The sequence below is a fragment of the Rattus norvegicus genome, chromosome 1 (genome assembly GCF_036323735.1).
Source record: "Rattus norvegicus strain BN/NHsdMcwi chromosome 1, GRCr8, whole genome shotgun sequence".
Lineage (NCBI taxonomy): Eukaryota > Metazoa > Chordata > Mammalia > Rodentia > Muridae > Rattus > Rattus norvegicus.
In genome coordinates this window covers 23,336,968-23,620,872 of record NC_086019.1, presented here as the reverse complement: position 1 = coordinate 23,620,872, position 283,905 = coordinate 23,336,968, and the positions used below count along the sequence as shown (strand labels likewise).

The window sequence follows — 283,905 nt, the reverse complement described above, 5'->3', positions numbered from 1 at the left end:
TCCCTGGCTACATGGTAAGTCTTTTGGGCATGGCTGTTCTTCTCACTAGACATGTGCATTGTATGATGACATAGCAGATATGCTCCTCCACGTTGAGGCTGCTAGCTCCAAATGAATTAGACAAAATTATCTGGAGGAAGAAGAAGTGAATGAGTCTGGGTATGGTTTAGGAATGAAGTGATGAGGATTTCCTGGTGGAACTGGTGTGGGGATTAGACAAAGAAAGGATTCAAGGAAGCCTGCTTTAAGTAACCAGAAGGTGTTAGGGTTGTTTATTTGGGTGGAGAAAAGTGGGAGAAAAGTGGTGTTTTGAAGAAGAACCTTTGTTCATGACTCGAACGTAACCTGGATTAACAGAAATATGTATGGGACAAAAAAAAAGAATATGAATGGTTCATCAGAGCCATAGGACAATCCTTACCCCATTAACCTGTTAACCTGTGCCATTAATAGCTTCTACACACATTCTGTGGTTGTAGTAATACAACAGTGTAACAATACAACCTTTTATTGTTGCTGGCAAAATGAGCGCCACTATCTGAGGTACGCCATTGATAGCATCACCCATACACATCCAGCCATCTTTGGTGCTTCTTAGTTCTCTCAGACAAGAGGTAGACACTCCGATGTTGTCAGCAACAAACACAGAAGAGATGGAGACATAGAAGATAATGCTAGCAAATAAAATCTCATGGAGTTCACACACCGTATCAATGGTATGCACATCACGTTTGCAGACAATTTGTCAACTGACTGATTTTCTTAGCACTGATGACCTGGGCCAGTCCTGATATCTCTATGTTAGGTAAATAGTATCAGCTGCAATTTACCTGTCTTATAAGAGCTGGTGATCTAACTGACAATTGCCACGTGCTTTTTGAATTTTCTTCTCATGCCTCTGGGCAGGTCAAGTCTGCGTGTATAAAGGATGTGTCATATCTGCAAGGGTCCCCCATTCGGGGTTGTAGCAAGAATCAAATGAAACGACACATGAGAGGGTGGTATTCAAAAGTGCCTTCTACCAATGAGATGTGTAGCAGACACTGTAGAAACTATTTACAGCCTACAGAGATGTGGGTATTTGTCTTGTATCTTCTTACCACACCCCATGGCAACCACGACATCTAATATTTACACCAAGGCATTTACCATTCTTCACTGGATTAAAGGAATTACTATTGAAGACAGCAGTTGACAAGAATATCGCATGTCTAATTTACTGTACCTAGAGCTTACGTTCAAAGTTTTGGCATGATTCCTAAGGTATTTTTATACCTTACTCACTGTATTAAATAAACAACCTTTAAATTTTTCAGTAGTTCAAATTCTTTGCCAATAATTTTCAGCTTTCTCTTTCCTCCTTCCTTAAGGAATGAACAACATAGCTCTCTGAAACTTTAATAAAGACTAAACAAAATCCTACAGTCATCCTTTGGAGTAAGATTCCCAAGTTGGAAGCCAAACTGTCTGACTGACCTTGAGTAAGTTGGTTAACCACTAGGTGCTCCTAAGAGATGAGGAAAATGGTGGAATCGCCTCAAGGACTATCATTAGGAGGAAATAAGCAACTGCTGATCACAGGTATGAAGGGCCCCGCCAAGCACCATCCTACATGTGACGCAACCTGTTCACAACTCTACACTGTCCCCTGAGTCTCTGCATTAGCACCTTTCTCACAGGCCTTATTGACTTCTGACTGTTCACTGTTTCACAGTGTGAAATTCCTGATGACAGAACCTGAATATGTTTGCTTTGAGTCCCTGCTGACCATAGCCCCTGGCACACGATATGCACCTTACAGTTTCTGTTTGTTTTTATGGTGCTCAGGATTGAACTCTGGCCTTCACACACATGCTAGAAAGCACTGCAGATCTGCACTGCCAGGGCCTCACAAATGTCTGTTTAATCAGTGCATTTTATATGAATACATTCCAACAGAGCAGCAGATCTCATTTGAATTAGAGACAAAGACCCTTTACGGCATGCCTTTCTGTACACTGATATTAATAAGAGGTAGCAACAGGAAAACACACACATATACATACACCCTTCGGTGTTCATTTTCTTCTATTATAGATGTCATATTATATTATGAGAACATTACTATATCCAACATTTTTTGTATTTTTTCTCGTATTTATTGTGGGTGCCTATAAGAACTAAGGAATTGTAGGAGGCTTTCATGGGGCTATGACTTTCAAAGGAGTTAAGAGAGCTCTCTATGACCTCTTTGGGTCCTCAAGAAAGGATTGTTACAAAAAAAAAAATGAGTCTAGCCCTGCCCAGCCTTTCTGCTTCCTGGTTCAAAGGTGTGGTAGCTTCTTACCACATTGGCATCCAACATTCTCACTAAAGTTTGAACTAAGGCAACTTACCATTCTTGAGACTTAGATCCCACAGTTATAAACTAAATTGAACTATTTTTGTTCTAAGTAGTCTACATCATGTATTTTGCTATAGTAATGAACAATATAGCTTGAAACTCTCCTATATGATAGTAGCTATGAGTTTTAAGTAGTAAGAAAAATTTTTATAAGGTAAATAAACTTTTGAAGCGAAGGATGGAGACTTTTAAATCCATAAGCAATTCGATACACAGAAGCACAAGGTGGCAGGACCTACTCTGGAAATCTGCATCACTAAACATGGACAAAATGAAGAGTGTCTGAATGGATTGAAGGAGCTAAGGAGGGGAGGTCTCTTGAGGCTCTAACTGTGCATAAAAAGACTTTGTAGAATTGGGAATGTCCTCAGTGCTAGATGACAAGGGACAGATTAAAGGGGTCTAAGCACGTGACCACTGTGATCAGTGTGTTTGGAACAACATCAGAAGCATCTTCATCCGATTCCCAGCATTCTTTGTTCTTCCCTGACTCTAGTCCTCCATAGTACTTACTAATCTAATGTTGGTCAGTCTCCACCTCCGCCAAAACGGAAGCCTCAGAAGAACAGGCAGGCAGGCATCTGTTTGTACTAAACATCTATGGAACAGATATGTATCTGGTATGTGGAGTCCACTATGTGGGTTTCATTGTCCAGCTCGCCTGCTTTTTCAGATCACCTTTCTACTGCGGAATGAGTTGTTTTAATGGAACAATAATGTTAATAAACATGAGGAGGAAAACATTGAGCATGGTTCTCCGGCCACACATTTCATCTACAATTGTGGAAAACAACCTAAACATCGGTAATCCATTTCACCCCAGACAAGGAGATTAAGGATCCAGCATGAACGAAAACAGATCTCTAAGGCCAAGTGCTTTCAAAACTATAGAGAAATAGCATAATAGAATAGCTTTAATTGGCAATATTTATTTTCCCTAAAAGAATTTCTAATGTTAGCATCATCAGGAGGAAATGTAGCAATGATGACATGTGTGTTTGCACACACCACAGCAATGCTGTTCTAATGGTATATAAGTTTAATGCATATTAGTAACATCTTTTGAATGGACACATTTGCATATCTAGAAGTATTTTTATCTTTTGTGTATGTATATGTTGTATTGGAACATGGATATGCATGTATGTGCAAATGAAGACATCTTGTGTAGTCAAGTCCTTCATTGATTTCTACCTTATTCCCTTGAGACAGGTCTCTTACTGCACCTGGAACTCACCATTTTTCATCCAGACTGGTGGCCTGCAAGCCTCATCTACCTTCCTGTCTCTGTTGCCCATGCTCAGGGTAACTCCTGGATTTCACACAAAGTATGAGGATCTGGATTCAAGACCTCATGTGTATACAACAAGCACTTCTACCCAGTGATCCATCTCCCAAGCTCAGTGTTTAGAAGACCATTTATGGTGAAGTTTGAACATAGTGTGATTCAGAAAGTGCATCTGAGTCCCACGATGCTTTCCCAAATTCAGCATGCTCAAATTGTTTCGTGATTTTTGCCTAATCATTTAGGAATGTTTCGTTGAATTGCATCGTGCAGCTAGCTCATGGGTCCCCATGTCTCAGGACTGTCATTTCTTCCTTTTGATGGATCACATCTTCCAACTTGACTCGTTGAGTGAGTGTGGTTCACATCCAGCTCTGTCAAGCCTCATCCTGCAAATATCAGAGTCAATGTGCTCTTGTACTTCTCATGGCACTTCCTGACATGTATGTCCCACTTTGAGATGACAACTTCTAAGATTTTTCTTTGGTTGTGTCTGTTGCAAGAAGCCAGCTAAGTTATCCCTGGCTCCTGTCTGCCTGATCTTACATCTGTTACATCTGGACCAGTGAGCTTTCATTCTCCTGAGTTCCCATTTGCAACTATCGCAACATTAGGGTCCAGAAGACAAGATGAAAAAAATCACACTTTACAGCAAAATATAGCTGTCTCTATAAATCATCTGTCATCCCACGAAGCTGATAAACCTACGGCTTTTCAATGGTGGCACCTTCAAACACAGCTTTCTTGTCTAAATTCCTATGTAACTAAGGAGCCATCTCACGAATCACACCATAAGTAAGAAAAACAAAATTGTGTATAGAAGACATGGCTTTATGCTTAGTCAGGCTTGGAGACAAATCAATGCCATTGACAACAATCTAACGTAAGACAAGGTAGAGCCTGCCAAATGTATTCCTAATCATTGGTGAATATACTTGTTTTCTGATGAAATTAAAACAAGCTAAGGAGCATCCTGGGGCTCTGAGAGACAGAGACCAACAACCGTCGCACTAGAAAATCACACCTAAATTAGGATGGTCACCTGCTTTCAAAATAACCAAATTTCCGTGGCCCATATCATAATATTCTCGGAAAGTTTGAAGGCTTCCTCACATAGGTTAATGAGGTACCCGGAGCAGTGATTGTTCAGCTTTGAATCTGAAATAAAAAGTGCTGCTTTCAGATATGGGTTATAACATCCTACAGTGCTACAGTCTGTGGGTGAGAAAAAGAAAAATCGACATATCCTCTGTCCTGCTGCCGGAGTAAACCTCACAGCACACAGATGCAAAGCTCATGACTCATCATCAAGTTCAACTCTCTTTCCAATTCCAAACAGAGGCTCCGCTTTGAAAATACATATTCTTTAATAATAATCTTTTTTTTTGAGGCAGAGTCTGGCTGTCCTGGAACTCACTGTGTAAACCAGGCTGGACTTGAACATACAGATGTCCTCCTGCCTCTGCCTCCCAATTACTGGAAGCAAAGGCATGCAAAACAAGGTCCAGCCACTGTTTTAATAATTATCTTTTACTCAAGAAGATCCAGTAAATGTATTTGTGTATGTGCATCTATGGTTACTACCATTTTACCAGACACCCTAACATGTTAATATACCATGTGGAAAATTGGCCAAGTGGTGATAATGACGTATGCCTCGCACAGAAGTGTTTAAAAGGTATTAGTAAGGAAGAAAGCAGGACTTAGGGTAGGGTGGAGGCTCAGGATGTAGCTCAGAATTAGAGTTCCTACTTAGCATGTGTTAGACTGATCTGTAGCCCAGCCAAAAAGAGTCCAAAGAGTACAAAGCAGGCTACCTTCTACTCGAAGATTAGAGATACATACATGTAGCCGTTAGAAGGTGGTATTGTTTAGTCAATACCAATATGTGTGTGTGTGTGTGTGTGTGTGTGTGTGTGTGTATACATATATATTTTATAAACATGCAAAGTTTTTATAAAAGTTGAATAAATACACCTGGAGATCACTAGAGACAAAAACTAAAACACAAAGACTGTAAAGTGAAGAACATCTTAATAGTTTTCATGTATTTTATAGAAAAGTTACATTATTAGGTAATGTATTTATTTCATTCATTCTATATGCCAAGTTTCATCTTTTTAAATAGGCAGGGAGAAGAAAGGGAGGGAGCAGGGAAAAGGGAGGGAAGGAGGAGTCTTTGTGTAACGCCCCCTTATACACGTGCCGCTGATTGAGCTGAGCTGAGCTCTGTTGTGATGCACCTTGGAACATGGCTATTGCTCTGTCCAGTTACCTTATTGTTTTCCCACAAGTCATGTATAGGCCTCCTTTCGACACCTTAAACTCTTGTTGGACATAAACGATGCAAGTAATAACATGAAAAGATAATATTGGTATGTGGCCCAGTATTTCCCAGCTCAGGGCCATTTTGCCCCCCAGAGTTTACTTGGCAAAGTCTAAGGACATTGATATTTATTCAAACTCTAGGGTAGGGCAAGTGGATATCCAGAGTGTATAGGCCAAGAATACTCAGTCTGTTCCAAACGTCAGTAAGTGCCAAGGTTCAGGGGCCATGTGGTACCATAGATGAAGCATCTGTAAACAAAAGAGGGACTCAGAACCTACAAGATGTGATAGCCAAGATGGGCGGCCCCGCCTTCAGATTCAGACCGCAGCTCCTCCTAGACATCCTCTCACAGGGGACTGTGGCTTAGGGCATGATGGTAGCTCGTGTTCGATTTATTGACTGACTCATCGACGTATTTAATCACGCACGAACCCTATCAGCCAGAATGTATCGGCTCGCTTAGCATTTAAATGGCTTGAAATCTCGTCTGGGTGACAGCCGAGAGACGGCATCTTGGGTGAACCGTTCTGGTGCTTTGTGCCCGAAGTTGTCGCTGACATGAGGAGGAATGAGGAATCGAGCGGGGAAGGCTGTGACGGTTTGTCAGCCGGGAGTAGGTTCAACTCACACGGTTATTATCGCCATTTGTGTACATGACTGTCACTTTCCCCTCGTCTGTGATGCATTTGGGAGATGTAGGAGAGCCGGTGACATCACCGCACTATTTGATCCTGTAACATCAGGCCCCGCTGTCAGGAGTTGGTAATTGGTTGCATCTTGACTCCGAATGAAGGCAAACGACACGTGGGCACCTCAGCTTGAAAGATGCATTTAGGAGTTTCCACTCATGAGAATAATTATGAAATTGTTAAAACATGGCCTGCCCCTGTCACTCCGAGCTTTTGCTACTCTGCACTAGTCGTCTAACATGAGACGTGCCCTTCCTCCAACACTGGAAACCTTCTCCCCATCTGTCCTGTGTCGGGGAGGCAAAAATCTTCACAAGACAGTGTAGCAACCAGGACGGCTATTCTAAAACATTTCCTGCTGTGTCACAGTCCTTAAATTGTTTCCACTGAATTGTGGGCATCTTACTAGAATCTACTGATAAATCTGATCCTGTGGCCTGGTGTTTACAAGTTTGATGCATGGCAGATGCTGATAAATGATTATGAGCTCGTTTATTCGATTGGCCAGACTTAAACTATATGGAAGGAAATTGATTTGAGCTAATTTTATATGAGGAGGTGAAATAACCAGCTTTTTAAAAGCCTGCATATGCTGCCCCAAAGGAATGAGTATTTAATAGTGGGGGTGGACGGTTTGGCCAGAGAGACAGTAGAATACGAAACAGATTCAAGAGTAAAGAGACTTCCTAGGTTTCTCTGTTTATAACTCAAAGGTCAAAATCATGACCACTCCATGCCTAGATCCCAATGTTATGGGAAGAATAAAGCTGTGGTTGGTATTTGTCCGGTAAAGAAGTGGTAAAAATGTTCTAGAAAGTAGAAATGATTTTTTTCTTAGCATGTATCTGAAACTGGGTATGCTTCCTATTACTTAGGAAAATAAGGAAGGAAAGACGATCCCAAATTTGAGACCAGCCTGGGCTAAATAGTAAAACCCAGTCTTCAAAAGCAAGTAAACAAAATGTAGCTAATCATATATATATATATATATATATATATATATATATATATATATATATATATGGCAATTACACAGCTTAAAAATATACTTAGTTGCCGGGCATAGTGGCACACCATAATCCCAGCACACAGGAGTCCAAGGCAGGCAGATCTTTGTGAGTTCAAGGCCAGCCAAGTTCCAGGACAGCCAAAGCTGTTACAACAGAGAGAAACCCTGTGCCAAACACACACACACACACACACACACACAGAGAGAGAGAGAGAGAGAGAGAGAGAGAGAGAGAGAGGGAGAAAGAGAGAGGGGTGGGTTATATTTAGTTGACTGTTAATAATACAGCTCAATTTAGAGTAAATACCGGTTTGATTCCCACAAATCCATGTCCCTTATCACCTGAACCTATTGTATTAATCCCTTGGTGCCAGTTCCCAATTTTATGCTGCAGAATTTTCTGGTACTTAGTCCATTTTCTCTGAAAAGGAATGAAATTTAAGTGTGTGGTGTATAAAACTTCCTTTCACGTGTGGCAGAAAACAATCTTCCAGTCCTGCAAACAAAACAAGCAGTGATATCACCCAACCTCTCCCTCCTCTTCTACCCTGCTCCAGATGCGTCTTTCAGAGTTAGTCATGTCATTCCCCCGACTTACTTCCAGATACTACCAGACAGAGAAAAATGAGCCTCCACAGTGTCTGAAGGACAAGACGTTCCCTGTCTGTGTAGCACAAGAGGTTTCCTGGGCTTCTCATCTCATTACTTCAAAGTCAGAGATCCCAGGTTGATGGTTCTCACAATTCCTAGCTGTTGTTTCACACCCAGAAGAGCATGGGGTCTTAGCAGTCTCAGGTGGAGGTGAGAGGAAACCCATGCACCCTGGATGCTGTTTCCATGCTACTGCTGTGTGCCCCGAAACCAGACTTCTGAGATTCTCCGGTGTATGGTAATAGTTAGGCTTCACCTTAAACCCATTTGCTATCAAGTTTTGCTGCTTGAAGCTAACACTATTCTAAAGTATCCAGGACCAAGCTGGTTGGAGTAAGAAACACTCTAGTCTTCCGGTCCTATCCCTGGCATGACCCACATCATTCTCCAGAACTCCCGAAAAATTCCCAGATTCCAAGATAACGGTCAGAGGTCAGTTCCTCATTCAGGGAGGAGTCTATATGGATCACTGTCAGAGCGATCACTGCCTCGAATTTTCCCGAGACCAGAGAGGGAAAAAGACTTCATATATTAAAGGAGGAAAATGGCGTGAAACCCAAAGGCAAGCTGTTGTACTTTTTCCACTCCAGAGGATGCTCAAATACCAGCCAGTTTCTTTCCAGCCGTTCGCCACAACGTCTAAAATGCTGAGTGCATGCTGTTCTGGTAGCTGCCTGACATCTAAACTACCAAAAACACCCGTTCCTAATCAGGGAGATCTTGATTGGAACTAAATTTGTTCTCTGTGTAGAAATCACTCATGTTCCTAAAAGCGGTTTCTCCTCTGGTCAAATTAGCTGTGTAAATATTGCAAATAAAAATATATGTAGGAGCAAGTGGCTTACAAAGAGGCATTTTCTTATAAATGGTCCATGTTACCCCAAATTCGCATAGATCTTGCCAATAAGGGGAGTCTGGGAAACATTAGTACACACAAACAACAGGCACCCATAAACCGCCCCAGTGAATAAACTAAACCCTAACCAGTGGGGAGCTTGTTTAAAAAAAAAATGTGTAAAGGAACATGGAAAAGAAGGGGGGAGAATTGTAGGCATATTTTTAAATGATAAAAAGGAAAAATGAATTTTGAGAAATAAAAGAGATGGCACTGAAACAAGCGTGGATTAAGGAAGGGTCTCCTTGGCTTTAATGTGTTTCTCCATCTTTAATGTGTTTCTTTCCTATAGTCAGCAGGTTGCTCGCCCTTTCATAATTTCTAAGAAACTGTGATTTAAATCCATGTGCTACTTTTGTAGGGAATAAATAAAATATGCCCGAGATCTCTTATTATTCTATGAATCTCGGAGGTTCTTCTCCAATGGTGATGCCTTCTCTTCTAAGGGTACAGACTGTATTATGGGAGGTTCAAAGACACACAGATGCACAATTATAAGACCAGGGCACTCTGGGAAAATCCCTTGCCTCCTCCACATTGTCAGGGCCATGAAACATAACTGAAATTTTGGCTTATGCCTGGACAAGAGACAAGACAGGGTGGAATACAGTTGCTCACTTTCCCCTACCTCTGCCCATGGTGACATTCACTCCAAGTCTCTCTCATTTTATCTTTGTCTAAGAAAGTGACATAAAGGCTGGAGAGATGGCTCAGTGGTTAAGCGCACTAACTGCTCTTCAAGAGGTCGTGAGTTCAATTCCCAGCACCTACATGGTGGCTCACGACCGTCTATTACAGGATCTGATGCCCTTTGTGGCATGACAGTATATATGAAGACAGAAGACTCCCATGAAATACAAAATGGAATTTTTAAAAAGAAAAACAGAAGGGGAAGGAAATAAATCACAGTGAGTATACAAACTGTTTCAGACCAATTAGCACTCTGCTTAGCCAGCAAAGGTCTCCCACGCAACGGTGATTGTATTCTGAGATTACCAAATCAAGTATTTTCCATCTCCTTCTGAGTCCCCATGCGTTGTCTCCCTCTGCCTGTTGTTGCCCAGAAAATGGGACGGTGAGGAGGGAGGAGATGCTTGTTGCACAGAGACTGTCAGGCCATGTGTGGGACTTGGCAAACAAAGCTTGCACTGAGTGGTGGTGTGTTTGGCAATATTACTGTGCCAAAAATAATCCTTGTCTACTTTTCTGGATGTGTATGTCAAACTTTTTACCCTTACTGCAAGCTGAAAATTAAAGTTCTTGTGTTTATGCTTTTGTGTGTAACTGCCTTTTCTGACCTGCTTTTCTTGTTACCTGAAAATACAGTTCTGTAATTCGTGTTAAATGAAGAGGCTTTTTGTGCACAAAATCACCTGTGTAGCACTGAAGTCAGTGTTTGTGCATTGTTTTGTCTGTGTCCTGATGGCAACGGTGCCTTTGTCACCTTTCAGAAGGTTGGCTTTTTTTTTTTTAATGCAAGTAGTAGCTTGCTTTTGACTTCACAAAAAAAAGAAGAAAAGAAAGAAAGAAAGAAAGAAAGAAAGAAAGAAAGAAAGAAAGAAAGAAAGAGAAAAAGGAACAAAGAAATATATACATATCTCCCTGGTAATGATAGATAAGATAGTTACCACCCAGGCGCTGTTGAAGCATTTGGGGGTTTTTTGTTTGTTTTTTGTTTTGTATTTTTTTCTCCCCCTCTCCCTCCAATCAGAATAGATAGAGTTGGTGGGGTCAGTAATAATGTGTGGAGTCTTGAAACCAGGAGGATTTTTAAATTTAAAACCTGACTCATTGACAAGCAGCTGAGTTGGAGGACTTACTTGGCTTGTCTCTCAGGAGGCAGGGGTAAGGTATAGTTGGGTGCGAGAGTCAGCAAAATTCGATCTTATGAGGACGCCTACTCTATGGTGCAGGTGCACCTCATCTGTGCCTCAGTTTCCCCGGGGCATTCTTGTCAGCCAGTTAATCTACTAGCTCTTAGGCAGTAAATGCAATGGTTTTTTTCTTTCCTTTAAAATTTTATACTGTCTTGTTTAAAAGTCTTCTGAATGTATGTGTATGTGTTATTAAAACTTTTTCTCAGCTTAAACGTGTCTTGTAACATTTGATTGAGTAGTAGAGGTGGTTGAGTATCGAAAATACCCTGTTTGAAGCTTTTTTCCCTTTAGCTTGATGCCTTTTTTGTACCTGTGGAAAACAAAGCCACAGTTCTCCACAGTTCATGTTTACATAACACAATTAATAAATTTACTGTGTACTTTAAAAAAAAAAAAAAAAGAATGATCAGTGAGGACTGCCAATGCGTCTGTGGGAAAGAGGGAATCCAAACCAGCCAGTCAGATTGCTGGTGTGAGGGAAAGGCCGGTGTCACGTGATCACGTTGAGAATTACTGACTGGTACTTGCTCCATTACAAGTCAACATAATTAATGTGCAACTTTTTCATATAGAAAATAATAAGCAGTTTTTTTTTATTATTTTCAGGTACAGATTGGAAATAAAAGTTGATTGTGTTTTACTTAGTTTTTGAGAGGAAAAAAAAAAAGGCTAGTAAATCAAACAACCTAAATGTGTGTGTGTGTCCATATAGAGAAATATATGTTCTTCTTCAGGTAAATACCAAAGTTACGCTATTATATATTTTTAAGTAAAATTATTGTTCTGAACATCATTCTAGGTGACATGGAGTAAACTTGCAGTTCAGAATTAACCCTTCTAGAAATAATTATTCAGCTAGTCGTTGTGCTTAAGACTCCCTCCCAAATAATTGTTAGATCCTATTGCATTTAATGGTAACAAAAAGTAACACTCTGATTTACAGACTGCAACCTCATAAATCATGTAAGCTTGAATGGGATATTGACTATTAAACTGCCAATCCTACAGAACTACGACATCACTAACATCATTGGGTTCTTTGTTTGAGTGAATCTTTTAAAAGTGGAGCTTTGCGTGCATGCATTTGTGCTTTTGAAGACATGAAGCACCTAGTAGGTAAGTGTAAATGAGAAGAGACGCTTGGCCAGATGACACCCTATTTTGAACTGAGTATTTCACATACCGTGTCTAGCATGCTCTGCCTTTAGCTCCTCCATTTTAAAGATACGCCTAACCCTGACCCATAACATAAATCCAGTGAATATTCCACGTATGCTGACCACACACACACACACACACACACACACACACACACACACACACACACACGAGGGAGGAAGAGATTAAAATTGCCTAAGCTGAGTTTTAACCCCATCACTAGCTTCTTCTATATCCAAAACCTTTAGACTTCCTGGCCCCCTCTTTCAGTGCCTCTTGATGGCACCTGAGTGGCACAGGTGCCCTTCCTGTGTCTTCACTGTGAGGTAACACACACCCTAATCTACAGAAGCTCATCTCTTACCTGTTCTGAGTCTCAAGTATTAACATTAATATTCACAACACACCAGGTGTACTGAAAGCAAGCCGTCTGGTCGCTCCATAGCCCATAGATGAAAGCTACCAAGACTCGTGGTGTTTCTGCAATGGAATATTAATTTTTTTGATGGGCCACAAAATTCGAAAACCCTCTCTCTACTTCTTTTTCATACTAATGCATGTAAAAGTGGTCCACGGGACATCTTTCATTGGGTGGTTTTTTTTCTTAACTAGAGCAGTTCTTTCAGAGAGACTGGGACCATTTACCATTAACCAGATGGGAAAGTTGGCTCAGTATCAGCCCTTTAGAGAACTCCAAGCCTCGCTCTACAGCAGGGCTTCTCATACCCCCAACACACATAAAAATAGCTAGGAAAGCCTGTGCAAACACAGTTGGTCCCATACCCAGAGGCTCTAATGGGGTACATCTGGGGATGATCCCGGGACTCTGCATTCTGACAGGTCTCCAGGCGGTGCTGATGCTGTAGCTGCAATCTGTGGGAGCCATGTCTCCGCAGTTTAGTTAGTGAGTTTAACTATTTGTCTTCCCTTTTAAGTAACAAGAAGTATCATTTTTCCTAGCTTGAAGCCTGGAGATCTTTTTAGCACTCAAATGAAACTAAAATTGTTACCTTAGTACCTACATCATCCCTGAGTTATATTTTCATCTTTACCTGATAAATTTATGTCCATTACAACCATCAGAATTTTTGCACTTTTAAGCATTTTTTGGAGAGATCATTCATGAAGGCTGCATTTATATCATGTCCACCCTACTCTTTCTTCCCTCCACTCCCCACCAATTATTACCAATGTTCCAAATATAAAAGTCATTGAAATAGCAGGCTAAAAAGAAAGAAGAAATCCTTGAAAAACTCTGCTTCATCCTCACCATCTTCTTGAAAATACAAACTCTCGTATTAATGTAAGTCATTAAGCCCAAAACATGCTCCCTGTAGCGTAAGGAAGTTTGGGGACAATCAGTTAAGAAGCAGTCTTACTCCCAGTGTATTGTAGCCCACATATCTGAGGCAATACTAGATGGTTAAAGCGAAAATTGTGTATCATGTTCTAAGAAGTTCTTCTGCTCTTAAAAGTTTGTTGATTTAGTACCTATGGGTGCCAGGTGTGCATACGTTTTATACATAGTAGGTGCTCAAAGTAATTTTTACAGGCCATGGCTCAATCAAAATGTCTCTTTCAAGGTTCATAAAGAACGCAGTAGTCCATGGCATTCTTTGTGAACACCATTTCAAACCTAAATGGTGGGTCATATCTGAATCCTAGCACTTGGGAGGCAGGTAGATCCTGAGTTTGAGACCAGCCTGGGCTGCATAGCAAGACTTTGTCAAAACAATCACTTTAACAAACAACCGTAGTAACCCAATAACTTCCCATAGTACTTCCCAATAACTTTTCTCTCTTTCCCATGATGCCTACTATGGACACAATGCCAGAGTAGCTCGGTGAGAGCGATTTACAAGTAGATCAATGTATATAGCTGCTTGATAGACACTAGCAAACTAGAGAAGCAACAGGCGTACAAATGCTTCTACTGCTGCTCAACAGATAGTGTTTCTTGAGACAATAATCTATGCCGAGACTCAGCTAGCTAGAAATTAGCATACGACACCCATGGAAACTGCAGACAGTATGCTGTTTCAGGCTTGCATGGGAAGCCCCAACTGAATACATGGTTGATTCTCTGCTGTCTGTTAACCCTGATTCCAAGTGCAATCCTTCAGGGAGTGCTTATGCTATCCAAACCTGTGGACCTGAAGTCAATGACAAAGGTATCTTGCAATGGCTGCTTAAGTCACTTCCAATTGCTCTCTATTTTGCCCTTACAGGGAAGCCTAAAGACCTTCTCTGAACACATTCGAATATGTCGTGTTTCTCCAAGAAACCCAGAAGTGAAATATCATACCCTGCCACTGTTGACACACATTTAAGTAGTTCGGCAGCGCTAGCTCGGTGATAGAGGAACCTCCTAGCGTAAAGGTATGTAAACGAGAGATTGTGAATATTACACAGTAGAGAGGCATGAGGAAGTCTGAAGAGGGCTGTGTGTCTTTGTGAATAAGATGCAAGTTGACTGGGAAGTTTCTGTGGAGAGGGACTAAGAACAGGAAACCAACACATAGTACATGGTAAGGACAAAGGCACCTTTCCTTTCCTCTACCCTTTATCCTCTTTGTCAAACGTTTCCACAAAGCAACAGAACCTTCAGCAAGTCAAGCCTGAAGTCAGCAAGAGTGCCAACCTCTTACTGCACCTGAATAAAAGACCCAGATGTCCCCAGTCAGTGTGTTCAGTGTCCCCTTCCTCTGGGACACTAACTACAATTTGTTTATGATCTGATTCTTTTTTCTAATTTTCATGTTCTCTTTCTTTCTTTCTTCCTTTCTTTCTTTCTTACTGCCTTCAGTCAGAATTCTTTTATTAAGAAAGAAAATTGAAACTAATGGAGTAAGTGAAGGGGGAAAACATCATTTACAAAAGTCAAAGGACCTCTGTAAAGACACGTATATAAGAATAGCAATTATTAAGATGTTAATAAAAACTCAGCAAATATAGACTGTGAAACAGTAGACAATTAATGTCTCAGTGGGAGAAACGCGTGCAACTGTTTTTACAGTGAAGTCGAAATGATATTTGTATTGATTTTCACGTTCTTAACAGTTGCTCTTTCTGGCTGGGATAATTAAGAAATAAGAGTTTCCTAAATGTTTCATTTAAGAATCAGTTTGAGTGTGAGAGGTTTGGATTAGATGCCTTCCAGCAATTGCTCTGCAAAGACCAAGGGATAGATTGTCATCTCCTCAAATCACAGTCTTAACACAAGCTGCTTTAGGAAGAGCACACACTCACAACACACACACCTGCCGAGATGTGGAAAGTAGGTCCCAACTTAAGTGATTACGGCTTGTGTTAGGTAAGGCTTTGGTTCTGTGCTACTAGGTAGCAAAATTGTGACCTCACACATCCTAGGCAAATGCTGTAGCTCTGGGATACTACCCCAACCTTTGAACTGATATTAAATATGATATTAGACAAGTCTACTCAAGGAAATTGAACTAAAATTAACTTGTAAGCCTGGGATGGTTACTCATACCTTTAATCCCAGCACCTGAGAGGCAGAGGCAGAAGGATCTCTGTGAGTTTTGGGCAGCCTGGTCTACAGAGCAAGTTCCAGGACAGCTAGGGCTATGTAGAAGGACCCTGTCACAAAACAAAACAAAATGTCAACTTCTAAAATGGCATATTGCATTGGTCTATGCATGTTGAGTAAAAGTGTAAGAGCAAATAATAGGGTATTCATTATTAAGTGTTACTTTATATAGATATTTCCCTCTAAAATATTTCAAACAGAATCTCATTAATTCAAAATTCTGCTTTGGTAGTGTAAATTTCCAAAAGTATGAAGTTTGACCCACTCTTTCTTACATCTTACAAAACCAAAACGTTAAGTTTTAGGCGATGGTTCTCAGCCTTCCTAACCCTGTGATCCTTTAATAGCATCCTTTATGTTGAGGTGACTGATGCCCCAGCAATAAAACTATTTTGTTGCTACTTTGCAACTGTAATTTTGCTACTGTTAGGAATTGTGATTATCTGATATGCTGATGTCTGAGGTTGTGACCCACAAGCTGAGAACTACTAATTGAAACCCAAAATGCCTATAACATTTTGGCTGAGTCATTCATTCATTGTTGGTGCAAATTATCTAAGTTCTTTTTGCCTCAGTTTCTACCTTAAGTAATGAAGATGATAACAGCGCCTACTTCCCATATCAATCACCACAAAATTGTATTGATTCATGCCAAGAAATCGGAAGGCTATCGGGAGACTCTCAAAGCTACTATAACTTAAACACTTCCATCTCTTGGTAATGACCTTTATGCAACTATTTCTCTAACCCAATAGGCATCTCACTTAGCCACGAATGTTTATGCTTTAAACTGCATTACTTAAATAAACTTGCACATTTAAAAATACTTCATCATTTAAAATTAAATATCAAATATTTAAAAATGTGAGAATCGCCGAGAAAACTTGCTTTTCCCCAACATGACAAAAGAGTTTTGATCTCTAAGGGTGGACGGAGCCATATCCATTTGTGCCAACAGAGAAAGTAGAGGTGGATTAAATTTTGCCAGTAACCCTGGTCACAATTGCCAAATGTTCTTGTGTTGGCTTCTGACTCCCATACAATATGTCCGGCAGTGTAGGAATACAAAGTGAGAAGTACTTCCGATCCCAGCTGCTGACTGCTTATTACACACTCATTCATGCCAATATTAATGCTCTTTTGCTCCCCCAAATCCAAGGGGTGGCGGGGGCAGGGGGAGGCGGTTACCATCCTGGGTACAAAGTTGCTTCTGGCATTAATCCTCCAAGCTCAGATCAAGCAAATGGCTATCAGTAATCTCTTTTGGATTGGCTGCCACCATTCATTTTAGTACCAGGATGAAAATTCATGGAGAAACAAGACTCTCTGGATGCTTTCAAAGAAACTCACCAAAGACCTGAAAGGAGTGGGAACTTCTGCCTACTAAAAAATCCCAGTTTCAACCGACTTGATTGGAAAGCAGAGACAAGGCCTCTTAAGTTTAGAGCATATTATTCCCAGAGGAGTCTTGCCTAAAGTTATCAAACTTGGAATTTCCCCCTAATTCCTTCTTTTTCCCCCCAGTTGCTTCTTGTGGTTAACTCCATTACTAACTTAAAGCGATAAACACCTGGAGTCTATCAAAAACAAAGAGAGGCTTATTCACCCTGAGCAGAAACAAACTACATAATATCAGACGTGAGCAGGAATATGTTTTTTATGATGTGCCAGCATAAGGGGGATCAAAGGCTGAAGCCAAATACATAGCAACTGGGCAGCAGTGGAGGAAACACAGTTAGTCTTTAAAATAATCAAGAACAAACCCAAGAAGCCTTAACGCTTTCTCTCTCGGTGTTCAGCATATCTTCTCCCTTTTGATATAGAGCTTAAAACTCTCAAGAGTTTTGAGAGCTAATCAATGGACTTAAAGGAGAGTCCCACCTTCCACAGAGGTCTGTAACATTAGCCCAAGGAATCAGTGTGAATAGATGAGCCATTACCTTTCCCGCCATACCAGGCAGCTTCTTCATGCCAACTCCCTGCCCCTTCCTCTAAGGGCTTAGTATTGAATTTACCTTGGCCACGTTCTGGAATTTGCAGGCCGACATTGACCCACTTATTGAGCTGACTTCCCCTTATCTAAAACATCTCTAGGCAAACTCAAACAATCTGTCTGCCATCCACTGATTGGCAGGGCAAATTTTTCCAGGTGGTAAAACTTGCTCCCCCTCGAACGACTTGCCAACCTCATTTTTGCCTGGCAGGATGATTGAAAGAGGATGGGAGCCACCGGTCTTCACTGCGGTGCTCAGTGTCTGCAATGTATTAACATAAATAATTTTGAAAGATTAGTAGTATTGGGGTGGGGGAGGGGGGCCGAAGGGTGAGGAGCCCAGAGCCAAGAGGAGGCAGATATGAGAGCTGAGAATTGACAGGCTCAACCCTGAGGGCAGAGAAGCCCATCTGTATTTGATTTGTCAGGGATTTACATTAGTGAAACTTTAACTCTGCAGATAATACACAAGATTACACTCACGGAGCAAGCTTATGCAAATACAGCTTCAACTCCCTGGTATGTGGCCCAGACAGTGAATTTAGCAGATTTCGTTGAGTCTGGTGGCTGGATCTAATAAATTCATTTACATGAAGGATTAGGACATCTGGAAAAGTAGCTCGGTGGTTTATTGAAACATAAATAACATTAATTGAAAGGTTACAGGTATGCAAAACACTTTGTGCAGGCGACACGAAATGCTGTAAAGCGGCTTCGCTGCTCAAATAAAGCGAAAGAGGGGGAAAAGTCTTGCTAAGATAAACAGAAAAGGTAATTTCCAGGATCTAATTTAAATGTCACTTCAGACGGTGAGAGTGAGAGTGAGGGGGGTGACCCATGTCTTCCCCATCTTTGCAGTGGGCGCCTTGGCAGCTCTGAGCTCTGCTGCCCTCCGATACTCGTTTTAGCTGCTAATTCACAGCAGTTAAGGTAGTAGCATAATTAAATTTATTTCCAATTAGAAATCCCCAAACTGTCATGCCTTTCTGCAGACAGAAAAGCATGGTTAAGATCTCCGGCTAGTTCTTCCCTGAGTTTATTTTACTGCTGTAACGGATACTTGTGGATGGACGGTTAATGTCTGATGGAGTTGGTTAGCATCAGCATAATAACAAATTACACAGAGGAAAACGAGCAAAGATTGATATCATATGATTTAAATGCTGAAAGCAACACTCTAGAGGTCTCCGATCATTGGAGTACCTCAAGATTAATCTATAATTTGGTCACGCATTCAAATTCTTCTTCATCTTTCTCCCTCGAATAAGGAGGCAATTTAGTTGTTCAGTCACAGTCAGTGCGTCCTTTCTGAAGCAAGAGCAAACCTTCTCTTTCCAAAAGGCCATTTTCATTTGAAGTCATTGTCCAGAGGCTGACTTTGTGAGGTTAGGCAAATGAGAAAGCGAAAGTCTGGCATTCTCTTAGGTATGGAGACTCCGGGAGCCCATGCCAGGAAGCTGCAGTGTACACAGTCAAGTAAAGAACTGTTTGGTCAAAATTGAAAGAGAACGCAGGGCAAACTTTATATATATGGCGTGTGTGTGTGTGTGTGTGTGTGTGTGTGTGTGTGTGTATGTATGTATGTAATATATATATATATTGTATATGTATAATATATATGTATATGTATGTATGTATATATATATATATATATGTATATACTACGTAAATTACATACATACACACTCACACACATACTAAACTGTAGGATTGATGCAGGGACTGATAGACCTCACAGGAAAAATTTACACGTTTTTCAGGCACCCCACATATCATGCTTCTCACGAGAGATTAGACAAAGGCCTGGAGACTAACCTGCCATTACACAATGGAGGGTGGGAGGAGGAAGACATTCAGAGACTCGCCGGCCACCACAGCAGCACAGGCAGGGGTGGTTACCCAAAGGCATGCCAGTCACTTGGCTGGTCCACAGCAAGACCCAATACGGTGGAGCTGGTCGTGATGGTGAAGGCAGAGCTGAGCCAGCCCAGGATATGAGAGCAAGAGAGCTGGTCCAACCCTCACAGGCTACACCAGTTGAGAGAGTGGGCCCTGAACCTTGACAGGGCGCACAGTGGAACTGTCCCAGAGGGTGTGAGAGCAGGAGGGCTGACTCTGCCTCCTGCCTATGGCAGCACTGGGTGGCCTAGCCAGAGAGCTCTCCCTGGAAGTGTGGACTGACCCGCTCAGCTACCACCCAGGCCTAGATCCCGGGCTTTGGATTGGTCCACTCTAAAATCTACATCATCAGTGATTGGTCCATTCTAAAATCTACATCATCGGTGATTGGTCCACTCTAAAATCTACATCATCGGTGATTGGTCCATTCTAAAATCTACATCATCGGTGATTGGTCCACTCTAAAATCTACATCATCCGTGATTGTTGCTTTGTGTAAAGACCTGGTCCTGCTGATCCAGAGCTGCAGGACCTCTGTGACACAGGGCAACAGTGGGATGACTGGGAGGATTCCCAAGTGAGCATCCAATATAGATGATACCACAGAAACCAAGGCCTCCAACCAGACCAATGACTCATTGCAATGAACATTTACAGGTGAAGATGTGTGGACAGAGGGACATACTGTGGGGCACACAGAGACACACTACAGCTCACACAGTAAGATAGTCCCTATGCTTTGTTTTGGTTTTGTTTTTATTCTCTTTTATAAAGAGGGGTCACAAGGGGAGAGACTGGATATGAGGGGATGGGGAGATGAATGGGACCGGGGTGCAAGATGTGAAACTTGCAAAGGATTAATAAAAAAAATTTCCAAAAGAAAATCAGACAAAATGAGTTTTGCTTCTAAAGTAAGCTTAGAGAATCAGAAAATGGACAGGATTTTCATGGCCGTTCACATTTCAGTTCTGGCCGTCAGCAAAATGACCCATTGAATGCATAAAAATGCAAAGCCGCCATTGGTGGTTCCTTTCAGAACGGCATAACTGGCAGCAGAATTGGTCAAGGCAAACATATTCCACAGGGGACTTCCCTTCCTTGGTACGCATTCCTTGTGGGATGATAAAAAGATTTTACACAAATAACTGAATGATGGTGGACGTATTACAAAAAAGGCCAAACCATGTTTATTAATTCCTGTGGCTCTCCAGAAAATAGAGAATTTAATATTTTCAAGTTCTTACATAAGTCATTTGACCACAGAGTGAAAGGCTCTGACAGGCTGACACTGGGAGCCCTAATCTGGGAGGTTCATCCGACATGCTGTCTGATACCAAACACTAAGACTTCTTTACTGAAACTAAACATCAAACCAAAATATTTTTTTGAATCTACAGGATGGGTTAAGGTGAAGGTTTCTTGACACAGTGAATGCAGTTCGTCTATTAGAGCGCCAAACCTCAGTAGTCAAAGTAACCAGAGCGAGTCAAAAAACGATCTGTCTATCCAATTAAATCTTCAGGATCATTTCAAAATAGCATCTATCTGGGGCCCAGAGAGAAGGCTCAGCAGTTAAAAGCACCGGCTGCTCTTCCAGAGGACCGGGATTCAATTCCCAGCAACCACATAGCAGCTTACAACTGTCTGTAGCTCCGGTCCCAGAGGATCTGACACCCTCACCCAGTCATACATACAAGTAAAACAGCAATTCCTATAAAAAATAAATAAATAAATAAATAAATAAATAAATAAATAAATAAATAAATAAATAAATAAATAAATATAAATAAATAAATCTTTTTTTAAAAAATAGTATCTATCATATAGAAAGTTGCTTTTCTTAGACACTTGCACAAAGACGAAGATTCAGTCCTACAGACCAAATCCACTTGCTCACGTGTGCACACGTTTCTGACCACTGGGAAGCAGGACAGACATGAAAAGTTCAGTGATTTTCACGAAATCATCGGGTGAGGCTCTGTCCACTGAGAGTGGCTTAACCACATGGACTTTGAGGAGGAAAAAACACAATGTACGGAGTTCAACAGAGGCCCACCTCCGAGTTTACTTCCTGTGGCAAATCGGCTAAAGTATCTTTTTTAAAGACTAAATTATTCAAATTGTGTGTGTGTGTGTGTGTGTGTGTGTGTGTGTGTGTGTGTGTGTGAGAGAGAGAGAGAGAGAGAGAGAGAGAGAGAGAGAGAGAGAGAGAGAGAGAGAGATGTGCATGTGAGTGCAGTTACCAACAGGGGCCATAGAGGGCACCAGATCCCCCTGGAAATTGCGTAAAGGCAGTTGTGAGGCATCTGATGTGGGTGGTCCTCTCAAAGACTGGTATATGCTTCATGGTTGGGCCATCCCTCTAGCCCTTCACTGTAATCTTTAAGAGCCACAACCATCTGTAATGAGATCTGATGCCCTCTTCTGGTGTGTCTGAAGACAGCTACAGTGTACTCCTATGTAATGAATAAATAAATCTTTAAAAAAAAAACTTTACCCATGGTAAGCAAGAATATTTAATTATTTACACAATCCAGATTACAGGAAAGCTGTCAAGGATCCCGAATACTCAAATATGTTTCAGTGTACCTGAAAGATAAAGACGTTGAACAAGAAAGAGCTAGAGGGAGTTGGCAAAGCAAAAGAGTTGGCTGGCGACAGACATGATTCTTCTTGACACTAGTTTCCTTACCTTGGGCGATGCGTCTCACTTCACACAGTTACAAAGTGAGCAATTAACAGGCTCACTAAGCACATCACACACTGAAAGCGGTGCCTGGCGGTGCGGAAGACCTTCGCCCTGCAGCTACTGCAGCAGCCCGAGAGCTCGAGAGCTCACAGATTTCAGCTCTGGAAGGAAATTGCTGATTGCTTCCCTTATTTCTAGAAGCAGCTGGGAAAACCACAATAGACTACAGAGGATAATTCATCAAAACAAATCCAATTCCCAAACAAGAAAAAAAAAGCATGCTTACAGCAGTGTCAGGGGGAAAATGTTTAATTTCCTAAACTGAAATCTTCAATATGCATATATATGTATCTATGTGTCTGTGTGTCTGTGTGTGCGTCTGTGTGTCTGTATATCTGTGATTTGTGTGTATGTGTGTGTGATATGGTGTGACTGTGTATGTCTGTGATGTGTGTATGGTGTGTGTAGTGTGTGAGATATGTCTCTGTGTGTCTGTAATGTGTGTGTATGTGTGTGAGATATGTCTCTGTATCTCTGTAATGTGTGTGTGTAAGATATGTCTCTGTGTGTCTGTAATGTGTATGTGTGTATGTGTGATATGTCTCTGTGTGTCTGTAATGTATGTGTGTGAGATATGTCTCTGTGTGTCTGTAATGTGTGTGTGTGAGATATGTCTCTGTGTGTCTGTAATGTGTGTGTGTGTGTGTGTGTGTGTGTGTGTGTGTGCGCGCGCGCGCATGCGACTCCCTGAGGAGAGGGTTGCAGGTATACACCTTCACGGCAGCTTGGCTTTTCATGTGGACAACAGAGCTCAGGTTCAGGTCTTCAAATCTGTGTGACACACATTGTCATCTGAGCCATCACTGCAGCCCCAAGTTCAAGAAAGTTTACTTCCGTGACTTCAGTGACAACCTCCTAAATGTTCAGAAGCATCATTTCCTTTTGCTCCTGAAAAGCGAGCCGGTCAGTTTCTCTACTTCAGTCTCTCCAGTCATTGCTAATCCATGGAGGAAATCATCCCTTGCCGCTCTCACCTTTAAAAACTCCTCTTTATTTCTCAGCTACTGGCATCACCATAGTATCAGGTGCCCAAATTTGGTGACTTGCCCTATCTTCTGTTCATCTCCGTGGTCAAGAAACACTAATTCTCATTAACGCCACCTCTTACTGCTACCTCTTCCATAATGCTCACATCTTTCCAGTCCATCATCGTAGCCACTGTGTAGGGTGACCGTTCATTCTCCTGTTTAGTATCCGCCATGAGCTCTGTGCTCGGGGCGTCCAATGCAGCTCTTCTCCAGCGATCCTGAGATAAGGTGGAGCCCACGTAGTCAGGCAGATATTTTGCTAGTCAGTGCTGTAGAATGCTTTTTTTGTTCGGCACAATTGTTCTTCTCAGTCTAGGTCAGAGGGGAAAAGAAAAAAGCCAGGACAGAAGAAGGAGAACCTCACCAATCATTTTGGTCCCTACCGAGTCAGTTCATTAAACTCTCCGTCACAAAACATGCCGTGAATTTCTCATAACGTGCTCAAACATGTTATTTCCTCTCTCTCTAACTGGCAGAGTCCTACCCATCCATCAAGACTCAGCTCAAATGTCACCTGCTCTGTGCAGCCTTTCCTGGCCGTCCATGTCCACATTTCCTTCCTTCTACAGAGGTCCCCCTCCCCGGCACTTCTCTGACTCTCCGCAGTCTCACATTTTTCATTAAAATCTCAACAGCCGGAATCTCTAAAGTAAGGCACAATTCTCAGAAGGGGTTTAGTGAATGTCTAAATGAACAATGAAATGCGAAGTGTCTAAAAACGACAGTCCTACCAGAAATAGAAAACATATCAATTAAAATAATACCGTAAAGATGGCTGAACAGAGAGGAAAGGATTCCCAGGAGCTGTGGTCAGAGCAAGGTGGGTTTTAAACTGTGCTGACGGCCTCTGGAGGAAAACAGCTTTGATCCCAAAGCATCTGTGACTCTGGTGCTAAGCTTGAGAAAATGTTAATTGAGTCAGGGCATTCACTTTGTAGGAACTTAGGTGTTTTGTGTTTTGTCGGGAGGGGGGGGGGTGCACCAGCCACCTCTCTCTCCAAAGACTCTCGGAGGCCTTTCCACCATCTTGTGCTTTGTCAAGTTGTCATAGTTTCTTCCAAATCTCTTGTTTCTACATTTATGAGCAAAGCAGGGAGCAGCGACTATGTGTATTGCCATAAAATAGAGAGGGAGAGAGAGAGAGAGAGAGAGAGAGAGAGAGAGAGAGAGAGAGAGAGAGAGAGAGAGAGAGAGGTGATTGACAGGCCCAGGTAAACGAGGTGCAGAAATATTAAGAGGGCAGTCACATTCTTGTTTCTATGAGCGTGATCACCTGGGTCAAATGGGTCGTGGGACCAGTTATTCAAACAGTTATTCATCGCCACTGTCATTTGTCCCGCATACATCTTAGCAGAGCCTAGCCACCCCAGACAGTAAGGCAGGATGAAAAGAATACACCACTAATCTTTAATAAGATCACATCGACGCAGGAAGCAGATGTATAAACTGCAGAAGACAGTGGAGTCAGTGTCCTCACAGAGACAAATGGTGCTGGCTGGACATAATGCTCTGAGCATCCCTGCCCTACCAATGACTAGAAAAGCCTCACCTACTTCCTCATCAAAGAGATGATGGCTGAGCGAATGGACTCACGTGACTTACTGTTCAGTTTGGAGTCTTAGCAACGCTTATCCAGGCCACTAATCACATCTGTCTGCCTCAGTTTCTCTATCCACACAATAGACATAAGGTACTAATAGTAGATTACTAATGTGAAGGTGATTAAGAGATAGGAAACAGTGGAGTTGGAATGCTTAGTTCATTATTAAGACAGACTAAATGCCTGCTGCTCTAGAAGTTGCCGTGGAGACTGACAGTGGTGTGGGGGATTGTCTACAGTTTGAAAAGGAGCAAACCCTTATACCTGCATATGGGTTCTATCCCAGAAATAAAATAACATTATCTGTCTTGTTTGGAAGTTTAACCAATGAAAATTTGTGAATAGCTTTATCAACATTGTCCTTTCTGTGTTTACATTCAATAGGAAATTTAATCCTTTGTTCGCTTATAATTGATTTAAAAATATTTTGTAGATTATATATATATATACATTATTGGATTTTTTATTTACATTTCAAATGCTATTCCATTCCCCAGTTTCCTGTCCATAAGCCCCCTATCCCATTCCCCCCTCCCCCTTCTTCAATATGGGTGTTCCCCCTCCCCAACCATCTCCCCTTTCTGTCTCTCTACCCTGACATGCCCATATAGTGGGGGGTCCAGCCTTGGCAGGACCAAGGGCTTCTCCTCCCATTGGTGCCCAATAAGGCCATCCTCTGCTACATATGCAGTTGGAGCCTTGAGTCAGTCCATGTGTAGTCTTTGGATGGTGGTTTAGTCCCTGGGAGCTCTGGTTGGTTGGCATTGTTCTTACAGGGTTGCAAGCCCTTTCAGCTCCTTCAATGCTTTCTCTAACTCTTCCAGTGGGGATCCCCATGCTCAGTTCAATGGTTTGCTGCTAGCATTTGCCTCTGTATTTGTCATGCCCTGGCTGAACCTCTCAGGAGGCAGCTATATCAGGCTCCTGTCAACATGCATGTCTTCTCATCTTCAATATTGTCTAGTTCTGAAATATATATATATATATACCCTAGGTGGGGCAGACTCTGAATGGCCTTTACTTCAGTCTCTGCTCCAAACCTGTCTCCATATCTGCTTCTATGAATATTTTTGTTCCCCCTTTTAAGAAGGACTGAAGCATCTGTACTTTGGTCATCCTTCTTCTTGAGCTTCATGTGGTCTATGGATTATAACTTGGGTAATCCAAGCTTTTAACTAATATCCACTTATCAGTGAGTCCATACCATGTATTTTTTTTTTTTGTGATTGGGTTACATCAGGATGATATTTTCTAATTCCATCCATTTGCCTATTAATTTCATGAAGTCATTGTTTTTGACAGCTCAGTAGTACTCCATTGTGTAAATGTACCACATTTTCTGTATCTATTCTTCTGTTGAAGGGCATCTGGATTGTTTCCAAATTCTGGCTATTATAAATAAGGCTGCTATGAACATGGTGGAGCGTGCGTCTTTGCTGTATGTTGGAGCATCTTTTAAGTATATACCCAGGAATAGTTTAGCTGAATCCTCAGGTAGTACAATGTCCAATTTTCTGAGGAAGCTCTATCCTGATTTCCAGTACCAGTTTGCAATCCACCAACAATGGAAGAGTATTCCACTTTCTCCACATCCTCGCCAGCATCTGCTGTCACCTGAGTTTTTGATCTTAGCCATTCTAACTGGTGTGAGGTAGAATCTCAGAGATGTTTTGATTTGCATTTCCCTGATGCCTAAGGATGTTTAACATTTCTTTAGGTGCTTCTCAACCATTCAATATTCCTCAGCTGAGAATGTTTTGTTTAGCTCTGTACCCCATTTTTAATAGGGTTATTTGGCTCTTATCTTCTTAAGTTCTTTGTATATACTGGATATTGGCCCTCTATCAGATGAAGAATTGGTGAAGTTTTTTTTCTCAATCTGTTGGTTGCCGTTTCATCCCAATGACAGTGTCCTTTGCGTGACAGAATCTTTGAAGTTCATGAGGTTTGTTGATTCTTGATCTTAGAGCATAAGCCATGGGTGTTTTGTTCAGGAAATTTTCCCCAGTGCCCATGTGTTCAAGGCTCTTCCCCACTTTTTCTTCTATTAGTTTGAGTGTTTCTGGTTTTATGTGGAGGTTCTTGATCCACTTAGACTTAAGCTTTGTGAAGGGCTATACAAATGGACCAATTTGCACTTTTCTACATGCTGACCTGCAGTTGAACCAGCACCATTTGTTGAAAATGCTATCTTTTTTCCATTGGATGGTTTTAGCTCCTTTGTCAAAAATCAAGTGACCATAGATGTGTGGGTTTATTTCTTGGTCTTAAATTCTATTTCATTGATCTACCTGCCTGTCTCTGTACCAATACCATACACTATTGCTCTGTAATACTGCTTGACGTCAGGGATGGTGATTCCCCCAGAAGTTCTTTTATTATTGAGGATAGTTTCACTATCCTGGGTTTTTTGTTATTCCAAATGAATTTGCAAATTGTTTGTTCTACTCTATGAAGAAATGAGTTGTAATTTTGATGGGGATTGCATTGAATCTGTAGATTGCTTTAGGCCAAGTGGCCATTTTTACTATATTAATCCTGCCAATCCATGAGCATAGGAGGTCTTTCCATCTTCTGAGATCTTCTTCAATTTCTTTCTTCACAGACTCAAAGTTCTTATCATACAGATCTTTCACTTGCTTGGTTAGAGTCACACTGAGATATTTTGTGTTATTTGTGACTATTGTAAAGGGTGTCATTTCCATAATTTCTTTCTCAGCCTGTTTATCCTTTCAGGAGGGGAAGGCTACTGATTTGTTTGAGCTAATTTTATACCCAGACATTTTGCTGAAGTTGTTTATCAGGCTTAGTAATTCTCTGGTGGAATTCTTGGGTCACTTAAGCATACTATCATATCATCTGCATATAGTGATATTTTGATTTCTTTTTTTCCAATTTATATCCCTTGACCTCCTTTTGTTGCTGATTGCTCTGTCTAGGACTTCGAGAACTATATTGCATAAGTAGGGAGAGAGTGAACAGCCTTTCCTGTCCCTGATTTTAGTGGGACTGCTTCAAGTTTCCCCATTTAGTTTGATGATGGTTTGCTGTATATTGCTTTTACTATGTTTAGGATGGCCTTGAATTCCCCATTTTTCCAAAACTTTTAACATGAAGGTTTGTTGTATTTTGTCAAATGTTTTCTCAGCATCTAATGAGATGATCATGTAGGGTTTTTTTTTCCTTTGAGTTTATTTACACAGTGGATTACATTGATGGATTTCCACATATTGAACCATCCCTGCATCCCTGGGATGAAGTCTACTTGAACATGATGGATGATAGTTTTGATGTGTTCTTGGATTCTGTTTTCAAGAATTTTATGGAGTATTTTTGTGTCAATATTCATAAGGGAAATTGGTCTGAAGTTCTCTTTTTTTTGTTGTGTCTTTCTGTGGTTTAGGTATAAGCAAAATTGTGGCTTCATAGAAGGAATTGGGTATTGTTCCTTCTGTTTCTATTTTGTGGAATAGTTTGAACAGTATTGGTATTAGGTCTTCTATGAAGGTCTGATAGAATTCTGCACTAAACCCATGTGGTCCTGGGCTCTTTTTACTTGCGAGACTTTTAATGACTGCTCAAATTCTTTAGGAGTTATGGGACTCTACAGATGGTTTATCTGTTCCTGACTTAACTTTGATACCTGGTATCTGTCTAGAAAATTGTTCATTTCATCCAGATTTTCCAGTTTTGTTGAATACAGGCTTTTATAGTAGGATCTGACAATTTTTTTTAATTTCCTCAGATTCTGTTTTGTCTCCCTTTCCATTTCTGATTTTGTTAATTTGGATACACTCTCTGGGCCCTCTGGTTAGTTTGGCTAAGGATTTATCTATTTTGTTGATTTTCTCAAAGAACGAGCTCCTGGATTTATTGATTCTTTGTATATTTCTTTTTGTATAGTTGATTTCAGCACTAAGTTTGATTATTTCTTGCCTTCTACTCCTCTTGGGTGCATTTGCTTCTTTTTGTTCTAGAGTTTTTAGGTGTGTTGTCAAGCTGCTAATGTATGCTCTCTCTGATTTCTTTTTGGAAGCACTCAGAACTATGAATTTTCCTCTTAGCACTGCTTTCATTGTGTCCCATAAGTTTGTGTTTATTGTGCCTTCATTTTCATTATATTCTAAAAAAAACTTTAATTTCTTTATTTCTTGCTTGACTAAGTTATCATTGAGTAGAGTGTTGTTCAACTTCTATGTATACGTGGGCTTTCTGTCCTTTTTGTTGTTATTGAAGACCAGCCTTAGTCCGTTATGATCAGATAGGATGCATCAGATTATTTCAATCTTCTTTTATCTGTTGAGGCCTGTTTTGTGACCTGTTATATGGTCAGTTTTGGAGAAGATACCAGTTTTGGAAAAGAAGGTATATCCTTTTGTTTTGGGATGGAATGTTCTATAAATATCTGTTAAATCCATTTGGTTCATAACTTCTGTTAGTTTCTCTATGTCTCTGTTTAATTTCTGTTTCCTTGATCTGTCCATTGATGAGAGTGATGTGTTGAAATCTCCTGCTATTATTGTGTGAGATGCAATGTGTGCTTTGAGCTTTAGTAAGGTTTAGTAAGGTACCCTGTATTTGGAGCACAGATATTCAGGATTGAGAGTTCATCTTGATGGATTTTTTCCTTTGGTGAATATGAAATGTCATTTCTTATCTTTTTAGATAACTTTTGGTTGAAAGTCAATTTTAGTCGATATTTTTCTTTTCTTTTCTTTTTTTCTTTTTTTTTTTTTTTCTTTTTTTGAGCTGGGTACCGAACCCAGGGCCTTGCGCTTGCTAGGCAAGCGCTCTACCACTGAGCTAAATCCCCAACCCAATTTTATTCGATATTAGAAAAGCTATTCCAGCTTGTTTCTTGGGACCATTGTTTTTTGGAAAATTGTTTTCCAGCCATTTACTCTGAGGTAGTATCTGTCGTTGACACTGAGATGTGTTTCCTGTATGCAGCAAAATGCTGGGACCTCTTTATGTATCCAGCCTATGTCTTTTTATTGAGGAATTGAGTCCATTCATGTTAAGAGATATTAAGGAATAGTGATTGTTGTTTCCTGTTATTTTTGTTGTGAACTATGTTTGTGTGCCTCTCTTCTTTTGGTTTTGTTACAAGATTACTTTCTTGTTTTTCTAGGTTGTAGTTTCCCCCGCCGCCCCCCTGTATTGGAGTTTTTCATCTATTATCCTTTGTAGGGCTGGATTTGTGGAAAGATGGTGTGTAAATTTAGTTTTGTCATGGAATATCTTGGTTTCTCCATCTATGTTAATTGAGAGTTTTCCTGGATATAGTAGCTTAGACTGGCATTTGTGTTCTCTTAGAGTTTGTATGACATCTGCCCAGAATCACATAGTCTCTGTTGAGAAGTCTGGTGTAATTCTTATAGGTCTGCCTTTGTATGTTACTTGACTTTTTCCCTTACTGCTTTTAATATTCTTTGTTTTGTGCATTTGGTGTTTTGACTATTATTTGATGGGAGGAGTTTCTTTGCTGGTCCAATCTATTTGGACTTCTGTAGGCATCTTGTATGTTTATGGGCGTCTCTTTCTTTAGGTTAGGGAAGTTTTCTTCTATAATTTTGTTGAAGATATTTACTGGCCCTTTAGGTTGTGAGGCTTCACTCTCTTCTATATCTATTATCCTTAGGTTTGACCTCTTCATTGTGTCCTGGTTTCCTGGATGTTTTGGGTTAGGAGCTTACTGAGTTCTACATTTTCTCTGACAGTTATGTCAATGTTTTCTATGGTATTTTCTGCCCCTGAGACTCTCTCTTCTATCTCTTGTATTCTGTTGGTGCTGCTTACGTGTCTATGACTCCTGATCTCTTTGCTAGGTTTTCTATCTCCAAAGTTGTTTCTTTTTGTGATTTCTTCATTGTTTCTATTTCCATTTTTAAATCCTGAATGGTTTTGTTCAATTCCTTGACCTGTTTGCTTGTATTTTCCTGTAATTCTTCAATGGAGTTTTGTGTTTCCTCTTTAAAGGCTTCTACTTGTTTACCTGTGTTGTTCTGTATTTCTTTAAGGGAGTTATGACCTTCTTAAAGTCCTCTATCATCATCATGAGATGTGATTTTTAATTTCAAATCTTGCTTTTCTGGTGTGTTGGGATATCTAGTATTTGCTTTGATGGGAGAACTGGGCTCTGATGATGCCAAGTAGTCTTTGTTTCTGTTGCTTAGGTTCCTGTGCTTGCCTCTTGCCATTTATTTTTTTTTCAGTTACTACTGTACTTTATTGTGTTCAACCAAATCACCATGTTACAAAAATAGCAAGCTGCCATAATAAAAAATAAGGCTCCACTATCCAGTACCAGATAGCATCATTTTACTTTCAAGCCTAGAAATTGCACACTTGTATATAAACCAACCGAAGATGAGGATTGAGAATTCATCTTGGTGGATTTTTCCTTTGATGAATATGAAGTGTCCTTCCTTATCTTTTTTGATGACTTTTAATTGAAAATTGATTTTATTTGATATTAGAATGGCTACTCCAGCTTGCTTCTTCTGACCATTTGCTTGGAAAGTTGTTTTCCAGCCTTTCACTCTGAGGTAGTGTCTGTCTTTGTCTCTGAGGTGTGTTTCCTGTAGACAGCAGAATGCAGGGTCCTCATTGCATATCCAGTTTGTTAATCTATGTCTTTTTATTGGGGAGTTGAGGCCATTGATGTTGAGAGATATTAAGGAATAGTGATTATTGCTTCCTGTTATATTCATATTTGGATGTGAGGTTATGTTTGTGTGCTTTTCTTCTCTTTGTTTTGTTGCCAAGATGATTAGTTTCTTGCTTCTTCTAGGGTATAGCTTGCCTCCTTATGTTGGGCTTTACCCTTTATTATCCTTTGTAGTGCTGGATTTGTAGAAAGATATTGTGTAAATTTGGTTTTGTCATGGAATATCTTGGTTTCTCCATCTATGTTAATTGAGAGTTTTGCAGGATTCAGTAACCTGGGCTGGCATTTGCGTTCTCTTAGGGTCTGTATGACATCTGTCCAGGATCTTCTGGCCTTCATAGTTTCTGGCGAAAAGTCTGGTGTGATTCTGATAGGTCTGCCTTTATATGTTACTTGACCTTTTTCCCTTACTGCTTTTAATATTCTTTCTTTATTTTGTGCGTTTGGTGTTTTGACAATTATGTGACGGGAGGTGTTTCTTTTCTGGTCCAATCTATTTGGAGTTCTGTAGGCTTCTTGTATGCCTATGGGTATCTCTTTTTTTAGGTTAGGGAAGTTTTCTTCTATGATTTTGTTGGAGATATTTACTGGTCCTTTGAGCTGGGAGTCTTCACTCTCTTCTATACCTATTATCCTTAGGTTTGATCTTCTCATTGAGTCCTGGATTTCCTGTATGTTTTGGACCAGTAGCTTTTTCTGCTTTACATTATCTTTGACAGTTGAGTCAATGATTTCTATGGAATCTTCTGCTCCCGAGATTCTCTCTTCCATCTCTTGTATTCTGGTGGTGAAGCTTGTATCTACAGCTCCTTGTCTTTTCTTTTGATTTTCTATGCCCAGGGTTGTTTCCATGTGTTCTTTCTTGATTGCTTCTATTTCCATTTTTAATTCCTTCAACTGTTTGATTGTGTTTTCCTGGAATTCTTTCAGGGATTTTTGTGATTCCTCTCTGTAGGCTTCTACTTGTTCTCTAAGGGAGTTCTTGAAGTCTTTCTTGAAGTCCTCCAGCATCATGATCAAATATGATTTTGAAACTAGATCTTGCTTTTCTGGTGTGTTTGGATATTCCGTGTTTGCTTTGGTGGGAAAATTGGGCTCCGATGATGCCATGTAGTCTTGGTTTCTGTTGCTTGGGTTCCTGCGCTTGCCTCTCGCCATCAGATTATCTCTAGTGTTACTTTGTTCTGCTATTTCTGACTGTGGCTAGACTGTCCTATAAGTCTGTGTGTCAGGAGTGCTGTAGACCTGTTTTCCTGTTTTCTTTCAGCCAGTTATGGGGACAGAGTGTTCTGCTTTCGGGCGTGTAGTTTTTCCTCTCTACAGGTCTTCAGCTGTTCCTGTGGGCCTGTGTCCTGAGTTCACCAGGCAGGTCACCTGCAGGAGAAAAGTTGGTCCTACCTGAGGTTCCGAGGCTCAAGTTTGCTCGTGGGGTACTGCCTAAGTCCTCTCCGAGGCGGCAGCAACCGGGAAGATCTGCGCTGCTCTTTCCGGGAGCCTCCGTGCACCAGGGTTCCAGATGGCGTTTGGTGTTTTCCTCTGGCGTCTGGATGTGCACAGAGTGCAGTCTCTTCTGGTTTCCCAGGCGTGTCTGCCTCTCTGAAGGTTCAGCTCTCCCTCCCACGGGATTTGGGTGCAGAGAACTGTTTATCCGGTCTGTTTCCTTCAGGTTCCGGTGGTGTCTCAGGCGCAGGGGTCCTGCCGCTCCCGGGCATTCCCCTACGGGAACCCAGAGGCCTTATACAGTTGCCTCTTGGGCCAGGGATGTGGGCAGGGGTGGGCAGTGTTGGTGGTCTCCTCCGCTCTGCAGCCTCAGGAGTGCCCACCTGATCAGGCGGTGAGGTCTCTCTCCCACGGGGTTTGGGAACAGAGAGCTGCTGCGGGCCGGGATCCGTGGGTGTGGGACTTCCCGCCTCTTGCTACTTATGATCATAAAAAGAATATTTATTAGTAGTTGTTATTGTTTTTATTTTCTAAAGGTTAATGGCTTCTCATAAATTTTTACACAAATCATTTTTAGTTACATCTTCCTGTAAACTTTAGTGATTATATAAGAGATGCTGAAATTAGTGCTGAGTCTTATGTAACAAAATTTCCACTACTCTTGATAAATCAAATTTTTTTACAAAAAGATCATCTTATCAATTAAATAATAACTTTCTGTCTAGATACTTTCATTATCTGATCACAAAACCACATCTGAAGCATTGAAAGTGGGGTATATGTTGAAATACACATTTGGAAAAGATTGGTGTGGAATAACATAATGATACTAAAAAGACAGAGGACAGTGTGTAACTGTAGTGACATGAGACTGCATGGGGGATCTTTCTGATTAGAGAAGAGTACATGTAGATGTTGTAAGATTATGCCGATGCAAAAAAAAAAAGATTATGCTGATGCTTAAAATTAGTCAGAATTGGACACCTGGAAAGCTAGAAGCAGAAGTCTGGGTCTTATATGAAAGGAGTTGCTATCCACAATGGAAATCTAAGCTGCAAAGAAGTCAGCAGGGAGGAAAGAGTGGTATAAGGAAACTCTCAAACAAGAAAGACAGAATGGGCCCGTTGTGTGAAAATTTAATCTCATTTGGGGATTTCTACCCCGCCTTGATCATTTAGTCCCCAGATAATAAAAGACACACAACTTTTATATTTATAATAAGCCTTTAATGAACTAGAGCTGGGCAGATATCTATCCTCTAAGCTATTAAAATCTACTTCCCCATCAATAACCTTGAGTTATAACTTCCATGTTCCATCTGAGAAGCTCTTAAATCTAATTGACCAGCCCTCATGACCATGTTTTCATGACTCACCTACCGCGTGGTGTCTTTTCCTCTCTCTGCCTCCTTTATCTCTTGCCTTGAGTCCCTGCCTTAAAACCCCAGCCTGGGAACCAAAACTCTACCTACCTCTCTTCTGCCCAGCTATAAGATGTCAGCATCTTTATTCAATCAATAGTTTTAAATTAAGGAGCAAGGTCACATAACATTACTTTGTACAGATTCTTTTATCCTCAAGGGAACCAGGGCCAGCATTTAGCATACAATACATAGCAACAGACCAAACCTCAACATAGGCCAAGCAAGATGTACTATGAATATGGACAAAAATAGTGGATGTGAGAGAAGGGAGGAAGTGCCCATGAGTGACACAAGAAGAGATTGATGTCCAAAGAATGATAAGAAATAAGAGAGAGGGAAGGACAATCACTACATTTTGGAACATGGGAAATTATGAAAATAGTAAATATCTAATTGAAATTCATTCAAGTCTTAAATGTTCTAAAATACTATACAATGAAAAGATTTATTGATAAAGATTTAATTATCTTTTCCCTGGAAGTGAAAAGATTGTAAACGTCAGGGGTGGTGAATGAATCTAAAAAGACACAGTCTTCCCAACACAACAGAGCAGATGCATGCAAACTCGGGAGCTGGGAGCATGCATAAGACAGGTTCAAGAAGACAAAAATCCCAGCACTAAGAAGGGGAGGTGGGCAGAAAGTCCCACCCCTGACCAAGAAGCTATTCGTAATTGATGACTGCTGAGAGAAAGAAAGTCAGCTTTCCTTAATGGTAACAGTGGGTATATCAAATACACTCTAGGGCAGACACTATGCTCAGGAGTACTTGATCCACACAAAATGGAACTCATAGCTTGCTTTGGGCTTCTTGTTGTTTTTGTTTGGTTGGTTGGTTGGTTGTTTTTGCAGGGTTGCTCTTTTGTTGTTTTGGAATTTTGTTTGTTTGTTTTTTTCTGTTTGTGTTTTAAGAGTGAAAAAGAACATGAAATTGGATGGGTAGGGAGAGGTCAAATCCAAAAGGTTTGGTAAAGGAAGACTGTGATCAAAACATATTGTATGAAAACTTTCAAGAATAAAAAACTGTTAATTAAAAAGAGATTAAGTTGGTTCAACTGGAGGGCAACATGTAGAAGAATGCAGATCGATCCATGCTTATCACCCTGTACAAAGCTTAAGTCCAAGTGGATCAAGGACCTCCACATCAAACCAGACACACTCAAACTAATAGAAGAAAAACTAGGGAAGCATCTGGAACACATGGGCACTGGAAAAAATTTCCTGAACAAAACACCAATGGCTTATGCTCTAAGATCAAGAATCGACAAATGGGATCTCATAAAACTGCAAAGCTTCTGTAAGGCAAAGGACACTGTGGTTAGGACAAAACGGCAACCAACAGATTGGGAAAGATCTTTACCAATCCTACAACAGATAGAGGCCTTATATCCAAAATATACAAAGAACTCAAGAAGTTAGACCGCAGGGAAACAAATAACCCTATTAAAAAATGGGGTTCAGAGCTAAACAAAGAATTCACAGCTGAGGAATGCCGAATGGCTGAGAAACACCTAAAGAAATGTTCAACATCTTTAGTCATAAGGGAAATGCAAATCAAAACAACCCTGAGATTTCACCTCACACCAGTGCGATTGGCTAAGATCAAAAACTCAGGTGACAGCAGATGCTGGCAAGGATGTGGAGAAAGAGGAACACTCCTCCATTGTTGGTGGGATTGCAGACTGGTAAAACCATTCTGGAAATCAGTCTGGAGGTTCCTCAGAAAATTGGACATTGAACTGCCTGAGGATCCAGCTATACCTCTCTTGGGCATATACCCAAAAGATGCCTCAACATATAAAAGAGACACGTGCTCCACTATGTTCATCGCAGCCTTATTTATAATAGCCAGAAAATGGAAAGAACCCAGATGCCCTTCAACAGAGGAATGGATACAGAAAATGTGGTACATCTACACAATGGAATATTACTCAGCTATCAAAAACAACGAGTTTATGAAATTCGTTGGCAAATGGTTGGAACTGGAAAATATCATCCTGAGTGAGCTAACCCAATCACAGAAAGACATACATGGTATGCACTCATTGATAAGTGGCTATTAGCCCAAATGCTTGAATTACCCTAGATCCCTAGAACAAACGAAACTCAAGACGGATGATCAAAATGTGAATGCTTCACTCCTTCTTTAAATGAGGAAAAAGAATACCCTTGGCAGGGAAGGGAGAGGCAAAGATTAAAACAGAGACTGAAGGAACACCCATTCAGAGCCTGCCCCACAGGTGGCCCATACATATACAGCCACCCAATTAGACAAGATGGATGAAGCAAAGAAGTGCAGACGGACAGGAGCCGGATGTAGATCGCTCCTGAGAGACACAGCCAGAATACAGCAAATACAGAGGCGAATGCCAGCAGCAAACCACTCAACTGAGAATAGGTCCCCCGTTGAAGGAATCAGAGAAAGAACTGGAAGAGCTTGAAGGGGCTTGAGACCCCATATGTACAACAATGTCAAGCAACCAGAGCTTCCAGGGACTAAGCCACTACCTAAAGACTATACATGGACTGACCCTGGACTCTGACCCCATAGGTAGCAATGAATATCCTAGTAAGAGCACCAGTGGAAGGGGAAGCCCTGGGTCCTGCTAAGACTGAACCCCCAGTGAACTAGTCTATGGGGGGAGGGCGGCAATGGGGGGAGGGTTGGGAGGGGAACACCCATAAGGAAGGGGAGGGGGGAGGGGGATGTTTGCCCGGATACCGGGAAAGGGAATAACACTTGAAATGTATATAAGAAATACTCAAGTTAATAAAAAAAATATATAAAAAAAGAGAGATTAAGTTATCAAGTATTATATTTCTATTATTCTATTATTGTCCTGGATTAAATTTTATAATTTTAGTTCTTTGATTAAATACTCGAATGAACCTATTAACACTCAAAACAGAACATTTAATAGACATAAATTATTGGGGTTTTTTTTTTTTGGTTCTTTTTTTCGGAGCTGGGGACTGAACCCAGGGCCTTGCGCTTCCTAGGTAAGCGCTCTACCACTGAGCTAAATCCCCAGCCCCAATTATTGGGTTTTTTTTCTTTTTTTCGGAGCTGGGGACCAAATCCAGGGCCTTGCGCTTGCTAGGCAAGCGCTCTTCCAATGAGCTAAATCCCCAACCCAAATTATTGTTTTTATAAATAAGCATTAGGAGCAGGACACGTAGTTCATGTCTAGAATCCCAGCACTTGAGAGGTGGAAAGGAAGCTGATAAGCTCAAAATCATCTTCAGTCCCATGGTAAATTCAAAGCAAGTCTGAGGTACATGGGGCTCTGTATCAAACAACAAAACTCAATCAAAAATGGAGGAAGAACGCCATTAATGTGAAGGTGTTATAAGAGTGTCATCAAATCACTGGTGCTGTGAGTGATCAAATCAAAGATGTGTGTGAGTGATCAATTCAAAGATTCACGAGTGATCAAAGTCAAAGGCATGTGTGAGTAATCAAATCAATAGCATTTTTAAAATCACTTATTTATTTACTATAGGGCATTTAGGTGCCATGGTGCATATGTGGCAGTCAGAGGACAAATTTGAGGTGTAGGTTCTTTCTTTTATCATGTGAGTTCTTAGGAGGTTACTCGGGTCATCAGTGCTGGTGGCAAGTGTCGTTACATGCTGAACCATCTCACATACCCAAATCATCAAAGTATAATTCAACTCTCAATTCAGTAGACATATAAGATGAACACTTTTCTCCTCTGTCTCTCTTTCTTTCTTTTTGTCTTTACCATTGAAAGAATGGTGGACTTTATACTAAACTATAACCACTAAGAAGGCATAAGTAAAAAGTTAAATAAGTGGCTAAAAGTAAATAGGAATTCATAAGTATTGGCACAAGACATGATTTATTATCAGTTTTTGTGTTGTAACTATAGAGATCTAACCCAGAGTTTTGTAGGTGTTTGCAAGTGTTTCTCCAGTGAGCAGTATAATCCCAGTTTATGGTTGATTTTGATCCCTGCAGTATGGTATGTTTGCAGATATCTAGTGGTATTTTTGTTTCAGTGCAGAGCAAATCCAAGCTTTAAAAACAAATATTTTAATCAGGAGTATACCTTTAATAAAATCTTTTTTTTGAGTTTTTGGTGCCTCATTTTGTAACCATGGCTGACCTCAAACTTGAGGTCCTCCAGCTTCAGCCCCCAGTGGTAAGATTACAGAATCTGCATTCCTAGTCTCATGACTACTTTCTATCTAGAATACTATTTTTTAGCAAAATGGATCATCAGGTTACTCCTTAATTAACTTTCCAGGGTTTTTTGCTCTAATAAATTCTACTAAACACATTCTCATAAAAATAATTTTCAATATAAATTTTCTAAGAATATATTATTGGTTTATGGATTTTTACCTATATTAAGTACATACATTATAATTTAAGCCACATGGATCTTTTGTGTTTTTATTTGTATGTGTCTGTCTAGCTGTGTGTCTATTATTTGTACACATGTCTACCTATCTATATGTCTGTTACATATCTAAAAACAATGTCTTTGATCTCATTTCAGACATCTAAATTTGAGTTGGAAAAGGACTCTTTCTTTTTTCTTTCATATAAAGTAAGTTTTTTGTTGTTTGCTTGTTTGTTTTGTTTTGTTTTCAGCTAGGCATGATGGTGCATGCCTTTAATCCCAGCACTTAGGAAGCATATCTCTGAGTTTGAGGCTAGTCTGTTCCTATAAAACAAGTTTCTGGACAGGCAACGCTACATAGAGAGACCATGTCTCAAAGGAAAAAGCACAAGAAACACATACATACAGAAACACACCCATTCACATACACAGGAATCCCATGAAACATAAACCCAGAATCTATAATCATAATAGATACACATAGGACCTATTAGGCAAAGAAAAAACAACAAAAAACAAGAAACAAAAAACAAAACAGGCCCTAACAACGTCATGAGACAAGGAACCTCCAGTGTTGTCACTGAGTTCATTGGTTCATGTTGGTCATGTTCATGTTGGCCACATTCATGTTGGCCGTGGTCATGTTAAACATGTTCATGTTGGCCACCTTTGTGTTGGCCATGTTCATGTTGGTCACATTCGTGTTGGCCATGGTCATGTTAAACACGTTCATGTTGGCCACCTTTGTGTTGACCATGTTCATGTTGGTCACATTCGTGTTGGCCATGGTCATGTTAAACATGTTCATGTTGGCTGTGTTCGTGTTGGCTATATTCATGTTGGCCACCTTCCATGTTGGCCATGTTCATGTTGGCCACCTTTGTGTTGGCCATGTTCATGTTGGCCACCTTTGTGTTGGCCATGTTCATGTTGTCTATGTTCATGTTGGCCATGTTCATGTTGGCCACCTTTGTGTTGGCCATGTTCATGTTGGCTATGTTCATGTTAGCTATGTTCATGTTGGCTACGTTCATGTTGGCCATGTTCATGTTGGCCATGTTCATGTTGGCCATGTTCATGTTGGCCATGTTCATGTTGGCCATGTTCATGTTGGCCATGTTCATGTTGGCCATGTTCATGTTGGCCATGTTCATGTTGGCTATGTTCATGTTGGCTATGTTCATGTTGGCCATGTTCATGTTGGCTATGTTCATGTTGGCTATGTTCATGTTGGCCATGTTCATGTTGGCCATGTTCATGTTGTCCATCTACTGCAAGACATGTAGCCTACCTACCCTTGAATGATAGCTTGTTTCCTCAGTGAATCTCCCCTAGGAAAAAAACTAATTTTTCATTCACAAGTGGCTATCAATTGATGATAGCTTATAGATTAGGGATGAAGGTATGTTTCCACTTCTTCCCACTCTAGGAGCCCATCTGATGCAGACCCATGCAGGCCTTGTGCATGCTGCCATGGTCTGTGTGACCTTGCTATATCTAGTAGACTTTGATTGGTGTCTTCCATTCCCTACGGCTCTTACACTCTTTCAGCCTCCTCTTGAGCAGAGTTCCCTGAGCCCTATGGCAAGAAGAGGAAATTTGGAGAAGACATCTTTTTTAGGGATGAGTGTTCCAAGACGTCTGCATAATGTCTGGATGTGGGTCTCTGTTCCCATCTGCTGGAGGAGGAAGCTTCTCTTATAGTGATTAAGCAAGGCACTGATCTGAGCATAGCAGAATGTTTTAGGCATTATTTTATTGCTACATTTATTTGGGAGAACTGTAGTATTTGGTTTTTCCATAGATCCTCACCTATCTAGCCTCAGGTCCTTGGCCACCTAAGCAGTGTTGTGTATGAATTCCATCTCATAGAGTGAGTCTTAAGTCAAATCAGATATTGGTTGGTTACTCCTGCAAACTCTGTGCCATTATTATTGTATTATTATTATTATACCAGAGTATCTTGCAGGCAGATCACAGTTGAAAATCACAGGGTTAGGAGCTGAGCTGGTGTAGCTTTCTCCTTTGGTAGCATATAGAATCTTAATCAAATTCTTAGTTTATTATTTTCAATTCTTAGTTTATTATTATCAATTATTTTCTAGGACCACTCGTTTTCCTGAGTCTAAGTGGCAGAGTAGACCAGTCCAAAGGTATTGAGATCAGACCTTTTGGCTGCTGGAACAGGCCCTCTGTGGATGGGAGACACATTCCAGGCTTTTCCAAACAAACCTGATACAACAATCAGCTTTCACTGGTGTAAACATGGGTGTTTGGTTTTTTTTTTTTTTAATTATATCTGTAAGTACACGTGACCTGACTTCAGACACACCAGAAGAGGGCATCAGATCTCATTACAAATGGTTGTGAGCCACCATGTGGTTGTTAGGATTTGAACTCAGAACCTCTGAAAGAGCAGTCGGTGCTCTTAACCATTGAGCCATCTCTCCAGCCCACTTGGATGATTTTAAACTATTAGATACATTCTCATTGTTTAATAATCAAATGTTTCTAAAATATATTTATAAACTTCAAAGAATTGAGGGCTAGACTTCATGGCATTTCCATTTAAGTATACTCTAATGATTTGCTTGGACTCAACTACACCATCCTCCTGTGTCCTGCTTCTCCTTTCCTGTGGTCTACACCCTCCCCACAGATAGTGCCCTTTCCCCTTTATGTCACATATAAATCCAGGTTCCACATATGAGAGAAAATGTACACTGTGTGTCTTCTCCCACTACCATCTACTGCCTCTGCTCTTTCTCCCTTTAAACATCTTCCATATAGTGTCCTTTCCATTTTCATGGGGGGCTAAGGGGGAGAGACAGAGAGACAGAGAGACAGAGAGAGATAGAGAGAGATAAAAACAGAATGAAATAAGTATATTCTGATTTTCAGTAATTTGTCCTAACATGATGATATCCATTTTCACATTTTTTCTGCCAATGATATAATTAAATTATTTTTATAACTGACTCATTTTTGTTCTCTATATGTTCTAGATCCTAATCTCCCATGATCTATGTGACTGGAAAAGATTTGTCCCTTTCTGTTGCTGTTTCTTCATCCTGCTGATGTTTCCTGGGTAGAAACTCCTTAATTTTAATCAATCTCATTTTCTTAATTCTTGAAGTTCTTTCCTAAGCTGTTGACTTCATTTTTCAGAAGTCCCTTGCCCTGAGGAGTACCCAAACACTTTCATCTTGCTAGAAGCATGACAGTGATGAGCCCTCATTGGTTCTTTGTGCTGTAATATTTATCATAAATTTGGTCCTGATTGCCTGTATTGGTGTCCCATGCTCTCCAGAAAGACTTTCTACAGGTCTCTTAATGCACAGTAATCTCTGCCAGTTTTCCTGATAGCTGCTACTTTAGTTCTGAGTGTTCTGGGATAAGGAATCCCAAAGTAAACGCATAGATTTGGGATCAAACAGGTATCAATGACTGCAAAGCATGCTGAAGCCCTCCTCACCCTCCCTTCCCAGGCACCCTGCAGCCAGCACTGCCTGCCTGTGCTTCTCACTCCCTCAAGTACTCATTTGTCATCGCAAAACGTTGTGAATGTGTTTCTTGTCTTGGAAACATAACAAGAGAATATACAGTTTCTCTGGCAAGAAGAAGTCGGTAGCATGATGGATGGAAGCTCATGGTCATGACACAAGCTGGTTGTTTAAACTTTAATAAAAAACACACTTGGATCGTCCTTGCAGGATCTGAAACTTAACATGAATTGGCATGCAAGGAAACCTAAGCACCACTTTTGTAGATTTGGATTTTTACCATTATCAGAGCTGTCATTTCCCAATTACTTGTTGTTATAGAATTTAATTCTAGAATTTAAAACAAGGATCTGGGACATTCATACAGTGTTGATTCAAATCTAATCCATATTTAAATTGGATCTCATATATTTTCAAAATCTTTTACAGCTTCAATCATTTTCTCACTGACCACTTGACGTATGTCGCAAGTGTCTTTTTGTTCTCTGTTGTTCTCCGTCCTGGGATTGAACCCTCATGAGCAGCAACCTGCCTACCAACAAAGGCGTCCTGTACCCAGACTTCAAGTGTCACAGTTTAGTTTCCAGGAAGCAGTCTCTCTTGGAGTGGTCTCTTCAGCTTAAACAACCAAATACGTTATATTAAATAAAAAGAAATATTAAATTTAAATATAAAGTACTGAAATAAATGCATTTATAATAAAACCAATCTGATGAAAACAAAGACCTTTTACTTCCATTCTCCACATCGAACACTTCAAGCTCTTATGATGGGAGCCTTGAAGTGTTCTATAAAACCTCATTCCAGATGCCACATGGGATGATCATTCAAATACAGTCAGAGATGAGAAACAGACTTGGTTTCCATTTTTCTGTTACTTTATTTAATATTATTTTATGGAAAGATCATAAGCAATTTGAATAAGCAAGATAGTGTGTGAAAATAAGTTCATCTAAAATTATTTATATTGGGCTGCTGTTGATGGTGTACGTCTTTAATCCCAGCACTCAGGAAGAAGATTTATGTGAGTTTGGGACAAGCCTGGTCTATGGATCAGGTTCCAGGACAGCCAGAGCTACACAAAGAAACCTGTGTGTGTGTGTGTGTGTGTGTGTGTGTGTGTGTATGTGTGTGTCTGTGTGTGTCTGTGTGTGTCTGTGTGTGTCTGTGTGTGTATGTGTGTGTATGTGTGTGTCTGTGTGTGCGTATGTGTGCGTATGTGTGTGTGTCTGTGTGTCTATGTGTGTGTGTGTGTCTCTGTCTGTGTCTATGTCTATGTATATATGTACATATAATTGGCTTGCAGATCCTGATGTCATTCTCAGCTACTGTTGTAGCACCATGCTCCCTGCCATGATAATAATGGACTGAGCTTCTGAAATGGTAAACAAGCCATCAATTAATTGCCTTGTTTTATAAGAGTTGCCATGATCTCTTCACAGCAATAGAACATTGACTAAGATAATAATGTATGTTGTTAAACACTGAGGCGTCTCTCAAACTAGGAGTATTTTAATTTGAAAATAAAATTTTATACACTACAAACTGATCATGACTTCTCCTGCCTTGTTTCTCCCAGCTCTCCAGCCCCAACTTTCCCATCTATTCAACTCTGTGCCCTCCCTTCTTTAGAAAATCAACAGAGCAATTCATTAAAAGAATAAAATAAAGAAAACAGAGAAAAAAAACCAAGAAACACACACATGTGGAGTGACATACTCACACACAAAAAACCTGAAAAATCAGAAAACCAAAATAGATAAGCAAAAAACAAGGTAAAAAAAAAAAAGCAAAGAAACAAAAACAACAAAAATAAAACAAATCGCTATGAGACAAAACATCTCCAAAAATAACAATGAGTTTGTTTTTGTTGGCCATCTCCTGCTAGGCATGGGATTTATATAACCACATTTAAGAATGCCACTAAAGACAATTTTCCTTTTTGCATGGTTATCAGTTGGAGATAGCTTCTGGGCTAGGAATGGGCTGTGTCCACTTCCGTCTCAGTGCTTGGATCCCATCGGACTTGGACCAGTGCAGGCCTTGTCACGCCCAGTGCTTACCTGTACACTGGTCCCATTGTATCTGCAGCTCACTCTTTCCTTGTGTCCTTCATCCCCTCTGGCTCCAACAACTTTATGCCTCCTTTCCCTGAGTCCCAGGGGGATGGATTTGATGGAGACATCCCATTCAGGACTGAGTGTTTCAAGGTCTGTGACTGTCTGCACACTGTTCAGTTGTGGTCTCTGTGTTGATCCTGTGCAGGAAGAAGCCTCTCTAATGAGGGTTGAGCAAGGCACAGATCTGTGAGGACAGCACCATTAGGAGTCATTTGGTTGTTTTGTTGCTTTGGCAGGACAGTAGTTTTGTGGTTTCACCTGAGTTCCTTGACCTATCTAGTCTCAGGGTCTTGGCTACCTGAGAACTATTGGGCATGGGTCCTCTCTCATGGACTGGGTCCTAAATCTAAGCAGTTAGTGTGGTTGGTTACACCCATAAGCTTTGTGCCACTCTTGCACAAACAGGTCACCATTGTAGAACACAGGAATTACATCTATGTTAATGTTTAGCTTTCTCCCCTGGTAGCACATAGAATACCTTCCAACACTACAAACACTAGTCTTTAAATTAACCACTAATCCAAGTTATTTAAATAAAAAATTGTTAAAGGGACTAGAGAGAAAGGTTGGCAGTTAAGAGCACTGACTGCCCTACGAGAGGACCTGGGATCAAATCCTAGCACCCAGATGGTGGCTCACAACCGTCAATAAGTCCAGTTCCAGATGATCCTATGTCCTTCTCTGACATGCATGGGGGATATACAGACATACACAAAAGGGAAACCACCCATACACCATACACAAAAGAATAAATAAAATTGTGAAAAATAAGTAAAATGGTTCTAACGAGTAATTTTAAAAGCTAATATAACTTGTATACCCAAATAAAAATATAGTTAATAATTTATGAATATTATTTAGCCATGAGGATGTTTCTGTAGAAATGTTTACTTAAAATCAATTGTAGATCTCATAAGGAGAGAGAAATGGAACAGATAGTTATCGGTAGACAGGGGCTGGAAGGGAGGTTCAAAGAAGGAGGGAAGGGAAGAGGGTGCAAGGAGGAATATGAATAGAGACAGTCAAATTAAGACCCATTTGAGGGGTAAAATGGAAACAGATACAGTAAAAGTGTCCTAAAATATATACACATATGAAGGTGAGCTAAATGAAGTTGCCAAATAATGGGGAGACAGAGTCCCCACTGCCCAACTCTTGCCATCAAATGAAATTTCCAGTACCAGGATTGGGTTATATCAAGCTGAGTTCTAAAGGACTCTTATAAACAACCCAGGTTGTTGACAAGGGTACAGGATGCTTCCCACAAACTGACAGCAAGACCCTATTGCTGAAGACAAACCTACATGACTCACTGATATCAGGAAGTTGATCTGGTGCTGCCTACGGCCTTGGGTACAGGAAGGTCCTCTGAACACCAACGAAAGAGAAACACAAATACCAACCAAGCAACAGACCCTTTGGTCTACTGTTCTGTCCTGCCTACAAGGGATGCTAAGGCAATCGTGGTACAAAGCTTGTAATCAAGCAATGTCTGATTTGACTCAAGGCCCATTCCATGAGCTGGGAACCCAAGCCTGACGCAGCTTGACTGGCCAAGAACTAGATCCAGGCATCTAGGGTTAAACCAAGTACTACTGTTCTAAGAAAAATTAACAATAAAATAAAATTGCTTCAAGTGACATTCTGCTAGACTCATAGATAAGTAGCTTGTTCAGCAATCATGAGAAGCTTTTTCCTGAGGCATGTAAAACCAAACATTATGCAGATAGTGAGAGACCTTGGGACGTTCATCCCTAAATGGGACATCTCCATCAAATTCTTTCCCTCAGAGATCAGGGAACTCTGCGAAAAAGGAGGCAGAACAAGTGTAACATCCAGAGGGGGTGAAGGACACCAAGAGAACAAGACCTTCCAAGTCAGCATGATCAAAGCTCATATGAACTCACAGAGACTAAGGAAGCATGTATAGGACCCATACTGATCTGCACTAGGTCTGTGTATGTGTTGTGGCTTCCAGTTTAGCATTTGTATGGGATCCCTGGGTGTAAATGAGTGGGTCTCTGATTCTTATGCCTTCTCTTGGGCTCTTTTCCTTCTGTTTGTTTGCCTTGCCCAACTCTAGTGTGTTAGTTTTTGTTTTATCTTATCTTATCCCTTAGAAACCTGCTTGCTTTTTAATTAATTAATTAACTAATTAATTAATTAATTTACATCCAAAACGTTGTGTCCCCCTTCCCAGAGTCCCTTCCTCCATCCTTTCTCCCCTTCTCCTCTGAGAGGTTGGGACCCCCTGGATCTCCCCCCAACCTAGCTCATCAAAACTCTGTGGGGTTAGTCACATCCTCTCCCACTGAGGGCAGACAAGGCAGCCCTATGTGCTGAGGCCTCAGTCCAGCCGGTGTATGTTCTTTGGTTGTTGGTTCAGTCTCTGAGAGATCCCAGGGGTCCAGATTAGTTGACTCTGTTGGTCTTCCTGTGGAGATCCAATCCCCTTCAGGGCCTTCAATCCTTCCTCCAACTCTTCCATAAGAATGAACGTCCAATATTTTTTAATGAGAGACTGAAACGGGATGGATCCAGAGGGAGGGGAGGTAGGGAGAACCTTGGAATAGTAGAGGGAAGGGGAACCATAACCAGGATATAGTATGTGAAAAAGTCTACAATAAGAGGCTAAGTGATTTTTAAAGATTTATTTATTTTATGCATATAGTGCTCTCTGCATATACACCTGCAGGCCAGAAGAGGGCATCAGATCCCATTACAGATGGTTGTAAGCCACCATGTTGTTGCAGGACCTCTAGAAGAGAAGCCAGTATTTTTAACTGCTGAGCCATCTCTCCAGCCCCTATGGGGGAAAAAAAAGTTTTAATTAAAAGAAAAATGTTCAAATTATTTTTAAATAAATTAATATTTATACTCACAAGTAAAATGTAATTAATAACTAACAATATCATTTAATCATAAAGGAAGTTTTTGTAGATGTGCTCAAATCAATTTGCCCCCAAGGTTCTATGTAGATAGATATGTAAAAAGAAGACAAGCCTAAACAATGTTTTTCATTTTCTTGTTTTTCCCATTTTCATTAGTTCTTTGAGGATTATACAAAACTGTATTTTTACTATGTTGACTTTCTACCCCTACTCCTCCCATATCCACTATCCTTCCCTTCCCACCCAACTTTGTGCCTTTTTATTAAACCCTCTAGTGCAATTGGTAATGTCCATATATAGACCTCCATTGTAGCATGGTCAACTTACTAGAGATTATACTCTTAGTGTCTCACCCTCTCCCAGTGGGTATCAACTGCCATTACCTAGTTAGCTTGGAGTAGGATTTCATGCCCACCTCCTCTCTCTATGTTGGAATTTTGTCTGGTTCTACGAGTCTTTTGCGTACTGCCATAACTACTGTGAGTTCATACATGCTGTCTTGCTTTGTCCAGAAGACAGAATTTCCTTGTAGTCGCCCACCACCTCTGGCTCTTATGATCTTTCTGCTCCACCTCTGGATAGGGGTGTGGCATAGATGTCTTCTTTATGAATGAGTACTCTACACACTCTTACTCTATGTATTTGGCCCAGCTATGGGTCTCTGTGATGATCGCCATCTACTGCAAAATGAAGCTTCTTGAATGAGACTGGCAGAAACATCAATGTACAGGTATAATCCTAAGTCATTAGGAGTTGTTTTAATATTATTTCCATTTGGCAAATGGTTGTATGCTCTCTCCTAGGAATTATGGCAATTATGGGGCCACAAGTTCTTGGCCCCATGGATTTCAACATGGGGAACAGACCTTAAATCCAATCAAAAAGTAATTAGTTACTCCCAAGATGTTTGAATTTTGTGCCAGGACTGTAATCAGTAGTCACTGTAGCCTGCAGGGTTCATATCTGGATAAGACTGGTGCTTAATCACTGTAGCCTGCAGGGTTCACATCTGGATAAGACCGGTGTTTATGCTTCTCCTCTGGTAGCATGTGTAGTCCTCCCAGTGCTATGAAAGCCAGAAGGAGAAATGAAGTGTCCAGGTGAATACCAGCTCGATGTCTCCATGTTCTGTGACTCAAGTATTATCATCTTCAGCAATAGGATCTTACTATGAAGAACAGTAGAACTGACAAGAACCTGTACTCTTTGTATGGGACACACCAGTCAACAGCTCCAAAAGGTGTAACCCATTTCTGGTACAGGGCTTTTCATTTGTTATTTGTTAGCCTGTAATGTTTAGTAGAGGCATCATTGCTATTCTATAGGGGGCTCCATTTTAAACTCTTTTATTTGTGTGTGTGTGTGTGTGTATATATTTGGAGAGTTTCTAAAGTAGCAGATTTCCATATTACATTTTCAGAATGTCTTTACTGTCTTTAATTGTCCTCCCCACAGGCCCTCTTCTGCCCTCCCATCCCACTGCTTACTTAAACTCTCCACTCTTCCCCTTTGAACCATTATACTACAGCGCTCTGCCCCCTCCCTGAAATCTGCCTCCCACTCCCTCACTGTTATGTGCATGTGGGTATGTGAGTCAGAATGTGGACATTGGAGAACAACCTACAGGAGTCAGTTCTCTCCTTCCCCCATGTGCAGCCCAGGGTTAAATTCAAGTTCCATTGTCATCCTTGGTGGCAGGCATCCTTACTCAGAGCCATCTTTCTGGCCCTGAACAATTTTTGTCTCACTAGAGTCTAATAATCATAAATAAATTCAAATAGAATAGTGATCACAAAGAAAACTGGAAAATATATTCTAAGAGTGGCCCTTTCAGGATCAATTTTGCAAATAGATTTTTGTAAGTTTCCATGATGGGACTGGAAAGGAGGTTCAGAGGTTAAATAAGAGTGCTTGCTCTGTAAACAAAGAATTCACAGCTGAGGAATGCCGAATGGCTGAGAAACACCTAAAGAAATGTTCAACATCTTTAGTCATAAGGGAAATGCAAATCAAAACATCCCTGAGATTTCACCTCACACCAGTCAGAATGGCTAAGATCAAAAACTCAGGTGACAGCAAATGCTGGCAAGGATGTGGAGAAAGAGGAACACTCCTCCATTGTTGGTGGGATTGCAGACTGGTACAACCATTCTGGAAATCAGTCTGGAGGTTCCTCAGAAAATTGGACATTGAACTACCTGAGGACCCAGCTATACCTCTCTTGGGCATATAACAAAGACACATGCTCCACTATGTTCATAGCAGCCTTATTTATAATAGCCAGAAGCTGGAAAGAACCCAGATGCCCTTCAACAGAGGAATGGATACAGAATATGTGGTACATCTACACAATGGAATATTACTCAGCTATCAAAAACAATGCCTTTATGAAATTCATAGACAAATGGTTGGAACTGGAAAATATCATCCTGAGTGAGGTAACCCAATCACAGAAAAACATACATGGTATGCACTCACTGATAAGTGGCTATTAGCCCAAATGCTCGAATTACCCTAGATGCACAGAACACATGAAACTCAAGAAGGATGACAAAAAGGTGAATGCTTCATTCCTTCTTTAAAAGGGGAACAAGAATACCCTTGGGCGGGAATAGGGAGGCAAAGTTTAGAACAGAGGCAGAAGGAACACCCATTCAGAGCCTGCTCCACATGTGGCCCATACATATACAGCCACCAAACTAGATAAGATGGATGAAGCAAAGAAGTGAAGGCTGACAGGAACCAGATGTAGATCTCTCCTGAGAGACACGGCCAGAATACAGCAAATACATAGGTGAATGCCATCATTAAACCACTGAACTGAGACCAGGACTCCCATTGAAGGAATCTTAGAAAGGACTGAAAGAGCTTGAAGGGGCTTGAGACCCCATATGAACAACAATGCCAACCATCCAGAGCTTCCAGGGACTAAGCCACTACCCAAAGACTATACATGGATTGACCCTGGGCTCCAACCTCATAGGTAGCAATGAATAGCCTAGTAAGTGCACCAGTGGAAGGGGAAGCCCTTGGTCCTGCCAAGACTGAACCCCCCAGTGTTGGGGGAGGGTGGTAATGGGGGAAGGATGGGGAGGGGAACAGCCATATAGAAGAGGAGGGGGAGGGACTAGGGGGATGTTGGCTTGGAAACCGGGAAGGGGAATAATAATTGAAATGTAAATAAGAAATACTCAAGTTAATAAAGATGGAAAAAAAAAAGAGTGCTTGCTCCAGAGACTAGAGAGATGGACCAAGGGTTAAGAGCATTTGCTGGTTTTCCCAGAGAAGCTGGATTTGATTCCTAGGACCCATATCAGGTGGCTCACGACTGTGTGTAACTCCAGCTCCAGGTCTAGATTCTGCTGGCCAGTACACTTACACATTCATATACCTGTATACAGACACACAAGCCCACATAATAAAAATAAAAATAAAAATTTTAAATTAAAAGAAGTGCTTGCTGACTTTTTAGCCTCACTGAAATGTGCTCAGAGGGTTCAAGGAGAGACTCCGCCTTGGACCAACAAGCACAGGGACAGAGGAAGATGCTGATGCCCATTTCAGGCTGTGCTCATCTGGCACATGCATCCACATACACAGTCACAGACACATATAATCTCTCTCTCTCTCTCTCTCTCTCTCTCTCTCTCTCTCTCTCTCTCTCTTATTCATGTGCACATACACAAACCTTTATATGACCGCCGTTATATAAATATCAAAGATAGTCTCTTAAATCAAGCCTAAATCTACTCCCTACATTTACGTTTACATATTTGTATATGTATTACATATATACAGTTAGAGAATGCACACACACACACAGACACACACACATAAACACACACACACTCACACAGACACACACACAAATACACATATTCACACAGACACACACATAAACACACACATACACATACACACACACTCACACACACGCACATAGACACACACACAAATACACACACACACTCACACAGACACACACAAATACACATACTCACACAGACACACACATAAACACACACATACACATATACACATACACACACTCACACACACGCACACAGACACACACACACAAATACACACACACTCACACAGACACACACACATACACATACACACATACATACTCACTCACACACACATGCACACAGACACACACACACAAATACACACACACTCACACAGACACACACACACACACACACATACACACACACTCACACAGACACACACACACACACACACATACACACACACACACACACACACACATTTGTGCTTTTTTTCTGATAATGAAATAAGAGGTCTTGGTTTTGGGTTGTTTTTTTTTTTTTTCCAGAAACTCATTCTGGCATCTTCCCTTATGGACGTGCACACATTCAGCAAGCACACACATATGTGTGAACACCCACTTTAGTTGTACTGAACGTAATGTGAAATTTTAGATAAGAGCCTCATTTATAGGCAATTCAGGGAAAGGGGTTTAGCTTAATCCCCAGTTAATGAAACCCCTGCCAGTGAGCGTCCTTTGTCAGCACTTAGCGCACACACGGAGCTCCATGTCTGGGAGATCTGTGAAAGCCACCATGATTAGGCTCAACTGGAATGTAAAACTTGGAAGGCAGGATTTTTGTAAAATGTTATATAAAGATTATGTTCAAAAATCACATGAGCTTGCTTTTAAAAAAAAAAAAAAAACTACTTTCCAGCTTCTGTATTTTGCTATTACGAGCAGCCAAAAAATGTGCTTCGGACATAACAAATCATGTCTTTGCAATTCAAACATGATTGTCCTGTGGTTCCTTAAAGCAGCAGGTCAGATTGTGCTCAAAGAATCTTTCAAAGGCAGGACACACACACCTTTCAAAGGCTGGACACGTGTGTGTGTTTGTGTGTGTGTGTGTGTGTGTGTGTGACTTCAAAAGTGAGACATGTGCCCAGAAGGGCACAGTGCACAGTCAAGCACTGGCCTTTAGGAAAGCTATCAGTAATACATGCGTTATTGCTGCTGGCATTAAAAAAAAGATAAACTAAAATGGCTTTCATTAAATACCAAATGTGTCTCTCTTTGAACGTTTAAGAAGTGTAACAAGCACTTTGGGTTTGGTAGTCTGTCCACATGGTCCCTCAGGTAAGCATAAGAGAAGCAGAAGCATAAGATGCTTTAGCCAACTCTTAGTGGGTGGCTAAAGTAAAATTCCCCGCAATAAACAGTGACAATCGCAAGGCGGACATGGGCATTGCGGAAATGGCCACGTGATTGAATAGTGTAAAATCTACCCTGATCCATCACCATGGTGTTACTTTAGAGGAGTCCAGAGGAGTCAACCCCTAATCCTACACAGAATCACACATTACAGTGATGATGTGCAAACGGCTGGTAAATCTAAAGCAAGATACAGACATAAGGCTCAAAGTTTATTTTAAAACTTTTAAATACTATTTTTAAGGCTGGTCTTCCAGAAAATGCCCCCTTTCTCATATTTCTATAGATTTTTAAATCACACTAGTGAGAAATGACCCCCAGAGCCTTGATTATACTAAGTGAATGGTTGCTCCGTGATATAGGATACCCCACCCTTGAATGGTCTCTTACTTAAAAACCATAAAATGTTAATTGGCATATGGATAAGTCTGATGCTTATCAAAATGTTAACCACCTTTCATCTAAAGCAATTTTCTTTTCTTTTATTCTTTTTTATTATTACTATTTTTCAAGACAGGATTCTTTTTTGTCTTATGGTGCCATGATAAATATGATTCCCAGGGCCTTGAAAGATGACTCACAGTTGAAGCAAGGGAACCAGAATTTGGATCCCCGAGACCCATGTAAATGGCAGATAGGCATGGCAGCTTGCCTACAGCCTCTGCTTTGGAAAGCAGAAGTAGGGGAGCCCGAGAGCAAGCCAACTGGTGGCGTGAGTCATGTCAGCCAGCTCTGGGTTTGACTAAGAGACCTTGCCTCAAAGAATAGAGAAGAAATCATGAGATTAGGAGAGTCATGAAGAAATGACCTCGAGGCTGGAGAAATGGCTCCACTGTTGAGAGCGCTCGCTACTCTTTCAGGGGAGCCGAGTCCTCTCCCCAGCGCCCACACTGGGCAGCAGCACAATCACCTCAAAGTGCAGCCCCAGGGATCTGCTCTCCCTCTGGCTTCAAGGGCACCTGTACTTACACGCATTTATCCCACACGGATGCATGCACCTAATTCACAATGTAATACCTCTTAAAAGACAGAAGAGTCTTAACGTCAACCTCAGACTTCCGCACACTGGTGCACCCAGGCGCATCTATGTCCTGCACCTTCATACGCATGCGCTCCTCCATACATGCAAAGGAAAGGAAAACGAAAATCTGACTTGGCCTACTACAGAATACCAAGAGAAAGGACAATCATATAAGTTTCTGTTCACACACCTATAGAAACATGGATAACAAGGAAAGGGCTAACTTTTAATGAAAACTGTGCACCAAAACAGAACAGGGCTGTCCTGTGTTCTGGGTAGGTGCACTCTTGAGAATGGAAGAGTGTACTGTGTGTCCGCAGGCTTTGCCCAGCCTGCTCAGAATCCTCTTCTCTTATGTGCAGTTGTTTCAGCCCAGAGCTCCCCTCACACTGGTAGAGAATGATTGTGCTTCACGTCCTCTTTACAAGACATTTTAGAATATGTAATAACACACTGACTTCAGGTCTTGCCATAGGTGCTGTAATATTAAGAGTCCCCGAAGAACTCTGAGCTTTTGTGGAAGCGAAGTCTCTATAAATAGTAATGAGGTCAATTCTCTCATATTTTGAAGGGCAGGAGTGAAAGTTTATAGAATGAGATGGAGCGAAGGGAGCCTAGGCCTGGCTGCGGTGATTTCCAAGTGTTTACAACACTCCTGCTCCAGTGACAGAGCAAACCCGAATTCACGGTCCTTTTAAAACCTGAGACTCCGGCTCGTTATTACCAGAGTGGGAATCCCCCCATCCTTTACGGCTCCCTGAAATCATGCCTTCCGTTTATAGGTGAGTTCGCAATATTTACAAAGAAAAATCTCAAATAAGCCAGCTAAAGCAACAGTTTAAAATAGACAGCACAAGTACCATGTGGTTACAAGTAGAACATTACAGAGCAAAATAGTAGAATTCAGGATCGTTTGTATCTTGCTAATGCTAACACACAAATGACTGATGTTCTATGTGTCTATTGCCTGCATGTCATAAATTTGGCCCTCTGATTTACAGGCTGATAATTCAAACAACTTATACAGTATTCCTAGGATTGAAACTTAGCCATTTGGGGAAAGCACCCCCCATAGTAAGGCTAGAAAAGTGGTATTGCCTCAGGCTCCTACCTGTGTCAAGTGTCCTCAGTGCAGGCAGCAGCAACTTGAATAGTGATACCTTTGGTAAACATAAAACTAATGTCCCTATGTCAAGGTCTAATTGCATAAAAGCAATGGGATGGAATTTGGGGAGAGGGAGAAAATTGTCAAATTGGGGGCTTTCTGTGTCTTCATCTTTGAACAGAATTTAGAATATCTGTGAATGAGTAGACAAAATGTATGTCAACCAGTATTCTGTCCTTACGTCAGCTTTAGGAAACTGCTAAGTGACATTAATACACACATTAAAATTCCTTCTAAACACTGAGTACCTAGCAAGAGAAATATATTCAACAAAATATAATTTTAGGAAATTGCTAAATGAAAGCATTAACATCATATCACTTATTCATTAGAAAGAGGAAGAAAGGATTCTTATGTTTGTGTAAGGATAAAAAGTCATGTAGGTGGAGATAACAATAATTGGATATTATCATTCCATATTAACGATGTGCAGGGGTAAACTAAGGAGCAGGATTTGAAGGAAGCAAACCAATGCCTGGCCCAGCTTCTGACCCATGCCAAGAGAGGGAGCCCACCCTGACATTATTCATGATATTCTTTCTGCTCTACTTACAGACAGGAGCCTAGCATAACTGTCAACAGAGAGGCTGCACCCAGCAACTAATGGAAACAGATGCAGAGACCCACAGCCAAGCATTAGGCAGAGATTGGGAGATCCTGTGGAAGGAGGAAAAGATTGGAGGAACCAGAAGTGTCGAGAATACAAAAGAAAACCTACAGAATCAACTATTAATTAAACCTGGGTTCACAGGGGCCCACAGAGACTGAACAGCCAACCAGAGAGCATGCATGGGATGCACCTAGGCCCTCCGCACATTTGTAACAGTTGTGGGACTCCTAAAGCGGGAACAGGGACTGTCTCTGACTACATTGCCTTTGGCTTCCTTCCCCCAACTGGACTGCCTTGTCTAATCTCAATAGAAGACGCACCTAGTCTTACAACTTGTTATGCCAAGGCTAGTGGATATCCAATGGAGGCTTCCCCTTTTCTGAGAAGGAAAGGAGGAGTGAATGGGGGGAGGGGAATGAGGAGGAGGGACTTGGAGGAGAGAGGGAAAGACACAATCGGGATGTAAAGTTAGTTAATTAATTAATGAAAAATCAGAAAGTGAGAGAAAGGGAGAGCGGAAGGGAGAAAGGGAGGAAGAAAAGAAGGAAGGAAAGAGGGAAGGAAGGAAGGGAAGAAGAGAGGAAGGGAAGAAGGGAGGGAGGGAGGGAGGAACAAAGGAAGGAAGGAAAAAGGGAGGGAGGAAGGGAGGAACAAAGGAAGGAAGGAAAAAGGGAGGGAGGAAGGAAGGAAAAAGGGAGGGAGGAAGGAAGGAAAAAGGGAGGGAGGAAGGAAGGAAGGGAGGGAGGGAGGAAGGGAGGAAAAAGGGAGGGAGGAAGAGAGGGAAGCAGGGAAGGGTAAGAAAGAAGGGAGGGCTTGAACAGCATTAATAAAAGACAAAGGGAATTTGAAAAGACTCAGGTAATCAATGCACACTGGAATCCATCCAAAGCTGACCAGGTTAAAATAGTGACTTTTTAAATTTTTATCTTATTAAAATTCCTCTTTGCTTTCTAAGGAGAGGCAGAAAGAGTGTGGATTCAAATGGGGGAAGATGAGAAGGATGTTGGAGGACTTGGGGGAGGGGAAACCATAATCAGAATATATTGTATTAAAAAAAAAACTACTAAAAACAGAAGAAAAAAAATAATTAAAAATATATAGCGATGAATAGAAAATTATTTTTCTTATTTTGAATTACATGTAAGAGGTGGGTATATGTAGTGCAGGGATATGTGTATACGTGAGGGTATATGCATATGTGGGGGTATGTGTATGTAAGGATATATGCAATATGGGGGTATATGCATATGTAAGGGTATTGTTTGTGGTGGTACATGCAAATGTGGGGTGTGTGTATGTGTGTGTGTGTGTGTTAGGGGTGTTTGAACATGTGGAATTATATGCATAAGTGGGAGTATAAATGTATGGGGGTCTATGCCTATGTAGGAAGGGCATGCACAGAGGCCAGAGATGTTGGCTTCCTTTGAACATGAAGTGTCAAGTGGTCATGAGCCACCTGGCATGGTACTAGAGACCAAACTCAGGTCCTCTGGAAGAACAGTACACACTCCTTTTGTTATCTATTGGTTATTTTATTTATTTAAATTTTACATGTTGTCTGCCTTTCCAGTTTCCCCTCCACAAGCCCCCCCATTCCATCTTCCCCGCCCCTCCCTCTGTGAGGCTGCTCCCCTACCCACCCACCCCAGTACACACTCTTCTTTTCCGTTTTTTTTTTCTTTTATCAGATATTCATTTACATTTCAAACGTTATCCCCTTTCCTGATTTCCCCTCCAGAAACCCACTATCCCATCCCTCCTCCTTCTGCTTCCATGAGTGTGCTCCCCCACTTAACCACCCATTCCCTCCTGCCTCCCCACCCTGACATTCCTCTACACTGGGGCATCAAGCCTTGACAGGATCAAGGGCCTCTCCTCCCATTGATGCTCAACAAGGCCATCCTCTGCTACATATGCAGCTAGAGCCATAGGTCCATCCCTGTGTATTCTTTGGATGGTGGTTTAGTCCCTGGGAGCTCCGGGAGGTCTGGTTGATTGATATTGTTGTTCTTCTTGTGGGGTTGCAAACACCTTCAGCTGCTTCAGTCCTTTCTCTAACTTCTCTATTGGGGAGCCTGTTCTCAGTCCAATGATTGGCTGTGAGCATCTGCCTCTGTATTTGTCAGGCTCTGACATAGCCTCTCAAGAAACGGCTACATCAAGCTCCTGTTGGCAAGCACTTCTTGGCATCCCCAGTATTGTCTGGGTTTGGTGTCTGTATATGGGCTGGATCCCCAGGTGATGTAGTCTCTGGATGGCCTTTCCTTCGGCCTCTGCTCCACACTTTGTCTCTGTATTTCCTCCTGTGAGTATTTTTGTTCCCACTTCTAAGAAGAACTGAAGTATTCACACTTTGGTCTTCCTTCTTCTTGAGCTTCATGTGGTCTGTGAATTTTTTCTCAGGTATTCCAAGTTTTGGGCTAGTATCCACTTATCAGTGAGTGGATACCATGTGTGTCCTTTTATGATTGGGTTACCTCACTCAGGATGATATTTTCTAGTTCCATCCATTTGCCTAAGAATTTCATAAAGTCATTGTTTTTGATAGCTGAGTAATATTCCACTGTGTAGATGTACCACATTTTCTGTATCCATTCCTGTTGAAGGGCATCTGGGTTCCTTTCCAGCTTCTGGCTATTATAAATAAGGCTGCTATGAACATAGTGGAGCACGTGTCTTTGTTATATGTTGGAGCATCTTTTGGGTATATGTCCGGGAGTGGTATAGCTGGGTCCTCAGGTAGTTCAATGTCCAATTTTCTGAGGAACCTCCAGACTGATTTCCAGAGTGGTTGTACCAGCTTGCAATCCCCCCAGTACGCACTCTTAATAGCTTAGCTATCTCTCTAGCCCAAATGTATTTCTTATTGATAGTGATATACAAGATACATACACAGAATTTTAATGAAAACGTTTTGAGATAGAACATGGAGCTCAATAACCAAATAAACATTTTGAAATTTTATGAACAAGCTCTTGTTTTATTTTTCTGAAGGCCTAAACAGTTACTTGATTGGGGAGGGAGGGCTAAATGCTGTGCTTCATTCTTTTCAGATTCAAATGAAAGAGTTAAGTGAGTGGGACATAGTAGGTGTCGTGGCTCTGTAAACAAATGAAACCCTTGGAGTGCTGGACAAACCCATACCTTACATATCATAGTGAGTTCAATTATCCTTGAAAATCCATTGTCATCTACGCACATAAAAGTCAATAGGAAACACACAGAGGTTTTATGTAATCTCGCATGCTAATTTTTAGTCTCCAGTGACTGCAGAATTTGAACTAGACTTTTGAAGATATACTGGTGATTGATGGCTTGTTAGGAGTGGGAGCCGGTTTTCTGCAGATGCGTCCCTGAGAGGCTCCAGCGCGTGGTCCTAAACCCATGCACACACTGGCAGCACTAAGGAGAATATGGAATAGACAGCGGCAAGTAGTGGGGCTTATAAATGTCCCTTATTGTAGGGGAGGGAGCCGTGAGCGGATTTAATCAAAACACATTATATTCATGTAAGAATTCTCAAACAATTAAATTGTAAATCTAAAGACCTGACCAAAGTATCTGTTTGCATCTATTTGGACTGCTATAACAAAATCCCAGAGCTGAGCAGCTGGGGTAAATAAATATTTGTTCTCTACAGCTGTGCCAGCTAGAAAGTGAAAGACCGAGGCAGAGTCAATATTTGGTGAGAACGTATTTCTTGTTTCCTAGACAAGGATCTTTTGTCTGTATCTTCATGTTGTAGGAGAAGACAAAGGAGAAGTACTTATCTGTCCTCCTTTCATAAGGTAATGATTCCATTTTTTTTTTTTTTTTTTGGAGCTGGGGACCGAACCCAGGGCCTTGTGCTTGTTAGGCAAGCGCTCTACCACTAAGCTAAATCCCCCAACCCCACTTACCTGCTAACTTATCTTGCCAGCCCAAGGCATACATTTTTAAACTCACTAAGACTAGATCAGGAATTCAGTCAAATAACTAACTCCCCTGAATCACTGGGTCTAGAATTGCAGTTTCTTCCCTGTTGTATCTTCTGTGCTCAGAGGTTAATACAGGCAATACTGTTATCGTAGCCAGGGCCCACATCCACACAAGTCTGCATGACCATCGCCACTGGGTCTCACCTAATTCAATGTGCAAGGTAAGCAGTCCAGCCGAGAGCATTAAGAGCACTTATGTGTAATTCTACCACAGATTTGTAGAAAACCCAAAAAACCTTGTTTTGACATTAACTATGAACTGAAATTTATTGCAATTTCTGTTTTAGCTACAGCTATAGTGTTGGGGTTGAATGGCTCTTTTCATCGAATGGACAGCACTTTCTAATTCTAGTGTTAAAACACACCTGCAATTTTATCCACAGACGAATAAACCCAAGTCAGCTGCAATCCACTGGGTGTTCTTGGCTCCCTGTGTGCTTAGTAAAACTAAAGCAGTGCAGGTAATTTATTAATAACTAACACAACATTTATCACATGTTGAGTGCCTACACTGGTCTACATGCTCCAGTCACGAAATTCGTTTTTTCTGTCTTTCATTAAGCATTTGTTTTACTTACCATATGGTGTGACACTCAGTATTCACACTTGACACTTACTGAGACTGTAACAAGGAACTCAGTTTCACAGATTTCCTCTAATTGTCACAATCAACTCACTGTGACAGCAGTTTTTCAAAGGAGGAAAACACCCCTGAGAATAAGTTGCCTAAAATCAGTACAACCGATGAGCTGTTGGATTAACATGTCTGGATCTGTCCATTTGACTATACTGCCTGCCATTAAATCATTGACTATGCAGAGTGGAACATATTTACAGCCAGAAGAACACTGTTGAGAAGTTGATAATCACTGATAATCCATGTCAGGACCTCCTCACACGTGTTAGCTCCTAGATTCATTTACTACACATGTAGGTTACTTCCCACAAGTAACGTTTCCATCGAAACCAATATATCCTAAAACACTTAAACGACACTTGAAAATTGCCATGGGCTTATCAATGGAGTAGAATCTAGGATACTGTGTGGTCAATATAAACAACTTCCCCAGAGTTCTAACCAGGATGGATGCTACAACTTTATTAAGTCACAACAAGCTGATTTTGTTTCTTTTTTTTTAAAGATTTATTTATTTATTTTATGTATATGAGTACACTATATCCCTCTTCAGACACACCAGAAGAGGGCATCGGATCCCATTACAGATGGTTGTGAGCCACCATGTGGTTGCTGGGAATTGAACTCAGAACCTCTGGAAGAGCAGTCAGTGCTCTTAACCGCTGAGCCATCTCTCCAGCCCCGATTTTGTTTCTATTTCAACTCTCTGTATATAGAAAGTTATAAACCCAAAACAGCTCTAGGCACTGGAATATAGTAATGGGAAAAATCTAATCTCTGAAGGCAATTCATATACAAGGTCTAGTCATACAATAACAAACAAATAAAAAAAGTAGGTGAAGAAAGGGGATAGAAAATGTCAGGATTTGTTATGTTAGGTAGATGTCAAGAAAGGTACCTATCAGGCGAGAGAGATAGCTCAGTGGTTAAGAACATTGACTTGATCTTCCAGAGGTCCTGGGTTCAATTCCCAGCAACCACATGGTGGCTCACAACCATCTGTAATGGGATCCGATGCCCTCTTCTGGTGTATCTGAAGACAACTATAGTGTGCCCATGTAAATAAAACAAATCTTTTTTTAAAAAAGAAAAGCACTTTATCATTCATTTAGGACTTTTATATTGGAACTAAGTCCCCAACATACGTGACAAGGGAGTTAATCAAGATGTGAAGGTCCTACCTTCATTCATACGCTTGTGCTCTTATAACAGATCCTATTGGTCCCTTCTGCCTCATGAGGACTCAGCAAGAAGACACCAGCTGTGAGGAAGAGACTGATCTTCCAAATCTGCAGGCATCTTAATCTTGATCTCATATTCCGTAACACTAATAAATACATCACTGTAGCCAATGAAAATGGACCTATTCATTCATTATAACAGATACGACTCTACAAATGTAAGAGTTATATAGAATACATTTCAGAGTGCAAAAACTAATGTATTGCATTTTCAGGTATACACTAAACCCCTAAGTTACGGATTGGTAGTTTATCAGAGACATTTTTTGTAGGACATATATTTTTAGTTATAAAAAGTTAGCTGGGTCTAGGAGCTGTAGGGGTGACTCAGTGGTTAAGAGCACTGGCTGCTCTTCAAGAGGATTCAAGTTCAACAACCAGAACCCACTCAGCAGCTCACAACTGTTCGTAACTCCAGCATCAGGGAATCCGATGCCCTCCTCTGGCCTCTGCTGGCACCATGGCACTACCAAGCACACATGCGGGGGGCACAGACATAGCTGTCACCAAAATACCCACTCATAAAACAAAAGGAACTAGATGGGTCTAAATGAAAAGAAAGGGACTATTTCAATCCTGGGGACAGATAGACATATATAAATAATATAAATGTGGGTGTGGAATAGAAAAGCAAGAACTCAATGTAGGATATAAGATGGGGTTTTCTGAACCAGAGAATGACAAATCTGACTGACAGGAGTGGGGTACATGGTTCCTGTGACCACACGAATACATCCGCGGGTCTCATGAGGTTTATGACTTCTCAAATAACCACTTGCTATATTCCTTTTGAAAGGTAATTTGTCCACACATTTCCAATTAATTTTTATTTATGTAAGGAAATGTGGTCTATAATCCTTCATCTCACAGACTGGTCTACCAGCAAACAATAGTATCAACATTAGCTGGTATAGCATAAAAAATACCAAACTTCTGCCTATACCACACATCACAGAATATTCCCAGGTGATATTTGGGAAACGTTATACCTGTGTTCCAGCGATTATTTGGCTAGCTCTTTATCATGTAACTTCGGGCAAATGTTTTAATCAATAAACCTAAATTACTCATCTCTAATTTCTTCACACATATATATATGTATATGTATATGTATATGTATATATATACATATATATATTCAATAGTAAGATCAGATAAAACAAGTTCTGTGAAAGCGCTTTGCAACCATCACTAGGCATGGTCCCTAAAATCGGTGTCTGTGTCCAGTGAAGATTCAGGGATCGCAAGCCAGAGAGAGCAAGGAGCCCCACCCTCACTGTTAACCTCTGTGAAAACAGATGGGGGAAACATCTCCTTTGATGGCACAAATGATCAAGTTTACTAAAGTGATATGGGTGTAGGTTGTCTTAAGAGTTCGAAGGCTAGCATCCATTAAAGTCATGGTGTGAATATGCCTGTCTGTGGTGCTCTTGTTGACACAATGGGACATGAATACACAGAAGGATGGAAAGGTGTTTTTTTGGTTTCTTGGGGTGTAACTGCTAGGTGAAAAGTTTACAGGCTACTTCCCAACAGCTGTGTCCTATAGCAGATCTCAGGCTTAATGAGAACGGTCACCTGGAAACTCCCTAGCTCCCTGGCCTTCTTCACATAAGCATCTTCGAACTTTTCAAATGCTGTGTGTGTAGTACACATATAATTATAATAAAATAAAACATAAAAAATGTTTAAAGGCCATGGAGATGACTTAGTAGGTACAGACACTTCTGTATAAATCTGAAGACCCAAGTAGGATCCACGGGACTAAAGATAGGAGAGGACTCTCAAGAAGTTATCTTCTGACTTCCACATGCTCACACACACATGCGCACACACACCCATATACGTATATACACACCATATATATGTATTAATAATTAATAAATAAAATAATTTTAAAATGGTTAGTATAGCTTTAAAATAAAATTGTATTCCAGGGTAGTCTGAGCCTGGAGATATTTAAGAAGAGAGCTCTGAAGTCAGGTAAAGCTGACATGCTGAACATAACCCTTCTCCTTCAAGGTCATGGAGGAAATCCTGCGTAACTTTGCCTAATAAACTTACTCAACTGCAGGGCACTTTCCTGCATTGCTGCTTATTAATTTACTACAGGTTCCATAGGATCATAATCTTTCTCATACAATATCTAATATAGTCTTAACAACCCAGCAGAGGATGGCTTAGCTCGTATGTGTGCAAGAACACTACTCTAGATGCTTCTCCACAGAAACTGTGCCTTATACAGCTAAGGCAAGATACCAGTCTGCTCAAACAAACAAACAAACAAAACGTTTGCTGAACCTCTTAAATTGTTTTTAGGCCAACATAAAAATTGTTAGATTCTACTACAGCATTTGCTACATACATGCCATTCGCTACATAAATGCCATTTGCTACAAACATACCATTCGCTACATACATGCCATTTGCTACATACATGCCATTTGCTACATGCGTACCATTTGCTACATACATGCCATTTGCTACATACATATCATTTGCTACATACATGTCATTTACAACATAGATGCCATTTGCTGCATACATGCCATTTACTACATACACAACATTTGCTACATACATGTCATTTGCTACATACACAACATTTGCTACATACATGGACATGGCATTTTCTACATATGTGCCATTTACTACATGTGTGTCATTTTACTCTGCACTTTTTTAGAACTCATATTACATGGACGTATAAAATCAACAGGTTTTGGATCCAACTGGGTTTTGCACAGTGGATATCTATGTCCAAAACATTTGTTTGTACTTGTAATGAGCTACCATAAGCAAGAGTCAGGGAAAGGCAAGTTTAAAACTAAATATAGGAATAGGAATACTATCACCTTGGGTCTCTCTTCTGTCATAGCTTCTCAACATTTGAAAATATAGTATTATGATGATATCTGAAGAACGGAAATTCATCTGCATACAATCCAAAGCCAGTGTTGTTTTCTATAAAATGTGTAGAAGGTGAATTGTGAACCAAGGAGTCTACAGGGGGTTATACTCACTATTCCAAGTTTACAGTCCTCAGTTATCAAACTGCTGGTAAAGCAGAGAAATACACCCAGGGGCCTCAATTACTCTCAGTTATGCTGGCTGTTTGGCATCGTGTCTCTGGCCTGGGTACTACATCCTGAGGGAGGCATTTTGAATCAGAAACAGTACCAGAACAACAGGAAGGAGGGGTCAGTGAGGAAGAGAAATTCACATTTCTGAACTACAGATGAAACTGGAACGCTGGTGCTCACAAACGTTCCTCGAGAAGCCCTGGGTAAACATGAACAACTTTGACGTGACCCACAAACATTGCTCTCTAAAGAACATTCCCCATCTCAGCCAGATTCTATTTCCCATGACAGGAAATGAAGCCTCGAGCTCTGCTCAGTCACACGTACCTCCACAGCCATGACATCAAGGCTCTAAGTATTCCTAGCAAATTCATGCATTTATTGAATCTTCCCCAAAAAACTTTTAGGCTTTAAAAAGATGGGAGAAATACTACCTAGAAGCAAAAGTCTGGGTTTTCTGGAGCTCAGGAAAGAATTTAGCATAAACTGATCTATTAAGAAAATATACTTCACTGTAGCCCCAAAGGAAAACATTACAAGCTAATAACTATTTTCTAAAATATTACCTCAAGGTCCCCATGGTTTCAGACTAAATCTAGAGCCCACCATTCCTTTTCAATACCTCTTCAAATTATAATCTATGATTGAATCATTTAAAAATATTTTCTGATGCTGAGTAATAAATGAACAGCATTTTAAGTATCTAATTCAGATTTAGTAATTCTGTAGCATGTTTACTACACAGTTTATTTGGATACGTGTGAATGTGAGCATATACACATATACACATATGTTCACATACGTTTCCATAAAGTTATTCAAACAGGAATGGTGTCACTGGCTTTAGATTTATGTACGTTCCACATATCATTATGTCATCCATACATTACAAATTCCAGAGTGTCAGGGGGAAGTTCCAAAGGAGGCTCATTAAGAGTTATTAAAACCATAGTAAAAATGGCCATTTTACCAAAAGCAATCTACAGATTCAATGCAATCCCCATCAAAATACCAATCCAATTCTTCAAAGAGTTAGACAGAACAATTTGCAAATTCATCTGGAATAACAAAAAACCCAGGATAGCTAAAGCTATCCTCAACAATAAAAGGACTTCAGGGGGAATCACTATCCCTGAACTCAAGCAGTATTACAGAGCAATAGTGATAAAAACTGCATGGTATTGGTACAGAGACAGACAGATAGACCAATGGAATAGAATTGAAGACCCAGAAATGAACCCACACACCTATGGTCACTTGATTTTTGACAAAGGAGCCAAAACCATCCAATGGAAAAAAGATAGCATTTTCAGCAAATGGTGCTGGTTCAACTGGAGGGCAACATGTAGAAGAATGCAGATCGATCCATGCTTATCACCCTGTACAAAGCTTAAGTCCAAGTGGATCAAGGACCTCCACATCAAACCAGACACACTCAAACTAATAGAAGAAAAACTAGGGAAGCATCTGGAACACATGGGCACTGGAAAAAATTTCCTGAACAAAACACCAATGGCTTATGCTCTAAGATCAAGAATCGACAAATGGGATCTCATAAAACTGCAAAGCTTCTGTAAGGCAAAGGACACGGTGGTTAGGACAAAACGGCAACCAACAGATTGGGAAAAGATCTTTACCAATCCTACAACAGATAGAGGCCTTATATCCAAAATATACAAAGAACTCAAGAAGTTAGACCGCAGGGAAACAAATAACCCTATTAAAAAATGGGGTTCAGAGCTAAACAAAGAATTCACAGCTGAGGAATGCTGAATGGCTGAGAAACACCTAAAGAAATGTTCAACATCTTTAGTCATAAGGGAAATGCAAATCAAAACAACCCTGAGATTTCACCTCACACCAGTGCGATTGGCTAAGATCAAAAACTCAGGTGACAGCAGATGCTGGCGAGGATGTGGAGAAAGAGGAACACTCCTCCATTGTTGGTGGGATTGCAGACTGGTAAAACCATTCTGGAAATCAGTCTGGAGGTTCCTCAGAAAATTGGACATTGAACTGCCTGAGGATCCAGCTATACCTCTCTTGGGCATATACCCAAAAGATGCCTCAACATATAAAAGAGACACGTGCTCCACTATGTTCATAGCAGCCTTATTTATAATAGCCAGAAGCTGGAAAGAACCCAGATGCCCTTCAACAGAGGAATGGATACAGAAAATGTGGTACATCTACACAATGGAATATTACTCAGCTATCAAAAACAACGAGTTTATGAAATTCGTAGGCAAATGGTTGGAACTGGAAAATATCATCCTGAGTGAGCTAACCCAATCACAGAAAGACATACATGGTATGCACTCATTGATAAGTGGCTATTAGCCCAAATGCTTGAATTACCCTAGATCCCTAGAACAAACGAAACTCAAGACGGATGATCAAAATGTGAATGCTTCACTCCTTCTTTAAATGAGGAAAAAGAATACCCTTGGCAGGGAAGGGAGAGGCAAAGATTAAAACAGAGACTGAAGGAACACCCATTCAGAGCCTGCCCCACATGTGGCCCATACATATACAGCCACCCAATTAGACAAGATGGATGAAGCAAAGAAGTGCAGACCGACAGGAGCCGGATGTAGATGGCTCCTGAGAGACACAGCCAGAATACAGCAAATATAGAGGCGAATGCCAGCAGCAAACCACTGAACTGAGAATAGGTCCCCTATTGAAGGAATCAGAGAAAGAACTGGAAGAGCTTGAAGGGGCTCGAGACCCCAAAAGTACAACAATGCCAAGCAACCAGAGCTTCCAGGGACTAAGCCACTACCTAAAGACTATACATGGACTGACCCTGGACTCTGACCCCATAGGTAGCAATGAATATCCTAGTAAGAGCACCAGTGGAAGGGGAAGCCCTGGGTCCTGCTAAGACTGAACCCCCAGTGAACTAGTCTATGGGGGGAGGGCGGCAATGGGGGGAGGGTTGGGAGGGGAACACCCATAAGGAAGGGGAGGGGGGAGGGGGATGTTTGCCCGGAAACCGGGAAAGGGAATAACACTCGAAATGTATATAAGAAATACTCAAGTTAATAAAAAAAAAAAAAAGAAAAAAAATTTCCCAGAAAAAAAAAAAAAAGAGTTATTAAAACCATGTTAGATCTATAACAGATGCTGAGTTTCTCCAAACTTCAATTTCTTGGGCTATAAAACAAAGATACAGAATGCTGGCAGAACATAAAGCACAGACACGTGTAGGAATTAGTAAAAAAAAGAGTGTATTTAAAATACTTGTTTCTTGAACAACGACAGCTATGTGCTGGTGCTGGTGCGGTACTCTGTTATCAGTGGTAGTCGCTACCTCCCTCCTTGCTACGATCAAATACCCACAAAACAACTTAAGAAAGGCAGGGCTCTGTGGGGTCGCCATGTAAATTGGATGCCAGTCTCATCAAGGCACAGAAAGCATGGTGGCCGGAGCATGAAGTGACACTGTGACCTCATTCGGAAAGCAGGGAGGATGGCAATTGGGACTGGTCTACACAGCCTTGAAGCCCGGCTCTAGCAATGGACGTCCTCCAGTGAGACTCCACTTCCTAAGGGTTCCACACTCTCCAAACAGCACCACCAGATAGGACTGAGTGCTCACGCACATGAGCGTATGGGGTGGTTACACTAAAAAGCACACCACTGCAGTTATGGCTAAACTTGAAGTGGTTTTCGATGTCAAATGTAAGAGTGTAGGTGATGATGGCCTAGCATAAATGAAACTAACAAGTCTTATTTGTTGGGCCTTTAGTTGCTTCCTGGTGTCTTCCTAGAAAGTAGTCAAAACTGGGAAGGGAGCAGTAAGTAACCAAAGACAGTAAGGGATACACCAGCAGGTCAGGACACAAGGTTTTGGTAACAGATAGTTTGGGTTGGTGTTAATATATGAATTAGAATTATCTAGTCTATTCAGTGTGAATATCCACACTAAAATTCTAGGTGATACAAACTATTATGTAGGCTAGGAAATTGTATTTGTCGCATAGTATTATGATTCACAAGCATGAAAAAGACAACAAAACAAAACAAAATGTATGTTTTTTTTTCTCATAACTAGTTTTTGCTTTGTTCTACAATGTGCTTAGGAAATTAAATAGAAGTGTCAACAATGTTTTTATCATAAAATTTCTCACTGGGTTTTGTTGTTAAATAACTTTAGATTCTGTGTTATGGAAATTTTTTCCTGTAATTATTTTTGTAAAAGTAACCTGAAGTAATTGTCTTCTTGGAGGCTCACTGCCTCAGTCTGCTAACCTAAGCCTGGGCTTCCAGTCTCCCTACAATCTTACCTGGGCCTAGAACGTTTTCAGCCTCTGAGACTTGCTATAGAATAAGCTCACCCCTTCCTATTTCTTTTTGAACGCTGGCTGCCTGGTCAACTCAGGAGTTCCGGCTCAAACTCCTCCTCAAGCTGATTGATTCAACCTGGCTTCTCTCTCAGCCTCTGACCTTTTGCTCTGCTTGGCCTCAAACAATATGTTCTAATCACCTGGCCGGCTCTCACTCCATGGCTGGTTCTCTCCTCAGCCTGTCTCTGTACAGCTGTCCCAGTAAATCTGCCCCCTCCTCTGCCCCCTCCTTTGCACTGCTCTCTCTTAAACCACCTCTCTGTTCTCCTGAGAGTTTGACATGTGAAACCTCTCTCTGATTGGTCACCTTATCTGCCTCTCAATTAGACATCACTTTCAAATGTGGGTACTTCCTTCTACAAACTAACTTTACCTTCAGTGTTTTGGATTAAAGGTGTGTACTAAGAGTGTGTCTGAATTCCAGCCAAAGGGCTTAAAGGTGTGTGCTGGGGGCTGAGCCTCACCACAACTAAAACAGGTTTTTCCAGTAAACAGCACAAGTTCAGGGTTCACAGTATACAAATATCCTGTAATGTATTTTGGTAAAATAAAACAAAGAACTTTCTAATTCATTTTCCATTCAATGGATTTTCCTAATATATTACACAAATGTCATCTTCTATATATTTTACTAATATTGTACATTCTTCAAGGCATTTTTATGATAGATTACTTTTTAAATTACTTTTTTATTAAAAAGCCTATGTCTACACATAATTGCCTCTTTATAATAAATAATTGCTAAATCCGAAGGTTATTAGTATTTTGCCAAAACAGCCACCCAGAATTGTAATGAAAGGCCTACTCTGTTGTCCACCATAAAGTGTAAGGAGTGATTCAAACACTATACATGTGTCGGTTCCTTTTGGATACAGTAAAAACCATCTTAGGAATGTTTAGAGAAAGGAAATGTGATGAGAGTGGTAATGTCTAATGATTTCTAAGTTTCATGCCCACCACAATGATCGGCTGTACCTACCATTTCCAAAACTGTTAGTGTTGGAGTAGACGAAAAGCTAACCAAATCTCGAGTGCTTAGTTGAAAAGAAAACAGTACTGCAGAGGAATGAAGGACAGGAGTCGATGAGAAGCCATGGATGAGAGATGCAAATACAGTGAGGAATTCAGAAAACTAAAACAAACCAGAAGAAAGGGAGGTAACGTTAGAGGGATGTCTGACTACAGAATGTATCACAAATCTTCACTTGTCATCCTGAACTCAACAGTTACCTTGGCTCTCTACCATCTATTTCTATTAATATACAGCCAGAAATACCAAATTAACAAGTACAGTCAACCTTAATTACATCAAAGGAATGAATTTTTTTTAAACTTTTTTTATTTATTATATATAAGTACACTGTAGCTGTCTTCAGATACACCAGAAGAGGGCATCAGATCTCTTTATAGATGGTTGTGAGCCACCATGTGGTTGCTGGAAACTGAACTCATAACCTCTGGAAGAGCAGTTGGGTGCTCTTAACCGCTGAGCCATCTCTCCAGCCCCATGGAATGAATTTTTAAATGAAAATAATGACCACAGAACAAAATACTTCTCTAAGCCCTATCCAGTATCTATCATATAGTAGGTACTAAATAAACTGAGAGCAAGTCCTGGTTACTTTATGTCAACTTGGTGCAAGTTAAGGTCACTAAAGAACAAACCAGTTGAAAAAAAAAGCCTCCATAAGCCTATAGATAAATTTTCTTAATCAATGATTAATGTGGAAAAAGCTCAAAACACTGTGGGTAGTGTCATGTTCAGGAAGGTGGTTCTGGATTCTATAAAATGCAGGCCGAGCAAACCGTGAGGAGCAAGCCAATAAGCAGCACTCCTCTGTAGCCTCTGCACCAGGCTCTGTCTTCAGGTCCTACCCTGTTTGACTTACATTAGTGATAAACAATGACGTGGACCTGTAGAATAAACCCCTTCTCCTCGAAATGCTTTTGTCATGTGTTTCTTTACAGCAATAGTCACCCTGACTAAGACAGAGTGTGAGAAATACAATCTAGGAATTGCATTGCCTACTAAATGAATTTAAGGCTGCTGCAAGCATACTTATCAACAGAGAATAATCATCGTCATTACAGTTGAGAGCTACTAAAAGTCACAAACTGGAGACATAATTTAATAGGGGCAGTTAGTTGTTCTTGCAGAGGACCTGGGTCCCAGCACCCACATGGTGGTTCACAACCATCCATAACTCTAATTCTAGGAAACACATGACACACACGACATACACATGACATACGCATGAGCAAAACAATCATAAACATAAAATAAAATAAGCAATTCTTTTAAAAATTCAAGGACAAAAATTATATAAAATTATATAATGTTCCTTATCCTTACACACCAAAGCTAAGCAAAGGGACTGAGTAAATATCAATATTTATAAGTCAATTAATCTTGGAGAAAGATAGTAGCTTACCACAGAATTCAAATATTCAAATATTTATCTTTGATTATAAGAAATAATATGTGAGAGTTTGAATATGTAGATAGCATGAAACTAGAATGATTCTAAAAGTGTGTGGGTAATAAAATCAAGCGCTCCCACTTATTTAACTACAGCAGCAATATTGATTGAGCATTTCTATGACATTAACACCTCTAAAAACAAGTGGCTGAAAATACTAACTTGGAAAAAAATTATGTTATTTGCCCTCAATAAAGATTATTTCTGCGGAGTTTCAAGGGTGAAACTCAGACATAAAATGCTTGCCAGAATGTGTGCATTAAACCCTAAGTTTTATCTGTAGTAACACACACACTCACACACACACACACACACACACACACACACACAGAGAGAGAGAGAGAGAGAGAGAGAGAGAGAGAGAGAGAGAGAGAGAGAATGACTTTATTCTCCCTTCTGGTGATCATTTAAATAGGCAGTAAGGATTGACATTTTGTCTAAGTGAATTAATAATATATTAATTGACTTTGATTTGAAATGCTGGTTGAATTTGAATGGCATGAGAAATGGGCTAAAGCTTATATAAGAAGCACAAAGGGGGATGGGTGTAGTAGCACATACCTTGAATCCCAGGGCTGGGGAAGAACCTGGTCTATCTACGTGGTGAGTTCTAAGGTAGTTAGGGCTACATAGAGAGATCCAGACTCAAAACGAAGATGAAGAGGAGGAGGAGGACAAGAAGGGGGGAGGAAAGAGAAGGAAGAGCAGGAGAGGGAGGAGGAAGAGGAAAGGAGGAGGAGGACAAGGAGGGGAGGAGGAAGAGAAAGAAGGAAAAGAGAGGAGGAGGGGAGGAGGAGAGGGAGGAGGGGGAAGAGGGGGAAGAGGAGGAGACAATTTCATAGCAGTACCCCAAAACCACTTTTGCAAACAGTCATAGCTATTGGTAGAGGATGTGCTGAGTATGTCACCTGAGCTTTAAAAGTGATTATTCCCCAGTATGTTTAAGGAAGCATATATGTATCGATCAGTTTTGAAATGAGCTCTCTGGCACATTCAGAGAAACTTCATGGACATGGGACAGCAATCCCACCTCCCTAGAAAGAGGAAACCTCTGAATCTACAGGACAATGGGGACCAGCATGGGAAGGACCGGTTCCTGATCGACCTTTCAGCAGAAGATGCTCATCTCATATGTCACAGGAAGGCCTATATGACAGATGGCTTTAGCTCCCTCTCTTGGATTAAAACATTCAAATTCTGACAATTCCCACAAAATAAAAAGACTTCCTCAGGCATAAGATTCTGGGTTAGAAATGGAAATTTCTGACATAAGCAGAAATGTGCAGAGTTAGGTTTCTCACTATGTAATTGTACCCTAATTTTGGCAAGAAAAATAAGAATTTTCTTCTCCAAACTCATAATTTTTGTGGTAGCTGGTTGTCTCAATGTGACAGTCACTTGAAGAAATAAAAAGTTTCGGGGGGGGATTAAAACATCATTATAAAGGAGTAAGGATTGCCTGCCCTGGAATGAAGCCAAGAAGCTTTTAGTTCACTAACTAGCATTTTACCAGCTCATTTGCCAAAACGCTGGCATGAGAGCTCCCTGAGAACTGTCTTACGGTTCCAAAAATTTCAGTGAGGAAATGGCAAAAAGAATAAACAATCAGTTCCAGTGTGCACAGCGAATACGGCCTCCGCGTGATGGGCAATGTGCAGTGTTTATAGCTCAGAAGAACTAAAATCACTTCCCTGGCATTCCTTTTTCTTTTTAAGTATAAACTGACTGAAAAAAAAATTAAGTAGAAATTGATGATCTAGCAGCGTTTCTCTGGCTGCCATACAGTACGGGCAATGAGTTCTAGACTCCGATTTATTGGTTTGTCAGAAAGTTTGGTTATTTTCATCAATTTAGCTTTACATTTAACATTCCTCTGCTTAATTGAAACCATGTGGACACTTTCAGTTAGCATCCACATTCTTACAAAAGAAAAAAGGGGTACTTTGTTTCAACTTCTTCAGCACTTATCAGTAATTTGTATTCTTCTTGCAGTAACAATTAAATATCTAGTTCCGGCTCAATAGCCAGCACTTCCTAACCCCGATTATCAGTGGGCACAGCTGAGTCCTTACAAATTGTCAGCTGGCGAGAGAAAGAGCCTTCCTCAGAGTTTTCTTTTAACAATTGAAGAAACGATATTGTGGGAACTAATCCTAGGGTTTTATACGTGACCTTGAAAAGTATGACCATTCTAGAGACTGCACGTTCTTTCTTTATTTCTTGCCCTCTGAGATCCCGAGGTACAGAATCCACAGAGGAGAGCAGAGGAGCAAAGCAGACAAAGTAGCTACTCCTGTGCCTCACTCCTCCCCAGTTTCACTGAGGACTGTGGCTGTGGATGGCTTTATGGTGTGAGCTTTGTAACCAGAAGGATGTGTTCCATTCCAAATAAACCAAGGACGGACAGCAAGAGAGCTCGTCTAGCTACCATATGTCTGAGAATGGGCAACTAGAGAACAAAAACTGTGCCCTATGTTCTTTCCCTGTTTGAAAATACGCTGAAAGGAAAGTGGAAACAAAAAGGGACATCAAGATTCTTTGGATCAATAAAAATGACCCCTGACCAACAATGATGGTTAGGGCATCTCAGTTCCTTCCACAGTCGTGATAGAAGTCACATCACACAACACAAACAGTTTCTTGCTGGAGACAAATCACTCATTCCCAGGCAAGTATGTGCTCTTCTAGACAATGCTATGGCCACACTCCAGCCAATTCTGTGGCCACGGAGAGATAAAGACAGGTAAAGACAACTTTGTTTAACACTGCTCAGCCATAGCGTTTGCTTCTTCCTGGTTCTTGAAACCCTGGCTGAGGACTATCACTACACTGGCAAGGTCCTAGGCTACAACAGGGAAGCCACACCAGCCTTGGAGGAAGACGGGACAGGAACTTGATTGGATGGGTTGGCCCTGTGCAGATCAAGGAAGGGTTAAGCAGTGGGGAAGGGTCAGAAAGGAACCAAGGGCAAGAGGAAAAGTAGACGATGGACTGAAGAACTGTTTTCTCAAGAGGACCCACCTACCTTAGTTGACCTAATGCCTTGAAGAACCAGACATTGTCACCTGTCTGAGTACAATCCTACTGTGCTGTCCCTTCAGTGCCTGAGTGGCCATTCCCTCATTGTCCCAGTGGTAGAACGAAAAGGCACAGCTTACACTTCCTTTAGAACCGGAGCCACTCCCGACTCAGGTTACCTGTCTTCCACACCAGCGAGCCACTCTGAATTTTTCCCCTAACACTTCCCTGGCTTTATCCGTGCTGTCATATACATACTTTTTTTTCTCTTGTTCCATCCTACTTCCTGCTTAAAGGTGCTAGAATTTAAGCTGTTGGCTTAAAAGTTACTTCTTCAGGAGCATCTCCAGGACCCCCTAAATCAACTTCTCTGGAGGGAGACCTTCAGGTGCCTGAAATCATTCTTTGACTACTCTATACTAACTGAACCACGGTGTCTGGGTCTAGGTGCCCAGGAGACCACATGTTTAGCCGACATTTCATATATTCTGGGGCAAACAAATATTTTAGGACTGATTTAGACTAAAATCTGATAGATCAAATATCACAGTCACTAACCAATCTAAAGGGACCCAGCAATCCATCTGATTAGACCAGATGGCATGCCCGACGGAAATGGATCCTGGCTGTCAGTCTCTGGTGTGTTGTAACTGCCCTGTGCTGTGTTGCATCTGTGCCTTGTACTTCCTCTGGGCTATACACTTCTTTATCTAATGTTTATTGGATATTTCTTTTCTGGCAAGTAGTGCTCTAAACACTTTTCTTACATCACCCAATTAACTTGCAAGACAATCTCATTTGGTAGCATTATTTTCATTCTATAGATAGAAAGAAAAAGTATGGGTGGTGGTGGTGCACAACTTTAATCCCAGCACTTAGGAGGCAGAGGCAGGCAGATCTCTGAGTTCGAAGCCAGCCTGGTCTTCAGAGTGAGTTCCAGGACAGCCGGGGCCACACAGAGAAACCCTGTGCCAAAAAACAAAAATGAACATATAAACAAAAGTAACATAGAGATATTAAATCATTTGTTCAGGTCAAATACCAGTGTGTACACTAGAGTCTAGAGCCCTACGTTTCCTTTAGCATAGTATGCCTGAGGTTCCAGATATTAGCCTGGCTGTCAGGATTTTCCTCTTCACGGTGATCCCTGTGGGGTCAATCAACACTTGGAGAATGAAGGAGATCACACTAACTCAGTTTAGGACCAAGAAGAGGAGTTGGAGACTGATTTCTTTCACCATGTCCTAGGGAACTGAAGCTATCTTTTAAGGACGTTTAACTTCACAGAGCTTGTGGTGTGATAAGAACTGAGGTGTAGGTCACTTCACTGTATACACCTAAAGAGTACCCACTACAGAATTTGCCTTTCTGTTCCAAGTATTTTTATCCACAGTGATGAAAATGAAGCTGACATGTGTGTTCTTGGCCAGTAAAATCATACTAGAAAGGTTAGAAGCAACAGTGGTAACTGACTCCATAGCCTGTGGAATTAATTTCTTAGAAAAACATTTCCAAAAAAAAACCTTTTCCAGAATGCCAGTTAGTGAAGTGGGTTATAGCCCACAGCCTCAGTAGAAAAATGAATTGTATGTCACAGCCCGCCACCCAAGAACAAGACACTCAACCTCTCTCACCACAATGTTGAGTTGGTTTCCCAGCATGGAGCACTGTGAAGGACTCTTACAATAGCCATGGCCCTCCGTAGTCACCATCCCATCTTGAACTTTTCGTAGTAGCTGCAACACAGCTCCCCCACTTATCTGTCCTCCCTTCTTGGTCAGCCCCCACACACACATCTTCACTACTCTTGGCTAAAGTGTGTCTCTAGTAAATAAACAGTCTGTCTCTTTATGCCTCAGAGTCAAGCTAGCAGAGGACAGATCAAAGTAGAGTTGACGTGAGAAAAGCTTACATAGTCTTCCGTATATGTGGAAGTCCCCTTGAGGAAATGGACCCAAGCAGATAGCAAAACCCTAACTGATTAGACAAGATTAAACAAGGACAAGCCATTGAAATAAAGTACCTACAATATAGGAGATGATTCGTGGAAAATAAGAGGCTTGGCTTGGCTTTGCTTTGCTTTGCTTTGGTTTTATGATTCGGGGTCTCTCCACATAACCCTGGCTGTCCTAGAACTCACTATATAGACCAGGTTGGCCTGAGTTCACGTAGATCTACCCGAAGCTTCCTCCCAAGTGCAGGGATGAAAGGGGGCTTACTGAGCTCCCAAAGGACCTTTTAAGGGGAAGTCAGAGTTCCCTTCTTGAATCTAATGTTTTTCTAGTACCTTAGTTAAATGAGTACTTATGCTGTAGCCTAGCACGGGGGTATAAGCCTTTAATCCTAGCACACTGGAGGAAGAAGTAGACAGATCTCTGAGGGTTCAAGGCCTGCCTAGTCTATATACTGAGTTAAAAGGCACTCAGGCCTATATAAGAAAATCACTGTCTCTGTCTTGGTCTCTGACTCTGCCTCTGTCCCTGTTTCTCTGTCTGTCTCTCTCTCCCCTCCCCACATGCCCTCTCTCTCGATGTTTGTAAGGGGAGATGTGCCAGTGCTATCTGTGTTGGGTGTGACATATCTTTTCTCTTTTACCTCTTTCCTAAGGATGTTGTACTTTAGGGAGCTAAGGAGGCAACTCACCTGTAAAGCACTTGCCAGCCTAGCATGGACACAGCTCTGCATTCAATTCACAGCACTGAAGAAAAACAAAAGCAAAGTAAGTTCCCTCAATGTAAGTTTATACCTGTCAAATTGACTTTCAAAGTCATATACAGTTTGTCGTCTCCTGTTCCCACTTATCTAAATCTACTTCCCAAGATGTTCTAACATAAACTGTAGTTCTTCACCATCTCCCTGACATCAGGACGCATGCTTGTTTCTCTCTGAAATCCTAGCTAGTGACACCTTCTCTGTGTAGGCTCCGTGGCAGCTCGAATTCACGTAGTGTTGTCTCTTCTCTGAACTCCTCGAACTCGCATCCTTGGAAGCAATTATGTGGGTATTTTGATGCTCCACAAGGATGTGTAGGTGAGCTGCCCACACTGAACACCTAGCACACAGTTTGGTGCTGTTCAAAGGCTACTATGTGGGGTGGGTGGATATAAGCTGTAATGGGCCTAAAGTCTTCCTTTGGCATATCAAAATCTGAAAAGTGTGTATGTGTGTGTATGTATGTGTGTATGTATGTGTTTTTGTGTGTATGTGTATGTATGTGTGTATGTGTATGTATGTGTGTATGTATATATGTGTGTGTACATCTATGTATGTGTATGTGTATGTGTGTATGTATATGTATGTGTATGTATGTGTATGTATATATGTGTGTGTACGTATATGTGCGTGTATGTATATGTATGTATGTGTGTATGTGTATGTATGTGTGTATGTATATATGTGTGTGTACGTATATGTGCGTGTATGTATATGTATGTATGTATGTATGTGTATGTATGTGTGTATGTATATATGTGTGTGTATGTATATGTGCGTGTATGTATATGTATGTATGTGTGTATGTGTATGTATGTGTGTGTGTATATATTTGTGTGTATGTATATGTGCATGTATGTGTATGTATGTGTGTATATATGTATGTATGTGTGTATATGTATGTACATATATGTGTGTATGTGTGTGTATGTATGTGTGTGTATGTGTATGTGTGTATGTGTATGTGTGTGTATGTGTGTGTGAATATATGTGTGTATGTATGTGTGTATATGTGTGTGTATGTATGCGTGTATGTATATATATGTGTGTATGTGTGTGTGTATGTATGCGTGCGTGTGTGTGTGTGTGTGTGTTTTCCATGGGAATCATCATCTTAGAGCTCATCTCAAAGAAAAGTCTAGAAAGTGGCTCACAGACTAATGCTAAGGTCAATCTCTGAGGTTCTAGGACTGGAACATGCTCCCTGCAGACCAGAATCAACTGTTTTTGATGTACTTCCTCCCACCTACCCCATTCCATCCAAGCATCCAACAGTGACTATGTTCCTGAGTTGCAAAGCGTTGTGGTCATACCCCATCATAAGTTTTGCCGATTTCCAAAAAAAAAACAACAAAAAAACAAAAAACAAACAAAACAACCCAACATATTAGAAGTATCCCACTCTATTCCTGAGCCTGGCTGTGCACGTCAAACCTAAACCTAGCCAGCTCCTATTCTATTCATGTCTACTGTCCTCCAGGTCTGTTATCCTGATCCTACATTTATCATATCTCTTCTGTAATTGTCTGTCTTCCAGAATAAAGAAGCAAGGAGAGGTAGGGGACTTGGGGAAATAAAAGTTAGGATTCACTTTTGCTATCAGTGTGACTTGGGGCCTCCTGACTCCTGGCTCACAAATGTCACCATTAGCTCTGACCACACTTTGGTGCATCTGCCCTCTAAAACTAAATGATTCTGTACTAGAACGGACCCGAGTGATCATAAGGGAAATTATGAATAAATGAAATGAGTATATTAATCAGATAAGCAAATTGTGATGGTTTGTATATGCTTGGCCCAGGGAGTGGTACTATTAGTGGATGTGGCCTTGTTGGAATAGGTGTGTCACTGTGGGTTTGGGCTTAAGACCCCCATCCTAGCTGCCTGGAAGTCAGTCTTCCACTAGAAGTCTTCAAATGAAGATGTAGAACTCTCAGCTCTGCCTGCACCATGCCTGCCTGGACTCTGCCATGCCCCTGCCTTGATGATAATGACTGAACTTCTGAACATGTAAGCCAGACTCAATTAAATGTTGTCCTTATTAGAGTTGCCTTGGTCATGGTGTCTATTCACAGCAGTAAAACCCTAACTACGACACAAATATAAAGATGGATTGCCTCAGTTTCAGAGCTAGGAAGGGCAAACCTCAAATAAACAATCAATATCCCAATAGGATGAGAACTAAGGGATGACTCAATCTGCAATGTGTCTGCCGAGGACCTAAGCTTGGATCCTAAGAGCCCACACAGGAAGCCAGCTGGTGACACATGCTTGTAACCTCAGCACATGGCATGGATGGAAACAGGAGCTTCACCAATTTAATAAGCTTCTGGCTCATTGAAAGACCCTCAAAAACTAGAGATAGAGAACAAAAGAGAAAATGTGTAAATGTCAACCTCAGGCTCCCCATGCATACACACACACACACACACACACACACACACACACACACACCTACACTAATGAATATGTACATAACACAAAATACACAACATACATGCCAAGTCGTCATTGTTGTCGTCATCATCATCATCGTCATGGTCATCGTCATCACCATCGTCATCCAATCAGATGTAAAAACAGGGAAAGCCTGTAACTAGTATAGTAACAATAAGGAAAGGTTCATGTAAATGGCTATGAGTTATTTTAATCTGATTCTAAATACACATTTTCAACACAATCTGTTTCACTATTTCAATCAATATTTTTTCATAAATAAAGTAAAACTTAACTAAAATTGAACCATTTGAATTCCCACAACATTTTTACTCCTGATTTAATTTTTTTAAATTCATTCGGTTATCCAGTAAACAAATTTTTAAAAATGAAAACTCATTGATAGGACGGTCAACAGAATTACAAACAAGCCAAGCATGATGGTACATGGCTAGAATCTCAGCAGCTGAGAGGCTGAGGCAGGCTGGCCCTGTTTTAACCTCCTGCTCCCTAAAGGGAGAAAGACTCCCAAAAGCCACTTTAGCTCTCTGATGACTGCCCTCTCCTACTCGTGGCATCCAGGAGAGGCATCTAAATGTATTCCTAAACTTTGCTATGTGGTTACCCCTTTCCAAAAGACAATTCTATCTCATAGATACATTTATTACAGAAATGACTTTTTAAAGGCAAATTATTATAATGAAAAGCATATATACACTAAAGCATATGCAACTCAAGTTTCACTGAGCTGGGGCAGTGCTGACATTGACAAACCACTCAGACCTTGCCCTTTCCCTTCACAAGGTCATGAGGCAAGGTCAGTGCACTCCAGTCTGTATGTGCAGGGGGACACACTGGAGGACTCTTGTAATCTGTAAATAATTACACCCTTCCAAACAAAAACTTCACATGTATTAAAGCCTTGATTTCCCAATGTCTTTCCATTTACATTTTTACTGTAAGTGTGAAACCTGGGCAGTTTATCATTGTCGATGGGTTTTCCCGAGAGAGTAATCTTTACAGAAAATAAGATCACACATTTCTGTTGGTAACTTGGCTCAATTATCAAAATCTCAGATGAATTGGAATTTCCGACTTATCTACATTAAAAATAGATGTAATTATAACATTTTGTCATATAATAATACAAGACGGAGAGATGAAGCCGAAATAAAAGTCAGAGCTTATGAAGTACAAAATAAATTTTAGTTATGAGCAACTCAGTATAAATTATTCCACAGCTAGTGATGATTCTTAAGACACCAATTCCTCTGAAACATTATTTTCTGCACTTATGTTTTTGGCTACCTTACTCTTTTTAGTCAGATGTTAATTGTAACACTTAAAAGTTAACATGTAACACATTTAAAAGTTTATTCACTAGCATAAAAACATGACTCCCTCTGGGAATTTTAGCATGACTGTCTTGTAGTCTTGTATACATTGATATTTCATAAGGGTTCTACTCAGGAATGAGGTGGAGAGACAAATCTGCTGACTGACCAAGTTCATAAAACAATGTAACAAGCAATTGGGCACTTAAATAAAACAGTGTAGCAATGCAGCACTAAGACCAGAAAAGTAAAATGTTCAGGTTGTTGGTTCCTTTCAAAGAGACCAGACCCAACCACTTTAGAAATCCCAATCATGAGAAAAAAGTATGAGTGTAGCTGAGGAAAGTGGAAGAGTAGAAAAGAAAGCTGACACAGACAGAGACAGCCAGTCCAGTCCCCAGCCTTGCTTGGCACTGGTTTACGTACCAGAATTTTGGGGAAGGAGAGAGGGCAGGAGCTGGAGGAAGCATTGCTTGTGGTATAATGATTTTCCTGTGGTTTTCCCCCCTTTAATCCTGGGGTGTTGAAAGCACAGCTTTGTCACAGATGGTCTGACCTCTGGTCAACATTGTAAATCACCCTCCTAACTCAGTACGATGAAGGTCTGCAGTGAAGATCTGTAATCAACCCTGTAGCCCGTCCCAACCACACCCATTTCAGGAGAAGAAATAAACCATTCCAGTATCTTTATGGTCAAGCCTACAAAAGAAGCTCCAAGATGAGCTTTTCTTCCCTTGGAAAACTTTACACATGAAAATGCTACTTGAAGACATTATTTGTTAACTCTTAAACATAAATCTCCATTGGCAGCTTTTAAACTGATTAACATGGGAAGAAAACAATGGCAATATTGATAACGAGGGAGGTGACACTGAACACTTCAAGATTTAAAACCATAGGGATTCTGCTGTTAAATTTTGAACTAATATGAGAGTTTGGGCAGGTATCTCAAGTTAGTCTTAGCATGACTTTTTTTTTTTTACTTTTTTTTCGGAGCTGGGGACCGAACCCAGGGCCTTGCGCTTGCTAGGCAAGCGCTCTACCACTGAGCTAAATCCCCAACCCTTAGCATGACTTTTGCACCATTCTGCCAGCTGTTAGTAAACCGCCTGGCTCACACATTTTACTTGTATAAGATATAAAACCAAAATGTGAAAAGTTCAGAAAAGCTTAAATAGGGGCCTGGAACCTGTCAGAAACAACAGCTCTTCAGAAGAATAAGGAAACAACATACATCATAGGAAATGCGAAATGACAGCAAGGCTTCGAAATTCCAAAACCTTGTTGTTCTATGTTGACAAGGATACTGATAGGTTTTTTACAATGATCTGGGTGGCATACTTTTAATGTAACAGTAAAATAACACAGTATTTAATGGCAGACTGTTTGGGTCAACCATCATGAACGTAAGGTTTGAGACAGGCAGTGGTGGCCCTTGCCTTTAATCCCAGCCCTAGGGGAGGCAGAAGCAGGTGAATCTCTGAGATCGAGGCCAGTCTGGCCTACAGAGTGAGTTCCAGGGCAGAGAAACCCTGTCTGGAAAAACCAACACCCCCCCCCCGTGAGAGAGAGAGGGGGAGAGAGAGAGAGAGAGAGAGAGAGAGAGAGAGAGAGAGAGCATGAAAGGCTGTAGAGATCACAGCATCACAGTTAGGAGCACAGTATCTTCTTGCAGAGGACCGACATTCAATCCCCAACACCCACATCATAGCTCACGTTGATCCACAGCTGCAGTCCTAGGGAATCCAACACTCTCTTCTGGCCTGTGCAGACAATAGGCATGCACATGGTGCACAAACATACATGCAGGCAAATTAATAAACACTAAAAAAAAATAGGAAAGAATAAGGGCACAGGAGGAGTGATAATTCCTCTTCTGCTAGGCCAGGACAAAAGCAGCTTAGAGAAGAAAGGGTTCCTTTGGCTTATGGCTCCAGAGGAAGGAGTCCAGCACAGTGGAAAGCTGTAGCAGTGAGCAACAGGAGTGGAAAGCTGAGAGACTACACCTTCAAAGGAAACGTGAAGCCCAGAGAAAGCTAGCTGAAAGTACGGTGACATGACAAAAATCTCTTCTTCCAGCAAGGCCACACCTAAACCTCCCTAAACAGCACCACCAACTAGGGACCGAGTGTTCCAGTAGCTGAGGCTATGAGGACACCTGTCATTCAAACTCCCACAGACAGCAAAAGTTCTCAATGTCATCAAATAATATCTTGCACCCACAGCATAGCTACTGCCATCTTGTAATACTTTCCCGTCTGCTGTACCCACCAATGTATTTTAAGCTTGCCTTGATTTATGTCTTTGTCTTGTAAAACTATAAAAAGAACTTCATGAAACTGAAAAAAAAAAAGTTCTCGTGCAAGACTAAAGGCCTGAGAATACCAATGACCCAAATCAAAAGTCATCATGCAGCAAGACAGGCCTCAGCTCATCATCTAGTCTTCTTACGCATTGGAAGAGACCCTCACTGAGGGGTAAGCTGTTGCAGCCAGTCCATTTCAAATGTCAGTTTCATCCAGTAGCACCCTCATAGATGCAGCCAGAATACTGTTTAATCAAGTGTCTGGGAAGCTCATACTTCGGTCAATCTGACACAACCGCAGTGCTGTTTCTGCTCTTGAGACAACACTTAGGGACGACCGCTGGTCTCCTCCACAATTTTACACACACTTTACAAGGTAAATGTGAGCTATTACTCAAGTTTTAACACTCCTCTCCTCTATATATCATTTAAATTTTCCCATCTGTAAAGACATGTTGATGTTCCCGTCCACCTTGGTATTCACTTAACTTCAAATAAAACTGCAGAAAGACAAAAGAAGGATTCCCTAGTGTAATGCTCACAATCATACTAATGTGACACTCACAGACACACTAATGTGACACTCAAAATCATACTGATGTGACATTCACATTCACAGTCATACTAATGTGACACAACCATAAAGTTATCGTTCTTTTCAATTAGATAAAGCATGCTTAATGTTCTCTCACACTGAGGAAGAGCCTCAGAGAAGAGAATGTCGGTCTTCCTGCTTCCTTTGGACTTACATCAGCTACTTAGTCTCTGGCAGGCAGAAATCCTTAATTGCGTATGAATGGACAAAGACACCCTAAGTCTAAGTCAATTTAAGGTTCCAACAAAGTCACTTACTTCCCTGAAAGCAAATCCTTATACAGAAAAAGTTCACAGGGTAATTTTCAATGGCTCTTGCCAGTGCCAGATAGAAACAGCCTGCTTTTTATGCTCAGATCAAAATTATTATTAGAAAAAAAATGTTTCAAGCATGATCTATTTTAAAAGTACGTTCTCTGAAAACCTATAACCATCAAATAAACAAAATGGCTTCTTGATGAATAATTACACTTCAAAGAAAGTTAAATGCCATTATTCACTGGCGAAAGACAAGAAAATGGGTGCAAAATGCTGGCAGTTCTTTGTGGTTCAGTGGGGAACTTCTAAGAAAAACACTTTATTGCCAATGACACCCAGGCAAAGCTACCACCAATCCTTCCTGTGGGAGCAAAGCCATGGAGTTACAGATAGCCTGCAGCGGTATTCTAGGCAATTAATCCATGGTAATTATTTATAACATAGCACATGTGGGTGTGACAAGCCATATGGAAGGCCCCCAGAGTGCACATCTGGGTTACCCGATGCCCTTCTGGAAATGAACAATGGATTCTTGAAGACCAAAATAGTCATAGTTGGGGGTGGGGTGTGCAGAAGATGGAAAGGAAAGATTAGAAGGTTGACAGCGTTTTTTTTTTCCTACACTTGAAGCCAATTTATTTTTCTTTGAGGTAGAAGTATTCTGCCTTAAGGCTGGAGTAAAACGGTCGTGCCAGGAAACCACATTCATCACACCAAGGAAAAGACCACAAAGGAGGCAGCATGACAAATATCTTCTTTAGAACCCAGGACACAGTGTTCAGAAACAACAGCAAGAATTTATTTATCTCTCAGAAGCCTGGTATTTAGAGTATCAAAGTTTTCTCCCCAACACCCCCTCTATCCATTGTTTACATTAACTCTATTAATTACATGGTGCCTCATCCTATTCAAAAGAGGCTGATAGAGTTGTTCACGGACCTAGGACACACACAAGTTATCAGTTATGATGACTCTTGCCTCACATGGCCTGCAGCCTTGACCTAGTCCCATAGATCATTTCAGGCCAGCAGAGATCAGCAGGAAGGGGTGAGGTAAACTCAGTCTGGCTCAAGGTTAGGTTTAGAGGCTAATGGCTGACCCTGGATTCTAGAATCAGACTGACTTGCCTTCAAATTTCATCTCCAAAGATAAAGTCATGTGACCTTCAGTGACTTAACCTCTGGAAACCACATGTAAAATGAAGCTAATTATAGACTATTCCTCAAAGGATATTTGTGAGGTGAATGTGAGACTATATTAAAGTAGTGTGCTACATAGTAAGTGCTCCAGAGGTGGGAGTTATGATTACTGTAGTTCATTTTTGTAATCAACCATTCCAAAGTGACTTGTCAAATTAATTTGACTGATTTGTCAAAATAATTTGCTTTCTACCCATTCTTTGTGTTAAACATTTGGACTGACATCTAGAGTCTTCTAAAATTTGGGGTTTTCAATCTATAGGTTTCAACCCCTATGGGGATCACATATCAGATATCCTGCACATCAGATATTTACATCATGAATTATAAACAGTAAAAAAAATTATAGTTATGAAGCATCGACAAAATAATTTATGGTTGGCGGTCACGATACCATGAGGAACTGTATTAAAAAGTCACAACATTAGAAAGGTCGAGAAATCACTGTTCTAAATGATCTCAAAAGACTGAATTTTAGAAGACTTGCTGAGGCTTTTTTGGTGTGGGAGATGTTTTGCTTTTGAAACAGTATCACATGTAGATCAGGCTGGCTTCGAACTCATGGCTTCGATCTGCCTGTCTCTGATGTCTGAATGCTGAGATTAAAGTCTTCTCTTGAGTTTTATGCCTAACTAATAACTTTATTCACTAACTCATTTGTGGTCACGGTAATTACCATCAAACTTTAAATTAATTTATAATTTACAATTTAAATTAATATTTCATAATAATTTAATAAATAATATATACTTTTATAAAATGACAGAGGCTGAAGTGACCTCTATGAAGCCTGAATCAAATGCTTTAAAAAGACAACACAAAAGCAATTTCTGACAAGCTAGGGGGAAATTACAGTCCTCTAAGAATTACTATACTTAGATTGCCTCTCAGGCTCTTTAATCATGCCCTATTTCAAAGACATTTTGAATAGAAAATGTGAAGGGTGTGTCTCAGACATTGCTTATGAAAACAAGATACTATAGACCTCACCAGCAGAAAACCTGGCCTCACATCAACAGGTCAATCATGGGCTCTCTGTACTCATGTTGAAGTTGAAAGAAAGATACTTCACAGATGCTTATGTATTTCCATCCCAGCCTTCAAGTGGACCATGGCAATACCATCTGAATCAGACAGCAGTCTGTTGACATCAGCAATCCCCATAAGTCAGTATACCCCCTCCTTAGAAGGGTTCTAGACTTAAAGAAGAGAATGTTGGCCAATGGACATGTTTTTACTTAGGGAAAATAAATGAGAGATCTCTTGTACACTACAGTGAAAGTAAACAATATACTCTATACTACAAAATCTTTGAGAGTTGATTTTAGGTGTTCTCACAACAACAACTACAACACAAAGGCATATAAAGCAATATATAATTAGCATTCACTATGTGTTCTTGCACAAAAAATGTATATAAGCGAATACAGAAATGAATTAGCTTTTCCTAGCCATTCTGCCCTTTTAAACTTATATTAAGACATATGTAATCCAAATTTTGCTTACCCAATAAAAAATCTAAGAGTTTGAAACTTTTTTAATAAATATCACTAGGCCAGTGGGTGGAATGCCTCAATGGCAGGAAGGTGAAGAAGCACGCATATAAAAATACATGTAAGTAGGAAAGAGAAGTAACTTGCTTTATCCCGCAGAGAACACTTCCCTTTTGTGATTTTCCTGCTACTATCTTTAGCCACAACAAGAAACAAGCAGGATCTCAGCAAAACATTGCTGTGGGATAGCAAAACCATAAAGGGCGGGTAGAGTGGGAATTCTCACAAGCTGCATGGATAGCTGACACCACACACGTCCCAGAGCTTCACAAGGCTTCGATACCTAAGCCTCATGCCCAGCAGTCTGATTTGGTAGGTCTGGGATAGGGCCCAGGAAGCAGATAAAAAAGCATTGTTGGATGTATCTGAAAAATAGCTAGGTTGGGAGAGTGCGGTGTGTACTGAGAAGCCCTGCCTAACCAAAGGTGATGTGAGGTCCAAGTGGACAACACAGTTTCAGCAGTCCTTGCTGGCTTTGTTTTCTTTTCTTTCTTTTCCTTTCTTTTTTAACCCTGCCTATCCTGGAAATTGATCTGTAGACCAGGTTGGCCTCAAACTCAGAGATCTGCCTGCCTCTGCCTCCTGAGCGCCACCACGCCTAGAAGTAACCTCATTCTTTAAAAAGAAAATTTTTTTTCTACTTTTTATTGAACATAGACTTTTTTCCATACAATATATTCTGATTCTCTTCCCCTTCCACATCTGTTCCCAGATCCTTCTCTTGTCCACTCAGACCCAAATCCCAAAGAATAAATGTAATAGTATTTTAACTTTCTTCTTTCTTTTTTGGGGGGTAGAAGGGACAGGTTTATTCCCCAAAGAGATCGTGATTTATTCCTGAACTTTGTCTTTATTGTTTAGATTGGGTGGGAATCATTACTTTAATTTTTTTTGGTAATTTTGTTTATTTACATTTCAAATGTTATCCCTCTTCCCAGTTTCCCCTCTGAACCACCCACCATTGCACCCCCTTCCCCTGCATCCATGAGGGTGCTCCCCCACCCACCCACTCCTGTCCTGCCACCCTAGCATTCCTCTACTCAGAGCATCAAGCCTTCACAGGACCAAGAGCCTCCCTTCCCATTGATGCCAGGCAATGCCATCCTCTGCTACATATGTGGCTGGAGAGATGTGTCACTCCATGTGTACTCTTTGATTGGTGGTTTAGTCCCTGGGAGCTCTGGGGAATCTGGTTGGTTGATATTGTTCTTCCTATGGGGTTCCAAACCCCTTCAGCTCCTTGACTTCTTCCCCAAACTCCTCCATTGGGGTCCCTGTGCTCAATTTGATGGTTGGCTGCAAGCATCCACATCTGTATCAGTAAGGCTCTGACAGAGCCTCTCAGGACACATCCTTACCAGGGTCCTGTCACCCTATTTTGTTAAGGGCGGGTGGTCCCATTCCTCATCCGTGGGCCAGGCCCAACCTCTGGATATGAGCTCTACATGTTCTCCCTCCCCTTTGTTGGGCATGTCAGCAAATGTCATCCCAGTTGGCTCCTGAGAGTTTCTTGTTTTTCTGGCATCTGGGACTTTCTAGGGGCTATCCCCAGTTCCCCGAATTGCTACATACCTCTGTTCAGTTTCCTGACCCTCTGTACATCTTGCCAGTCTCCTGCCATACCTAATCATGTCCTCCTTTTTGATTCTCCCCCTCCTGCAGTCCTCCCAAGTTCTTCCCACCCTCAACCTCCCATGATTATTTTGTTCCCCTTCTAAGTAGGACTGAGGCACCCACACTTTGGTCTTCCTTTTTCTTGACCTTCATATGGTCTACAAGTTGTATCATAGGTATTCTGAGCTTTTGTCCTAGTATCCACTTATCAGTGATGCACTCAATGTGTGTTCTTTTGTAACCGGGTTACCTCACTCAGGATGATATTTTTTAGTTCCATCCATTTTCCTGTGAATCTCATGAAGTCATTGTTTTTGATAGCTGTGTAGTACTCCATTGCATAAATGTACCACATTTTCTGTATCCATTCCTCTGTTGAGGGGCACCTGGGTTCTTTCCAGCTTCTGGCTATTATAAATAAGGATGCAGTGAACATAGTTATATATTGGAGCATCTTTGGGTATATATCCAGGAGTGGTATAGCTGGGCTCTCAGGTAGTACTATGTCCAATTTTCTGAGGAACCTCCAGACTGATTTCCAGAGTAGTTGTACCAGCTTGCAATCCCACCGACAATGGAGGAGTGTTCCTCTTTCTCCATATCCTTTCCAGCATCTATAGTCACTTGAGCTGTTGATCTTAGCCATTCTGACTGGTGTGAGGTGGAATCTCAGGGTCATTTTGATTTGCATTTCCTTAAGTGCTTCCCAGCCATGCAAGATTCCTCAGTTAAGAATGCTGTTTACCCGGCCAGCTTGGGGCATTCTACAGAGCAGGCCAATGATGATCCTGAATGAGGAACTGAACTGGTATATAGAAACCAAATTTCTGTGTTTTCCCTAGATCAAAAAGACATCTAGACAAACTGGTGTGGCTGTGCCTAACAGAAAAATTATTATTCCTCTTTGAAAATAAAGAAAATAAGAGAAAAAAAAAAGAATGCTGTTTACTCTGCACCCAATTTTTAATAGGGTTGTTTGATTCTCTGGCATCTAATTTCTTGAGTTCTTTGTATATTTTGGATAGTAGCCCTCTATCGGATGTAGGATTAGGAAAGAACTTTCCCAATCTGTGGCTTGTCATTTTGTCCTATTGACAGTGCCCTCTGCTTTATAGAAGCTTTTCAATTTTATGAGGTCCCATTTGTCAATTGTTAAGCTTAAAGCATAAGCCATTGGTGTTGTTCAGGAAATTTTCCCCTGTGCCAATGAATTCAAGGCTCTTTCCCACTTTCTCTTCTATTAGATTCAGCATATCTATTTTATGTGAAGGTTCTTGGTCTGCTTGGACTTGAGCTTTGTACAAGGTGATTAGAATGGATCGATTTGCATTCTTCTACATGCTGACCTCTAGTTGAACGAGCACCATTTGTTGAAAATGCTGTCTTTTTCCCACTGGATGGTTTTAGCTCCTTTGTCAAAGATCAAGTGACCATAGGTGTGTGGGTTCATTTCTGGGTCTTCAATTCTATTCCATTGATCTACCTGCCTGTCTCTGTACCAATACCATAAAGTTTTTATCACTATTGCTCTACAGTATAGCTTGAGGTAAGGGATGGTGATTCCCCTAGAAATTCTTTTATTATTGAGAATAGTTTTTACTATCCTGGGTTTTTTGTTATTCCAAATTAATTTGCAAATGGCTTTTTCTAACTCTATGAAGAATTGTGTTGTAATTTTGATGAGGATTGCATTAAATCTGTAGATTGCTTTTGGCAAGATGCCCATTTTTACTATATTAATCCTGCCAATCTGTGAGCATGGGAGATCTTTCCATCTTCTGAGGTCTTCTTCGATTTCTTTCTCCAGAGGTTTGAAGTTCTTGTCATACAGATCTCTCACTTGCTTGGTTAGAGTCACACTGAGGTATTTTATATTATGTGTGACTATTGTGAAGGTTGTTGTTTCCCTAATTTCTTTCTCAGCCTGTTTATCCTTTGAGTAGAGGAAGGCTACTGATTTTTTAGAGTTATTTTTATATCCAGCCACTTAGCTGAAGTTGTTTATCATCTGTAGGAGCTCTCTGGTAGACTTTTTGTGGTTGCTTATGTACACTATCATATCATTTGCAAATAGTGATATATTGACTTCCTCCCTCCTGATTTGTATCCCTTTGATGTCCTTTTATTGTTTAATTGCTCTGGCTAGAACTTCAAGTACTATATTGAATAGGTAGGGAGGGAGTAGGCAGCCTTGTCTTGTCCCTGATTTTAATGGAATTACTTTGCGTTTCTCTGCATTTAATTTGACGTTGGCTATTGATTTGCTGTACACTGCTTTTACTATATTTAGGTACAAACCTTGAATTCTTGATCTTTTCAATACTTTTAACATGAATGGGTGTTGTATTTTGTCAAAGGCTTTCAGCATCTAGCAAGATGTTCACGTGTTTTTTTTTTTCCTTTGAGTTTGTTTATATAGTGGATTCCGTTGATAGATTTCCACAGAGTGAACCATCCCTGCATTCCTGAGATGAAGCCAATTTGATCATGTTGAATGGTCATTTTGATGTGTTCTTGGATTCAGTTTGCAAGAATTTTATTGAGTATTTTTGCATAGATATTCATGAGGGAAATTGGTCTGTAATTCTCTTTCTTTGTTGGGTCTTTTTGTGGTTTACATATCAGTGTAACTGTGGCTTCATGGAAGAAATTGGGTAGTGATCCTTCAGTTTCTATTTTGTGGAATAGTTTGGGGAATATTGGTATTAGGTCTTCTTTGAAGGTCTGATAGAATTCTGCACTAAAATCATCTGGACCTAGACTTTTTTTTGGTTGGGAAACTTCTAATGACTGCTTCTGTTTCCTTGGGGATTATGGGACTGTTTAGGTGATTTATTTGATCCTGATTTTACTTTGGTACCTGGTATCTGTCTAGAAAATCATCCATTATGTCCAGGCTATCCAGTTTTGTTGAGTATAGACTTTTGTAGTAGGATCTGACTATTTTTTTAATTTCCTCAGTTTCTCTTGGTTATGTCTTCCGAATCGTTCCTGATTTTATTTATTTGGATACTGTCTCTGTACCCTCTGGTTAATCTGGCTAAAGGTTTATCTCTCTTGTTGATTTTCTTAAAGAACCAGATCCTAGTTTTGATGATTCTTTGCATAGTTCTCTTTGTTTCTACTTGGTTGATGTCAAGCCTGAGTTTGATTATTTCCTGTATTTACTTCTTTTTGTTCTAGAGCTTTCAAATGAGCTGTTAAACTGCTAGTGTATGATCTCTCCAATTTCTTTTTTTTTTTTTTTTTTTCCGGAGCTGGGGACCGAACCCAGGGCCTTGCGTTTGCTAGGCAAGCGCTCTACCGCTGAGCTAAATCCCCAACCCTCTCTCCAATTTCTTTATGGAGGTACTCGGGGCTATGAGGTTTTCTCTCAACACTGCGTTCATTGTGTCCCGTAAGTTTGGATATGTTGTACCTTCATTTTCATTAAATTCTTAAAAATCTTTTCTTTCTTTCTTTATTTCTTCCCTGACCAAGTTATCACTCAGTAGAGAGATGTTCACGTCCATGTGTGTCTTGGCATCCTGTTTGTTTGTTTGTTTGTTTGTTTTGTTTTGTTTGTTATTGAAGACCAGCCTTAGTCTGTGGTGCTTTAATAGAACACATGGGATTAATTCAATGTTCTTATGTCTGTTTTGTGTCTGAGTATATGGTCGATTTTTGAGATGGTGCCATGAGGTACTGAGAAGAAGGTATATTCTTTGGTTTTAAGGTGAAATGTTCTGTAGATATCTATTAAATCCATTTGGTTCTTAACTTCTGTTAGTTTCTCTGTGTCTCTGCTTAATTTTTCCTTCTATGATCTGTCCATTGATGAAAGTGGGGTGTTGAAAGTGGGGTTTCTCCATGTGTGGTAATTGTGAGTTTTTCTTGGTAAAGTAGCCTGGGCTGTCATTTTATTCTCTAGTATTATTGTGTGAGGTACAATGTGTGCTTTGAGCTTCAGTAATGTTTCTTTTTCAAAAGTGTGTGCCCTTTCATTTGGGGCATAGATGTTCAGAATTAAGAGTTAATCTTGATGGATTTTTTTTTTTGATGAGTATGACAAAGGTCTGTCTTTGTCACTGAGGTGTCTCTTGTATGCATCAAAATTGGGGAATTGTTCCATTGAAGTTGAGATGCTATTTTTTGTTGTTAGAGGTAGAATTATGTTTGTGTGTTTCTCTTCTTTTGGGTTTGTTGTGAAAAGATTAATTTCTTGCTTTTTCTTGGGTGTAGTTTCCCTCCTTGTGTTGGACTTTTCCTTTTATTATCCTCTATAGAGCTGGATTAGTGGAAAGATAATGGTTAAATTTGGTTTTTAGAATACCTTGGTTTCTCCATGTATGGTAATTGTGAGTTTTTCTTGGTAAAGTAGCCTGGGCTGCCATTTTATTCTCTCAGGGTCTGTATGACGCCTGCCCAGGATCTTCTGGCTTTTAGAGTCTTTGTTGAGACTGATGTAATTCTAATATATCTGCCTTTATATGTTACTCGACCTTTTCCCCTACTGCTTTCAATATTCTTTCTTTGTTCTGTGCATTTGGTGTTTTAATTATTATGTACCATTGAGATTCTCTCTCTCATCTTTTGTATTCTGTTGGTGATGTTTGCATCTGCGTCTTGTTCTTTTTCCTAGGTTTTCCATGTCCTGTGTTGTCTCCCTTTGTGTTTTCTTTAATGTTTCTATTTCCATTTTTAGATCCTGGATGGTTTTGTTCAACTCCTTCACCTGTTTGATTGTGTTCTCATGTATTTTTTAAGGAATTTATGTGTTTCCTCTTTAAGGGCTTCTACTCATTCACTTGTGTTCTCCTGTATTTCTTGAAGGGAGCTTTTTATGTCCTTCTTAAAGTCCTCTATCATCTTTATGATATGAGAATTTAGTTCCAAGTCTTGCTTTATGGGTGTGTTGGGGTACCCAGGACTTGCTGTAGTGAGAAAACTGGGTTCTGATGTTGCCAAGTCAAATTGCTTACTGTTGCTTTTGTTCTTTGGCTTACCTCCCACCATGTGGTTATCTCTGGTGTTGTCTGGCCTCCCTGTCCATGACTGGAGTCTGTCCTTCCTGTGAGCCTGTGATACTATGATCCTGTGATCCTGTACGTGTCAGAATACCTGGGGAGTCGAGCTGCCTCTGAGGTATTGGCTGTGTGGATTCGGATCCAAAGCCAAGTCTCTGCGCCTGGCATAGGTGGAAACTGGAAGGTGCATAGGTCTCTGGCTCGTGGGAATCTTTTTTAAAATAGATTTGCTCATTTTATTTTATAAGTGTTTTGGCTGCATATGTATGTGTGTACAATGTGCTTGTGTGTTGCCCATGGAGGTCAGAGAAGGCTATCAGGTTCCCTGGAACTGGAGTTACAGAGAGTTGGAAGCCACCATGTGGATGCCAGAAGTAGAATCTGGGTCCTCTCTCTGCAAGAACAGCCAGTGCTCTAAACTCTTAAACCATCTCTCCAGTCCTAATTTGTTAGTCCTGTATTTTTATTTTTAACCAAGTTCAAAGTACTATCATTTTAACGAACAGTCAAAATAAAAACTGTTAATGTACTGTTCTCCTCTTTTTGTCTTTTGTATAGTTACAGCACTTCTTATTTTGGGTTTACCCAGCTTCAAATACTCATACTGTGAAAACAGAGTAAGAATGGACAGAGTTGGTTGTCTTGGTGATGTCATGTGTCTTGGTGATGTCATGTGTCTTGGTGATGTCATGTGTCTTGGTGATGCCATGTGTCTTGGTGATGTCATGTGTCTTGGTGATGTCATGTGTCTTAGTGATGCCATGTGTCTTGGTGATGTCATGTGTCTTGGTGATGTCATGTGTCTTGGTGATGTCATGTGTCTTAGTGATGCCATGTGTCTTGGTGATGTCATGTGTCTTGGTGATGTCATGTGTCTTAGTGATGCCATGTGTCTTAGTGATGTCAGGTGTCTTGGTGACATCAGAATTTTTGGTGATGTCAGGTACTTGGTGATTATGGAACTATCTTTTAATCTTAGCTATTATCAAGTGCTTAAGAAAAGATCATTATGAAGATCATATAGGATATTGGAAGAATGTGGAAGGTCCAGGGTAGATATTGACACTCAGATCCAAAGTTTACATACTGGAAGTTCAAGTATAAGTAAATATTTAAAGGAAAACCAGTGCAAATGATTTGCAGGAAAACAAAAAGAGATGAAGTTTGAGAAGTCTTGCTAGACAGGGTGTGAAGTTGTCTGCCATGTTTTTCCTGATTAATTCTGAAGTAAAACTCCAGAATGTTCATGCTCACCTTTCAGAATCCCATGTGACAGAACCGTCCTTCCAAATGTCATTCTGGCTATAGCCCTTCTGCATTCATTACACTATTATATTATATATAATTATATGCAATATACATAATTATATCATATTATATTTTTGAAGACTGAAATAAATCTGATAGCTTACAAAGAACTCACACACATCTTCCTTTGGAAATTCCACCAGCCATCGATGGTAAAATACTCTAGGCAGGGATGTCACTGATCCAAATGCTGTAATGCAAACAAAACTTTTGTGAGGGAAAGGTCCTTAGTGCCCCTCGAAACACAACCGTGAGAAAACAGTGAGCCTAGAAAGTCAGAGGTTGATGGGGATGTATGAAGTATTGGACGCCAAGTCTGTCTTATACAGTGTATAAAGATTCTATAGGAGCCCAGCTTCCTCATCTCATCCTAAAGTTGTACCTGAGTTTTCTTATGAATCTATCATATTTCCTAAATGTTCTCACCTTCTCTCCAACCTGATGATCACAGATGGTACAATTACAGAGATACTGTTAAAATTCTAATCACTCCATTTAAGAAGTAATTCCCTGGACTGAAGAGATGGCTAAGCAGTTAAAAGCATGAGGACCTGGGTGCAGTCCCCAGCACCCACACTGGTGGACTTAACAGCTACTAGTAACTCCAGCTCCAGGAGTCCAGTGCCTTTTGCTGGACTCCATGTATACCTACAATTACACATGCAAAAACCAAACCTCGATACAGGCCCACATATAAACACAAAATTTTAAAATAAAACAAATCTTTAAAAATCTTTAATTCCTTGGCACATGGAGATGATGGTATCTACCCAACGTTGTTCTTTTTTTTTTTAAAGAATTATTTATTTTATTTTTATGAGACCACTGTAGCTATCATCAGACACACCAGAAGAGGGCATCGGATCTCATTACAGATGGTTGTGAGCCACCATGTGGTTTCTGGGAGTTGAACTCAGGACCTCTGGAAGAGCAACCAGTGCTCTTAACCTCTGAGCCATCTCTCCAGCCCTCTCCTCACAGTTGTTCTTGTTTCTGTGACAGAGACTCAGATTTCTCTGGTCTAGACTGTGTGGCAGGGTGAGTCCAGCTTTTCTCCCAGCTCTTCTGGATTGCTATATAAATCACTCCTCCAATCCTGTTGCATCTCGGCTTTATTTTCTCTTCTTCCTGTTTATTTTGGGTTCCTCTGGCTACATAAATACCCTTTATTCTCCACAGACATTTTTCTCTGAAGAGTTAATTCTTTAACACAGGTAAGCTGGTAGTTGCTTGTCTGTTGATCCTATCTTACAAATAAATACCAGACAGGAACCACAGGACATGATAAATGAATGTAATATTGAGGAAGCTCTTGGAGCTGAAGGTATTGATCCCAGTGGAATAGAAAAAGTGAGCTACTATCATTACCTTTCAGTCTTTGAGAACCGCTGTTTAGGTTAGATTACAGAAGGGGCATCATTTGTCTGTAAACCTCTGCCAAATGTATCCTAACTCATATTGTTATTTTCAAGATCACTGTGGATTAGCCATGAGTGTAGATGATTTGACATCCAATGCACTTTATTCTCTGACTGCTTGCAGATGTCTAGTTTCAATGAGCTCACATGTTGTCTGCCAAATATTTTGCATTGAAACATAAGTCTCCTCAGATTTCTCCTTGTGCTTCTGTGGAAACCCTATAAACAACAACAGTCTCTCCTGTCTTTGATTCCCTCAAACAATACTCAGTCAGAATGGCGTGAACCCTAATGCCAGACTGAGCTCTAACAGAAAAGAGTCTGCACCAAAAATTACCTATGAAAAAAACAAAACCAAAAAACGGTAGTCAGGGTCAAGAGAAACTGCAAAGGAAATGGCTGAAGTCCAAGGACAAGCAACTCATGAAGATGTTACTACAGGACTGGAGATGCTGGCACCGTAGCTCCACCCTCTTCCAACCCTGCTGGGACTCCTCATGGGTATCACAAACACACTTGACTCATGTCAGGTTCCCTGAGACATTTGAAGAGTCAGTGAGAGCTGATTTGATGGAGTGAATAAAGAACTACAAGCTCACTTGAGCCAACGCTGCCAAGCATTTGGAGGCAACGACAGGCTACCATCTTACCAGGGGCTGCTTACTATCTACCCCTTTACCTTTCCTCCCCCTACCATCCCCGAAAAATTCCAACTCAGTGTTTTTTTTCTATCCAAGGACATCTTCTCCAGTAAGATGTGTCTCATCAACTCTATCAGGATCCATTAGCATAATGTTTTAATAAAGTTGGTTTATTTTTATTTTATGAATACAGATGTTTGCCAGTGTTTGGAACCATGCACTGAAAGGAGAATTATACGAATTCTAGGTTTGGAGATACAAAATTAAAAGAATAAACCCCAAAAGGCCACAGATATAAAATTAAAAGAATAAACCCCAAAAGGTCACAGACCGAGGGCTAAGCCCTACAGCCAGGACTAGCAGGCCATAAAGATAAAGGAGCACAGGAAACACTGTCTAGGCAGGACTGGCAAGCCATAAAGATAAGGAAAGGAATGCAGAACAGACCAGGAGTACCGGATCTGACTCACAGGCCACCTGGCAGGAAGAGATAAGCCCCCAGCCCCCGACATCCAGGACGCCCCAAACCTGCCAATGTGTGTAGCTATACCTTATTACCTCATCATGTGAAATAGCCAATCATATGTAAACATGTCTATGTGCCTCGTTTGAATCCACCAATCCCTGTAACTATGCATCTGCTTCTGTACGCCCGCTTCTGCTTCCCCAATCCCTATAAAAGCCCCATGCTGGAGCTGCTGGGCGCGCAAGTCCTCCGAAGAGACTGTGTGCCCGCAGGTACCTGTGTTTTCCAATAAACCCTCTTGCTGATTGCATCCGAGTGGACTTGGCTCGGTCATTGGGCGCTTGGGACTCCTCCTGAAGGAAAGGTCCTCTTTGGGGGTCTTTCAGCACCACATGTGTGCATGGTGCCCAATTTAAGACCAGTTCCCCTGGAACTGGATGGACAGTCAGTTGTAAGTTACCACGCAGCCGCTAGACAACAAACCCTGGTCCTCTGGAAGAGCAGAAAGTGATCTTTACTGCTGAGCCAACTCTCCAGCCCTAACAGAGCTTTTTAATGCAACAGACTTAGCACGGAATTGTACAGGGTAATTAGTATACTCCAAAAAAACTCCAGGATAGTAGCATATGCTTGTTTTTCTGAAAACTATCTTTTTAACTTCCTGGACTGAAAATATCTCATCTTCAGTGGTCAGAGTGAGCTAGCTTCTAATCAGAGGAGCATCTTCATTGTCATGCACAGAAACGGCCTTTCTGCCATTCTGGAGTGGTGTTTGTGTGCCAACCTGACGTCTTGTCATATGCCCCACCTCCCTGGTCACAGAAATTCAGCCAGAAATGAGAAATTAACTCAAGTTGAAACAGGCATACTACTGTCCTCCTCCAAGTAGGTCCTCCACCCACGAGCATTGTGAAAGTCTTCACTTTGTATTTTTGAGCTGGAAACTAGGGAGACCAACATTAAGCACTTTATAATGATGAGTGTGGTGTACACAGCATGGAATCCTCCACCTGTGGCCCTGGTGTAAGACATCACTGGGGAGTCTAGTCTGAAAACAAAAGGCCTCTGTTAGTCTGTTGTTCTCAACGTGATCTCACCTCCCACTGGAGGAAGCTGGCATATGCATCCTGCTGTGAAGGAATCTTTTCTCTTTCTTGGGACTGAGTGATAATGTAAAACTCACAAAGAATCAAGAAAAAAGTTTAAAAATATATTTAATTTTTATAGGAAACCCTTCCTTATCTTCATTTCTTACAATGAAAGCTACATTTTTTTCAAAGTGAGATGCATGTACTTACCAGTAATTTAAATATAGGGAGTAAAATGCTGATGAGTACAGGGACAAATTAATAAACAAGAGAAAAGCTGGGTGATAGACCAGGGGGAGAGGGCTACCTCATGCTGGAGGGTGAGTGATAGCCCAGGAGGAGAGGGCTACCTCACATGTAGGAGGGTGGGTGATAGCCCAGGGGGAGAGGGCTACCTCACATGCAGGAGGGTGGGTGATAGCCCAGGGGGAGAGGGCTGCCTCATGCTGAGGGCTATTTCATGCAGTGAGGACGCTGCACAATACTGTGAAGAAACAGCCAGGAGCTGACTCTGAGTGAGTGAAAGTGAGTGAAAGAAGGAGGCTGGAGAGAAGAGGGAGCAGAGAGTGTGAGCTCTGGAAGGTTATCATAGGAACTACCTTTTATCCCAAAAAATAAAAAGGTGGAATCCACTGGAGTAGTTAAGCAGAGGTAAAATAACCAGCAGCGAGCTGTGGCTGCTGAGAGGAAATTTTCAGGGTCGAAGGTGGATGGTGATTAGAGAGCTACCACAGTTCCCCAAGTTTCCCAATTACAGTAATTCAGACCAGGATGGAAACACAGGAGTGAGAAAAACAAAACACTGTGTTCTTACTCTACCTTCAAAACAAAGACAACAGTTTGTGTTCAGAGTCAAAGGTAGAGCAAGTGTGGACACGGCCATGATGCCAAGCGGTAACAGGAGACTGGAGAAGAAGGGCGAGGGGAGACAGGAGAGTAAGCTGCAGTGACTCGTGTCATACAATGCCAGAGTGCAACCCATGCTCTGCATGTTCACCTAAAACTTAGTTGAGAAAACAGTGAAGGGTAGCAAAACAGCTTAATGGGTGAAGCGCTTACCCAGCTCACGATCAGGGTTCAATCCCAGGCCCTCTAACTTCCACACAACACATAGCAAACACATACAAAAATCATCTACATACAGTAATAATAAATAATACTTCTTAATTATTTTTAAAAAAACAGGCAGGGAATGGAGTGATCTAGTAAAGACCAGAGATCTGGTTAAAGAAGCTGTTGGCATCCAGGTAGAGCTGTCAAATGATCTCTGAGAATACACACTTGGAAATGAGGCAGAGTCCTAGAACAGAGATAAAATTTATATCTATATCACTTACATCTAAGGGCTTCCAAAGTTCTATATACATAGACTTACATGTGTGCACATGAAACCATGGAGGGAGTATACAGAGCGAGGAGATTCAGGGACGAGGGCCCAGAACTACAGTGTTTAGGAAAGAGCAGGAGGAGGAATCAGTAACAAAGCAGCAAACAAACCAGAGGACTGCAGTGTCCTCAAAAGACAGGGAAAGTCCTCCCCTGAAGCGGGAGCGATCAGTAGTGCAGGTTCTCAAGAGCTAAGAAGTCGAAACGTAATGATTGACCATGCGCTCTGCACCAGTGGCCACAGAAGGTGTAAAGACCTTCTGAGAAGGTCACCATGCTGAAGTAACTTCTAAAGGCAGAACGCAGGCCCTAGGCAAGAGTGATCTGAGTGTTTCACAGTAGACATGCATCCTGTCTGAGATAAGCAATGGAGTCAGGAGAGGAAGCACAGTCAGAGGAAGCATGAGCCTGAAGAACAGGACAGGCCTCGTTGCTCACAAAGCTGTCCTGATGGAGACATATCAACTGAGTACTGAAGAGCGAGAGGTAATCTGGACCTTCGGTGAAGTGAGCGCCCTTTTTGTTCTTTTGTTAATCATTTACCTGTGAAGGGCTGGGATGTGTACATGCCAAGGTGTGTGTGGAGGTCAGAGGACCAGCTGCAGAGGTCAGTCTCTCCTTCGCACATGTGAGTCCCAGGCACGGAACTGAGGCGGTCAGTCTCAGTGGTGGCACTGAGCCATCTCGCCAGCCTTCGTTTTGTTTTAAATAGTTACAAGGAAAAAGCCTACAGAAATAATAAGTACGGCATTGTGCTGTGCAGGGTATATGTAGTGCTCTGTGTAATGCTGTGCAGAGTACCAGAGCTCTCAGTGGTCACAGTCAGCTCTTAACAAGCATGTTAGCTCCAAGGGCACAAAGCCATAGTCGAGAGCTGGAGCCAAGAGTGGGGATCTGAACAGGCACAAACTCTCATGAGGCAAAACAGTGTTCCATAATCTTCCTAAACAATCTTTAGACCAGATTCTATGGACCCCTCAGGACTGGGACCCTAATAAAGTCCATGCCTATGAAAGCTATTTATAAACCTTTTCAGAGAAGGTTACACAAATATATCATTTCAAGCACTGTGTAAATAACAGTTGTAACTTACTCCTCTGGGACTATCTGAGTTTTAACAGATCTGAAAACTATCTTTATATAGGTTATATTTTGTCAAATAAAATATAACCCAATGATATTATTTTAAGATATCATACACACACACACACACACACACACACACACACACACACACACATATCCATTACAGTAATTCTGTATCATCAGGATAACCACCACCATTTATGCCCCAGACACTGAACCGAGCACTCCATGCTAACATCCCATCTATGTCTCACAGAACATTATAAGATTACTATTAACATCACCATCTTAGATTAAAAAAAAAAAAACATTGGGTTTCTAGAAACTAAACTGTTGTCTCACAATGATGAAATGGTAAAACCAGGACTTGTAGCTTTGATTGTAAAGTCAATGTATGCCACCAGCATCTAGACACACAGCTATGGGGAGAGACAGACATACAATACATAGATATATTTAATCCATTTTGTTCCCCTCTCCAAGTTATCACATATCAAATGGGTTGATGTGAACAATATAAGAACCTCCTGAGAGCTGATTTGAACCCTGGGATGAGCCCTACAAATACACCAAGAATCTTTTATGTAATAGGTCAACTTAAAAGTCCATGAAAACTGTTGTAGTGCCTTTGTCACAGTTAATTGCTGAGGAGACCTGGCATATGTAAAAGAAACAGTGAAGTGTATATAGGTTTTAAGGTCATATACATCCCCACACTATTTAGAGCCCAGAATAAACCTCAATTGTATTATTAAACATGCATAGTTTTCATTTATTCAAGCTTACACTCAATTCGTTATGTCTCATATATTAACCTTGCCAGTGATAAAGGCCAGCAAGTAATACATTCCAAGCCCACCTTTAGGACCGTAGTGAACCCATAAGTGCTGTATTTATGTATGTGATAGCTCCTGCTTTTGATGGAAAATGAGTAAATATATTAATAAAATGTTCTGTCTAGTACACACGGTCAAATGTATGTCATTGTAAATGGTTGCTTTCTCAAAATAGGATTTTAAAAATCAATCATTGCCCAGATCAAATTAGAAGTAGACACGAGGAAATTAAAGTTCAAATGTTAATTTAAATAAGTAAAATAAATCCATCTTTTAAAGGAAAAATTTGGAGACATACTCTTGACTTGTAGCTGGGATATAGCTTGATGGTAGAAAGCTTGCCTAGCGCGTGTGTCTTAGGGTCTTACTGCTATGAAGAGATGCCATGACCAAGACAACTTTTATGAAGGACAACTTTTAACTGGGACTGGCTCACAGGTCCTGAGGTTCAGTCCGTTATCATTATGGCAGGAAGCATGGCAGCATCCAGGCAGGAGGAGCTGAGAGGTCTACATCTTGTTCTGAAGGCAAATAGAAGACTGTCTCCCATGTGGCTAGAAGGGTCTCAAAGTCCACCCCCACAGTGACACGCTTCTTTCAACAAGGCCACACCTACTCCAAGGCCACACCTCCCAATAGTGTCACTCCCTGAGCAAAGCATATTCACACGACCACAATGTGCAAGATGGTCTCTAATAACAGACTTTGTTTAACTAGTTAGTTGGTTGGTTAGTTAGTTAGTTAAATAGATAGCTAAGGGGAGATGGCATTTGCAGAAGTGAGTTTCTCCTTCCTCGATGTGGATCCCAGGGATCAAACTTGAGTCTTCAGACATGGTAACCATCATTAACCATGGAGTTTCTCACAAGCACAAAAACACAAAAGTTTTAGAATGAAGATAAAGGTATTTACCAATACCTGCCTCCTTTTTAATACAGATAATCAACAAAATATCTGTGTGGGCCTTCCTTTTCTCCTTTTTTAGCCAATAAATCTTATTTTCCAGAAACTCATCCAACAACTGGTCAAACTTAATGTCATAAACTAAGAAAGGTTACGAAATCTCTGTGCATGACGGGTATGTGTTCACGTACTTACATAGGCACTTTTGAAGTATTTCAATGGCTATATAGAATAGTGGTTCTCAAACTGCCTACTGCTACAACCCAAGCATAAACACATTCAGTTACTATTTCATAACTAATTTTGCTAGTGTTGGGAATTGTAATGTAAATATCTGGTGTGCAGGAGCTCTGCTACGGAGGTTGCAACCCGCAGCTTGAGAGCTGCTGATACAGAGTGAGGTTGAGTATGGATGTGTAATGCATGTTGACTCCACAAAGAGGTACAAACAGCCGGCTAAAACATGGCCACTGACTTCTTAACCTATTGCTGTTCCCCGGGACTAACTGTTAAAACAATGTGCATCCATCCTTCACACTGCATCTGCCTGTGTACTTGCCTGAGAGCCAAGTCCTTACTAATTATAACATCTCCTTAAACTTCTGAGAAATGAAGACCAACATCTCTTTTTCTTAGAGAAGAACCAGTCCATAAAAACAGAGATTAAAACTCCCACCGCTGTAAAGCCATGCACTGTTTTCTAAATCTCATTTAAAAGCTCAGCATCTGACCCATTTCATTTTCACAGAGAAGGTCCTGTTACCCTGGAAAATACACAGAAAAAAAAGTGCAGCTTTTAGAGGTATCGAGCAATCCCACTTTGTGTTTTCTTTCTACATACCCTACACAGGAACGTGGGGCAGTCCTGTGCTCCACACACATGCTGTGGTGACACTGTCAGTCACCCCCACCCCTCACCCCAACCCTGCCTTTTTTGAAGGGGGTTGCAAACTTTAACTGCTGAAACAATGCTGCCACCTTCTGTTCACTCTGGAGAAAGTAATAAAGTTATTCTCAAAAGGATTATGAGACACTGTTTCAATGATTACTCAGGATGACAATGCCGTGTTAAGTTTGCTTGAAATTTTACATCTTTAAGCTGTAGTTATTCTAGAGACATTTTAGAATCCTTACCTAAACCAGCAGGACAGACATCATCCATGGCTTGAGGTGGTACCATCTCAGGTACCACCCGAACATCCCTGTTGCCCGTCACATGCATGGCTTCTTGCTTGAGCCAGTTTTGTTCTGTTTCTCCAGACATCTCACATTTCTGGCATTTCAAAGTCCTGAGGTCTCCATCAAACTCTGGTTCTTCTTTCACAGTGTTATACACAGCCTACAGCCCAGGCTGGAGCTCCACACAAAGAATATGACACTGTAACACACTGCCTGGAATCATCGGTTGTTTGTTTTGTTTTGTTTTCCCTTGGAACCTTCTTGATGAAAGTCTCATTAATCCCATAACTTTTGCATTCTAAATGCCTACAAAACCAGCACTGCTATTTTTTCCTCTGAATATTACTGTTCTGGTCACTAATTCTGCTTCCTAGCATGCTGAGATGTAATGCAGTGCCACAGTCTCACCACCACAGGCAGAAGCTGTGCAACCAAGCCTTAAAGGCCACCGTGATGGACCATGTCCTTGAAAACTGTAAGCTATTCTTCCTGTCTGAAAGAAATGCAGGGATGGAAATGGAGAAGAGCCTGAAGAAAAGAAGGTCCAGCGACAGGCCCAAAGTGGGTTCCAGTTCAAGGAGAGGCCCCAAGACCTGACACCATTACTGTAGCTATGGAGAGTTCACAAAAAGGGACCTACCAAGCTGGAGAGATGGCTCAGCGGTTAAGAGCACTGACTGTTCTTTCAGAGGTCCTGAGTTCAATTCCCAGCAACCACGTGGTGGTTCACAACCATCTGTAATGGGATCCAATGCCCTCTTTTAGTGTGTTTGAAGACAGCTACAGTGAACTTATATATAATAATAAATATTTTTTTAAGAAAAAGGGACATATCCTGACTGCTCTCCAAAAGACCCAGCAAGCAGCTGAAAGAGTCAGATACACCCGACCAACGAACAGAAGCTGTTGACCCCTGTGATTAAATTAGGGAGAAGCTGAGGAAGGAGGGTGACCCTGTAGGAGGACCAGCAGCCTCAATTAACCTGGACCCCTGAGGTCTCTTAGACACTAGAACACTAACCAGGCAGCACACACCAGCTGAGGTGAGGCCTCCAACACACATACAGCAGAGGACTCCTAGGTCTGGGTTCAGTCAGAGAAGATGCACCTAATCCTCAAGAGACTGGAGGCCCCAGGAAGTTTTGAGGTCTATGGGGTGGGTGGGGTGGGGACATCCTTGTGGAGATGGGGTGGGAGTTTGGGGGTAAGGGGTGTGTGCAGGGAACGGGGGGAGGGGATCTAGGAAGTGGGATAGGGAAAGAGGGAGGAGGTATGGGATATGGAACCCTCAGGCAAGTGGGGGATGGACTGGAAGGGGAATAAAATCTAGAGTGTAAAAATAAAATAAATAAATTTTAAGAAAGAGAGCCAAAGTTACTTAAGTTACTTCTGTCCAACATTTCATCACAACGAGGGTAACTAATACAAAAAAAGGCGGGGTTACCAAAAGGTATCCTGTGAGGGGTGTTGGCAGATTTACACGTGTTTGAGATGTTTTCAGGAGAAATGAGAGGGAGTTAAGAGGTATGGGCTAGCAAATGCCTTAATGGAAACAGCACAGCCTTGGATGCTTTACAGGGAGCTGTTTGAGAACGGCTAGCTGAGCAGTAGTCCTGGTCTATCCTCGGCAGCCTCCTGCCTCTTCGTGTGGCTCTGCCGCATGTAACTTGATTTTACACAAAGACTGCCTCCAGTGAGTGGAGCATGGTGATACAACTTTTTAAAAATTTTTTATTGGTTATTTTAATTACTATTCAAATGCTATCCCCTTTCCAGTTTCCCCTCCACAAATCCCCATTGTACCTCGTCCCCCTGCTTCTATGAGGGTGCTCCTCTACCCACCCACCCTACCTCACCACCCTAACACCCCCCTATGCTGAGGCATTGAGCCTTCATAGGACCAAGGCCCATCTTCTGCTACATATGTCCCTAGAGCCATGGGTTGCTCCATGTGTACTCTTTGGTTGGTGGTTTAGTCCTTGGGAGCTCTGGTGGGGGTGTCTGATTGATTGATGCTGTTGTTCTTCCTATGGGGTTGCAAACCCCTTCAGCTCCTCAGTCCTTCCCCTAACTCCTTCATTGGGGTCCCGATGCTCAGTCCGATGGTTGGCTGCAAACATCGGCCTCTATATTGGTAAGGCTCTGGCAGAGCATCTCAGGAGACAGCTATAGAAGGCTCCTGTCAACTATCAATCCCAGCACTCAGACAAGGGCAGGCAGATCTCTGAGCTAGAAGCCTGGTCTACACAGTGAGTCCCAGGCAAGCCAAGGCTACATAGTAGCATTTTGTCTCAAAACAAAATGAAAATTATCTTGAATCTTAGAAAAGAATGGGCTTTAGAGTTTTTGTTTTGAAACCAGGTCTCCTGTAGCCATAAACTTGTTACATGGCCAAGATTAGCCTTGTCCTTCTGATCCCTGACTCCCACCTGAAGTTGTCAGGCTTTCTCGTGAGTCTTGTATTGTGATTCTGTCTGTTATGGTTCTGAATTTTGAGGCTTTGCCATTCTGGCCCACTATTGCTGGCTGGGACAGTATGTACTAAGTACAAACTCAGGGGAATATGACCCAGTATTTCAAACAACTGGGCTGCAGGTTTGTGCCTACATTTTATCTCTGCAAAAATGTTCTCCCAAATTTGTACATGCCTTTTGTGCAAATCAAATAAATTGACATAGTGAGCAACTGTGCACATCTACAAGAGAGGCTACGACACTATGACAGTAACTATGCGAAGAAACTGGATTACTCAGATGTTCCTGGTCTAAATTAAACGAAATCAAACTCTTTGATGAGTTCTTTTCGAACTGAATACACGGCAGGCAAATGGTTCAGCTGGTAAGTGCCCCTGGCAGCTAAGCCTACTGGGCTCAACCCCAGCATCCACACAGTGGAGGCAGAAAACCAACTCCTTAGGCTGTCCTCAGCCCACCTTACAAGGCAGATGGAATGTATATAACTCCCCTATACACACTAAATCAATTCATGTTAAATCTTTAATAAGAAAAAGTGAAAATTGAAGCCCATGATGATTGGTTGTGGCACCATCCACCTGTAATCTAGTGGCTGAAACAGATTGTTAGCTCCAGGCCATCTTGGGAAACCGGAGTCTGTCTCAAAAACAACAAAAAATAAGCATCATTGGGTTTTGAATATGAAACGAAAAAAAATGTTTAAAACAGCTGAGTTGTAACTGCAGTCAGAGTCTGCAATGGAAAAACTTAGACCTAAAACTTTATACAAGAATAAGTGTCTTTTCCAAGGAGAAATAGGAATGTCGAAGTTTGGTCAGGTCATACAATTGCCTGCAGAAAATAACCCAACCAATGATGACAAGAGGGGCAGGGCAGCCGTCCTTGAGAACATAACTGCCCACAGTTCCCATCTAGTTTTACTTCAGGCTTACTCTATGTGATAGTATTGAAGGCTGTCAGATGTAGTTATAAGAATTACTATACTCGTCAGCTCTAACTGCTTAACATTTGTGTCATTTTTGCCTAAAGCTAGGTGTGAGAGGCACGGCAATAGACATAACCTTCTACCACATGGTTAGTCCAGATAAATCCTAGGAGTACGAGTCCACTTTCTACCACACTCTCTTCAAAGAACTGAAATGGAGCGTAGAGCAATAGCGTATTCCTTAGCAGAATGTTATGATAAAAGATGTGATCGCCCTGCCCTGATTATTTAGCTGCTGTTATCAAGAAAGAAATAAAAACTCCACAACTCCACATTTCAGAATCATAGAGCAAAGTTAAAAAGACCCCTGTTCGGGGGTTGGGGATTCAGCTCAGTGGTAGAGCGCTTGCCTAGCAAGCGCAAGGCCCTGGGTTTGGTCCCCAGCTCCAAATAAAAAGAAAAGAAAAGAAAAAAAAAAAAGACCCCTGCTCAACTGTTCATCACTTTATGTCCATATCATGTACATGTTGAAAGTGTAGGAAATACCGTCTGTGGTTCATTTTCTAAGGTACCCCCAGCCAACTTTGACCAAAATGACCCCTGCTAATGCCTGCTAGTCTAGCTGTTCCACACACATCCAAACTCGGCCAAGCCACCCCTCCCACCCAAACCAGAAGTTTAGAGTCAAAAAATATGGAAGACTTAAGTTAACCTGCAAGGTCATTAGCTGGTAAGCCTTAAAACAAACAGGATATAAAACAAAAAATGAGAGAGTCAAGGTTTCTACTGGGAAAAAGGCAAATGTAAATTACACAGGGAAGAGTGGCATCTCGGCTGCATTTAAGATCGTCCCTTGTGATTCCTCAGTGATGTGCAAAGCGAGGAAGAGTCACGTGCTTGGTGTTCAGAAAGTGTTCTCTGTGCCAAGCTGCGACACCTGTCCAGAAGGGCCGGTGCCTGAGTGTGCAGAGTTGTCAAATAAACTGTCTCCAATGCTTATATCAAGGGGAGATCTCCATTTCTCACCGTTTTCCCCCAATTTAAATAAAGTTTTTATCTTAGGGTTTCATTGCTGAGGTGACACCATGACCAAGGCAACTCTTACGAAGGACAACATTTTATTGGGGCTGTCCTACAGTTTCCGAGGTTCGGTACATTACCTTCATGGCGGGAAGCATGGCAGCATTCAGGTACAGTGCTGGAGAAAGAGCTGAGAGTTCTATGTCGTGACTCAAAGGCAGCCAGGAAGAGACTGTCTTCTGCAGGCGGCTAGGAGAAGGCCCTCTTCCCACGGAGCAGAGCTTGAGCACAGGAGTCTCGAAGCCTGCCCTACAGTGGCACCAATCCTCCACACCTCCTAAGAGTGCTCCTCCCCGGGCCGAGCACATTCAAAGCACCACAGTATTATAAATACCAATGTATAATTCTGTCTTACTTAGATAAGTGTTAGCATTTTTCACACAAGCTGTCTTTTAAAACTTTTTTTTTTAACTGAAAAAATATTAATAACGGATGCTTGAGATTTAATAAGAGGTTTTCATCTAAATCTAGCCAAGGTTCAACTCAATCAGCATATGCACTGCCTACCCAGTTCTGCTTCCGACTCCACATCTTCAAGCCTTACAGGGAGAGTTCCGTTATACAGATAGGGAATTATATTTTGCTGCCCTAAAAAAATTACTTAGCACAGTAACTACACATACACTTATGTGCTCAAAGTTACTGATTTTCTTCACTTTAATAAGATGATGGAGAAAGCAGCTATGCGGGTTCGATTTAATGACACAGGAGTGAATCGGTCTGATAATATTCAGTTTCCTGGTACTTTCTTTCAACTTGTGTTCTAGTAGCAAAGGAAGAGAATAATCAGTAAAAGGAACAAAAAAAATCTTAATTACCATGGCCAGAACATTTCTTTTTCCCCTTCTTGCCTTTTTCTCTCCTACTAATTTTTAATTTAAAATTTTATAATAAAAATAATTGCAGAGATGGGGAGATGGGTCAGTGGTTAAGAGTACATGTTGCTCTTCCAAAGAACCCAGGTGAGGATACTTCTGGTTTCTGCCTGTGCCCTGAGTTGACTCTTTGCCACAGTTCTCTGTACCCAGGTCCGAGACTGGGAGAAAGCTGGCCTTCCAGGAGTGTGGCTGACACACCCAAGAACACAGGTAAGATCACCACTTCTGCTCCAAGGGGCCTGCCCAGAGCCTTCAAGATACAAAAATCAAGGAGCATTCTGGGACATCATCCTTCTAGTTTCTGTCTGTACCCTGAGCTGATCTATGCCACAGCTCTCTGTACACAGATCCCCTGAAAGAAAGCTGGTCACCCAGGAGTCCTGACACACAGACTTACAGGAGGGTCAAGCCACTGTCAGAGACAGCAAGACCAGCTAACACCAGAGAGGAGCACATGGTGAGAGTAAAGGGTTCTGGCATCATCAGAACCAAGTTTCCCCACCACAGCAAGCCCTGAATATCCCAACACATCAGAAAAGTAAGATTATGATGTAAAATCACAATTTATGATGATGTTAGAGGACATTAAGATGAACATAAATAGGGCTGGAGAGATGGCTCAGTGGTTAAGAGCACTGACTGCTCTTCCCGAGGTCCTGAGTTCAAATCCCAGCAACCACATGGTGGCTCACAACCATCTGTAAAGAGATCCGATGCCCTCTTCTGGTGTGTCTGGACAGCTACAGTATACTCATATATAATAAATGAATAAATCTTAAAAAAAAAAGATGAACATAAATAACCCCCTTAAAAAAATACAGGACAACACAGGTAAACAAGCAGAAGCCCTTAAAGAGGAAACACAAACATCAACCAAACAGGTGAAGAAATTGAATGAAACCATCCAGGATCTAAAAATGGAAATAGAAACAATAAAGAAATCACAAAAGAAGACAGCCCTGGAGATAGAAACCTAGGAAATAGATCAGGAGTCATAGATGCAAACGCTGCCAACAGAATAAAGGATAGAAGAGAGAATCTCAGGAGCAAAACATTAACACACCCGTCAAAGAAAATGTAATGCGAAAAAATCCTAACCCAAGACATCCAGAAAATCTAGGACACAATGAGAAGATCAAACCCAAGAATAATAGGTATAAGAGAACAAAGATTCCCAACTTAAAGGGCCAGTAAATATCTTCAACAAAACTATAGGAAAAAAGTTCTCTAACCTAAAGAAAGAGATGTCCATGAACATACAAAAGCCTATAGACCCCAAATAGATTGGCCCAGAAAAGAAACTCCTCCTGTCGCATAATAGTCAAACCAACAAATGCACAAAACAAAGAAAGAATATTAAAAGCAGTAAGGGAAAAAGGTCAAGTAACATATAAAGGCAGACCTATCAGAATCACACCAGACTTCTCACCAGAGACTATGAAAGCCAGAAGATCCTGGACAGATGTCATACAGACCCTAAGAGAACACAAATGTTCACCCAGGCTACTATATCCAGCAAAACTCTCAATTAACATAGATGAAGAAACCAGATATTCCATGACAAAACCAAATTTCCACAATATCTTTCCACAAACCCAGCTCTACAAAGGATAATAGATGGAAAACTCCAACACAAGGAGGGAAACTGCACCCTGGAAAAAGAAAGTGATCTTCTTTCAGTTAACCCAAAAGAAGAGAGTCACACAAACATAATCCCACCTCTAACAACAACAACAAAAAAAAAAAAAAAAAAAAAAAAAAAACAAAAACAGGAAACAACAATCATTGGTCCCCAATATCTCTCAGCATCAATGGACTCAATTTTCAATTCCCCAATAAAAAGACGTAGACTGGGGCTGGAGACATGGCTCAGTGGTTAAGAGCACTGACTGCTCTTCCAGAGGACCTGAGTTCAATTCCCAGCAACCACATGGTGGCTCACAACCATCTGTAATGGTCTGCCCTCTTCTGGTGTATCTGAAGACAGCTAGTGTGTACTCAAATAAATAAAAAATTAAAAAAAAAAAAAAAAAAGACGTAGACTGGATACATAAAGAGGACCCAGCATTTTGCTGCATACAAATCTCAGTGACAAAGACAGACACTACCTCAGAGTAAAAGGTTGGAAAACAACTTTCTAATAAATGATCCCAAGAAACAAGCTGGAGTAGCCGTTCTAATATCCAATAAGATTTTATCCAATTTTATCTAATATCCAATAAGAAAATCCAAATAGATTTTCAACCAAAAGTTATCAAAAAAGATAAGGAAGGATACTTCATATTCATCAAAGGAAAAATCCACAAGATGAACTCTTAATCCTAAATATCTATGCTCCAAGTGCAAGGGCACCTACATACATAAAAGAAACCTTACAAGGCTCAGAGCACACATTGCACCCCACATAATAATAGTGGGAGACTTCAACACTCCACTCTCATCAATGGAGAGATCATGGAAACAGGAATTAAACAAACACAGAAAAACTAATGAACTTATGAACCTAATGGATTTAACAGATACCTGTAAAACATTTCATCCTAAAACAAAAGAATACACCTTCTTCTCAGCACCTCATGCTACCTTCTCCAAAACTGACCATATAATCAGTCACAAAACAGGCCTCAACAGCTACAGGAAGATTGAAATAATCCTATGCATCCTATCAGATCACCACAAACTAAGGCTGTTCTTCAATAACAACAAAAAGGAGAGAAAGCCCACGTATACATAGAAGTTGAACAACACTCTACTCAATGATAACTTGGTCAAGCAAGAAATAAAGAAATTAAAGGTTTTTTTAGAATTTAATGGAAATGAAGGCACAACATACCCAAATTATGGGACACAATGAAAGCAGTGCTAAGAGGAAAACTCATAGCTCTGAGTGCCTCCAAAAAAGAAACTGGAGAAAGCACACACTCACAGCTTGACAGCACATCTGAAAGCTCTAGAGCAAAAAGAAGCAAACTCACGCAAGAGGAGTAGACGGCAGGAAATACTCAAACTCATGGTTGAAATCCAAGTAGAAACAAGAAGAACTATACAAAGAATCAACAAAAACCAGGAGCTGGTTCTTTGAGAAAATCAACAAGATAGATAAACCCTTAGCCAGACTAACCAGAGGTCACAGAGGCAGTATCCAAATAAATTAACAAAATCAGAAATGAAAAGGGAGAGATAACAACAGAAACTGAGGAAATTCAGAAAATTATCAGATCCTACTACAAAAGCCCATACTCAACAAAACTGGAAAATCTGGATGAAATGTACAATTTTCTAAACAGATATCAGGTACCAAAGTTAAATTAGGGTCAGATAAACCATCTAAACAGTCCCATAACTCCTAAAGAAATAGAAGCAATTATTCAAAGTCTCCCAACCAAATAAAGCCCAGGACAAAATAGGTTTAGTGCAGAATTCTATCAGACCTTCATAGAAGACCTCATATCAATACTGCCCAAACTATTCCACAAAATTGAAACAGAAGGAACATTACCCAATTCCTTCTATGAAGCCATAAGTATGCATATAACTAAACCACACAAAGACTCAAGGAAGAAAACTTCAGACCAATTTTCCTTATGAATATTGATGCAAAATTACTCAAATTCTCGAAAATCAAATCTAAGAACACATCATAATGATCATCCATTATGATCAAGTAGGCTTCATCCCAGGGATGCGGGGATGGTTCAATATATGGAAATCCATCAACGCAATCTACTATATAAACACACTCAGAGAAAAAAACCACATGATCATCTCATTAGATGTGAGAAAACATTAGACAAAATACAACAACCCTTCATGTTAAAAGTCTTGGAAAGATCAGGAATTCAAGGGCCATACCTACATATAGTAAAAGCAATATACAGCAAACCAGTAGCTAACATTAAACTAAATGGAAAGAAACTTGAAGCAATCCCACTAAAATCAGGGACTAGAAAAGGCTGCCTACTCTCTCCCTACTTATTCAATATAGTTCTTGAAGTTCTAGCCAGAGCAATCAGACAACAAAAGGAGGTCAAAGGGATACACATTGGAAAGAAAGAACTCAAAAATATCACTATATGCAGATGATATGATAGTATGCTTAAGTGACCCCAAAAATTCTATCAGAGAACTCCTAAACCTGATAAACAACTTCAGCAAAGTGGCTGGATATAAAGTTAGCTCAAACAAATCAGTAGCCTTCCTCACTCAAAGGATAAACAGGCCGAGAAAGAAATTAGGGAAATGGCACCCTTCATAATACTCACAAACAATATGAAATACTTCGGTGTGACTCTAACCATGCAAGTAAAAGATCTGTGTGATAAGAACTTCAAGTCTCTGAAGAAATAAATTGAAGATCTCAGAAAAAAGAATGATCTCCCATGCTAATGGATTAGTAGGATTACTATTGTAAAAATGGCCACTTTGCCAAAAGAAATCTACAGATTCATTGCAATCCCCATCAATATTTCAACTCAATTCTTGATAGTTAGAAAGAGCAATTTGCAAGTTCATATGGAAAAACAAAAAACCCAAGACAGCGAAAACTATCCTCAACAATAAAAGAACTTCTGTGGGAAATCACCATCCCTGACCTCAAGCTGTATCACAGAGCAATAGTGATAAAAACTGCATGGCACTGGTACAGAGACAGGCAGGTAGATCAATGGAATAGAATTAATTGAAGACCCAGAAATGAACCCACACACCTATGGTCACTTACTTGATCTTTGATATACAAGCTAAAACCATTCAGTGGAAAAAAGATAGCATTTTCAACAAATGGTGCTGATTCAACTGGAGGTCAGCATGTAGAAGAATGCAAATCGATCCATTCTTTTTTTTTTTTTTAAAGATTTATTCATTTATTATATATAAGTACACTGTAGCTGTCTTCAGATACACCAGAAGAGGGCATCAGATCTCTTTACAGATGGTTGTGAGCCACCATGTGGTTACTGGGAATTGAACTCAGAACCTCTGGAAGAGCAGTCAGTGCTCTTAACCACTGAGCCATCTCTCCAGCCCCCAAATTGACCCATTCTTAATGCCCTGTACAAAGCTTAAGTCCAAGTGGATCAAGGAACTCCACATCAAACCAGATACACTCAAACTAATAAAAGAAAAAGTGGAGAAGAGCCATGAACACATGGGCACTGGGGAAAATTTCCTGAACAAAACACCAATGGCTTATGCTCTAAGATCAAGAATCAACAAATGGGACCTCATAAAACTGCAAAGCTTCTGTAAGGCAAAGGACACTTTCATTAGGACAAAATGGCAACCAACAGATTGGGAAAAGATCTTTACCAATCCTACATCTGATAGAAGGGTAATATCCAATATATACAAAGAACTCAAGAAGTTAGTCTCCAGAAAGCCAAATAACCCAATTTAAAAAATGGGATACAGGGGTTGGGGATTTAGCTCAGTGGTAGAGCGCTTGCCTAGCAAGCACAAGGCCCTGGGTTCGGTCCCCAGCTCCGGAAAAAAAAAAAAAAAAAAAAAAAAAAAAAAAAAAAAAGGGATACAGAGCTAAACAAAGATTTCTCAACTGAGGAATATCGAATGGCTCAGAAGTACCCAAAGAAATGTTCAACATCCTTAGTCATCAGGGAAAATGCAAATCAAAACAACCCTGAGATTCCACCTCACACCAGTCAGAATGGCTAAGATAAAAAACTCAGGTGACAGCAGAAGCTGGTGAGGATGTGGAGAAAGAGGAACACTCCTCCATTGTTGATGGGATTGTAAGCTGGTACAATCACTCTGGAAATCAGTCTGAAGTTTCCTTAGAAAATTGGACATAGCTATACCACTATGAGGACCCAGTTATACCACTCCTGGGCATATATCCAAAAGATGCTCCAACATACAACAAAGACACATGCTCCACTAGCCAAAAGCTGGAAACAACTCAGATGTCCTTCAACAGAGGAATGGATACAGAAAATGTGGTACATTTACACAATGGAGTACTACTCAGCTATTAAAAACAAAGACTTCATAAGTTTAATAAGCAAATGAATGGAACTAGAAAATATCATCCTGCGGTAACCCAATCACACATGGTATGCACTCACTGATAAGTGGATATTAGTCCAACAGCTTGGATTACCCAAGATACAATCGACAGACCACATGAAGCTCAAGAAAGATGACCACAAGTGCGGATGCTTCAGTCCTTAGTAGGGGGAACAAAAATATTCATAGGAGATACAGAGACAAATTTTGGAGCAGAGACTGAAGGAAAGGCCATCCAGACTGCCCCACCTGGGGATGCAGCCCACATACATACAGCCACCAAACCTAGACAACATTGCTGATGCCAAGAAGTACAGGCTGACAGGACCTGACATAGCTATTTCCTGAGGCTCTCCCAGAGCATGACAAATACAGAGGCAGGTCCTTGCAGGCAACCACTGAACTGAGAATGGAATCCCCATTGGAGGAGTTAGAGAAAGGACTGAAGGAGCTGAAGGGGCTTGCAGCCCCATAAGAACAATACCAACCAACCGGAGCTCCCAGGGACTTATCCACCATCCCAAAAGTACACATGGATAGACCCATGGCTTCAGCTGCATATGTAGCAGAGGATCCTGCCAGTGTAGGGGATATGTCAGGGCAGGGAAGCAGGAAGGGGTAGGTGGGTGGGTAGGGGAACAACCTCATAGAAGCAGGGGGAGAGGGGATGTGATAGGGGATTATGGGTGGGAAACTGAGAAAGGGGTTAACATTTGGAACGTAAGTAAAAAATAGGACTCAGTTTTGATCGTTATCATCCATATGGCAACTGACAATGATGTGAAACTCCAGTTCCAGGAACTCCAATGTCCTCTTCTGACCTACATGGACTCCAGGCATGCGCATGGTACACAAACAGCAAGCAAAATAACCAAAGTAAAAATAAACCTAAAAATTATCTAAAAATGTTGAAAAAAGTAAATAACACACCAAAACCAGATAGACCTTAACACTCAGAATTAAGTCCCTATATGATAAAACTTAAAGTATTTTTGACTTTAATTTCAAACTATAACCATTTGAAAGGTCTTAAAATTTTCAGTTTCTTAGGCACTGTCTGTGTGTTCCTCTGAGACAATGGCATAACTGCAAAGTGTGATATGGACCCTGGCAAGCCATAGCTTACGCCCATTTAGCAAAGTATCTGCCTTGGAATTCCTACGTTTACCCAGTATTTATAATGTGTGTCATTTTCTATGTTAACAGTTTATTTCACCCTATGGATCTCACTTACTTCTGCTCCTTTAACCTGGTGATAGCAATGTGAACTATCACAGGCCTTTTACTCAGGATTTCCCTAACAAGCCAACCAGGTACAAACAGGACTTTTGAGTCCATTTGTAAATGTTAGTAAGGGGTGGTTGAGCTGAGACAGAAAACAAAAAGACCAATGTATTTGATACGGTTTTTCACATCACTCACCCAATCCTATGTGTCTGTCTCAATAAAGTGTTCAAAAAGAAATTGTAAAGTTTCCCTTAATTAACCCATTTTTCTAAAGGTATCCCCAGGTCTGAAAATAGCTTTTAAGATGATTTTTTTCAGAGTCCTAGAGCCACCCATGTATCCCATATTGTAATAGAATGTTTCTTTGTCCTGCTCGCTCCAGTAGAGATGAAGAGAAATTGAGATGACCTGGCACCATACTAGTCTCAAGGAGGCCCAAGCTGAAACTGATTTGCTGCCAGGACATGACAATGGGTCAAAAAGAGGCTGGAGGGATGGCCCAGTGGTTAAGCACAGGCTGCTCTTCCAGTGATCCTGAGTTCAATTCCCAGCAGCAACATGGCGGCTCACAACCATCTGTAATGTGATTTGATGCGCTCTTGTGGTGTGTTTAAAGACAGTGACAGTGTACTCACACACTAAATCTTAAAAGTCATAAACAAAACAAACCCATCCAATTAACAAAATACCTAATTGTCTGCCATCTCAAGACTGTAATAGCTGACGCTTCATCAGTCAATGTGATGATACTGTCCAAGCACTTGTCCATCCTCATAGCAGGGCTTTGTCTGGAACCTCCTGTAACTTATGCAACACACAGAACAGGGACTAACACAGGGGGAAGGGAGATTCTACTCAAACACCTTCCACCACTACACACACAGTAGGCCCTCAACACTTGATTCCTAGAGATGCAGCTGTCAAAATGGAGAATGAGTTTGAAAAAATGGAGAACTTGAGTTTGAATCCTCAGCACCCACTTAAAAAATGACTGGAGAGTGCTAGGGGTAGCCTAGTTCCAGACTCAGCAAGGAACAGTGTCAGAGAACCTTTTGGCCTCCTAGACATCCATATACCGCATATACACAGGTAGGGAAAATAAGGACTACACATGTAGCAACATCCCTAACTGATGAAAGTTTAAAAAAAAAAACCTTGTTGCAATCATCTCACTTGTGTAAATGTCTCACATTTGTGTTGTCTGTATGCTGTTACCTGCTTAACTCAGGTACGGGATGCCCTAGAACCAGAGGCATGGCTAACAGCCATGGGGATGTTGGCAATTGAACACAGGTCCTCAAAGTGCTCTTAACCCTTCCTATCTTCAGAAACTTCAAATGTTATCTATTTGCTGATGCCTCTGGGTATGGATCTCTAGGATAATAAAAATTGCCAAACAACCCATCAGGATCTGATTAGAGCCATTCTTTTGATTAGGACTAGGGGAAATGAGATTTCGCTATTTGTAAAAGTCAAATTCCTCTCTACCTGGAGAACTTGCATTGTCCATGGCAGGCCAGTACAGTTCCAGCCCATTCTCAGGCAGACTTCACACACCATCTCAGGTATTCTCACCCACCAAGTTAGAGGTAGATCACTGAAATGGCCTAGCAGGTGAAGATCAAGTCTGACCTGAGCTTGATACCTGAAAAACACCAGAACCTCCCAAGTTCTGACTGCAATTGCTTTCAACCCATGTTAGCACACAATTATAGTAGCTGGTCTAGTTCTTTAAACAGTTTCTGATCAAATGTCCTTCAAGTCAAGTGACTTGAGCAGTGAAAGTTTTCCTTGGCACATTTCCTAAAACTAGATACTTTAAAAGCAAAATTACCACAGGTTTTTTTAACCCACTAAAGTGCTTAACAAAATACTGAAGGTTCACATAAAGGGAACTGTCCCAGAATGCAGATTAAGAATCCTTCATTACTCTCTAAGCAATCTGCAGCACAACCTACTGTAACGCTAGAAAAACCTGACTTGGAATACCAGGGTTCAGAAATCCAAGCTTCAAAGGCATGTTTACATCTTCCCCCAGGGAGCCTGAGTCCAAAATTTCACCTTAATTTAACCCTTCACCCTCCCCTAAATTTGACATTTTTGTTTCATTAATACCAACCTGGATGTTTACTCAGTAAAATTTACCTCTTAACTTGTCATATGTAGTCAGAGCCTAAAGCAATAGTTCCGGCTGCCCAAATTGTGCCAGATTCTGAGGCCTGTTTTAAAGCTGATGCACCTCCTTGTCCATCAAAAGAACTCTTCTCATTTTAGTTTTATGTATGTAGCCTGGTTAGAGTTGCTTAGCCAATTAAAACCTTCAGAGTATACACTTCCAAACTGCAACCAACCACCCAAACAAGGACATTCCATTTTATAGCAGCAAACAAAAAGAAACAAGGAGAAAAAAATGAGCCAAAATTTTATTTATTCATTTCTTGCATTTGAAGTACTCCTCGATGACATCCTTGGCCTGAGATTCTTTGCCATAGTCCTTAAAAAAATTAGATGCAAATTACTTTTCCAGTATTAAGTTCTTCCTTTTCTTTCTTTTCTTTTTTTCGGAGCTGGGGCCCGAACCCAGGGCCTTGAGCTCACTAGGTAAGCGCTCTGAGCTAAATCCCCCACCCCCAGTATTAAGTTCTTATTAACTATTTGATTCATTCTTAAAGTGCTCCCCAGAATTAACACTGTAGCCATTTTCAGGGACCTTAAAAACTTAACTGTCCTTAAGGCTCGTAACATGGCGTTACTATTGCCAGCCTTTTTACATTTCTGCAGAAACACAGAGCTAAGCAGACTAGCTGGCTGGCTTTCAGATTACCCTTACAGCATAATTAAGTCTGTTTCCAGACTTGTTTCCATTAAAAGGCCATCAACATTTAAAAGATAGAACTTACCTTAACTACAACGCAACTGCAACCAACCACTTTCCGTGGCTTCCCCTCTCGATCGATTTTACAGAGGCCTACCCATTCCCCTAGTTTCTTGTTGTCATCAACCTACCAAAGACAAAAGCAATTACTAGCAGAGAATAAAGGTAGTACACACTGAAACTCAAAATTCCCAAGGTGGCAGCGTCAGAAGGGTGACATGGCAGTTTCCTCACTGCGACTCAGTAGAGGGAGCCAGTTGTCATCATGTGCAGCCCCGGATTGTCACAAGGTCACCAGACAGCTCCTAGTTCTGGTGCCTGTTAATCACTAGGACAGGAAGAGCGTCTGCTTACCTTTATCAGGTTGATCTGGTGCTCGGCACAGAGCGCCTCCACCAGCTTGACATACATGGGCTCATCACAGTTGGATGCAAGCACGCAGAGATGGGCTTGGCGCCTACAATGCAAAATCAGAAAGTGAAACCACGGCCTCAAGTATTTCCAGTCAAGGCATCTCACCATGCTAGTAAGGCTTACTATGCAGCACACACTAGTGTGCAAACTGCTGGAGCGCATGCATACAATTTTCCTGTCCAAACCTTGGCCCTTGGATAACATAGGCCATTATTTCTTGAGGAAGCCTGCTTATGGCCAAACCTTGAAAGTTGATTCAATGCTGCATTATTCAAACATTGTAAATAATCACAACAGGAGCTGCGATGCCCACCTGGATTCAAGTCAGCTTACAGGAAATTCAAATGTTAAAATCACCTGACATCCTCGTGCATAGACATAATAAAAACAAGGCATATTCCCAAATAAGACACTGAAACATTGCTAAGTTGTATCTGTAAACTACAGATGTCAACGACGTTCCCTTTTTCTTTTTGCAAAAGTACCCAAGTGCTACAGGTTTGTCAGACTAGCTGAATCTCACCCATGAACGGGGTGAAGGGGTATCCGACAATACAAGTCATCACTCAAACACTGTAGCTTAACAAAAGCAACTACCGCTCAGCCCCGATCCACACAGCAACCCACACATCCTAAGTGGGCTAGAGTTGATACCTTTTCCTATGTTTCCTGCTGGACGGATGACACTCAGAACTTTTGTGCTAACAGCATGAACTTCACGCTTTCGTCCCTTGGCTGCAGTTTTTGTTCCGGCTGCAACACCCCACAGTATTGAGACTGAGACACGTACTTGTCTAAGGCTTTGGCAGCTTCGCGTATGCCACGTGCTAGGCCATCGTGGATGAGGGCGGTCTTCAGCACCTCTTGTAGAGCAGTGTTGACGTCCATTACACCTCCAGCAGCTATGCTGAAATGCAGACAGAATCGTTAGAATCCTCGAGAGGCCATGGGCAATAACTAATTTGGATAACGTGCAGACCCGCGTCCTCCGCGGGAGGCCCACGCCCCAACTAGGGCCCATCCGCTCACCCTTCCTCGGCCATGGCGGTGGATTACGGGTGACGCCGAATCTTGAACGCACTATAAGACAAAACGCCAGTAAATTGCCTGTTAGAACACAAGCACTTCTCCACATTTGAAACCAAAGCGCACAGAACACGCGGTATGCGGCGTACAGGTTTAGTTCGGACTCACCCCGAGCTTCCGCCTCCGCGGAACTTGGCGGCGGCAGGGGAAAAGGCCGCTGGTGGCCGCATGACGGTATTTAAGCGCTCTGCTGGGCTTCTGTGCGCATGTGCGACTCCTCCCACTAGAGAGGTGGCTCCCGCGATGCCGGGCCTTAGGAGTTTCCACTTCCGCCTTCAGGAGCGTCCGTGGTAAGAACGCGTCTGGATTTCCAGCAGGCATTACAACGGGCAGCCTCCTTCCTGGGGGCGTGGCTCGCGGAGGCCCCACGATCTGCTTCTATGGGACGCGAGAGGAGCCAACGTACTGCCGTTTTTTTTTTTTCTTTCCGCTGCATTACAAAATAAGTTTGTTTTAAGTGGTCTCTCCATATCTTACTGTCAAGTTGCCTGTTGGTAACACTGGTCGATTAGGCTGAGCGTTACCGGAGGACACATTTTGGTCCCTTTGTTTTGAGCCGCTCCGAGTGGTTGTGATTTGTCTATGATCGCAAACCCACTGCTTTGCAATGTGTTTAAGCAGACTTTCCAGCCAGGTCAGATCCTGGTTCTGAATGCAACCGGTTCTGAATGAACATTTCGGTTTTACCCTATTTTATTCCCCGAGTCGCAGCTTCGCAGAAACTGGGATCCCCGAGGTACAGTACATGTTAAACTCTCCGAGGGTCTATCACTAAGGGGAAAGCCTGGCTTTGAAGCTCGCACATTCAACCCAGGACTTGGCCACCAGGAGTGGAATTCCAGAACCTTAAAGCCAGTTCCCTCCTACGCTGACAAATGCATTTTAATTTTAAAGGAATCACTCACTCTTCTACTTCCAGAGCAAATACACAAGACAACGTCTCTCTCAGAAGATATCCCCGTAGCCAGCCCGGGCTTCCCTTCCGATGGCCAACGCGGTAGATACGGCGATCATTGTCGGGCTCATGAATTTCATGAGGATTTCAGAAAGTTGATGAAGTTCCTTTTTAGATTGCTAATAAACGTTTGAGTTTCACCTTTAAAGCCTCGGGCTTCCTTCCTTAACCCAGCAATTCAAAAAAGTATTTGATAGGTGGCTAGTTTCTCCGGGCGTGTTTTCGGCCAGTGTCTATTGTGCTTTCTCTTTAAGATGAAAGACGCCGAAACTTAAAATGACTGCATTTTAGAAGATAAAGCTAGTATTTTAGCCAAAGATTAAAATACCAGGGTCTGGAGAGATGGCTCAGCGGTTAAGAGCACTGACTGCTCTTCCAGAGGTCTTGAGTTCACTTCTCAGCAACCACATGGTGGCTCACAACCATCTGTAATGGGACCCGATGCCTTCTGGTGTGTCTGGACAGCTACAGCATATATATGTGTGTGTGTGTGTGTGTGTGTGTGTGTGTGTGTCTGTGTGTGTGTGTCTGTGTCTGTGTCTGTGTGTCTGTATGTGTCTGTGTCTGTGTGTGTCTGTGTGTGCGCGCGCGTGTATACAGCATATATATGTATATATATACATATATTAGATAAATAAACAAAATCTTAAAATACCAGAATGCCACAGAGTTGGGGAGTGGAGATGATGTGGAAACAGAGGATTTGGAGTTCATGGCAGCATTTAAAAGGGACTTGAACTAGAGTTCCTGTACTTACAGGAAGAGTATTCAGACAGGAAGAGAGCGCAAAGGGGAAGACATAGGTGCCTTTTTGGCTGTTTTGGAAGTGATTTTGAAACATTACACAATCGGAAAAGACTGTGGTTAAGTAGAATTTAAATAGTTTCCTTCGTATAAGGCTATTAAAAGTTAATGTGTCAAACCATAGGTAAGGTGCAAACCTTTAATCCCAGAACTTGAGAAGCAGAAGCAGATGGATAGCTTTGAGTTCCAGGCCACCAGGGACTAAATAATGAGACCATGTCTAAAACAAAAAAGTAAAACGTTGGTGTATTAAGCATATTAGATTTCTCTTTCCAGAAGAAAAGTCTCGCAGAAGAGACTGAATGGTAAAGTTGGAAAGTGATGGAGGAAATAACTGATGCATGGGTAAATACTAAGAAAAAACAGCTTGGTGCCTACATTTTGGTGCTGTTCCCAACACAGTAGCAACCAATTCAGACTTGATTTCTCTCCACACCTTTGATGTCAGTTGTTTGCCCTAAAAAGTCTATCGTTATAAATGCCTTTCTGTCAGCAGCAAGCACCCCCCCCCCTTTTTTTTGGTTCTTTTTTTCGGAGCTGGGGACTAGAACCCAGGGCCTTGCATTTCCTAGGCAAGCGCTCTACCACTGAGCTAAATCCCCAACCCCAAGCACCCCCTTTTAACAACTGGAGCTCCCCCCACCCTTACATCTTGATTGTGTAATCATTTTAATACCCAAAGGGAAGTTAATTTTCATGTGATGAAGATTTTTGTTTTAGACAAAAACACCTTACCTATGGTTTGATACATTAACTTTTACTACTTCACACACTCTAACAATGTTAGGTATTGGCAAAGGTGGCAGAAAAATCATGTAGAGGCTAGTGGCTCTCACCCAGAGCATTCTAGCAGTCACACAATAAACACAAATGTGGGTTAGAAAGTGCACAGGCAAAACAGTGGGGCGTGGCCCCGTGCGTGCAAATGGCTGCACCTGCCATCCCCAAGATGGTGACCAAGAACACGTAAGAGGGCCTAACTCCAGGAATATGCTTCACGTAGCCAGCCACATCCATTTGGAAGTAGAAATCAAAACAAAGCCAGTTTCCACTGCTCTCAAAAAGGAAAACGGTGAAAATCACAGGAAGGGGAACGAGGGAGTGAGCAGAGCTATAGTGAGTACAAAGAGAGACTGTATGTCATCATAGAGCCAGGGAAATAAGCCCATTACTCCTGATGGAAGGAGGCGATTGCAATTTGGGCATGGTAGCTCAGGCCTTTTATCCCAGCACTTGGGAGGCAGAGGCAGGCAGATATCTGTGAGTTCAAGGCCAGCCTGGTCTACAAGTTCCAGGACATCCAGGGCTGTTACACAGAAAAATTCTGTCTCAAAAAAACCAAGGTAAGCAAATGAATAAATAAAATAAAAATAACATTAAAAAGTAAAGCTGGGATCATAGTCTAACAGTGGTAGATTGTGTGCCTGGCCTAGTTCAGGCCCTAGCACCAGACGCATGTGCACTCATAATAACAGGAACGAAGCATGGTAATAAAATGTTAGTATTTCCTAAATACCACCGAAGATGCTAGCTTCTTGTCTTATCCCTTGTCTGCAGATCCTGTGCTGTTAAGTTTTAAATGTTAAGGTACTACAGCTTAGAGTCACCCAACAAGAATGCCTTGATTCAGGCTGGAGAGATGCCTGGGTGGTTAAAAGCACTGACTGCTCTTCCAGAGGTCCTGAGTTCAAATCCCAGCAACCACATGGTGACTCACAACCATATGTAATGAGATCTGATGCCCTCTTCTGGTGTGTCTGAAGACAGCTACAGTGTACTTATATATAATGAATAAATAAATCTTAAAAAAAAATAAAAGAAAGCCTCAATTGAAAAATGCCTAGATTAGGTTGGCTGCCCTCAGTTACTTTTAGTCAGGATGAGCATCACAGCAACAGAAATGAAACTTGAGCAGGACCCTACATGCTAATGCCAGTATTAGCTCTTATTAAGTAATATGAATGTGTCATGGTATAGTGTATTACTCTAGTACACCATATGTTGAGGCATAAGAATCATGAATTGAAGGCCAGTTTTAGCCACATGAAATTTGAGACGAGCCTGGGCTAACTAATCAGAACCTGTCTCAAAAACTAAAAATAATGATATAATGATGAGTTATTATTATTATTATTATTATTATTATTATTATGTTTTAATGAAATCAAGATAGGAAGTTTCTCTGTTCCCAAGGTCAGGGGCAGATAAACAGGAAGCTGGCTTTTCAGGAGAGTGGACTTCAAAGCCTTTGCTCTGAATGCAATCATTTGATACCTGATGTGGAGGAAGGGGTGTTACTGAGAATTCAAGGATCACTCTTCTAATCACAGTTTGACAATAAGACAACAGCTCCTGTGTCACTGTGCTAAAAATTTGCATAAATGGAAAATATTGCGTTTAGGCAGGGAAAGAGAACAGAAATCGAGATTTCTGAATCATCTAAATATAGGTGTGGTTTGCTAGGGCAGGTATAACAAAAACAAAAACAAAAACAACAACAAAAAAAAAAAACCAAAAACAAAAACATACACTTAGTGTCTGAAGACATTACCTCTTGCTCTAGCTAGCTTCTAAGGCTGTGGGAGTTAGCTCCCGGCCCTGTTCTTAGCTCCTGGATGTCGTGAGTCTGGTTCCTTGACTAACTTAGCAGAGACCCAGTCCTCCTCACAGGACACTCTTCCTGTGTATCTCTGTGTCCAAAGTGTTTCTTTTTGTAAAAATATCAGTCAGATTAGGAGGGTGCTGAGGAGTTAGGGCTTTCAATGTAAATTTTGAGAGAACACACTGTACTGGTTTTGTGTCAGCTTGACAGAAGCTATCGTCATCAGAGAGGAAGGAACCTCAGTTGAGGAAATGCCTCCATGAGACCCAGCTATAAGGCATTTTCTCAACTAGTGATCAAGTGGGGAAGGGTCCAGCCCATTGTGGGTGGTGCCATCCCTGGACTGGTGGTCCAGGGTTCTATAACAAAGCACACTGAGCAAGCCATGGGGAGCAACATAGTAAGCAGCACCCATTCATGGTCTCTGCACCATGCCTCCAGCATTCTGCCCTGCTTGAGTTCCTCATCTGACTCCCTCCAAGGATGGACTTTAATCTGGAAGTGTAAGCAGAATTAACCCTTTCTTCCCCAGCTTGCTTTTGGGCCTTGGTGGGGTTTTTTCTTTGTTTTGTTATGTTTGTCAAAGCAATAGAAACTCCAAGTAAGATACACAGTTCAACTTTTATCAGTGTTGAAAAAGGAAGAACTGTAAGATAGATTAAGCAGGAGGATCTTTGATTTGGACAGCACACACACACGCACACTCACACATACACATACACACACACACACACACAAACACACACACTCTTTCACACACACACACAGACTCACACATACACACGCACACGCACACACACACACAGACACGTCGTCCATGAGTAAAAGTGTTGGCTGTGCAAGTGTGAGAAGCTGAATGTGAATCCTCAGAACTCCTGTAAAAGCCAGACATGTAGCACAGGTGCAAGCCCAGCCTTGGGTGAGCACGGAGGAAATGAGTGATGAAGCTGGCGAATCCCGAGCAGCTGAAGGGCCAGATGGTCCGGCAAAAGCCGTGGGAAAAGAAGAAAATGACCGTGTTTCTAATAAAAGATGGTAGGTGAGCGCCAACTACCTCGGTCGTTCCCTGGCTTACACATTGATGCTGTAATGCATGGATACCTGAATCCACACATGCATACACACGGGGTTGGGGGAGGGGAGGGGAGGGAGAGAGAACTAAATAATTTTTAAAGTTAAAAATAAGTAAAAAAAAACAAAAACAAAACCAGTAGTAATGGTGCACACTTTAACACCAGCACACTCAAGGAAGCATCTCTATGAGTTCAAGGCTAGCTTGTTTTACATAGTGAGTTCCAGGTTACACAGAGAGAAACCCTGTCTCAAAATCACCAGAAAGTAAAAGGTAAAAACTATTTTCAAAAAAAGTGAAAAAGAAAACAGAGCTGGGTAGCGAAGCTGGCTAAGGTGTTACATCTTGGGTCCATCTCAGAGGCGTTAGACTCCCAGCCGGCTTGGTAGCCAGTCTTCCGTAGGCTGTTCACAGGTCAGCAGAGACGCTACTAGTGCTGGAACATGGTGAGGGTTAAACGAGCGGTGGCTTAAAATGCGTCTTTACCTTGTACATCTTTACCTTGTACAACACTGTGTACAAGACATGAGGGAAGGGCTGGGAAGCTGCCTCAACGCAGAATGCTTGCATGGTAGAGTGCACCGGGTTCTGCTTTCTACGGCTCGGCACCAAATAAAACTGGGAGTTAGACTTATCTCAGTATTCAGAAGGCGGACACAGGGCTGTCAGAACGTTCTCAGCTACAGAGCAAGTGTCAGGCCAGCTCGAGTGGCCTGAGATCAAGTATCCAGGACAACGAAAGGATTTTAATGCTCTAGAATGTGATGCTAGTTTGAATTACCAAATCCATGGAAAGTAGGTCTTATCATACAGTTAGTAGGTCACTAACTGTACTTAGTCTTGCCTTATCGAGTGCTGTAGGTCTGTACTATGCTATCTGTTATCAGTATTCTGGTTTCAATGAGCTGTCACTAGTCCTGGCCTTCCTGAATGTCCTGGTTGCAGAAGACCTCTGCATTTGCAAAGTGCAGGCTTTCTGCTTCTCAATGCTAGGAACAAGAAAGGGTGATCATTGTAAACAGTGTGAAAAGTGTTCCCTTGGGCACATAAGGAAGCTAGTAAAAAAAAAAAAAAGCCAGATAAAGAGGAAAAAAAGAAAGAGCAGGCAGACCAAGGTGGGAGGGGAACATTCCATATAAGAGGTTAATAAGGCAAACAGAAAATTCCATTCATTTCTCTGAAGAAATGAAAGGGGCCAAATAACACTAGGCCCGCATTTTGCAAGGGCCAAGAGACAACTTACTAAACATATTTCTATGCTTAACAAAAAACCTTAAAAATCACCCAGAAAGAAATGAAACAAGAAGCATTCACCACCAGACGACTGATACTTTATAATGACTCATATATAATATTCCAGGGGGAAAACTCGTGTGGAAGGGAAATGTCTTGGGATGGAAAGCTCAAATGTTCCAGAATGAAGAACATCAGGAACCGTAAATAAGAGAATACCTGGAAAAAGTTGGTCTTCCTCTTAGTTTAGGAAATTCACAGGACAGGAGAGAGAGCTCATTGGTTAAGAGGACCCAGCAGCCACATGGCGGCTCACAACTGTCTATAACTCTGGTTCTAGGGGATCCAACATCCTTCCAGAGACACATAAGCAGGAAAACAAACTTACAGTTGAGAGTGGATCCTCTGTTTTGATTGGTAGATTTAGCCATAAGATCATTTTTCCACTTCATAGGTACCTCTCCATAATTTATCTAATTTTATTTATTTCTTTCATATGTATGAGTCGTTTGCCAGCATGTGTGTCTGTGCACCAAGTGCATGCAGAGACTAGAAGAAGGGGGTCAGCTCCGTCTGGAACTGGAGTTACAGCTGGTTGTGGGTCCTGTAGAAGAAACAACAAGTACTCTTAGCCACTAAACCATCTCTCCAGTCCAATGTACGTATTTCAGTCAGGTTTGCCCTCTCATGCAGAGGCATAAAGTGGTAGATAGGAGATTCCCCCCTAAAGTTCTTTTGAGAACACAAGTTTGCCTTATTGTACATGTATCCCAAACTAGTTCATCCTAGATCAGGCCTTGACATAAACCAAGAGTAGCAGAATAGAATCAGACTGTCTAAGTCTGACGACTAGGAAGGCGAGAAGAAACAAGTGCCATTGCTGGGAGAGAGCATGTGTGCAGCTTAAGGAGCATGGAGGTCCCAGGTTCACAAAACACCACCAGGTATATTATACGAAGAGAGGCGTGTGCAAAGTCCAAGCCAAGTTAAGCCTCAGGCTGCTGAGCTACGTCTGCCTTTTATTAAATTCGTAGTCGAACGATCAGGAACTGGGAATCACCTGGTCCAGACCCCCAGAACTAGCAGTGCATAGACACAAAACAGGAATACAAGGTTTTAGTCATTTTAATCGTATCTATTTATTTATTGGGTATTGGGGGGGCACAAGTGTGTAATTTGAAAGAGTGGGGAAGTTGGTTCTCTCCTCCCACCATGTGCATCCCAGGATTATAACTTGGGTCGCAGTTATAACTAGGCACTAAATACCCTTAGCTTTTCAGCCATCTTACAGGCCCAAGGATATACATATACATATACACATACACATACACATACACATACACATACACATACACATACATATACATATACATATACATATACATACACATACACATGTGTGTATGTATCGATGTGTGTGTATGTATATGTGTATATATGTATGAATATGTATATATGTATATATATGTGTGTATATATGTATATGTATATATGTGTGTATATATGTATATATGTGTGTGTATATATGTATATATGTGTGTGTATATATGTATATATGTGTGTGTATATATGTATATATGTGTGTATATATGTATATATATATGTGTGTGTGTATATGTATATATGTATATATGTGTGTGTATATATGTATATATGTGTGTATATGTGTGTATATATGTATATATGTATATATGTGTGTGTATATATATGTGTGTATATGTGTGTGTATATGTATATATGTGTGTATATGTGTGTGTATATATGTATATATGTGTGTATATATATGTGTGTGTTTGTAATGTGTGTAAAATGTATATATAATATATATGTATGTGATGTGGATATATATGTGTATATATGTATATATGTGTGTGTATATATGTATATATGTGTGTGTATATATGTATATATATGTGTGTATATATGTATATATGTGTGTGTATATATATGTATATATGTGTGTATATATGTATATATGCGTGTATATGTGTGTGTATATATATGTGTGTGTTTGTAATGTGTGTATAACATATATAGTTTATATGTGTGTGATGTGGATATATATGTGTGTATACAATGTATATATGTGTATATAATGTGTATATATAATTTTTATATATGTGTATATATATACATATATATTAAGTATAAGAATCGCTGCTGATTGCAGAGGGAAATAGATGTCAACATAAATGGAAAAGTTAGTTAAAAGGTTGCTAATACAAAGTTAAGAAAACTTAGGATAGAGTCCAAGGAAGAAAGAAAGACAGAGGTGGGGTGGGAGGGGCGAAGGTCCAGTTTGGGTAACACAACATCTGCAGGTAATACCGGTCCAGAAAGTGAGTTTCTAAAAAGCAGAAAGGAAAAAAAGAAAACCATAGAAGAAATATTTGGAGGAAATTCTTCTGTGGGTTGAGGTCGGGTGGAGGTTGAGTCAGAATGAGAAGTTGGTGTAATAGCAACTGGTAGGAATATTGAGATAGTCCAGTGTTTACCACTTACTACTCCTCCAGAGGACACAGGTTCAGTTCCAGGCACCCATGTGAGTTGGTTAATGATTACCTTTAACTCTAGGGAACCTGCACTGACACACACATAAGTTTTTAAAATTATTTTTAAAGGTTTTTAGTGAGATTGAAGCTAAAGAGGTTAGAGTCTAGAAACTCCATTAATAGCTTCGAAGAATCCTTGCTTTAGCTAAGCCTGGCGTTTGGAGCATTTCCCAAGTTCTCTGTCTTAGAACTATTTCTAGACCGCCTGGAATTTCCATATAACCTTCAAGATCCACAGTAACAGGGCTATGCAAGATTCACTTTGCTAAAATACAGAACTTTCCCGACAATTCTATCGTAGAACCCGATGCTTTATAGTAAAATATTAATTGTACCTGTCACACCTGCTAATAGGTCAGCATGCTACTAATGGGCAGCCATACTGGAGTTTCATTCATATAAAAATCACCTCGGGGCTGGAGAGATGGTCCAGTGGTTAGGAGCACTGACTGCTCTTCCAGAGGTCCTGAGTTCAAATCCCAGCAACCACATGGTGGCTCACAACCGTCTGTAATGAGATCTGATGCCCTCTTCTGGTGTGTCTGAAGACAGCTACAGTGTACTTATATATAATAAATAAATTAATATTAAAAAAAATTTACCTCGACTTCAGGAGTGTGACTCAATCCTTTGCGTTGGCTTAGACTTCTGAACTTAAAACTTTTACCAAATAATAAACAAGGAGAAGACAAAGTGAAAGCCAGGCTTGTGCCGGGATGCTTGTGTGGAGAGAGAGGGAACACTTGTGCCTCTTATCACTAAGGCACACACAACCAGACTAACTAGGTTGTACAACCCTTACAACCCCGGCTCTGGATATGGAAAAACAAAACAAAACCCCAAAACAACAAACAAACCAAACCAAAACGGATCTCATCATTCAAAGACACAGAAAATGAGTAAACAGTTTGCTATGTAGCAGACACCTGCATCCACAGAAGGTTTACACACACACACACACACACACACACACACACACACACACACACACACACACGTCATTTCCACCCTGTAGGCACCTATAGCCTAGTCTTTAGGGCACAAGAGCTGACTTTCTCCTTGTCATTTGTAGCCTGGGATCGGCTTGGGCGGGGACACCAGCTCCGCCCCTGCCCGCCCTAGCTCCCGTGGGTCCCCGGTTCCAGGGATCAGCGAGGTTTCTTGTCCCGGCTCCGATTTCCACCTCTGGACTGGAATGCAGAGTCGGATCCCCGCAGCTCGCCCGCAGCCATCGCATCCCGCCCGCTGATCCCGGAGCGCCGGAGGACCAGGAGAGCAGCTCATGGACACGGCGGGCCCCCCTGCTCCTGCGGGGACAGAAGGTGACTGCAGTCCGCCGGTGGCGAAGTCGCGGGTTTCGGGCCTAGGTCTTTAGGATATGTGGTGACTTAGCTTGTTTTGTTGTTGTTGTTGTTGTTGTTGCTGTTGTTGTTGTTGCTGCTGCTGCTGCTGTTGTTTCTTCAAGCGGGGTGGGATCTGGCCCGACTGTGGGGTCCCGGCTAGCATTTCTTCTCTCCGGTTTGAGGAATGCATACGGGTACTTCCCAAACCTCTGCTGTTTTAAGTAGGGGGTTTCAGAATGTTTTCAAATTAATAACACCACATCATCAGGCCTAAAATGTTCTTTGGACTCGGGGTATTAGCTGGCGTTCCTCTTGTAACTTTCCTTCTTGAACTCCGGCATATATATATATACATACATACATATACACACATATGTATGTGTACAAGTTGCAGAAACACTGGGCACCTTGCCTCAGATTAAGGCTGGATAGAGGCAGCCCAATATGCAAACTCAGGCATTTTTTAAAGGATTCTTAAGACTTTCCTATTTTGCATAGATTTTTTTCCTACCCGGCCTTTAATGGCTACTTGTGGAAAAAACAGATTAAATGATAATCCTCCTCCTCCTCCTTCTTTCCCTCTCAGAATCATTTAATTTAAAAATGGCTAAGGAGTCTGCTTGAACATTTAAAACTCAGCGACTGACTGGCTTGTGGACAGTTTAAACCTGAAAAAAGTATGAAATGAGTTGACTTAAAAGACCACTAATTAGTGTCGAAGATTACCAGACTTACATATTTGTGAGACTGAGTCTGTGTGGCATGTGAGGCTAGGAGCTTGAGAAAATGATGTTTTGTTACAGCCTGATGTCTTTGGCCAGCCACCCTGGTGCCCATCATTGAAGGGGTTCCTGAGAGATCAGTCAAAAGACACATCAGATGGCTTAATATTTTCTGCATTGAAATTCTAACTGGAGAGCCTCTATATGAAAATGTTTAAAATTTGCAGTGATATTCCAGGTCTGTTTTCTGTTTGGTCATAACTATTATATTTTGAATAGCCTTTTATCTCAACAAGTGTTCTAAGAGTCTACTAACTCCGTGTAAAATACCACTTGTGTGTTTTACCCAGAATTCCAATCACACCCCTATAATAGCAATATGTTTGTATTCAAGGTGACGGCCCTGGAGGAAGCACAGGAGAGACATCTAGACGACTGTCAAAAGAACAGATTTTTGTCCTCGTATCAGCAGCTTCCATGAACTTGGGTTGTATGATGACCTACTCCATCCTTGGACCATTCTTCCCCAAGGAGGTAAAACATTTTTATACTGTATAAACCCTAATTTTTGGAAATCCTTTCACTTGTATAATTTTAGAGGTTATAAAATATAAGAATTTTATGATGGACTGGTGTCGGCTCAGCAGTTAAGAGTGTGCCCCGTTCTTCCAGAGAACCTGAGTTCATTTTCCAGCGTCCATGTCAGGCAGCTGGTACCACCTTTAACCCTAGTTTGAGAGGGGATTTGGCCTTCACGGACATCAGTGCTCACATGTAAATATCACACACATATGCAGAGACACATAATTAAAAAACGTTTAAATCTTCAAAATAAATAAAATATCAAAATGTACCTATAGTACAGATAACGTGTGTGTGTGTTGTATAGCAGTTGTAGGGTGTGTGTGTGTGTGTGTGTGTGTGTGTGTGTGTGTGTGTGTTGGGAGGGACTGTTGGCCCATGTGTGCACAGAGGGTCAGAGATCGGCGTCAGGCTTCTTCATTAAGACATGGTCTTTTACTGTGCCTGCAGCTTACCAGTTCAGCTACACTGGCTGGCCAGCAGGCCCCCGAGTCCTCCTGTCTTCACCGCAGATGAGTGCTGATAAGCCCAGCTTTTTATGTGGGAGCTGGGGATATATGACCATCTTTTTGCTGGGTAATTCTAAAACATATTTATTTGAGGCTTTCTAAGTATTATTTCTTTTACTACATAGCTTGATTAATCTTCGTTTGAAGTCTCTAGCTTTAAAAAATGAAAGGGAGAAGAACCACATTAACGATCCAGGTGCCAATGCTGTCTTCTGGTGTTGGGCAAGGTTTTAGCCAAGTGTAATAATGGTTCATGCCTTTACTCAGAGCACTCAGGAGGCAGAGGCAAGCAGGCAGTTTCTAGGAGTTTGGAGGCCAGCCTGGTCTACAAGCGAATTCCAGGCAGCCAGGGCCATAAAGTGAGACGTTGTCTCCCAAGGGGTGGGGGTGGAGTGAGGAGATAGTTGTGGCCCAGGAAATTCAGTCTGAATTCGTCATGAACTCCAGAAGCAATGTTTGCACAAAGGAAGGATTCTGATTAACGTTGCCGGGCTCCCTTTAACCTTTGCCCTCTCCATGGTCTTAGGAACTGTAGCTGGGACACAAAGACTAGAGTGGAGTACGGAGTCCATGCATATAATTATATGGATTGAAAGAAGCCAGTTTGGGCCAGTTCAGACTATATATGTCCAAGTGTTTATTCCGTGCATTTTGCCAAAGTCTTAGGCTCAGGGTGCACTGGCAACTTCTCGGTTCTCAAACCGCCTCGATAGCCTGTAGTCCTTCATTCCAAGCGCTACCAGAGAGGGCTTCTCTGCTGAAGGAATAATGTCGTAGCCCTGTGCCCATAGAGTACTCACTAGTTTTCAACACACCTCTCACAATCCCAGAAGGAAGGAGAACAGCGAGGATCCCGATGTTTTTATTTTCAAATAGCAGTCGCAGGAGCGAAGGGCTTTCTCAGCTCAGTCCCATCTCACTGGAAGGTTAAGTTTCTACTCTGAGTGCGCTCAGGTAAGGAGAAGCCAGGAAGTGGCCAGGAACAAAAAAGAGGAGAAAAGGAAGGATGGAAAGGAGGAAGGGAACTGGTTCAGACTTTGGGCGTTCTTTAAGGAGAAGATGTCGAGAAGAGAGGATACTCGGGAACGAGGAATGGCTAACGCTTGGCAGATACGGCTAAGGAGGAGAGTGCTTTGCCACTGTCTGAGTCAACGTCAGGTGTGGCTTGAGAAATGGTAGTTTCTCTGGTAAATAACAGAGAGGAGGGGCGTCATTGCCGATGTGGTCAGGGGAAAGCAGAATAGGAGACAGCTCACCGTGGCTTAAATTTAGGGCAGGGCAAAACCTTGATGGAAGGCTGGGACTCCCGAGGGGCAGGCTAGAGCTGGAATGTAAGAACACTGCAATGTATGCCCAGGACTTGGCGGCTGGGAGATCGTCAGAGTGGTCAGCCAGATTTGGGTTTTGTGAAAAAATGATAGGAGGCTCTAACTCCGCCTTCCTGGAGTTTCGACCCTTAGTACAGTGCCTCATGCTGTGGTAACCCTCAGCCATAGCATTCTTATTGTTACTCTGTAACTGTAATTTTGCGACTGCCATGAATCACAATGCAAACATCTGATGGGACCCATGTGAAAGGGTGATTTGACCCTCACCGAGGGGCGGAGACCCACAGGTTGAGAACCACCTGCCCTGAGGGTCTAGAAGGCTCTACTGTTGCAGTGAAACACCGTGACCAAAGACCAAGTTAGGGAGCAAAGGCTTTATTTGGCTTGTGTTTCCATATCACTGTTCAACACTGAAGGAAGTCAGGACGCATGGCAGGAACCCGGAGGCAGGAGCTGATGCAGGGGTGCTTCATCCCAGCTTGCTCCTCATGGCTTGCTCATCCTGCTTCCTTATAGACCTCAGAGCCACCTGCCCAGGGGTAGTCTTACCCATCATGGGCTGGGCCTTCGCCATCAATCGTCAGTTAAGAAAATGCCCCAAAGGCTTGCATACAACCCGATCTGACTGAGGCGTCTTCTCAACAGAGGCTCCCTCTTCACCAGGGAGTCTAGCTTGTGTCAAGGTGACATAAAACTAGTACAAAGGGGAAAACTAACTGAGCGCTTCTTCTCTTGCTATGCTTGCACAATACAGGTCATTTTTATAACCCCCAAAAGCATGGGGCTGCTCCTTTCTTCAGCAGCAGACACTGTGGAGTCCTCTACTCCAGGACAACTGTGACTGTCACCTGGAGATATCTCCATCCTGGGACTGTCCCCTGCCCTTAAATGCCAGCTGCAGACCTCTGAGTCACAAGCTCTATCCTGGAGCTTGTGCCTAGCTGGCTACAAGTTAGGCTCGTACATACGTGACCATAGGCTCACACATACCCAACTGTGGGTTCAATTAATTGGCTTAATTGGCAACAGAATTCAGGGAACCACTTAAGGGCATGGATTTACTATACAGAACACACATGAGCCAATGCACTGGGTGACAAGTCACTGATCAGGAACAGCTACATTTTCAGCTATGAAGAAGCCCCATGAGCCCTGTGCCTTTGAAGCTTGTGGACACCTCACTGTAACACATCATCATTTGCAGACTGGGCCTAGAAACACAGCCAGGCCTGACAGTGCAGGTTCTCTCATTCTCTGTGTAATATTCCTACCCCCAAGGTTTGAGGCAGGATCCATCCAGAATGAGAAGGGTCTTATAACCTACCTGATAGGCTGGATGAGAGTTATAAGCCAGGATCTGTCACTTACACGTGTACACAGACACACACTCAGGCACACATACAAGTACACACATATGAAGGCACACAGACAGACAAGACACACACAAATACACGGGCGCACGGACAGCCAGACAAACACACAGATGCAGACACACATATAGGCACACAGAGACAGAAACATAGGCACACATGCAGGCACACAAACAGACACATACATAGACACAGACAGACACACGTAGACACAGACAGACAAGACACACAGAGAGATACACACAGACACACACATAGACAGATACACGTGTAGGCACACAGACAGACACATATTCAGGCACACAGACAGACAATCAGACCCACACAGACAGACACACATACAGAAACACACACACACACACACACACACACACACACACACACACACACACTCTCGTAAGATGACACAGTAGGTAAAGGTACTAAGTTCACTCTCCTGGACCCACATGGTAGGAGAGAATTGGCTCTACAAGTTGTCTTCTGACTTGCACTTTTGTGCCATGGTCTATGCATGCTCCCACACATACCCACACAAATGTAGTAAAAGTATTTATAAAACAAAATATGTGTATCATAACATTACAGTAAGATGAATGCATATAGTTTGTTTTGGGTCGCCATTCCTGGCCCATAGCTCTCACCTAGCTTACATGGGAAGGGGTGGAGAATTTATTTTTCTTAAAGATCGTGGTTGGAGGAGCTGGAGAGATGGCTCACTAGGTAAGAACGCGTGCTCTGCAAGCAATAGGACCCGGGATTGATTCTCCAGCATGCATGTGAAAATCCAGGCATAGCTGACGTGTCCTGTAACCAGAACATTAGGGGCGGAGACAGGTAGAACATAAGAGCTCACTCGCCAGCTTCATCTGGCTGAAATGGTTCGGTGAGAGAGACCCTGTCTGAGGGCCCCGAGGACGGAATAGTGAAGACCCCTTCTTATCTGTCTGAATGCACCTGTTCATTTAAACACTTGTGCGCACACACATGCACATGCATACATGCAAACTGTAGTTTGAGAAAAACAGGAAAAGGAATGCAATTGTGGCTACTGCAGAGAACATGGCTTTTTTTTTTTTTATTAACTTGAGTATTTCTTATATACATTTCGAGTGTTATTCCCTTTCCCGGTTTCCGGGCAAACATCCCCCTCCCCCTCCCCTTCCTTATGGGTGTTCCCCTCCCAACCCTCCCCCCATTGCCGCCCTCCCCCCCACAGTCTAGTTCACTGGGGGTTCAGTCTTAGCAGGACCCAGGGCTTCCCCTTCCACTGGTGCTCTTACTAGGATATTCATTGCTACCTATGAGGTCAGAGTCCAGGGTCAGTCCATGTATAGTCTTTAGGTAGTGGCTTAGTCCCTGGAAGCTCTGGTTGCTTGGCATTGTTGTACATATGGGGTCTCGAGCCCCTTCAAGCTCTTCCAGTTCTTTCTCTGATTCCTTACGGGGGTCCTATTCTCAGTTGAGTGGTTTGCTGCTGGCATTCGCCTCTGTATTTGCTGTATTCTGGCTGTGTCTCTCAGGAGCGATCTACATCCGGCTCCTGTCGGTCTGCACTTCTTTGCTTCATCCATCTTGTCTAATTGGGTGGCTGTATATGTATGGGCCACATGTGGGGCAGGCTCTGAATGGGTGTTCCTTCTGCCTCTGTTCTAAACTTTGCCTCCCTATTTCCGCCCAAGGGTATTCTTGTTTCCCTTTTAAAGAAGGAGTGAAGCATTCACATTTTGATCATCCGTCTTGAGTTTCGTTTGTTCTAGGGATCTAGGGTAATTCAAGCATTTGGGCTAATAGCCACTTATCAATGAGTGCATACCATGTATGTCTTTCTGTGATTGGGTTAGCTCACTCAGGATGATATTTTCCAGTTCCAACCATTTGCCTACGAATTTCATAAACTCGTTGTTTTTGATAGCTGAGTAATATTCCATTGTGTAGATGTACCACATTTTCTGTATCCATTCCTCTGTTGAAGGGCATCTGGGTTCTTTCCAGTGAGAACATGGCTTTTTAAAAATCTATCATCTATCTATCTATCTATCTATCTATCTATCTATCTATCTATCTATCTATCTAGTTTTTAATTTTTAAGGATTTATTTATGTGGGGCATGTATGTATCTGTACCTCATACATGCAGTACCGTCAGAGGTCAGAAGAAGGTAGGTCCTCCGGAGTGGACGTAACTGATGGCTGTGAGCCACGCAGGAGCAACAATTTCTCTTGAGTGCCGATCCATCCGCCCTAGGCCTGAGAGCTCGTTCTGAAGGGCTCTCAGGTGTGTGCAGCTCTGGGTAAAGTTGTTTGATGCTCCGATGAAAGGATGAACCGAAACCACTCTACTGACTATAAATATTCAGGAGAACCCTCAGCCAGGCAGAGAAAAGATGTGTAAAAGGTAATTGCTGATTCTTGGAGGACAGCCATGTAAGGCTCCACTCTCCATTTCATACCAACTTGGAGTTTCTGTTTATCCTTAAAAATTATTTCTTTTTATTTTTTCCTTTCCTTTCCTTTTTTCCCCCTCCATCTTTATTAAACTGGGTATTTCTTATTTACATTTCAATTGTTATTCCCTTTCCTGGTTTCCGGGCCAACGTCCCCCTCCCCTTCTCTATGGGTGTTCCCCTCCCCATCCTTCCCCCCATTACTGCCCTTCCCCTAACGATCCCGTTCACTGGGGGTCCAGCCTTGGCAGGACCCAGGGCTTCCCCTTCCACTGCTGCTCTTACTAGGCTATTCATTGCTACCTATGCGGTTGGAGCCCAGGGTCAGTCCATGTATAGTCTTTGGGTAGTGGCTTAGTCCCTGGAAGCTCTGGTTGCTTGGCACTGCTGTTCATATGGGGTCTTGAGCCCCTTGTGCCTCACTGTGTATCTCTGGATGGCCTAGTTATCTAGTTATTGTTCTGTAGACCAGCCTGGCTTCAGACTCATAGAGATCCCACTGCCTCTACATCCCCAGGGCTGGCATTAAAAATCTACATATTTTAACCCTTAAATGGAGATACGCCCAATGTGAGGGTCTGGGGCAAGGTAGACAGGGAAAATCATTTGTATGACTATTGTCATATGGGGATGCATGCTATCCTTCCATAAGTGCCTCTCTCGACCCCTAAGCCCCACCCCCTCTTTCTGTCTCAAAAGTCTATGTTTAAATCCACTTAAAATATAACAACCTCCATCGGTGCCTCCCAATAAACTTCAGCTCTGCCTTACATTGACTTGTCTTGAAATTCTTTATCTGTGGTGAAATAAAGAACATTGGCTTGATGCTGGGGTTGCCATTCAGTTGGGGGTGTGTTTACCTAGCATAAAGCCCCAGGTTTGATTTGTAGCATCCCGTGAATAGGTGTGGTGTGCCTCACTCAGGAGGCAGAGGCAGAAGGATCAGGAGGAATTCAAAACCAGCCTCAGCTACATGGCAAGTATTAGGCTAGCCTGGGCTACACTGCATACTGTCTCAAAAAGCCATGAAAAGAATAATAAAAAAAGAATCTTCAGCTTGAGCTGAGTACAGGGCTCAGAAAGGAACTCAGGCTGCTGGAGGTGGTAGCGTGCAGAGCTGTTTCTCTGGCCACTGCCTCGCTGTAGTCAACCATACTTGCACAATTTGAAAGGGCTTTCAGGGGCTTAAGAGGTGGCTCAGTGGTTAAGAACACTTGCTGTTCTTGCAAAGGACATGAGTTCAGTTCCCAGTACCCGCACAGTGGCTCACAACTGCCTGTAACTCGAGTCCCCGGAATCTATGCTTCCAAGGACTCCTGCACCTCTGTGGTGCACACACACTCGGGTGCACACACAGAGAAGAGTCAGAGTAAGTGCTGCTTCATCTATAGCAAGGTTCAGACGTCCCCGCTGGAATGTGCGATAAGATTAATAATCCCAACTATGAGAGTTAGCTGTGGGGAGCGTCTTAGACTATGTGTTCTGTGAGGAGGATCCTTCATCTGCATTCCTCACAGAAAAATAAAAGCCACGGAGCCTACTGCTTGGGCTTCCCTAGGACCCATTTGCCAGTTCATGATCTTTCCTCTCCTCAGTGTTATTTTGGTTTTGTTTGTTTTCTTCTAGAACTGGCAGCTGGCACGTGCTTTGTGTTTGTTTTGAGTGTAGTGCAGTTCTGTAATGAGAAGTGATACCAAAAAGGAAGTCTGTCTACTTCAGCTGTTTCCTCAGCCCTGGGACTGAGAAGCAGGGGCAGGTTGCCTCATCCCAAGTATTTTGTGCTTTTTATATTCTGTAATACTGACTTTTACTCAGATGAATATATATATGTATGTGTGTGTGTGTATATATATATATATATATATATATATATATATATATATATAAAAATTTTTTTTGAGGTAGGGTTTCACTATGTAGCCCTGGCTGTCCTGGAACTCACTCTGTAGACCAAGCTGGTGTCTCGCACTAACAGATCTACCTGCCTCTGCCTCCCAAGTGCTGAGATTAAAGGGAGGTATTTTTTGTTTTGCTTTGTTTTTAAGTTTATTTTATGTACACGAGTACACTGTAGCTATCTTTAGACACACCAGAAGAGGGCATCCGATCCCATTATAAATGGTTATGAGCCACCATATGGTTGCTGGGAACTGAACTCAGGACCTCTCTGGAAGAGCACCCAGTGCTCCTAACCGCTGAGCCATCTCTCCAGTCCCATGACTGGGACAAACTAATTGAATTGTTTTCAGGTCAGAGTCTAGATTGTACCATCTACACTTATATCTTATCTTAGTTATTTTAAAATAATTTTGTAAAATACCAGAGATGGAAGGGTTTGAACAGGATACAGGGCAGGGCCAACCAAACTAAGTGTGCACGAAGATGTGCCAAGGAACCTGCTACTTGGTAAGTTAATTTTTACAGAAAGAAGGTTTGTTAATGCCCACGCCTCCGGATCTGACGACACAGAGATGAAAGTCATAAAGGTGAAGTTCTGACTTCATCCTCCTGTTCTGTCTTTTAAACCATGCTTCTGTGTCTGTCCCTTCTAAGGCAGAGAAGAAGGGAGCCAGCAACACGACGATAGGAATGATTTTCGGATGCTACGCGTTGTTTGAATTGCTGGCATCATTGGTGTTTGGAAAATATGTAAGTGTCGATACTCATATGTTGTTGTAAAAATATAAAAGATAAAAGAAGTAAGGTTGTCTTTTATCCCACTAGGACCGACACCACGGTGCCCTAAGATATCTACTAGTTATTTTAATTCTTAGTCAGCAAAGCCTCTAACCCACTTTGCTCCATCCCATATCACACTGCTTAAGGCCTCTCTCTGAGCCGTCAGCAATCTCTCTAACTAGCGAGTTCCCAAGGCAGGTTTCCATGCCAGCCATACACACCCCAACTCCGTGGTGGCCCAGACCAGCCCCTCCATACTCCATTACACTTAAATCTACACATGAAAGAACATACAACACAACAACCTTTGACCTAATTGATAAGATATAATTGCCCATCTAAACATACAAAGCCCAATACATATCCATCCCTTAAAAACATTTGTAACAACCTGTAAAGGTACACTGTGGAATCTTAACGTCACCCGCCATATTGTCCTGCCACAGCTTCTCTCCCTGTCCCTCCTCTCTCTTCCTCCTTTCCGTTCTAGTCTCCTCCTCTTCCTTCAAGCTTCTCTCCCGCCCATCCTTCCTTCTCATCCAGTGACAGGCCTCCTTCTATCCTGTACCTGCCCTCACCTGTATTTTACAAATTCAATGGGGAGAAGGTTCTGGTGAAGTCACCTGAGTCCTCAGTAAGGGACTAGGCAGCTGTCCTTGGGGCAGTGGAATTAGCATCAAAATACAGATAACTCCAGGGCAAACCACAACGCTGCTCCTTATACCTATCTTAGTCTTCCAAAACCTTGGGGAGAGTTACTGTAACTTCCTTATCTCTAATTGCTGTTGATATGGAAATAATGCCACTGTATCTTTATAAATTATGCCACACTTCTATCTCTGTGGCTGATGTCAAAGTCCATTCCATGCTTGTGCACAGTACACATTATGATTCTTTTAAACAAATTATTTTGATATGATATTAAAACACATGCAGTTTTATATGTGCTACTAGGTGTGTTTATGTACATGTAGGCTTGTTGGAGCATCCTTTTATCACTTTTCTTTGACTTTTATTGTAGCTTGTACACATTGGAGCCAAATTTATGTTCATAGCAGGAATGTTTGTCTCAGGAGGAGTGACAATTCTCTTTGGGTAAGTGACTTTCTAGCGTTTGGGAACAAGGACGGATTTCATAGTCCTTAGTCCATCTGCTAAAAATGTTAATGGCTTTGAAAGTTTCCTTAAAGTTGTACTGTTATTGTATGTGTATGGGGACGGGTGCTGTGCATGTGGAGGGCATTGTTTCCTTTTCTCCACCTTTACATGGGTTCCAGGTATTGAACTCAGGTTGCCAGGCTTGTGCTGCAATCACCTTACCTGCTAAGCCATCTCACTGACCCTTTAACAGCTCTTTAAACCAATCCGTACCACTCAGTACTATTTTGTCAGAAGCTTACCCTGTGACTAAGGGTGGAGGGAGGTGGGTGGGAAGCAAATGGCAACATTGTTGTCCTTAAAGAGAGTCCTCCAAGGTCTTCTGCTGAACTCCCTGCTGAAGCAGACGTGGTGCTGAAGACCTGTAATTCCAGCTCTCCAGAGGCAATGGAGGAGGATGAGGTCAGCCTGCGCTATACAGGAAGACCCTGTCTTAAAACAACAATAGAGAAAAACAGAACTGTGGCTCTTGAATTCATCCACTGGGACGCCACTCATGATGGGAACTTAATAGTCTTCCGAGTCATAGAAACATTTTGCTTAGACAGAAAAGTGAACCTGTTTCTTACAGAATCAGGTCAAAGCCCTCTGGCTATGGGTGCTGAAACAGTGTCATGAGAAATGTTTCTTAGCTTCCCTCTTCTCTTCTCTTCTCTTCTCTTCCCTCCTCTTCTCTTCCCTCCTCTTCTCTTCTCTTCTCTTCTCTTCTCTTCTCTTCTCTTCTCTTCTCTTCTCTTCTCTTCTCTTCTCTTCTCTTCTCTTCTCTTCTCTTCCCTTCCCTTCCCTTCCCTTCCTTCCCCTCCTCTCCCCTCCCCTCCACTCCCCTCCCCTCCTCTCCCCTCCCCTCCTCTCTTCTCTTGTGTAATGTTCTTAGACAAGCTCCCCCAACTCCTTCTTTTGTTTCATGGCTGTTTTTGAGAAACTGTGTAGCCCTGAGTGGCCTGGTACCCTGTAGACCTGGCTGGCTGGGAACTCACAGAGATCATCTATCTGCCTCTGCCTCGGAATGCTAAGACAGAGGGCGTAAATTTGCTTTTTCCCATCACTAATTGGTAATGATGACCATACCAACTATTTATATGGCATTTGCACTGTGCTAGGTGTTGAAGGTATCCAGGAAGTAACTTAAATACTGTGAGCAACTTATAGCACTTATAGCAGATAATATAGCTGATGTTCAGGATTTCAGCATCCTCTGATTTTGATACCTAAGGTAGATCCTGCCATCACAGTCTTCTATGGGTCCAGGGGACCACAGTATTCCAAAGAAGCCTACTTAGAATTACCATCTTGGAAACCAGTTATACCGACAAAAAAGGGACAGTTAAGCTGTCATGGCTTGAGTTATAAAAATTTAAAAACAGCAATGACAAACCAACAAAGCGTGACAAACCAACCACTCAGGGTTTCCCTGTGAAGTCCTGGCTGTCTTGGAACCCCTCTGTAAACCAGGCTGGTCTTGAACTCACGCAGATCCCCCTGCCTCTGCCTCCCAGCTGCTGGGATTTAAGGCGTGTGCCACCACCACCCAGATAAATCAACTCTTAAAAGATCCCTAAAGAGATTTTAATCTAATAACTTTGAAAAGTATGGCTCTCTTCAGGGAGTATAGTTAATTAAAAAACCAAAACCAGTTTGACATTTGATAATCGTCATGTTCTTTTTCAGTGTCTTGGATCAGCTTCCAGAAGGGCCGATATTTATTGCCATGTGTTTCCTGGTGAGAATAGTAGACGCCATAGGCTTTGGTGCAGCCATAACAGCTTCGTCTTCCATCCTGGCAAAGGCTTTCCCGAACAATGTGGCTACAGTCATGGTATATAATTTGGACGTATTCTTATTTCCTTTCTTACATGGCCAAAAAACTTGCTCGATTTCTTCTTACATGTGTTTCCCCCACTCTCTTGTGTGTGTCACCACCCCCACACCATTTATGGTGATTTCCAGTTCCAAGAGCAAGTGTAAAAATAAAAAGCGCAGCATTGCTTGGTGTGGTGACACAGACCTGTACCTCTCTACTTGGGTGGCTGGAACATCAAAAGTTTCAGGCCAACATGAGTGACCCTGGGAGTCACTGTCTGAAAATCAAAGCAAGCAAAGACATCTGTGACAGCTCTACCCCAGGAAGAGAGGGCTTAAGAAGAAGACAGTTGAAACCTGGGTCGCTCCTTGAGTCCCAGCACTCAGGAGGTGGGGTCAGGAGGATCTCTGTGAGTCTTAGGTCAGACTGGCCCACACAGCCAGGCAAGCCAGTGGTATACAGTGAGACCCTGTATCCTAAGGAAGAACCAACAAGGCAGTAACTTCTAGTGTTCCCTAGATGCTCTTCCTGGTCTCTGCACATTGATGGGTAAACATGGTCCCGGCGTTTTTCTTTTTAAGTCACTCTTAAAATAATTTTTATCTATCTATCTATCTATCTATCTATCTATCTATCTATCTATCTATCTATCTATCTATCAATATGAGTGTTTTGCCTGTGTGTGCACATGTATACACATGTATGTCCGGGAACCACAGAGGTCAAAAGAGGGTATCGGGTACCCTGGAACTGGAGTTATGAGGGTTTTGGTTCGCCATATGGGTTTTGGGAATGGAACTCAAGTTCTTTGCAAGAGCATGTAATTTTAACCACTGAGCCACCTCTCTAATCTCCACCCCCCCACCATTTATTTCTTTCTTTCTTTCTTTCTTTCTTTCTTTCTTTCTTTTTTTAATTTTTTATTAGATATATTTCTTTACTTACATTTCAAATGTTATTCCCCTTCCCGGTTTCCTGTCCATAAGCCCCCATCCCCCCCTCTCCCCCTCCCGCATACATCACCCTTACTGCGCCTCCATATTCCCCTGCACTGGGGGTCCATCCTTGGCAGGACCAAGGGCTTCTCCTTCCTTTGGTGCCCAACAAGGCTATTCTCTGCTACATATGCATTTGGAGCCCTGGGTCAGTCCATGTATAGTCTTTCGGTAGTGGTTTAGTCACTGGGAGCTCTGGTTGGTTGGCATTGTTGTTCTTACGGGGTTGCAAGCTCCTCCAACTCTTTCAATACTTCCTCTAATTCCCCCCAAGGGGGTTCTATTCTCAGTTCAGTGGTTTGCTGCTAGCATTGACCTCTGTATTGGACATGCTCTGGATGTGTCTCTCAGGAGAGATCTATATCCAGTCCCTTTCAGCATGCATTTTTGAGCTTCATCAATTTTACCTAGTTTTGGTGGCTGTATATATATGAGACACATGTGGGGCAGGCTCTAAATGGCCTTTCCTTGAGTTGCTGCTCTAAACTTTGCTTCCATATCCCCTCCTATGGATATTTTCCCCCCTTTTAGGAAGGAGTGGGAGCATCTGCATTTTTTTCATCCTTCTTCTTGAGCTCCTGTGGTCTGTGGATTGTATCTTGGGTAATTCGAGAATTTGGGCTAATATCCACTTATCAATGAGTGCATACCATGTGTGCTTTTCTGTGATTGGGTTACCTTACTCAGGATGATATTTTCTAGTTCATTCCATTTGCCTATGAATTTCATGAAGTCATTGTTTTTGATAGCTGAGTAGTACTCTATTGTGTATATGTACCACATTTTTCGAATTCATTCCTCTGTTGAAGGGCATCTGGATTCTTTCCAGCTTCTAGCTATTATAAATAAGACTTCTATGAACATAATGGAGCATGTGCCTTTGTTGTATGTTGGAGCATCTTTTGGGTATATGCCCAGGAGAGGTATAGCTGGGTCCTTAGGTAGTGGAATGTCCAATTTTCTGAGGAAGCTCCAGACTGATTTCCAGAGTGGTTGTACCAGTTTGCAATCCCACCAACAATGGAGGAGTGTTCCTCTTTCTCCACATCCTCGCCAGCATCTGTAGTCACCTGAGTTGTTGATCTTAGCCATTCTGACTGGTGTGAGGTAGGATCTCAGGGTTGTTTTGATTTGCATTTCCCTGATGACTAAGGATGTTGAACATTACTTTAGGTGCTTTTTGGCCATTCAATAATCCTCAGCTGAGAATGTTTTGTTTAGCTCTGTACCCCATTTTTAATAGGGTTATTTGGCTCTCTGGAATCTAACTTCTTGAGTTCTTTTTATATTTTGGATATTAGCCCTCTATCAGATATAGGATTGGTAAAGATCTTTTCCCAATCTCTTGGTTGCTGTTTTGTCCTAATGACAGTGTCTTTGGCCTTACAGAAGCTTGGCAGTTTTATGAGGTCCCATTTGTCCATTCTTGATCTTACAGCATAAGCCATTGGTGTTTTGTTCAGGAAATTTTCCCTAGTGCTCATGTGTTCGAGACTCTTCACATTTTTCTTCTATTAGTTTGAGTGTATCTGGTTTGATGTGGAGGTCCTTGATCCACTTGTACTTAAGCTTTGTACATGGTGATAAGAATGGATCGATCTGCATTCTTCTACATGCTGACCTCCAGTTGAACCAGAACCATTTGTTGAAAATGCTATCTTCCTTCCATTGGATGGTTTTAGATCCTTTGTCAAAGATCAAGTGACCATAGGTGTGTGAGTTCATTTCTGGGTCTCCAATTCTATTCCACTGATCTATCTGCCTGTCTGTCTACCAATACCATGCAGTTTTTTGTTTTTGTTTTTTTTTTTCTTTTCTATTTTTCGGACCTGGGGACCGAACCCAGGGCCTTATGCTTGCTAGGCAAGCGCTCTACCACTGAGCTAAATCCCCAACCCCTACCATGCAGTTTTTATGACTATTGCTCTGTAATACTGCTTGAGGTCAGGGAACTTCTGATTCCCCCAGAAGTTCTTTTATTGTTGAGTATAGTTTTCGCTATCCTGGGATTTTGTTATTCCAAATGAATTTGCAAAGTGCTTTTTCTATCTCTACAAAGAATTGAGTAGGAATTTTGATGGGGATTGCATTGAATCTGTAGATTGCTTTTGGCAAAAAGGCCATCTTTATTATATTAATCATGCCAATCCATGAGCATGGAAGATCTTTCCATCTTCGGATATCTTCTTCAATTTCTCTCTTCAGAGATTTGAAGTTCTTGTCATACAGATCTTTCACTTGCTTGGTTAAAGTCACACCAAGATATTGTATATTATTTGGAACAATTGTGAAAGGTATCATTTCCCTAATTTCTTTCTCAGCCTGTTTATCCTTTGAGTAGAGGAAGGCTACTGATTTGTTTGAGTTAATTTTATACCCCGACACTCTGCTGAAGTTGTTTATCAGGTTAAGTAGTTCTCTGGTGGAACTTTTGGGATTACTTAAGTACATTATCATATCATCTGCAAGTAATGATATTTTGACTTCTTCCTTTCCAGTTTGTATCCCTTTGGCCTCCTTCTGTTGTCTGATTGCTCTGGCTAGAACTTCGAGGACTATATTGAATAAGTAGGGAGAGAGTGGGCAGCCTTGTCTAGTCCCTGATTTTAGTGGGATTGCTTCAAGTTTCTCTCCATTTAGTTTGATGTTGTCTACTGGTTTGCTGTATATTACCTTTACTATGTTTAGATATGGGCCTTGAATTCCTGATTTTTCCAGGACTTTTATCATGAAGGCGTGTTGAATTTTGTCAGCATTTAATGAAATGATCATGTGGTTCTTATCTTTGAGTTTGTTTATATAGTGGATTACATGGATGGATTTTCGTATATTAAACCATCCATGCATCCCTGGAATGAAGCCTACTTGATCATGATGGATGATCGATCATTTTGTTGTGTTCTTGGATTCGGTTTGCAAGAATTTTATTGAGTATTTTTGCGTCAATATTCATAAGGGAAATTGGTCTGAAGTTCTCTTTCTTTGTTGTGTCTTTGTGTGGTTTTGGTGTAAGAGTAATTGTGGCTTCATAGAAGGAATTCGGTAGCGCTCCGTCTGTTTCTATTTTGAGGAAATGTTTGGACAGTATTGGTATGAGGTCTTCTATGAATGTCTGATAGAATTCTGCACTGAACCCATCTGGACCTGGGCTCTTTTTGGTTGGGAAACTTTTAATAACTGGTTCTATTTCTTTAGGAGTTATGGGGTTGTTTAGATGGTTTATTTGTTCCTGATTTAACTTTGGTACCTGATATATATTTAGAAAATTGTTCATTTCCTCCAGATTTTCTAGTTTTGTTGAATATAGGCTTTTGTAGTAGAATCGAATGTTTTTTTAATTTCTTCAGATTCTGTTGTTAGGTATCCCTTTTCATTTCTGATTTTGTTAATCTGGATACACTGTCTGTGACCTCTGATTAGTCTGGCTAAGGGTTTATCTATCTTGTTGATTTTCTCAAAGAACCAGCTCCTACTTTTGTTGTTTCTTTGTATAGTCCTTTTCGTTTCTACTTGGTTGATTTGAGCTCTGAGTTTGATTATTTCCTGCCTTCTACTCCTTTTGGGTATATTTATTTCTTTTTGTTCTAGAGGTTTTAGGTGTGCTGTCAAGCTGCTGATATATGCTCTCTCATCTTTCTTTCTGCAGGCACTCAGAGCTATGAGTTTTCCTCTTAGCACAGCTTTCATTGTGTCCCATTAAGTTTGGGAATGCTGTATCTTCATTTTCATTAAATTCTAAGAAGTCTTTAATTTCTTTCTTTCTTTCTTCCTTGATCAAGTTGTCATTGAGTAGAGCATTGTTCAACTTCCATGTATACATGGGCTTTCTGTCATTATTGTTGTTATTGAAGACCAGTGTTAGTGCATGGTGATCTGATAGGATGCATGGGATTATTTCTATCTTCCTATATCTGTTGTGGCCTGTTTTGTGACCAGTTATATGGTCAATTTTAGAGAAGGTTTCATGAGGTGCTGAGAAGAAGGTATATCCTTTTGATTTAGGATGGAATGTTCTATAAATATTTGTTAAATCCATTTGGTTCATAACTTCTGTTAGTTTCTCTATGTCTCTGTTTAATTTCTGTTTCCATGATCTGTCCATTGATGAGAGTGGGGTATTGAAATCTCCTACTATTATTGTGTGAGGTACAATGTGTGCTTTGAGCTTTAGTAAGGTTTCTTTTATAAATGTAGGTGCCCTTGCATTTGGAGCGTTGATATTTAGGATTGAGAGTTCCTCTTGGTGGATTTTTCCTTTGATGAATATGAAGTGTACTCCCTTATCTTTTTTAATGACTTTTGGTTGAAAGTCAATTTTATTTGATATTAGAATGGCAACTCCAGTTTTTTTCTTTGGGCCATTTGCTTGGAAAGTTGTTTTCCAGCCATTTACTCTGAGGTAGTGTCTGTCTTTGTCTCTGAGGTGTGTTTCCTGCATGCAGCAACATGCTGGGTCCTCTTTACGTATCAATTCTGTTAGTCTATGTCTTTTTATTGGGGAATTGAGTCCGTTGCTGTTGAGAGATATTAAGGACTAGTGATTGTCACTTCTTGTTATTTTCGTTGTTAGAGGTGGAGTTATGTTTGTTTGTCTCTCTTTTGGTTTCATTATAAGGAAATTATGTTCTTGCTTTCTGTACGGTGTAGTTTCTCTCCTTGTATTGGAGTTTTCCATCTGTTATCCTTTGTAGGGCTGGATTTGTAGAAAGATATTGTGTAAATATGGTTTTGTCATGGAATATCTTAGTTTCTCCATCTATGTTTTGAGAATTTTGCTGGATACAGTAACTTAGGCTAGTCTTTGTGCTCTCTAAGGGTCTGTATGACATCTGTCCAGGATCTCTGGCTTTCATAGACTTCTCTGGTAAGAAGTCTAGTGTAATTCTCATAGGTCTTCCTTTATATGCCACTTGACTTTTTTCCCTTACTACTTTTAATATTCTTTCTTTATTTTGTGCATTTGGTGTTTTAACTATTATATGTCAGGAGGAATTTCTATTCTGGTCCAATCTATTTGGAGTTCTGTAGGCTTCTTGTATGTTTATGGGTACCTCTTTCTTTAGGTTAGGGAAGTTTTCTTCTATAATTTTGTTGAATATATTTACTGGCCCTTTAAGCTGGGAGTCTTCACTTTCTTCTATACCTATTATCCTTAGGTTTGGTCTTGTCATTGTGTCCTGGATTCCCTGTATGTTTTGGACTAGGAGCTTTTTGCCTTTTACATTATCTTTGACAGTTGTGTCAATGTTTTCTATTGTATCATCTGCCCCTGAGATTCTCTCGACGATCTCTTGTGTTCTGTTGGTGGTGCTTGTATCTACAGCTTCTTGTTTCTTTTTTAGGTTTTCTATATCCAGGGTTGTCTCCCTTTGTGCTTTCTTTTTTTTTCCAGAGCTAGGGACCGAACCCAGGGCCTTGCGCTTGCTAGGCAAGCGCTCTACCACTGAGCTAAATCCCCAACCCCACCTGCTTTGTGCTTTCTTTATTGTTTCTATTTCCATTTCCTATTCCTTCACCTGTTTGGTTGTGTTTTCCTTTAATTCTTTCAGGGATTTTTGTCTTTCCTCTCTAAGGGCTTCTACTTGTTTACTTGTGTTTTCCTGCATTTCTTCAAGGGAGTTCTTTACATCTTTCTTAAAGTCCTTCATCATTATCAAAAAATGTGATTTTAAATCTAAATCTTGCTTTTCTGGTATGTTTGGATATCCAGTATTTTCTTTGGTGGGAGTACTGGGCTCTGATGATGCCATGTAGTCTTGGTTTCTGTTGCTTCGGTTCCTGCGCTTGCCTCTACCCATTGGGTTGTCTCTGGTGTTTGCTCATCATGCTGTTTCTGGGAGTGACTTGGCCCTGCTGTAGGCCTCTGTGACAGCACTCCTGTAGAACTGTTTTCCTGTTTTCTTTCAGCCTTTCCTGAGAACAGGTGTTCTGATTTCAGCTATGGCTGCACTCCTGAAGACCGTCTTCCATCTCTAGGCATGGGCAGGAATCAAAGGATTCTACCCCTGATTGCTCGAAGGTCCTTGCACCCAGCAGGCACAGTTGGCACTATGCAATTCCCTCTTGGGTCTGGACTGTGGGCAGAGGGTATTCTCCTCTGACTTCTCAGGAGTATCCACACTTCTGAGAGTCCAGCTCTCTCCCCCATGGGATTTGGGTGCAGGGAGATGTTTGGCTGGTTCAGTTCAGTCCTGGGCTCAGACTAGAACTGCAGGTACTGACGGCTGTCTGTTCCTATATCCCTGTGTCCAGAGGCACTGTGCAGTTTCTCCTTGGACCAGGGATGTGGGCCGAGGTGTGCAGAGGTGGCAGTCTGTCCTGCAGTCCCAGGATGTCTGCATTCCTGGGTGGACAGCTCTTTTCCCCATGGGATTTGGGTGCAGGGAACACACACTCACTCTCTCTCTCTCTCTCTCTCTCTCTCTCTCTCTCTCTTAAGATCTGAGTGGTGTTTTGCTGTCTGCTTGTGATCCTGTGAGGAGGTCCTGGCAGAGATGCTCATAGCTTTCCTCTATTCTAGAAGATGTCCCTCATGGCAAATGCTTAGCTCATGAGAGTCTTTTTGCTACTTTCCTCAGATTCTTAGAAGAGGTCTCAGGTTACCTTGAAATTCTCAGAGCACTTTTGGCTTGTCTGACTTTCCTGACTACTGCACCTGTCAGTTTATCCATGGGTCAACTTCTTCCACATCAGACTTGTTGACCTCTTAAAGAGTTGGTGTCCTGCAGAACACTGTGGAATGTCCTGCCAAGGAGATTCCCATGGTGGCAGCAACTATACACTGGCATTACACAGGGGGAAGTAGACTTGCCCTCCCACTCCCCATCTCTACCATGGAAAGTTGTGACCTGGGCCAACACGTTTCATACGTTACTTAATCATATGTGGACTCTATTGATCTAGACTGTAAAACTCTAAGCCATTGTAGTGGATTGGTCTGTTGCTGCTTGTATTCTAATGCTAAATACTGGCTCTCACGATCTGGTTGCTCCTGACAAGCAGATCTTCATGGGTCCACCAAGTGATGCTATGTAAATCTTGCTCCCCAACTTAACTGACCGTTGAAAGACTGAAGCCTGTGATTGGGCAGTAGAGGGAGGAAGGTGGAACTTGAGGATCGAGTGAGGGGGTTGCATGTAGAGAAAAAAAGTGGGAAAGAAGAACATGGAGGTGGAGGAAGCAGCCGTGAGAGGAAGTGGACCATGAGCAAAGGCCAGGAAAACAGTAATAAGGGACATTATGGCTGGGACATAAGTTAGCATAGCTATGAATCTGCCCAGCCCAGGCTCACAGCTTGTAAATAACGCCTGGGTTGTGTGTCTCTGTCCAGGCCAGATAGGCTGCTTACTTACCTTTTACAAGCCATAGGTGTAGTTAAAGCCCCTGAGAACTAGATTGATTTAAAATGGTCCAATTTCCCCGACAGTAAGCTGCTTTTCCAAAGGACTGCCTTGTTTCTTTTATCTTTAATTAATATTATGCAGCATAAAATGAGAAAGTTATTAAATGGAATACAGAACATAGTGAATGTTTGACATCCAGCATTGCCCTTCTGAGTTCAAACATGCGTCTGACATCCAAGCACCCGGTGCCCTAGCTGCTCCAAGAAGGCTTCTTCCCAAGATTCCATAGCTATGGATGCATGCATGCAAGTACACATTCACACAAGTACATGTGCACATGCAGACATTTGCACACATACATATGCACATACGTACACACAGGCACACGTACATGTGCATATGGGGTAGCAGCCTGATTCTCTCCCCGTCCTTTGACACACGTGATGGCATGCTCTTCTCACCATTTAACACTCGCTGATTACACTGGCAGATTCACGTTGCAGGTCTACTGTATCTAGTCATAAACCACCCGTAGTCTCTCTTTGCTCGCTGTGTACACTTTCACCAAACAGATATCTCCTAGTTAATTAAAGTGCTAGTGAGTGGTTACAACATTAGCGTCTTTTGGTCTGTTTTTTAGAACAGGGTGTCATGTAGGTCAGGCTGCTTAGAACTCTCAAAAGTTGACCTTGAACTCCTGGTTTTGCTACCTGAATCTCTTCTCCCGGGTGCTGAGATCACAGGCGTCTGCCACAGCACCTCCCTTGACATCGCAAACAATGCTACAACATCAGTGCGTGGACATTTCTCTGTGTGTGTATAAATTGTGAAATGACATTTTTAAAAGTAGTACTCTCTGAATTCTGTTTTTATTTGGATTTTTTTTGAGAATTTCTACCTGGGTACAATAGTTATGTGATTTCTGCCCCTTCTCTTTAATTACTTTTGTGTGTGTGTGCATGTGTGTGTGCATGTGTGTGTGCATATGTGTATGTGCATGTGTGTGCATGTGTGTGCATGTGTGTGTGCATATGTGTGTGCATGTATGTGTGTGCGTGTGTGTGCATGTGTGTGTGCGTGTGTGCGTGCATGTGTTTGTGCATGTGTGTGCATGTGTGTGCATGTGTGTGTATGTGTGTGTACATGTGTATGTGTGCATGTGTGTGTGCATGTGTGTGCATGTATGTGTGTATGTGTGTGTGCATGTGTGTGTGCGTGTGTGTGTGCGCACGCGCGCGTGTGTGTGTGTGTGTGTGTGTAAATACAGCTTCCACCAAATTCATCTAGTGTTGCTTGTATGTATACATGCTCTGGGTTAGATAACCAATCAGGGGCCTCATCCAGGAGAAAGCTGATTCTCCCTTTCTTAGCAGCCATTGGCTCATCTGCAGGTAAAGCTTCGTGAGATTTCTCCCATCCATGTGGCTTGTTGGTCGGTGTAGTCATTGTGTTGGTCTTCCTTAGGTAACTATTGTTGAGATTTCATAGATGCAACTGCTCTGTCACATGTAGATGTCCCTCACAGCAGATGTCCCAGGCCTCTGGCTCTTATCATCTTTCTGCCCCCTTTCCTTGGTGTTCTCTGAGGCTTAGGTATGCGGGTTATAGTGTATATGCATCAATGGCCGTTGAGCACCCTGTGACCAGTTGTGTTTTGCATTTTGACCAGTTGTAGATTTCTGTAATGGTCTCCAGCAGCTGCAGAGTGAAGCTTCTTTGATGAAAGGTGGGAACTGTACTTCCTGTGGATATAAGGATAAATACTTCAAATGATACTGGTTGAGGAAAATGGCCGTTACCAGGGTCTATTCTCGTGCCCATGTAAGTTACCCACATGTAGGGTAGCAAGGGTTATAGTACCAGGCAGTTTGAGATGGGGTCTTACTGTGTCCCCCTTCCTGGCCTGAGACTCACAGACATCCACCTGCCTCTGCTTCCCAAGTGTTGAAATTAAAGGCACGTGACGTTATGCCTGACATTTGTAATTCTTCTATCAAAATACACGAACTAAATTCTCTTGTTTTTTTGTTTTTGTTTTTGTTTTTAACTTTTAGGGAAGTCTTGAGGTTTTCTCTGGACTGGGACTGGTAGCAGGTCCTCCTTTGGGTGGCCTTTTGTATCAATCCTTTGGCTACGAGGTGCCCTTTATTTTTCTGGGGTGCATAGTTCTGCTGATGATACCACTCAACCTATGCATTTTGCCTAGCTATGGTAAGTTCAAACTTAATACTCATTCTAGACTTTTTATTTGATCTTTATGTCTTAGCAAAGGTCCCATTGTGGTATGTTAGCTTTCAGTTAATGTAATCACTGATACTTCTTTTCCTGTACCCTCAGAAACTGGTTCTCTTTCCTAAAATATGGGTGATAATTTATGAGGATTTTTGCTTACAAAGGACTGGGACTATAGCTTAGTTAACAGAGAGAGGGAGAGAGAGAGGGAGAGAGAGAGAGAGAGAGAGAGAGAGAGAGAGAGAGAGAGAGAGAGAGAGAGAACTTACCTAGCCTGTGTGAAGCACTAGGTGTGCTCTCTAGCTCCACGTAACCAGAACACAGTGGTGCTCCCCATTAAGACACCTCAGCTAGAGAGTGAGTTTGAGGCCAGCCTAGGTTGCATGAGGCCCTATCTTTAAAATAAAATTTAGGAGAATCAGATCTTTAATTTCAGTTCACAAGTCATTACCACTGGGCTGAACTAAAATTGTTGTGGGCAACATATTTTGTCTTCAAAGCAGTAAAAGCAAAGCAAGATCCCTATAAGTTCTAGGCCAACATGACTTTTAGGTTCTTTTTTTTTTAATAAGGTCTCACTGTGTAGTCCTGCCTGTCCTGGAACTTACAGGTTGGCCTTCCACTCACAGCGATCTTCCTGCTTCTATCATTCCCAACTCTAGGTCCACTTTGTGTACTGAGCAACTTCTAGGCCATCCTGGGCACAAAGTATCATGTTGGTTTCTCACTCTGTTAGTTTCTTTGAGATACATTGCAAACAAACTAAAACATTCAATGTAGGAGGGCAAGGCCAATCCTTCCTTCCCAGTGGGCCTTCTGCCTGTCTGTGTAGCAGTAACAGTTACAAGGCTAACAGGTCCCTGGCCCAGTAATGGAATCAGTCTGGATTCAAGGCTTCTGTTCACATATGAATCACTGGTCTCTGTGACAAGCAGGTATATATTGTCAGGGACCCATGATCACTGGTTAACTGATAGGAGTTAACCAGAGCAAGGAGCACAGAACAGTTTGCACCATCAGGGACTTAGTTGTGACTCATTTATAGTCCCTTTGGTCCAAATGAAATTTACTAGCCAGTTTATGTACATTTTAAGCATTCCTTCTTAGCAGGGTAGTCAACTTGTACACTTGCAGGGTTACCATGTAACAGAGCTCGAGAGTTAGGGAACTGGGGAGAGCAGAGCCAGAGAGGCAATACCACAGTAAACCACAAGGTGGTGCTCATCTTCTCTGCAAATGTAAGGAATCAGTGTTTGGTTTGGTTTCCCTTAGTTTAGCATTCTGGTTTTCATCCAGGTATGATTTTAATATTTGATCATTAATTAAAAAAAACAGTCAGCAACAGACCTGGAGAGATGGGTTAGTGGTGAAGAACATTGGCTGCTCTTCCAGAGGTCCTGGGTTCAATTTCCAGCACCACATGGTGACCCAAAACCGTCTGTATCATCAATTCCAGGGGTCTACACCCTCTTCTGACCTCCTTGGGCATCAGTCATGCATGTGGCCTGTACACAAGCAGGCAGGTGAACCACTCACACATATAAAATAAATAAGTCTAATTAAAAAAAAATAGGGCTGGAGAGATGACTCAGCAGTTAAGAACATCGACTGTTCTTTCAGAGGCCCTGAGTTCAATTCCCAGAAACTCCACAGTGGCTCACAACCATCTGTAATGGGATCTGATGCCCCCTTCTCATGCATCTGAAGAGAGCGACAGTGTACCCACATATAAAATAAATAAATCTTAAAAAGAAAAGAAAGGGGTTAGACATGTAGCAGAAAAAAATAACCATTACATTAGGAAACGAGAAAAGAGCTAAGATAGACAAATTAAAACTGGAATTAAAAGAAATCCTTAAGGACACTAAAGGCTGTAGTTCAGATTGGAGTGTTCCTATTTAAGTTTACGCTTACAGTTATTGAAAGTTTTTTTTTTTTTTTTGGTTCTTTTTTTTTTTTTTTTCGGAGCTGGGGACCGAACCCAGGGCCTTGCGCTTCCTAGGCAAGTGAAAGTTTTAATGAAGACAACTAGGATAGTAACCAAATTGTCTTTTGTGTTGACACATTGGCAGAATTGGGTGTTCTGTGCCCTCTGTCCATTCCTTCTACCCCCAAGCACAGCCAGCGATACTTAGTGTGATGTGCTAGGAGCCCGTGACACTCATTCCCATATCTGCTCTCCAGTTGTCCCCTGATGTTCTGTTTTAGTACTCTTGGCATGTCACTTCACTCATTAAAACCCTCAACCTGAGAACCCGAGGGGATCTGCTTTACACCGTGGTGACAGGAGGATCTATAATAGTCCCACCTCCTTTGTGGGCCACACGCTACAAGACAGCTCCTGTGCTCCGAACCAGAGCACACACCAAGCCCCCTTCTACTATGTTTTTTTTAAAAGATTTATTTATTTTTATGTATATGAATATGCTGTAGCTGTTTTCAGACACACCAGAAGAGGACATCAGATCTCATTACAGATGGTTTTGAGCCACCATGTGGTTGCTGGGAATCGAACTCAGGACCTCTGGAAGAGCAGTCAGTGCTCTTAACCACTGAGCCATCTCTCCAGCCCTATACTGTGTTTTTATGTGTGCACACATACCCATGATAGCATTTAATTTAAAATTAGGCACAGTTAAGAGATTTACAATAGGGGGCTGGTGTGGTGGCTCAGTGGTTAAGAGCACTGGCTACTCTTTCAGAGGACCAGAGATCAATTTCCAGCACCCACACAGTGGCTCACAACCAACTCTAACTCACATCTCAGGACAGAGCATCCTCGTCTGGCCTACACAGCACCAGGAACACATGGCACAGGCGTGCATACAGGCAAAACACCGCAGACACATAAAATAAATAATTTGTAAAAGGAGGCAATAATAATGAAAGTATAAGAGAAGTAGGAGATTACTATAATTAAAGTCATTTACAATTTAGAAACTCATTTATTATTATTATTATTATTATTATTATATAATTTTGTTTTTAAGACAGGGTTTTTCTGTGCAGCCCTGGCCATTCTGGACCAGGCTGGACTTGAATTCCGTGGTTCACCTGCCTCTGCCTCTTGAGTTCTGGGATTAAAGGTTTGCACCGCCACAGCCCAGCTCTATTGCTTACTTTACGTGGCATTGCAGACAGTGAGGAGGTGAGCTCTCAACACAAAGCTGTCATCGTACTTGGGGATTACTAAGAGTGGATTTTAAACGTTCTCATGGAGAAAATGACAAGTATGAGAGGTAAAGTGTGGCCTTTGTTAGTTCCTTGGGTTTAGTCATTCCACTGCACACACGTGCACACACATATACAAACATCAGTGTCATAAACTACTCATTTTTACTTAATTTGTTGTTTAAGCTAATTTGTTGTCCAAGGCTGCCCCCCTATCTCTATCTGAACCATGATAAGATTGCAGGCAAACTCAAAATATAATCTTTATGAAACACACACCCTATCCTCAAAGCCATTTGAGCAGTTGTTGAGTGTCAATAAAAGAGTTGTCACATGAAGTTGAATTTGAATATCGAACTCTTCCATAGCCTCTACTGTCCCGGTATGGTCTATCTCTGTCCTGTTTTCTAAGTAGTTTCCTCAAATCTCTTACTGTAGGATAACAGTGTCAAGTGGCTTTTTTATGGACTTCCCCACTCCCCTCCCCCATCTCTGATACATTTCAGAGCAGGCGTTGGTAACCAGGGACTTCTGTCTCTACAAGGAGAATAGCAATACCAGGATTTGGAGGAAACACAGGGACACCCAAGTAGCCTTGCAACATTCTGTAGCTTTTGCTATATTCTAATGAAGAGTTTTCACTTACACCAGTAAAGTGTTGCTTTTAGTAGGTGTTTTGATACATTCTTTTATCTTAAACCTAAAACTTTTGTAAACTTTGCTTATTTCATTTTATGTGTGAGTTCTTGACTGTGTGTACATCTGTGACCATGTGCACATCTGGTGCCCACAGAGTTCAGAAAGAGAGGGCATTAGATCCCCTGAAAATGGAGTTAGAGATGGATGTGAGCTGCTGTGTGGGCACTGGGATCTGAACCTGTATCTTTTGCAAGAGCAGCAAGTGTTCTTAACCACTGAGCCATAAATTATAACGGATTATGCTTTCTGTATACACAAGAAATGTAACAGACTAAAATAAAGGTTTTATAATTAAAGTATTTTTATTTTAATATTATATTATTTGCTGTTTTTGGTCTCTGTGTGTTTATGTGTGCAAGCATGCATGTGTATGTAGCCCTGGCTGTCTTTCTTGAAAACCAGGATGGCCTCAAACTTAGACTCTAACAGCCTCTTTCTCTCTCTCAATTTCTGGGCTTAAAGGCATGTACTCCTGTGCCTGGTTATTTTTATCATTTTAAATTGTGTGTTTGTGTGTGTGTGTGTGTGTGTGTGTGTGTGTGTGTGTGTGAGGATGTGTGAGGATGTGTGTGTGTGTTTGTGTGAGGATGTGTGTATGTGTGTGTGTGTGAGGATGTGTGTGTGTATGTGTGTGGATGTGTGTGTGTGTGAGAGGATGGGTGTGTGTGTGTGAGGATGTGAGGGTGTGTGTGTATGTGTGTGTGTGTGAGGATGTGTGTGTGAGATATGTGTGTGAGGATGGGTGTGTGTGTGTATGTGTGAGGGTGTGTGTGTGTATGTGAGGATGTGTGTGTGTGTGTGTGTGTGTGTGTGTGTGTGCAGAGACATAGGATCCCCTGGAGCTGGATGTACAGGTGAATGTGATACTGTACCTGACATGGGTACTGGAAGCAGAACTCTGCTCCTCTTATAGAGAAGTGACTGCTCTTAACTTGCTGAGCCATCTTTCTAGCCCATCTCTTGTCATTTTCAATTCAAATTCTTACAGTTCAAAATCCACTACAGATCAACCACCTGATGGCAATACCTGATTTTACCACAAGATGGCACTATTTCCCCTCTAAAGTAAAATACAGCGGTTTTTGACTAGCAGGCAGGCTGTCTATTCCGAATATTTCCCTGAGAATATTACTTAAAACAGCAGAAGTTTGTCCCCTCTTTAAATTTTTAGACATTGTATACACATGGTTATTGTGAGGCATGATGACAGATGCCGTGAGGAAAACGGGAATCTATGAGGGATAATCCTGTCCCTCAGTGGAGTGTCATGGTCACAGCTAGAGAGGTCTCTGTCCAGGGTCACAGTAATCAATTCTTTTTCTTCTCTCTCTCTCTCTCTCTCTCTCTCTCTCTCTCTCTCTCTCTCTCTCTCTCTCTCTCTCTCTCTCTCTCTCCCCCTCTCTCCCTCTCTCTCTCTCCCTCTCTCTCTCCCTCTCTCTTTTTGTTTGTTTGTGTTTTGAGACAATGTTTCTCTGTGTAGCCCTGGCTGACCTGGAACTCTCTCTGTATACCAGGCTGGCCTGGAACTCACAGAGATCCACCTGCCTCTGCCTCAGGAATGCTGGGATTAAAAGTGTGTGCCACCACCGCCTGACTCACAGTAATCAATTCTAACCAAGCTCCTGAAAGACAGGTGACAGAACTTTACACCAAGTGTCTGAGCTTCGCTCTCTGATGAACTCCGTGGGTGTTTTTAGACCGATTAATCTGTTTTAGGTGGTGCCCACAGTCAATGTTCCTTTTCCAGGGCTTCTGCTCCTGAGTCTTTAAGAATGTGTGGAGGGCTGCAGAGACAGCTGTGAGGTTCAGAGCGCTTGCTGGCTGTCTCAGGACTGAGTTCCGTGTTGAAACTTAGTAGAGAGAGAGTAAATCAGTCATCTGCTCTGACTGGAGGTGTTCAGGTAGCCATGCCTGATACTCAGATAGGCATGAGCGTGGATTAGGAGACTGGGAGAAGTGATCCTAAATGATAAAAGTAGTTTACACAATAACACTGACTTCTAGCCTCTTGATACAATGTTTATTTTGCACTCATAAAAATAACCCCGGTCTTGTTTTAGAAAACAAATGAGAAGCCTTCCTTAACCACACACACACACACACACACACACACACACACACACGGACACATGGACACACAGACACATACACATTGACACACATACACATACGTGTGTGCACACACGCATGCGCACATTTCCCTGACAGAGCTCAAAGCTTGGATGGCGCTTTCTCTACAGCTGTTCATTCCACTGTCCCATCCAAAAGGCCTTACTTCTAGATTGTAACTTAAAAACCTCCCTGCACACTGATTCCACTGGATTCTATTTGTATTTGAAAAGCTGAGGAATATTTTTTTTTATTTTGGGGTTTTGTTTTGTTTGTCTTTTGAGATGAGGCTTACATAGCCAGGTTGACTTCTCTTACTATGTAGCCAAGGATGAAATGAATTCCTGAACCTCCCACATGCTGAGATGGCGGGCATACCTTACCACGCCAGGATACGAGGATAAAAGTCAGTCTTCTAAATAAAATGCACTGTGGGTTCTAAAGAGGAAGAGTTTAGAAGCTGATGTAGATGATACTGTTTCAGACAACTCCACAGTACAATTGTTTTTATATGCTACATAAAGTCTTACCAGCTTTGCCCTCAAAGTAAGTTAAAAGGTAACGCTAAGAAATGTTAATTGCTACAATGTATCTGTTTTTATTTTTAACCCCAAGAGTCCGATGCAGGGAAACAGTCCTTCTGGAAACTTGTCACCTTACCCAAGATCGGTCTTATAGCCTTCGTGATCATCTCTCTCAGCTCCTGCTTCGGCTTCCTCGACCCGACCCTGTCTCTCTTTGTCATGAAGAAGGTAAGCACTGCTCGGCCACAGTGGCCATGATTTTGTGCCCCAGGCTCCTTAGGAGAAGAGTTTTAGTGGTGAGAAGGAGGTAGACAGGGAGCTGCCCTCTGGGGAAGACCGTCTTCAATCAGTGTTGTTCTTTGAGGGGTGCGGCTCTGTGATCTGGGGTCTGATCCACTAAGAAAAAACAATCTCCCCCCAGCGTCCAGTGCATCATCTCCCTCTACCCAAGACCGTGCTCACGTTGTTTCAGGTCTGTGCCATCTATGTGGGTATCTTCCATGCTACCAACTAGGTCACCTTTTCCCTACTCGTGTGAGTTGTAATGAGGCATTAGGAGTGGTCACTAGGTCATTAGGTCACTAGGTCACTAGGTACCTAGGTCACTAGGTCTTCTGATGTGAGTTGTCCTTCTCTCTCTCCCAGAAGTCTCCTGGTGCACTTTATTTTTAGCTATTTGATATAATCAGATGACGATGGTCTAGACTACAGACTAGGAGAAAGGAAAGCTGTTTTGCTTTTCACACGACATACCCTTTCTTGCACTGAACCTGGTCCCCAAAAACCATACCTAGGGCTAGGATCCAAGAACATCCTTTAATAAGTAAGTTCTGTGTGGAACTTTTTTTTTTGCATACATAAAATTTGAGAAATACTGTATATGAAAATGTAACAGTTTGTAGGAATGAAATGTTTAACATCAAATGCTACAAAATAAAACTTCTGATAGGTGGTTGGAATTTCTTTTTCCTCCTTAGAAAAAAGTATTTACCCATGTACAAGGTGAGAAAAAGTTAAAGAGAATTCGATTAAAGCTAATCTTTTTTAATCCCAAATATTATTATAAAAACAAACAAATTTTATTATATAAAAATATCATACTAATATATATTCTATTATTAATATATTCCCCCATATAAAGCACCCTACCCTTTCTCCTAATTCTTTCCCCACCTCTTCTTTTTTCATTTTTATTAAATTTTATTTTTTCATTTATTCACTTTACATCCTGTTCACTGCCCCCTCCTGTCACCCCCTCCCTGTCACCCCCTCCCACAATCCTTCCTTCCTCCCTCTTCCCCTTCTCCTCTAAGCTGGTCTCCCCCCATCCCGGTTATCCCCTTGATCTGTGAGGCTAGGTGCATCCCTCTAAGACCAGACAAGGCAGCCCAGCTAGAAGGGCAAATCCCATGGACAGGCAACAGCTTTTGCTGTTGTGGGATATCCCTCCCTCCAGTTGTCTTGATTGATAATTTGATTACATAGAAAAGTACCTAAGAAATTAGTAAGGTGCATCTCTTGGTAAGGCTTGAGGTTATTGCAGACAGCACTACCTAGGTGGGGTGCCCTGAATGTTGGAGTAAAGCAGGAAGAAAGGAGAAAGCCAGCAAGCACAAGCTGCTTCCTGGCTGCTCTCATGAGAGTCCTGTGTTCTCCTGCAGCCTCCCTTCCAGGATGTTCTGAAACCAAGAACCAGAATGAGCTACAATCTCCCCCTTCACACTGTTCCCTAGGCACAGCCATGGACAGCGATCCACACAACTGACAGACTTCTGTTAACAGAGCTCAGGCAGAGGAGGGAAGGGGGGGATGTTTACTTTAAAGAGAGATGTAGCGTTCGACGTTAACATGGCATTTCTTTTCCAGTTCAGTTTGTCGACTGGATACGTGGGACTGGTCTTCCTGGGTCTGTCTCTATCCTACGCCATCTCTTCGCCGCTGTTTGGTCTACTCAGTGATAAGATGCCTGTACGTACACTGATTTACGCTTGAGTTGCTTTTGCATGTTTAGATCTGTAGTTACTTCCTCAGAGTCCCGAAGCTCCATTGCTTAAAGCTGACATCTTCAGCTGTGAGAGAGAGAATCCAGTGTCTCCCAGCCTCAGTTGTTGCTGTGGTGGACACAAGTTCAATATTTCAGTGAAAATGAGTCTGATGCTAAAGCTCCTGCAAATGATAGACTATGAAATTTCCTCCTCCTCTTCCTCTTCCTCTTCCTCTTCCTCTTCCTCTTCCTCCTCCTCCTCCTCCTCCTCCTCCTCCTCCTCCTCCTCCTCCTCCTCCTCCTCCTCCTCCTCCTCCTCCTCCTCCTCTTCTTCTTCTTCTTCTTCTTCTTCTTCTTCTTCTTCTTCTTCTTCTTCTTCTTCTTCTTCTTCTTTTCTTTTAAGTGAGGGCCTCACTATATGGCTCAGACTGGTCTGGAATTCGGTCCCCTTGCTTCAAACTTCCCTAAGCTAGGATTGCAGTCTGTCATTGATAAGACAAGCCTGACTTATACTTTCTAAAGCTTCCTTAATGAACCAAACAAAATAAAATAAAACAAAAACCCCAATCCTGATAACAAAGGCAGAGTCTTAAAAGTTATTGATTTGATCAGATTGAGAAACGGTTACAGGGAGATTCTGACTTAGTGAGTCTGAGACGAGGCCCTGTAAATGTGCACCCACCATTTAGTCATTCAGTAGCCATCTTGAAAAGAATCCCTTCTACTCCCCACCAGTTTGGCCTAACCCATTCGATCTGCATGACTGAAATGCAGAAGCAGCACCGTTAACCAGACCTCACATTTCCTCGGCTGCTTCTGAGGCCTTACTGCTTACATTTTGTATTTTTTAGCTTTGCACATACATTTATCAATATCTATCTATAAATAGATAGATAGATATAAAATGGGGATTCAATTAGTAACCCAAGTTTCTTTTTTTAATTCAAGATTTATTTATTTATTATATATGAGTACAATGTAGTTGTCTTCAGACACACCAGAAGAGGGCATCAGATCTCATTACAGATGGTTGTGAGCCACCATGTGGTTGCTGGGAATTGAACTCAGGTCCTCTGGAAGAGCAGTCAGTGCTCTTAACCCCTGAGCCATCTCTCCAACCTGTAACCCAAGTCTCAAAAGGATGATATTTTCTTTTTAAACAAGTTCTACCTTCATTCTTGTTTGTGTCTGTGGACATGTATGCCACAGGTATAAGGGTGACCTCAGAGACCAGGAGCGGGCATTGGCTCTCCTGGACCTGACATAGGTGCTGGGAACAAATGTGCGTGCGTCCTGTGGAGGAGGACCAATACAGCGTTAGTAGTATATGTATTAATAGTTCAACAATGACTTTGGCCGGGCAGTGGTGGCGTGTGCCTTTAAACCCTGCACTTAGGAGGCAGAGGTGGGTGGATCTCTGTGAGTTCAAGGCCAGCCTGGTCTACAGAGGAGTTCCAGGATAGCCAGGGCTACAGAGGAAAACCCTGCTTCAAAAAATCACACCCCCAACACCCAAACTTCAAATAAAAAAATACCTCCCAAAAAACAAACAAACAAACAACCACAACAAAAAAAAAAACCCAATGACTTTGATTTGGAACTATATCGAAAGAACTTTTAACCACATCTCAGCCTTTGGAGCTAAATGTGAAGACATAACCTTAAGCCAGACATCACGGTGGCAAATGTCAGTCACCCAGCTCCTGAGAGGCAAGAGGACTAAGAGAAAATTAGTTTGATGCCAGCCAGGGCTATATTGCAAGACCTTGCTTCAAAAAGAAAGGCACAGGCACATTCTTCCCTATTTGTAATAGTTCATGATGTGCAGATCTGTGGTGAGCTCCCTCCCTATGGGACTCCTACCCTTATCTTGCAAAATACCCTCCTTGCCCTAAAGTTTATCATCTACCGATTTTCTCTTAAATGCATAACTTCATTTGTTTCAGTGGATTGGGATTTTCGAATGTTATTACTGTAATTTTTTTAAAAAATTGTTCGATTACAGAGGGTCATTCTGTTTAAGCTTTAAATTCTTTTTCTCTACTAGAATCTAAGGAAATGGTTTCTGGTTTTTGGAAACTTAATCACAGCTGGCTGCTACATGCTCTTAGGACCTATACCCCTTCTGCACATTAAAAGGTAACATTTCTTGTCCTCCACGTTTTTGGAGAGAGAGGAATTAACTTTTTAAATGGCTTGGTACTGTGGACACTGCTATTTTAACAATGACCTTGACTCAGGACTGGACTGGACCGTTTGCCTGACTGACAGAGCCTCTCAGGACTGGACTGGACCGTTTGCCTGACTGACAGAGCCTTATTTACTAGGAGTTGTCAGTGTTGTAAGCAAATCGTAACACATGAAATCTTTATCAAATGAGAAAAATGCTGATTCTTTTTTTTTTTTTTTTAGTATTTTACTACAACTTTTTATTTGTTGGTTTTGGGGTTTTTGTTTTGGTTGGTTGGTTTTTGTTTGTTTGAGACAGGATCTCTCTGTGTAGCCCTCGTTGACAGGAAGCTCACTCTGTAGAGTAGGCTGCCCTTAGATAGATCCACCTGCCTCTGCCTCTGGAGTGCAGTCTTGATACTGTGCTTTTGAGGCAGAGGGCGGGCAGGGAGAGGGAGAGCTAAATGTGCGGCTACAACTGTCAGGAGTTGCCAAAAAAGAAAGTTGCCATTTTTAACAGCATTGAGTGCTTAGTATGGGTAGACTCTGAATGGCTGTCTGTTCATTTGATGTTCTTTAATTTCTTTTAACAGCATTTCCGTTTCCATCAGTATAGCGATCTTGTAATTATCATTGTTGTTGTTGTTTTTGTTGTTGTTGTTATTATATTATTATTATTATTATTATTATTATTATTATTATTGGTTTTTTGGGACAATATTTCTCTATGAAGTCCTGACCTGGTCTGGGAAATCTATCTTTTTTTTTTTTCAGTTACTACTGTACTTTATTGTGTTCAACCAAATCACCATGTTACAAAAATAGCAAGCTGCCATAATAAAAAATAAGGCTCCTCTATCCAGCACCAGATAGCATCATTTTACTTTCAAGCCTAGAAATTGCACACTTGTATATAAACCAATCGAAGATGAGAATTGAGAGTTCATCTTGGTGGATTTTTCCTTTGATGAATATGAAGTGTCCTTCCTTATCTTTTTTGATGACTTTTAATTGAAAATTGATTTTATTTGATATTAGAATGGCTACTCCAGCTTGCTTCTTCTGACCATTTGCTTGGAAAGTTGTTTTCCAGCCTTTCACTCTGAGGTAGTGTCTGTCTTTGTCTCTGAGGTGTGTTTCCTGTAGGCAGCAGAATGCAGGGTCCTCATTGCGAATCCAGTTTGTTAATCTATGTCTTTATTGGGGAGTTGAGGCCATTGATGTTGAGAGATATTAAGGAATAGTGATTATTGCTTCCTGTTATATTCATATTTGGATGTGAGGTTATGTTTGTGTGCTTTCATTCTCTTTATTTTGTTGCCAAGACGATTAGTTTCTTGCTTCTTCTAGGGTATAGCTTGCCTCCTTATGTTGGGCTTTACCCTTTATTATCCTTTGTAGTGCTGGATTTGTAGAAAGATATTGTGTAAATTTGGTTTTGTCATGGAATATCTTGGTTTCTCCATCTATGTTAATTGAGAGTTTTGCAGGATACAGTAACCTGGGCTGGCATTTGTGTTCTCTTAGGGTCTGTATGACATCAGTCCAGGATCTTCTGGCCTTCATAGTTTCTGGCGAGAAGTGTGGTGTGATTCTGATAGGTCTGCCTTTATATGTTACTTGACCTTTTTCCCTTACTGCTTTTAATATTCTTTCTTTATTTTGTGCGTTTGGTGTTTTGACAATTATGTGACGGGAGGTGTTTCTTTTCTGGTCCAATCTATTTGGAGTTCTGTAGGCTTCTTGTATGCCTATGGGTATCTCTTTTTTTAAAAGGTTAGGGAAGTTTTCTTCTATGATTTTGTTGAAGATATTTACTGGTCCTTTGAGCTGGGAGTCTTCACTCTCTTCTATACCTATTATCCTTAGGTTTGATCTTCTCATTGAGTCCTGGATTTCCTGTATGTTTTGGACCAGTAGCTTTTTCTGCTTTACATTATCTTTGACAGTTGAGTCAATGATTTCTATGGAATCTTCTGCTCCCGAGATTCTCTCTTCCATCTCTTGTATTCTGTTGGTGAAGCTTGTATCTACAGCTCCTTGTCTTTTCTTTTGATTTTCTATGTCCAGGGTTGTTTCCATGTGTTCTTTCTTGATTGCTTCTATTTCCATTTTTAATTCCTTCAACTGTTTGATTGTGTTTTCCTGGAATTCTTTCAGGGATTTTTGCGATTCCTCTCTGTAGGCTTCTACTTGTTCTCTAAGGGAGTTCTTTATGTCTTTCTTGAAGTCCTCCAGCATCATGATCAAATATGATTTTGAAACTAGATCTTGCTTTTCTGGTGTGTTTGGATATTCCGTGTTTGCTTTGGTGGGAGAATTGGGCTCCGATGATGCCACGTAGTCTTGGTTTCTGTTGCTTGGGTTCCTGCGCTTGCCTCTCGCCATCAGATTATCTCTAGTGTTACTTTGTTCTGCTATTTCTGACCGTGGCTAGACTGTCCTATAAGCCTGTGTGTCAGGAGTGCTGTAGACCTGTTTTCCTCTTTTTCAGTCAGTTATGGGGACAGAGTGCTCTGCTTTCGGGCGTGTAGTTTTTCCTCTCTACAGGTCTTCAGCTGTTCCTGTGGGCCTGTGTCTTGAGTTCACCAGGCAGGTTTCTTGCAGGGGAAAAGTTGGTCCTACCTGTGGTTCCAAGGCTCAAGTTTGCTCGTGGGGTACTGCCTAAGTCCTCTCCGCGGCGGCAGCAACAGGGAAGATCTGCACCGCTCTTTCCGGGAGCCTCCGTGCACCAGGGTTCCAGATGACGTTTGGTGTTTTCCTCTGGCGTCTGGATGTGCACAGAGTGCAGTCTCTTCTGGTTTCCCAGGCGTGTCCGCCTCTCTGAAGGTTTAGCTCTCCCTCCCATGGGATTTGGGTGCAGAGAACTGTTTATCCGGTCTGTTTCTTTCAGGTTCCGGCGGTGTCTCAGGCGCAGGGGTCCTGCCCCTCCTGGGCCCTCCCCTACGGGAACCCAGAGGCCTTATACAGTTGCCTCTTGGGCCAGGGATGTGGGCAGGGGTGGGCAGTGTTGGTGGTCTCCTCCGCTCTGCAGCCTCAGGAGTGCCCACCTGATCAGGCGGTGAGGTCTCTCTCCCACGGGGTTTGGGAGCAGAGAGCTGCTGCAGGCCGGGATCCGCGGGTCAAAATGCTGATTCTTAACTATAAATTGTTTGCTTGTTTTGTTAGCTGAGCCTGGCTTTGAACGTATGATTCTCAGGACTCCTTTCAAGTGCTAGGAGTATAACCGTGCACCCTCTTATCTGCCTTCTCCTGTGTTTCAATCCCACAGTTGTTTGGAATAATTTCAAAATAGCATTTGTTGCAAATGCTTGATACTTAAGAGGATACAGTTTCCCTTTTTTTAATTCTTTGTTCTCATTCACTGAGAGGGGGACTGAGGCTTTTATTGTTTCCTGGTCATTCTTAGCATGTAGTAGTTGCTCATTAAAGCTTATTTGTTATAATTTATTTATTAAAATTTATCAAAACAAAATGAGCCTCTGAGACATTTTCGCATACTTCTAGGATGAAACACAGTGTCACAGTAAGAGGGTGAATTTGGAGTCTCTTGGACCTGGATTTGAATCTTGGCTTTGTCAGTGGGTAGCAGAACTTGAACAACTCATTTAACTTAAAAGATCCTAAGCTTTCTTGTCTACAGAAAAACACCAGGGCCAGCAACATGCTCAACACATTAAGATATTTGCCACAAAGCATGGAAATGAGTTAATTCTCCAGGATTTAACTCCAGGAGTTATAAGGTGGAAGGGGAGAACTGACTCACGCTTGTTGCCCTCTGACCTCGCCACACATACCTCGGCTCACCTCCCTTCCAAAATAAAGAAATACTATTAAAAAAATTCAAAGCTAATCAATACAGAAATGACAAGACTTAAATGCATAATGACTGTCAAGTACCTAGACCAAGCCCCACACAGAATAACAGTTTTTAGTCTCCTCCCTTACCCTCCCCCTTCTTTCCCATGTTTAACAGAAGGTTGAAATGAACAGCACTGGGATGGTGAGGATGTTGTTATGGTGAGGTGTCCAGGTGGCTACAGATATGTAGTATGTATGACTAACCACATGTATGTGGAATGTGTGACCAGGAGTGACTTCAGATGATTCACGAGTTGCATTTGCAGCAGAGATCTAAGTGCCAGTGTGAGTTCTCTCTGAGTGCCGGGGACAGGCAAAGAAGTCCAGCCATTTGTGCAGGGCCCTGCCCTCCTTGGATTTAAGTTTCTGTCTCTTAAAATACTAACGCCTTGTTTCCCCCGTGCTTCTTTGCAGTCAGCTCTGGCTTCTCGTGCTGGTGTTAGTTATAAACGGGGTCTCCGCTGGCATGAGCATCATCCCAACCTTCCCAGAGATGCTCAGTTGTGCATAGTAAGTTTCTCTGTTGTCTGAAGAGCTGCGTTGTGACGGGCATGGGGGTGGGATCATCAGTCTCACCTCAACTGTTCTGTCCCATAGGATGTTTGCCCAATAGTAAATCCTCGTGATTTCATAGCATGTAAATACTGTGATATAAATCAGATAAATAATAATGAGATCATACTGGTGATAGCATAGGGACAACATGCTGTAAGTTAGAGTAGGTTAAAGGGAGATGCTTGGCTTGTTGTATGACTCAGGTAGTGTTTGCACGTGTGTGCACGCGTGTGCATGTGCATGTGTGAGTACATGTGCGTGTGCACACATGTATGCTATGCACACGTGCATTTGTACGTGTGTGTGTGTGTGTGTGTGTGTGAATAATTTTAAAAACCCAGAACCAAATGGAGAGGTTTCAGTGTTGGCCCCGTTGACTGGAGAACCATACAAGAGCATTGGGTGGCCAGCCGTCCGTCCTTGCCCGTTGTTCCTTGTGTAGTGGTCATATTCATGAACACTGAGGTCTGTGACTGTGCTGGCATTGCTCAGAGATGGAAAGAGGACAAATGGTTCTGCATTTTCTCAGAGCAGCCTTTGTCCCTTCATCCTATTTCAAGAATTTCTCAGTTACATTCTTGGTTAGCATTTAATGCAACTGGGTTATGATTCTTACCAATATACAAATGTAGCTAAGTTATTTTCTAAAGATGCCTTCAAATTTACTTTGCTAATTTTTGAGATTATAACATCATTATATTTCCCCCTCCCCCTTATTTTCTCCAAGCCCTCCCATATCCCCCCACTCTTCTCCAATCCAGTCCCCCTTTTTCATTGTTATTGCAAGCATATATGCACTTGTGTACACATATGTTCCTAAACCTAGTCATTATCCGCGATGTTACTTGTATACATGTTTTCAAAGATGACCATTTGGCTCTTGGCAAGCAATTGGTTTGCTCTTCCCTGGGGAGAGCCAAAAGAGCCACCTCGCCTTCTCCCATCTCTCCTCGGCTGCCTGTGTTCTTTGTGGATGGTTGGTGTGTGTTTCGTGCTAGTAACTGGGCGTGCTCGGGTGTGCGAGGAGACTCATACATTTCCACTGAGTCACTTCTCCGGCTCCCACACTCATTGTTAGCTTTGAATTTTTGGAAATGAAATGTTCTTATTTTTAGTTTCTTCATATGATACTTGGTTTACGTTAGTATATCAGCCGAACAATCTTTCCATACAAGTTCTCCAGTTCTCCCTTCCACGATGGATTATGTCCACGTTTCTCTCTACAGCGCAAATGGGTTTGAAGACGGAATAAGTACGCTGGGACTTGTATCTGGTCTTTTTGGTGCCATGTGGTCAGTTGGGTAAGTGAATCCATTTGCACCTGAGAAAGCCCTGTCTCTAAGGTACAGATGGTTCCCTAGGGCAAAAGCTCACCGGGGCAGAGCATGCATTCTAATTCACACCGTGTGATTCCAAGTCTAGTGTGCCAGCAGATTTCACACTAGACCAAGACCCCCTCATGAACAGCACTTTGGGAGATACTGAAAAGTAGCAGAAGCATATGAGAGACGTCTCAAACGCATTCCTCTCTTTATCCACTTGCTGGTGTTTGCTCGTTTCTACTTTCTACTACACCTGACGCTGCACTGTATGGTAGCAATGTGACACTCTGTCCTGAGCTGACTCAGATATTAAAGAGTAGAAAGAACAGAGAGTGGGGCAGTGACATGGCTGAGCAGCTAAAGCGATCGCCACACAAGCCTGGAGAACCGAGCTCAGTCCCAAGAACCCACATGAAGAGGGAACTCGGAAGGGAACCAATTCCACAAGGCTGTCCTCTGACCTTCGTGGGAGCTGTGCTGTGTAGCGCATCCCTCACACCCAAAACAGAAAGGCTCTTTTAAACACATGCTGTTGTGTTGTGTAGCTCACTGACTTCACAGCAACAATTCCACTTTTATAAATGTTTAAGAATCATTCTCTCTCTCTCTCTCTCTCTCTCTCTCTCTCTCTCTCTCTCTCTCCTCCCTCTACCCCTTCTCAGCCCTGGATCTGGGGATCAAATGAGGACCTTACATACTGTGAACAGTGTTCCAATACTGAGCCACACCCAGGCCTAGGATTCTTTATGCCCAGCAATCACCCTGTATGTTTAGCCTTTGTTGTTCTAGTTTAAGGGAAGACCAGTGACTGGGAGTCCTGCGTCTTTTTTTTTTTTTAAGATTTACTTATGTATGTATATGAGTACATCTGTAGCTGTCTTCAGACACACTAGGAGAGGATAGATAACATTACAGATAGTTGTGAGCCACCATGTGGTTGCTGGGAATTGAACTCAGGACCTCTGGAAGAGCAGTCAGTGCTCTTAACCGCTGAGCCACATCTCCAGCCCAAGTGTTCTGCATCATTTTTGCACTGTTAGCTATTCACACATTCTTCTCCCCACATTAGTGCTTTCATGGGACCTATCCTGGGTGGATTTCTGTGTGAGAAAATCGGTTTCGAGTGGGCAGCAGCTATACAAGGTCTATGGACTCTGCTAAGTGTGAGTAACCAGGGATGTGTGGGGTTTTCTTCCACTTTGGAGATACTCAACTTGGAGGACTGACTTTGACAATGTGTTTCACTGCATTAAAGGGTGTTGCGATGGCCTTGTTTTATCTCTGGGAGGACTCAACGATGAGAAGGTATGGTCAACTGCTGGACATTTTTCCTCTTAAAAGAAGTCAGTTCATGAGCATAGAAAAGAAGTATTATTTTCCATCCTGCTTGTTGTTCAATTTCAGGGCATCCTAAGCCTCACTATTTGACAGACAGGTCCAAAGAGGGTCTTGAGTTGGGATGTAGTTACTTAGTGTTTAATTTTCTATTGGAGCAGGACTAGGAGTTGGGACAGGGTTTCTCTGTGTAGCCTTGGTTGTCTTAGAATGCACAATGTAGACCAGGCTGGCCATGAACTCTGGCCTTGAACTCAGATCTGCCAGGCTGGGATTAAAGCTGCTACCACCCACTGTGTTTAGTTTTCTTAAGAAAACCAGTAGGGCTGTTTTCTCTGCACTGTAGATCTAAAGCTCAGAACATCCTCGGCACAGAGGAGGAACAAGCTGCTCTCTTGCCCAATGACACCTAGCCTTGCAAGCAGTGGATTGATCCAGACCAAGAGACAGGTGCAGTGTCCAGGATCACAGCCTGGAGGAGCTTCCTGTGTGCCACGCAGAGATCCATACTTCCTGCACTCACACACAGCGATGTCAAGCTGCTTTTACGTGACCTGGAGCCAGGCTGTGCTTCGTGTAGTTCTGGAAAGCTGGTTTGCCAAGGCAGCCTTTTGGAACATCTATGAGAAAGGGCAAACCAACAAAAGCCGGGGTTTCTAAAGGACCCACCTTGCCCATTGGGGTGTTTTTATTGACTGTCTGTGTTTTCTGATTCTTGTGTTCCCTTTTCACTCCAAGTTCACAGATGCTGTGACTGTACCTCTTAAAATCAATAAGTGAAAAGAAAAAAGAAGCTATTTAATTTTCGTTGAACATATAAAATAGAGAGAATGGTTTTATGAAATTAGTTTTGAAAGATGGCCTTTTTCTGCACTGAAGTTTGTACTCATCGGAAAGGCAAAATTCCTGCCTGCCATTTAAAAACTCCAGAGCATATCTTGGCTTTCAGTTTTTCTAAAAATGGTTGCATGGTGGGTCCAAGCAAAATGATGCATGCGCTTGGGTCCTGCGATGTTTCCGGCCGTGATCTGGGCTTATACACATTATTTGCATAACATTGTTTCTGATCTTAGCACATCTGTGTGTTGGTCCCATAATTTGTTTGCTTATTGTGTTTACGACTCCTCATACTCCTGGGAAATGTGTGCCATCAGGAGGCAGGGCAACACCTGCCTCTGCCCAGCCGAGCGAGAGCCCTGTGCTCCACCTTGGAGAAATACTGCCTCTAACTTCACAGAAAATCCTTGCTGCTACTTGAAGTTAGAATGTCAACTTTGTACCTCCTGATTCGTTTTCATATTGTAGTAGCTACATTTCCTTTCTAAGAGAATAATAAATGATTCTTGTCTAGTTGTTCGTTGTATTCATTCAAAACAATTTTGAAACAAGATCTCAAGTACCTCATGGGGGTTACAGATCTCACCAAGTAACAGGACAACCTTGAACTCCCAATCCTCTTGCCTCTAACTTCCCAAGTGCTAGGATTAGCATGTGTACACCACTACACAGTGTACTGGGTATTGAACCCTGGACCTTGTGCATGCTAGGCAAGCACTCTGCCAACTGGGTTACATGCACAATCCCTGATATACCTTCTGGATTCGTTCTCAGGATCGACCTTACATAGATAGGTGCCAGGGACATAATCAATGCCCTTGTGGACAGGGAAAGAGACCAAGAACACCAGAATGTATAGCTTGCAGCGATGCTCAATAAAAGGACACATTGTGGTATTGTTGGCTTCAGGGTGGAAGTCGAGAAACTCACTCCAGATACAGAAGCTTAAAGATGAAAACTTTTATTTTCTGAGAGCTCAGAGAGGCAGCCAGGTTGGGATCTGAACATTTTTAATGGATGGAAAAACAAAGCAAGGGTGGGAATGGGGGCACCCTGCGGTGTCATCCAATTGTATTTCGACATTATGGATTAAGCCAGGGAGTACCTCTTGGAAATGACCGAATCCAGGGCACCTGGCTTCAAGATCCTTAATTCTCCTAGGTCCAGAGGTCTGAGTGTTAAAGGGACAAGGAACAGGTCAGCATAACAGGCTGTTGGTTATATAATTTTATAACTGATGCAATTTCTATATTCTTTACCGGTTAACAGACAATTAAGAAAACACTTGGAGAGGTGGGATAGGTGTTCATTCCTAGGCCTAGAAACAAACCTGTTTAACCCCTCCAGCAAGGTGGAGAAGTTGTCCTTGAGATGTCTGGACTAGACAACTGTTTACAACAGAAGCTGTTCAGCTATAGGGAAGTCCCCAGCTCCGTCAGGGCCTAGGACCTTGACTTTAGTTTCTCCCTGTAATTAAACAGAATCCGAAAACAAAATGGTAGCACTTAGAATACGTTTCTTTTGCGTGTTTCCAACAGTATATAATAGAGTGACCGCCTGGTACTGGTTATGCTTGCATGGGGACTAACTCGCACAAGCCCATGTCATGGACATGATACTTCAGAGACCCTGACATAAAATGAGACAATCATGGCAGCAGTCCACTGGCAAGATAGAAGATGACAGCGTGGACCACTGACTGGAGTCTGGGGTGCAGCAGTTGGGCGGGATGAGCTAGCCAGCCAGGCTGGCAACGAGGACCACCAGGGTGGATGTCCCTTTTGTCAAGTTCTTTCAGTCTGTGTGTACATTGGGTGAGGATGCTGGCAAGCAAGGGTAGAAATGGAAGGAAAACTTTCAGAGGAAATAATGTTTTGGGACCAGGGTGGCCTTAGAGCTCAAGAGAATAGAAGAGACCCAGAGATGGAAATGTCTGGATTGTTGTGGTGGGGGAGATGGGGCAGCGGATTCAAGAATGACTCCTAGGTTTGGCCGTATGGTGTGATGGATGTCTGCACCTCTTAGTGAGATGGGGAAGGAATGGGCAGAGCTCACAGAGGGACCGGATTAAAACCATGATGAGTGAAGTGTGGTGGTGCCCGCCTTCAATCCCAGCACTCCTGAGGGAGAGGTGGGGTGGACCTCTGTGAATTCAAGGCCAGCATGGTCTTCATAGTGAGTTCCTCCAGGACCAGTCGGAGCTAAGTAATAGAGAGACTCTGTCTAAGGCAACAACAAACAAAAGTCAGGACAGCACAAGTAATGATAACAACCATGAGGAGACACTTTTATCTCACACCATCCTAGGGCGAGGGAGCACTTCTGTGAAAGTGGCTTTGACATTCACTGTTAAGGTCATCGTCCCTATGTCTCATGAGCTCATTCCTTTTTTCCCACCCCCCCACTTTGCCTTTAAACCTAAGAGGGAGATCTAGTACAGGAGGAAGAGAAATGACCTGGGTCTGCACATGCTGACATGACCAGGCAATTTTTATTAGATGCAATTAACCAAGCAGAGGAGAGTATACTCTTCTGCATACAATGGTCCCATTTCCCAGACAGCAGAGAACGACCAGGACCTTTGAGCCAGTGTGGAGAGCAGAGCAGGGCTGGGCCTTAATGGCTGTGGTCTCTCTCAGAGTTTTTCCCTCTTCTTTTGCATTGAGGAGGTTGGGTGAGGAACGAGGTGGTGGGTACCACCATCTCCTCTTTGGCATATGACTGAAGACCCCACTAAGTCCCCGAACTTCTCATTACTACCTCCAACAAGGATGCGACTGAGGCACAATGTCACCAAGACACTGGTAGCTAGCCACAGATCTGTCAGGCAGCCAGTTATCAGTCACCGAGTGCCGAGAGTCTAGTGTCAGTGCAAAGGTTTTATGCTTTTCATGAAAACTTTCTTCATTCTCATTCCAGACCAGCTGCTTTTAGCATGCGCCTCCGATCAAACCATTTTACCTCTTCCTCATTTAAAATTTCATCAGCATTAAGAAAAATGACAAAAAAAAAAAGAGTGTAAAACGTTGAGATGTCCTGAGGGGTGATGAGGCTGTCTTGGTTCTCCCTGTCTATCTCCAAAAAGGTCCTTACCAAGTCTGGACATCCAGCTTCGTCTCCTCTCCTTCCCCTTGGAGACTCTGCTCCTGGATCTCACATGGCCACTGGAAGGGGATCCCAGACTCCCATGGAGTCAAACATTTCCAAGTTCCAGAGATCTTCAGAGAGGCTCTGAACGGACAGTCTTGCTGGGCCAGCTGAGGTGATGGTAAAAGTGATCTCTCTGGGGCCACCAGAAATGTGAGAACCTTTCTGGAATAAACACTCTGACCGGAATGAGTGTGCAAGGTGGAGGCAAAAGTTGCTAGCCAGACAACTTGTGGGCAACCTGTGGAGAACACATCTACGTGCTTTGAAATGTTCTCCCTCCGCTATACATTTGCTTTCCCAGAAGTGGAACTTTCTCAAATTCCTCTGTCCCCAAGACATTCAAGGTGAGAGATATTTATCTTTGTTCTCAGGAGCCAAGTAAAACAGGCTCTGCGAGTTCCCTTGGCAAGCATATCCATTAGGTGCAGTAAACTTCTTCGTAACTTAGACGCCTTGATTTTTAGCCTTGATTTTTGTGGTATAGTGGTTTGGACTGGACTTATGAAGGCCGTTTGTCTAGTTGTGGTGAATTTAGCTGATGTTGGTTGGGCTTCTTGCGTTTGGTAGCTCTGGATTTGGTTGTGATGAAGTGTTGGTCTTACCTTGGAGAGCTGGACAATTGGAGAGGTCTCTTCCCTCAGCCCCTCATCTCTCCTGAAAGTGAACCTGTTAACAGTCTCATTGAATCCAAAGAAACAGTCAACAATGGCAGGCTCCCTTCCCATCTCTGCTCCTGTATTTATGAATGTCTTTACTATTATATTTTTATTATTTAAAACAGTTTTAAAATTTAAATATATTTTGATCATATTCTCCCTCTCCTCTAAGTCTTTCCAGTCCCCTTCTTTATCCTCCCAACCTTAAGGTCTTCCTCAAAAAACAAACAAAAATCCAATACAACAATAATGCTCACACACACACACACACACAAAAGAAGAACCAGGAAAACAAACTAAAAACATACTCCAAAAGATAAAAAGAAAAAAAAACCAAACTGTAATCAAACAAATGTATATTAAAAAAGCGGTTCATTCCCATTATATGTTGGTCAACTACTCTTGGACATGAGACCTGCCATAGAGTGGGTGACAAACCCAGTGTTATTCTGTTGGAGAAAATGGATTTTCCCTCTCTCTCGGCAGGAATAAATGACAGTTCAGTTGTTAAGGTTTTTAGTTATTCAATCGTTCATTCATTTTTAAAACCAAAAAAAAGCATAAGATAAAACAAAAATTAATGTTTGGATGAGACAAACCAACGGAAGGGAAAGAGCCCAAGAGAAGTCACAAGAATGAGAGACCCACTCACTTATATACTCAGGACTTCCATAAAAACACTAAACTGGAAGCCATATTACATACAGAGGACCTGGTGCAGACCCATGCAGGCCCTGGGCTTGCTGCCTCCATCTCTGATTCATATGAGCTTTGCATATGTTGATTTAGAGGGCCTTGGTGTCCTCCATCCTTCCTGGCTCTTAAACTATTTCTGCTTCATATTTCCCTGGGTTCCCTGAGTTCTGAGGGGAGGGAAATTTGGAGACATTCCCTTCAGGGGTGAGTGTTCCAAAGTCTCTCACTGTCTCCACAGTGTCAGGTGTGGGTTCCAGTATCTGTTCCCATCTACTGAAGGAGGAAGTGAAGTTTCTCTGATGACGGCTGAGCAAGGCGCTGACATGCGAGTGTAGCAAAATGTCACTGGGAGTCATTTTATCTTTACATTTTCTGTTTTCGTTTTAGACCTGAATGATTTGGTTTTACCCTAGGCCGTGTCTAGTCTCAGGTTCTTCGTCACTCAACTGTTGCTGGTTATGGGGTCCATCTTGCAGAGTAGGCCTTAAGTTAAATCAGTTATTGAATGGTTACTCCCACAAACTATGTACCACCATTGCCTAGCATATCTAGCAAGCAGGACACCATTGAAATCAAAGGTTTGTGGATTGGTGTTTACATTCTCTTCTCAGAGCTGCAGAGTGCGTTCCCATACCACAAGACACTGGCACGTAGGACAGAGGACTCTATGTAGGCACTACCTCAATGTCTGCCATCTTTAATGAGTTGTGTGGTTGTGTCTTCGGCAATGGGGCCTTGTTTTCAGTTTGTGACAAGCAAACTATATCATCTCATCAATGGGTTGTTTGACCATTCCCATGGGACCCCTTTGGCCAACAACTCAATTAGGTATAACACAATCCTAGTACTTGAAACTTTATTTGATGACAAGAGATTGCAGGTTGGGACTCTGTCTCTCCTGTTTTCTTGGCAATCTCATTCAGATTGCCTTCTGTGGTAGTTGGAATGAAAATGGCTCAAAGGGAGTGGAGCTATCAAGAAGTGCCTCTTTGTTGGAGTAGGAGTGGCCTCGTTGAAGGAAGCATGTTTAGGGATGGAGTGTAAGGTGTCTCTGGATCTGCCTGCTGATTCAAATTGGAACTCTCACCTCCTCCAGGACTGTGTCTGCCTGCATGCCGCCATGCTTCCTGCCATGACAATAATGGACCGAATGTCTGAACTGTAAGACAGTCCCAGTGAAGTGCTTTCCTTTAGAAGAGTTGCCGTGGTCATAGTACCTCTTCACAGCAATAAAACCCTAAGACAGAAATTGGTACCAGGGACTTGGGCATTGCTGTGATAGGCCTAACTATGCTTTTGTTTGGATGAATGTGGATTTCAGAACTTTGGATTAGGAAAGCAGTTAAAACACTCTCCCCACACCTATTCAGTATGGTACTTGACATCTTAGCTGCATGAGTAAGACAACTAAAGGAAATCAAAGAGACACATATTGGAAAGCAAGAAGATACTATTGAATGTTCTAGAAAAGAAAATTAGAATATAAATCAATTCACGAATGTTATCCAACAAGAGAATGTTTAAACTTGAGATTACCATGGCCATGTCTATGTATTATCATACAAATAGCATATTTGTTTTAGTTAGGGGTTCTGTTGCTGGTAAGAGACACCATGACCAAGACAACTCTTCTAAAGGACAACATTTAACTGGGGCTGGCTTACAGTTTCAGAGGTTCAGTTCATTATCAAGGTAGGAGCATGGCAGCATCCAGGCAGGCATGGGACTGGAGGAGCTAAGAGTTCCACATCTTGTTCTGGAGGCAAACAGGAGAAGACTGCTGTGTTGCAGGCAGCTAGGAGGAGGGTCTGAAAGCCCACCCCCACAGTGACACACTTCCTCCAACAAGGCCTCACCTCCTCATAGTGCCACTCCCTGGGCCAATCATAATGAAATCACCACAATATTAAAATTATTTTAAGGCTGGAGGACTGGTTCTGCAACTAAGAGTGCTTACTGCTCACGCAGAGGACACTGGTTGGTTCCTGGCACCCACAAGTCCATTCACAACTATATAAAACTCCAGTTCTAGCCTATCCAATACACTCTTTTGACTTCTTCAGGCACCAGGTACACCATATCTACATTACGTGGGCATACACATAAAACTGAGAAATAAGTAAAGTGATTTTGGGGGAAAATTATTCTGCAAAGTCCAAAGTTTTTCTTTTTGTTGTTTTTACTTATTTATTTTTTATCTTTATTTTATGTGTATGGGCTTTTTATCTACATATATGTCTCTGTATCACTTACGAGCAGAGGCCAAGGAGAGTGTTGGATCTCCTGGGAATGGAGTTGTAGACAGTTGGCAGCCACTATGCAGGTACTAAGAATTGAACACAAGTCCTCCAGAGGAGAAGCCACTTACTCGCTTCTGACTCTCCCGCCACACAAAGCAAAGGTTTAGCCTATAACGCAGCCTTGAACCTGTGAAGAGAGGGCAGGCGTCCTTGGTGTCCACAGAACATGTCTTATGAGGAGCTCTTCAGGAGATCAAAGCTAGAGGGGAAACTTAAATGCTAGGTCCAGATGGTCACGGTTAGACTGCAAGTTAAATTGGAGTTAAATTTCTGGAGTTAAATTTCTGTAAGTAGTTCAGAGGAAGCCAGGTTGGCTTAAAAATAAACGAACTGAAAATCTGTGAGGTCACTTCAAGGAAGTAAGGGGAACACTGTTGTCTCACAGGCAAGCTCAGTGAGCTCCATCTTCTCTGCCCCCTGCCAACAGAACCCCTAGTCCAACTGAGTATTGTGTGCATGCCCCACACTCGCAGAAATCTCTGAGGCATTTTCTTGGAGTAGGGCTACATATTAACTTCATGAAACCACTTGATCCAAGGGAGAAGGACTAAAACATGGAGTTTTCCAGATTAGATTAAAGGTTCAGAGCCACTCTGCTCCCAAACCCCGTGGGAGAGAGACCTCACCGCCTGATCAGGTGGGCACTCCTGAGGCTGCAGAGCGGAGGAGACCACCAACACTGCCCACCCCTGCCCACATCCCTGGCCCAAGAGGAAACTGTATAAGGCCTCTGGGTTCCCGTAGGGGAGGGCCCAGGAGCAGCAGGACCCCTTCGCCTGAGACACCGCCGGAACCTGAAGGAAACAGACCGGATAAACAGTTCTCTGCACCCAAATCCCGTGGGAGGGAGAGCTAAACTGTCCCACGCTACGTCTCGCCAGCAAGAATGACGCAGGACACAAAGGATCCTTCTGCAGAAATAGCTTTAATGCATCTTGAGAGCGAGAGCACAAGCTTACAATACGGAGACCCCGAGTGAGGGAAAGACCATCCCTTATATAGGAAACTATCCTCGCCTTGGACGTGTCACTCTCTGGCTGGTCGCTGCCAGATGTGCCAGATGACGTACCACAGCATACGTGTCCCCCTGAGTGAGGAATTTACCAGGCGCTTGCGTATTGCCCTTTTATTAGGTGCATCCTGCCGGATATCGGCGCCATCTTACAATGGAGAATGTGAGGACGGCCCTCCACATCTCCCCCTTATCTGTTTTTAAGCAAATAGGACACCCATAAATAGGAGGGTGAAGGCAGAGGTCATATCCTCGCACAAAGTTGGCGAACCTGTACAAGAGAGATACCCTTAAGCTGTTGTTGAGACCGAGGGCACTCCCGACCCGTCGCACTCCATTTTTTCGAGGGAGGGAAAACTGGGGCAGATACCCTCATGTAATATGACATGCCTTCCAGGGAGCGTGTTTGGTAGAGCTTCCCTGTGCGATGCTAAGCTCGTCATCCCTCATGGGCTGCTCAAGCCGGACACTCTAATCCTGTGCAATGAACTGAGGTTCTAGGAGTGCAAGAGCTGTCCAGCCGGCGACCTATTGCTTAAGCATGGTTAACCAAATATCGGCTGACGCTCCTTGTTCAAGGGCTATAAGCGCCTGGGCGATCACAATTTTGTCCCTCTTTGTTTGAAATCTTAATTTGCAAAGCAACCAGAGGAGTAACACTAATCCGCAGCAGAGGACTGCTCCAAAAAGTCCCACCCCCACCCATTCCTTAAAATAAGAGACTGCTGAGGTGATCCAGGATGACAATCCTTCTGTCAAAGACATATCCAGTCGGGTAGAGTTTACTTGAATGATGGCCGCTCTCAATTCCCTGAGCGTCTGTTCAAAATCCGAGGTCCAATTCTGTAACAAATGCTGTGAAAGGGTTTTAGACAAATTGGCAGCTTTGGTAAATTGTTCATACTGTATAGACATGACACAAAGGCCGGGGAGCTTTAGTTCACAGCCAAGCTGGGCCAGTTGCCATAGGATGTCTAGTTGCTCTTGGACCAGATCTATACGTTGGTTAACAAGCATGAGGCCTCCTTGTATCTGAGTATTAGCCGAGGCCTGTCTGTCCAGAGCCACTGAGACGGTAGCCGATAAATCATTGATAGTTTGGGTTGTCTGTACTGTGTTTGACAAGGCCAATGCCGAAGCAGTAACTGAGGCAGCAACTGCCGTTGTAGCAATAATGCCAACAATGATCGCAGAAATGCCAAAATCTCTCTTTCCTCTAAATAAGGTCAGGGTCCCCGGAGTCTCAACAGGGACCGGGATAAAGCGAGGCATACGGGTAACTACCGCTATGGGATATTGGCTAGCATCCCAACACAGGGCATAAAAACATGAACCGTCTGTACAATTCAATTTAGAAACTTTAGTGGCATTACTTATAATCCACACAAATGGCGGCCAGACACAAACTGGAGCAGGGTTAAACCCCGTGCTCCAGTAAGGTTTATATTTTATACGAGTAGCTGTCCAGACAGAGGCTGAAGGGTGGATATTCCCCGTCCAGGAAAATGATAACCGTCCCTTTTCGCCTTTTCCTCCAAGTAGCATCGCCATGGGTGTAAGATCAGTGCAGCTACCATTAACGCCACAAAGCATCCATTGATCAAAGGGATTATTATTGGACCGTCTAGGATCAATGGTGGTGAAGTTCACTCCGCCTCCCAAATCAGGGGAGAAGGAGAAAAAATTCTGGACTGCCCAGGCAGAGTCCCGGGACTGGCAACCAGTCCACGGCAAAGTAAGTTTTTCATCCTGGGTCCCTCTACAAAAGGGTGCCAACTTTGGTTGATGGAGAGGGCAGGTGGAGGAGTTAATGTAAGGCCACCAACCATAGAGAACTGTGGCGTTAGCCACAATGTCTTCCTCACCAGTTCCCCATGTGGCCTCCCTTAACCAAGCAGAAGATTGATTACTCAACATAATGCAAGGAAGATCAGAAGATATTTTGTTGAATATGCCAAAACAAAGGCTGCCCTTAAGGGGAATAATCCTATTTTCTTTTACTTGCTCTATTTGGGAATCTAGTGGTAAATAGGCTAGTCCCAATTCTTTGTTGGTAGTAAAGAAACGTGGAAACACTTGGGCATTATACATCACCGGCATCGGGAGGGGGAAGGTTGATATAATTCCCCACCATAGTTCACTCTGCACTTTTATTGGCACTCCCTGGATCAGCATGAGGATCACCAGAGTTGTCATCTTCTTGGTCCTCTGTCTTGATATTCCGAGTAAGTCGTCCCGGAACCCAAACTGGATTTTCATTATCCTGTGGAAAAACACAAACAGCTCCCCTGGATCTTATCAAAACAGGATCCGGGCCCTTCCATTCGTTTGTCAATACATCCTTCCATTTAACTAATTCTTTTGTCCTTTTGGGCTCTGAGCAATGTCGCTCAGCTGCTGTTTGCCCAGCTTCATCAAGATTTAAAAAATTTAAGGTAAAAAGGGCCAAAGCAGTGGCCACTCGGGGTGTTGGGGGGAGTTCTATCATAATTCCCCCTCTTTGTTTTATTAAATATGATTTGAGCGTCCGATGAGCGCGCTCTATGATTCCCTGTCCTTGAGGGTTGTAGGGCAGGCCCGTCAGATGGGTAACTTGCATCTGAGCACAAAACTGACGGAATTTTTGAGATGTATAGGCAGGGCCATTGTCAGTTTTTACACATCTTGGCTTTCCCCAAGCACTCCATGCTTCAAGGCAGTGCTGAATGACATGTGTTGTTTTTTCTCCTGTAAGTGGGGTGGCATGTAGAATGCCAGAACATGTATCTATAGATACATGCACATACTGTAATTTTCCAAAAGTAGAATTATGAGTAACATCCATTTGCCAGATTTGCAATGGCTGTATTCCTCTCGGGTTGACCCCGATGTGAGGAACTGGGAGGAACTGGCAGCACTGTTGGCATTGGGTGACTATATCACGTGCCTCTTTTCTAGTTATAGAGAAGCGGCGGCGTAAAGTTTCTGAGGTAACATGGAAATTGCCATGAAAGGTTTTAGCGGCCTCTAGAGGAGAGGCCAGGGCCACAGCTATCATTTTTGTGGCTTTGTCAGCCAAATCATTCCCTGAACTCATTGGACCAGGGAGTCCAGAATGGGCCCGTATATGAGTAATATATACAGGGAATCTCCTATTTATTAAAATAATTTGGATTTTTTGGAAAATCTCTGCTACCTTGCTAGTTGTCTTAATTACGCCGGCGGTTTCAAGGATATTAACAGCATTGACCACATAGGAGGAATCTGAAACAATATTTAGAGGCATCTGGAATTTTTCAAGGACCTCCATAACCACTAGGCATTCTACCACTTGGGGTGAGGTTTCAAAATATTGTCGTGAGAACACTTGGGAATTTATCACATATTTACCCACCCCTGTTTTTGACCCATCCGTATACACTGTTATCCCTTCTTTTAACGGTCTGTGGGATGTGACGCGAGGGAAAACAACAGGTTGTGATCTAGCAAAACATAATAGGGGGTGTTTAGGATAATGATTATCTATCTGTCCAGCAAAGGAAGTAACTAACACTGCCCAAGCATTTGAGGTAGCAGCTAATGTTTGAACCTGAATGGCTGTATATGGTACTATCAAAGTTTTGGGTTCTTTCCCAAAATGAGTAATAGCTGCCTTCAACCCGCGGAGTGCAAGCTGAGCGACCGCATTGGGATACCAGTCAATAATCTTAGCAGGAGATGCATTGGGATGGATCCATAATAAAGGCCCATTCTGCCACAAGACAGCTGTTGGTAATTGCATAGTTTTGAAAACGCACAAATCAAAAGGTTTGGTTTCATCAATGCGCTGCAATTGAGCATCCTGTAAGGCCTTTTCTACAACTTGTAAGGCCCGGTTTGCGGCTGGGGTCAATGCTCTCGGAGAGGAGATATGAGAGTCCCCTTCCAAAATATCAAATAAGGGCTTCAACTCAGCAGAGGAAATCTTTAAAAATGGTCTCAGCCAATTTATATCTCCCAATAACTTTTGGAAATCATTTAAGGTATGCAAATGATCTCTGCGAATCTCTAATTTCTGGGGAACTATTTTTTCAGGATAAATGACCGATCCCAGAAATGAGCCAATTTCTGCAATTTGAACCTTTTCTACAGCGACTTATAGTCCCCATCGTCCCAATGTTTTGATTAAGATGGGATATGAGGTCTGTAAGGTTGTTAAATCTTTATCACATATTAAAATGTCATCCATGTAATGAGCCAGAAGCAAAGATGGAAATTGCTTCCTTATAGGTTCAAGGGCTCGTTGCACATATAGCTGACAAATAGTGGGGCTATTGGCCATGCCTTGAGGCAGGACCTTCCACTGAAATCTCTTATCAGGTTCAAGATGATTAGTAGCTGGTATAGTAAATGCAAACCTCTGTCTGTCCTGTGGACACAAGGGGATGGAAAAGAAACAATCCTTAATGTCTATAATTATTATCTTCCATTGCTTAGGTAAGGCAGAGAGTAAGGGTAGGCCTCGTTGGATCGAGCCAAATAAACGCATCTGTGCATTAATGGCTCTCAAATCATGGAGAAGTCTCCATTTTCCTGATTTTTTCTTTATCACAAAAATAGGAGTATTCCATGGTGAAATGGATGGTTCTAAATGACCAAGCTGCAATTGTTCATTAACCAATTTAGTGGCAGCTTCTAATTTTTCAGAGGATAGATGCCATTGAGGAACCCATATAGCTTCCTCTGTAAGCCAGGGTATGGGCATAGAACCCTCAATGGCACCTAGGAAAAACCCAGGCCTTGTTTATGGGGGTTTGCGACTGGTTCAATGGGCGTGAGACAGCCCTGTTCTAATCGCCCTAGGCCTTTCCCTTCCTTATAGCCCATCCTTGACATCAGGTGGGCCACTTGTGGGGGGTATTCGTTAGATAAGGTTAGTCCCATGGTCTGCATAACATCTCTCCCCCAAAGATTAACAGGTAGGGGAAGTACATAGGGAACAAATTGTCCCTGTCGGCCATCGACAGTTGTCCAAGTTAGAGTGGCAGAGCTGATTTTAGGGCACGACTGGTAGCCTAAGCCTTGTAGTGAGTGAGAAGATCTTATGGTAGGCCATGATTGAGGCCACCATTTTGAGGAAATTATACTTTTATCAGCCCCAGTATCCAGAATGCCTTCAAATTTCTTTCCATTAATTTCTTTTTTTTTTTTTTTTATTAACTTGAGTATTTCTTATATACATTTCGAGTGTTATTCCCTTTCCCGGTTTCCGGGCAAACATCCCCCTCCCCCCTCCCCTTCCTTATGGGTGTTCCCCTCCCAACCCTCCCACCATTGCCGCCCTCCCCCCATAGACTAGTTCACTGGGGGTTCAGTCTTAGCAGGACCCAGGGCTTCCCCTTCCACTGGTGCTCTTACTAGTATATTCATTGCTACCTATGGGGTCAGAGTCCAGGGTCAGTCCATGTATAGTCTTTAGGTAGTGGCTTAGTCCCTGGAGGCTCTGGTTGCTTGGCATTGTTGTACTTTTGGGGTCTCGAGCCCCTTCAAGCTCTTCCAGTTCTTTCTCTGATTCCTTCAATAGGGGACCTATTCTCAGTTCAGTGGTTTGCTGCTGGCATTCGCCTCTGTATTTGCTGTATTCTGGCTGTGTCTCTCAGGAGCGATCTACATCCGGCTCCTGTCGGTCTGCACTTCTTTGCTTCATCCATCTAGTCCAATTGGGTGGCTGTATATGTATGGGCCACATGTGGGGCAGGCTCTGAATGGGTGTTCCTTCAGTCTCTGTTTTAATCTTTGCCTCTCCCTTCCCTGCCAAGGGTATTCTTTTTCCTCATTTAAAGAAGGAGTGAAGCATTCACATTTTGATCATCCGTCTTGAGTTTCGTTTGTTCTAGGGATCTAGGGTAATTCAAGCATTTGGGCTAATAGCCACTTATCAATGAGTGTATACCATGTATGTCTTTCTGTGATTGGGTTAGTTCACTCAGGATGATATTTTCCAGTTCCAACCATTTGCCTACGAATTTCATAAACTCGTTGTTTTTGATAGCTGAGTAATATTCCATTGTGTAGATGTACCACATTTTCTGTATCCATTCCTCTGTTGAAGGGCATCTGGGTTCTTTCCATTTTCTGGCTATTATAAATAAGGCTGCAATGAACATAGTGGAGCACGTGTCTCTTTTATATGTTGAGGCATCTTTTGGGTATATGCCCAAGAGAGGTATAGCTGGATCCTCAGGCAGTTCAATGTCCAATTTTCTGAGGAACCTCCAGACTGATTTCCAGAATGGTTTTACCAGTCTGCAATCCCACCAACAATGGAGGAGTGTTCCTCTTTCTCCACATCCTCGCCAGCATCTGCTGTCACCTGAGTTTTTGATCTTAGCCAATCGCACTGGTGTGAGGTGAAATCTCAGGGTTGTTTTGATTTGCATTTCCCTTATGACTAAAGATGTTGAACATTTCTTTAGGTGTTTCTCAGCCATTCGGCATTCCTCAGCTGTGAATTCTTTGTTTAGCTCTGAACCCCATTTTTTAATAGGGTTATTTGTTTCCCTGCGGTCTAACTTCTTGAGTTCTTTGTATATTTTGGATATAAGCCCTCTATCTGTTGTAGGGTTGGTAAAGATCTTTTCCCAATCTGTTGGTTGCCGTTTTGTCCTAACCACAGTGTCCTTTGCCTTACAGAAGCTTTGCAGTTTTATGAGATCCCATTTGTCAATTCTTGATCTTAGAGCATAAGCCATTGGTGTTTTGTTCAGGAAATTTTTTCCAGTGCCCATGTGTTCCAGATGCTTCCCTAGTTTTTCTTCTATTAGTTTGAGTGTGTCTGGTTTGATGTGGAGGTCCTTGATCCACTGGACTTAAGCTTTGTACAGGGTGATAAGCATGGATCGATCTGCATTCTTCTACATGTTGCCCTCCAGTTGAACCAGCACCATTTGCTGAAAATGCTATCTTTTTTCCAATGGATGGTTTTGGCTCCTTTGTCAAAAATCAAGTGACCATAGGTGTGTGGGTTCATTTCTGGGTCTTCAATTCTATTCCATTGGTCTATCTGTCTGTCTCTGTACCAATACCATGCAGTTTTTATCACTATTGCTCTGTAATACTGCTTGAGTTCAGGGATAGTGATTCCCCCTGAAGTCCTTTTATTGTTGAGGATAGTTTTAGCTATCCTGGGTTTTTTGTTATTCCAGATGAATTTGCAAATTGTTCTGTCTAACTCTTTGAAGAATTGGATTGGTATTTTGATGGGGATTGCATTGAATCTGTAGATCGCTTTTGGTAAAATGGCCATTTTTACTATATTAATCCTGCCAATCCATGAGCATGGGAGATCTTTCCATCTTCTGAGGTCTTCTTCAATTTCTTTCTTCAGTGTCTTGAAGTTCTTATTGTACAGATCTTTTACTTGCTTGGTTAAAGTCACACCGAGGTACTTTATATTATTTGGGTCTATTATGAAGGGTGTCGTTTCCCTAATTTCTTTCTCGGCTTGTTTCTCTTTTGTATAGAGGAAGGCAACTGATTTATTTGAGTTAATTTTATACCCAGCCACTTTGCTGAAGTTGTTTATCAGCTTTAGTAGTTCTCTGGTGGAACTTTTGGGATCACTTAAATATACTATCATATCATCTGCAAATAGTGATATTTTGACCTCTTCTTTTCCGATCTGTATCCCTTTGATCTCCTTTTGTTGTCTGATTGCTCTGGCTAGAACTTCAAGAACTATATTGAATAAGTAGGGAGAGAGTGGGCAGCCTTGTCTAGTCCCTGATTTTAGTGGGATTGCTTCAAGTTTCTCTCCATTTAGTTTAATGTTAGCAACTGGTTTGCTGTATATGGCTTTTACTATGTTTAGGTATGGGCCTTGAATTCCTATTCTTTCCAGGACTTTTATCATGAAGGGGTGCTGAATTTTGTCAAATGCTTTCTCAGCATCTAATGAAATGATCATGTGGTTCTGTTCTTTCAGTTTGTTTATATAATGGATCACGTTGATGGTTTTCCGTATATTAAACCATCCCTGCATGCCTGGGATGAAGCCTACTTGATCATGGTGGATGATTGTTTTGATGTGCTCTTGAATTCGGTTTGCCAGAATTTTATTGAGTATTTTTGCGTCGATATTCATAAGGGAAATTGGTCTGAAGTTCTCTTTCTTTGTTGTGTCTTTGTGTGGTTTAGGTATAAGAGTAATTGTAGCTTCGTAGAAGGAATTTGGTAGGGCTCCATCTGTTTCAATTTTGTGGAATAGTTTGGATAATATTGGTATGAGGTCTTCTATGAAGGTTTGATAGAATTCTGCACTAAACCCATCTGGACCTGGGCTCTTTTTGGTTGGGAGACCTTTAATGACTGCTTCTATTTCCTTAGGAGTTATGGGGTTGTTTAACTGGTTTATCTGTTCCTGATTTAACTTTGATACCTGGTATCTGTCTAGGAAATTGTCCATTTCCTGAAGATTTTCAAATTTTGTTGAATATAGGTTTTTATAGTAAGATCTGATGATTTTTTGAATTTCCTCTGAATCTGTAGTTATGTCTCCCTTTTCATTTCTGATTTTGTTAATTTGGACGCACTCTCTGTGTCCTCTCGTTAGTCTGGCTAAGGGTTTATCTATCTTGTTGATTTTCTCAAAGAACCAACTTTTGGTTCTGTTGATTCTTTCTATGGCCCTTTTTGTTTCTACTTGGTTGATTTCAGAGCTGAGTTTGATTATTTCCTGCCTTCTACTCCTCCTGGGTGTATTTGTTTCTTTTTGTTCTAGAGCTTTTAGGTGTTCTGTCAAGCTGCTGACATATGCTCTTTCCTGTTTCTTTCTGCAGGCACTCAGCGCTATGAGTTTTCCTCTTAGCACAGCTTTCATTGTGTCCCATAAGTTTGAGTATGTTGTATCCTCATTTTCATTAAATTCTAAAAAGTTTTTAATTTCTTTCTTTATTTCTTCCTTGACCAGGTTATCATTGAGTAGAGCATTGTTCAATTTCCACGTATATGTGGGCATTCTTCCCTTATTGTTATTGAAGACCAGTTTTAGGCCGTGGTGGTCCGATAGCACGCATGGGATTATTTCTATCTTTTTGTACCTGTTGAGGCCCGTTTTTTGACCAATTATATGGTCAATTTTGGAGAAAGTACCATGAGGAGCTGAGAAGAAGGTATATCCTTTTGCTTTAGGATAGAATGTTCTATAAATATCCGTTAAGTCCATTTGGCTCATGACTTCTCTTAGTCTGTCGACATCACTGTTTAATTTCTGTTTCCATGATCTGTCCATTGATGAGAGTGGGGTGTTAAAATCTCCCACTATTATTGTGTGAGGTGCAATGTGTGTTTTGAGCTTTAGTAAGGTTTCTTTTACGTATGTAGGTGCCCTTGTATTTGGGGCATAGATATTTAGGATTGAGAGTTCATCTTGGTGGATTTTTCCTTTGATGAATATGAAGTGTCCTTCCTTATCTTTTTTGATGACTTTTAGTTGGAAATTGATTTTATTTGATATTAGAATGGCTACTCCAGCTTGCTTCTTCTGACCATTTGCTTGGAAAGTTGTTTTCCAGCCTTTCACTCTGAGGTAGTGTCTGTCTTTGTCTCTGAGGTGTGTTTCCTGTAGGCAGCAGAATGCAGGGTCCTCGTTGCGTATCCAGTTTGTTAATCTATGTCTTTTTATTGGGGAGTTGAGGCCATTGATATTGAGAGATATTAAGGAATAGTGATTATTGCTTCCCGTTATATTCATATTTGGATGTAAGGTTATGTTTGTGTGCTTTCATTCTCTTTGTTTTGTTGCCAAGACGATTAGTTTCTTGCTTCTTCTAGGGTATAGCTTGCCTCCTTATGTTGGGCTTTACCATTTATTATCCTTTGTAGTGCTGGATTTGTAGAAAGATATTGTGTAAATTTGGTTTTGTCATGGAATATCTTGGTTTCTCCATCAATGTTAATTGAGAGTTTTGCTGGATACAGTAACCTGGGCTGGCATTTGTGTTCTCTTAGGGTCTGTATGACATCAGTCCAGGATCTTCTGGCCTTCATAGTTTCTGGCGAGAAGTCTGGTGTGATTCTGATAGGTCTCCCTTTATATGTTACTTGACCTTTTTCCCTTACTGCTTTTAATATTCTTTCTTTATTTTGTGCGTTTGGTGTTTTGACAATTATGTGACGGGAGGTGTTTCTTTTCTGGTCCAATCTATTTGGAGTTCTGTAGGCTTCTTGTATGCCTATGGGTATCTCTTTTTTTAGGTTAGGGAAGTTTTCTTCTATGATTTTGTTGAAGATATTTACTGGTCCTTTGAGCTGGGAGTCTTCACTCTCTTCTATACCTATTATCCTTAGGTTTGATCTTCTCATTGAGTCCTGGATTTCCTGTATGTTTTGGACCAGTAGCTTTTTCCGCTTTACATTATCTTTGACAGTTGAGTCAATGATTTCTATGGAATCTTCTGCTCCTGAGATTCTCTCTTCCATCTCTTGTATTCTGTTGGTGAAGCTTGTATCTACAGCTCCTTGTCTCTTCTTTTGGTTTTCTATATCCAGGGTTGTTTCCATGTGTTCTTTCTTGATTGCTTCTATTTCCATTTTTAATTCCTTCATCTGTTTGATTGTGTTTTCCTGGAATTCTTTCAGGGATTTTTGCCATTCCTCTTTGTAGGCTTCTACTTGTTTATTAATGATTTCCTGTGTTTCCCTAAGTGTGTTCATGTCTTTCTTGAAGTCCTCCACCATCATGATCAAATATGATTTTGAAACTAGATCTTGCTTTTCTGGTGTGTTTGGATATTCCATGTTTGTTTTGGTGGGAGAATTGGGCTCCGATGATGGCATGCAGTCTTGGTTTCTGTTGCTTGGGTTCCTGCGCTTGCCTCTCGCCATCAGATTATCTCTAGTGTTACTTTGTTCTGCTATTTCTGACAGTGGGTAGACTGACCTATAAGCCTGTGTGTCAGGAGTGCTGTAGACCTGTTTTCCTCTCTTTCAGTCAGTTATGGGGACAGTGTGTTCTGCTTTCGGGCGTGTAGTTTTTCCTCTCTACAGGTCTTCAGCTGTTCCTGTGGGCCTGTGTCTTGAGTTCACCAGGCAGCTTTCTTGCAGCAGAAAATTTGGTCTTACCTGTGGTCCCGAGGCTCAGGTTCGCTCGTGGGGTGCTGTCCAGGGGCTCTCTGCAGCGGCAGCAACCAGGAAGACCTGTGCCGCCCCTTCCGGGAGCTTCAGTGCACCAGGGTTCCAGATGGTCTTTGGCTTTTTCCTCTGGCGTCCGAGATGTGTGTGCAGGGAGCAGTCTCTTCTGGTTTCCCAGGCTTGTCTGCCTCTCTGAAGGTTTAGCTCTCCCTCCCACGGGATTTGGGTGCAGAGAACTGTTTATCCGGTCTGTTTCTTTCAGGATCCGGCGGTGTCTCAGGCGCAGAAGTCCTGCCGCTCCTGGGCCCTCCCCCACGGGAGCCCAGAGGCCTTATACAGTTTCCTCTTGGGCCAGGGATGTGGGCAGGGGTGAGCAGTGTTGGTGGTCTCTTCTGCTCTGCAGCCTCAGGAGTGCCCACCTGACCAGGCGGTTGGGTCTCTCTCTCTCACCGGGTCTGGGAGCAGAGAGCTGCTGCGGGCCGGGGATCCGCGGGTGTCTTTCCATTAATTTCTAAGCTCAATTTTGGGCGGTTGTTAAGATGAACCACCAAATATGCCAAATCATTACCAGTGGACCCCATGGGCCCCTTGGTATCCTGTATTGTGGTTTGGGAGCACGGAAGGAGTAATAACTGTGCTATTCTATCTCCTTCACTTATGGAAAAAACCCCATCGGGACTTGAACAAAGAATCTGAATATCAAGAGAGTGCTGAGCTTCAACAAGGCCTGGATGGACTATCAGTCCTTGTAGGGCGAGAGATCCTCTCCCAAGGACAAGGCCTATGGTTCCTGGGGGCAAAGGCCCCACAGTCTGAGCAGGAATTGGCTGAATGCCCATCTGGGGCATTAGAAAGAAGTCGGAGGCGGCACACAGGTCCAATTTTGTGTCACCTCTTGGGGAGTCTCCTCTGTCAGGGTCATGGCTTTCTGAAAGCGGTTCCCATATCTTTGAGGGCCCTGGGACCGGGGGCCCAACGATCCGTTTTTTGACCTCTCATTAGGCTGAGCTTCCAAGAGAGAGAGTAATTTTCCCTTAATATCCCTCACTGAGCAGCACTGGTCAGGCCTATGGTAGCCCTTGCCACATCGGGCACAGATAGTTGCAGGCCTCCTGTCTCCCTTGGTTATCCTACAGTCTCTTTTTTTTTTTTTTTTTTTTTTTTTTATTAACTAGAGTATTTCTTATATACATTTCAAGTGTTATTCCCTTTCCCGGTTTCCGGGCAAACATCCCCCTCCCCCCTCCCCTTCCTTATGGGTGTTCCCCTCCCAACCCTCCCCCCATTGCCGCCCTCCCCCCATAGACTAGTTCACTGTGGGTTCAGTCTTAGCAGGACCCAGGGCTTCCCCTTCCACTGGTGCTCTTACTAGGATATTCATTGCTACCTATGGGGTCAGAGTCCAGGGTCAGTCCATGTATAGTCTTTAGATAGTGGCTTAGTCCCTGGAGGCTCTGGTTGCTTGGCATTGTTGTACTTTTGGGGTCTCGAGCCCCTTCAAGCTCTTCCAGTTCTTTCTCTGATTCCTTCAATAGGGGACCTATTCTCAGTTCAGTGGTTTGCTGCTGGCATTCGCCTCTATATTTGCTGTATTCTGGCTGTGTCTCTCAGGAACGATCTACATCCGGCTCCTGTCGGTCTGCACTTCTTTGCTTCATCCATCTTGTCTAATTGGGTGGCTGTATATGTATGGGCCACATGTGGGGCAGGCTCTGAATGGGTGTTCCTTCAGTCTCTGTTTTAATCTTTGCCTCTCCCTTCCCTGCCAAGGGTATTCTTTTTCCTCATTTAAAGAAGGAGTGAAGCATTCACATTTTGATCATCCGTCTTGAGTTTCGTTTGTTCTAGGGATCTAGGGTAATTCAAGCATTTGGGCTAATAGCCACTTATCAATGAGTGCATACCATGTATGTCTTTCTGTGATTGGGTTAGCTCACTCAGGATGATATTTTCCAGTTCCAACCATTTGCCTACGAATTTCATAAACTCGTTGTTTTTGATAGCTGAGTAATATTCCATTGTGTAGATGTACCACATTTTCTGTATCCATTCCTCTGTTGAAGGGCATCTGGGTTCTTTCCAGCTTCTGGCTATTATAAATAAGGCTGCGATGAACATAGTGGAGCACGTGTCTCTTTTATATGTTGAGGCATCTTTTGGGTATATGCCCAAGAGAGGTATAGCTGGATCATCACGCAGTTCAATGTCCAATTTTCTGAGGAACCTCCAGACTGATTTCCAGAATGGTTTTACCAGTCTGCAATCCCACCAACAATGGAGGAGTGTTCCTCTTTCTCCACATCCTCGCCAGCATCTGCTGTCACCTGAGTTTTTGATCTTAGCCAATCGCACTGGTGTGAGGTGAAATCTCAGGGTTGTTTTGATTTGCATTTCCCTTATGACTAAAGATGTTGAACATTTCTTTAGGTGTTTCTCAGCCATTCGGCATTCCTCAGCTGTGAATTCTTTGTTTAGCTCTGAACCCCATTTTTTAATAGGGTTATTTGTTTCCCTGCGGTCTAACTTCTTGAGTTCTTTGTATATTTTGGAAATAAGGCCTCTATCTGTTGTAGGATTGGTAAAGATCTTTTCCCAATCTGTTGGTTGCCGTTTTGTCCTAACCACAGTGTCCTTTGCCTTACAGAAGCTTTGCAGTTTTATGAGATCCCATTTGTCGATTCTTGATCTTAGAGCATAAGCCATTGGTGTTTTGTTCAGGAAATTTTTTCCAGTGCCCATGTGTTCCAGATGCTTCCCTAGTTTTTCTTCTATTAGTTTGAGTGTGTCTGGTTTGATGTGGAGGTCCTTGATCCACTTGGACTTAAGCTTTGTACAGGGTGATAAGGATGGATCGATCTGCATTCTTCTACATGTTGCCCTCCAGTTGAACCAGCACCATTTGCTGAAAATACTATCGTTTTTCCATTGGATGGTTTTGGCTCCTTTGTCAAAAATCAAGTGACCATAGGTGTGTGGGTTCATTTCTGGGTCTTCAATTCTATTCCATTGGTCTATCTGTCTGTCTCTGTACCAATACCATGCAGTTTTTATCACTATTGCTCTGTAATACTGCTTGAGTTCAGGGATAGTGATTCCCCCTGAAGTCCTTTTATTGTTGAGGATAGCTTTAGCTATCCTGGGTTTTTTGCTATTCCAGATGAATTTTCAAATTGTTCTGTCTAACTCTTTGAAGAATTGGATTGGTATTTTGATGGGGATTGCATTGAATCTGTAGATTGCTTTTGGTAAGATGGCCATTTTTACCATATTAATCCTGCCAATCCATGAGCATGGGAGATCTTTCCATCTTCTGAGGTCTTCTTCAATTTCTTTCCTCAGTGTCTTGAAGTTCTTATTGTACAGATCTTTTACTTGCTTGGTTAAAGTCACACCGAGGTACTTTATATTATTTGGGTCTATTATGAAGGGTGTCGTTTCCCTAATTTCTTTCTCGGCTTGTTTCTCTTTTGTATAGAGGAAGGCAACTGATTTATTTGAGTTAATTTTATACCCAGCCACTTTGCTGAAGTTGTTTATCAGCTTTAGTAGTTCTCTGGTGGAACTTTTGGGATCACTTAAATATACTATCATGTCATCTGCAAATAGTGATATTTTGACCTCTTCTTTTCCGATCTGTATCCCTTTGATCTCCTTTTGTTGTCTGATTGCTCTGGCTAGAACTTCAAGAACTATATTGAATAAGTAGGGAGAGAGTGGGCAGCCTTGTCTAGTCCCTGATTTTAGTGGGATTGCTTCAAGTTTCTCTCCATTTAGTTTAATGTTAGCAACTGGTTTGCTGTATATGGCTTTTACTATGTTCAGGTATGGGCCTTGAATTCCTATTCTTTCCAGGACTTTTATCATGAAGGGGTGTTGAATTTTGTCAAATGCTTTCTCAGCATCTAATGAAATGATCATGTGGTTTTGTTCTTTCAGTTTGTTTATATAATGGATCACGTTGATGGTTTTCCGTATATTAAACCATCCCTGCATGCCTGGGATGAAGCCTACTTGATCATGGTGGATGATTGTTTTGATGTGCTCTTGAATTCGGTTTGCCAGAATTTTATTGAGTATTTTTGCGTCGATATTCATAAGGGAAATTGGTCTGAAGTTCTCTTTCTTTGTTGTGTCTTTGTGTGGTTTAGGTATAAGAGTAATTGTGGCTTCATAGAAGGAATTCGGTAGGGCTCCATCTGTTTCAATTTTGTGGAATAGTTTGGATAATATTGGTATGAGGTCTTCTATGAAGGTTTGATAGAATTCTGCACTAAACCCGTCTGGACCTGGGCTCTTTTTGGTTGGGAGACCTTTAATGACTGCTTCTATTTCCTTAGGAGTTATGGGGTTGTTTAACTTGTTTATCTGTTCCTGATTTAACTTCGATACCTGGTATCTGTCTAGGAAATTGTCCATTTCCTGAAGATTTTCAAATTTTGTTGAATATAGGTTTTTATAGTAAGATCTGATGATTTTTTGAATTTCCTCCGAATCTGTAGTTATGTCTCCCTTTTCATTTCTGATTTTGTTAATTTGGACACACTCTCTGTGTCCTCTCGTTAGTCTGGCTAAGGGTTTATCTATCTTGTTGATTTTCTCAAAGAACCAACTTTTGGTTCTGTTGATTCTTTCTATGGTCCTTTTTGTTTCTACTTGGTTGATTTCAGCTCTGAGTTTGATTATTTCCTGCCTTCTACTCCTCCTGGGTGTATTTGCTTCTTTTTGTTCTAGAGCTTTTAGGTGTGCTGTCAAGCTGCTGACATATGCTCTTTCCTGTTTCTTTCTGCAGGCACTCAGCGCTATGAGTTTTCCTCTTAGCACAGCTTTCATTGTGTCCCATAAGTTTGAGTATGTTGTATCTTCATTTTCATTAAATTCTAAAAAGTTTTTAATTTCTTTCTTTATTTCTTCCTTGACCAGGTTATCATTGAGTAGAGCATTGTTCAATTTCCACGTATATGTGGGCATTCTTCCCTTATTGTTATTGAAGACCAGTTTTAGGCCGTGGTGGTCCGATAGCACGCATGGGATTATTTCTATCTTTCTGTACCTGTTGAGGCCCGTTTTTTGACCAATTATATCGTCAATTTTGGAGAAAGTACCATGAGGAGCTGAGAAGAAGGTATATCCTTTTGCTTTAGGATAGAATGTTCTATAAATATCCGTTAAGTCCATTTGGCTCATGACTTCTCTTAGTCTGTCTACATCACTGTTTAATTTCTGTTCCCATGATCTGTCCATTGATGAGAGTGGGGTGTTGAAATCTCCCACTATTATTGTGTGAGGTGCAATGTGTGTTTTGAGCTTTAGTAAGGTTTCTTTTACATATGTAGGTGCCCTTGTATTTGGGGCATAGATATTTAGGATTGAGAGTTCATCTTGGTTGATTTTTCCTTTGATGAATATGAAGTGTCCTTCCTTATCTTTTTTGATGACTTTTAGTTGGAAATTGATTTTATTTGATATTAGAATGGCTACTCCAGCTTGCTTCTTCTGACCATTTGCTTGGAAAGTTGTTTTCCAGCCTTTCACTCTGAGGTAGTGTCTGTCTTTGTCTCTGAGGTGTGTTTCCTGTAGGCAGCAGAATGCAGGGTCCTCGTTGCGTATCCAGTTTGTTAATCTATGTCTTTTTATTGGGGAGTTGAGGCCATTGATATTGAGAGATATTAAGGAATAGTGATTATTGCTTCCCGTTATATTCATATTTGATGTGAGGTTATGTTTGTGTGCTTTCATTCTCTTTGTTTTGTCGCCAAGACGATTAGTTTCTTGCTTCTTCTAGGGTATAGCTTGCCTCCTTATGTTGGGCTTTACCATTTATTATCCTTTGTAGTGCTGGATTTGTAGAAAGATATTGTGTAAATTTGGTTTTGTCATGGAATATCTTGGTTTCTCCATCAATGTTAATTGAGAGTTTTGCTGGATACAGTAACCTGGGCTGGCATTTGTGTTCTCTTAGGGTCTGTATGACATCAGTCCAGGATCTTCTGGCCTTCATAGTTTCTGGCGAGAAGTCTGGTGTGATTCTGATAGGTCTCCCTTTATATGTTACTTGACCTTTTTCCCTTACTGCTTTTAATATTCTTTCTTTATTTTGTGCGTTTGGTGTTTTGACAATTATGTGACGGGAGGTGTTTCTTTTCTGGTCCAATCTATTTGGAGTTCTGTAGGCTTCCTGTATGTCTATGGGTATCTCTTTTTTTAGGTTAGGGAAGTTTTCTTCTATGATTTTGTTGAAGATATTTACTGGTCCTTTGAGCTGGGAGTCTTCACTCTCTTCTATACCTATTATCCTTAGGTTTGATCTTCTCATTGAGTCCTGGATTTCCTGTATGTTTTGGACCAGTAGCTTTTTCCGCTTTACATTATCTTTGACAGTTGAGTCAATGATTTCTATGGAATCCTCTGCTCCTGAGATTCTCTCTTCCATCTCTTGTATTCTGTTGGTGAAGCTTGTATCTACAGCTCCTTGTCTCTTCTTTTGGTTTTCTATATCCAGGGTTGTTTCCATGTGTTCTTTCTTGATTGCTTCTATTTCCATTTTTAATTCCTTCAACTGTTTAATTGTGTTTTCCTGGAATTCTTTCAGGGATTTTTGCGATTCCTCTCTGTAGGCTTTTACTTGTTTATTAATGTTTTCCTGTGCTTCCCTAAGTGTGTTCAGGTCTTTCCTGAAGTCCTCCAGCATCATGATCAAATATGATTTTGAAACTAGATCTTGCTTTTCTGGTGTGTTTGGATATTCCATGTTTGTTTTGGTGGGAGAATTGGGCTCCGATGATGGCATGTAGTCTTGGTTTCTGTTGCTTGGGTTCCTGCGCTTGCCTCTCGCCATCAGATTATCTCTAGTGTTACTTTGTTCTGCTATTTCTGACAGTGGCTAGACTGTCCTATAAGCCTGTGTGTCAGGAGTGCTGTAGACCTGTTTTCCTCTCTTTCAGTCAGTTATGGGGACAGAGTGTTCTGCTTTCGGGTGTGTAGTTTTTCCTCTCTACAGGTCTTCAGCTGTTCCTGTGGGCCTGTGTCTTGAGTTCACCAGGCAGCTTTCTTGCAGCAGAAAATTTGGTCTTACCTGTGGTCCCGAGGCTCAGGTTTGCTCGTGGGGTGCTGTCCAGGGGCTCTCTGCAGCGGCAGCAACCAGGAAGACCTGTGCCGCCCCTTCCGGGAGCTTCAGTGCACCAGGGTTCCAGATGGTCTTTGGCTTTTTCCTCTGGCGTCCGAGATGTGTGTGCAGGGAGCAGTCTCTTCTGGTTTCCCAGGCCTGTCTGCCTCTCTGAAGGTTTAGCTCTCCCTCCCACGGGATTTGGGTGCAGAGAACTGTTTATCCGGTCTGTTTCCTTCAGGGTCCGGCGGTGTCTGTGGCAGGGGTCCTGCCGCTCCTGGGCCCTCCCCCACGGGAGCCCAGAGGCCTTATACAGTTTCCTCTTGGGCCAGGGATGTGTGCAGGGGTGAGCAGTGTTGGTGGTCTCTTCCGCTCTGCAGCCTCAGGAGTGCCCACCTGACCAGGCGGTTGGGTCTCTCTCTCACTGGGTCTGGGAGCAGAGAGCTGCTGCGGGCCGGGATCCGCGGGTGTGGGACTTCCGGTAAACACAGAACGTGCCCGGTTCTAGAGAAATTCTGCTTCCGTGTGTCCCAAGCTCACCAGGCAGCTTTCTTGCAGCAGAAAATTTGGTCTTACCTGTGGTCCCGAGGCTCAAGTTCGCTCGTGGGGTGCTGCCCAGGGGCTCTCTCCTACAGTCTCTTTTTAAATGGCCCATTTTTCCACATCGAAAACATGATCTTGTATCTGTCCCTTTAAGGGGGCGTTGCCGGGACTGGAGAATGGCGGCATTCTTTAGTAAGAGGCCTGCCGAGTTCTCTGCAGACTCTGAGCCAGTCCTGTAATCCTTTGTTTTTTCTGGGTGCTATAGCCGCCTGGCATTCCTGGGTGGCTTGCTCGTAAACGAGCTGTTCTATGAGCGGTGCTGCTTGCTCTGCATCACCAAATATTCGTCCAGCAGTTTCTGTCATTCTGGCTACTAAGTCTGAGAACGGTTCCTGAGGTCTTTGGATGATACGAGTAAGTTGATTATCGGCCCCGCCTTTCCTAGTGAGTGCCTTCCAGGCCTTAATGGCCGAGCTGGAGACTTGAATATAAGCACCCCAATGGTAATTAGCTTGGTCCGCTGCGAAGCGACCCTGTCCTGTCAAGAGTTCAAACGTCCATTCTCGCTGCTCAGGCGTTAACGCCGTGTCATTAGCTCTGGCCTGTGTTTGAGCCGCCTCATACCAAAGCGCTTTCCATTCCATATACTGGCCCATGTTAACAAGTGTCGCTTTTGCAATCATCTGCCAATCGGCGGGTGTCAAATAATTTAGGGCCAGCCTTTCAAGAATGGTTAGGGTGAAATTGGCTGTAACTCCGTACTTTCTGACAGACTCCGCCAGCTCTTTTATTTGGTTATATTCGACTGGGGCATGAACCCGCTCACCCTCCTGCGTTTCAAAGACCGGGAACGTCAACTGCAGCTTCCTTCTCACCCTATTGGGGACTAAAGAGAATGCGCAAGAGCACGCCTCATACGGAGGGGGTGCGGTTGGCGACTGCCGCGGCAGAAGCTTTTTATTACCTTTCTTTTGTTCCTCGGGGTGATATTTCTCTTCCTCATATCTAGCTGCTTCCTCATCTAACTCGGCCTCCTCCTCTGAATCTAAGATTCCATTCTCAGAGCTATCAGAACTGTCAAGGTTCAGCGCTTCTAGCTCTTTCACAGGGTATATGCTGGCTCCCCCTCCCGGTTGCTGTGTAGAGAGGGAAGTGCCGGAATCTGAAAGCTTTAACACTCCCTTATCCGCGGACTTAATGGGAGGGCTCTTTTTCTTTCTCAGGACGTCCTTTCTCTTACGCGCGTCTAATCTCTCACTACGTTCAGTTTCTGACATACTTTCTCGAAATATTTCAAGTGTGGTCTGCCCTCCTACAACTGCTGCCTTGCACACTTCATCTGCTAAGCAATTTTTGACTAGTTTCCATATGGCTTTAGTTCCTAGACGCAGATCTTTCTCCGCCAATTTTCTGTCTAGGTCCCTTCCAAGTTTGTCCCATGAGGCAATTGTAAACGAGCCTGAGCAGGCAAACCACGGAGCCACCCTGTCCACTTCTTTCACAAAGTTTTTAAGTGTTCTTCCTCCAATTTTAATGTCCCTCTGCTTTAGCACCGTTTCCAGAGCCGTGATCACAGACTGTGAGGATCCCATGAGGGACCAAGAACGCCCAGCGGCTTATCTACGTCCATCTGACAAGGCGTGAGTAGAAACAGACACGCTGCTCTCTTATATACGGGAATCTTACGCGCACTTCCCAGGTGGTGCTATCGCGTCCCTGCTCCCCAACAGTAAAGGGGAGCTGCGCGAAGCTCACTTATTTACGAGAGACTGAGACGCGCCTCCAGCTGCTGTCCTTTTAGCAGCGGAAACGGCGAAAACAGTACAAAATAATAAGAAAGAGTAGAGTGGCTCCGAGAACAAATACCATAGCCTCAACAAATCCTTCCCAAGGCGGCGACAACCCCAGACCAAAATCCAAGAAAGGCATGCCTCTCTGAACGTATTTTTTTTTTTTACCTGCAGTTCTGAATCCTCCTTGTCACCAAGGGGTCTCCGGAGGTGCTGATGAGGTCTTTTTCCCGGGTTTCTGGCACCAAATGTCCCACGCTACGTCTCGCCAGCAAGAATGACGCAGGACACAAAGGATCCTTCTGCAGAAATAGCTTTAATGCATCTTGAGAGCGAGAGCACAAGCTTACAATACGGAGACCCCGAGTGAGGGAAAGACCATCCCTTATATAGGAAACTATCCTCGGTTGGACGTGTCACTCTCTGGCTGGTCGCTGCCAGATGTGCCAGATGACGTACCACAGCATACGTGTCCCCCTGAGTGAGGAATTTACCAGGCGCTTGCGTATTGCCCTTTTATTAGGTGCATCCTGCCGGATATCGGCGCCATCTTACAATGGAGAATGTGAGGACGGCCCTCCACACTAAACCTTCAGAGAGACAGACATGCCTGGGAAACCAGAAGAGACTGCACTCTGCACACACATCTCGGACGCCAGAGGAAAACACCAAACGCCATCGGGAACCCTAGTGCACGGAAGCTCCCGGAAAGGGCGGCACATATCTTCCTGGTTGCTGCCGCCGCAGAGAGCTCGTGGGCAGCACCCCGTGAGCAAACTTGAGCCTCGGGACCACAGGTAAGACCAACTTTTCTGCTGCAAGTGACCTGCCTGGTGAACTCAAGACACAGCCCACAGGAACAGCTGAAGACCTGTAGAGAGGAAAAACTACACGCCCGAAAGCAGAACACTCTGTCCTCATAACTGGCTGAAAGAAAACAGGAAAACAGGTCTACAGCACTCCTGACACACAGGCTTATAGGACAGTCTAGCCACTGTCAGAAATAGCAGAACAAAGTAACACTAGAGATAATCTGATGGCGAGAGGCAAGCGCAGGAACCCAAGCAACAGAAACCAAGACTACATGGCATCATCGGAGCCCAATTCTTCCACCAAAATAAACATGGAATATCCAAACACACCAGAAAAGCAAGATCTAGTTTCAAAATCATATTTGATCATGATGCTGGAGGACTTCAAGAAAGACGTGAAGAACTCCCTTAGAGAACAAGTAGAAGCCTACAGAGAGGAATCGCAAAAATGCCTGAAAGAATTCCAGGAAAACATAAATAAACAAGTAGAAACCCATAGAGAGGAGACACCAAAATCCCTGAAAGAATTCCAGGAAAACACAATCAAACAGTTGAAGGAATTAAAAATGGAAATAGAAGCAATCAAGAAAGAACACATGGAAACAACCTTGGACATAGAAAATCAAATGAAGAGACAAGGAGCTGTAGATACAAGCTTCACCAACAGAATACAAGAGATGGAAGAGAGAATCTCGGGAGCAGAAGATTCCATAGAAATCATTGACTCAACTGTCAAAGATAATGTAAAGCAGAAAAAGCTACTGGTCCAAAACATACAGGAAATCCAGGACTCAATGAGAAGATCAAACCTAAGGATAATAGGTATAGAAGAGAGTGAAGACTCCCAGCTCAAAGGACCAGTAAATATCTTCAACAAAATCATAGAAGAAAACTTCCCTAACCTAAAAAAAGATACCCATAGGCATATAAGAAGCCTACAGAACTCCAAATAGATTGGGCCAGATAAGAAACACCTCCCGTCACATAATTGTCAAAACACCAAACGCACAAAATAAAGAAAGAATATTAAAAGCAGTAAGGGAAAAAGGTCAAGTAACATATAAATGCAGACGTATCAGAATCACACCAGACTTCTCCCCAGAAACTATGAAGGCCAGAAGATCCTGGAGAGATGTCATACAGACCCTAAGAGAACACAAGTGCCAGCCCAGGTTACTGTATCCTGCAAAACTCTCAATTAACATAGATGGAGAAACCAAGATATTCCATGACAAAACCAAATTTACACAATATCTTTCTACAAATCCAGCACTACAAAAAATAATAAAGGGTAAAGCCCAACATAAGGAGGCAAGCTATACCCTAGAAGAAGCAAGAAACTAATCATCTTGGTAACAAAACAAAGAGAAGAAAAGCACACAAACATAACCTCACATCCAAATATGAATATAACAGGAAGCAATAATCACTATTCCTTAATATCTCTCAATATCAATGGCCTCAACTCCCCAATAAAAAGACATAGATTAACAAACTGGATACGCAACGAGGACCCTGCATTCTGCTGCCTACAGGAAACACACCTCAGAGACAAAGACAGACACTACCTCAGAGTGAAAGGCTGGAAAACAACTTTCCAAGCAAATGGTCAGAAGAAGCAAGCTGGAATAGCCATTATAATATCAAATAAAATCAATTTTCAATTAAAAGTCATCAAAAAAGATAAGGAAGGACACTTCATATTCATCAAAGGAAAAATCCACCAAGATGAACTCTCAATCCTTAATATCTATGCCCCAAATACAAGGGCACCTACATACATAAAAGAAACCTTACTAAAGCTCGAAACACACATTGCACCTCACACAATAATAGTGGGAGATTTCAACACCCCACTCTCATCAATGGACAGATCATGGAAACAGAAATTAAACAGAGACATAGACAGACTAAGAGAAGTCATGAGCCAAATGGACTTAACAGATATTTATAGAACATTCTATCCTAAAGCAAGAGGATATACCTTCTTCTCAGCTCCTCATGATACTTTCTCCAAAATTGACCATATAGTTGGTCAAAAAATGGGCCTCAACAGGTACAGAAGGATAGAAATAATCCCATGCGTGCTATCAGACCACCACGGCCTAAAACTGGTCTTCAATAACAATAAGGGAAGAATGCCCACATATACGTGGAAATTGAACAATGCTCTACTCAACGATAACCTAGTCAAGGAAGAAATAAAGAAAGAAATTAAAAACTTTTTAGAATTTAATGAAAATGAAGGTACAACATACCCAAACTTATGGGACACAATGAAAGCTCTGCTAAGAGGAAAACTCATAGTGCTGTGTGCCTGCAGAAAGAAACAGGAAAGAGCATATGTCAGCAGCTTGACAGCACACCTAAAAGCTCTAAAGCAAAAAGAAGCAAATACACCCAGGAGGAGTAAAAGGCAGGAAATAATCAAACTCAGAGCTGAAATCAACCAAGTAGAAACAAAAAGGACCATAGAAAGAATCAACAGAACCAAAAGTTGGTTCTTTGAGAAAATCAACAAGATAGATAAACCCTTAGCCAGACTAACGAGAGGACACAGAGAGTGCGTCCAAATTAACAAAATCAGAAATGAAAAGGGAGACATAACTACAGATTCAGAGGAAATTCAAAAAATCATCAGATCTTACTATAAAAACCTATATTCAACGAAACTTGAAAATCTTCAGGAAATGGACAATTTCCTAGACAGATACCAGGTACCGAAGTTAAATCAGGAACAGATAAACCACTTAAACAACCCCATAACTCCTAAGGAAATAGAAGCAGTCATTAAAGGTCTCCCAACCAAAAAGAGCCCAGGTCCAGACGGGTTTAGTGCAGAATTCTATCAAACCTTCATAGAAGACCTCATACCAATATTATCCAAACTATTGCACAAAATTGAAACAGATGGATCACTCCCGAATTCCTTCTATGAAGCCACAATTACTCTTATACCTAAACCACACAAAGACCCAACAAAGAAAGAGAACATCAGACCAATTTACCTTATGAATATCGACGCAAAAATACTCAATAAAATTCTGGCAAACCGAATCCAAGAGCACATCAAAAGAATCATCCACCATGATCAAGAAGGCTTCATCCCAGGCATGCAGGGATGGTTTAATATACGGAAAACCATCAACGTGATCCATTATATAAACAAACTGAAAGAACAAAACCACATGATCATTTCATTAGATGCTGAGAAAGCATTTGACAAAATTCAACACCCCTTCATGATAAAAGTCCTGGAAAGAATAGGAATTCAAGGCCCATACCTGAACATAGTAAAAGCCATATACAGCAAACCAGTTGCTAACATTAAACTAAATGGAGAGAAACTTGAAGCAATCCCACTAAAATCAGGGACTAGACAAGGCTGCCCACTCTCTCCCTACTTATTCAATATAGTTCTTGAAGTTCTAGCCAGAGCAATCAGACAACAAAAGGAGGTCAAGGGGATACAGATCAGAAAAGAAGTCAAAATATCACTATTTGCAGATGATATGATAGTTTATTTAAGTGATCCCAAAAGTTCCACCAGAGAACTACTAAAGCTGATAAACAACTTCAGCAAAGTGGCTGGGTATAAAATTAACTCAAATAAATCAGTTGCCTTCCTCTACACAAAAGAGAAACAAGCCGAGAAAGAAATTAGGGAAACGACACCCTTCATAATAGACCCAAATAATATAAAGTACCTCGGTGTGACTTTAACCAAGCAAGTAAAAGATCTGTACAATAAGAACTTCAAGACACTGAACAAAAAATTGAAGAAAACCTCAGAAGATGGAAAGAGCTCCCATGCTCATGGATTGGCAGGATTAATATAGTAAAAATGGCCATTTTACCAAAAGCGATCTACAGATTCAATGCAATCCCCATCAAAATACCAATCCAATTCTTCAAAGAGTTAGACAGAACAATTTGCAAATTCATCTGGAATAACAAAAAACCCAGGATAGCTAAAACTATCCTCAACAATAAAAGGACTTCAGGGGGAATCACTATCCCTGAACTCAAGCAGTATTACAGAGCAATAATGAAAATAATTTCATGGTAATGGTACAGAGACAGACAGATAGACCAATGGAATAGAATTGAAGACCCAGAAATGAACCCACACACCTATGGTCACTTGATTTTTGACAAAGGAGCCAAAACCATCCAATGGAAAAAAGATAGCATTTTCAGCAAATGGTGCTGGTTCAACTGGAGGTCAACATGTAGAAGAATGCATATTGATCCATGCTTATCACCCTGTACAAAGCTTAAGTCCAAGTGGATCAAGGACCTCCACATCAAACCTGATACACTCAAACTAATAGAAGAAAAACTAGGGAAGCATCTGGAACACATGGGCACTGGAAAAAATTTCCTGAACAAAACACCAATCGCTTATGCTCTAAGATCAAGAATCGACAAATGGGATCTCATAAAACTGCAAAGCTTCTGTAAGGCAAAGGACACTGTGGTTAGGACAAATCGGCAACCAACAGATTGGGAAAAGATCTTTACCAATCCTACAACAGATAGAGGCCTTATATCCAAAATATACAAAGAACTCAAGAAGTTAGACCGCAGGGAGACAAATAACCCTATTAAAAAATGGGGTTCAGAGCTAAACAAAGAATTCACAGCTGAGGAATGCCGAATGGCTGAGAAACACCTAAAGAAATGTTCAACATCTTTAGTCATAAGGGAAATGCAAATCAAAACAACCCTGAGATTTCACCTCACACCAGTGAGAATGGCTTAGATGAAAAACTCAGGTGGACAGCAGATGCTGGCGAGGATGCGGAGAAAGAGGAACACTCCTCCATTGTTGGTGGGATTGCAGACTGGTACAACCATTCTGGAAATCAGTCTGGAGGTTCCTCAGAAAATTGGACATTGAACTGCCTGAGGATCCAGCTATACCACTCTTGGGCATATACCCAAAAGATGCCCCAACATATAAAAAAGACACGTGCTCCACTATGTTCATCGCAGCCTTATTTATAATAGCCAGAAGCTGGAAAGAACCCAGATGCCCTTCAACAGAGGAATGGATACAGAAAATGTGGTATCTACACAATGGAATATTACTTAGCTATCAAAAACAACGGCTTTATGAAATTCGTAGGCAAATGGTTGGAACTGGAAAATATCCTGAGTGAGCTCACCCAATCACAGAAAGACATACATGGTATGCACTCACTGATAAGTGGCTATTAGCCCAAATGCTTGAATTACCCTAGATGCCTAGAACAAATGAAACTCAAGACGGATGATCAAAATGTGAATGCTTCACTCCTTCACTAAAAGGGGAACAAGAATACCCTTGGCAGGGAAGAGAGAGGCAAAGATTAAAACAGAGACTGAAGGAACTCCCATTCAGAGCCTGCCCCACATGTGGCCCATACATATACAGCCACCCAATTAGACAAGATGGATGAAGCAAAGAAGTGCAGACCGACAGGAGCCGGATGTAGATCGCTCCTGAGAGACACAGCCAGAATACAGCAAATACAGAGGCGAATGCCAGCAGCAAACCACTGAACTGAGAATAGGACCCCTGCTGAAGGAATCAGAGAAAGAACTGGAAGAGCTTGAAGGGGCTTGAGACCCTATATGTACAACAATGCCAAGCAACCAGAGCTTCCAGGGACTAAGCCACTACCTAAAGACTATACATGGACTGACCCTGGACTCTGACCTCATAGGTAGCAATGAATATCCTAGTAAGAGCACCAGTGGAAGGGGAAGCCCTGGGTCCTGCTAAGACTGAACCCCCAGTGAACTAGAGTGTTGGGGGGAGGGTGGCAATGGGGGGAGGGTTGGGAGGGGAACACCCATAAGGAAGGGGAGGGGGGAGGGGGATGTTTGCCCGGAAACCAAAGAATTATTATTAAGTATTAAATAAATTTAAAAAAAAAGGTTCAGAGCCAAAGGCCATTTTACTATCTTATCATAGTAGCCTTTGAAGAACCTGGGGGGAGACTGCTGGGGAGGGAAGTGAGAGAAGTAGAAAATAGTCCACACAGTCACCCACTGGTTGTTTAACATCTAATCTCAGGTGGTTAGATGGTAGGGAGCCGTTAGAGAATGGTTAACTAAGTAAGGCTTAATTGAGTCTTTATTCAAAGTCCATATATATCTAGATTGTGGACCCAGCGGGTCACTGCAGGTCAGCTCTCTCCCATCTCTGGCTCCTTGTCCCTGACTGGGAGTGGGGAGAGAAGAAAAAGCACTTCCACATCTTTGACATTGGGCTCTTGCCTTGCCTACACCAGTTCTTTTTCAGGAAGGGAAAAATGATAAGACAGAGATAGATAGACACACAGAGAGAGACAGAGACACGATACAGGAAGCACAGAGAGACAGAGAGAGACAAACACGCATATACACATACAAAAAGACACAGAGACAGACACAGAGAGAGAGACAGAGAGAGACATACACGCATATACACATAGAAAAAGACACAGAGACAGACACAACCCCCCCCCCCACACACACACACAGCGAGTGAGACAGAGACAGACACAGAGAGAGACAGAGAGAGACAGAGTCAGAGAGAGAAACAGAGAGAGAGAGAGAGAGAGAGAGAGAGAGAGAGAGAGAGAGAGAGAGACTGAACTTGAAGCTGGTGTGAGCACAGATGTGGGTTTTACAGGTTGACTCGAAGTGATGTCACTTCACTGAGCATCATGAAGTTTTTGGGAAATTAGCAAGATTGATAAAAAGACTTTCTTTTGGAAATAGATGTTAGCTAGAGAACCAAGAAGTGTCATCTTCATAGGGCTATCCCCTGGATAAACTATGAACCCAAATCATGAAAACAGAAGGGTTTGGGCATTTATGGAAAGGGGCAAGGCAGCCTGAGTCAATGTGTGTCTCTGAAGCCTGGTAATGTATGCCACGTGGGTCAGACTTCACTTTCTCTGAGAACCAAATGGTAACTAATCCTTGATAGGTGTACTTATTTACTCACTTATTAATTTAGTTCTTGTTCCAGCGTCCTACAGACCTTTCGGAAGCATATCATTTCTGAAGTGGCAGATTATAATATTTTAGGTGACAGATATTTTATTTCAGTCCTGCTTACAATGACTTAAGAATGTCTCCGGTTCCAGTGAATGTCAAACACTCCCTCTGCAAACTTTTACCAGTCACCCAGGTTTATGGGGACAGAAATTCCAGAACATTACTGTGTGTTGTGTATCATCTTTCATGCTCACTGGTTTTAGGATAAGAGGACAGAGTGTCACTAAATGTGGCCCCAGATGTTGAACAATCCTACTCAACAAATTGTTAGCAGATGGCATCCAGAAACAAGTTGTATAGCCACAAGAGGAGCACCTCCATTACCCTGTCCACAGCCCAGGGACGGTAAGGAGGACGTAAAGGACTGCACGCTCTTCTGTTTGCTTGTTCTGAGACAGTGTCTTTCTATGCAGCCTTGACTGTTCTGGAACTCACTCTGTAGATCAAGCTGGCCTCAGACTCACAGGCCTGCCTCTGCCTCCGGGTGCTGGGCTTGAACGTGTGAGTAGCAGATGAGATTATCTGCACAAAACCTGCATGAGACAGGACCCCTCGAGCCTGTGGTGGGAGAAACTGAGACTTGAGGTCCTTTCTTCTCCAGAATCTATAAGCAGGTAATGCTTAGTGGGGGAGGAAGAGACAATTATTTTCTCAATGGCATAGCCACTGGTAATGTGCATGTGCGCCTGTGCAAGAAAAAGCAAAGGAAAACAAAACAACAACAAAACCAATGAAATCCATGGTGTCATATAAAAAAAGAGGGTGGTAAGATGGTTCAGTGGACAAAAGAACCAGTATTAAGCTTGCACACCTGAGTTTAATCCCCAGGACCCATATGGTGGAAGGACGGAACGGACTGCACAAAGTGTTCCTCTGAGCTTCGCACAAGCACTGTGCTGTGTACACGCACACATAGAAAATAGTCTGGAAGTGACTAAAGCAAAAGATGTAAATATGACAGTAAATATGAGGAAAAGGTGAGTAAATGAGAAAATGAAGGGGGCAGTGAAAATGGGAGGGAGAGGGTGGGGGAACAATCAAATGATCACATACATGCATGTGTGTGATGTCACAACAAAGCTCATTACGTGTAAACAGCCACTCATGTGTGTATGACATGTCACAACAAAGCTCACTGCGTGTAAATGATCACACACATGCAAGTGTGTGTGGCATGTCACAATGAAGCTCATTATGTGTAAACAGTCATGCATACATGTATGTGTGACATGTCACAATGAAGGTCACTTTGTGTAATTAATATACGCCAATAGAAACCTAAATTAAACAAAAGGTGAGAGCAAAAAGAATGGGAATGAAGAGAGATCTCACAGTGAATGAGAAAGGAAGGGGTTGCAGAGGGCCAGTGAAGATTGTATTCTAAGGTTTCTCTTCCTCTTAAAATTTCTCTTGCATTCACACATTCACACACACACACACACACACACACACACACAGCCATCTTACACACACACAGACAAATACTCACACAGAGGGATAGTCATCTTACACTTACACACACACACAGACATCTTACACTCACACACACACAGACAGTCATCTTACACTTACACACATACACAGAGATAGTCATTTTACATTCACACACCCTCACACACAGATACAGGCATGTTACACACATACACACACACACACAGAGACAGCCATCATACATACACACAAACACTCACACAGAGGGATAGTCATCTTACACTTACACACACACACACACAGACATCTTACACTCACACACAGAGACAGTCATCTTACACTCACACATACACAGAGACAGTCATCTTACACTCACACATACACACACAGAGACAGTCATCTTACACTCACACACACAGAGACAGTCATTCTATACTCACACACACACAGATAGTCATTTTACACTCACACAGAGGGATAGTCATCTTACACTTACACACACACACAGACATCTTACACTCACACAGAGACAGTCATCTTACACTCACACACACTCACACACACAGAAAGACAGTCATCTTACACTCACACACACACAGAGACAGTCATCTCACACTTACACACATACACAGAGACAGTCATTTTGCACTCACACACACAGACATCTTACACTCACACACACACAGAGACAGTCATCTTACACTTACACACATACACAGAGACAGTCATTTTACACTCACACAACCTCACACACGGATACAGGCATGTCACACACACACACACACACACACACACACACACACTCCTTTTGATGGTGCTGGGAGTCAAACCAAACGTAGGGCCTGCTGCATACTAAGCAGGTTGTCTGCCACTGAGAGATGTCTTCAGCTCTTCAGTTCCGTATTTAAAAGAAGGTACATTTACTTTAAACAAAAGTCCAAACCTCAAACTTTAAATTTCCTAACATTATGATAATCCAAATTACTGCTGGGCTTGTGTATAAAATGTCATTTTCAGTGACCTCCTCAGTGTTCAATCCTGGCTCCTAATACAGGAAGTAAAGGGCTTATTAACTTCTTTAGGTGAGAAAATATTTATTTTGAGTTTCTATGGATTTCCACATGCTAGAAAGTGAAACTTTTCCTGGACTTAGAAACGGGGAAGAAGCTGGGGAAATCCCATACCCTTTCCTCTGATTTTATTCTGAAAGTCAGGCGAGCCAAGACAAGCTAGAATTTCAGCATGAAAAGGACATTTAGTTTCTTTGTTATCAGAAGCAATCCTCAAATAGTCTTCCTAGAGAGAAATCATGGCTTAAAGACATGGAGGTCCTGAGAGAAGACATACCCAGTGGAAAGGTTTATGAAATTCAAGGAGATTTGAAAAATAGAATCAATCGAAAGGCAAAAAAAAAAAAAAAAAAAGACACACACTGCCAAAATCTGCACATTTCCCTAGTCCAAAAGAAATGAGTATTAATAAATTTGTAATCAGATAAATTATAATTAAAATGACTTAAAAGAGAATCTTTCTACCTTGAATCAACTTATATGCAAACAGAGAGATTCAATTTAAAACCATAAGTATGCAGTTAGCAAAGAAGGAATCAGGGCTTGGTGCAGTGTGTGATTTCTCATGAGCAGCTGAACTGAAAGCTGGCCTCTGGCCTTGGAGAACTAATAAAGATGCTATGACGACAAAGAACAAATTTGTCTGAAGGCGGTAGCACACCTGTAGTCCCAGAGTTCAAGGTCATCCATCCTTAGCTGTATAGAGAGCCTGTGTTAAACTGTGCAAGGTGAGACCCTGTTCAACCCTTGAAACGGAAGTGTAAAACCCTTTCTGTTGTGTGGAAACAAGATCGAAGTTTCTTTGGTTTTTGTTTTTTAATTTTAAAAATTTATTACTGCATGAGAGAGAAAAGAGATGGAGAGGGAGAGCGGAAGAGGAGGGAGGAGGGGGGAAGAGGAGGGGGAGAAGGGAGAGGGAGGAGAGAGAGTTTCACAGACCATGGAGGCCAAAGGACAATGTTATCAAGTACAGCATTGTATAACATTCTGATGTCACAGTGTCTTAGGCACTTGAGAAGTGTGTTCATATCACAGACAATAGCAAACCTAAGTTTGTTATTCTGCACACAGATATTCAGATTTTCCTACCTTGATCTCTTTGAGAAGACATGATGCACTTGGACAAACACACTCCAGGATATGATTTAATTTTAGGTCACCTCAACATCAAGGAATGAGAGATAGTCAACAGCACGGACAAACATTGTAAGATTTCAGAGCGGGCTGGAGTGACTGAGAGGATAAGGGCATTTGAGGTACCAATTTGGCAACCCGAGTTCAATACCCGAACCCTACTTAAGGTGCATTCGTAAAACCAACTCCACAAAGTTGTCCTCTGATTTCCACGAGCACATTATATGTGTGTTCAGAGACATATAAATGAACATATACATCCATTAAAATGAAAAATAATGTTTTAAAAAATATTTTAGAAAAAGAAAAGAGTTCAGAATGCCACTTACGATTAGGGCAGATTTAGGAGAACTGTACAAGGAAATGGAATGCAGACAAATTAGGCCAGGGACCTTCCAGGTTGAATGGGTTTAAAACCATCCATATAGAGTGGTGTGGGCTGTGTTCTCTGATGACGAATGATGTCCTGGAACAGAGCATATGTTAAGGAAGCTGTAGAAATTAATTTAGAACATTATTTTGTAGAAGATGAAAAAGTCAGCATTCCCCAAGTTTCGATCATGTTATTATCTTATGATTTTTGTGTTAATTATGTACCATTCATGATTTACTAATTGAAAAATGTGAGAAAATGTGGTGTTTGTATGTGTGTGCATGTGTGCGTGCATGTTTGTGTGTGTTTCACAGGAGTGGGAGGTTCCAGGTCCATGTCATAGCATGCAGCATCACATGGGTTTTGAACGTCAAAACTCAAGTCCCTTAGGCTAATGTGTGTGGAACTTTACCCACCACGTTATTTCCCGAAGTCCTTAGTATTTTTCTGACAGTGATAGAGAGTATTGAGGTTGCCCCATCCTAAACTCCACGGTCTGTAAGTTTAATAAAGACTTCTAAGGATTTTTTTCTAATAAACATGACAATTATTTTGTAACTCAAAAAATGTTTACCTGAATATCTTGAAATATCAAGATATCTTACTTATTCCTCATGGATCATGGAGCATGGAGGGAACTGAAAGTTGTCTGCTCCTTGACTTCTTAAGTAGAATCTTATCAGTCAAGGTGATTGTATGTGGAGTGGGGCTTTATTGTGATGGTGAAAGTGGAGTTGTCAGGGTAGAGACCTCGGAGAGCTCCCTGATCCCTTCCATCAGACAAGCACAAGGCGAGGCAATGGTGTCCGTAAAATCAGCGAGCAGAGTCTCACAAAAATTGAGATCTTCTGCCACCTTGATCTCAGACTTCCCCGCCTCCGGAACCATGAGAAAGAAATTTCTATTGATTATAAACTCCTTGGCATTTCTTGATAGCATTGTAAATTGAGTGAAATGGCACATCTGTGGAAACGATGCTTGAAATCACTGAGAAACGCTGTTTTTGAAGTCTGAGGGGCATAACAAGAGCTGTATTTTGGAGTGAAATTTTTCGTTGATATATGAAGAATGAACGATAGTCTCTAGAGTGAGAAGTAGGAGACCGGTGGTTGACTTATCAGAATGAATCAGGAAGGGGTGTTAGAGAGAAATATTATGAATTGGATGCAAGGAATGGAGGGCAGCAGGATTACAGTGGTGACTCAAGTCAATAGCTGGAATGAGGGTGTTACTAGCATGCATACGTAATAGCTTTAAACTAAGTCTCTTGTTTAAAGACACAAAGAAATGACATCCTGAAGGTGACTTTGAGGTCATGGAATAGGAGAGGACTTTACTGAAGTCAGCCAATTTTATAACGATGAAGACATTCCTTGATGCAGAAGTCCTGGATCCTCAGCTTTCTGCATGAAACTTCCTGAGAACTAGCCTCATACCAGAGATACCTAGACGTTCAATCCAAGTGTACTTGTCATCCATGACTGTGCCAAAATCTAAGATGTATGAGGTATCCTGCTAAATTTCAAGTGTTTTAGACTATTATATTGGGTAGATGCTTTAAGAGAAACAGCCATTGTTCTGTCTTCCAATGATGCAAAACTTGGCCTGTTTGTTCCTCAGCATCTTTCAGGAACGGGGCAGCCCAACCTTTCTATATATGTGTGAGCCCAACGCAGTCACTGTTTCCTATTGGCATTTTGTAAACGCAATCAGAACTGGAGCTTCTCATATGTAAACGGATTTGAATGGAGTTACCCTATAATAGGGGACGATGCTTCCCAGACATCATAGATTATCCAGCGAAAGCTCATTTCTAAGTATGGGTTACCTCTTTGTGAGTGTTGGTCAGTGGGGGTAGCTCTTAGCTGCCTTCCAGAACTTGATGGCAAGACACCACCATATACTTAAGTCATGGGACACGGGGCAATTAGGCTGGCACTGCCCTAGTTGCTTTGCCTCTAATTGGCTAGATTTCATTGTGACGAAGGTTCTATTATGCTATAGAAAGAGAAAAGTATTTAACGGCGTTACTCAGCCGTGAACCCTGTGAACCATAGCAGGGATTGGCCTGGCAAGATGTGCCATTGGTAAAATAATGGTATGGGTGTTATAGGAGCAACCAAACACTTCCTGGACTGGATTTAAAGCCTGCTTCAGAAGACAGAACGCATGCCTGGTACTGTTAACTGGATTTAACTTTCATGGCTGATGCAATAGTAATTTTTCTATTGCTGGGATAAAACGTTTTGACCCAGATGGTTTATAAAACTTAAGGACTGGTTTATACACCTTGTGATAGCAGAGGGATGAAAGCCCATCATGACGGGGAAGCATGGTAGCAAACAGCAGACAGAGTGGCAGGAAGTGGTTGCTGAGGGCTCACATCTTGACATTTAAACACGAAGAAGAGAGCACAAACTAGAAACGGTGGCGTGACTATACTTCCTCCAACAAGGCCATACTCAAAAACCTACCCAAGCACCACCACTAACTGGGACCAGCTATTTACATGAGCTTATGGGGGCCTTTCTCATACAAAACCCCATAATGGACTATGTCCCCGGTAAAAGAGCTTAATACTATTATTCTTCTAAATGGACGTAGTAAGATCTTATCTTTATACATGTGGATTAGTACATCTCTCAACCTTCATCAGAGAAGCTTCTCCCTCTCCCTCTTCTTCCTCTTCCCCTCTTCTTCCTCTCCCTTTCCCTCCCCTCCCCTCTTCTTCCTCTTCCTCTTCTTCTCCCTGTCCTTCTCCTTCTCCTCCTCCTCCTTCCTTTACCGTGATTAACACAGAGACCCATAACACACAGAGAATAAGACAAAGTGGAATTCTCGTCTCTAAACGTCACATCTAAATCACTCACCTCCCCAGGGATCAGAGATGATCGTGGAAGAGAAAATGGAAAGAATGTAAAAGCCAGAAATAGTGAGCATCTACAGACATTTGCATTGGCTGGACAGGAAAGGACCATGGCACACACGAACTCAGAGCCTATAGACTTTCTGCACAAGACCCACTCTAGATCAAGCTGCCTAAAATCCAGCCTGGATGGAGGAGAAGCTTCTGAAGTCTCCCTCCAGCACAGAACATGCAAATTGGTAGCTGCTGAGGGTGGGGGGGTGTGTGGGGAGGGGAAAGAAGGGTGAGGCTTTTTTCTTTCTGTTTTTCTTTCTTTAGTCAGTTAAATTTTATTTTATTTCTTAAGTTTATTCATTTATTCACTTTTCATCCCAACATCAGCCCCCGTCTCTCTCCTCCTAGTACTTCCTCATGCAGATCCTCTCCCCATCCCTCCCTCCTTTGAGAAGGGGGAGTTCCTCTCTGGGTATTGCCCACCCCCACCCCCACCCTGCCTCCTGTACATCAAGTCACTGCAGGACTAGTGCATCCTCTCCCACTGAGGCCAGACAAGGCAGCCCAGTTAGGAGAACAGGATCCATAGGCAGGCGGGCAGGCAACAGAGTTAGAGACAGCACCGTCTTCTGTTGCAGGACCTGCATAAAGATCAAGATGCTCATCTGCTACACATGTGCAGGAGCCTAGGTCAAGCCTGTGTTTGCTCTTTGGTTGGTGATTCAATCTCTGGGAGCCCCTAAGGGTCCAGGTTAGTTGACTCTGTTGGTTGTCCTGTGAAGTCCCTGTCCTCTTCAGATCCCTCAATCCTTCCCCCAATTCCTCTGTGAAACTTCCCAAGCTCCATCTGTGTTTGGGTGAGAGTCTCTGTATCTCTTTCCATTGGCTGCTGGGTGGAGCCTCTCAGAGGACAGTTATTCGAGGCTTCTGTCTGCAAGCAAAGCACAGCATCATTAATAGTGTCAAGGACCGATTCTTGTCCAAGGGATGGGTTTCAATTTGGGGCAGTCATTTGTTGGCCATTCCTTCAGTCTCCATGACATCTTTGTTCCTGAACATCTTGTAGACAGGACACATTTTGTGTCGAAGGTTTTAAGGTCGGGTTGCTGCCCTTATCCCTCCACTGGGAGTCCTGCTTGGCTACAGGAAGTGGCCATGTCCTCACTTCTAGGAGTCTCAGCTAGAGTTGTCCCCATAGACCTCCTGGGGCTTCCCCACCATCCCAGGTCTCTGGTAAGTCCTAGAGACTCCCTCTTCCACCACCAAGTACCAAGTGTGGAAAAGCTGAAAGGCTAGCCACAGTCCTGTATCACTAAGCACACACTCATTTGGGGTTAGGAAGAGAGAGAGAGAGAGAGAGAGAGAGAGAGAGAGAGAGAGAGAGAGAGAGAGAGAGAGAGAGAGAGAGAAAGAGAGAGGTGTGAGAATGGATTTGCTGGTTTGACTAAAACACATTACAGACCTATATGAAATTCTCAAATGAGAGAAAAAGAATGGGAAGCCTGGAGAAATGGCTTAGTAGTTAAGAACACTTGTTTTTACAGAGGACCTGGATTTGTTTCTCAATATCCTTGTGGTGGCACATAAACCCTTGAAATTCCAATCCCAGGGGGATCTAATATCTTCCTCTGACCTTCCTCGGCTGACCTGATCAGCATGGACCTGGTTCAGATACACACAGAGAGGCAAAACACCCCTACAAACAAAACAAAACAAATCTGTCAAAAACAAAACCTTCGGGCTTTTCTTAGAGTGTTAACAGCCGTGAGTATTAATTCTCAACACATTGCTGATGTGATATCTGTCTTCCAGAACACCCCAGAATTGACCCTACTAATGGGAATGTTGGTGCACTAGTAAAATACCTTTCATTTAAAAATACACAAAATAAGAACTTGACCAGTGTGTTTTGTATGGACTTAACTGGTTGGTTCAGTAACTCCCCTTTTACAGATGAGTTGGCCTCTGAGCAATGTCAACAGTTGCTGCAAACTCACGACTATGTAATTCTGTGCCTCTGCCTGCCAATCTTGCATAAGCCTTTCCTCAATGCCATATTGCATAATATATTCACAGGGCAATGAATGCAGCTGGCCGTCGTCGGGGCTTGAGTCTGAATATTTCCCCGCTGATAGACAGTAGAAGAACCTTCTGATCTTCAGGGCTCACTATATTTTAACTATGGTTTCCTTATATTTTCCTCAATGTGTAGTGAGTTTTGTCCTCTTTGCCCAGGCTGTGGGTGCAATGGACACTTTTATTGCTGCTGTATACGAGCATGCTGTTATATTGCCAAACAAAACAGAAAGTCCTGTTTCCAACGAAGAGGCTTTGCTCCTGATAAACAAGAACATAGACATTTTGGAGAATGCAATCAAGTTGGCGGCCAGACAGGTAACACTCTTTGTTCACGTCTGAGATGGGATATAGATTTGCAACTAGACAGGAATGTACATTTAAAACGATGCATTTAAAAATGCCTGTTTTGAGCAGGGCGCCCATATCATTGTGACCCCAGAAGATGGGATCTATGGCTGGATCTTCACCAGGGAGACTATTTACCCCTACCTAGAGGATATACCAGACCCCGAAGTGAACTGGATTCCCTGTAGAGACCCTAAGAGGTAACTTCGTGCCAAAGAGGAAATGACTTTTTCAACAGAGTTAATGATGACATAGAGCCGTAATGTCACCAGGCTTGGCGTGTTGCTTTTTCTGGCACTAGCCTAATGCTTCACAATGTCTGCTACTTAGTGTGCCTTCATCTGGTGAATGTCTTTGGATAAGAATGCTTGATTCATTACCACCACAGTTCTCTTTAAGAGCTAGCACGTGAACTGTTTTCAACAAGTATGCTTAACTAAGTTTCAGCCAAGTGAGAGTGTTATTTCTGGAACCAGTGCTCTCAAATACAAGTCAGTGGGTTCACCCAGGGGCCTTCCTAAGATTAATTGAAAAGATTAATGAGCCCGTGTTTCTTTTTCTTTTCTTTTTCTTTTAAAGTCACTGTTTCTAAGGTCAAGAGACACACTAAAACAACTACTTACAGAATTGGCTAATAGGACAGGGATATAGACAGACAGGCGATGGCAATAGAGACAAAGAGACACAGAGACACAGAGGCAGAGAAACAGACAAAGACAGGCAGGCAGGGGTAGTGGGAAAGAGAGAAGAGAGCCAGAAGGGGGTGGGGAACACCACTGCTGAAGGAAGTCCTACTGGAGGCTGCTGAGAATTTAAAGACAGCTTTTAGATAAAATATACCACCCCGCCTAGCAGTCTATAGGAAGACACTGGCAATGCTTGTGAGTGGATTCGTAGGGCAGAGCCCACAGGCGACGTGGGGAAAACCGTGCAAACAGTTCGGAAGCTACCCCTTGAAGAGCCTGTGCTCCTCCCACTGTGCTGTCACCATGGTTCCACAGGACTCAGTAAGGTGCAAGGCAATTGCTGGAGGCTGGGAACAGGAAGCTTTCTCTCTGAGTCCACATCTTACTGCCTTTCAGCTGAGTGGATGGCGTACACGGCACAAATGTTTCTCTCTTTATCTTAATAAAGGGCAATGAAATCCCATCTTTATTTCCGTGACAGAATAGACAAGAATGTCAAATGAAATGGTGTGTGTGACCCCTCACCCTGTACTGTCCGCTTTAACATCCCAGGCCAGGACGACTTCTTTTTGATAGAAGAAACCGAATATAAACAAACGTCTGTGAACTCTTGTCCTTATAGAGATTTTAGAAATTATTAATAACTGTGGTTTAGGCATAACTTTCTTAAAATATATATTTAATTACGTAATTATATTTGTAATTTTGAAAGAAAATGAAATAGATTATTTTAGGTGTAACTACTTACCTTTTAGCATAGTTCGCAGGTGATTTTTTTTTGCTAAGTAGGGAAGTTTTAAAACTGCTTTCAATTGCTACTTTTATATCTACATGTACCTGCTCAGATTCTCATGCATGGCCTTCAAGGCAGTGGTTCTCAGTCTGTGGGTTTTGACCCCATTGGGTCGAACCCTTTCACAGGGGTCACCTAAGACCGTTGGAAAACACCGCATTTGCATCACGATTCATAACATTAGCAAAGTTACAGCTATGAAGTAGCAACAAAAATAATTTTATGGTGGGGTCACAACAGCACAAGGAACTGTATTAAAGGGTCACAGCGTTAGGATACTTGAGAAGCAGTGCTCCAAGGAGGAGCTTTTAAAAGTGATTCTGACTGCCTGAAGCCAGCTGGAAGGTAAGTCCAATGCCCTCATACTCAAACTCTGCTATTTGAGTCAAGCCTCACCTTGAGGCTTCTACCTCTGGGAAAATATTTTCTCAACGTTTATGATCTGTGTGTACAGGAAGCATAGGATAGCGACTCAGTGTCTTCTTCCTGAAAGCTTTTCCCAGCACGGAAGGCAGTCATTACTTGCTGTCATTCTAGTGCTTGGATTAAAACATACCTCACTCGATGAGGTCACTCGATGAGATGACTCTCCTAGGAGAAGGTGTCTGTAAATTTGATGGTTATGCCTACTTGAATTCTATTAAGTTGGGAAGGCAAGTGGCTCATGAAATTCTCACACCGAATTATTCCAATGGTGAACATTCAGCTCTGTAGAACAAAAAGGAGGAAATCAACTGGGTCATGACTGTAATCCCAGCACTCAGAAAAAATGTGGAAGGAATTGCTTCTTAAGCTTCAAGGCGGCCTGAGCTACCCAGCAAGACTCCACCTAAAACAAAGCAAAGAAACAACATGGAGCTGTTGGGGAGGTGGCTCAGTGGATAAAGCACTTGCCAATTAAATGTGATACCAGATCCCCGGAACCCACATAAAAGCCAGACAGGCAGAGGGGCCTTCTGTAGTCTGGTACTTTGGAGGGAGAGATGGGGAATTCTCAGGGAAACTTAGCTATTCACACAAACAGGAGTTGGCAAACTGTTTAGTGAAAGACCCTGTCTTGACGAACAGACTGAGAATGAATATAGGCAGGACGCATCAACTTTCAGCCTCCACCTAGATACTCACATGCACTTGCCCATGTATGTGCACTTACACATGTATGAACACATGTGTACACACATGTGCTATCACTATTCTGCTTGTCTTCTCAGAATTGCAGAAACCCGCAGGCTTGTTAGGTATTCATTGTGATTTTGTTGAATCCCAGGAGCTGTATCTGGTGTGCTGGGCATATCCAATTGTTTACTTACAACAGCAAGGGTCACTATTTGTGCATTACCCATAAGAAGAAAGGGAGAAAGCAGGAGAAAAGCTGTGCAATTACTAATTAGGGTAAGTGGAATTAAAGCCACCTGAAAGCTGCGGAGAGGGCTCAGTCCATAAAGTGCTTGCCTAGAAAGTGTGGGGCCCTGAGTTTGATCCCCAGAACCTATGCAAACAACTGAGAGCAAAAATACACATGAAATCTTGGTGGTGGCAAGTTAGGAGGCAGAGACATTCAGATCCCTAGTGTTTGCTGGCCAACCAGTCTAGCTTTACTTGGTGAAGTCCAGGGCCAATAAGAGATGTTGTGTGAGAGGCAGCAGGGACAGGGGAAGGAACTAAGAAATGACACTCAGGGTTGTCATCTGATTTCACCCACACCCACAAGTGCAACCATGAACATACTCGTACATACACATCACAGAGTCATTTGCATTCAGCCATGATATCCAAGTAGACCTGTTACCACTATACTATGCTATACTGAAAATTATAATAACCAACAAGCATATTTATTCATGAAAACCAGTCTGCTTTGTAGCATCTGTTGTCTGACTTTCTGCAAAATCTTCCTCTTTATAACATTGGCCTTTGATCTGTCTCACTGAGTACCTTTTTATTCATAACACAAATCTCTCACGGGAGAGATGTTCAAATATTTGAAGCCACAGGTTACCTCACTGTTTCCTTTCTTAGTGTGCGATAAATATAAAGACAATTTCACGTTGTGTACTTTCTCCCCGAGAACCCTGTAAGACAGACAGGAGGCTGCATATCACGTTTCCTTTGTATGAGGAAACGAAGCCAGGCCTGTGTATATTTGTTTACCTTCCCACTGTACATGTTCCCCATGACTATGCAGAGGACCACCTGTTTTCTGCCACTTGCTACTTTGTTTCTGACCACAGTTTACAGCGGTAAATCTGTAATATTCTAGCTGTGGTTGAAGACCAGGCCCTTCTCATAGAGGAGTTCGCTAAATTTCAAATCCCCGCATAGCTTCTCTCCCCATTTTAAGACACAGTATTGTTTTCTCTTCAGCCTTCTCTAGGCTTTTGTCCTGGATTCTGGCACAGTAGAAGACACTAGTGATCACAAAGACAATGACGTGGCACTCCTGTTTGACGTAGAGTCTCTTGTCACCCTGGAGCCCTGTCACATAAGGCAGGCAAGTAGACTCTAAGCTTCTCAATCCTGTGATTATAGGTGCATAGTGCTGTGCCTGGCATTTGTATGGGTTATGGGATCTGAGCTTGGGTCCTCACACGTACAAGGCAAGTGCTTCACTGAGCCATCTCTCCAGCCGGCTTGTGAGTTTTAAAGTCTTTTCTGCTGATTCTTGAACTGGAGCTGTTGCGTTATAGGAAATGGCAAAGTATAGGATCACTGTGATAATTTGGAAGTCGCCGTCATGTCATCAGCTTGGGGCAACATCTTTTGGATTAGGTTTGGCTTCACACCAGTCCAGGAGAGACTCAGCTGCCTCGCCAAGGAGAACTCTATCTATATTGTGGCAAATATTGGGGACAAGAAGCCATGTAATACTACTGATCCTCAGTGTCCCCGGGATGGCCGTTACCAATATAATACCAACGTGGTCTTCGATTCTGAGGGTAGGCTAACAGCCCGCTACCATAAGGTAAGGATTACCTGTGCCTTCATTAAACTTGTTATTTTTTTCCTGTTGTTTGTGATGAAAATATATATTTGTTTGCTAAATATTGAAGATATAACTGTTACAGAAAATTTCATAACTATTACCATTTCTAGATGAAAAGGTAATTTCATTTCTTTGTATACTAGTTCAGGATTATCTGTGCAAATCAATCATAAAGTAAAATGTAGCAAAATGTTTAAACAGACAGGATCATAGCCTTACAAAGACTGAATATCCATTGGGAAAGGAGAAACGCTGTTCTGTCTTTGAGTTAGTAGCAGAGGATCTGGGGGTACACAATGTTACTATTTAATACTATGTTACTGTTTACTGCAACGTGGCTTTCTGATTACTATGAAATAAAATTCCAACAGAAAGTGGATCTTAAGGAGGGCAGGCTCAGTGGTTAAGAGCACTGACTGCTCTTCCAGAGGTCCTGAGTTCAAATCCCAGCAAACACATGGTGGCTCACAACCATCTGTAATGAATGAGATCTGATGCCCTGTGAGGACAGATACAGTGTACTTATATAATAAATATAAATAAATCTTTAAAATGGAGGGAAATATCCACATGTGTGTAGCTGAAAAGAATACTTATCCCACAGAAAGTAGGTCTCATTCCAGGAGCAACCGGCCCATTTCTCAGAGATACTATCCACCCCTCTAGGTCTTACTAGCAGCTTTTGCTCAGAGTAACTGCCCATTCCGAAGTCATTTGGCTACAGGAGCACAGCACAAAGTTCATATCATTACGAACAAAGTTCACAGAGAGATGCATTTCTGTTACTCGAAAACCCCGAAATGGCCTCCTCACTCCTTGATCCAATTGAGGTCACATGGCTGTCCTGAATAGACCATTCCCTGTTCTGTATAGGATGCCACAAAGAAGGTGAGTGGAGGAGCCAGAGAGCCTCAGGAATGGGGGATGGGCGGTGGCTGATGCCAGGCAGCACCAGCACACACATCAGACCGAGTGGAAACCAGCCAAGCGAATGTCCCGCTCCTGCCTGGGTGAAGCAGTCAGGATTCCGGAGAGACCACACTCAGCTGCCTGACAAGAATAACGGTGTTGTGACAAAATCTGAGGACAAACTGCTGTGAGACTTCAGGGATCTTCAATGTCCCCATCTTAGGGTTTTGCTGCCGTGAAGAGACACCACGACCACAGCAACTCGGAGTTCAAAGGAAAACATTTAATCAGACTGGCATGCAGTTCAGAGGTTTAGGGCATTCTTGTGGTGCGAAGCATGACAGCTTGCAGGCGGACATGCTGCTGGAGAAGGAGCTAAGAGTTCCTCATCTGAATCTGCAGGCTGCAGGAAGAGACAGCGAGACACTGGGCCCGGCTTCAGCATCTGAGACCTTAAAGCCTGCTCCAGTGACACACTTCCTCCCTCCTAATTGTGTCCTATCTTTTAAGCCTGCAGGGGCCACTTACATGCAAACCGCCACAGTCCCTTCATGGCTGTCATCAGTATAATACACACACTGTAGAACCAACAGTCAGGCTGAAAAAACTATAGCTTAGTAATTAGCGAGACTTAATGATTCCGTAGTGGAAATTATAAGACTTAAGACTTTAACCTGTCTGTGGGCTTGAGAGCGGCTCAGCAGCCAAGAGCACATGCTGCTCTGACACAGGATGTTAGTTAAATTCCAAGCACCCTGTTGGGCACCCACAACTGCTTGTAACTGTAGCTCCAGAGGACCGGAGACCCTCTTCCGGTCAGTCCATTGGTACCCACGTTCACATGCACATGCTTACACGTAGACACTTAGCTAGAGTTGAAAATAATGTAGGGGGCTGGAGAGATGGCTCAGAGGTTAAGAGCACTGACTGCTCTTCCAGAGGTCCTGAGTTCAATTCCCAGCAACCACACGGTGGGTCACGACCATCTGTAATGGGATCTGATGTCCTCTTCTGGTGTGTCTGAAGACAGCTATAGCATACTCACATAGATTAAACAAATAAATAAATGAATGAATAAATAAATAATTTTTAAAAGGTAATGTAAAAGATTTTTCATTCTGCAGTTTCAAAGATAGAAATAAATATTCACATCTTAGATACCATTTGATTTCATTTGTTCATCGACGATTGAGCATAATGTGTTTGATTGATGTCCTATCGTGAAAACTCATAGTTCATATAACAGGCAGGATGTTTGTAAATTGTCATGAAACCATATGCACATCAACATACACGGAAGATAAGATTTAGGGTACTGACCGTAGCTACTGGTAAATTTCTTTCATACTAATTTTCTGCTTTTCTGCTTGTCTTCGACAGTACAATCTTTTTGAACCAGAGATTCAGTTTGACTTCCCCAAGGATTCAGAGCTGGTGACCTTTGACACTCCCTTTGGGAAGTTTGGTGTCTTCACTTGCTTTGACATTTTTTCTTATGACCCAGCCGTGATGGTTGTGAAGGACTCCCGGGTTGACAGTGTTCTCCTGCCCACGGCGTGGTACAACACGCTGCCCCTGCTTTCAGCAGTTCCATTCCATTCAGCGTGGGCCAGAGCCATGGGGGTCAACGTGCTTGCTGCAAACACCCACAACACCAGAATGCACATGACAGGTAACTCTGGCCAGTCCTCCATCAGGTGGCAAGGTCTTGGGAAAGAACTCCCCGTTGATTTTTAAGCCAAACTTTTCCTTAATGGCTTTATGACTAATGCCACTCCCATAAAATTAATAACTCTGAGTTTCTGCTTTGACGTAATTTACTTATTTATGTGTTTGTTTCCTGAGGACAGGAATCGATTGCTTCGTTTTTGAGACTGGATCTTGGTATACAGCTCAGACAGGCTTAGAATTTATGATCCTCCTGCCTCAGCCTCCCAAGTACTGGGATTACAAACATTTCCTATGCTAGCAGCACAGACTTCTGCTTAAAGAGCTTTATTAAGGATAAGGAGAAGAAGCAAATATTATCTCTAGGCTTCGTGAGAAAAACTGAAGTTACAAAGTGGTCTGGTAATGGAAAAAAGTGGTGGCAGAGTCTGGAGCCATTAAAGGCTAGCCTCACAACCAAAGATACCAAAAAAAAAAAAAAAAAAAAAAAAAAAGAAAAAAAAAGGTCAAAGCTAGGAATGTTCCAGCCAACACCTATTAGTAGCATTGAAATTTGAGGACGGAATTACTAAGCTTAATTGGTTTTAATTGGTTTTAGAGTTTACTCTTGGTAGTATTCACATTAAGGGTAGTACTTCCCTCATGACTGGTTTTCAATATGGCAAATGAATTTTGAACCCGAATAGATTAATTAGGTCATTGGAGAGCAGAAATCATTCTCCATGTTTGGGGGAATTTTTGATTCCATTGTTCAACTGACTTAAAAGGGGAAATTAAAAAAAACCCTTCAAAATATCATTTCAGTACCGTATGCAGAAAGCAGAGTCAAACTGAATTACCAACATCTTTAAAAAAAAGTCATTGTGTGTTAATAACATTATGTCTAATTATGTTTAATTTCCCATGAGAATGTTCTCTTTTGTCACCATAAAAAGTCTGGAAGCAGGGCTGGAGAGGTGGCTCAGAGATTAAGAGTACTAATTGCTCTTCCAGAGGTCCTGAGTTCAATTCCCAGCAACCACATGGTGGCTCACAACCATCTGTAATGGGATCCAATGCCCTCTTCTGGTGTGTCTGAAGACAGCGACACTATACTCGTATAAATAAAATTAATAAATCTTAAGAAAAAAGATTGGAAGCAACATTTGCGTTTCGTTATGTTGGCCACAGGGAGTGGAATCTACAGCCCCGACGCCGTCAGAGTGTACTACTACGACATGGAGACAGAGAACGGCCAGCTGCTGCTGTCTGAGTTGAGGTCGCGGCCCCGCCAGCATGGCTTCCCTGCAGAAGTTGACTGGAGCGCTTATGCCAGGACCGTGAAGCCGTTCTCATCGGAGCAGGCAGACTTCCAGGGGACAATTTATTTTGATGAATTCAGCTTCACCAAGCTTATGGGAAGTGCTGGCAATTACACAGTTTGCCAAAAAGACCTGTGCTGTCACCTGACTTACAAGATGTCTGAGAGCCGAATGGATGAGGCATATGTCCTGGGTGCCTTTGACGGACTCCATACAGTGGAAGGCCAGTATTACTTACAGGTAGAATGCTGGGATACCTTATTGCTACGTTTTCTTCTAATTCACTGCTTTTATTGCTGTGAAGAAAGACCAAGACTAAAAATAATTTAGTGGGGAAGGATTTACAGTCCTTCACTGAGAGAAGTCCAGGCAGGAACTTAAGGCAGGCACTAACAGAGCCCATGGAGGAATGTGGCTTGCTGGCTTGTTCCCCATGGCTTCCCATGGTCTGTTATTTTATATAACTCAACATCACCTGTCCAAGGGTGGTACCACCTATAGGGCCCTCCCACATCAATAATTATTAATCAAGAAAATGCCCCCACAGACGGGCCTACAATCTGACAGAAGCATTTCCTCAATTGAGATTCCTCCCCAGAAGACCCTAGCGTGTCAAGCTGACAAATAAAATATAAAATAATCAGCACAGGTATCACAGCTCTTCCTTAAATATTGACTTAAATTCAGCTCATTGGTATAATGTTGTATTTATCGTGGATTTGTTTGCAGCCCCAGAACCTTTAAGTTGTTTCACTTTAGCCAGAACAAATTCTTTTCCTTGGCTACAAGGTAAAAAGCCTGAGGCAGATTGAAGAGTTTTCTGCAGGCAAGTTGGAGTTAAGACTTCTATTCATCCTCATGTTGCTTACCCAGTGCACACAAGGATGCGTGCCTGGATTAAAAGAAATTTAACCAAAGCGAATGTCTTACAAGACAACCTACATTAGAAGTACGCAGAACACTGACCTTTAAAATTCTATTCATTTTTCCTCCATTAAAAGCATAATTCTTGACCAGTGGCACACACCTTTAATCTCAGTGCTTGGGAGGCAATGGCAGGTAGGTCTCTGAAACTGAGCCCAAGCAGGTCTGCAGAGTGAGTTTCAGGACAGAGAAACCCTGCCTCAAAAACAAAAACAAACAAAAAAGTGTAATTATCTTGCCCCATTAAATCTGACTTAATACTTAGTAAGTTGTGACTGCTTACATGGAAACTATTCTTTGAAACTGTGTTATGACTCCTTTTTTCTTTTCCTCCTTTTACATAGATATGCACATTGCTGAAGTGTCAAACCACCAACTTGAGAACTTGTGGGGAACCCGTGGGGTCAGCGTTTACAAAGTTTGAAGAATTCTCTCTCAGTGGCACCTTTGGGACGAAATATGTTTTCCCACAGATCGTCCTAAGCGGGAGTCAACTTGCCCTGGAAAGATATTATGAAGTAAGAGGTCTTCAAGGGGACACATTTCTTTTGAATACATGAAGCAGACCAGCATAATAAGGATCTTTGAAATAAAGGGCTGGGCGGTGGTGGCTCATGTCTTTAATCCAGCATTTGGGAGGCAGAGGCAGAACTCTATGAGTTCAAGGTCAGCCTGGTTCTAGGACAGCCAGCGCTACATGGGAAAACTTTATCTTAAATAAACAAACCAACAAACAAAAACTCATCCCCAAACCAAAACCAAAAACCAAACCCAACAACCAAGGAAAAACCCAAGAAACAAAAACCAACAAGAAGAAGAAAAAGAAGAAACAAAGAAAGAAAGAAACAAAGAGAGGAAGGGGGCAGTGTTGAAATATTGCCCAGTGTATGGCAGAAGGTTTAGAGGTCACATTAGCCCTGAGACAGAACAGGCTACAAATGCAAATTTATGCAAATTGTCTGTCTCTGTGAGAGACAAAATTGGGTCCATTGTTCTACAAAACTGCCAGCTTAGGGGAGTTAAAAATTAGAATATGAATTGCTAATAATCTTTTATATAATGGAGAATCTCAAGTTAAACAGTCCACCACTCAGTGCAGCTCTCAGGGCCTGGGGGAGCAGCCTGTAATCTAGCTACATAGACAACTGAGGTAAGATGGTCAGAAGCTCAAGGCCTACAACGGGCTACAAAGTGAGTCTGAGGCCAGTTGAAACTGATGAGTGGGTGAGACTTAATCTCAAAATACAAGTATAAAAATTTAATGCCAGCACACTGAAGGTTGAGGCATGTGGACCTCTGTGAATTTGTAACCAGTCTGGTCTATGTCGCTAGTTCCAGGACAGTTAGGACTATGTACAGAGTCTATTTCAAAAACCAAATAAATAAATAAAACACACACACACACACACACACACACACACACACACACACACACACACACACATTGAAGGAATGGTTTAGCAGTCAAAGTCAAGAGCACTTTCTAGTCTTGCAAAGGACCCAGGCATGGGCCAGCACGCACACACATGCACATACATGACAGGCATTACAACTGTGTCTGTAACTCCTGGTCTAGGGACTCCGATGCCCTCTTCTGGCTTCCTCAGACCCTGTGTGCACATGATGCAAATGCAAATATGCAGGCAAACATTCATATACATAAAATAAAAACTAATCCGAAGAGAATTTAGAGCACTTGTTGTTTTGTCGAGAAACCGGGTTTGATTCCTAATACCTACACCGTGGCTCATGCAGATCTGGAGCTCCAGTTCTAGTGGGTCTGTGTTCAACGTCCTCTTCTGACCTCCAGAGGCAACAAGCATGTATGTATGAAACAGACACACATGCAGGTCAAATATTGATACACATAAGACCAATAAATAAATTTTAAAAAGTAAACATACGTTTTAAAGAGTTAGGAATAGGGGTTGGGGATTTAGCTCAGTGGTAGAGCGCTTGCCTAGGAAGCGCAAGGCCCTGGGTTCGGTCCCCAGCTCCGAAAAAAAAGAACCAAAAAAAAAAAAAGAGTTAGGAATATAGATCGAGAGTAGAGACTCTGTCTAGCATGAACAGGACCTTGAGTTAAGTGCTCAGTAAGCATTGCTTACACAGGGAGAGCTCACTCCATGGGCGGGTTGAGAAGCTGATACAATGCTAGCCATAGTGGTGCAGTGGTTCCTTAAAAGAGATTATTTGCTGCAATGTTACCCCGCCCCTCTACAATTAGACCAAAGTCATAAAGCTGAGTCTTCTGCCATCAAATCTGGTGTGCTGTATACCACCCAGTCCTGGTTTTGACAGGAGTTTTCTGAAGGAAGGTATTGCTGTAAACTGGCTCTGCACTGATGTTAACCCTTTGTCATCTGTCTCTCATCAGGTCTCAAGAGATGGTCGCCTGAGGAGCCGAGGTGGAGCCCCTTTGCCTGTCTTAGTGATGGCACTGTATGGAAGGGTGTTTGAGAGGGACCCTCCGCGCTTAGGACAGGGACCTGGGAAGGTGCAATGATCCCCTTCATCGGGGGCTGTCAGGATTAGCCTGGCAAAACGCTGGGCTGTCAATGAGAGAGAACAGGGATCTGCATAAGAAGATACAACGTAAGCTGCTGAAATGACAAATCACATGAAACAAGCAATAAAATAAAAAAGCAAGTGGGGTGCTATGGCCTGCTATGATTTGTTACCTCCAAAATTCAAGATCAAATTTATGGCTCTCAGAGTGTAGTAGGTACCCAAAACTTAGCACAACTGACTCTGTGACAGAAGTACCATCCAGGCTGTAAGAGTCAGCGCATAGACACACAGACGCATGGCAGAACTCAAAGGCCTAATCCATCAAAGCCCACACAGTCCTGGGAAGGTCTCAGGTATGAACTTTGCTTTGTAACCCCCGTAGTCCGGCTTTTGCCTAACTGTTCCTGTTAACTGAGGTATGCCAACCCAGAACATGGTTGTGTGTGTGTGTGTGTGTGTGTGTGTGTGTGTGTGTGTGTGTGTGTGTGCTTAAAAGCTTACTCTGAGAAAGTTTCGGGGTTATATTAGGATCCGGAACACCTGCAGTGTAGTTGCCGGCTGTCTAATAAAAGACTTGCTATTGGCTTAAACCCATGTCTGAACCATCTTCTCTGGTGGATACCCCAGCAGCAGGACACTTAATTCAACCACAGTTTTCAGAAGTGATTCTTTCAATAATCAGGATGGAGACCCATAGTTGAATACTGTGGCTTTGTAGGTGTGTTTGTGGTGGGCTCAGGATGGGGGCACCTTGTGATGTCTAGCACCACTCCGGGAGACTGTTAAGAAAAGAGTATTACCAGATATGTGTGTTATGGAGTTTGTGACCCCTGGGAAAAGACCATAGACTCAATCCAACTATGCTTAAAAAGATTTATTGATTAGCTGCTGAAAGGAAAGATGAATAATCTCTGAGCCAAATATGAGATTGCCTAGAAGGAGGAGTATGGGGGAAGACTTTAAACATTTATTTATTTATTTATTTATTTATTTATTTATTTATTTATTTATTTATTCACTTTCGTCCTGATCACTGCTCCTCTGGTCACCCCCTCCCCTTTTCCTCTGAGTGAGTGGAAGACCACCCCCCCCCAGGTATCTCCCCATCCTGGCACATCAAGTCTCTGTCAAGGCTAGGTGCATCCTGCCCCACTGAGGCCAGACAAGGCAGCCCAACTAGAAGAACATATCCCACGTACAGGCCACAACTTTTGGGATAGGCCCTGCTCCAATTTTTGGGGACCCGTAAGAAGAGTGAGCTGTACAGCTGTTATGTATGTGCAGGGGACCCAGGTTCAGCCTGTATATGTGTTTTGGTTGGTGGTTCAGTCTCTAGAGCCCCCCAGGGTGCAGGGGAGTTGACCCTGTTGGTCTTCCCGTGGAGTCCCTGTCCCCTCCAGGGCCCTCAATTCTGGGGAAGGACTTTTAACAGGGAAAGCCACACAAAGACCTTTGATAGCTATGCCAGCAAGTAAAAACTGTTCTGTCCCGCTAAGTGGTTAGGCAACTCAAAATAATCTTCGGTTATCTGCGTAAGCAAATTACAGAAGCAAGAAAGCTGTTAGTCACATCACAAAAAGTAGATAGATGGTCATGGTTGTACATTTGGGGGTGGAGGGGGCTGTCACTGAGTCAGGGTTACTGGGAAGTTATCTTCCAGGGATTGGAGTTACAGACAAAGGGCTGGTGAGTACCAAGATGGATGCCTATCATAAAAGGGAGCTTCTTTAGCCGTAAGAGTGGGCCCTTGTCTTCAAACTAGAACCATGAGCCAAAGTCAATCTTTTTTCTTTATAATGTACCCAGTATACAATACTGTGTGGAGAGCAAATGAAAGCAGGCGACCACAGGGCAGGCCCGTACCTGGCATAAACTTGTTAATTGGAACTGCACCCAGTTTTCACGTATGTGTTCAGATATATGAAAATCTAGAATGTGGAAAGTGTATTTAAGAAGAGGATTTCTTTTTCAGGAAAAAAATACAAATACAAATCATGCTGTATCCAAATAATGATTCCATCAGATGAAGGTTAATTTCATGTTAACTCCGTTAGACGTGGATGCTTGGTTGGCTGATTAGACATTTTTGAGTATGTGATGGGGACATTTCTGAAAGGTGGTAGGATTAAAATGGGTGGGTTGGAGCTAGAGAGATGGCTCAATGGTTAGGAACAGTGGCTGCTCTTCCAAAGGGCCCAGGTTCAAGTCCCAGAATCCACATGGCAGCTCATAGTCACCTGTAACTACTGTTTCACGGGATTCAGTCGGATCCTCACTCACACAGGCAAAACACCAATGTACATAAAAGTAAATGAGTTACTTTTTAAAATTTAGTGCGTTAATACTGGGTGGGGAAAGGCCCGGAAGGGCGGACACAGAGAGTTGGAGGCCCAGACACTCATGGGACAAGGGTGCGAAGCTGCGAGGAGCTGCAGATGCCTCAGACGAGCACCTACTTTTGGTGGCTGAGAACAGCTCAGGAAACAAAGCAGGAGTGTGATGGCTTTGCACCTGAGGATGCCAAAGTTCCAGGCGTGTGCATTACACCCACAGTTCTATCCCTCCTCATGGTTAGTTCTCAGAAGGCCTTGGACACATGAGGGTAGAACTCTGCCTATTCCGACGGTAGTGCTTGCTACAGTTGCTTCCGACTCTCCTGGCACCCTCGAAAGACACTCCTCCTCATTAAAACAATTATTCCAGGGGTGGGGGTGGGGCTCTGATCCGGGACGATCTTCTACCCCATAGACTGGAAAACCATCTGTGGCCAGCAGAGGGCGCTAATATGCAAAGACGTGTAACAGGGCTATAGACCAAGTTAGACCACTAGTTTTTAACCTGTGAGTCCCGACCCTTTTGGGGGTGTGTCTTATACCAGAAATGGTGCACATAAATGTTTACATTATGATTCATAACAGTAGCAGAGTTACAGTTTTGAAGTAGCAAAGAACATACTTTAACAGTTGGGGGTCAACTGTGTTAAAAGGTCGCAGGGTCAGGAAGGTTGAGAACTACTCCATTAGACATTCGCTCAGTACAGACTCTGCAGCAGCATGAACCAAAGGAAAACCAAGAGAGCACATGTTCAGCCGAGCCTCCCTGTCCCTGTGCCAGTAACTGGTACTCTGCAGCTTTCAAGGAGCCAGGGAGAACCCGGTGTCAATCATTTCTTCTCTCTACAAGGTCACCGGGATTTTCACTCTATTGTGGGTTTTTTTTTTTTTTTCGGAGCTGGGGACCGAACCCAGGGCCTTGTGCTTCCTAGGTAAGCCCTCTACCACTGAGCTAAATCCCCAGCCCCTATTGTGGGTTTTAAGATGTTTTCTGTTTTTGTTATTTTCCTGCAAACAGTCATCTGGTTTTGTTAATATATTTTCCTATTACTGGGCAGTATTTTTTCTTTGCCTTAGCTTTAGCCCTTTCCCCTCCTTGTTCTACATTTCTTAGTATCTTGGTTTTATTTCAGTGGTTTCTTAGAAATGACTCTCGTAGCCTGGCATGGTGCTGTATGCCTTTGAACCTAGCATTAGAGAGGCAGAGGCATGTCAATCTCTATGAGTTAGAGGTCAGCCAGATCTATATATAATGTCTCGGACCAGGCAAGGCTGTATAGTGAGACCTTATTTCAACAAACAAAGAAGCGCTTGTGATGGATTCTAGGCTGTTAAGTTGACATCTGGGATCAACTAAACCCTGATGGCTGGGCGCACCTGTGAAGGGTTTTTGTTTGCTCTCAATCAACTCATTTGAAGCAGGAAGACTCACTTTTATCTGCCTCTGTGAGATGGAAAGAGACACCCTTAATTCAGATCCCTTGAGGTGAGAAGATCTATCTGTGATCTGGGCCACATCTTCTGCTGGCAGCCTATATAAAGGACACCGAAGAACGTAGCTTGCTCTTTGCCTGCTTGCTCTGTCTCTCTGCCTCTTTCTGTCTCTCTCTGTCTCTGACTCTGTCTGACTCTGTCTCTCTGTCTCTGTATCTCTTTGTCTTTGACTCTGTTTCTCTCTTTGTCTCTCTCTCTCTGTCTATCTATCTACCTATCTATCTATAGAGAGAGTGAGAGTGATGTGATATACATAATCTATATCTATCTATATATATATAGAGAGAGTGAGAGTGTTGTGATACATATATGTGTGTGTGTGTGTGTGTGTGTGTGTGTGTGTGTGTGTGTGTGTGTCACTAGCAGGCCCACCCCTTCATCAGCATCAGAGCTTCCTCTTCAGAATTCCAGCAGCTACAGAAGACCAGCCGTGACATCTAGACTCATGGACTGAACAACTAACTGGATTCTTGAAACCTTTGTTGGTAGACAGCCATTGTTAAAAAAGCTGGAATACAGCCTGTAAGCTATTCTAATAGCCTCCCTCTCTATATACATTTATGTAAAAAATACGTTTATTGTATAAGTTCTGTTCCTCTATGGAACTGTGACTAATACAGAACTCACGTTCCTCACATTTGTCTAATTTTGTTTTTGAGCTTTTTCACTATTTGAAATCCATCTGCTGTAAAGAGACACCATGACCAAGGCAACTTTTATAAAGGGCAATATGTACTTGGGACTGGCTTACTGGTTCTGAGGTTCAGTCCATTATCGTCAGGACAGGAAGCATGGCAGCATTCAGGTGCGCATGGCACTGGAGGAGCTGAGAGTTTTACATCCTCACCCAAAGGAAGCCAGGAGCAGACTGTCTCCAGGCAGTTAGGAGACAGGTCTCAAAGCCTACCCCCACAGTGACACACATTCTCCAACAAGGCCACACCTCCTCCAACAAGGCCACGCCTCCTCCAACGAGGTCACAGCTCTCCAACAAGGTCACACCTCTCCAACAAGGTCATACCTCTTCCAACAAGGACACACCTCCTCCAATGAGGTCACACCTCCTCCAACAAGGTCACACTTCCTCCAACAAGGACACACCTCCTCCAACAAGGTCACACCTCCTCCAACAAGGCCACACCTCCTCCAAGGCCACACCTCCTAATAGTGCCATTCCCTGGGCTAAGCAAAGCACCACAGTATCCTTTTTTCTGTGTTTTTTTTTTATTGTTTCTAATCACTTAGCCCCACCCCTTATCACTCTTTCCACTGCAATTCTTTCTCCTCTCATCTATTTACCCTTGTTTTCCTATTTGAGAAAGAGAGAGAGAGAGAGAGAGAGAGAGAGAGAGAGAGAGAGAGAGAATAACATTGGCTGTCCTACTTTATCACTTTTCACCTCATTTCCATGAGACAGGGTCTCCCCCCTGAGACTGGTGTCAGGCTAGAGGCCTGCAAGCTCCAGAGATCCTTGTCTCTTCCTTTTACAAAGACCAGCTTATATGAATGAACATCACCATCCCTGCATTTTCACCTGGGTTCTTGAAATTTAAACTGAAGTTCCAAATTGTATGTGGTTTTATATATTTCTGCAACCCTAGCATTGTGGGAGCTTTCCTGCTAGTCTGTCCCAAAACCTGGAGCTTCAAGTTCAGGAAGGGATCCTTCCTCACAGGAATAAGGCAGAGATTAATAAAGGAGGATGGCAGACCCTGCCTCTGCAGTCACAGACTCTCTCTCTCTCTCTCTCTCTCTCTCTCTCTCTCTCTCTCTCTCTCTCTCTCTCTCCCTCCCTCCCTCCCTCCCTCCCCCCCCTCTCTCATAGATAGACAGAGATGAGAGATACTGAGAATGAGAGATACCATCACTAACGATACCAAGAATCTAGTTAATAAATTATAACAGAAAACCTCTTCAATCCAAGACATTCTGGTACTAGAATCATTTAGAATCATAAATAGAAGTGGCAAGAGAAGAACATCCCCATGCCGTGTCACTGTAAGGGAAACGTTCCAACCCACTCAGTATAGCTGGAATGTCAGAATGACGTAGGATCTTCCATCAGGAACTCTTGAAGCCAGCAAAGCATGGAATGACGCATCTCAAGCTCTGGAAGTCAATGACTGCCAACTGCCATCCATTCAAAGTTACCATAAAACCGATGAAGAAAGGGCTTTCATAATGAGCACAAATGAAGGCAGATCAGGATCAGCAGACCAGAACTGCGGAAGCTACCTTTCAGTATGCAGGCCAGAGGGGAGGGAGAAAGTCTCACTGAATGAGAGCATGGGAGAGAAGAAATTTCAAGAGAATGGTAGATAAAGAAAAATAAATCTAGGGGAAAATTTTTTTTTACCATGTTCGACACACTAAGCCAGCAAGTCCAGGATTTTAATGGGGCCAGAGTAATCAGCAACCGACCCAGCAAACTGGAAATCCACCAACAAAATCACAAAAATTTGCTGAGGTTTTTGCCTTTTACTATCTATTGTCATGCCAAGGGTGAGCTGCCAAGACCGGGAGTTGTCTGCAGTCCCTGTAACCCTGCCCCAGAGTTAATTATGATTAGTTAATAAAGATGCAGACAGCCAGTAGCTGGGCAGAAGAGACGTGGGGTTGAGGTTCTGCTGACTTGGGTCAGAGAGGACCTTTAGGAGAAGGAAGAAGTCACCATGGGATCAAAGAACATGCAGGAGAGGGGAAAGGAGAAGTGGCCATGGGTTAAAAGAGAGGAGAACATGGACTCGAGGCTGCCTAATTAGAGCTAAGAGCAGCCCAGATGAAACACAGTAATAACTTAGGGTTATGGATAGGGAAATAGATTCTATCAGCGTGGAGGGTAGGCAGGTGCCCAGCTCTTGTGCTGCTAAAGGCATGTTGAAAATACAAGCTGTGAGTGTTTTTTATATCTGGGAACTTGATAATCAAGGGAAGGGTACAATCCCCAAGCTGGGGTTGTAAGTATTAAACACAACAATAGCTAGTAATTATCACCCTACAATAACCTAAAATATAAACACTTCAACACACCAGGAAAGAGACCTGTTTCTTTTTTGCAGTAGATGATAATTAACACAGAGATCCACCACTGGCCAATGTATAGATGTTGAGTTCTCAACTCTAAATGAGTCATCTATAACCCTCACCACCCAGACTCAGGGGTCATCATAGAGTTGCAGAAGGAAAGACTGAAAGGGCCAAAAGTAGTGGCCATCTGCAGCAACGCAGTTGCAGGACTTGGCAGGGCCATCACACACTTGAGTGCACAGCAGTCCCATCTATAAACTTGTACAAGACCAACATAGCTGTGTCTATGACCTGGGCAAGATAGGATCAACCAAAGTTCCAGCACTGATGTGGGGAGGAATCATGAAGCCCACTCCTAGCTGAGAAATTGATGACTATTGGCAGAGGAAGAGCCTGTTTTTTACAGGGGTGGAATCCTGAAGAGGATGCCCTGCTCCAGCCGACGATCCTACTCCCATGTGCATATACACAGGACTAAGTGAACTTAGGGGGTTGATGACAAAGCACATGAAGTTGGGAGGGTAAAGTGCGGGGATGATAGAGGATGAACCGGGGGAGGTGGGCAGATGCAATCAAACACATTATATGAATGTATGAAATTCTCAAACAGTGAAAAGTAAGAGAATTATCTTAGAAAAACAAAATTAAATCCAGTCTTCTATGTAGAAGACGCCTAGAGACTAAGAATCAACGGACAGAAAGCAATCTATCAGGTGAACAAAAATTGAAAACAAGCTGTCATGGGTGTTCTGGTGTAGGATGAAGGACACTAAAAGCCAGAAGTACTTAGAAGATATTAGGAGAGCCAGTATGTGTAAACAAAGGGTTGTAGCAATTGTAAATTGGAAGAAACAAATTTCATAGAATAAATACCAATGAACATAAAATGTCAGAAAGGTCTGCATACAATTATAGAGGGCTATTTTAATACCCAGCGCTCATCTTTAGATATATGCACAAACTAAAAATCAACAGAGAAATCTTAGAGCTAAACTGCACTGCATATCACAGGGCCTTAACAGATAGTCTGTCCAACAGATACAGACTATGAGTCTTCTCAGCAGCCCATGGAGTCCTCTTTAGAACTGAGAACATTCGAACTGACAAGTCAGATCTCATCAGATACAGGACTGAAATCACCTCCTATATTTTATCAGATCACAGTGCAGTAGAACTAGAAATTATCATCAAAACTACAGAAACTATACCTATGCACAGAGACTGAGCAGTGGACTTTAATAGCTTTTCAAACATTTTAATGTGTTTGAATGTTGTTCCTGTATGTGTATATGTGTACCACATGTGTGCCTGGTGCCTTCCACGGCCACAAGAGGGCATCAGAACCCCTGGAACTGGAGTTAAGGGTGGTTGTAAGCCACCATGTAGGTGCTGAAAACTGAACCTGGATCCCCTGCAAGAGAAGCATGTGTTCTTAACTGCTGAGGCATCTCTCTAGTCCATGAGAGTTCAATAAACTCTTGAATGGCCAGAGAGCCACTGAACATATCATGGAGGAAATTAAAAGTTCTGGGACTCAGAATTAAATGACAGCACAACCTACTGGCTCTCTTGGAATATAGTTAAGCTGCACCAAGAGACTTACATTAAAGCAATCTCCAAATCTCATATAAATACCAAAGCACTCCAAAGGCTAAACAAACAGAAACAATCTAAGCCTTACAGGGGAAAATGGTAAGAAATAATAAAAATCAACACAAAAATCAAATAAATACAGACTTAAGAAATACCACAATCAAAGTCCGTGTCCTTTGTGAGAACAAAATTAACCAGTATCTGACCAAACTTCCCGAAAGAAACAGAGAAAAGATCCAAATTAATACAATTAGAGATGAAAAAGGTGAGATTACTATGGAAACCAGTGAAATACCGAGAATCATTAGGAAGCACTGACAATATTTCGAATGCTGGAAAATATGGACACTAGATGCATATAAAATTAAACTATGTAAAAATACTTAAACAGCTTAAAGGTCTCACAACAAAGAAAAGTCTAGGTTCTGATAGGGCTGTGTCCTGCATGGCTGCCACAAAAGGGCCAGGGTGACACGGCATGGAGCAGGGCCAGCAGGCTGTAGGCCTCCATGACTGTTTACAGTTGCTGTGGGCAAAAGGATTATTTGTTTAATAATGTACATACTTTAATGTCCCTATTTGGGGTCCACCTGCCTAGGACCAGCCTCAGCTTGGAGAGGGGCTCTGAGGAAGGGGTGTTCTTGGATGATCTTGCTGATAAATGTAGGATTTGCAGTTGGTTTATTCTTACTGGTTTTGTTTCTCCATCCAGTCCACATCCAACAAGTCACACACTTAATAATAGCACTTACAACTGATGCTCTCACACTCGAATTAAGACAGAAATGGGGAGAAGCTGAGTCCTGCGTGGCCCCTGTAAAAGGGAAAACCTGACATGGTTCTTGCCCCAGGAGCAGGCCCGGCAGGGTATGGGCCTCCATGAGTGTTGATGGTTGCTATGAGGGTAAGCCTTGTTTGTATAACAATGTACATATTTTCATGCTCTTCTGTAGGGTTGTCATACAGGTGAAGGCAGGTACAAAAAAGAATAAAGCCTGTCATTGGACGAGAAGGAAGGATGGGGGAGAAAAGCTTGAGGGAAGAGGAGACTGGAATGGAAGGAGGCTGCAGAGAAGCCACGGAGAGAACACGGAGGTTGATGTTAAGATTCCACTCTGTGTATCTACAGGTTCCTATGAATATTCTTAAGGGATGGATGTGTATTGGGCTTTGTATGTTTGGGTGGGCAATTATATCTTATCAATTGGATCAGAGGTTATTGTGTTGTGCTTTCTTTCATGTAGCGATTTAATTTTAAGAGAGTATGAGATGGCTAGAGACACTGGGCTGCCATGGAGTTGGGATGTGTGTTTTTGGCAGTGTGATATGGGATGGAGCAGAGCAGGTGAGGCACTTTGCTGATAGCGATGAAGATATCTACCAGCTATCTTGGGGTACTTTGGTGCCGGATCTAGTGGGGGTAAAAGAAAGTCATTTTTAATAATTTTACAGTAACACTCTTCCTGTTAAGGTTAATGACTCCATGATAATTACAAATAGCATGAGTCTGGGAGGTGAGGATGTGCCTATGTTCCTCAGCAAAATAGTAAAATGCTGCAACTGTCTGGCAGTCCTTAAGGCTGTGGGAAAGAACTCTGAGAACTTGAGTTTAAAATATATATATATATACTTTCTCAGCAATGCAAAATATAAGGATGTGATAAGGAGGGGCTTTTTAGACCTAAAAGAACAGAGGCAGCTGCACTGTGAGCCAGCTTGTCAAAAACATACAAAGGCAGGCAGATTCTTGATTCAAGGTCAGCCTGGGGTAGAGTGAATTTAGGCCCCAGGTGTGGTGTAAGCAGGGATCTCAGAGCCAGATTCCACCCAGCTAGCTTATTGTCTGTGCTTACAAGAGCAGGCAAATCTCTGAAATCATTCACAATGTTAAGAAAAATGTACCTGCTGACTTTTCTTAGGAGGGGCTAAGGTCCAAAATGGCTGATTTGAGGGTAATCAAAAAGGGAACCTGGAGTGAACAATTAAATTGATTTGTAAATAAAAGGGGCTTTGGTCTTTGAGATGTCTGGAGATCTCTAGAGAGTTGTTTTGAGGAGAACACAGGTTGTCAGCTTGTACCCACTATTTGACTTCAAGTTATTCTTTTTGCTGCTCCAGAACATTCCTTCCTTAGAGCCTCTCTCCAAGCTGAGGCTGGTCCTTGTCGGGATAGATTCACTGCCAACACTTCCCAAGGTTCCATAAAATAGACTCATTCTATGAAGCCTGACATGTGACACTTGGTACCCAAATCAAATAAGGACAAAATAGGAAAGAAAATTATAGACTGCTTCCCTGGTGAACATAGATGTTAGTGTTCTCAGTAAAACTCTTAGAAATTGAATCGAGAACACATCAGTAAACTCACATTATCATCATCAAGTTGGATTCACTCAGGGATACAAGATTGACTCAAATACATATGCATGGTCACACAGGTGTAATTTAGCACATAAAACACTTAGAAACAGAAATCATGTAATCATTTCTCAAGTAGTGAGGAATAGCCTTTGACAGAACTCAACATCAAAAAATGGTGATAAATAAATAAATAAATAAATAAACAAACAAAAAACCCTCCAAATCTTAAAGAAACTAGGAATAAAAGGAGCATAAACATAATAAAAGACTGTGTGTGAAAAACTCATAGCTGACATTATACTCAATGGGAATGAGACTGAGAGGATTCCTCTAAAATCTGGGGCAAGACTTGTTCCCCTCGTCTCAATTATTATTCAATGCAGCGCTCTAGTCTTATCTGGATTAATAATACCAGAGAAATAAATAAAAGGGATACAAATCGCTAAGGAAGACATTAAATTATTCCTGTTTACAGGTGGAATGTTCTTCTACTTAAGTAGAGCATAAGGACTCCACCAGGAAACTCATTAGCCTGGTAAGTACTTCCAGCAAATTAGCAGTTACAAAATCAATATCCAAAAATAAGTAATTGGGTCTGAAGATTCGGCTCAGTGCACAAAGTGCTTGTGATGCAAGCTCGAGAACCTGGTTTCACATCTCCAACACCCAACTAAAAGCCACATGTGACAGTGTATGCCTGTAGCCTTAGTGAGGGTGGGGGTGGGGTAAAGACAGAGATCCCAGAAGCTCACTGGCCAGCAAACCTAGTTGACTTGATGTACGAATAAATGCGAACATTCTCAGTGAGACTTCAATAATAGCTAGCCCAGGAAACTATCCTAATAATGGAAAAAAAGGCAAAAGCCAAAGTCACTAGGGCGAATAAAACAAAAATGGACAGACAGTCTCTGCATGTGACAGGAAATAAATATCAGGGATATATAAAGAATTACAAAAAGCCAAATACCCAAGCCCCCAAATTATTCAATCAATAAACCGGGCTAACGACTGGAATAGACAGCTCTCAGAAGGAGAAACACAGATAGCCAATACATTGGAAGTGTACTGTATATCATTAGCCCTCAGTACAAATTAAAACTGTTTTGAACAGTAAGAATGGATAGTGGCACCTACTTTTAATCTTCCAGGGAAGGCAAAGAAGTCTTATGCAGCCATGAAGAGAAATGAGATCATAGCATTTGCAGGGAAATAGGTGAATTTCTGGATCATATCTTGAGCAAAATTAGGCAAACTCAGAAAGACAAATACCACATTTTATTTCATATGTGTTGGTGATTGCTTTTTTCTCTGTTGTGGCTAGCTCCCAAGTAAATGAGACAGAGACTATAAGATTTATTTACTCAAGCTTTATGGACAATATCTTTAAGGCACAGTTATTAATCTATTCTAATACTCTGAACGAATCTGGCTACCTCCCAGCCAAAATTCCCAAGAGACTGGAATTTTAATATTGATCTGGCTTTCTTTGCTCCAGGTGTGTTCTTATGGTGTCTCCTTGACCCTCTCCTCCAAGTGAATCCTCTCTCCCTCTCTTTCTCTCTTTCCCTCCCCTGATTGAAATTGGAAGACCAGTCCTATTCTCTTCTCTGCTCAGCCATTGGCTGATCAGCTTTTATTGACAAATCAGAGAATAAATGGGGAGCAATGTTTACACAATACTGAGATGGGGCGTTCTTTTTTATCAATTCAAATTTTATTAAATTTATAAATACTTTTTTATTAACTTGAGTATTTCTTATTTACATTTCAATTTTTATTTCCTTTCCCGGTTTCCGGGGAAACATCCCCCTAACCCCTCCCCCTCTCCCTCTATGTGGGTGTTCCCCTCCCCATCCTCCCCCCATTACTGCCCTCCCCCCAACAATTATGTTCACTCAGGGTTCAGTCTTGGCAGGACCAAGGGCTTCCCCTTCCACTGGTGCTTTTACTAGGCTATTCATTGCTACCTATGAGGTCAGAGTCCAGGGTCAGTCCATGTATAGTCTTTAGGTAGTGGCTTAGTCCCTGGAAGCTCTGGTTGGTTGGCATTGTTGTTCATATGGGGTCTCGAACCCCTTCAAGCTCTTTCAGTCCTTTCTCTGATTCCTTCAACGGGGTTTCTATTCTCAGTTCAGTGGTCTGCTGCTGGCATTCGCCTCTGTATTTGCTGTATTCTGGCTGTGTCTCTCAGGAGAGATCTACATCCGGCTCCTGTCGGTCTGCACTTCTTTGCTTCATCCATCTTGTCTAATTGGGTGGCTGTATATGTATGGGCCACATGTGGGACAGGTCCTGAATGGGTGTTCCCTCTGTCTCTGTTTTAATCTTTGCCTCTCTATTCCCTGCCAAGGGTATTCTTGTTCCCCTTCTAAAGAAGGAGTGAAGCATTCACATTTTGATCATCCGTCTTGAGTTTCATGTGTTCTGTGCATCTAGGGCAATTCAAGCATTTGGGCTAATAGCCACTTATCAATGAGTGCATACCATGTGTGTTCTTCTGTGATTGGGTTACCTCACTCAGGATGATATTTTCCAGATCGAGATGGGGCGTTCTTAAAATAAGTAGTATAATGTCATGTCTGGATTGTAGCCAGATATAGGGGCGGAGACATCAGCATTTGTATAATAAAAGGGTAACCCTTACACAGTGCACAGTAACAGCATGCCTACACAGATCCATGTCCTAAATTAAAAAGTATCTGTGGGTTTGTGTGCAGTCACAAAATTGTAAAGGGGTTCGTGGAAGGGGAAAGATTTTTAAGGAAGGGGGAATGATGAAAACTAGAGACTTGTGAAAGGAAGGCAGAAGGAGGGGCCAACTGGGAAAAGCAAGTGAACCAGCTTGACGTAAGTAAGAGGGAGTCAGGAGAAAGACAAAGTATAATGCCACATTCCAAGGAATATATCCTTATAAAACCCAATATTCTGCATGTTAATCTGCAAAAAAAAAAAAATAAAACAAAAGAAAAAGAAGCAATAGAATCAGTGGGCTGACATTTTGTATAATACCAAATTCTAGCACTAGGAGGTAAGGGCAAAAGGATAAAGAGTTCAAGAGCATCCTTGGCTACATGGAGTAAGTTTGTGGCTGGCCTGGGCTACATGACACTTTGTCTCAAACAAAGAAGAACTGATAGACTGAGTTAAGCAAGGGTCTGCTTTAGGTGTAAAATGCACCCCATCCCACCTTTTGTGTTTGACTCAGTTCTTAGCAGGTGGCAGTGTTTTGGGTGGTTGTGGCCCTATTAGGAGCTAGGACATGGATAACTGGGTTCCGGGAAGAAAATTGGAAATGGGTGAGCCTTGAGGGTTACAGTCCCACTCTATTTCTAGCGTGAGCAATCTGTGCTTTCTTGTCTGATGAAAAGTGAGCAAGTGGCCTCATGGTTCTGCCTCCTGGCAGATAACCTTGTCTTCCCAGCTATGATAGAGTCTAAACAGTGAGCACAAATAAACCTGGACAGAGTCACAGTAAATCACATATCAAGAGCTGGCACCCAGCCTCTGGAAGGCAGAGGAGTTGAAAACAGGTTTTTCTTCCTAGGTGAGCTGCTGCTCAGACCTTTATATCTGAAATCAACACCATGAACAATCCAGTTGTTTGGCTTTCAAACTATGTCTTTGTCCTTCATAGTCTCTAGCTGTTAGACTACCATGATCACAGTAGCCATAACTGTGTGGGCTGGTATTTTATTATCAACTCCCCTTCTCTTTCTTTCTCTTTCTTCTATCCTTTTGACACATTACTGTCTTAATTAGGGTTTCTACTGTGGTGAAGAGACACCATGATCAAGGCAACACTTACAAAGGATAGCATTTAATTGGGGCTGGCTTACAGTTCAGAGGTTCAGTCCATTATCACCATGTTGGGAAGCATGGCAGTGTCCAGGCAGACATAGTGCTGGAGAAGGAGCTGAGAGTTCTACAGCTTGATCCACAGGCAGCAGGAAGAGAGAGTGAACCTTTGGGCTTGGCCTAAGCTTCTGAAACCTCAAAGGCTACCCACTGTGATACACTTCCTCCAACAAGGCCACACCCACCCCAACAAGGCCACACCCACTCCAACAAGGCCACACCCACTCCAACAAGGCCACACCCACTCCAACAAGGCCACACCCACTCCAACAAGGCCACACCTACTACAAACAAGGCCACATCTGCAATAATGCCACTCTCCGTGGGGGAGCCATTTTCATTTAAGCCACCACACTTACTTTCCTTCCTTCCTTCCTTCCTTCCTTCCTTCCTTCCCTCTCATGAATCCTAATATACATCATTTGTAAATATTCAAGGTGAGTTTTGTATAGGCAGAGTCATTAACCTTAAAGAACAAGGGTATCATGTAAGTATGAACACTTTATAGTTATGCAAATAGTTCCAGTAGTCTTGATATTGTAGTCTGTAAGTTAGTAATAAAGAAATAAATTACCCTCTTCAGGACCCGCTCCTTTTTTTCTGAAGCTACTGTAGCTCAAATTTACTGAATCCTCATGCAGCCACCTTGCAACACTCAGGGATTAACTGTGGCTTGTGCTTGTCTGGAGCTTCCTTAGGGCCGCCTCACCTTTCCCCTAGTAACCTTTAGCCAATTTTCGTTGCTCCCGAGAGTCCTTTTCCAGGTTGATCATTGATTAACTTTGGGAAGAGTTGTTTTGTTTTGTTTTGTTTTTCCAACCAAGAACAGGTGAATTCTCTGGGCTGTACGTGCGATGATGGTTCAGGTTCACTGAATTTAGAGGCACCTTTGATCCCTACAGAAAGTGACACAAAATTTCTAGACTTTCTTAAGTGTTTATTTTCATCCACTATAACTTACTTCACTACCTGGAAGTCAGCAAAAACCTGGGAAATAGAAAATGCTTTTTGTTATGTCTAACCCCATTATTCTTCAGTTCTTTCTGCAGGAGCTATATGATCCTCTGCTCTAAACATGGCAGGAAATCAAGGCTTTGGTTCCCTTGTCCAAATGAGTCACAGGCAAATTCCTTTCTTGTGAACTCATGTGAGCTCCTTCTAGACTCCTTTGGCTACTAGACAATTATCTGGAGTGCACCACGGTGACCCGAGCTTTCCCAATATTGTGCAGCTTGTTACACACAGAATTGTGCAGCTTTATATTAAAGAAGGCTTTAAACTCAGACCTTAGAATCATTTCTCAGCTCTTTTGTATTTTTGGTGTGGAGGGAAGTTTGAATAAAAATCGCCTCCATATGCCCACAGAGCTGGTGTAGCCTTGTTGGAGGAGGTGTGGCTTTGTTGGAGGGGTGTGGCCTCATTGGGGGAGGTATGGCCTTGTTGGAAGAGGTGTGGTCTTATTGGGGGAGGTGTGGCCTCGTTGGAGGAAGTAGGTCACTGGGTATGGGTTTTGAGGTTTCAAAAGCCCAAGCCAGGCTCAGTATAGCTCTTCTCTTGCTGTCTGTGGAAACAGATGTACAATTGTCAGCCACTTCTCCAGCCCTATGTCTACCTGCATGACACTATGCTCCACTATGATGATAATGGACTAAGTAAACCTCTGCACTGCCAGCCAGACTCATCTAAAAATTTTTTTTTTAAGAGTTGCATGGTCATGGTGTCTCCTCACAGCAACAGAAGCCCTAAGAAAGTTGATTCTTTTAGAAACAGAGTCTTGCCACATAGCCCTAGACAGCTGAAAACTCACTATGTAGACCACCTCAGCCTTGAACTCACAGAAACCAGCCTACTTCTGTCTCCTAAACACTGGGATTAAAAGTGTGCGCCACCATGCCTTGCCTCATTTCCCAGCTCCTGCTCATCAGGGCAAAACAACTGGAATTGTGAAACTGCCTTGCCCCTTTCCTTTATGTTTTTAATTACCTTTTACCTCTGCATCTCTATCCTCCCATTCATACACACGCACACACACACACACAAACACACGCGCGCGTGCACACGCACCATAATTAGGTTTACCTCTGCACTGCCACCCACTCCACTCTCAACACCAACACAGGCAGTTAGGCTTTTCACGTTATTTACCATGACTTTCAAATGATCTTTGCCAGGAGTGGTGGTTCATGCTTTTAATTTCAGCACTAAGAAGGCAGCGGTGGTTGGATGTCTGTGAGTCCAAGGCTAGCCGAGTCTATACAGTGACTTCCAGGACAGCGAGAAGTACACAATGAGGGCCAGTTTCACCCCTGTACCTATTCCCCGAATCCCACAAAACAAATGAAAAACAAATTCTCAGGTCCAGAGGAAATTCCGAAAGGCCGTCCAAATATCCAAAAATGGGCTCAACTTAGACCATAGATTTCTGGAGCTGAGATAAAAGCCAGCATTTCCCCCAGGAACTTGTGAAGCTGGTTCCACTCTACCAAAAGAGTCATTTCCTTTATCTCTGGCAGAAAGGATATATGGCTACTTTTGGTGCCTATTGGCACGCCAAATCTCATGCTGGTCTCTAGGCTTCCTCAGTATCTCAAGAATCTGTTACTCATTTTAAACTCCATGTTATTTCTTACGTCCTCCCTTACTCGAAACTCTCTCCAGCTCAGAAGTTTCCCTCCTCTCAGCTACCCATTCTTCATATAACCCTGCTCTCTCTCTCTCTCTCTCTCTCTCTCTCTCTCTCTCTCTCTCTCTCTCCTCTATCGTGTTCTCTATCTCATATTGTTCTCCCCTGTCTCACAGATAGCCCTAGCCATGTTCAGTCTGCTGGTCATATTCAGTCTCTCTCTGCTCTGGACTCTTCCAGATGCCCAGGCTGTTGCCTTCTTCACACCTACAATAAAATCTTCCCCTCTGTGCTGGTTTGAATAGGAATGCCCTCCCCCGCCCCATAGACTCATGTGTCTGAATGTATGGCCCATAGGCAGTGGCACTATCAGGAACTCTGGCCTTCTTACAGTAGGTGCGGCCTTGTTGGAGGAAATGTGTCACAGTGGGGGCGGACTTTGAGGTATCATATGATCAGGCTACGCCCAGTGTGGCACACCGTGTCCTTCTGCTGCCCATAGTTAAGATGTAGAACTCCCAGCTCTCCAGCATCACGTCTACACACTGCCATGCATCCATGTTTCTTGCCAAGATGTTAAAGGAATAAACCTCTGAACTGCAGGCCAGCCCCAGTTAAATATCTCCCTTTATAAGAAGTAGTGTGATCGAGGCAGAAGGAATGCCCATTCAGAGCCTGCCCCACATGTGGCCCATACATATACAGCCACGAAACTAGATAAGATGGATGAAGCAAAGAAGTGCAGGCTACCAGGAACCGGATGTAGATCTCTCCTGAGAGACACAGCCAGAATACAGCAAATACATAGGCAAATGCTAGCAGCAAACCACTGAACTGAGAATGGGATCCCTGTTGAAGGAATCAGAGAAAGAACTGGAAGAGCTTGAAGGGGCTCGAGACCCCTTATGAACAACAATGCCAACCAACCAGAGCTTCCAGGGACTAAGCCACTACCCAAAGACTATACATGGACTGACCCTGGACTCTGACCTCATAGGTAGCAATGAATATTCTAGTAAGAGCACCAGTGGAAGGGGAAGCCCCGGGTCCTGCTAAGACTGAACCCCCAGTGAACGTGATTGTTGTGGGGAGCGTGGCAATGGGGGGAGGATGGGGAGGGGAACACCCATAGAGAAGGGAGAGAGGAGGGTTAGGGAGATGTTGGCCTGGAAACCGGGAAAGGGAATAACAATTGAAATGTAAATAAGAAATACCCAAGTTAATAAAGATGAAAAAAAAAAAAAAAAGAAGTGCTGTGATCTGGGTTGGGGATTTAGCTCAGTGGTAGAGTGCTTGCCTAGCAAGCGCAAGGCCCTGGGTTCAGTCCCCAGCTCTGAAAAAAAGAAAAGAAAAAAAAAAAAAAGAAGTGCTGTGATCATGCTATCTCTTTGCAGTAATAAAACGCTGGCTAGGACACTCTCAGCTCTACCGTGGAGCACTCAATTCTCAATTTATGTGCAAATGATGCGCTTTGAGAACATCTCTTCACACACTCAGTCGTGCCTCTCTCTCTTCCAGACTCCATGAAGAACAAAACCCATGGCATCATCTAAAATTTCTGATATCGCAGAACGTAACTTACTAATAGAGGTTTTTATTTTTCCCTCGTGAGAGCTAATTCAAGATGTCGAATAAAAAAACAGCACAGGTTTGTTTTGAGTTCAGGTTCTGTTCTGGGCTCCGGTGAAATAGGACTAACATCTTCCACACTGAAGAGTCAAGCCACCCAGCCACTCCTCTGCTTATCCTACATATCCTCTGAAAAATAAGAGTATAAAGGTGACACCACTGCTGGGCATCAAACCCAGGAAACGTGACTGAGGTGCCCACTAACTGTCAAAGTGGACGGTGGCCTTCAGGATCTCCCTGCATCCCGCAGTTTCTACCTGTTACAGGATGTGGCTGGCAACAGGGTTTGGCTGGCACATCCCGCCCTCTACTCTAAACTTTTCCAGCCCAGGCTCTGGTCACCTTCTTTCATCTGTGCTTCCTTTATAATCCAGCCATTTTGGTTACCTGGTCTTGTCTGTCTACTCTCTTGGTCAATCTCTTGGTCCACGCTGCCCGCCTTGGTTGGTGGCTCTTCTTCCTGCTCCCCTCACAAGGCACAGCTCGCTCTGGACTCTCTAGATGGTCCTCTGACCATGATCTGCCACATATCTACGATAAACCTCTTCCTCCACCGTAACTGGGAGCAGCTGTGTTCTTTCCTTTTTAATTTGTTTTTTCATTCTACCACAGAGACCCAGCAGGCCAGCTTCCCTTAACTCAGCAGTGACCAGTCCGATATTAGCCTAGCCCTTCCTCCTCCACATTACCGTGTGCCTGCCCACACCTTACAAGAAAAGCGAATCAGAAGGATTACCCTTCTGTTCTGGTCCAGCTTCCATCAGCCCCTCTCTGTTTAGTTGAGCAGGATTTCGGCAAAGACTCTTGACCCATGCTTTTGGATATGTTCCTTTCTTCTGAGCGCCTTTCTCTCTTGACCCTCATGCTTAAATCTATGTGAAAACATTTTCATTAAAGTCAGGCCTGGAGGCTCACACTTTTAAACCCAGCACCCAGGAGACAGAGACAGGTGGATCTCTGTGAGTTTGAGGCCGGCCTGATCTACAGAGGGAATTTCAGAGCTGTCAGAACTACATAAAGAAAGCGTATCTCAAAAAAGTAACAAACAGCAAAACCAAAAAGACATCTCTACTGCTCTCCCAGCCCCAAGCTCAAAAGTGTTTGTACTCAGTCCATAAGAAGCTAGGTTTGTTTCATGTGATGAAGCTTTGACTCATTCTACAACTGAAAATACAGTCAACAAAGATCTTTAAACCAAATTGTCATTTTGTCCCATGGCAAAAACATATAATTCTTAGTGGCAACATTGAAACTCATAAAGGTAGCCAGAGAAGCAGCTCAATGGTAGAAGATTTATAGAGTAGATATGAGACTCTGGGTTTGGTACACAGCGTCATTGCAAAGGCAAAAATATATTTTTACAGGACACACGACTGTGGGCCTCAGTAAACTTAATCAGAATTGCTCTGAAGTTCGGGCCAACAGAGGAGCACAGAGGCCAATGTCTAATCGTTCATCACAAGCTTGCACACACCTGTACAGGGTGCTCCAAGTTCAGAGTGCAAGCGGCAGTGCACGCTTGGCTCTCGTTCTCCACTTCTTTCCCCTAGTGTCTGGTTCTGTCTGCTCATGGGGTCAGGAATCGTTTCTGAGATCCTTGTGGGATCTGCTGCCTGGGTTAACGTTATCACTGTTCTCTCGGCAAAGACCAGAGAAGCATAAGTCTCTGTCTCTGTTTTAAAATTAATTAGTTTATTTATATCGAACACATAGCTTAGCAGGTACAGAAGAACGGCTCCCAGGGGATGTCACAGACTGCAGATCTGAAGACCCAGCAGACGAGTTCAAGAGAAGCTACCGGTACCTCTCCAGATCCAGCTCATGACATCCAAGAGCTGCAGCCTTTGAAGTATTGCTCTTGTCTACTTAGGTTTGGTAATCCAGGAATGTCTGACCAATTCGCTGGGGGCATGCAGGCCTGGGGGAAGCATTCTCTAGTCATGAGGTGGGGCCTCAGCGTTTCACCAAATCTCTCCTCAGTCTGCTGTGCTCTACAGAGCCTCAGTTTTCCCTTCTTTTACTTGCTAAGACAAAAACAAGGCAGTGGAGGCAGAGCCAGTTTCCTCCTTGTCAAGTTTAGTAGAGCTGGAGTCGTTTCCCTTCCCCCACAAGGATTAGGCTCTCCCGAAACACTATGTAGCCCTGGCTGTCCTAGAAGTTACTACGTATTCCAGGCTGGCCCGACTCAGAAATCAGTTTGTCTCTGCTCCCAAGTGCTTTGATTAAAGGTTTGTGTTTGGTTTTGGACCCCAGGACAAGGAACTGAGGTGCATATTTTACATATCAGAGCAGATCTGGCCTACACAGGTTCTCCCAGCATTCCTCAGTCCCTACCAGGTGTACACTGGTCTCAACCCCGAACTTTTTAGTCCATGGACTGGGCTGTCCTTCCTCCAGAGGCTCCTCCCTATATAAACCAGACATTTCCGTCCTTCCTTCCCCTCTCTCCTCTCTCTCGGTAGAGAAATCACCTATCAGAGTGCGTCACCACAGCGGGCCTTGAATTGGCTTATTTTACTGGTGGAGAAATCACCTATCAGAGTGCGCCACTACACCGGGCCTAATTAAGTTTTTGTTAAGGAGAATAGAAATGGAAGGTTTTCTGGGCCTTTTAGAAGATAAACTCATTGCACCATCTCTTCTTAGCGCCTCTGGCCGGGAGCTTTAGGGGATTTTTAAAATCTGTCATGAAAAACTGATAGGGTACCTCGGGTTAAAATTCACACTGACAAAAGGATGAGTCTCCTTCAGTGCCTGCAGACTTTTCACTCATGAGAGTGTCCACTGCGCCCTTTTGCCTGTTCACCAACTTCAGTGCCTGTAGACTTTTCACTCATGAGAGGGTCCACTGCGCCCTTTTGCCTGTTCACCAACCGTGGCAGTGTTGTTCCTGGAGGGCCGGCTCCAGCATCTGGCTGTGCTCCGAGGGGCTTTTGTCTCCTTTGCCTTTCTCTCCAGCTCAGAGAGTTACAGACTGTTTTATGACTGGATCCTCAAGGCACGCAGGGAGTTCGCTCTCGTGCTGAGATCTTTGGCAAACATCATCCACTTTAGACCGGAAATTCAATGCGGGATTCTTTTTTAAAATATTTTGAGCCAGGTGTGGTGGCTCAAACCTTTGGTCACAGTGCTTGGGAGGCAGAGGCAGGTGTATCACTAGGAATTTCAGGCCAGCCAAGGCTTGCTACATAGTGACACCGTGCCTCAAACAAACAAACAAACAAACAAACAAACAAAAACAAAAAACAAACAAACAAAAAAAAAACAAAAAACAAAAAACAAAAAAAAAAGAAAAACCAACCATACATTTGTTTAAAAAACTTAGTGGTTCTAAGACTCACCCTGGTTTCAAATTTTAACCCTATGAAAATCCATTCATAAACTGTTATGTAACAACTACTTGTAATATTTGCCCAATTTTCCACCTGCTGCCGGTTCTCTGGGTCGCTCAGGAGGAGTGATCGTGGCTACACCCATGTATAACTCAACACTAATTGAGCTGGGATTTAACTGTGACCAAAATTCATTTAAGTGTTCACATGGAGATAATTTAATGACTTAAACATTCTAAAGCTAGCTACTCTTTACCCTGCTTAGACATGTTGAAATTCCAAAACAAGGAGTTGTAAAAAATCCTGTGTTGAAATCCAGTTCCTCAAGATGTGACCACGTGCTCTATGAAGCAATAGGATTCAGGATAAGATTTGTCAAGATGAGCTCATAGATGTGGGTACCACATCTACCACGTGGTGACTTTATTATGAAAAGCAGAAATCGGAACACATACACGCTTATCACTTGGAGACGCAGGAAGAAGGCAGTCAGGTACCTGCCAAAGAGAGAGACAGGAGGATGTCCCCTCTCATAACCTTGGCTAGAGGACCACTTTGCTACCAGAATATAACACACCTATGTTATTCACGCTGATTGTGGTATGTAGGTAGCCAGGTAGCAGTCCGGGGTACTGTACACAGGACTCCTCACTCGTTTCTCATCTGAGAGAGAAACTCTTTTGTTCTCTTAGAATAAGGTGAGGATGAAAGGCTTTCTTTCTTCTTTGGTTTTGCAGACAGGATTTCATGTAGCTCTGGCTGTCCAGAAACTCACTATGTAGACCAGGCTGGCCTTGAACCCACAGATACCTGCCAGTCCCTGACAAATGGGATTAAAGGCCTGTGTCACTACACTCATCTTCACAATGTTTTCTCACCTTTCTAAAACAAACAAACAAACAAACAAACAAAACTTAAGGGAAATTTTATTTGAATTTAAAGAAAACCCTAGCATTTATAGCAGGCAAGCTGTGAATATCAGAAACTGCCCAGAGGAGGAAGCAGTGAAGCCTCATTGTTTGAGTTAGGCTTGGGGGTTGTCACTAATTGACTCTGGCCAGCATCTGAAAGCAAGAGAAGAAAAGAAAGAAAGAAAGAAAAAAAACTGTGTGTGTGTGTGTGTGTGTGTGTGTGTGTGTGTGTGTGTGTGTGTGTGTGTATATATATATAGAGAGAGAGAGAGAGAGAGAAGAGAGGAGAGGAGGGGAGGGGAGGGGAGGGGAGGGGAGAAGAGAAGAGAAGAGAAGAGAAGAGAAAAGAAGAGAAGAGAAGAGAAGAGAAGGAGGGAAAGGGAGAGGAAGGACACTTTTCTGACTCAACAGAGCCTTAAGATGGCTTTGGAGCAACTGCCCTTGGGGACCGGGGTGCAGGGCACTCAGCATAGTATTTTTTTTTAAGGGAGGATTGTTCTTCCTGTCTCTTTAGCTTGGCTTAAAGTGAATCTTCTTTCTGAGGGGCGGTGCCTTGGCTAGGTGATTGACATTCCACGGATTATAACTCTTATCTCTTGGGTAGTTGGAATGTTAAGTATCCACCCAGCCAAAGAAATAGCTTTTCCACTGTGGGCTTCCACAGAACCCCAATCAAAGCTCCCGAAACATTCCCCTCTGATGGGCATAGTCATAAAATCTGTTTGGAGATGGGCTGAAACTGGGAGAAAGCTATAACTCACACCCTGAAAAATCTAGAGACGGGGTTCCAAAGCTTTTCACCAGACAGGGACTAGACTACTGCCCCACCCTCACATGTGACCTCCAGGCAATGGGTGGGGGCTCACTTAGGAGGAGATAAGTAACCTCTGTTCCAAGGACATTTCTGAAACTGTTGCTTTCAGGGACAGAGTTTTCTTAAAATTAACCTTTTAAATTTATTTTGAAGACACCAAGGTCTGGGCACCACGTGATTCGTGCTTTTTTTTTTTTTTACCATAAAAGTAGGAAGCTACGTTTTGGTTTTCCGCAGTCTTTGGACTTCAGCATGAGCCTGTCTCGGTGGCTGGCGTGGGCTGCAGCGTTTTCCGTCTTCTGTGTCTTAAAAGTCAGCTCTCTGGACACTTTCCTCGCAGCTGTTTACGAGCATGCTGTGATCCTGCCTAAAGTCACCCTGTTACCTGTGTCTCACAGTGAGGCACTGGCATTAATGAACCAGAATCTGGACCTTCTGGAAGGAGCGATCTTATCAGCAGCTAAGCAGGTATCCTATCTCCTCTCTCCGGAGTACCCAGTCCTGAGGATGGGGGAGGGGTGTGTTACGGGAGGGAAGCGGGTGGTTCTCAGGAAACCTGGTTCCTGTCAGGGTAAATTCTGCTTACTAATTAGCCGAAACAAGGTGCTTTGCTTTCACCTCAACATTATTAAACACAGTTAAAACATCCCTAACAAAGGGAGGGAACAGCTTGAAATAAGAGTCTGTTCATTATTTAAGCAGGACTTTGAGCAACTAAATAGTCAGCATTTTGTTTTTCCCTTTCTGCTATACAAAAAAGGAACGCTACGAACACAGCAGAGACCATTTGCTGGTCTCTATTTGCTGGTCTTTATTTTATGTGTATGAGTGTTTTGCCTGTGAGCACACACCATATGTGTGCCTGGTACCCACAGAGGTCAGAAGAAGGTACTGGATTTCCTGGAACTGTTTCAGGCAGTTGTGAGTAGTCATGTGGGTGTTGGGACTTGAACCTGGGTCCCCTGGAAGGGCAGCCAGTGAATTCAGCCACGGAACCATCTCTCCAGTCCCGCCCCCTTCAGTTGCTTTTTAAAGACCACCATAACTTCAGCATACCTTGTTTGGGTGCATTTACGATTTGACAAGATCTGGGGGGTGTTCAGAGTGTACGGCCACAGACATTCAGCTCACAGTTTGAAACAAACTGCTTACAAACTCCTTGCACTAAGTATCATAGTCATCCCTTCATTTTAATTGCAGTATCAAAACATGTCTGCTAATGTCCTTGAGTTGGATGTAGTGTGAAGTTTAAAGCAAATTTTGCAATGTGAGTGTGGATTAGACAGGTTTAGGAAAGAACTCACAGGGCAGTTAGACACCAGGGACATGTAATGTATGGTGACAGTAACAAATATAAACACGCCAGTGTAGTGGGTATAGCAGCCCACGCTTTTACTCCTGGGGCTCCAAAAGCAGGTAGATCCCTGTGAGCCCCACGCCAACCAGGGTTACATACACAGCGAGACCCAGTCTCCAACCAAAATATTTATATATATTAAAATTTGAAATACTATTACATGTTGATATTTCAACTGTTTCTTTAAAGGCCGCAGCAATCTTCAAGGTCGCTCTCCAATCCCAAAGAGCCCATTCCCTATAGTTGAGGAATAGGCAAGGTGACCAGTATATGGCGTCCTTCTCCTGAGAGGCGAAAGGATTCTGAGATACTAAACAGGGATTGAGAAATGCATCAATCTAGACTGAGCCAGGCACAGTTGACCAAAGTTAAAGAGGGGTTGATTTGGGGGGAAGAAAGAGGTTTGCAATTAAGGGAAGCAGGGTATTGCAGAGCTGTGAATGGCACCGTTACTGTGCATTAAAAAGTCACCAGTGTGATAAAGGCAAGCTTAGAAAATGAAAGTACTTCGGAAAAGCAGATGCATACCTGTAATCTCAGCACTTGGGAGGTGGAGGCAGGAGGATCAGGACTGTAAGGTAATCCTATGCTATTCAGTGACTTTGAGGCCAGGCTGGGCCATGTGATATCCTGTTTCACAACAAAACAACAAAAGTACAAATAAACATCTTGGGAAAAGAAAAATAGAGAAAACTGAAGAATAAGATTAAAAAGTACCCATCTCCCCTGTCTTAGTTGGGGTCTTATTGCTGTGAACAGACACCATGATAGATAAATTTTATAAAGGACAACATTTAATTGGGGCTGGCTTACAGGTTCAGAGGTTCAGTCCATTATCATCAAGGTGGGATCATGGCAGCATCCAGGCAGGCATGGTGCAGGAGGAGCTGAGTTCTACATCTTCCCCGGAAGGAAGCCAGGAACAGACTGACATCCTCAGGCAGCTAGGACGAGGGTCTCCAAGCCCACCCTCACAGTGACACACTTCCTCCAACAAGGCCATCCCATCTAATAGTGCCACTACCTGGCCAAGCATACGCAAACCATCAGAAACCCCCAACTGTGTCTTTTGAGATAAGATCTCTCTATGTCAGCCATCTTGGCTGTCCTAGAGCTTGCTGTGTATACTAGGCTAGCCCCTACTCTCTGAGGAAATGTTTTAACTCTCTGTTTCTAACAGGGTGCGCACATTATTGTGACTCCAGAAGATGGTATATACGGTGTGCAGTTCACCAGGGATACCATCTACCCATACCTGGAGGATATCCCAGACCCTCAAGTAAACTGGATACCCTGTGATAATCCGGAAAGGTAAAATAACAGTATACAGAGGGTAGCAATAAAGGGGAGACAGGAGGAGGAGTTGTGTTGAGGGGGAACATAGACAGATATGATCACATTTCACTGTACACATATAAGAAATTCTCAAAGGTACAAAAACAGAAAACAAACCTACGACCAGTTCAGTTATGAAACTTTTCTTGTTTTACCTGGGGCAAGAGTTGAAGATTCTGAACAGGCCCTGTGCTAGTGCTAGTCAGATTTCTGCTTCTATCACTGGATAGCGGAGATAACCAACTTTAAAAAAGACTTGGAATCTCAGAGGTTTTAATCTGTGCTCCTCTGGCCTAGTTCTCTAGGCAACATCACATGTCATAGTGGGGAAACAGAGCCATCTTACTCACGACAGAGCTGACCAATTTAACTACTGTATGGGCCTTTGAGTGGACTACAGAACTGCAGACCAGTCAGGACAGGTTCTGCAGTGAAGCTGTGTCTAGGAATCAAGTTCTGAAGTGTTCTCTACTCTGTTGTCTTCAAGCTTCCTTCCAGTTCTAAATTTGGTCCATGAATTTATTCCCTAGTGTTTCCTAGTGTGCCTCTTAGCAGACCTTGTTTTGTGAACAGACCATGGAACGATTTGCTTTACAATATTCAGAGTATACAGTGTTCAGAATACGAATATGCAACTGCGTGTGTAGTTACAGATTTGATACATATTATGATTCAGTTTAGGTATGGATGTATTCTTAACCCCAGAATAAATTTCTGCAGCCAAATTCCCACTATTGGTGTCCTCTGAAGCCTTTATCATGCCTGTCATTTGAATGGTTATATCTACCACACCATAGATTTTTTTGTTAAAAACTAATCCAGATTTTAAAATAATTCTCTCCCAATGGAAATATATACCAGATTTGGCTCTACCCCGGTGCAGGAGAGACTCAGCTGCTTGGCCAAGAACAACTCAATCTATGTCGTGGCGAACATGGGAGACAAGAAGCCATGCAACACCAGCGACTCTCACTGTCCACCTGACGGCCGATTCCAATACAACACTGATGTGGTGTTTGATTCCCGGGGTAAATTGGTTGCCAGATACCATAAGGTAAAGTTAATCAATTAATTAGCACTAATTAATATTAATTAATATCCATCAATAGTAATGCTAATTATTTCTACCGACATTAATTAACCAACATCAATCCATATACTAATATCAACCAGCATTAATTAATTTAATCAATAGTTATTAATATTAATTAGTCAGATAAAAGCGATTGGGAGAGCAGTTATTATTTACAATGATAAATGTGCTTTAGAGGGGAGTGGTGACAGCAGAGAGGGCAGTATTTAGATGTGATGACTTCCTATAAGGAGACCCAAGGCATTCCTCCTGTGTTCAGCAACCCAGAAGCAGGTCATCTGGGGTGGGTGACAGTCACTTGAAGCCACCTTCACTGAGCTTTGTCATCTTTTGGGCTTTGACTTTTAAAACTCTGTTGAGGTGAACCATAAAGACCTTATGGAACAGATTTCTTCCCGAGAAAGGAGCGAAGAAGTTCTTTGCACACCGTGAGGGTGAGGTGCTTTGCCAATAATTGTCTATTTCGCTGTTACTTTTAAGATCTGAGACCATCTGTATCCATAAGAGCATGAGCCCACAGCATTCATGCTGAGAAGGGAGTCATTGGTTCTGTTCTACTAGAGCAGCTCTGGTCCCTAAGGGGCTGCTCTTCCATGAAGATGGTGGTCACATGAAGGGTTGAATGAATATTTTAAGTGTACAGAAATGTCTCGGGAAGCTTCCTAGACTTTTAGCCCCCTGAATTGTTTGTTCATTACAGCAAAACCTTTTCATGGGAGAAGAGCAATTCAATGCCCCCCCGGAGCCTGAGGTCGTGACTTTTGACACCCCCTTTGGAAAGTTTGGCATCTTCACCTGTTTCGATATTCTCTTCCATGATCCTGCTGTCACCCTAGTGACAGAGTTCCAGGTGGACACCATACTGTTCCCAACTGCCTGGATGGACGTGCTTCCTCATTTGGCAGCCATTGAATTCCACTCAGCTTGGGCTATAGGCATGGGAGTCAATTTCCTAGCAGCTAATCTACATATTCCCTTGAGGAGAATGACAGGTAGGTAATATGTGGTCTTTAAACTTCTGTTAGAAAGGGCATTTTTTATTTTCCAACTCCTAAACTTTTAAAGCTAATGTAATCTTTTAATTGAAATTATTTGCTAAACTATATTTATAGCATGTAGTAAAGATATATATATATAAATCCAAAATACCCATATATATGGGTATATATGTGTGTGTGCATGTGTGCCTGTGCCTGTGAGTGTGTGTGTTTCACCTGCACTTATGTCTGTGCAACAGATGTGTGCAGTGCCTTTTGAGCACATGAGATTCCTTGGAACCGGAATTACAAACAGTTGAGTGACACCAGATGGGTGCTAGGAATCCAACTTAGGTCCTGTGGAAGAGCAGCCAGTGCTCTTAAACACTGAGCCATCTCTGCAGTCCAATTCCTAGTTTTGAATATATATTAATATTTAGTTGGTGATATGCTGTCCATTCAATCTCTATGTAAGAGATTGTCCCTGTGTGGGATGATATACAGCTATAATCCCAGGACTCAGAATACTAAAGGAGAAGGTCCTTTAGCCAGCCTGGGCTAAATAGTGAATTGGAGGCCAGTCTGGAATACATAGAGAGACCCTGTCTCAAAAATAAAATAATCTAAAGGAAATAAAATAATAAACATCAAAATAATGCATGCCTCCATTTGGTAGATTTATTTAGTATTACTCAACTCAAAAGCGTACCTTTTCTTTTCCAATATATGTAAAATTCTTACAAAATGTCTTTATTGTCATGTCCTATTGGGTTTCATCTTGTCTTTCTCTCTGGACAGAATATATTAAGGGAATTAGTAAAATAGGCTGCTTAGTGGGAATAAAACAATGGGTTTTAGACACCAGTGATCATCATGAAATCTCTTTATTTTCCTGTTTCCTACTGTATTTTTAGGAAGTGGTATCTATGCACCCGATTCTCCACGGGCCTTTCATTATGACAGGAAGACACAGGAAGGAAAGCTCCTCCTTGCACAGCTGGACTCTCACCCGAGTCACTCCCCAGTGAACTGGACTTCCTATGCCAGCAGTGTAGAAGCACCCCCAACTGAAAAGGAGGAATTTCGGAGTTTTGTTTTCTTTGATGAGTTTACCTTTGTGGAGCTCAAAGGGATCACAGGAAATTACACTGTTTGCCAGAACGACCTCTGCTGTCATCTAAGCTACCAGATGTCTGAGAAGCGAGCTGATGAAGTTTATGCTCTTGGGGCTTTTGACGGGTTGCACACCGTGGAAGGGCAGTATCACCTGCAGGTAATGTCAGTGTCAGGAGATCCAGCGCTCACAGCTGAGCAAAGCCGAAGGTCAATGATAACCAGTGGAGATGGTTTTTAGTAGAGCATGCATACATTTCACTTCAGTAAGTGCTTTACTTAGGGTTTCTATTGCTGAGACGAAACACCACAGTCAAAAGCAAGTTGCGACATGTCTTGGTCACTATTGCTGTGAAAAGACACCATGACGATGACAACTCTTACATAAGAAAGCTTTAACTGGGGCTTTCCTAGCGCTTCAGAGGTCTAGTCCATTATCATCATGGCGGAGAGCGTTGTCAGCACACGGACAGACATGGCGTTAAAGAAGTAGCTGAGAGTTCTACGTCTGTATCTGCAGGCAGCAGGAAAGGAGTCACTGGTCCTGGTTTGGGATGTTGAAACCTCAAAGCTCACCCCCAGTGACATGCTTCCTCTATGAAGGCCACACCTCCTAATCCTCTCAAATAGTGTTACTCCCTGGTGACCAAGCATTCAAACCTATGAGCCTGTGTGGGGCATTCATGTTCAGACCACCAGGGAAGAAAGGCGCTTTTTGTTTTGTTTTGCTTTATTTTGTTTTATTTTTGCTTACACATTCACATCAGTGCATATCACCTAAAGAAGCCCAGGCTTCTGGAGAGAGGAGCTGAAGTAGAGGCAACACCAATATTAAAATTAATCAAATTTCAGAGAAAGGACAGTGCAGTACCTAGGATATATCCGTTGTGAACAAGTCTAGGGATTTTCTATGTGCTCATCAATGCCTGTCTTCCTTTACAAAGAACTTATTTAACATCAAGTGTACTCAGTGCTTAATAGAGATGGAGTTGCCCCCGAGGCTGTTTAGAAGAATGGGTGACTGCTGAGGTACAGGTATCTCCTAGGCGGCAGTAGAAGGAGGCTTAGATAGAGCCTAGGTTCTGATTCCTTAGTCTGGCTTTCAGCCCATCTCATCCAAAACATTGTACAGCTGTTCCTTTTTCGATGGTGGCTTTCGCCTGCTCACCCTTTGTTCCACTTTTGGTTGTTATCTTTGCCATAAGGGATGCGTGCTGCATTTGCAGGACCTCTGTCACTCCTCAGCTAGGTCAGTAGCCTCATTTGTACATTCCCGGGATATCTCTTCTTGGCTTCATTAAAGCCCTACCATGACGCATTCGTCACGTGCTTGAGGACTAACAGCTCTGCTGTGCTATAGCTGTGCTTGCTGGCGCCATTTTGCTTACGGTGTAAACACAGTAGCTGTGCCTGCTCCTTTTCACAAACATCTGAGTACTAAGTATGGACTAGGTGAACAGCGGTGTTAATGACGTGAAGGCAAGTGTATCGTCCTCTTGAGAAACAGTGCCCGCCCGGTGGAGCAGAAAGACAAGTAAGAGGATACCTTCGCAGGGATGACGTGAGAAACCGTTGCGCGCGCATGCGCACTTGTGTGTGCGTGCGTAGGTGCGTGCGTGCGTGTGTGTGTGTGTGTGTGTGTGTGTGTGTGTGTGTGTGTGTGTGTGTGTGTGTGTGTGAGAGAGAGAGAGAGAGAGAGCTTTGGTGGAAGAGTATCTAGTTGCTGAGTTTAATCTAGTCTACATTAAATGCTTGTGAGAAGAATGGGAGTGTAAAGGTATGCTTCATAGATCTAAATGTCTACAGCTGTTTCCTCTGACGGTGCATTCCAGAAAGCACTGAGGACTGAAGTAATTTGTAATTAAGTCTATCAGTTGTTTAGCAGTAAACCAGATGACTATAATGAGGAAGAAACATTTTACCAGCTAAAGAATCCGACGGAGTTTTTCTAGAACAGAGTATTTGAACTGACTTCCTTCTTGTGTCTATCTTTCCCTCCCTCCTCCCTTTCCTCCCTCCCTCCCTCCTTCTGTCCCTCCTTCCCTCCTTTCCTTTTATTATTGTTGTTATAAAAGTAGGTTCCTGTTATGTGGCCCTGATTATATTTAGATTTGTCTTAATGAACTCTTGGTTCTTTAGCCTCAGTCTCCAGATTACTGAGATTACAGGCATCTGCCAGCATATTTAGCTTGTCTGATGACTTCAGGATATTTTTTAAAGAGTAGACAACATCAAAGTAATGAGCGAATTAAAACATCTTCACACATCTCTAAGGCATAACTCACATATGGCACCAGCACGGCATTTTGATACATGGCTGCACTACAGAGAGATTCCATGAAGCTAGTTGTACATTTGTCTTGACTCTGATGTCCCCATCTGCATTCCTTGTCTAGATTTGCATTCTGCTAAAGTGTAAAACTACCAATTTACGCACCTGTGGTAGTTCAGTGGACACAGCTTCTACCAGGTTTGAAATGTTCTCCCTCAGTGGCACTTTTGGAACGCGGTATGTCTTCCCTGAGGTGTTGCTGAGTGAAGTCAAGCTTGCTCCTGGGGAGTTTCAGGTAACAATCTTTGCTTGATAGCGCCATTGTTTTTAATATAGGAGGCATTTTGACATCAAAACTTAACCCAAATTCTTCCAAATATAAATACCTGTCCCCGTTTTAAAGGGTAACATTGTCTTTGAGCATTATAGAAGATACTCAGCTGACTGAATTTCTTGCCTGAAAATTAATATAACAGCACATCCTTTCTTGCTCTTAGCAATGAAGAAAGCTTATTGGGGCACACTGTATGATGCAGTCTGGTTGTCCCAGGTGTGCGGAGTAGGAAGGAGATTCAATGGTAGTTGGGTGGTTAGGACTCAACAGAGAAGTCCCTTATGACCACTGGGTTTAATGCCAGTAAGATTATAGGAAAAAAGACGGAAGAAAAGCTGAAGGAGAGAATTCACTGGTGGCTATTGCTTGCAAGAAGGAAAACCTCCAAATCCAAGAAATAATGGCTAGCTCCACCCAATATGTCTTCCCAGCAGCATTCTTCCTTGACTGTGCAAGTCTCACTCTGTCTCCTTTCCGGATAAAGTGATTGCAGGGGTGAGGGAGCACCATGAGAAGTTCCAGATTGTGGGGTGAGGGTGCACCATGGGAGGTTCCTGATAGAAGTGATTGCAGGGGTGAGGGAGCACCATGAGAAGTTCCAGATTGTGGGGGTGAGGATGTACCATGGGAGGTTCCTGATAGAAGTGATTGCAGGGGTGAGGGAGCACCATGAGAAGTTCCAGATTGTGGGGGTCAGGGTGCACCAAGGCTAGGGGTAGTGGGGAATCAGTGACAGAGTAATAGACGTGGTCTAAACCCTATTTGCTTCACTGCCATTGACTTATTTGTGGTGGTCTTCAAGGGTCTGAATGGACTGGATTACAAATGACCACCTCTTCGTTTTCATGCTTATTAAGTCATGAGGATGCTTCCTCAGACAAGCACATCATCAGGCATTGATTGACTACATGCATTAAATGATAAACAAACCATTGTCAAATTTCCTTATACCCTGCAACATTTTAACTATCCAAAGAATGAAGTTGGGGCATTATTTAAGCTATTTCTTTTGTTTATTAAAAGCATCGTGGGGGGGGGGTTGTAACTTAAATAGACCTTATGTCCTTTTCTGTGTTTTAATCAGGTGTTGAGTGACGGGCGCCTGGTTAGCCTGAAGCCAACGTCTGGACCTGTGTTAACAGTCGGTCTCTTTGGGAGGTTGTATGAGAAGGACTGGGCATCAAATGCTTCCTCAGACCTCATAGCACACTCACTGATAATAATGCTGATCCTAGCTCCTATTATACATTACTTGTGTTAATAGAATTTCTACATTTTCTGTTTTATTTAGAACATTTAAAATTGGTAGGTGCAGAAAAAAAAGTATCTGTTTGCCAACAGTGGACTCTGGGGTAAACAAATAAAGTGCCTCCTCTTTAGAGGAGCATGCGTCCCAGATACACTTCAGGAAAATTAATAAAACTTTGAGCATTGGTCTATCTTAGAACTGAGATGTTGGGCCAAATGAAGGTCACATATATTTGATTCAGTTAAAAGGCACTTCAAAATATCATAATATATATTTATAAGACATTTGAATCTATTATACATCTTACTCGGTTATGGTTAAAATTTTCAGTAAGTTTGTTCATTTGGGCTATTAAGTATATTATCTCAATAAATACATTTCCATTCTCTTAAGAGGCAAATCCTGTAGCTTTAGTTCTTCAGTTCAAGTCCCAGTTCCCACAACCTCAGAACGTGACTGTCTTGGTGTCTTGGGAAATAAATACCTAAGTGACATCCTTAGCATGGGCTTTAATCTGATATGACTGCTATCCTCAGAAGAAATCAGGACAAAGGTGAGAATCAAGTGAAGACCATGTGAACACAGAGAAAGATGGCCGTCTACAACAAGGAAAGGGGCCTCAGGAGAAAGCAACCTGCTAACATGTTGAACTTCCAGGCCCCCAGAATATTGAGGCAATAAATTTCTCTTTTAAATGGTCCAGTCTTTGGCTCTCTGTTATAGCAGTCCAACCATACAAGCAACAGCAACAAGACAACACTGTTCTCTCCTTGGCCCCATTTTCAAATATAAAGAGGCATGTCCAGCTAGGCCTTGTCCCCAAGACTCCAACAGACTCCTGGAGAAGATGGCTCCTACATTGATGGCCCAGCCACCAGATCACTGAAAATCTCCTAGAATTAGGAAACAAGAAAGCCACATTTTTTTTCCTTTATTAACTTGGGTATTATTTACATTTCAATTGTTATTCCCTTCCCCCATTTCCGGGCCAACATCCCCCTAACCACCCCTCCCATTCTCTATGGGTGTTCCCCTCCCCACCCTCCCCCCATTACCGCCCTCTCCCCAACAATCATGTTCACTGGGGGTTTATTCTTGGCAGGACCAAGGGCTTCACATTTTTGAAAATCTGTATTTAATCTAACACTAAATGTTCTCTTTCAGTAACAGCAAAATCTTTAGTTATTATACCACTTAGCAAAACAAAAATCAAATTTTAAATGAAAATGTGCACACACAAGGGAATGCATGTGTCTGCCCGTTCTTGTGTTTTGGAAAGGATGGATGTACACACGTAGAGATCAGAGGACAACCTTGGGTTTCAACCTTACCCTTCACCTAGTTTGAGACAGGATCACTCTTTGTAACTCATTGTTGGAATCACAAGGCTGAGTAGCCACCAAGTGTTTAGAGAATCTTTTGTCTCTACCCCCACCTAGCTACAGGAGAACTGGTATTACAGAACGCATGATACAATGTCTGGCTTTATGTGGGTTCTGGAATTCTGAATATAGGTCATCAGGTTTACATAGCAGTGCTTTATCCTCTGGGCCATCTCCCCACCCAGAGGGTATTGATTTCTTCCCCAGTGCTCTTTGATCCCACGGCACAGTTGTATCTTTGCCTTCATAAAGAGAGGTAAGTTAAGTTCCTCATCATCAGAGTATAGAGGAAAGCTAAAAGAATGTACACTATTAATACCGACATACGCATGTCCTAGAGTAAAGATCAAAGTGGGTTGATCGTATCTGTTGATTTATCACGAGTGAAGTCATAAGGAGAAAAACGTAACATAAGGAATGGAAAGGTTCAGGTCTGAAAGGTAATTTACAATGATCAATGAACAGTCAGTAAACAGGGTGTGTCTGTGTGTGTATTGTCTCTCTGTGTGTGTGTGTATGTTTCTGTGAGTGAATATATGTATGTGTATGTCTGCAAGTGTGCTCTCTCTTTCTGTGTATGTGTATATTCAATGCACAGGTTCATGCTTACTAGCATGTCAGAGATGGACGTTGGGTGTCCTCCATTGTTCTCCACCTTGGTTTGTGAGACAGGGCATCTCCTTTAACAGGGAGCTTGCTGAATCCATTAGCCTGGCTGGACAGCAGTCTTCAGTGCTGAGATTGTAGGCATATGCCACCATGCCTTGCTTTTCACGTGAGTGCAGTGTAGCCCAGCCTCATCAGATCTTTATGGGCATCGGGTCCTCGTGCTTGAGTAGCAGATTGCCGACAGAGCCGTCTTCCCACTGTAAGAGCACACTCTTTTAATTTTCTGTTCTGAAATTGTTCTCTCTGGTGGAAGAGCCACACGGATAGCAAACATGGGTATCACCTTGAACAGCTATTTAGACATCAATACTTTCTATAAACTTTGACACCATGCCAAAGCAAAGAGGGCCTTCCTGTCACTGTGGTGGTAAATTATCTGATACACATTAATGTCTGGGCAAAGTGCATGTAGACATGTTAATTGACTAAACTTTGAATTGAGTTATGGAAATATCAGTATCACAGATTAAGTGTTAATTTAATGAAATTTGTGGTAAACCAGATGACGTCTTTCTTCCCATCTATGGTAAAATTTTATCTGTTTTAAAAAAAATCAAAACAATTAATTGAGGGTTTATTTGCTGTCACAGCATAAGTGAAAGAGAATCAAAATTCCTGCTGTTATGTGCACTTAGTACTAGAATAGAGGGTACTGTAAAAATTAATTATAAGAACACTATAATGCAAAAATAACCTGATAGCCTGGAATTAGCTTTTCAAGAACACATGTAACAACCAAAAGATATAACATTGTCTTCAAAGATTGCCATGGAAATCTACCACGACATGTTTAGTGATTAGGACAATTTTGACTACTATTTTGAAATGAAAATTATACCGTTTTATCTCATCTGCTGTTAACATCTAGTTCATAAGAGTCTCCTACTTGACCAAATATGGAGACCCACATCTGGACAATGTGCAGGAAGGAGAAACCTTGGAACGCTCAGTCCTAAATGGGACATCTCCCTCAAATACGTCCCCTTCAGGTGTCAGGGAGCTCTGAGGAAGAGGAGGTAGGAAGATTGTAAGAGCCAGAAGACAGGGGGACACCAAGGAAACAAGATCTTCTAAACACAGCGTAACCAGTGAATCTATGAACTCACAGAGACTGTACCAGCATCTGAAGGACCTTGTCTCAGTTAGGGTTTTACTGCTGCGAACAGACACCATGACCAAGGCAAGTCTTATAAAGGACAACATTTAACTGGGGCTGACTTACAGGTTCAGTTCAGTATCATCAAGGTGGGAGCATAGCAGCATCCAGGCAAGCATGGTACAGGAGGAGCTGAGAGTTCCACATCTTCACCTGAAGACTGCTAACAGAACACTCACTTCCAGGCAGCTAAGACAAGGGTCTTAAATCCATGTCCGCAGCGACACACCTCCTCCAACAAGGCCATACCCACCCCAACAAGGCCACACCCACTCCAACAAGGCCACACCCACCCAACAAGGCCACACCCACTCCAACAAGGCCACACCTCCTAATAGTGCCACTCCCTAGGCCAAGCATATTAAAACTATGACAGGCCTGCACAGGTCTGAACTGACACAGAGGTGACTTGAACACATCCCCTCATCCCTAACCCGGAAGTGATCTCCACCTGAACATGCTTGCAAAGGAAAACAGTTTCTCCATCGGAGTCTTACTGGGTATACACATCACCCTTAAGGGCAGGCCGCATGTCCAGATGGTCAATTCAATGGTATTTTTGGAGGATTTTTGTCTATTAATTCTTTGATACTTTGAGTATTTGTTTGTTTGTTTTTTTTACCTTACAGGTTCATCATAAGATAAAACGGAATAATATTTTCAAACAGCAATAGCTTCATGATATAAGGCTACTTGAAAACCCAATAAAATGTATCTATCTACCACTTGGTAAGCTACCTTTAAAATCAAGGCAAAGGGATTTTGTCTTTCTCTGGGATACTGCACAGTGGGTTTCTTGGCAGTTTGATTTAGAAATGACCGTACGTCGCACGTCCTGTCTGAGGGAGCATTCAGCTGTGGACAGTGCAGATTGCCCTCTATGGTATCACAGAGTTGAAGTCCATTAACCAAAACCTTTCTCTGACCAGCTCCAAACTGTACTGGCTGGAACATTTTCTCAAGTATTGAACACGTTTATGGTGTTCTTATGTTCTTTGATGGCAAATAGCTGTGGGCATAATAATCCTCATGAATCCGTTGAAAATTCAGGGCCTTGGACAACCATTGTCTTTTGGTGACAATAAGAGCTCATTGGTGGAGAGAGGTGTGTAAAAATTCAAAGGAAAGGTCTCACCACCTTTTCAATAGTTTATAGAATTTGTATATTCTTGTGTGGAGTTAGCATTCTCACATATAGTACACCAGGCTCTGATGTGTAATCTGCTTCTTGGTCATTTGCACAACGTTAGGTGTGGGTTCCAAGCAATGGGACTGGCCTTAAATCCTATTTTAAAAAATGATTGGGTTAGGTTAGGGTTGGGGTTAGAGTTAGGGTTAGGGTTAGGGGTTAGGGGTTGGGGTTAGGGTTAGGGTTAGGTTAGGGTTAGGGTTAGGGTTAGGTTATGGTTATGGTTAGAGTTAGGGTTAGGGTTAGGGATTAGGGTTAGGGTTAGGGTTAGGGTTAGGGTTAGGGTTAGGGTTAAGGTTAGGTTAAGGTTAGGGTTAGAGTTAGGGTTAGGGGTTAGGGTTAGGTTAGGGTTAGGGTTAGGATTATGGTTAGGTTAGGGTTAGGTTAGGGTTGGGGTTAGGGTTATGGTTAGGTTAGGGTTAGGTTTAGGCTTAGGGGTTAGGGTTAAGGCTAGGGTTAGGGTTTGGTTAGCGTTAGGGTTTGGTTAGGGTTAGTTTCGGTTTGGGGTCTGGATTAATAAAGGTCTAGGTTTATTGTTAGGTGTAGATTTTGTTTTAGTGTTAGGCTAGAATTAGTTTTAATTTAGGTTAGGTTTCAAGTTTGGTTTTTTGTTAGTGTTATGTTTATGGGTATTGTTTAGTTTAGGATTTGTCTATGTTTATGATTAGTGTTAAGTTATTGTTTTGTTTTTTGTATCATTAAGGTTAAATTAGTGTTAGTCTAGAATTAGGTTTACATTAGTTAATATTGTTTGTGTTAATGTTAGGCTAGGTTTAGGCTTATGGTTAGGGTTAGGATTCGTTTCTCATGTCCTTTTTGCCAGTCTTGTACATGAATATCTTGCAGGCAGTTCCTGTTGTGGATCTCAGGATTTGCAGCTGGATTACACTGATTGTTACCTTAGTCTCCTGATTGAGTCCTGAGAGCCTTCCAGCCCTCTGATAAGTAGTCAGTTATAGCTTCTAGGTAAGCATCATCTCCGTGTCTCCTTGGCTAATGATGCTATAAGTAAGTGCTGTCATTTGTTTCATGAGTAATGTTCATTTTGCTTGGAGGGAGGTGGGATCTTAAAGTAGTTTTAATTCACACTTTCCTCTAACACCCTCTCATGCTCATTTTCTGTAGAGAGCGGCGCGGCGAAACAAAGATGGCGCCGACATCCAGCCTTGTCTGGATATAAACGACTTACTGCGCATGTGCAGACTTGTCCCCTTGCTAGGGCTCCCTCTAGTGGTGAACAGCGGTACTGCACATGTGCGGTTTATGCACCAGGTGTCAGTTGACTGTTAATATGCTAATGAGGTGATTCATTTTCCGCCAATCCCTGGAGGACAAGTAGTGGGGTGATCCATGCCCCACCAATCCCTGAGAGATAATTAGCATACTGTTGTCTATATAAGTCGAGCGACTTTGCTGCTCGAGGTCCCTGTTCAAGAGAGCTGTAACACTAAGAGAGCTGTAACACTAAGAAGAGCTGTAACACAGTAAAGGCTTGTTTGCAGAAGAATCCTGTTGCCGCGCGTCTTTCTTACTGGCGGGACATTAGGCACGTGACAAGTGGTGCTGAAACCCGGGAACCAACATCGCCGGTGCCGAGGGGACCCTTCAGTGTGCTGAAGAGGATTCAGAACTGCGAGAAGGTAAATTAAAAGGCAAGCTCTGAGAGGCATGCCCCTTTTTGGATTTAGTCTTGCCGTGGAGGGATTGTTGCTCGTTTTTATAGTGACTGTTGTCTTCTTGCTAGTTGTGTTAAAATGTGAGGACATAGTCAAGGCAGGACAGAACATTCAAGAGAGAATGTCAGAAATGGAGCGGAGTGAGAAATCAGGAGCGTGCAAAAAGAAAAAGGTTACTAAAACAAAAGTGAAAGAGATACAAAAGGTGGAAGAAACGCCGCCAGAGGAAAAAATAGGTATGCCCCGGAGGACGAAGTACAAGTCATCCGGAGAGGATACTTTGTATCCATTAAAAGAATTAGAAGCCTTAGAACTGGCTGGCAGTGACTCTGAGCAAGAGTTGTCAGAGTCGGAGAAGGAGGAATTAAAGGAAGAGGCAGCCATATATGAGGAAGAAAGATATGGGCCTAGGTGGAGAGCCACTGTGAAGAAACCTAAAGTTATGGATCCTTTGTGGGCAAGGCTTGTAATTTTGTTTCTTTTCTTCTTTGTGTGGGATAGAGAGGCCACAGAGGGCAAGCTTAAGCCCGGACCAAAACCTCTTTGGCGAATGGTCCCTGCCTGCTTAGAGGATAAACGATGTGAGGAAGCTGTTAGGACAGGTCAGAGGGTCCTTGCAGAGCAACAAGAAAGTATGTCAGAGGGAGAAAAGGTCTCGAAAGAAAAAAAGAAAAGAAAAAGAGATAAAAGGAACAGAGAGAAGGCAGAGATAAAAAATGGGGTCAGTGCAGCTTTTGTTGTGGCTCAAGTTGAGGCTATTGCTAGGTATGTGATTAGGCTCTGGAAACCTCACAGAGTCATACTGATCAGATTTGATAGAGGTAGACCGCCTGAAAATTTATTCAGGAGAATCAAACAAAAATTTAAACTTGAGTGTGCCTACTTGGATTCCTGGTCTCAAGGAGATTTAGCAAGTGACAAGGTGCTTCTCTTAAAAAAGCAGTTTCAATCGGCCCTTGGAGCCTTGCACCTGTAGCTAAGATATGTGTAGTCACTTCAAATTTGTTTTCTGATTGGTTTTAAATGTATAAATATTCTCTACATGCCTTGGTTATGGACTATTGGCTTTTAAGTTATTGGATATGGTTTAAAAAATGTAACATTGATAACAGAAAGTTGACATAAAACTGGTAAAATTTAAAATATGCTCATGTTTCTGTTGATACCTGTTCCGGTATTATACACGCTACTCTGATGACTGGTGAAAAGGCTCGTAATGCCATTAGCCATTGCTTAGAGGCATGGGCAGCCTGGGGAAAGCCTGATAGTCTCAAGACAGACAACAGGCCTGCCTACACTGCAAAGTCCTTTCAGGCATTTTGCCAGACAATGTGGGTCGGTCATACTACAGGCTTACCATACAATCCCCAGGGTCAAGGAATTGTGGAAAGAGTACATCGTACCTTAAAAGTGCTTATACAAAAACAAAAAGAGGGAATTGCCAGCAGCTGAACACCAAAAGAACAACTTTCTTTAGCTCTATTTACTCTAAATTTCTTAATTTTGGATGCGCATGGCCGCTCTGCTGCAGATCGCCATGCTGCTACTACACCTATAACTAATGCAGAAGTAAAGTGGAAGGATGTCTTAACTGATGAATGGCATGGCCCAGATCCCGTGATTTCGAGATCTAGGGGAGCGATTTGTGTTTTTCCGCAGAATCAAGAAAATCCAATTTGGGTACCTGAGCGTTTGACTCGAAAATTGCCTTCTGCTCTTCCTGAAGATGAGACTACGAACCCTACTATTACTACTGGGAATGAGCAAAGAAATCTCGAATTATCTGAAAGGAAACTGGTCCATGAAAGCAGAGCAACTATCAAGACAATTGCAGATGCAGATTGCTGTCCTCAACAGCACTAGGCTGGACCCCATCACAGTTGAAGACTTTACCTCATGGATTACCAATGCTTTCTCCCTTGTTAAGGAGTGGGCGGTCATGTTTGTCCTGGGGAGCTATTGTCCTCCTGGGATGCGGAGTAGGTCTCTGGCTTATTGACTGTTTAAAAAGAGAACATGCCAAACACAAAGCGATTGTTTACCAGGCTATGACCGCCATTGACAATGGTGCTTCTCCCAATATATGGCTGGCCTCTTTGAAAGATCAAGAGTTCACCCTAGATCATTTTCGTCACAGTCATGTGGAGTAATTGTATCCAGGGATGGGCAACTTTCCTCGAACTCAGACCAACCTAAGACACGGGGCCCGGTGGCGATAGGGTAACTCTATGACGGGTAAGGCCGAGTTTGGATGAGAACGACCTAAGACAGGAGCAATGACAAGATTGACGTGACACCCAGATCTAGACCAGTCATTTTATTAAACAAAAAAGGGGGAGATGTAGAGAGCGGCGCGGCGAAACAAAGATGGCGCCGACATCCAGCCTTGTCTGGATATAAACGATTTACTGTGCATGTGCAGGCTTGTCCCCTTGCTAGGGCTCCCTCTAGTGGTGAACAGCGGTACTGCACATGTGCGGTTTATGCACCAGGTGTCAGTTGACTGTTAATATGCTAATGAGGTGATTCATTTTCCGCCAATCCCTGGAGGACAAGTAGTGGGGTGATCCATGCCCCACCAATCCCTGAGAGATAATTAGCATACTGTTGTCTATATAAGTCGAGCGACTTTGCTGCTCGAGGTCCCTGTTCAAGAGAGCTGTAACACTAAGAGAGCTGTAACACTAAGAAGAGCTGTAACACAGTAAAGGCTTGTTTGCAGAAGAATCCTGTTGCCGCGCGTCTTTCTTACTGGCGGGACATTAGGCGCGTGACAATTTTCCTTATTGTACATCCTGTCCTCCTCATCTTGTATAGTAGTACTTCATTTCTCTCCTTCTTTCTCTGTTATATGTTCAAAAAATTCATTCACTTGACTTAGTCTTTTTTTTTTTTTTTTTTTGAAGCAGGTAATGAGAAGCTAAAACTTCAGTCCTGACCCATACACAGCCATCACACTCCTTTTTGGTGACTGCTAAGCTTGTCTCCTGATGTTACTAAATGCTCTCCATACTTCTCTCAGAAGTCAGCAACCTTAGTGTTATCTTATGCGGTAGAGAGTCTTATTCTCATTTTTCCTACAGATCTTTTGTTTTACAGAACACAGTGTAAATGAAATTAAATGAAGCAACTAGGAATAGCTCTCTTCACTTAACTCCCATTTATTCAGTCCATTTTACTAAAAGTTCTACTATTTAAGAGGTGGATGAAGGCATAGTAACATTTCCTCTCTTTTTTCCTTCCTTTCTTTTTTCCTTCCTTCCTTTCTTCCTTTCTCTCTTTTTCCTTTTTAAATACCTTTCTCCACAGTTGGCTGGGAGTCTGAGGACACACAAACCCAAAACTAGCCTCAAATGTTCTAGAGGCAAGAATGAACTTGAATTTCTGATTTTCCTGTCTCTGCTTCCCAGCAATAAATTACAGCCGTGAACCTCCATGGACAGTTTTATGAGGATCCACGGGTAGAGCTCAGAACTTCCTGCATGCCAGTAGGGCATTTGAGTGAATTACATGTGCAAATACCACAGTGCCTTTTCAATTATCCACTGCTAAACCCACTCAGAAGCTGGCCTCTGAAGGTACAGAATCACTTCTAACAACACTAGCTCATGCACTGGACAAACACTAACCTGATCCTTAATTTACTTCATGGTTGGACAGTTATATGATATTGGAAAAGAGTTTTAAGCTCTCCCTACTTCCTATAATTTTTACAGAAGTAAAAATTACCAAGAAATATTTCAAAAACTTCCTACTTTACAAAATTTATACTGAACAATTAAAATATTTTCTCAATAGCAATTCTGTCTTAAAATTTTGTTCTCATTCCATCATTCTTTTCTTCCATGGGTGTATTCTGAGTACATTCAAATTATAGTCTTTCAGAAATACAATGAATCCATTTAGTCACTGTCATGATACTTATTAATGAATTGACACAAAACTGGTAGCCCAAAATAACAGTGTCTTAGTTACTTTGTTACTTCTGTGATAAAACATTATAAGCAAAGGCAGCTTGTAAGCAAGCATTTACAGTGGGGCTCATAGTTCTAGAAGACTGGACTTCATGACTATCTTAGTAGGAGGACACAGCAGCAGGCAGACTGGACTGGTTTTGAGAAGGAGCTGAGACCGTATATCCTTATTGGGATGTAAAGAGGCAGAGAGAGCTAACTGGAAATGGTATGAACATTTGAAACCTCAAAACCTCTCCCCAATGACACACCTCCTCCAACGAAGCCACAGCCACTAATCCTTCCCAACTAGTTCTATTAGCTAGGGACCAAGCATTCAAATGTGTCTGTGGAGACTGTTCTCTTTCAAACCACCAGAAGCAGTGACTTACACTCATATTTTTCTGGAGGCTGCTAGAAAGGCTCTGCCACGAACTGTATCTCTTCATGGTGCCATCCATTCTGCATGTCTCTGATCCTCTTTGGACAGTGGATAAGCTGGGGTGATTACATAGACAACACTCAGAAACACAAGCCTTCCTGTGGGCTAGGTTTCAAATGAAAAAATTAAGAAAGAAACTCTATTTCTGTCTATACTCTACAAATAAAACAGTAATGCTCAAAAATCAAAGGCTGTTGTAGGGAATAGAGAGATAGCTCGGTGGTTAAGAGCACTGGTGTCAGAGATTAAGAAAACTGGACTCTCCCAGAAGTCCTGTTTGATTCCCAGCACTGACAAAGCAGCCTACATCTGTACGTAACCCTTGTCTCTGGAGATCCATTGCCCTCTTCTGGCTTCCTCAGGCACTGCATACATGTGGTGTACAAACATAACATGTACGCAAAATGGATATAAAATAAAATAAAACTCAAGGGGCAGGGATGAAGCAGAGACACGGTGTGAATATTAAGAGTTTAACGAGCTGGGAGCAAAAGTCAGTGGTTTCTAGCATCATGTGTTTCCCACATAACAGTCACGAAAGGACGAGGAGCTCTGCTTGTAGCTCTTCTGTTTAGCTAGCTAAGTCAGGAGCTCCATGCGAGACAAAGGGATCTGTTTGGGAATTGTGTATATAGGATGAAAATAAGGTAAATAGGTAAAAATTTGTGACCATATAACCACAAGGAAAAGATTGTTCTCTAAATATGGCTTGTAATACTACTAAAAAAAAAGACTGAAGTTCAGGGCACAGTGGTTCACACACTGGGGAGACATAGGCAGGTGGATCTGTATGAGTTCAAGGTCAGCCTGCTCTAAAGTCCAGGACAGCCAGGGCTACACGGAGGAACCCTGTTTCAACAAACAAACAAACAAACACCCCCCCCATACACACATACACACAAAAGCCAAAGAACAAACAAAAACCAAAAATGAGTAAAACAGCAAATATCAGAGAGCATTAAACACAGCAGGGACATTTTCCTAAAGTCTTTGCTCCCTCACTTTTTGCCTTTATTTGTACTGGGTGAGGATATAAGAATTTTTTTTCTAGCTTTAAAGTCACCACCACCACCACCACCACCACCACATAAGAACTGTATCTTTGTGGCATTTTTCTAACTGTTAGATATTTTAGGTTTCAGTTTATTCTATGTACCTAACATCTGCTCCTGTAATGAACAAGTTTCTGAACACTGGCTGTTTCCTTTGTACCGGTGTGCAATAGAGAAGTCCTTTGATTTCAAATCAATCAACAATTAAGGCAGGTAAAATGGATATGTGTTTTCATTTATATTCTGTTAACACTGATGGCTGTGATTATGGGTGGCCCATCCCTGGGGTTATTTTTAAAGTCGTGGTAATATTTACTCTGTCTGTTTAGCTTGCTCACAGCACACTTCCGGATGGTGGTTTAGAATCCAAGCGCCTTCCTGCTGTACTGATAGCTCACAGGTACCTTGTTTCACAAAGATTTATTATCAGCTTATCTGTTTCAGATTTTAATATTTGTAGCATTCTGTGTGTGCTAGCTATCCACTGTCATAAACCAGTGGTGGGATCTCACCAGTAGCAGATGGACAAGGGGCAGAGAAAGGCAACCTGGTCCCAGAGGCAGGATTTCAGCATGGGCTCTGCTCGGTTTTCCCACAGAAGATAGGTCTGCAGACACTCAGCAGTGGAAGCAGACCCTAGAGACCCTCCCTCTTGAGTTGTGGAGAGAATTTGTGGAAAGCGTGACACAGGTAACGAGAGCCATCTGTGGCTTGGTGCTTACTAAGAAACTAAAACTTGCCATTATCTAGGGCATTGATAAACAAGATTTCTATAATTTAGCTATGTAATGTCTGCTTTAGTAGAGGAAGGGTGTTTTAAAAATATTTTTCAACAATGCCCATCTACAGAAAGCCAGGGAAACTGCTTTTTCACTCTGCCGCTCTTGTATATAAGTAGAGTCCATGTCATAGCTCTGCTAGTTTGAACTTATTTGGATAATCTCACAGATTATTTTTAGACATTTTCCCCACAGAAGTGTCAACTGATATCCATTTATGCACCTCATGTGTGTTATACTAGCAGAAACTCATTCAATATAATGTAAGGGGGGATTGCTCTTAATCTTTTTTCTGTTTGTCTGTGTGATGGTGTGATCTGTTCTGCTATGTGTCAGGACATGGTTTGCTTCTGGTCAAGCTCCTTCTCAAGCATGATGACTTCAGCATCTGGAAAGGCTGCATCCCCTGCCCCTTATTTCTTTCCTCCTTTAAAAAAATAAGATTTTTTTCAAAATACTTTTGGCATTTGAAGAAAGGATTCAGTATGAAATACAGAGTTGTAAAATATTTTAGAATAGACTTATTATTAAATCCATAGATAATTTTATTCTTAAATGTGTATAGTGGGAAACAAGACGTTGAGCTTAGAAACTTAGCAAATGTGTAATTTAAATATAAAGGTAAAAGGACAAACACTTCATGAAAAGAAGTATTCATGTAAAAGAAAGAAGTAATTGGAGTTTATTAATAAGCCATAGGCATTACGTTTTAGACTATTCAATATCTTTTACTGGCTATGGCAATAAAGAATGCATAGAAGGAACCATGAATTAGAAAAAGAAGAAAGAGTAACTGATGGCCTAGGGAAATCTATGGCTAAGTTTGGTGTTAGTGCCTCTCTTGTTGCTTTTATTTGTTCAGTTTCAATTTAATCATCCCAGAGAAAACAGTACTGTGAGCTTAGATTACACCACTCAATGACTATTTTCATGCTTATGCAAAAGCATATTAAATGTGTTTGTGTAAAATACTATAAACAAACTTAGCTTACAGGGTTTTAAAATACCCTAATAACACAGAGCGAAAATGTTGCAATGTTTATTTTCTTTATTTTAAAAGATATCATTCCATCTTTTAGATAAAAGAAGCAGCCTGTTATATTTAACATTTCATTGAATATACTAGTGATTTGAAATAAAGTCAGACTATGTCAGATACTTTCATTGTTTTAAAAACTTACAATGAACATTTACTGAGTCTACAATATGATCATTTTAAACTTTAACATAATACTAATAAAACCAGGTGTTGGAGTGCATTCCTGAAGCCCCAGGTCTTAGATCACAGCAGGAGAATGCCAAATTGAAGACCAGACTGGACATAGTGAAACCTGTCACAAACAGAGTCTCACAGACCAGCAGTGAGATTTAATTGCAGTTTCTTGAATCCAGTGACTTACGAATTGCACAACTTCCTGACACTCCCCCTTTATCTTCTTTCCTCCTGGGGCCCCTCTTCCTTTCTGGAACATATCAAGATAGTGCAAAAGTAGGTTCCAGGTCAACATTAAGGTTTCCTTAAAGTAACGAATTGACTTACTCATTGTTTCACTTATTGAGACAGAGTATCCTGTGGCCCAGATTGACTTCACACTCTCTATGTAGCTAATCTCAATCCTTTGGCTTTCCCTTCCTAAGCACTTCAACTTTAGGCATCACTAGACAAAAAGAAATAGCTACATAGACGAAAAGAAATAGCTACATTTAAAGTTTTGTAATGCTCAGAATTGAAATCACACAAGCTAGGGAAGTGCTTTTTAATACTAAGCTACATCATTAGCTTCCAAGTTTTTTTTTTTTTCAGTTAAAAGTTTTCATGCTGTGCAAACTTAATGCTTTTTAAGTTAAAATAATTATGGTGGTCTGTGTGTCCTTGCTATGGTGCTAGCGTGAAGGTCAGCAAACAGCTTTGCAGAGTTAGTTTTCTCCTTCCACTTTAAAGTGGCTTCCGGGGATTGAGCTGAGGTCAGCATGACAGAAGCTTTACCCACTGAGTCTTCCCTTCAGCCTTGTGATTCTTTTCCAGGCTGGCCTTGAACTCACAAAGATCTGCCTCTGCCTCCCGATTTAAGGCGTGTGCCACCACACCTGGAAATTTTTGTTTATTTAAAATCAAACATAGTTCAGAAAATATTACTCTCTACTGTCATTCTTATTCTTCCTGCCTTGACATTTAAATGCTTTTGCAAGATTAACTTTTTTATTGGAATGTTTTTTTTTATATTGAGTTTTTCCTGGAGTCTTTGGGGAGGCATTTTCTTTTCCATTCATATAGAAACTGTTTTGGCTGAATACATGTTTGCTGGATAGTCATTCACTAGTTTAGATTTTAACATTAACTCCCTGCACTTTTGCTTCCCAGACTATAGAGAGAGAGCTCTGTTAGCTACAGCCTGATATTGTTCCTCTCAGTTCCATCATCCCCACCTTTCCTCCCTGCCTGCCTTCAGCATGCTCACCTACTCAGAAGAGGCCTAAGATCTAGGACACAGGAGACCGGTAGTTGAAGAGAGTGCAAGCAGTCAGACATTTTATTTATAGGCACAAAGGCTCCTGTATAGGCTGGTGAAGGTGAAGACAAAAACCAAAGGACTCTGACACCAGACTGCTGGGGCAGGGGCTCAGTCTTTATTAGCAGGTCGGTGTCTACACTGGGTGTTTGGGATCCCAGTGGAGCGCTGAGACTTTCTTTGAGCCTTTACGCACAAAAACCAGGTTCAGGGTTGACATACTTCAGTTAACAAGAACAGTTAGCCAGAAGTGGAACTATAAAAGCCAAATAGTAAGGTTAATATATTTGGAAATGTTCCCAGGACTGCAGACTTTGACAGCCTTTGTTTTAGCTTTGACAGCTGGTGCTGTCTCTGAGTGGTAATTCACCATAGAATCCATTATTAGTCTCGGGTCCTAGTAAGGTCTGGGGGGGCTGTTATAAGGCCATATTTATGTAAAACTTACCCAAGCGTGCCATTCTTTAAGAGATAGTTACACAAGTGTATCACGATTTACCTTGGGTTCTCTAGATCTCTGGTGTCAGTCATTTGGAGCTGACTCCAGATGTGGTTGTCTCCGCCCTCACATCCAGCATTAGCCATTTTGATCCATTGCAGATACCTGTATCAGAACCATGTTCTCTAAGACGCCTGTCACTCACGGGCACTCAGCAGCCTTCATTGCTGTTGGTTTGTAAACAGGTGTAGAAATATTCTATTGATATTTCCATTTCTATAACGCTTAGTAGGTTCGTAAGATTTTTCCACCATCCAAGAGATCAGTATGATATTTAGTAATGATTTTATCATTTGATTTTGTACATTTCTGGAGAAATTAAAAACATACATTCCATTTCTTAGCCCATTCACATTTATCTTCTTAGTTTGCGATAACTGTTTTTGGCTTTAGATTTTCATTTCCCTGCCTCCACAACGCTTTCTTAGTTGACTTGGCTTCTGTCCACTGTCGTGTTACATTGTTAATGGTGTCTTAATGCCTCTTGGTAGCACATCTGGGGAACACAGGATTTGGAGCATCTGTAAGGTTCTGCTTTCCGGTCTCTTCAGTAGATTCACTGACAAAGCTGGGGCCTGTTATAAGGCTGTGCTTATGTAGACCCTACCCAAGTGTACCATTCTGTAAGTCAGTACTTGATTGGTGTGACTCACGCCACCCTTGCTTGTTAAAAGCTGCTTTTTTTTTTTTTTTTACTTTTTATATTTTAAAGCAGGATTTGTTGCAATTATTGACACACAATTCTGTTTGATTTGTATAGAACTAATTATTTGCCTTTCTGGGACCCAGTTCTCAATATCTTAATTTTTATGCCTTCTCCAAGCAATAATGGACACGTAGGTGTTGTATCTTGTGAATCCTTGTGATCTGAGAGACATCTTTCACACTCACACAAGATGTTTCTTTGTTCTTTGTCCAATGTTCTTACATTTAACGTTCTCTCTTTTAAAACTTGTTCCTTGTAGCCCCCTATGTTATTTTTTTATTAAATGGAAGGCTCAGTATTCCTGAGACGTTTTAGGTTATGTGACTCTGGGAAAAACAGTAATTATAGACTGAAAATTTGTCGAGAAATGTCAAGCAACGTCTATGCAACTCCGGGTTGTGCGAGCTGCTAATGTGGGTCCCTACTAGCCGTCTTCCCTAGTTAGGGTTTCTATTGCTGTGATGGGACACCATAACCAAAGAACTTGGGGAGGGAAGGGTTTAATTGACTTATACTTCCACCGCTGTGTTAATCGTCATCAAAGGGGAGGTTGTGGCAGTAACTCACACTAGGCAGGAACTTGGAGGCAAGAGCTGATGCAGAGGCCATGGAGGGGTGCTCCTTGCCTGTCAGTAGTCTTAGGTTATAACGGGCACTGATTGTTCAACAACTACCTCAGCCTTTAGACGGTTAATGTAAGTTTGAGAACCCTGTGTTTTGTAGGTCCGCAAAACTTTATAATTCACCCAAGACCCACAAATAATCATGAAACAATGGCGCTTGCATTAAAGCAAAGTTTAGTTGCAATTTTAGGTCCTCATTATTTTAAAATAAGTCTCCTCACCTCTAAAAATTAGTCTATCATCTGCTCTCATTAGTGGAAATGAGGAATAGCCATGGGCGCTTCCTTCCAGCATAAGCCAAGTGTATTCTGGGATCTGCACTCCAGGCTGTGCTTTAACCACTGAGCTATCTCTCGGGTGCAGTGTATGATGAATTTTCCTACTTGATTACAAAGACAACATTCTCCTCTGCATATCATCTGTTAAGTGCACCTATGTCTTCTGTATAGTTCCTTTATAACCTTCACCTCCTATGAAGTAGATGAACAGGGAACCAATCCACTCTTTCTTTGCTTGGAAGCTCACATCAAGAATCAGGAGTAAAGCAAAAGCAAGTTCAGTCTGATAAATGCTCACCTTCGGTTAAACTTTCCTTTCAGCCTCCGATGTCTCAAGGATGAGCAGAATGGTCATACCTGGATTCTGGAAGTTTTATTTGTACTCTGGTTAGTGAAAACTTCTGCCTGTCTATCATAGTTTCCACTTGTAAGACTGTGACATTTTACTAAATTGCACAGAGCCTCTATCTTGAATGATGAGAAAAAGTCACCTAGTTTGCATAAACCACAGAAGTGCTTGCTTGTGATCTTCTCCATTGCCTTCTCTCTGAGCACAGGAAGGCAGTGATAGCCCAGCCACATGAAAATAAGACTCAGAACTGAGAAAATGAGAGGTTTGATGATTCCATAAGAAGCTGATCAATAGAATGCAGCATGCTCATGCGCAGGAGTGAGAGCAATTCCTCACCATGAGTATGGTCTCAGCTCGCCAAGAATATGGTCCTAATAGAAAACAGGGGAAGGAATGGGACGTCACTGTACAGTTTCCCTTAGCCTCTAATCCCTGAGTGGTACCCATGACTGCTTGGTTCACAGCATTGATTCTGAGAACATATTTTGTATTATTACTCTTTTTATATTATATCAATATTCTGAGAAAATACACATTAACACATGAGTTCTTCCTTAATAATGTTGCTTACTTGGTTGGTATCCTTGTAAGGATCCAAGAAAAATAGCAGCTGGAAAATTGTCATTAGCATCTGACAAATGGCTTGGACCAGAATGGCCACCAGTAGAAATAAAAAGTGGTCTAGTCTTAGATGTATTTTCTGTGAAGAGCCAAGATATATTTTTTTAATTAGGTAGATATTTTTAGCATGAAAATAAAAGGAATTTCATCAAGATTTTGGATTGAGGAATGTTATTGTTGTATTATTATTATTGTTGTTGCCAGTGTGGACATAAATGTTCTCTCTGTCTCCCTGTCTATCTCTGTTTCTCTGTGAAAAGAAGAGTCAGAGAGCTTAACATTTAGGAGTGCTGTCTTCCAGCAAGCAGGAAACACTACTGTGGAGTTGAGAGGGAAGATGCTTACATTGAGACTTGTTGGTTTGTAAAGTACGCAAGCTCATGAGAAACTGTCTGAAAAGAAGGTACAGGAAACTGGGTCACGTGGGAGGGGAAGGATGGGCAAGCAGCAGTGACAGACAGCATCATCTCGTTAGGGTGCCAGACTTGTAAGGGGTGCTAACTCAGGACCCTGAGGAAGGACCTATCTGAAAAAAAAAAAAAAGAGATGAGATTCCAGTCAAAATGTCGGTGGAAGGCTTACCACTGAGTCTGCTAATTTAGTAGAAAGTTGTCTAAAAGTGACTTTGACAGAGTATTGACAGAGAATGTGTCCCGGGATAACTTAAAGGCTATTTTAAATCCTCTGTCCAGGTAAATCTGACACGGAGAGTGTCAGCCTTCCAACTAGATTCTGTCTTCCTTCACAAAGGCTGTTTCCCTTGATCGAAACACCGAAGAATCGTCTTTTGATTTTCTTTGGCTTATGAACATGGAGGTTTTAGGTGCTGACTTTATTTTATTCTGCGCTTAATATTTTAGCACAATGTCCAGCTCCAACTAGGTGTTAAACATGTTTTAGACTGAAGCGTTACACTGCCCTTGTAAATAAAACTTCCAAAGCAGATATTCTTCAGCAGGAACATGGAAATAAAAGAGTGAGTCGGTTGCTGACTGTTTCCTCATTTTTCTTCTTCTTTTCTCTCCTCTCAGGTTTCAGGGACAGGTACATGTCCATAAAAATGAAAAGGGGTGGAATTCTAACCTGACTATGAGTTCTGGAGAAGCATTGCTCGACAGCCAAAGGGACAGAGCAGCCTGTGTTTAGTTCTCTGTAGTGATGCATCTTTGCCACAATAGCGCGAATATTTCCCACACGAACAGCAACTGGTCAAGGGATGTCCGTGCTTCACTGTACAGCTTAATATCACTCATAATTCTAACCACTCTGGTTGGCAACTTAATAGTAATCATTTCGATATCCCACTTCAAGCAACTTCACACGCCCACAAATTGGCTCCTTCATTCCATGGCCGTTGTCGACTTTCTGCTGGGCTGTCTGGTCATGCCCTACAGCATGGTGAGAACAGTTGAGCACTGCTGGTACTTTGGGGAACTCTTCTGCAAACTTCACACCAGCACTGATATCATGCTGAGCTCGGCATCCATTCTCCACCTAGCCTTCATTTCCATTGACCGCTACTATGCTGTGTGCGACCCTTTAAGATACAAAGCCAAGATCAATCTCGCCGCCATTTTTGTGATGATCCTCATTAGCTGGAGCCTTCCTGCTGTTTTTGCATTTGGGATGATCTTCCTGGAGCTGAACTTAGAAGGAGTTGAGGAGCAGTATCACAATCAGGTCTTCTGCCTGCGCGGCTGTTTTCCCTTCTTCAGTAAAGTATCTGGGGTACTGGCATTCATGACGTCTTTCTATATACCTGGATCTGTTATGTTATTTGTTTACTATAGAATATATTTCATAGCTAAAGGACAAGCGAGGTCAATTAATCGTGCAAATCTTCAAGTTGGATTGGAAGGGGAAAGCAGAGCGCCACAAAGCAAGGAAACAAAAGCCGCGAAAACCTTAGGGATCATGGTGGGCGTTTTCCTCCTGTGCTGGTGCCCGTTCTTTTTCTGCATGGTCCTGGACCCTTTCCTGGGCTATGTTATCCCACCCACTCTGAATGACACACTGAATTGGTTCGGGTACCTGAACTCTGCCTTCAACCCGATGGTTTATGCCTTTTTCTATCCCTGGTTCAGAAGAGCGTTGAAGATGGTTCTCTTCGGTAAAATTTTCCAAAAAGATTCATCTAGGTCTAAGTTATTTTTGTAACGCAATCCAT

At 42.2% G+C, this 283,905-nt stretch overlaps 5 protein-coding genes, 3 long non-coding RNA genes and 3 other non-coding genes across 20 annotated transcripts; 6 read left to right on the top strand and 5 right to left on the bottom strand.

Annotated features, from left to right (window-relative positions):
• Window positions 1-47,256: 47,256 nt before the first annotated feature.
• LOC103690933 (uncharacterized) lies at window positions 47,257-105,450 on the bottom strand. Of its 4 annotated transcripts, none has more exons than XR_589877.4 (5): window positions 94,731-105,450; window positions 79,517-79,615; window positions 76,951-77,005; window positions 69,789-69,941; window positions 47,257-47,426 (listed from the first exon to the last, which is right to left on the bottom strand). It is a non-coding gene; the product is annotated as an uncharacterized LOC103690933 (long non-coding RNA). The 4 variants fall into 4 exon arrangements; XR_010062819.1 differs by lacking the exon at window positions 94,731-105,450 and adding an exon at window positions 81,216-87,655; XR_010062820.1 differs by lacking the exons at window positions 69,789-69,941; window positions 94,731-105,450 and adding an exon at window positions 81,216-87,655.
• Window positions 105,451-118,638: 13,188 nt separating this feature from the next.
• Window positions 118,639-120,930, bottom strand: Rps12 (ribosomal protein S12). Of its 4 annotated transcripts, none has more exons than XM_063272913.1 (6): window positions 120,699-120,758; window positions 120,553-120,603; window positions 120,314-120,430; window positions 119,464-119,566; window positions 119,135-119,236; window positions 118,639-118,728 (listed from the first exon to the last, which is right to left on the bottom strand). In XM_063272913.1, the coding sequence occupies exons 2-6, from the start codon at window positions 120,564-120,566 to the stop codon at window positions 118,666-118,668; spliced, it is 399 nt and encodes a 132-aa protein (XP_063128983.1). In that variant the 5' UTR covers window positions 120,567-120,603; window positions 120,699-120,758; the 3' UTR covers window positions 118,639-118,665. The 4 variants fall into 4 exon arrangements, with proteins under 4 accessions (XP_063128983.1, XP_063128987.1, XP_063128980.1 ...); NM_031709.3 differs by having other exon boundaries at window positions 118,642-118,728; window positions 120,718-120,798; XM_063272917.1 differs by lacking the exon at window positions 120,699-120,758 and having other exon boundaries at window positions 120,553-120,692.
• On the bottom strand, window positions 118,923-119,049 carry LOC134478798 (small nucleolar RNA SNORA33). Its single transcript, XR_005500154.1, has one exon. It is a non-coding gene; the product is annotated as a small nucleolar RNA SNORA33 (small nucleolar RNA).
• Window positions 119,309-119,383, bottom strand: Snord100 (small nucleolar RNA, C/D box 100). Its single transcript, XR_005500215.1, has one exon. It is a non-coding gene; the product is annotated as a small nucleolar RNA SNORD100 (small nucleolar RNA).
• On the bottom strand, window positions 120,022-120,095 carry LOC120100344 (small nucleolar RNA SNORD101). Its single transcript, XR_005500113.1, has one exon. It is a non-coding gene; the product is annotated as a small nucleolar RNA SNORD101 (small nucleolar RNA).
• Window positions 120,931-120,983: 53 nt separating the features above from the next.
• On the top strand, window positions 120,984-121,712 carry LOC100910237 (uncharacterized). The gene is made up of 2 exons (NR_110684.1): window positions 120,984-121,345; window positions 121,529-121,712. It is a non-coding gene; the product is annotated as an uncharacterized LOC100910237 (long non-coding RNA).
• Window positions 121,713-130,829: 9,117 nt separating this feature from the next.
• Slc18b1 (solute carrier family 18 member B1) lies at window positions 130,830-173,411 on the top strand. 2 transcript variants are annotated; one of them, NM_001400828.1, is made up of 14 exons: window positions 130,955-131,149; window positions 132,287-132,426; window positions 140,678-140,773; window positions 141,825-141,898; window positions 143,630-143,777; window positions 154,155-154,311; window positions 160,927-161,063; window positions 162,702-162,803; window positions 164,867-164,958; window positions 169,264-169,359; window positions 170,631-170,705; window positions 171,796-171,889; window positions 171,982-172,031; window positions 172,408-173,411. In NM_001400828.1, the coding sequence occupies exons 1-14, from the start codon at window positions 131,110-131,112 to the stop codon at window positions 172,472-172,474; spliced, it is 1,368 nt and encodes a 455-aa protein (NP_001387757.1). In that variant the 5' UTR covers window positions 130,955-131,109; the 3' UTR covers window positions 172,475-173,411. The 2 variants fall into 2 exon arrangements, 1 of the variants encoding a protein (NP_001387757.1); XR_010053972.1 differs by lacking the exon at window positions 172,408-173,411 and having other exon boundaries at window positions 130,830-131,149; window positions 171,389-171,889.
• A 44,603-nt stretch (window positions 173,412-218,014) lies between these two features.
• Vnn3 (vanin 3) lies at window positions 218,015-230,277 on the top strand. Its single transcript, NM_001109136.1, has 7 exons — window positions 218,015-218,344; window positions 218,444-218,574; window positions 222,623-222,815; window positions 225,126-225,417; window positions 226,584-226,954; window positions 227,983-228,156; window positions 230,016-230,277. Exons 1-7 carry the CDS (start codon window positions 218,132-218,134, stop codon window positions 230,142-230,144), a joined length of 1,503 nt encoding a protein of 500 aa, NP_001102606.1. The 5' UTR covers window positions 218,015-218,131; the 3' UTR covers window positions 230,145-230,277.
• Window positions 230,278-254,243: 23,966 nt separating this feature from the next.
• On the top strand, window positions 254,244-264,549 carry Vnn1 (vanin 1). 2 transcript variants are annotated; one of them, NM_001025623.1, is made up of 7 exons: window positions 254,244-254,589; window positions 256,659-256,789; window positions 257,675-257,867; window positions 258,607-258,898; window positions 259,798-260,156; window positions 262,393-262,563; window positions 263,687-264,546. In NM_001025623.1, the coding sequence occupies exons 1-7, from the start codon at window positions 254,374-254,376 to the stop codon at window positions 263,861-263,863; spliced, it is 1,539 nt and encodes a 512-aa protein (NP_001020794.1). In that variant the 5' UTR covers window positions 254,244-254,373; the 3' UTR covers window positions 263,864-264,546. The 2 variants fall into 2 exon arrangements, with proteins under 2 accessions (NP_001020794.1, XP_038958936.1); XM_039103008.2 differs by lacking the exon at window positions 254,244-254,589 and having other exon boundaries at window positions 256,656-256,789; window positions 257,697-257,867; window positions 263,687-264,549.
• A 4,688-nt stretch (window positions 264,550-269,237) lies between these two features.
• LOC134484973 (uncharacterized) lies at window positions 269,238-272,648 on the top strand. Of its 2 annotated transcripts, none has more exons than XR_010062818.1 (2): window positions 269,238-269,887; window positions 271,583-272,648. It is a non-coding gene; the product is annotated as an uncharacterized LOC134484973 (long non-coding RNA). The 2 variants fall into 2 exon arrangements; XR_010062817.1 differs by having other exon boundaries at window positions 271,536-272,648.
• Window positions 272,649-282,896: 10,248 nt separating this feature from the next.
• On the top strand, window positions 282,897-283,895 carry Taar1 (trace-amine-associated receptor 1). The gene is given in 1 exon segment (NM_134328.1): window positions 282,897-283,895. A coding segment is annotated over 1 exon segment (999 nt).
• Window positions 283,896-283,905: the final 10 nt, after the last annotated feature.

What these genes read in the sequence shown, in the direction of transcription:
- Rps12 (XM_063272910.1), bottom strand. Translation starts at nt 120,930, where the DNA reads ATGCCTGCTGGAAATCCAGACGCGTTCTTACCACGGACGCTCCTGAAG. An exon ending in CGCGGAGGCGGAAGCTCGGG is followed by an intron (nt 120,604 to 120,717) that starts GTGAGTCCGAAC and finishes TTTGTCTTATAG; the next exon opens with TGCGTTCAAGATTCGGCGTC. An exon ending in ACCGCCATGGCCGAGGAAGG is followed by an intron (nt 120,431 to 120,552) that starts GTGAGCGGATGG and finishes TCTGCATTTCAG; the next exon opens with CATAGCTGCTGGAGGTGTAA.
- Slc18b1 (NM_001400828.1), top strand. Translation starts at nt 131,110, where the DNA reads ATGGACACGGCGGGCCCCCCTGCTCCTGCGGGGACAGAAG. An exon ending in GTCTATGGACTCTGCTAAGT is followed by an intron (nt 171,890 to 171,981) that starts GTGAGTAACCAG and finishes ACTGCATTAAAG; the next exon opens with GGTGTTGCGATGGCCTTGTT. An exon ending in GAGGACTCAACGATGAGAAG is followed by an intron (nt 172,032 to 172,407) that starts GTATGGTCAACT and finishes TCTGCACTGTAG; the next exon opens with ATCTAAAGCTCAGAACATCC.
- Vnn3 (NM_001109136.1), top strand. Translation starts at nt 218,132, where the DNA reads ATGGTTTCCTTATATTTTCCTCAATGTGTAGTGAGTTTTGTCCTCTTT. An exon ending in AAGGCCAGTATTACTTACAG is followed by an intron (nt 226,955 to 227,982) that starts GTAGAATGCTGG and finishes CCTTTTACATAG; the next exon opens with ATATGCACATTGCTGAAGTG. An exon ending in CCCTGGAAAGATATTATGAA is followed by an intron (nt 228,157 to 230,015) that starts GTAAGAGGTCTT and finishes GTCTCTCATCAG; the next exon opens with GTCTCAAGAGATGGTCGCCT.
- Vnn1 (NM_001025623.1), top strand. Translation starts at nt 254,374, where the DNA reads ATGAGCCTGTCTCGGTGGCTGGCGTGGGCTGCAGCGTTTTCCGTCTTC. An exon ending in CCCTGTGATAATCCGGAAAG is followed by an intron (nt 256,790 to 257,674) that starts GTAAAATAACAG and finishes AATATATACCAG; the next exon opens with ATTTGGCTCTACCCCGGTGC. An exon ending in AAGGGCAGTATCACCTGCAG is followed by an intron (nt 260,157 to 262,392) that starts GTAATGTCAGTG and finishes TTCCTTGTCTAG; the next exon opens with ATTTGCATTCTGCTAAAGTG.